Genomic DNA, 288,358 nt, shown 5'->3' with positions numbered 1-288,358 from the left:
GAATCAGCAGAAGGGGTAGGCTGTAAAAGCAGGGATCTGGAAGAGGTAGGGGCGGGATATAGAAAATAGGAACAGGCTGGAAGGCAAAGCCAAGGAGGCAGGCAAGTAGTCAGGGTCCATAGTAACAGCCAAACAGGGATTCACCTAGTTGCTCAGGCACCACCTTCCTGTGCCTCTTTCTGGTTTAAGTCATGCGTCCCAGCCAATGGGTGGGGTGAGATGTCTCCCCAATCAGGAACTTTGTGGGGAGAACCTTTTAAAAGCTAGAGCTTCTCTAGCCGCCTTCTCCATTGGTTCACAGAAGCTGTTGGGCAATGGCCACACTGAGCATGGCCGGGGGATGCATAGGCTTCGAGGCCCATGATCCCTCACACAAATGTAAGAGCAACTAGTAATACAACTGAATTAGTGCACTCTCTGTGCAGTCGCCAAATTTTAAAGAAGAAAAAATTCTTCAGCAAGTAGACAGAGCAAATTCAGGAAAACGTCTGGGGAGTGTGTGTGTGGGGGGGCGAGGGTATTAGTGCAGTGAGCAAAGGAACACTGGTCCATTAGTTTATCACATCTGTCAATTACTTCTTCTCAACTGATCTATATATAGCTGCAACATGACTCAGCCTCTGTTTCCCTCTTCCCCTATTGTATCTCAAGTATGTTTTTAGTCTTTGGAGGGTACTGAAAGCTCTCTCCTGGGAACAGGTAAGCGCAGTGAGTGATATGGCCAATGAAACAGGACCTAAATGATGCCTAGCAATGAACACAGCTGGCAGTCCAATAAAGCTTAAACTTGTTATGGATTCCTTTCACTGTGGACATAAGATGAATGTAATTTTATATCATCTCTAATTCTGCATGAGGAAATCAAGTGTTGTAATATCTGTGGAATACAGCTGCACCACAACATACTCATTTATTAAAACACACAAGATGCTGATTTCCAAACCTGCGCTGTCTACAATATATGACAAGACTCTGCCTAGGTTCGCTAACAGTGTCCTCAATAACTGGGGAGGAAAAAGTGTAATTTGATGATCCATTAGGCCTCTCTAAGGTCACAGAGATACGGAATGAAATTGCTGTTGGCGTGTTCTTAGTAAGGTTTTATTAGGAGTAATGTCAAATGGAATTGCAAATGATGTCCCATTAAGTAGTTCTGTGAACTTTTTTCATTACCGAGTAATTCCAGACATTCAGTTTGATTTCCAGGATACTGGTAACCCTGAATAGCTAAAGACCTTGAGTTTTAAGTAAACTGAAGAGACCTTCTGCAACTCCTACTACTGGATCAAAAAAAAATGGCTTAAAACACAGCATCATAAGGTTTTTCATCAGCATGTTGCCATGGTCACAATCAGACAGGTAACAGAGAATGGCTCTGTAAGTTCATTTCAATGCGGCTTGTGTTCTCTCATAACATCACCCTTCTGGTATTGCAGTTCAAACCTGTGACTTGGTAGGGTTTGTTTAATCCCATTTCTGTTTCATTCTGAATTGCATTCCATCCTGGATGGCGTATTATGGACATCAAAGAGAATGAATGTGCACCTTGTGCAAGAGCTAAAAGGACTCTTATTTTCAGCCTGTGTTGGCAAGATTTCAGAAGGACAAGACTTAACTTGCGAATCAACAGCAGCTATGCACAGCTAATGGCTGGTTTGTCTAAAAATGCTTTTGTCTCTCATTGAAATAACCACTTATTGGATTCACATGATCATGTGCCTGGGCATTAAATGACACTTAGGCTTTATAAAGGGCAAGAGGTCAAGGTTTACCATGCAGCATTACTTAACACCTGCATCCACCTGAGTTACAATCCAGTCTTTAATAACTGTATGTGGAGCTCTGGACTTCTTAGAAACCATTCCCTGCTTTAAGCCCTCAACCTCTAATTATCGGAGGTTAAGATAAAACTTTTCTTTGGAGAAGGTGATCCCATAAATGTTTACACTACAGGGGGATTTCTTCTCTTACAAGCTTGTGATATTGGCACTGTGGTAGGCAGGATACTGGTCTCAGTGCACCATTGGTCTGATCAGGTATGGCGGTTCTTATATTCTGACCAACAACTATCTGTTCTTTCTATTCCCTCTAGAAGCCTGGTTAGGTCTTCGTTTCCACGTGTGCCTTGTTACCCTGTCCTGTACACTGTAAACTCCCCGACTTCTGGAAAGCACTTAAGGCCTCTGTGCCCTGCCACATTACAATTTGGAGTTGACCTATTAAATTTCCCTTATATATTTTAATGTGGTTTTACAAGTGTGCTATTTACTCATTTGCATCATTTCTTTATTCAAGAAAAGAGGAGCAACCACTCACCTTCAAAGCCTTAAACAAAAACTTGACCAGAAAGTGAAATCCAGTCCTCCTTGAACTCACTGGGAATTTTGTTATGGATTTTAAGGGGGTGGGATTTCATCTTTTAGGTCAACTTCTATCTCAGATATGTATATATATCTTCCATTCACATGAGTTACCCACAACTCACTGTACCAAGAGCAGCTATGGAAGCTCAGTCTATGGGATAGCTGCTCGCCAGTCCAAGAACACTGAGATACAAACATGGTTGTGAAGAGTATTTAAGGCCAGATATTTGAAAGTGCTGAACACCTAAAGAAATGGCCACATTTTCAAGAATGCTCAGCACCCAGCAAAAGCCTATTGTTTTCAAAAGGGAGCTACTGAATGTTGGGCACATTTGGCAATCTGGCCCTTAGCACAGATGTGCAAGAGCACTGTGGTATGTTGCTACATAATAGGGGTACTCAGACTCAGGTTCTCAATACCAAAGTAATAAAATACGCTCACAAAGCATCGTGTAAACAACGTGCATACTGGCCTACAATGCGCACTGAAAAAAATACCTTGAGGATATAACAGCTAGTTCACAAAAGAACACAAGTATAGTTTCTCCAGAAGTTACTTGCACAACTATTTCTTTGTAACAGAATGATTTGGCTTTCTTCACTTTTTACTTTTCACAACTTTTCAAAAGAAATTTTAAAATGAAATCAGAGAGATTACAAAAGGATACATCATTTTCCAGACAAACAAATTAAGAGCACAGTATAAACCAGGTGTTTTAGGAGTGCAGGGGGACAGGGGAGGGGAAAAAAAGGCATGTATGTTTTTCTAAAGTAATAAACCACTCTAATTCTGGAGTCCATTGAAATATTCCAGCTGCATCTAATTCTTATTCTATCCTGCCATACAAACCCCATTAGTTATTGCTGCTGGTTGTTAATTTTTTTTGTTACAAACACACTTTAAATCACCAACACACCATAATTCTATAATAAACTGAGATAATAGCGTATGTTCTCAGTAACCTGCTAAACACATGGCATGGAGTGTAAATTCATTGATTTGCTATTTTTATTGCTAAGGACCCTCTTACATTTAAATAATTAGGTTCAAATCAATAGCCTCAATCTGAAACAGTTACAGCTTAGAGAGGAGGGATCCCTTTTCAAAGGAAAAGGCTCTAACAAACAGCATGCAATTAGTCACAGTATGCTACTACGGATTGCTTAATTAAGGCTGCCACATGCCAGGTATATACCAGATGAACCAGATACATACCACCAAAAATTCTAGCAAACAAGAATTAGGCACACATGTTATCAGTTATTTCCATTAAGGGTTGTAATGAAAGCAGGTGTTTTGCTTTGATTTCTTTTTCTTCTCTCTTCTGCTCCAAACAGCTTTGTAAATTAAACTGAAAAAAACCAACCCCCTTTTTTGTGAGATGGCAAGGCCTAACCAATTGTCGTATGTTACAATTGTTAAAATACCTCTAAGCTTCAGCACCACTCTGGCTCTCAGACACTGGTAATTGACAACACTTCTCTCACTTTGGCACTTTGGCAATCAAGTTCTCTTTTGGGCCTAGAAACTAGGAGAGGTTAATTATGGCAGCTTAGCTCTACATGTTCCCAAGACTGCTCATTGTGATAAATTATATGTTGGTGTATAACATCGCTGGAGGAAATGGCCCTTTTCCAAATCCAGATTATATGCCAGCACTGAGCCAAAGTTTCTCCAATTCCTAGAATTTGACTATTGGGGGTGATATTGCAAGCTTCAGGTCTTATCTCTGCATTTCCTTGTTTTGGTTTTCTTTAATTACTTAGACATTTTAAGGCAGTTATATTTTGCCAGTACCTGAATACCATATGAATTAAACTAGAAGGCCACAAACAAAGAAGACCCAATTTTAAGAGAGTTAGGTATCCTCCACTTAATGAAAGCACATAACTGGCACATACATGTATGTGCTGAGGGTAGATTAAAACTTTTGCTTGGAATCCCAAAACTATTAATTTATTGTGATTTTTATGGCACCTTTATCTTTGGGTTCCTTCGACACTAGTATAATATGAATTGCTAAAAAGAAAAATCAGCAGTTTCAAGTGTATGCGAAGTCAGGTGGAGTAAACAGAATAAAGGTATCTTACTTCAAAGCTCTATTGAGTTGAGTTCAAGTAGGTTTGTTCTCCACTAAGAAAGGGGAAGGGTCATTCAGGGCTTGGGGCACTAACTTAGGACTTGGAGACCGAGGTTCCATTCCCTACACCACAACAGACCTTGGACAAGTCACTTAGAGCTGATCCACACAGGCACTTTGGTATACACAGGTTTAGGTGTCCAGGTCCCAAGTTTAGGCTCCACTGCAATCCACATACACTTAGTGCACAGCAGGCTAGTAAGAGGTAGATTAACACTCTGGTTTGCCATGCACTAACTGTTTATACCAGGGGTAGACAACCTATGGCACGAGCGCCGAAGGCGGCACACGAGCAGATTTTCAGTGGCACTCACACTGCCCAGGTCCTGGCCACTGGTCTGGGGGGCTCTGCATTTTAATTTAATTTTAAATGAACCTTCTTAAATATTTTTAAAACCTTATTTACTTTACATACAACAATAGTTTAGTTATGTATTATAGACTTATAGAAAGAGACCTTCTAAAAACATTAAAATGTATGACTGGTACGCAAAACCTTAAATTAGAGTGAATAAATGAAGACTTGGCACACCATTTCTGAAAGGTTGCTGACCCCTGATTTATATAGACAAACCCAATGTCTCTCTTTGTTTCAGTTCCCATGTGTGAACTGTGAATAAAATTTCCTTAGCTCACAGGGATAGTGTGAGAATTCATACATTAAAGATAGTGTGACTATTGATGATGATGATGAATGATGTTCGTCCATCGTTGTCAATGAAGATCTCAACAACACATTCGTTCGATGACCGGGCTCTGTGCGTCCGAAGATGACTGATCAGTCCAATTCGGGCGTGGAACGTCCTGTCACACGTCGGGCAGACATGTGATGGCACTGTCGATAATGTGCGGGCAGCTCTGGACTTGAGCAGCTCACACTTTCTTTCAGCCTCAGCCGTACGCCTCATCTCAAAGATATTACTTTCTATGTGAATGAGGCTGTACCATGCTGGACAGTTCAGTGCGAGGGTTTCCCATGTAGTGGTGTTGATCTCGAAGGACTTCAGAGACGTCTTCAGCGTGTCTTTGAACTGCTTCTTTTGTCCTCCATGGGAGCACTTTCCTTGGATGAGTTCTCCGTAGAAGAGCTGTTTAGGAATGCGCTTGTCTGACATTCTCACAACATGTCCAGCCCATCTGGTCTGGGCTCTCATCAGCTGTGTGTGAACTGATGGCAGACTGGCTCTGGTAAGGACTTCGGTATCGGGCACTTCGTCTGCCATCTGATTTTTAGAAGCTTTCGCAGACAGGAAATGTGGAAGTGATTGAGCCTTCGTGCATGACTCCGATAGACAGTACACATCTCGCAGGCGTACAGCAGAGTTGGAAGCTCCACTGCTCGGTAGACCTTCAGCTTCGTTGGTAGGCTGATTCCTCGACATTCCCAGACGTTGGAGCGCAATTGGCCAAATGCAGAGCTGGCTTTAGCAATTCTGCAGTTTACCTCATCATCGATTGATACTGCTTGGGAAAGGGCACTGCCCAGGTACGTGAAGTGGTCCACAGCCTGAAGTCTCTGTCCATTTACAGTGATGGACGGTTCTGAGTACAGAGCATGGGGAGCTGGCTGGTGCATGACCTCAGTCTTCTTGATGTTAATGGTGAGACCGAAGTTGTTGCATGCAGATGAAAACTTGTCCATACTGGCTTGCATTTCTGGCTCTGTACTAGCATTCAGAGCACAATCATCGGCAAAGAGAAAGTCTTGAAGTACAGTTTCCTTCACCTTGGTGATGGCACGCAGTCACCTCAGATTAAATAGTTTCTCATCAGTTCTGTACTTCAGGCCTACTCCTTCAGTGCAGTGTTGAAAGGCATCAGTCAGAGTGGCAGAGAATATCATGCTGAACAAAGTGGGTGCTAAAACACACCTTTGCTTGATGCCGTTGGTGACTGGGAAGGCCTCAGAAGTTTCACCGTGATCCAGGACACGAGCCATCATACCATGATGAAATTGACATACCATTCGTATGAATCTGTCTGGACAGCCAACTTTTGACATGATCCTCCACAGGCCCTGGCAACTGACAGAGGTTCACAAAACTTGTGTAGAGTTCACGATTCTGCTCTTGACATTTCTCCTGTAGCAGACGCGCAGCGAAGATCATGTCAATAGTCCCACGTCCCTTGCAGAAGCCACACTGTGATTCTGGCAGTAAGCCCTGCTCCAGGTGAGTGATCAATCGGTTCAACAGAATCCATGCAAGAACTTTCCCCGCTGTAAAGAGCAGCGAGATTCCACGGTGATTGTCGCATACCTGGCGATTGCCCTTCCTCTTATAGAGGTGCACGATGGACGCGTCTCTAAATTCCTGTGGAATGGATCCCTGCTTCCAGAAGGACTGAAACAGCTCAGTGAGTTTCCGTAGCAGCACGGGTCCACCGACTTTGTACACCTCTGCTGGTATGGCATCTGACCCTGGGACTTTGCCACTTGACAGCTGGATGATGGCTTTCTTCACTTCGTCCTCTTCTGGTGAAGCATCCATGGAGTCATTGACTGCAACCTGGGGCATCTTGTCTATGGCCTCATCATTGATGACTGAGGAGCAGTTGAGAACTGCTTCAAAATGTTCAACCCATCTCTGGAGAATCTCTGTCTTCTCTGTAAGGAGCACAGTGCCATCAGAGTTCAGAAGGGGAAAGCTCCCAGAAGACTGTGGACCATAGAGTGTGTTGAGGGCTTCATAAAACTGCTTATAGTCATTCCTGTCTGCATACACCTGTATTTCATCTGCTTTAGCGTTCAGCCACAAGTCCTGCATTTTGCGCAGTCGGTTCTGTCTGTTCTGCAAGTGTTAATAAAGGCGGTCTTCTTTGCCGCTGAGGATGGATCGTTCTGATATGCACGATGCAGGCGGTGCTTCTCAGCAAGTAAGGCCTGGATTTCTGCATCATTTTCATCAAACAAGTCTTGCCGCCTGCGTGTGGAGGGCCCCAATGCCTTCGATGCAGCTGTATGGATAGTGTTGCGGAATCGCTCACAATCTGTCTCAACGTCATCCTGAATATGAAGATCAGCAAGCTCATTCTCTAGGTCTTCCACTAGATTTTCAGTGATGCGGCTGTTCTTCAGCTTCGACACGTTGATCCTTTTGAGAGCCTTACAGCCTTGTGGTTGTCTCTTCGGCATGATACGGAGCTTCATTTTGGATACTATGAGCCTGTGATCCATCCAACAGTCAGTGCCACACATAGTTTTTGTAACCCTGACATCTTGTCTATCCCTTCTCCTAATGATGACATAGTTGATCAGATGCCAGTGCTTGGAACGGGGATGCATCCACGAAGTCCTGTTACGGGTAGGGAGGCGGAAGACCGTATTGGTGATCAGAAGGTCATGTGCTGCATAAGTTTTCAGCAGTAACAGGCCATTGCTGTTACACTTTCCCACTCCATTTTTCCCGATGACTCCTTCCCAGGCTGCGGCATCGCATCCGACTCTTGTGTTAAAATCGCCAAGCAGGATCAGCTTGTCTGTGCGGTGCACTGATGATAGCAGAGCATCTAGTTCTTCGTAGAATTTATCCTTCAAATCCTCTGGATTGGTCATTGTGGGAGCGTATGCACTGATCAAAGTAGCTTGTTTTCCTTTTTGAAGCGGAAGCTGCATTGTCATGAGTTGGTCATTCACACCCTTGTGGGGACTGGCAAGTTTCCGAACAAGATGATTCTTGATGGCGAAACCAACTCCAGATTCGCGACACTCATCATTGCTGCAGCCACTCCAGAAGAATGTATAGCCTCCGCCTGACTCAGACAGCTGTCCTTCATTAGCAAGGCGAGTTTCGCTAAGGGCTGCAATGTCAATGTTGTAGCGTGCGAGCTCTCTGACAACAAGTGCTGTTCTTCTCTCCGGTCTATCTGCCGTGATGTTGTCCAGTAGCGTGCGCAAATTCCACGTGCCAATGGTGATCGGTGTCACTCTAAGTTTTGTTTTTGTTCGATCACTTTTGTGGGATCCCCACCAGCCGTGGTATGCTGCCCAGGGTAAGGTGAAGCAGGCAATGTTTAGGGGACCTTTTCTAGCCCCCTCCTCATTCTACGGAGGTGAGCAGTGCAATCCTGAATAGGGCTGCTCAGTCACTCAAGAAGACGCTGAGCTCCACTGCTGCTTTGGTCAGTGAAGAACGACCATTACACCTGAGCCGCCTGTGTGCAGGTCAGTGGCTATAGCTCCCAGTGTATCCACACCTGCTGCTTCGTCGCTCGCCAGTCGCCACAGGACTTGATATGATGTGATATGATGATGTCGAGACTTGCGCGTGAATTGGATTAAAGTGAGGGAGAATTGCATGACGTCAACCTCACTCTCTCTTCCCAGTTCCTATCTGTATCCAGTGACAGGACAAGAGTCAAGACGGCTGGATGACCAGGACGCAGTGGATGACCAGGACGCCAACGTGTCTTGTCGTGCTCTTGAGCATTCCACAACGCTTGCTGTCATCACTTTCCTGACCGTTAAACCAGGTTTCCTCATTCAGCCGGTGTCATAAACAGATAACTAAGAGTTAATAGAACAGAAGTACTTCATATCTCTTTTGCCTGGAAAGGGTTAACAAGATCAGTGAGCCTGGCTGTCATCTGACCAGAGGATCAATCAGGGGACAGGATACTTTCAAATCTTGAGGGAGAGAAGTTTTTGTGTGTGCTGTTAAATTTTGGTGGTTGTTCTCTCTGGGTTCTGAGAGGGACTAGACGTGCAACCAGGTATCTCTCCAATCTTTTTGATACAGTCTCTTATATGTCCAGAATAGCGAGTACTAGGTAGATAAGAAGAGTTAGGCTTATGTTTGTTTTCTTTATTTGCAAATGTGTATTTGGCTGGAAGGAGTGCAAATTTGTATTTTGCTGAAAGGGGTTTAATTTGTATACTTTGGCTGGGAGGGTATTCCCAGTGTCTATAGCTGAAATACCCTGTAACATATTCCATCTAAAATTTACAAAGATAATTTTGACTGTTTTTCTTTCTTTAATTAAAAGCTTTTCTTGTTAAGAACCTGATTGTTTTTTTATTCTGGTGAGACCCCAGGGGACGGGTATGGATTCACCAGGGACTTGGTGGGGAGAAAGGAGGGAAGGGGGAGAGAGAGGTTAATTTCTCTCTGTGTTAGGATTACTGTCTCTCTCAGGGAGAGTCTGGGAGGGGAAGAGAGAAGGAGGGGGGAAGGTGGATTTTTCTCTCTGTTTTAAGATTCAAGGAGTTTGAATCACAGTGATCTTCCAGGATAACCCAGGGAGGGGAAACCTGGGAGAGGCAATGGTGAGGGAAAGGGTTTACTTTCCTTGTGTTAAGATCCAGAGGGACTGGGTCTTGGGGGTCCCCGGGCAAGGTTTTGGGGGGACCAGAGTGTACCAGGCACTGGAATTCCTGGTTGGTGGCAGCGCTACAAGTACTAAGCTGGTAATTGAGCTTAGAGGAATTCATGCTGGTACCCCATCTTTTGGACACTAAGGTTCAGAGCAGGGAATTATACCATGACAGCCGGATCCAGCCTTCGCATGCAATGGGTAGACAGGCCCTAACTCACCGAGGGTCTCAGACTCATCGGCTACCCTCACCTGGTTTAGCCCACCAGTCAAGATGCTTTCTGGGGTGTGGCCACTGTTGCATGCTGACATGCTTGAGGTGTATGGGGTTGTCAGGGAGGGGTAGTACCTCTGATGGGGGAGCAGTCATACTCCTAGGAGCAGCTCATCCACTTTGGTCCCCACTTGACACCCAGCTCTCACCAGTGGCTCCAAGTGTGACTGTTACAATAATGGGAACATAAAAGTACTTAAGATAGATAAAATACCAAACCTTTACATCACAGAAATAATCCAAAAGCCCTGCTTAGATTAAAACCAAATTTATCTTTCTTCTTAATTATTTATATTACAGCAGTGCCTATAGGCCAGGGCCCCATTGTGCTTGGCACAGGACAACCAAAACAAATACAATCCTGCCCCAAACAGCTTACAAGCAAAGTGTAAATCTACAGACTATAGGTGGATAATACAGACGGGGGAGCACAAAGAGGGTGATACTAGTCAGCTAGCAAATGATCAGTCACAGCAAGCCAATAGACTTGTAAGCAACACAGAGGAGTTTTAAGGCATGATATGGAGGACAACGATGAGGTGGCTTTGTGGATATTTATGGAGGATTTCTCCCATGCATAGAGAGTGGCATGAGAAGGCATTTCTGCCAAGGTCTGCTGCTATTTCTTGGACCAGATTCTGATACTCTTAGTCATGGGGAGTAGGTCCTTACACCATAAGCAGTCCTGTTGATTTCATTGTGACTATTTGCATACAAGTAGCTATTCAGCAAGAGTATCAAAACCCAGTCCATTACTATTATAGTTTAAGACTATTTGTATATTTAACTGACTTTATCCAAAGTCTATAAAAAAATTAAGTACATAGGTAATAGTGGGCGAAAATGTTGCAGTGCTCATACTGTATTTGTTGAGTACTGGAATACAAGACACTGAAGAGTAGATAGCTGGGATCTTTAAAACAAAGATGTATAGGATGTATTTTTATTATTTAGCCCAAGTCCAGAATCTTACCACTGATGCAAAGTAAGGATTGTGAATAGTAACCTCCAGTGAGTTTTATCGTTACAGATAATCATCAGCACATCCTTATATGTATACAAGCAACACGTAGCTATCAAGAGTCATTTCCTATAGCTTGATAAGGCAATAAGACTTACCCAGCAGTAAACTGGCACAAAGGCACAGTTTAAGGATATAGCATCAGTCCAGGTTTTTAGACTTAACACAGAATTTCCTGGCTTCTGGGGATTTAAGGCTGATTCCAAATGCTATTTTAACATAGTTTTGTGGAATTTAAATTTCATCTGATTATTTTTGTAGTGGTTAAAGTATCACGTAAATACATCAAATGTATTAGACTTTTCACATCTACATTATGACTGCAGTAACTGTGTTCCCATTTACGATAAAAGACAGAAAAGAGAAAAAATGAGCCAGTAGGCCAAATGCAAAGAATTCCAGAACCTGCAGATAGTGGAAAATGTAGGGAAAAGGTGTCTTTATACCAGCTGTATAAATGGTCAAGGCTTAGTCATTTTCCAGCATCAAGGATTGACTGCTGTGGAATTGCCTGTTCCTAGCTCCCTCGAATATCACTCTTAGGAAAATGGCCAAATCATCCTAGAGGAATGAAATGGTACTGATGAAAAAGACAGTAAGAGATAGTCTCTGATGGGCCCTAAGGCAGTTAAGACTTTGGAGATGCATGCCCTGAATTTAACCCAGAAGGAAACTGGCCAGTACAGTGCAGAGGTGTTATAGTATCTTACTAGTCTGCCCTACTCAAAATGTTGGTAACTGCATTTGGCAATAACTCACACTGCTGAAAGGGCTTAGGTATGAGTCCCTTATTTAGCACTTTGCAGTGGGCTGTACAAGAGCTTTCAAGTTGCCATTGACAAACATTATGACAAGAAAGATGGTATGACCAGTGCCTCTGGTCAAGCAACTCAGAATTATGACCCAATTCTCCACCTGAAATCCCTGAGCTACAGCATGTGGACAGCCATGGAAGAGGGAATGTAAAAACAAAGCCAAGCCTAAATTCAAAGAAAATCGAGAAGAAAAAGGGAAGCCTAAAACCAACGCAAAGCAAAGACTATGAAGTTCAGAGAGAGCTCAATGAACATGAAGCAAAATAACCAGCTCTGCAGATTCAGAGGTGTAGGTAGCTTATCCTGTCCTCCATTACAGTTTATAATTAGTCATTGTTGGGCTTTTCAACATTAAGTATTTCTGAAGTTAAGAAGGGAGATGTATGGGAAGATATACGGGAAGGAACTTAGTGGGATAATACCATACGTCTTGCTATCCCGGTAATATAATGCTGATTGTGTAATTTCTGGGTGGTTAATAATAAACCACCTACCTTTGTTACCACCACACATGCTTCTGTGCTCCTTATTCCTACACTGTAACGCTGGGCACAGTGTTCCTGCTTTTAATATTTCTTTGCTAATTAGAGTGACTTTAGGCTTGGACTCTGTGGGGAACACGGGAACAGCTCCCATCTGTGTTTCTGTGGCACTGTCACATCCATGGCACTATTTTAATCTGTTCTATTCAGGTTCTTATACCAGACCCATCACCATAGTATCTGAGGCCTCGTCCAGACTAGGGGAGGAAAATCGATCTTAGATACGCAACTTCAGCTACGTGAATAACGTAGCTGAAGTCGAATATCTAAGATCGAATTACTCACCCGTCCAGACGGCGCGGGATCGATGTCCGCGGCTCTCCGTGTCGATTCCGGAACTCTGTTCGGGTTGATGGAGTTCCGGAATCGATGTAAGCGCACTCGGGGATCGATATATCGCGTCTAGACTAGACACGATATATCGATCCCCGAGCAATCGATTTTAACCCGCCGATACGGCGAGGTAGTCTGGACGTGGGCTGAGTGTCTTCCAGTAGTGCATTAAGCAATGTGGCTAACCTCTGTCACATATGTGCAGTGGAATGTCTTGTTTTGAAAAAACTATATATTATAGGCAGGGATGGAAGTGCCATTTATTATTAAGGTTACCTGACACGTCCTATTAGAAGGCCTTATTTTCAGCTGCTTACAACTTTGCCACATGTTAACTATTTAGGCTGATTTTTTTCCATGACTAGGTGTCTGCCTCAGAGTGATTTGGGGTTTGGGGGGAGGTGGGAGAGGATTTCAGCCAGAATGGCTCAGCTGTTTCAAAGAATGTGACTAGGAAAAAATAAGTTTTGCCTATTTAAATAAAATCTGATGACCTTTACTTTTAAATGGTCAAATGCTCTAGTGGGGACTTTAAATTTGTCTCACCTTTTGTCATCCCCTTGAAAACTTGGCCATATTTAGTCAAGTTATAAGTCCTGGGAGAAAAGTGAGTGAAAATTCACAGTTCACACATGCTCAGTACTTGCAAACTCAGTTTAGGGCCACAGCCTGGCAAGCGCCCTCTAAAGAAAGAGAGTCTTAACCCAATTTTGGGATGATTCATGTGTGTTAATTCCCCTCTTTTCTGTTCATAGTCAGCCCCTTCCGGAGTTGCCAATCTGGGGCTCAGTCGGAAGGCTGACCCTCTTAGGCAGTGGCGTAACTACAATGGTGCAAATAGTGCAGTCACACCAGGGCCCACAAGGTTATGGGGGCCTAATCAGACAGAGTTGCACCCCTGCACTTCACCGGGCATCTGGGGATGCAATACCACTGTGACGTTATGAGTGTAATATAATATCTCATTGAAAGATGACAGGGCCAGAAAGAGTTAATTAACTGACCTGACCCATGGGTGAACCTTAAGGACTGGTTACGAATATATGTAAATGAATAGAGCTTTGAAATGCAAGTCTGCATTGTTAGAGGTAGAAGGGGAGGTGTTTGGTCAGGTCTTGGGATCTCAGCAAACAAGTCTTGTCTATTGCTATAGTTTTAATTCAAAGATCAAAAAAGGGAATATTAGCATTTAAGATCATACTTGAGTGAAATAGTATTATTGTCTATATGTCTCTTTGAAAGTTGTGGTAACCTATATCTGAACAGTTTAATGGATAAATTACCCTGTGCTAATTGCCAGGATGTTTGGGAGAAGGAGTTAAGCCTATTGTTTTCTCAGGCCAAAAGGCTGCTGGAAATGTATAAGAACCCTGGGACATGATTCTTCTGCGTCTCAGATCTGCTTTGGCTTTCAAGAAGGGGAAACCTTAAGCCACAAGGATTGAGATCTCCAGTCACTAACTGGAGTCACCCTGAATATGGACATTGGATTATAACCTATGGACTATTTCTAAAAGGACTTTTGGCAACTACAAGCTCACCTCTACTATGTATCTGAACCTCAAGAATTGAATTCAAGTCTGTATGTGTATTGATCCTTTAACTAACACTCTCTCTCTTTTCTTTTCTAATAAATTTTAGCTTAGTTAATAACAATTGGCTATAGCGTGTATTTTGGGTAAGATCTAAGTTATAATTGAACCTGGGTATGTGGCTGATCCTTTGGGATTGGAAGAACCTTTTCTTATATATGATGGAGTAAGATTTTCAGGAATCATCATCATATCTGACAGGTGTGTCTGGATGGAGGCATGAGGCTGGGCACTTTAAGGGAACTGCGTGGTTTAAACTTCTAAGTAACCAGTGAGGTACTATAGAAGCTGTTTTTGTGCTGGCTTGGTAAATCTAAGTATTGGAATAACCACCAGCGTTTGGGGTTTGTCTGCCCTGTTTTGTTTGCAGTTCACCCTGATTGAGTGACCTCAGCTGGCTCCCACAGGCAGCACCGTCACAACCACTCCCTCAAATTTGGCCCCACCGCCTCTCTGACATGACAAGGGGGTGGCCAGCCAAAATTTGAGTGAATGACATTACAACACTACACGTTGGCACAAGGGGTTGCAGCATCACTCAGGTTTGGCCCAGCCACCCCTCTGAAAGTGTTTGGGGGGTGAGAGATTATGGGCAGAATTAGGAAGGGGACCCTTAACCTATTCTTGAACCAGGGACATCTGGGGCCTGGTTATGCCACTGTTAAGTCTGGGAAAACCACCCAACATTACAGAGCCACAACCCAGGTTAGTGCTGAGGTCCCACCCAGAGCCTAAGGGGCACTCCAGGAAAGGAACTCAGGTGACATGCCTCCTGTCAGCCTTCCTCTTGGCAATCTCCATCACTCACCCTTAGTAAACTGCTCTGTGCACAGCTAATTTGTGAGCCCATTCACTTTTCTAGAAAGCTTCTCAAAAGGAAAGGTAATATTTATAGATAGCAATGATAGTATTAAATTTCATAGACATCTCACTTTAACTGCAACGAAGAGGGAAAAAACACTGTTTTTACATGCTTCTAATATAAGGCAAGGTGGCTATTCATTAAGATTACAAATAGATTAGATTTGGTAAACAAACATAAGAACATCTGTCTGAGATCCACAGGTTAAGTCCACAACAAATAGCCATCATATACCAATACCAGCCATATTATCTCTGAATTGTTTGATACTGGTCATTAAGATGTGTGCCTCTACCAAGGAATCTAAATATTTTAAAATGTGAAATGTTGGAGGGTTTTTTCAGGTTACCCAATCACTTAATAATCACAAGAATTTTGGGTGGGGGTTGTTTTTTCAGGTTATTTAAAGTCAAATAAAGTGTCACATGCTGTTACATCTCTATAGGTCTCTAGTATTATGTAATGCTACTGTGAAGTATATTCTGATACTCTGATACTAAACAGGAATGAAGAACACATTTCTCTGTGTCCATAGCTCAGTTATCCCAAACACAAATTTGCATGTGAGCGATTAACAGTGATCATTTCATTCATTCCATCCGTGCAATGGAAGTGTCAAATGCTACCACCAGGTTAAACAAGTAGAGCATTCATGTTTGGTAGGTTTGTACACCCCACTTTACACAAAAGAACAGCAGTACTTGTGGCACCTTAAAGACCAACACATTTATTTGGACATAAGCTTTCATGAGCTAAAACCCACTTCATCAGATGCATGCAGTGGAAAATACAGTAGGAAGATATATATACATACAGAGAACATGAAAAAATGGGTGTTGCCATACCAACTCTAATGAGACTAATCAATTAAGGTGGGCTATTATCAGCAGGAGAAAAAAAAAAAGCTTTTGTTGTTTTTTTGTAACGTTTTTCTCCTGCTGCTAATAGGCCACTCTGAAACCTGCCACTTTACACAGTTATTAAGACTACACCAGAAGGAACCAGGATCTGTATTACAGATCTCTCCACCATTCACATTGCTCTCTTAAGTGGTACTTATTTATTTGCCTCCTAGAAAGATATAGCCAAACACTTTTATGTGGGAAGACATAGGCAGAGATTGCTCTTGGACTGCACTTTACTAGTGCCAAGATTTTAGGTTTATCCAGATCCCTAGTGGTCAGGAACCCTCCAGCCAAAGGCTTGATACCAACAATGCTCAGTTTCAGCTCCAAGACCTTCACCCTAGGCTCTCAACCCATCATGGTCCATTGATTTCAGTTGTCATGATGGTTTGCAGACAGTGAGAAAGGTGTCCCTGAGATAGCCATACTTATCCCATTAAGGGAATTAAAGATTAGCACCAAGACACGGAAGGGGCTCTGACATTAAATAGGGTGATAATTAGCTTGATACACCCTTGGCAGTTTGTTTTACCAACTTTGATGGTAGCTGGGGCTGCTCTTTGCTGCACCACCTGAAGCTCCAGCTTGGACTCCCCAATCAGTCACTGAAACACAGCACATTGCAGCATGCTCATCTGGAGGTGAAGGAGGCATGGACCATCTTTGCTACCTCCAAGTGTGAAAGTATAAAGCACATTTTTGTTTGGAAGCCAAAAACGGAAGAGGTATATTTGGCTGCTGTCTCTAAGAGCAGCCATTAATCCAGTAGGTCCCCAAGACGGCTAGCTACCTTGACAATTGGCGGGCAGATGTCTTCAACAGGAAGAGGAAATGAGAGCTCACTATCTAATCTGGTCTCTAGGTGTAGTCTTGTGAAGAGTGTGTTACATAATCCATTAATGTGACAATGGTGTGGATAGTTACAGCAAAGTCCTCCTCTGTAAAAAAAGGTTGCGATCTTCAAGCCAAATGCAAAGTGTTCTTAGCCACATCTGCTACCTGGCCATCCAGAACCAGTTGATGGAATAAAACACACACTCAGAAAACCTGCATCACTAATGGTGGGCTAGCTCTCTCCATCAGTGGAGATGAATTCCATGCACTCACTCTCTCGCTCATGCACGTGTTTTCCCTTAAGCTTTCCCATTTTTCCTTATTTTTTTTTAATTTCTTGCTGTTTAATAAATTGCATTTTCGTTGAACTGTATGTAATGATCAGTGGGTGAGGGAAGCATCCAGTGCAGAGAGAGCACCCTAGAGTGGGGACACCCTAACCCCTGCCCTAAGTGACCACAACAAAGTTGAGAGTCAAGCCCCCCAGGAACCCTGGGTCCAGCCTTGTTGGGGTTACGAGGACTCTGCTTAGGGTGACCAGATGTCCCAATTTTATAGGGACAGTCTCGATATTCGTGGCTTTGTCTTATATGAATGTCTGTTAAGCCCCATCCCCTGTCCCAATTTTTTACACTTGCTGTCTGGTCACCCTAACTCTTCCATCCAGGAGTGTAGAAGGGGAACCCTTGAGGTCAGGCAGGTCTCTGGGTAAAGGAAATGGGAGCAAGGACTCAAGACTTAGTGTATAAGCCAGGAAAGTTTCCCACAACAGCAGGACCATTCCCCCACTTAAACTGACAAAGAATTTTTCAGAAAATTAATCTGTGACTTTCTTACTCTTCAGGCACTTGCACCCTGGGCTGCTGCTCATTTTTATATGAGTGATGTAGCTGTTCTCCCTTGCCCACCATTGCTCACATGTATAGGACCTCGCTTGCTTTTACTATTGGTTGACAAACTCTCCAGAGAAGGTCACCACAAGATGAAATGACAAATGTCAAGCCATGAAATACCTTCCCTATCCCAACCTTTTTTGTTCTGGGCTTTTTTGCAGTGCTTAGATACTACAGATGATATATAAAGCCTAAGATAGATTGTTGAAATTGCATTTTCCTGTAAGTTTTTTCTTTCCTCATACCTTGTAAGGCTGCTTTTGCTTCTAAGTTGGCCTTGCCTTCCAAGACCTTAATATGCTCATGCAAAAATCTGTAGTTTAGAAAGAACTCAATCACAGAAATATTAAAACTTAGAAGGGACACAGTACAGATTGTCTTTATTTTCAGTAAGATTCCCACAGATCTATTATGTCGAGATCACCAACAAGTATGCTTGGCAAGCAGTGACTTAATTTCTAGGTTTTTTTTTTTAAAAATTCAATTCCTTCTTTCATTTGGGATTTCAGAATCCCTAGCTCCAGCCAAATGATACTTCCAGTTTGCCGAGATACGCAAGTACTGAACTTAGTTATGACTTCAGCTGTTCATTACAGCCACGTTAGAGGTTCAATTTTCTTGCAGATACACTGAATTCTTGTTATAGCACAAAACAAACATTTCCTTTGTAAGCCAAACTCATTCTTCACAATGATGAAAAATCATTCACTGAGAAATCATTTTTGACAAAGCCACTGCCAATTTTAAACTGTGTTTGTCTAGGGGAAGAAGGCTTTGGTTGGTTGGTTTTTAAGTGTTATAGAGTCAGAATGAGTATTAACATCTTAGGTGTGGCAGAACAGAAATGAACTGTAGCATATACATCAGTGCTGCAAGATCTCGCTCCATTTCCCATTACAACTGGTATGGCTAACTTGGGGCAGTCAGACATTGTGGTGTAGTCATCTCTGTTACTGGGGAAGCGTGCTCTTTCTAGCTCACTGTCTAAGTGAACTCAACATCAAATCAGGCAAAATAGAAAAAGGAATACCCCCACCTCATTACAGAGCTCTTCGTTATTGTTAGGAGCATAGGAATAATTGGTGGGGGCTGAGCAGCCACCAGAGCTCCCCACCCCGCACCGCACCAGCTCACCTCCGCTTCCCATGAGCAGGTTGATTCACACAAGCCTGGGAGGGAGTGAGGAGGAGGAGGAATGCGATATGATCGGGGAAGAGGCAGGGCCAAGGCAGGGATTTGGGGAGGGATCCAATGGGGCAGGAAGGGGGTTGGAGAAGGTAGGGTCGGGGCTGAGTTGGGGGCATGAGGCCCCTCTGCCTGAGCGTCAGAGTGCAAAATATCGAGACAATTTGCATCCCAACTGAACATTGGTCAGGACACGGGACAAACAGGTAAATATTGGGACAGTCCCGATAAAATCGGGACAGCTGGTCACCCTAGTTATTGTAGTATTTGAGACAAAATGACACACATGAAATGGACCCTTATCCAGACAGGAGAACTATGCATATTGACCTTAAGGGCTGGCGTAACACAGTGGGGTAATGTGCTCTATGTGGGGATGTGTTGCCCTTGCTGGTGCATGTGAACTCTTTGAAACAGTACTATGTTAAGCGCACTAGGGAGCATTTAGTGCACACCGGTAAGGTTTATATGGACCAATAAATGTGCACCACATTAATATACTTTAATAATCTCAGTCCCATAAAGCACATTACATCACTGTGCAGACAAGCCCTTGCATGCTAACAATTTTAGGAGGATGGACAAAGTTAGTTCAGAGTGAGAAATCCCTATGCTACAGAAAGTAGAAACATTTCTATGTACACACTTAGAACTTGAAAGGATGGTTTAGGTTTGGTTCTTTTTTTAAGGAAAAAAATATCCTTCTAGTCTCATGTTTTGTGTGCCAAGTTTCAGCTCTGCAACTTAACTCCATAATATATAGGGTCTGTGCCCCTAGAGGTGACTCCCCTCCAGAGCCTGGAACGGAACCAAATATTTCTGAGTCTCACTACTCCTCTACTGTCAGCGAATATCTATGAAACTACTGACAAAGCCTGTGCCTTATTCCTCCTCCTGCCTCCCCCATAGTTCTTTTCCACACACACGACAACCTACTATTGCTATTATTTGCTTAGTTCCAGTGGCACAGGTCTGTGCAATGGATCAAAAAGTTCCAAACCTTGCTCATGGTTAAGGATAGGATTTTGACACAGAGGTCACGGAAGTCATGGATTCCATGGGACTCTGGCTCTGGACTTTGGGACTTTGGCTTCAGCCCCACTGCAGCAGCAGGGCTGGAGCAGCTCTCAGCTGCCCACTCCGTGGTGGGGCTTGGACAGTGAATCAGCCCACTACGGACAGGACACGGGCTTCCGTGAATTTTTATTTATTGCCCGTGACCTGTCCGTGATTTTGATGAAAAATTCCCATGACAAAATCTTAACCTTACTCATGATCCATGTTGTCAGTATGGCACCACATGATGGACTTTGTGTTTTTTCAGTTTGCTCTTTTAAAAACCTAGGAAACTACATGCAAAGCAACTACGTTAAAAGACCATTATTAAAAGTTGCAAAATTAAAAGCTAGGAAATGCCAGAATTAAGCTGGCCTGTGCAACCATAATTCAACCTCTTCATGCCTATCCATTTTGATACAGTCTTTCATTACATGAGCACATACTGTTTGGGTTTTTTTTCCCTACAAGAACCCTGCATTATTCTGTGCTTCAGAAACTTTTGTTTATTTTCACACAACCCCTGTGAGGTAAAGGGCATTATTATCTCTGTTTTACAGATGGGGAACTAAGGCACAGAGATTAAAGTCAGAAGTGTCCAATAATTTTGGTGGCCCAGTCTGACACACCTAGGAACAGAGCTGGCTGGGAATTTTCTGACAAGAGAATTTTATTGGAAAATGATATTTTGTCAAACCTGAAATGTTTTGTGGAAACATCTCTGGTTTGTCAGACTTTCAACAAATGACAGGCAGGACTATGATAGAAACCTGCCTAGTTTACTGGCAGGCTGCCGGGGAGCCAGGTTTCCAAGGTCAGGGCTTCTAGTCCTCTGTCTGGGAGCCCAGAGCAAGAAAGCCCCGTGTGCTCTGTCTCTAATGGGCTCAGTTCCCAGTTTCACAGCAGGGAACATAGCAGCTCTGTGGATCCCAACTCAAACCAGGGTTCTCATGATCCCTACTCTGCAGATGAGGCAGCCTGGGGCACCTCCCCTGTCTCTTTTGTTTTATTTTGGAAAAACTGAACAAAAGCAGCTTGATTTTTCTAAAACAATTGGGGGATGATTTTCTTTTGGTGGAAAATTTTGAATTTTTCAGTTTTTGTTAAAAAATAGAATGAAATTTTTGTTTGAAATTCTGGAATATATAGTGGAATGGAAATTCCAAGTTCTGCCTAGGACTAGAGCCCTGCAGCAGGACTGGGATCCCGCAGGTCCCACTGCAATAATAGCAGGATTGGATAAAATGTACTTTATTGAAGGTAAGATTGGGTGGGCAAAAAAAGCAGACTGCAGTAATTTGTGGGAAAACACTAACTCTCTCAGTTTGTCATAAATTGCTGAAATTCTACGTAAAGCAAGTTTTTCTTTTTTTTAAATAAAGGTTTTAATACTTACATTTAAGTGAGGGACAGAAGGATTTGATGTCTATTATAACAGCAGTTAAATATTTTTACACAGTTTAAGCAAGATTTGTTTTATTCTTTTAGTAGTAAAAATTGTGTCTGAAATCTCTTTATATATATATATATTAACCAACCTCTTTTTTTCTTTTTGTAGCATGGGGGAATCTGTTTCTCTTGCTGGATTTGCAGAATCTAAAGTTTTGCAGGTGGGAGCAGGATAAAACAGAGGAGTGGAGGGAGGGTGAATCAGAATTGTGGGATGAGACAGGAGCAGGATTAAAAAAATAGTGGTGCACAGGGCTCTACTTAGGATCTGAGTTTCAACCTGCTTAGCATTATCTAGCACTTTATATGTTCAAAGGGCAGCTCCTGACTGACTGCAGTTGCAGCAGTGAGTGCTGAGCACTTCTGCAAATCAGACCCCATGCTCTCAAGCTGGGCACCCAGGAAATGAGGAGCACATGAGTGAAAGGCTTTATTTAAGAGACCTGCTTAGAATCACATGGGAACTTTGTGGCACTCAAGGACAAAATCTAATTTTTCAAGGCAGCATTCAACGGACATAACCATAATGCCATCCTTTCTCTTCCTGCAAACCCCTGCCTCATTCAGTACACCCCTTCCATTTCTGGCAGCGGTCCTGTGGAAAAAGTTGTATGCAAGTATGTAATTAAGGACTGTATCATAATGTGTATGCACAAGGAGGATAAGTTAAGGTTACATAGGTAAACCTTAATTTGGCATTTTCTGTGTTTTGAGTGCTTGACCTTGTATCCTTAAAAATGTTTTAATGTAGTTTTTTGTGTGTAATAAACATATAGAAGCCTACATCTACACCTTTACCCCGATATAACACTGTCCTCGGGAGCCAAAAAATCTTATTGCGTTATAGGTGAAACCGCATTATAGCAAACTTAATTTGATCCACCGGAGTGCGCAGCCCTGCCCCCTGCCCGAGCACTGCTTTACTGCATTATATCCGAATTCATGTTATATTGGGTTAGAGGTGTATTTGTAAACATAATTTATATAGGCACTTGTATTTCATTTTCTCGTTTTTATTTTTAGCAGCATACCATTTCAATAGTGATTCAATAATTTAACTTATTTAATGGTATGATATATAATTAACCTATGTAACTGCACTCATCTACCCCCATATACCCCCCATGAGTCTCTCTTAATGCATTCCTTTATCTGTTACCCATGCATCTAGTACCTTTCTTTCTCATTCAAAAAACACACTTGCAAACCCATGAAGCATCCCTGTGACAATTAGTAGGCCCTCTGTTTCTCCTCATCATATTGTACCTCTTCATACCTTTAAACAGCTCCTGTGGGGCAGAGCACTCTCTTATCCAAACTGTGTGTACTGGGGGGTGCTGTGGACATTTCTAGTACTATATGAACAGTCATTATTATTTAGAGCTTGTAAGGACCTTGTAAATACTCTGAGATAAATCAACGATTTGCCACATCTCGAGAGATGCTGAGCACCTTGAAATTCCAGGGAATTTAGTTACAGTTAGGAGGGTTGGCAGGACAACAATACAAATGGACCCTACATTTGCAAATCTATGCATTGCTGCAGAAGTATTATACTGGTTTCTGTAATGCCAGGGCATATGGAATTTAGAGAAGAGATTTGATGTTCATATGACTCTTTACCTGTTTGGTCTAGCACAGTGCCCAGAAGTCAATCCATCATTTTTTGGCACTGTTTCCTAAGTGGAGAACATCCAAAGTTCATCTTGTGGGAGCTCATCACTGAGTTTGTGAGGAAAAAAGGAAATCCTGGGACACAGGGAAAAGCCAATACATATATGTCTAAGTCAGTGATATTAGATTTCTCAAAAATATCCAATGATCAAGCTCTGACTAGAATAAGCCCTTATTTTATCAGCTACATTCATAGCCTTGTCATGGGTGCTCATACAGCTAAATGGGCAAAGACAGCCTTTTTGTAGGAGTGCTGTGGTTAAATTGGGTTTGGGGTTACATTGTTTGAACTCCTTGTTTTCATATTATTTTTATTTGCCAGAAGAGTAGGTAGGAAGACAGTAAAACTGGCTTGAAAAAGATGCTACTGACTCATAAGGATGAGAAATATCCAGCCTTAAGAAGGCATTCTGGATTTATGCGAGCTGATTCATACTTGCCTACACAGGGGTCCTATGGCAGGGAGATCCTGCCATGAGCTATAAACTGCAGGAAACAACAATAAAAACAAAATGAGATAGTAACTTCAAAACTGTGGCAGGAGTTTGACAGAATGATGTTCCCATAAAATATTTTTAGAATAATGGTTTGCAAAAAAGAATACTTTCACTGGGTTTATAGAAACATCCAAAATACAGCTGAAGATCCGATTGCCCAATTAAAACTAAGGAGTAAGAAATCAGCAGTTGGGAAGTACTTATACAGAACTGCTTTTCCTTTTCATACAGAGGTCAGGTCAAATTCTTCTCTCCCAAAAACTCACACAACCCCAGTGAATTCAATGGGACTACAGGTGTAACAGGATGGAATTTGGTGCATTTAATAGAAGGTGTCAAGGCTGAATCCCACTCTGTCACTCCGAGTGTCAGGAAGTGGGGGCCCACGAGGATTTTAAAAATTAATACTGGCCACTCCAGGCTTGTATTACACTCCCAAGGTTACAGCTTCTCTCTGACCTTGGCTTAGTAAATGCTGCCACCACCCAAAGGCAAAAAAAACCCTTTGAACCCTGGAAGGTGCACTAGGGAATTCCTCCCTGTGGAGTACCCTCACGCCCTTTCACCCCCTCTCTGGAGGAAGAGCTGAAAAAGAAAGCAAAGGAAATGATCTTTGGCTACCAGCTAATCAAACAACATGCACAAACCTCTTAGGATACCAAAAATCCAATCCTGTTCTTAAAGGCAACTTTTATTAAAAACAAAAAAGGAAAAAAATACATCTGGAACTTAGGCTTTTTGCTAGACCTTAAAAGAATCAATTACAAAAATTAAGCGCCCAAAATACCTTTCTTGGGGGTTTAGCTTAAAGGTTACAAGCAAACAAAAACATGTGGGGTTAGCACAAAGGAGATCCATAAGCCTTAAAAAACAAACAGAAATAAACCCGATCACATCTAGCTAAACATTCTGATCTACTTAAACATTTGGAGTTCAGATAAGTACTTCTAGGTATGAGCTGATGATCTATGATCATACCTGGCTTAAAGCTGCCTACATTGCTGCTCTGTCCCTCCAGCCCAGAGAACAGACAGACAACGGGAAAGTTTTTTCCCTCATTTAAAAAAGTTCTAGCCTTCCCATTGGCTCTTTTGGTCAGGTGCCCACCTTTTTTTGTTTTTTTCACCCTTTACCTGACAGACTTTTTAACTCTTTACAGGTAAAGCAAGTAAAGAACAGCTACCAAGAGGGATTTTAAGGCTAACTGGCTGGGTGGGTGTCCATCAAAGGGAGCTATCCCCCCCCCCTTATTTATCACAGAGGGAGTTATTGTCTGTACACTCTTGAATCCTTCTACAGACTAAGTGTTTGGCAGAACTTTCCTGGACCACGCACACCAAAACTGTATAGGAATATGCTTCATTAAAACATACTACCATTAATGGACCCCTGATTTTTAGAGGTGGCTGCAGATATTTTCTTTATCTCTTGAATTTATGACTAATGTGTTTGTCAGCCATTTTTGTTATTAACTGAACAAGAGAGGTAAAGAATATAAGAACAGGGAGGAAAGTTATTAAAAAGTTCAGATATCAAAAAGACTGGGTTTGACTCAGTTTCGGCTGAAGGTTCCAGTTGGATTCAATTAAATAAGAACAAATTCACCATTCATTAGGAGAAAATCCCTCAAGGAAGTGCTGCCAAATGGTAGGATCAGCTACAATTATTGACTTCTGTGAAATTACAGAAAGAATAAATTTGTCAGAATGTTTGCTGTTTTTTTTAAATCATTCATTTCACATTACTAACCTTGTAGAGAGACATCTGTTTGAACTATAGTTCTGCTCTGAAAGGTGACTATAATGGCACTATGGAGTTCCACACTGAGACTCAATCTTCCATATCAGCTCTGATCAGTTAACTAGGAAAAAAGTGGTGGTGGTTTGTGTGGGGGGCATGTTTAAACTATCATTCTTAACAATCCCCCCCCCCCCATTAGCTAAAGACCAAGCACATCATCACTAGTAATAAAGATTATTCAGGGAAAATTCTGCCCTGAGTTACATCAGTGTAAAACCATTTCAGAGGAATTTTGCCCTGAGTTTGTTACAATTGAGGACCACATTTGACCCCTTGGTAATTGGAATGTACAGCCACATTCTGCTCTCCTTTACACCAGGGCAAATCCAGTTAACAGCTCTGTGGAGGATTTGTGAGTGCGTTAGCTCTGCAGTACTAAGAGAAGGCCTGACTGTCATTCTTTTGGTGCATAGACCTTACTCCGGTACATTACTAATGTTCTGCATGCTGCAAAGCTAGGCCCCAAAACAGTGTTTAAAAAAAATAAACAAAAACAAAAAACACACACACTACACTTATTTTCCCCAATACAATAAGTAGCTATGATTGAACAAGCAGAGAAGGATCTGCCATTTTCTATAGTCCTATTTCAGAGCAGCATTGTCCTTGAAACTAGAAAATAGATCCCAGCCACAAAATTTGGCTACAGATCAGGACTGAAACTTCCCCTCACATTTGGGATTGTTTAGAGCTAAGATTTTGTTTCAGGCTTCTAGATAAGGAATTATCTTGTTTACTTTCATCACACCAGATATCACCAAAGCAATTTTGCTGTTCACTGGATAACATGAAAGATTTGCTGTGTAAAGCTGCACAGACAAAACATTTGAAGAACAGAAGAACTGCTTCAAAAATAAATATGAATCGATAGTAGCAGAGTTCACTAAAATGGCAATATCTTTATCCCGTTAGGAAAAGAACATACTGTCAAAGCAAGGTAGTTTTTAACTCTGTAACAAAAAACAACACCGGTAGAGTTTAAGACTTAGGGTTTGGCTACACTTGCAGCTGTACAGCGCTGGGAGTTAAAGCTGCCTTCGTACAGCTGTGTAGGGAAAGCGCTGCAGTGTGGCCACGCTGACAGCTACCTGCGCTGCAGTGTGGCCACATTGGCAGCAGTGTTGGGAGTGGTGCATTATGGGCAGCTATCTCAGCATTCAAATGGCTGCAACGTGCTTTTCAAAAGAGGGGGGTGGGGTGGAGTGTGACAGGGAGTGTGGGGGAGACAGAGAGAGTGGATTTTTGGAGCTGACACTTTGTCAGCTCCCTCCTTGCAAGTTCTAAGAACTTGAAGATACACAGCACCAACCTTCAATCATTTTAAAAGTTTTGACCCCTTCCCCCACCCCTCTCTCATTCACTAAATGCAAATAGCCTTCAGACCAGATAAGCAGCTGCTCCAAAAGGGACCCCCCTTCCCCTACTCCAGGCTGCTTCTCTCCTCAAGCAAACACTAGGGGATCTCCCCTCCCTGTTTCTGCTAGAGCAAACAGTAGCTGTGTGTGTTTTTTAGATAAGCAGCTCCAGGAGCCCCGAGATCACAACAAAACAAAGAGATGCATCACAACAAAACAAGGAGTGTTATCTTTACTCAAAAAGCATTATGGGAAGGTTCCAGAGGTCAGTTACAGCGTAGTAAGATTAATCACCGTTTACACTGGCACCCCAGCGCTGCAAGAGCAGAGCTATAGTCCTTATTCCCCAGGTCGAGGTGGAGTACAGCCAGCGCTGTAGCCAGGGAGATACAGCGCTGTATGTACCTTGCCAGTGTGGACGGGGAGTAAGTTACAGCGCTGTAAAGCCACCACCAGTGCTGTAACTCTCAAGTGTAGCCAAGCCTTTAGTGTTAATACTGTTTGCAAGGAATTAATATTTAGACCTCTGTTTCTTCCCTTTACCCTAGTTGCTAGGTAATAGATGCCTGTGACACACTGATCTGTAAGGATCTAGATGTAAGAAATAGTATTCACTATACACATGTGCATAATAATTATTCCTCCTTCACCTCTGCTTCAGGAAGACAGGCTGGGGAACTGATAAAATCTAATAATCTAATGCCTAAAAGGGACATCATCAAGCTTAAAATGGGCTTTAATCCTCTCCACCACCACTACTTTTAACATATTCCCTGAAAGGGAAAGCAATACCATCAAAGCCTCTTTTCCTCTTTCATTGAAAGAGCAAAGGTATCCCAGGTCAGCACAAAGACAAAAGGCCAGTTAGTTTTGCAGGAACAATGGTCAAGTGTCCTGCCATTCTTTCCAACACCTCTTGAACAGCGAATGACAGGAATTGCCTGCTTGTGGACATTCCTATGGGGTTGATGCTGCTGGGTGATTACACTGATTAGAGGACTGCTCCCTAGCAAAAAGAACATTCGGAAACCAATCAGGGTTTGCAGGGGAAAACCTGGCTCCAGGGTTATTTTTTGGTATTTGATTCTCTGAGTTCAGCTTTCAGGGTTAAAAATTTGGACTGTAATTGAATCCCCCTTTTCCTGCCTTCCCTGACTCACTCTCAGTCACTCATCAAAGCAGAGGAAACACTGACAGAGGCAAGTTCTTATGCCACTGATCAGAGGCCATTAGTCTTAAATATGCAAAAGAAAAATGCTTCAGGGGTCTAGTGCTCTCTCTGTAGGATATCGGGAGGAACAAAAATGTACTTCTATGCAGCCTATACATGGTATACTATCTTTTTTAGTATCTTTGAAAAGCAACATGATGGATTTCAGCCTCAATTCTGCTAGTGATATAAGCATTACAAAAAATTAATCACATATACCAAGTTTATTCTTGCAACAATAAAATCTGTTTTATTATCAGATGTTCTTTACAAGATCAGGGCCGGCGCTACCATTTAGGCAGCCTAGGCAATCGCCTAGGGCGCCATAATAAATGGTGGGCGCCGTTTTGCCGGAGGGGGTGGCAGGCGGCTCCGGTGGAGCTGCCGCAGTGGTGCCTGCGGAGGGTCCGGTGCTCTGCGGCTCCGGTGGACCTCCCGCAGGCATGACTGCGGCAGCTCTACCGGAGCCACGGACCCTCTGCAGGCACCACTGCAGCAGCTCCAGTGGAGCCGCGGGACCAGCATGTGGGATGGCGAAATTGCCGTCCGCCTAGGGCGCTCAAACCCCTAGCGCCGGTCCTGTACATGATCCTCTCCATCTGGTCCCACCTGCAGTGTATCAGCCACACACTTGCTTGGCTGGAACTGGTAATAACATACAGTGAATAATTATTCTGTAGAACTGATAAATGAAATTGTTTTTAATTGTTCATTTTATTAATGTAACTTCTGTTCACCATTCACTACACTTGCCTACACTGTAACTTCTGTTCCATATTGTAATTCAAACCCCATTTTAAAACACTCACTCCATTTTGTAAAAGCTTCCTCCAACCTTCATTTTTGCAAACCCTGCTGTAATCTTATTAGTTTAGTAAGGCATTTGATACGGTCTCGCATGATATTCTTATAGATAAACTAGGAAAGTACAATTTAGATGGGGCTACTATAAGGTGGGTGCAAAACTGGCTGGATAACCGTACTCAGAGAGTAGTTGTTAATGGCTCCCAATCCTGCTGGAAAGGTATAACAAGTGGGGTTCCGCAGGGATCTGTTTTGGGACCGGTTCTGTTCAATATCTTCATCAACGATTTAGATGTTGGCATAGAAAGTACGCTTATTAAGTTTGCAGATGATACCAAACTGGGAGGGATTGCAACTGCTTTGGAGGACAGGGTCAAAATTCAAAATGATCTGGACAAATTGGAGAAATGGTCTCAGGTAAACAGGATGAAGTTCAATAAAGATAAATGCAAAGTGCTCCACTTAGGAAGGAACAATCAGTTTCACACATACAGAATGGGAAGAGACTGTCTAGGAAGGAGTATGGCAGAAAGAGATCTAGGGGTCATAGTGGACCACAAGCTTAATATGAGTCAACAGTGTGATACTGTTGCAAAAAAAGCAAACGTGATTCTGGGATGCATTAACAGGTGTGTTGTAAACAAGACACGAGAAGTCATTCTTCCGCTTTACTGTGCGCTGGTTAGGCCTCAACTGGAGTATTGTGTCCAGTTCTGGGCATCGCATTTCAAGAAAGATGTGGAGAAATTGGAGAGGGTCCAGAGAAGAGCAACAAGAATGATTAAAGGTCTTGAGAACATGACCTATGAAGGAAGGCTGAAGGAATTGGGTTTGTTTAGTTTGGAAAAGAGAAGACTGAGAGGGGACATGATAGCAGTTTTCAGGTATCTAAAAGGGTGTCATCAGGAGGAGGGAGAAAACTTATTCACCTTAGCCTCCAATGATAGAACAAGAAGCAGTGGGCTTAAACTGCAGCAAGGGAGATTTAGGTTGGACATTAGGAAAAAGTTCCTAACTGTCAGGGTAGTTAAACACTGGAATAGATTGCCTAGGGAAGTTGTGGAATCTCCATCTCTGGAGATATTTAAGAGTAGGTTAGATAAATGTCTATTAGGGATGGTCTAGACAGTATTTGGTCCTGCCATGAGGGCAGGGGACTGGACTCGATGACCTCTCGAGGTCCCTTCCAGTCCTAGAGTCTATGAGAGTCTAGATGTGTGAATGAGGTATGTATGAATGATGGAATCAACCTCCAGCCCCAGCCTGTCCTGATGAGATAAAGTTCAAATACCAACGGCTGAAGACCTAGACAACAGCCCTAAACAAAGTAAGAAGCATCCACCCTAAAAAGAAAAGGACAACAGAACAACAGAAGGAAGATCAAAGCCAGGTTCAAGGCTGAAAGTCACGCCTGCAATTAATGGGTGATCAATCTAAACCCAGAGGCAGCGTGACACAGCAAGACCTATAGACTTTGAATCCAAACTAAAAGCCTATAAAAAAGAAGGGTGAGATGAGAAACTCTGGGAAACATTCTGCTGCCAACATGGAAGGACATCAGTGCCTGCCCAACAGAGATCCAGCTCAGCCTTGTGCCCAGCTTTCCTGGCCAGTTAGCTGCCACAAGCTACGAACCCAAGCTGCAAAATCAAGCCATGAACTTAAGCTCTCTTCAGGACTGGTAACTATGCAGCAGCTGCAGAACACCTGATGAATGTGGATGTGTGTGTGTGAATGTGTGTGTGTGTGTGTATGTAGGTATTAGGTATAATGTGAATATGTGTGTGTGTATGTATAGGTAATAGGTATAATGTGTGTATATAAGAATTAAGATATTAGTTATTAGTCATAAATTGTTATCATAATAAATGTGGCATCTTTGTCTTGTCCCCTTTAATAAGATCCTGCTGGTTTTTACTGGTCTAATATAATTGGTACAACAATTCTACAAATTCAGCTTCTTTCTGTCTAAAAAAAGTAGTTACCTTTTAATAACTAAGAAACCTAAGAAAAACTATTAGATAAATATTTCTATGGATAGTTCTTGTTCTACAGATTGTTCAGTCCCATTGCGACCATTGCTCAGGTGGTTTTGCAAACAGTCCCATTGATATGAGATAAAATAAACTAAACTAATTTGCAGAGTAAAATGCAGAGAGCCATGAGCCAAGCTGGCAGAATCAGGCCCTGTCTGAGCAGTTTGTTGAGAATATTCAGTATTTGAAATTTGAGCTGTATTGGTTAGTCTTGATTGGACACGTAGGCATTACTTCTGTTCCATGGCAGTGTATGTGTGTGACTCTGAATCAGGTTTTGGGTAAACTTGAGTATTTGTACAAGTTCAAAATTAATTATTCTTTAACATTAGATTACAACTGATTGTATGAAACATGCGAATGGTAAAACCTTTCATCAGTTCTTTTATAGACAGAAAACATTAAAGGGAAATGAGTAAAGCTGAAGGTAACTCTATTTTAAATATTTACTTGAATGTTAAACAGTATTTGTCCACTTCTAAACTAACTACCAAAATTCAAAGGCCAAATTCAATGCTTATGTCACTTACTTAAAGGTAATGGTTGATTTTGGCCTTTCGCTTATACTCAAGGATAGATGCTGTTGGAGGTTGTCTCCATCCACTCAGTAGTAAAAGTCAAGAATTTTAAAGGATTTTAGGAAAACATTTGTAATGTTCTCTAGATTAGACAATATGACATAATTTCCTCTTACTCTCTGAAAACCATTGCAGGTTTTTCACCTCTCTCTAGTTTGCCCGTGAAGAAATCCCTTTTAAGCATCCTGTTAGAAATACTGCATCATTAAACAAGATTGAGCACAGTCTGCTTTATTTGAATACTACTGCTTTTTATAGGTTTCAGAGTAGCAGCCATGTTAGTCTGTACCCACAAAAAGAACAGAAGTACTTCTGGCACCTTAGAGACTAACAAATTTATTTGAGCACAAGCTTTTGTGGGATACAGCCCACTTGATCAGAGGCATAGAATGGAACATATAGTAAGAAGATGTTGTATACTTACAGAGAACATGAAAAGATGGAAGTTGCCACACCAACTCTAAGAGGCTAATTAATTAAGATCAGCAGGAGAAAAAAAAACTTTTGTAATGATAATCAAGATGGCCCATTCCAGACAGTTGACAAGAAGGTGTGAGGATACTTAACATGGGGAAATAGACTCAATTTGTCTAATGACCCAGCCACATTTTTATGCACATGTTGTCCAAACATATAAATATACACAGAAGTGAATTACACATGCATAAGTCACTACATTTTACTAGCCGTAAATAAATCCTGCCCTTGCCCTTGGGACAATTATCTATTCTTCTGTCCCTCTAGGCCTAAGAAATATGCCTATCTTTTTTAGGTAATTCATGATTACATAGGGTCAGCTCTAGACTGGTTTAGTAATGTGCATCCACTCATTCAGCCTGATTCTCCACTGCCTTGCTTATTGTATAGTCATTTACACCTGTGCACCGTGAATGTAAATTGCCATTAAGTCAGAGTATCAACTCTTCACACCCACTTTGCCCAGATGTACTAGACTGTCAGGTTTACTGACTGTATGAGTAAGGTGAGCAGGATTGGGCCCATTATCCACAGTGAAGAACAATTAGATAAGCATATGCAGTCCACAATATTGAATAGCAACTCCATGGACATCAAAGATGTTAGTATACATTATCTGCATCTGACTGCACACTAATTAAGAGAAGGGAAGGATAGCCAGTGCTAAACCCAAGGTTGTGACTTCAGTCCTTGAGGGGGCCATGTAGGGATCTTGGGCAAAATCAGTACTTGGTCCTGCTATTAAAAGCAGGGGGTGGGACTTGATGACCTTCTGGGGTCCCTTCCAGCTCTATCAGGTAGGTGTATCTGTTCTATTTATTAAAGCTCTCTAAAACTGTAGATTCAAAGATGCTACACTTCAGTAATAGCTCTGACAACTAGTTTACATGCTTCATTTTCACTTTTTTCAATATTGACTTCAAAGTTATGGCTCCAACATACATGGGTAATGCAATCACTGTAACCCATAAAATTAAAATGTATACAACCAATCACTTATAGATTCACCTTTACTATATATTAATTCTGATCAGAAACATGGCAGCCACTGGTATGGACTTTAGGCCCTAGATCAAGGAATTTCAAGCTTCACACAAACCAAATATCTTTCGATATGTCCTGTCTCCCCTTCCAATGCTCTTTAGGAAAAAAAAAGATGGGAGAGAGAGAGAGAGAGAGAATCCTAATTAATAATAGGGCAATTAAATACAAAAGTTAACATTAATCCAACAATAAGGGTAAGAAATCAACCACTCAAAAAGCAAAAAATTCCAGGTTAACTTTTCCAAGCTAAATTCCACATTAATGTGTAACTGTTGTTCAATCAATACCATAAATTATTCAGGATGTACAACAAAGATGAATTAATATTGCAGGGGAAAAGTATTTTTTGCAGTTTCCTAACTTTTGAGTGCATGTGGTCTCAAGTTCAACATGTTATTAATACTTCTTTTGTTTAAAATAATATATATTGAATGACATTTAATGGAAGATTGCAGGATAGAGAGCAACAGGTAGTAATGGCTGAAGTAGCCTACTAAGGTTATTATTGTGCATTGTCTGCCACTTTTTCAACCCAAAGAGTAATGAATTTCCCAATAAACTAAAATCTCTAGTCAATCTGTGTTTCATTGTACCCTTTATTATTATATATACACACCACATGTAGAGATGCGAGGGGACCACTAACTGCCTTCCTCCTAACCTTCTAATATAAGAGAAACCAGGCAACTCCTACCTTAGAGAAGTAGTTTTAACTAATCTGTGTTTCTTCTGGATATAAGAGAGAGCCCATTAACAAGGGTGGACACCATTTTGAATCACATAAGGAACCTTCTCAGAGCTGTTATTTATAGCCTCACCTAGTGCCACCTACTGCTAGAAATTCAGCACTGCAGCTTCCCATTGAAATGAATAAGTTACTGCTCAAGATTAGTTTTTGTTTGTTTGGCATGTTGTTTTGACATGTGTTTGGTGCTTGTGGCCTCCCGATTCCTCTAGACCAGGGAAAGCTAAAGGGGTGAAATCCTTTTAATAGTTAACATCCTCCCTGCCTCCTCCCCCCACAAAAAGCCACCACACACATACCTTCCCCCACTGATTTTTAAATGAATCTATGACCCACGATGTTTGCCTTAGCTCTATTATGACAGCCACAGAAGAATAAGTTGATGTGCAACAGAAGCTGTTCTCAGTGTGAACTAAGTTTCAATGTCTCAATGCAGGATGTGAAACCCTGGTTCCATTAAAGTAATTAAGAGGTTTACGTTTGACTTCAGTGGCCAAAATTTCACTCAGTGCCTTTAATTCAATAACACTACTCATATATGGAAAGTTATTCATATGCATAGGTGCTGCAGGATAGGAGCTGTAGTCTCATAACCTCATCTCAGACAATAGCCTGATGGGTAATACAGAGACATATTAATTATAATATGCTTTGTATTTATACATATAACAGGTCATAAGTAAATCAAATTACAATTTCTATGCATGTCTCGTGAACTACTTTATTTTCTTTGTTGCATTTTTAGAGGAGTTTAGGAATTATAAAGTTGACAAATGATAATTATTCAAAAATAGAATTATGTTCTAGAGAATGCGATATTAGTTCTCTCTGATCTTTTAAATCCTTTCTGTGGTTTTAATTATGTGCTAAAGGGACATTTGTGCTTCAGCTTCTTAGCTGATTACAGAGAATTCTTTAGGATATGTGAACTAAAGACACAGTAACATCCTATTTATTGGATGTGCTGGCACTGAGGGGAAAGATTTATTAGTCCTTGGTTAAGTAAGACAGAAGTTCTTTTGAACAGTCTAAGCAGCCAATCCTGCAGCAAAGTCTGCATGAGTGCATCCCTGTGCCCACACAGTTCCCACTGATTCCAACAGGGTTCTGCATGGGTCAGCCCTTTGGGAGCTCATTGCTGTATTAAGTCCAAAGTTGACAAATCTCTTGAGAAGGATGCAAGGCAACATCGCCAGCCCTTAGACTGAGAGACCAAGTTGGAAACTTGAACTCTGTTCCCAAACTCAAATTCTCCATTTAGCAGCCTGACATGTTACCCCTTGACCTTGGGCCTCATTTTCCTCCCATTTTTGAATATCCAAAAGAATCTTCCTCAACAAGATCACATTTTTTACTGTAATCCCCACCCACGAACATAGCAGGCTAAAGACTGAAAGACACAGCCTGTGATGAACTGAGAAATACCTGTGTTATTGTTTACCAATATGGTGCATACCACTGTGTGTGTTTGTTTATGATAAGTTACCATTATGGAGTCAGAGCAAGAGGGGTTGTTAGGGTACCCAAGCAAGAAAGGTAAAACAATAACATAGATTAAAAGCATCCCAACAACACTATCGCCAAATTTATAGCAGTGAAGAGATGACACAGATATTTTTGCCCTGGCTGGGAAGAGAGAGGTCAACAAGAGCACTAAAATATAAGAGGACTCCAGGAGTTAGAAAAGGGTGAGAGTGGCTAGAGAAGCTGCCCAGCAAAAGCTGACAGGGTGACAATGGGTCATCTAGAGATACAGAGGGCGTGGTGTGAGCAGGACAGTCTGTTTCTCTTAGCCAGATATGGGGGTTAGCTGGGCTGAGTGGAATTTACAAAAACTGGCAAGGAAAAATTAAGGTGAAAGTAAGACATGTGCCCATTGGATTAACACAGTCGGCAAAGAGCGGGCTAGAGTCAAGAGATGCAGTCTAAGAGCAGTAGAACTGTAGGGCTCCACCCAGAGTGAGGTGCAGGAAACCAGGCCTGTCACCTGAAGGGTGCACTTGAGAGGAGCTAAATGGAGTCTAAGGTACCGATTGCCCTATAACCATGACACAAGTTTGCAAAACAAATTGCCAAACCTGCTGAAAGAAAATGTGTTCATAAAATCTCAAATGTAAGCTAAGAGGTCAGAGGGAACCCCTGGAAGAGGCCTTGAATGATCTTAAACTGTGTGAAAGTGGACAGAAAAGCAATAGCAGAGAAGGAGGATAGTCTTGTGGCTAAGGTGCTAGACTAGGACTTGGGAGATCTGGGTTCAGCTCCTAAATACACTACAGACTTCCTACGTGACCTTGGGCAGGACACTTAGTCCTTCAGTTCCCACCTCTGTAGAAGATGGTTAATACTTCCTGTGTCTGTCTTATCTAATGAGACTGGTTTGCTCCCAAAAGTGTGGGAACAGCATCCAGCCTCATGGGCCCTGATCTCAGTTGGGGCCTGTAGGCCAAACTGTAATATAGACAGTACTAAGAGACAGGAACTAGATTGTGCAAGGGAATAAGTGACAAGTCAGCCATTTTTAATACATGAAAAACAGTCATCTGAATTGGAATGTGGCAGCTGTAAGAGATGGCCATTTACCAAGAGTGATCCAACCCCTTTTACACTGTCTCTGTGATCTATAGCTCCCTGTCTACCACCCTTTCAATCTGTAAATTTAGCAGTTTACATCGCTAAAACATTAGATCTCTGTCATACTGTTCTCAGGTGAAGAAGAGAAACAGACTCCAGACAGATTCCTTATGTGATAAGAAGGATTACTGGAAGAAATTGGGATCTCACCAGAACAAGTTTTGAAGAAAGAAAAACATTCTTTCTGTAGAACTGGAAATAACGCATACTTTTTTAACAGCAGGGTAATGAACCACTGGAACAATTTAGCAAGGGCTGTAGTAGATTCCCTGTCTCTGACAGATTCTGAATCTGAATCGAAAAGACATGTTCTATTAATCATTTTGGTAAAGTTCTATGGCCTATGTTACACCAGAGGTCAGACTAGATGATCACAATGGGCAGGCAGGTTGCTCAGGGGTCAGGTTGATTGAAGGGCAGTCCAGGTCAGTGGTCAGAGTTCACAGAAGACATCCAATAACCAGGAGATTCAATCCAATGGGAAGGTACAGCAAGGTAGTTGGTGGAGTTAGGCAAGGCAGCAAGGCAGGGTCCAAGTAGCAACTAACCGGCAATGGCTTGTTGCTCAGACAAGACCAGAAAGGAATCAGGAAGTTTATATATGGTCACCAGTCAGTCAGGGTCAAGACCATGTGACCAATCAGGAAGCAAGTTGTAGAACCCTTGAAGCTGGTCCATACAAGTCTGAAATTTCCCAGTAATATGATGAATGTGGCATGATAACCAAGGATGCTTCCAAAGAATGTACTGCACCTTGGCTCAAGAGCAGGTTCCCTTTGGCCTTGGAATCTATGAACTTGGGAAGACCAATAACAATCCAGTTTCAGAAAACTTTAGCATGTAGTTCTATGTATGCATGTAGCTTCAGCACATAGGAAAACAGATCCCTAACATATTTTAAACATCTTTAGGAACGAGGCAAGTCTCAGTGCATTAGAGAGGTTAATCTTATATCTAATATTTAGAGAAGGTTCTAGGAAATAGCCAAGAAACTACTGATTTAAGACTTCCTTAACAGGGAAGATACAGGCAATATTCTTCAGGTTTAGCACAGGGAAACACTTGATGAGTTATGATTTAATTATGGATATTAAATATGAATTCAAAAATAGGAGACCATGCCTGACTAATCAGAAGATTTTTCAATAAGGTTTATAAAAGATTTAACAGGGACACCATGGACTTAATTAACCAGGACTTTTAGAAAGCTTTCAATAAAGTACCACCAAAAAGTTTACTCTATAAAGGCCAGAGATTAAATATGTCTAGCCACTGAGAGGAAGCATTTGGGCAAGCCAATTTGGATGACAAACATGGACTTTTCTATGGAAGACATGACAGATAAGAGAGAGGAAGTAGCTCAGGGCTGAAGGAGGTATAATTACTGGAACACTAAACAGAAATTTGGGGTGGGGGGAAATTTGCCCTTGGGGTAACTTACAGAATTGATGTTTCTCATGAGGGATGTTTCTCATGAGTGAACAAACATATCTGAAGGAAAGAAAATATGCACCATCTACCACTGTGATGGTTCTACAGTTTTCTGGGGCCCCTGGAGAGGACCAGGAAGTCCTGCCATATGCTGCCCTCAGCCTTGTCTACTAGGAGAAAAGATGCCTTTGTTCCAGTCAAACTTAATCGGTCTAATTTAATTCAGTTGAAAACCCCACTTAAAATCAGTGTGGGCACAGTTTAACACCTTTAGCTCAATGATAGTAAGTTGAGTAAAAAGCACCCTTTTTTCCTCTTTGTCTAAACAAGTCCAGAGTGGTGTTGCCTCCTGCTCAGCAAGCGTATGGGCTAGTGCATCAGAGGTTCATCACCTACTGGATTTCAGAGGCATGTCACAGAGGCGCTGCCAGTTGGCAGCGTATTAAGTCCAGCTGAGCCTAGTAAGGCTCCAAATTTTGAACAGGCGTTACTGTTCAGGCAGATGGATGTATAGACAGATTAATGAATGGGTTCATGCTGACCAGAAGACAGAGCAAAGATGCCTAGGCAAATGGTGGAACTACTAGACATGGCTTGCACATTTTTGTATTTTGGAGTTTGCTGCTAGCCAAACTGCCTAGAAGGAATGTGGCTAGGGATTTTTGCCCATTTGGTACCATTGTGGATTAATCCAAAACTCCAGAAATAAAATCCTGTCCAGTATGGATGATTTGATGGTCAAACTTGAGCTTCTGGTTAATTTTTTCTGTCTCTGTTCTGCCTCTAACAGCCACAATGACCCCTTCAGAAAAGACATCTCATGCATAAACATAACCTAGAATTAGGCAGTACAAGCCTTTGGGGGAAGGTTGGTGAAAATAATTTTATGTGCAATATACAATTTATAAACCTGGTTATTTTACCTGGCTCTTAACATCAGAAACAGTCTTGTGTAATATAAGACGATATTCTGCTACCATTGTTCAGGCTGAGTAGTACCTTACTTCTCATGTAAGGATTGACTTCAGCAACATGAAAGGCGCAAGGTGCTACTCAGCCTGAGAAACTGAAAGAAGCTAGGCCACAGATTGTAAGTTCTTGAGACAGAGACCATCTCTATGTAGCAGTTGTATAATGCTGAGCCCAACAATGGCACTCCATAAAGAAAATATCAATTGCTTGATGTCTTTCAAATTTTAAATTAATCCCATTTTTAAATTAGAAGAGCACAAAACTGCATCTCTGTTTATGATCAGCTTCTATATTTTCTTTTTACCCTGGTATGACTCACAATGTTGTTCTGGAGCTGAGATTGTGTTTGCTAAGTGCCAGTCTGGAATAACTGTGTTGTGTTTTCTGACAAGATATAAATCTGGTGGGTTTAAACTGGAAGGACTGACACAACTAATTAAAGTAGAGGCAGTAGTGGCCTACCTGTGGCACTAGAGAAGGGTCAATAGAGAGTAACCAGGCCACAGAAAAGTTCAGATATTCAAAAAGACTGGGGACACCAACTGTGCATTCTCTGGGGAAGAGAAAGGAAGGCAGGATAACATCGGTAGGCATATTTCTAAATGAAAGAGGAAAGAAAGATATTACACATCTATTTGACCTAATATCAGAGAGAAAACAAAAGGGGGTGAGAATTTCTTTACAGTGATGAGCTGGCATTTATTAAAATAGAATTTAATAGACTTAATAAATGCAGCAATCTACTGAGAGGAACTAACCTCCAAAGGGTTCTAAATAGAAAATAATAGAAGTTTGGGAAGATAATAAATATCAGTATAGTGGGCCATAAAAGCTAATTCAAATGAGGGGATCTAAATGGGTTCTAAATATCCCCATCATCTTCTATAACTTCCTGGTGTCTTTCTATAAAAAAGCAAAAAAACAACAGAGCTACCTGTATGCAGGAGATATTCTCTTAAACAGTGGTTGATACATTAACACATTATCTCATGTTTAAAGAGCCATTGTCTCACTTTTTCATTATCAAGTACCAAAGCTAATTTCTATTTTCATTTGCCACAGACTAAATAGCTTCAGGAGACTGAGTCCAAAGTCACGTGCCAAGTCATGATGGCTGGAGAAATAGCAGGTGCTACCCTTTTGCACGTGTTGTACTTTGGATGCTATGATACTGGTTTCCTGGCACTTTCGGGGTGGGAGGTGTGACAACAGGAAATTGGCCTCAGACATTACTACGCTGGTTCTCTCTGGTCATGCCCCGCAGCAGAGATGAAAAGAAAGGGAATCTCAGGTTTTACTTTTCCTTCGGTTTCCATGGACACAGTTTTCTAATTCTGTATGGGAGTCAAAATCTGCCACCTTCATTAATTCTGTTATTGGAGCTACTTTCCTAACAGCTTGTGTACTCAGTAAAATAACTTTGAATTAGCAAAGAAAACAAACAGAAAATGGAAAATAAATTATGTCTGTAAAATCTGAATAAGTGCAAAGTTGAGAAGTAATTATGAATATAGAACATGGAAGTATTTAATAAATGCTGTCATCAGAGGATATTTTCTGGTAGTGCAACATGGCTATTTAAAATAAAAACCCAGCATTGATGTTCTTTTTAAATACAGCTCTTCTTAGTCTTTATCTCTTTCTTCATACACAATGTGATATATAACACACACGCACACACACACACACCTTTTCCTTTCCATGGTCTGCCTCAGTCTGTGTGGCAGTAGGACAGTCATGTTTGTGGAAGAGCTGATATTATCTGGTGGCCTACTTCACTGAAAATAACACAGTATATGAATTCTTACGTAGACTTTGTTTCTAAATTACGCTTCTTCACACATACCAAAATTTATTGGTTCTTGCTATGTTTTAAAGCAAACCTTAATACCGTGACTAATCCCCAGGTACTTAATACCATGTTGAGTGGCCTAAGGCTTGTGGCAGCCACAAGAAAAGTTATGCCCAGGTGAAGGAAGGTTCTGACCACTGAAAGGCAGGGCCAGCTCTGGACAATAGGGCTAGTGGCCCTTCTTACTGTTTGCCAGATTTCCTTCCTTCATATCTGATGTGACCTGCCTTTTGCCACAAGCAGCAGTTCCCATTCCTTCCCTTGTGCCAAGAATTAACAGAGGTAGGTGGGATGCATTGGAAAGATGAGGTTTGGGGAGGGGAAAGAACTGGCATAGAGCCAGAAATGTCTGGGAGCAGGGAGAGATGAAGGGGGAGGTGTGTGTTTTGGTGCTAAGGGATGGCTATGGTTGTAGCAGGCATCTCCTTTAGGAGAATGTAGGAAACAGTAGGATTTAGAGAAGGAGAGAGATTAGAACAAAGAGTAGTCAGGACTAGCTTACTCATCTTTACAGCACTAAGGGTTAAGCCACTTGAGTTACATGAACATTTACTTTAAAAATAGTGTTGTGATTATAGAGCATATAGATGCAGAATAAATACAGTAAGTACTGGGCTGTGTTAGTGCAACTTTACACTGCTGAAGCCCGTGCAGCACTCACCTAGCCACTCAACAATTCCCACTGCACAAGCAGATCCCCATGTGAGGCATAGAGCTACCATAGTGGCTTCTAAAGCTTGGCCCACCCATCCTTGCATTTACTGCAGGGAGAAAGGCATATTAGCTCTTCATAAATATTATTTTTTCATGTGCATTTTATAAATGGCATCATATAGTCAAATATATAATAGGTGTCCTATCTGAGGCTATTTGATTTCTTTGAAAGCAAGTACATTTCTCTCTTGCGTTTTTCTAATTCAGTAACAGTTAAATTAAACTTCAAACTTTCCAAAAAAGTTTGCCTTTGGGTCAAGAAGACCAACAAGAAATTGCAGCCCAAATGGTAATTTTTCAGAGAGCGTAGAATGCCTGAAAACCAGATATTAGAATGAAAGTGCCTCATCAACCAAAGCTACAGCATTGTTCCCACAGCACCATACAATACAACACCAAACAAACTCAACACAACTCCCACTTACCCATTTCCAGCTAACTGAAATTTGTTACTGTCCTCAGGATTGTGCTCTACGCTTCACTGCATTGCAGGTACCAGAAGAGGAGCGAGACCTTTGGCAGCTTTATCAAGGCTGGCCAGGAGACCATTCTCTGAGTTCCTGACATCTGGAGCACAAAGACAGCAGGATGATGACTGACTTGCCCACATGACAAAGCTACACAGAGGCTGTATAAGGCTGGAGCATAGTGAAAATAAATCCAACCATGTTTGCAGATTGGTTGCCTTCACAGGGATGTCCAAGAAGAAATTACTGACCAAAGTGACACAATAATCCAGTGTGTAGGCATATCAACCCATGTCCTCACTATTCACTTTTCCACCATCTTTTACTATCAGTCTTTCTTGATTCTTTCTGGGACATGATCCTTTCCCCAGATACAATCAAAGCTCTTCATGCCTCTACTTCTTTTGGCCTTGTCTTTTTCTGCCTTCCAATTCTTAGCCTTACAGGAATAATCAAGCACCAGTATCTTCCATGATGCTCTGAAGACCTCTACCATCATTTACTTCTCAAAAAATCTTTCACCAGATTTCCTTTTCTCCAGTGCTGCTGCCTCGTCTCCAACCTTCTCTTCCTTAGAAAAATTGGGAAAAGTCAACATTACTCAGCTATCTACCTTTCCCAAAACAACATTCTTGATTAATTATAGTCATTTACTGAAACAGCCCTTTTATTTATCTGAAAATGTCTCCCTCTCTTTCCTCCACCATTCTGACTTCAGTGATGTATTTGATACTATTGTTCATGACATCCTTCTAAACTGGCACAATCCTCTGAGGGTGTGTCTACACTACGGGATTGTTCCGATTTCACAGAAACCGGTTTTTTTAAACAAATTGTATAAAGTCGAGTGCACGCGGCCACACTAAGCACATTAATTCGGTGGTGTGCGTCCATGTACCGAGGCTAGCGTTGATTTCTTGAGCGTTGCACTGTGGGTAGCTATTCCATAGCTATCTCATAGTTCCTGCAGTCTCCCCAGCCGATTGGAATGCTGGGTTGAGATCCCAGTGCCTGATGGGGCAAAAAACATTGCCGCTGGTGGTTCTGGGTACAGCCTCACCCCTCCCTCTGTGAAAGTAGCAGCAGCCAACCGTTTCATGCTTTTTCTGGGTGAACTGTGCAGACACCATTCCACGGCAAGCATGGACCCTGCTGAGCTCAAGACTGCAATCATGGAAGTTTTAAACACCTCGCGTATTCTCGTGCAGTCAATGCTGAACCGGGACCTGCAAAGTCAGGCGAGGAGGTGGCGGCTACGAGAGTGATGAGGACATAGACACAGAATTCTGTAAAACTGCAGGCCCCTTCGCTTTGGAGATCCTGCTGGTAATGGGGCAGGTTCTAGCCATTGAATGCTGATTTTGGGCCCGGGAAACAAGCACAGACTGGTGGGACCGCACAGTGTTGCAAGTGTGGGACAATTCCCAGTGGCTGCAAAACTTTTGCATGCATAAGGGCACTTTCATGGAACTTTGTGACTTGCTTTCCCCTGCCCTGAAATGCCAGAATACCAAGACGAGAGCAATCCTCACAGCGGAGAAGCGAGTGGCAATAGCCCTCTGGAAGCTTGCAATGCCAGACAGCTACCGGTCAGTCGGGAATCAATTTGGAGTGGGAAAATCTACTGTGGGGGCTGCTGTGATGCAAGTAGCCAAAGCAATCACTACGCTGCTGCTACGAAAGGTTGTGACTCTGGTATATGTGCAGGTCATTGTGGATGGCTTTGCTGCAGTGGGATTCCCTAACTGTGGTGGGGCGACAGATGGAACCCATATCCCTGTCTTGGGCAGGGCACCCACTACATAAACCGCAAGGGGTACTTTTCCATGGTATTGTAAGTACTGGTGGACAACAAGGGACGTTTCACCAACATCCACATGGGATGGCTGGGAAGGGTTCATGATGCTCACATCTTCAGGAACACTACTCTGTTTAAATGGCTGCAGCAAGGCAATTACTTCCCAGACCAGAAAATAACAGTTGGGGATGTTGAAATGCCTGTAGTTATCCTGGGGGACCCAGCCTACCCCTTGATGCCATGGCTCATGAAGCTATACACAGGCAGCCTGGACAGTAGTCAGGAGCTGTTCAACTACAGGCTGAGCAAGTGCAGAATGGTGGTAGAATGTGCATTTGGCCATTTAAAGGCGCACATTACTGACTCGCTCAGATCTCAGCCAAACAAATGTCCCCATTGTTATTGCTGCTTGCTGTGTGCTCCACAATCTCTGAGAGTAAGGGGGAGACCTTTATGGCGGGGAGAGAGGCTGAGGCAAATCACCTGGCCGCTGATTACGCGCAACCAGACACCAGGGTGATTAGAAGAGCACACCAGGAAGCGGTGCGCATTAGAGAAGCTTTGAAAACCAGTTTCATCACTGGCCAGGGTACAGTGTGACTGTTGTGTGTGTTTCTCCTTGATGAAACCCACCCCCCCTTGATTGACTCATTCCCTGTAAGCCACCCACCCCTTCGATCACAGCTTGCTTTCTAAGGAAATAAAGTCTCTCTCCTTTATAAATCATGTATTCTTTATTACTTAATTATAAAAAGAGGGAGAGAACTGACAACGTAGACCAGGTGGGGTTTAGGGGGAGGATAGTAGGGAAGGAAAAGGCCACTAAAAAGATTTCATAATAATGAGAGCCTTTTGGTTGGGCTGTCCACTGGGGTGGAGTGGGCGTTGCACGGAGCCTACTCCCACGAGTTCTTACTCATCTGGCGGGTGAAGAGGCTAAGGAACATGGTGAGGGGGGGAATTCTGTGATCCTGCTGCCATTCCTGAAGCCCCACCATACGCCGGACCATGTCAGTTTGATCATGCAGCAGCCCCAGAGTTGCATCCTGCCACCGCTGATCTTCCTGCCACCACCTCTCATCTCGAGCATCTCTCCTCTCATCTTGAGCATCTCTCCTGTCCTCACGTTCGCTCTCCTATCCTCAAGTCGGTCCCTCCTGTCCTCATGGTCACTGGCATCTTTCCTATACTTTGTTACCACGTCCTTCCACTCATTCAGATGAGCTCTTTCATTGTGGGTCACTTCCATGATTTCCGAAAACATTTCTTCTCACGTCTTTTTTTCCCGCCGCCTTATCTGAGATAGCCTTCGGGACAGAGTAGGGACGCTTGAAAAATTTGCAGCTGCATGAGGGAGAGAAAAAAGGGAGAGAAGTATTTAAAAAGATACATTTTAGAGAACAATGGTTATACTCTTTCACGGTGAACAACACTATTTACCTTACATAGCACATGTGTTTTCACTATGTAGCATTTTGCATCTTAATACTGAGTGCTGCGGCTTTGGTGTTATAGATCACAGACACAGGTCCGGGCAGCAGAATTCGGCTTGCATGCGGCCATGATAAACCATTGTCTTTCGTCTTCTGCAGCCTTCATCTATCCAGTGCTCTCTTTTCCCAAATAGCAAGCAAAGCCCTTTGAGTGCTGCTTCTTTCCTGTTAACGTGCAGCAGCAGAAACCACCCTGTGGCTGGTATCATGGAAGATAACTGCTAAACACCCCTCTTCTCTTCCACCCCCCCGCCCCAACCACGTGGCTGGTATCATGGAAGATCCTTGCTAGCCAAATGAGGAAAAGCTCAGCACCAATCACTCTTCCCCTTCCCCCTACTTTTCTACCTGCAGGGAAGAATTTCTTTTAAGCCACAGGCAAACAGCCCAGTAGGAATGGCCATCTCTGTCCCCTTACTTAAATTTCTGAATTTCAATCAGGTTACCATGAATGATATCACTCTGAGGATAACAGCGAGATAAAGAATGGATGTTGCTTGAATGCCAGCAATCACCGGGACCATACGCAGCTAGGCTTTGTCATGCAATGATACCAGATTACTTGCTACATGCATGGCGTGGTCAAGTGTCCTACCGTGGAGGATGGAGGAATAAAGCAGCGCTGCCCAGAAACCTTCTGTAAAGGCTTTCGGAGTACCTCCAGGAGAGCTTCATGGAGATGTCCCTGGAGGATTTCCACTCCATCCCCAGACATGTTAATAGACTTTTCCAGTAACTGTACTGGCCGCAAATGCATCCCAAGTCCTCAGGGCAAATTAATCATTAAAAAAGTTTGCTTTTAAACCATGTCTTATATTTACAAGGTACACTCACCAGAGGTCCCTTCCATGGCTTCATTGTCTGGGATAGTTGCTTGGGAGGGCAATTCCGTCAGGGTGAGAAAAAGTTCCTGGCTGTTGGGGAGAACGGAGTGCTGTGTGCTCTCTACAAGCTCATCCTCCTCTTCCTCCTCATCTTCCCCATCCACAGAATCCTCAGCCATGGCTGCGATTACCACCCCCACCTCGGAATCCATGGACAGGGGTGGGGTAGTGGTGGCGGACCCCCCTAGAATTGCATGCAGCTCAGCGTAGAAGCGGCATGTTTTTGGCCCTGGCCCGGACTTTCCGTTTGCTTCTTTAGTTTTCTAGGAGACTTGTCTGAGCTCCTTAACTTTCACACAACACTGTACTGAGTCCCTGATGTGGCCTCTCTGCATCATGGCCTTGGAAATTTTTTCCAATTTTTTTTCATTTAGTCTTTTGGAACGGAGTTCTCTTAGCATGGAATCCTCTTCCCCTACAGCGATCAGATCCAGTACCTCCTGTGCAGTTCATGCTGGAGCTCTTTTTCGATTCTCAGGAGACTGCATTGTTACCTGATGAACTCTGCTTGGACACCTGTGCTGATGATCTCTCCATGCTGGGAGAACAGGAAATGAAATTCAAAAGTTCGCAGGGCTTTTCCTGTCTACCTGGCCAGTGCATCCGACTTCAGATTGCTGTCAAGAGCGGTCAAAATGGTGCACTGTGGGATAGCTCCCAGAGGCCAATACCAGCGAATTGCGGCCACACTAACCCTAATTCGACATGGCAATACCGATTTGAGCACTACTCCCCTCATCAGGGAGGAGTACAGAAATCGGTTTAAAGAGCCCTTTATATCGATATAAAGGGCTTCGTTGTGTGGATGGTTGCAGGGTAAATTCGGTTTAAACGTGTAGTGTAGACCAGGCCTGAGTCTCTGGTATCTTGCTTTTCTGGTTTTGTTCCTCACTACCCACCTGCAACCTTTCAGTGTTACCAAGATGGCAGCAGAACCTTTTGATTTTGTGCATAGCCTTTTAGAGTTCACAGTGCCCCTTTGCAGGCTACATATCTCCAAACACAAATGCATATGTATGTGTATTAAATCTGCATCACTTGAATATAATCTGATGGCTGCATTATCCTTATCTCATAAAACAGCCACCTTGTCAGGGGAAAACACTTGATCATGCGGGAGGTCTTTTCAAATCCTTCAGTGCCTGGGTTTACATAGTAATCTGCACATGCATTTAGCACAGCTGAGCTTGGAAACTGGGAACTTGTGTATGCAAGTGGCTAATTAGGCATTGAACTGTCTTACATGCACAATTGCAATAATTGTGCATGCACATATTTGCACACTGCCCTAAACACTGGGGTTTAGGAAAATTAGGCTCACAAGTTTGAAAATCCAGTATGTGTTTAATTTAAAACCATAGTTGTTCCTTTATTGTGCCAAATGCTGCATCAGGTGAGTATCAATAAAGGGTTTTTTAACAAGATTTAAACATTTCCCATACACAAAATTTTATTAGAGGTAGTCATGGTAACTGAAAAAAATGTATTACAAATGCTTAATATGCAATTTTTACAAATATACAAGGGTAAATATATTTGACTGTTCCAGCTATTAAATCAACTTTTCTGAATTCATGTAAAATATATTATCTAGAATATAATTTTAAGAAACTCAAAGGGTTAAAACAGCTTGCAAAATTGCTTGACTGTGAGAATCAATTTAAAGTCTGCTCTTCAGATGATGGGAATTATCTCACTCACCACTGGAAAAAAATAAACTTAGTTAACAGCCTTACCGGCATGTTAGAACAATGTTCCAAGGATTGGCTTCCCTTGGAGTTACAATACTAACCACTGTTCAGGACAGAATTTTCTATCCACAGAGAACAATAGTCTGATTTAAATTTGCTCTGAGATAATCAGTGATCTATGCATTCAGATCTGATAATGAAGTCACATCAACATACACCCTGGAAAAAGTCTACAGGTGCAGAACTGGGTGTTTGCCATGGGACTTCTATTTACTGACATTACAAACATTCAGCAAATGCTCCTATGTGACCATCAGCTGCACCAGTTTCAGAAAGCAGTATTTTTTGCATTAAGACTTTCTGTGACCAGCAGAAACTACTCAGTTACCATGAGAATCTTGTGTCATCTTCTTTTGCTCCTCGCCATAGTTATTAGGATGAAAACTTCAAAAACCAGCCAATGCAAATTAAAAGGAAATTGTCAAAATATCTCAGAATGTTTGAAACCTTTCTCCCCTTTGGAACATGAAACCAAACTCTGCTTCCTTACCGAATTTTGTGTTATCCTTTACTTCATGTGAATGCTGGTTTATTATTGCCAGCTTGCTAAGATGTTAAGCTAATAGAGTTGATATTTTAGTAGAAAATACAAATTGCTGAAGCATTTTCTTTTTGAGAAGAGTCCCCACAATTAAATCAATTGACTTTGCAAACAGGTATTAGAACAAAAGTCAATGCTGAGTCTCTCGAACTTGTGTTCCTCCAATCTTAATTGTAAAATTAGACCTAACAGATGTGTGTTTGTTGTTTTTTAGTGTGTGTGTGGGGAGGTTCAATGCAGAGGGATGTACTGCACAGCATGCCAGTACAGGGCAGGGGCACCAACCAGCTGAAGCAGGGAAAGTGCTGAGTGTCCGGGGCCTTCAGCCTACTCACTGCTGGCCAGGCCATTAAAAGTATGGTTGGCTGCCTGCAGTGGGGCTGGCAGACTCCTTACCCGGTTCTGCATGACTCCTGGGAAACTGCTGGCATCTCCCTCTGGCTCCTAAGTGCAAGGGCATATTGGGGGCTCCACACACTGTCCCTGCCCTGAATGCTGGCTCTGCAACTCCCATTGGCCAATGGGAGCTGTGGGGGCAGTGCCTATAGGCAGAGGCAGCATGCAGAGCCACCTGGCTGCAAGGATGTTTGGTTTTCTGCAACTAGAAAGTTGGCAATCCCAATTTCAAGGTTTTCCTCTGTTCTGCTTATCTCCTTAGATCCTGTGATCAATCAGAACACTGAAATGTACACAGAGCCCACTCTCCAAATGCTTTAAGTCTCATCTCTGCCCCATCCCCAACACGAATTTCTGGGCTCTGTCTTCAACCCAACCCTGAAGGAGGTCAGATTTACCTTCTCCTCTGTGCTTATCAGCAGTATGTTCTGCCATGGATTGCACCGGTTGAGAGCACTTCAGTAGAGCAGTAGCCGCTGCCTTGTCTAGGCAGTGTAACACTCGGGGAAAGGTAGTATGTGAAGCCCCTCAATTGCAGATAGTGGCCCTGCTCAAAACGTGGCTTACAGTTCAAAAAAATAAGCAAAAATACATATCTCTATTACAACCAAACCTCGGAACCATCGGAGGTGCACCCATTGCTAGTGAAAAATCGTATTCTTTCAGAATGATTCCATCTCAGCTATCTGTAGAATTTGCCACGTGGTATTCTAGAAAATAGCTTTCCATCTGCATGGCATGTCAACATCATTATACAGTTGGAAGGCAACATACCATCAGAAACAATCATCAGGAGTTCAAAAAAATTAAGGCAGCTTATGTTAGCATCTCTCACCAGATCTGAGATGGGGTTATTCTGGGTTCTGAAAAACTGCTTCTAGGCAGTTCTGGATCACAGAAAAAAATGGCTTTATGTTTCTCCAAGCTCTCATTTTGGTATGCATATAGCCAGTTAAGAGTGATTTTACAAGTTAGGTATCAGGGGTAGCTGTGTTAGTCTGGATGTGTAAAAGCACCAAAGAATCCTGTGACACCTTATAGACTAGCAGACATTTTGGAGCATGAGCTTTCGTGGGTGATGCATTTGACAAAATGGATATTCACCCACGAACGCTCATGCTCCAAAATGACTGTTAGTCTATAAGGTGCCACAGGACTCTTTGCTGCTTTTACAAGTTAGGTAATGAATAGTGCATTGTGAATGATTCCAACTTCTAGAAAGCTTGTACTGTACAATACTGCATAATGGAAAGACTGTTTTCAGTCATAAGATAACTTTGCTGAGTGGTTTACTATCCCATCAAACTATCTCCAGGTCATAGAAAAAGAGTCTTTCCTGACTCATTCAAGAACCAACCAAACCCTTTCCAGAAATCTCTAGTTCTTGGTAAAGTAATTACTTTACCAAGCTTACCCAGAACAACATCTACAGTTTCTTACTAGTGTGAAACAGTAATCTAGAATTATGTCACTATACGTAATAACCATGCCTAGGCAGTTTCTTCAAGACTAATGTCACACAGTTGGGTAATGCTGACCAGCTAACTGTTGTGTCACTTCCAGAAGCAGTGCCTTTTATAATAACATAACGTTATAGCATGTCAGGTTCACTGAGATGCTATAACATTGGCAGGTGAATTGGGATTCTAGGGTGATAGAATAAGCAGCCAGGAATACAGCCTTTTAATACTCATCCATCTCTCTCTCTCTCTCTCGCTCTCTCTCACACACACACACACACACACACACACACACACACACACACACACACACACACACCATATTGTTCTAAGAAAAATGACTAATTACTCCAGCAAGCAGTTTCACATGGCATGTAGGCAGACTGTCTGTGCTAAACTTTAACAGTCGCTAGCTATAAATAACATTATTAGGAAAGCGTATTGCCTTAGATGGAGAGAACAGAGACAATCACCTTTCCAACTGTCTAGAAATACATTTACAGTTCATGTTTAAAGATAAAAATAGACCAAACGTATTACATTTTAGTCATCGAGTTAAGCTTCTTAACTAAATGAAATAATTGTTACAATAATGCTAACAGTTCATTAAAAGTTTTAAAATATTGGTGAAATTCTGAGACTTTAAAATGCTTGTTAATTAAGGATGGAAATTAAGCCAAGAGATGCTGTTGCTCTTTCATTGCATTTGCGACAGATGTCATAGCTGTCTAGAGAGCTAAACATGGAAGTGGAATCCTGAACGCCTGAGTCCTAATTCTGGGTGCTGCCACTTACTGTGTGGTCTTGGGTGGGTCACAGCTTCCCTGCATAGTGTCCCCATCTGTAAATAGGAGCATAAGGAGTTACAGCACCTGCCTGCAGTCTCTCTCAGAGGTGTCATGAGAATTAACAGTTTGGAAGTGCAAAGCATCGCATATAAAATTTGATAAAACAGACAGAGGCCCCTCTCCTTTAAACTGCTGAGTTTTTGCAACTTCCACTGACATTCCATTTAAACACACTTCATCATACCACAGCCACCACTAATGGTAGAACTGGGAAGTTTGGGGCAACCTAACCTGAGAAGCCACTGCTAAGGATTAAATGGGCACAGAGGGTGAAGTCTTGCACTGCTACAGGTGCCTATTCCTAAACAAGGTTGTAGCACACAGTTGGAACAGAATGGGGAAGCTTACATGACAGTAGGCTCCATTATAATACTTCATTTAGTCTCTTTGGGTTTCCATTGGAGGATCAATAGCGCCAGGAACCAGGAGCTCCATTTCAAAACTTGGTTGCTACACCTCTACCCCACTATAGCGCTGTACTCGGGAGCCAAAAAAATCTTACCGCATTATAGGTGAAACTGCGTTATATCAAACTTGCTTTGATCCACCGAAGCATGCAGCCCTGCCCCTTCCCCACAGCACTGCTTTACTGTGTTATATCCAAATTTGTGTTATATCGGGTCACGTTATATTGGGGTAGAGGTGTATTTGGAACCAATAATAGCCAGCAGGAAACTTTCAAGCAAAATATCTACTAAGCTGTGATTGGCCATGATGTGGACACATAGTTTCCAGTGTTAAGAAACTGCCACTTTCTAGTTTAAGAAACCGGAGGTGAATATCATGCTGAAAGTAAATAAATAAATTTACCAACACAGAGTTGCTCAACAAACACAGCAGGAGGCGCGAGGCACAGCTGGTCTTAGGCGCATGCACAATGTTTGGCCACACAAAGTATCGGCTCATAACGCTCTTTGTTATCAATTGAATCCAGGTTGCTTTGCTGACAGAATAGCAACCCCACACCCAAGCACTCCTCATATGATCTCAGAGATGCTGTGAAACCAGCTCTCCGAGTCAAGTGTTCCACACTATGGGTAAACACATCCCATAACAGATACCCCACCCAGGAGCCTAACTACTATATAATCTCTCAATGTGGGGTTAATCCGCACCTATGGCCTTGTGGGAGAGAGTCTTCTGCACGTGGGTGGATTTCACCCAAGGAGATAATGATGGTCACTGCTTTATGAACAATATAAATGGTTAATTAAATTTGCACCATTGTCCTCATCTGTTAAGTTTGTTTAAATTTTTAGACTCATAGACTCTAGGACTGGAAGGGACCTCGAGAGGTCATTGAGTCCAGTCCCCTGCCCTCATGGCAGGACCAAATATTGTCTAGACCATCCCTAATAGACATTTATCTAATCTACTCTTAAATATCTCCAGAGATGGAGATTCAACTTCCCTAGGCAATCTATTCCAGTGTTTAACTACCCTGAAAGTTAGGAACTTTTTCCTAATGTCCAACCTAAATCTCCCTTGCTGCAGTTTAAGCCCATTGCTTCTTGTTCTATCATTGGAGGCTAAGGTGAACAAGTTTCCTCCCTCCTCCTGATGACACCCTTTTAGATACCTGAAAACTGCTATCATGTCCCCTCTCAGTCTTCTCTTTTCCAAACTAAACAAACCCAATTCCTTCAGCCTTCCTTCATAGGTCATGTTCTCAAGACCTTTAATCATTCTTGTTGCTCTTCTCTGGACCCTCTCCAATTTCTCCACATCTTTCTTGAAATGCGATGCCCAGAACTGGACACAATACTCCAGTTGAGGCCTAACCAGCGCACAGTAAAGCGGAAGAATGACTTCTCGTGTCTTGTTTACAACACACCTGTTAATGCATCCCAGAATCACGTTTGCTTTTTTTGCAACAGTATCACACTGTTGACTCATATTAAGCTTGTGGTCCACTATGACCCCTAGATCTCTTTCTGCCATACTCCTTCCTAGACAGTCTCTTCCCATTCTGTATGTGTGAAACTGATTGTTCCTTCCTAAGTGGAGCACTTTGCATTTATCTTTATTGAACTTCAACCTGTTTACCTGAGACCATTTCTCCAATTTGTCCAGATCATTTTGAATTTTGACCCTGTCCTCCAAAGCAGTTGCAATCCCTCCCAGTTTGGTATCGTCCGCAAACTTAATAAGCGTACTTTCTATGCCAACATCTAAATCGTTGATGAAGATATTGAACAGAGCCGGTCCCAAAACAGACCCCTGCGGAACCCCACTTGTTATACCTTTCCAGCAGGCTTGGGAGTCATTAATAACTACTCTCTGAGTACGGTTATCCAGCCAGTTATGCACCCACCTTATAGTAGCCCCATCTAAATTGTACTTTCCTAGTTTATCTATAAGAATATCATGCGAGACCGTATCAAATGCCTTACTAAAGTCTAGGTATATCACATCCACCGCTTCTCCCTTATCCACAAGGCTCGTTATCCTATCAAAGAATGTTATCAGATTAGTTTGACACGATTTGTTCTTTACAAATCCAGGCTGGCTATTCCCTATCACCTTACCACCTTCCAAGTGTTTGCAGATGATTTCTTTAATTACCTGCTCCATTATCTTCCCTGCCACAGAAGTTAAACTAACTGGTCTGTAGTTTCCTGGGTTGTTTTTATTTCCCTTTTTATAGATGGGCACTATATTTGCCCCCTTCCAGTCTTCTGGAATCTCCCCCGTCTCCCATGATTTCCCAAAGATAATAGCTAGAGGCTCAGATACCTCCTCTATTAACTCCTTGAGTATTCTAGGATGCATTTCATCAGGCCCTGGTGACTTTGTTTCTTTGTAACTTCTGGTCATTCTCATTGGTCCCTCTTCTCAGTCTCATCATCTATTTCCAGTTGCTCTAACCTGGATCTCTAGTTCTTGAGCTTCATCCCTCTCCAGAGCTCTCATAGTAACTCATCCCTCTGTATTGCTTTACTTTCCCTTTTTCTCTTGCTCTTCACCCCTTAATTTGCAGGACTTGAAATGGAGAGTTGCTGACAATTAGGCCAGTGGCTGCACAAGTTTAAAACCACAGATAATTAACAAACCAGTCATAGGCAGAAACAAGTTTACATTTGCAAGTGTACCTTTATTTTAATAGGTGTTCTCTCTATGAACAGCTTTAACTGAATCATGGTGAGAGTAAATATGACATTCATGTTAAAAGCAAACATCTTCCTTAGGGACACTGCTGCAAGCAGACAGCTAGATCCGAGGGTACCGGGTTCCCTTCTGCTTCCTACATAAATAATATTCATTTTCAATTCGAAAAGGTTCGCTATAAACCTAACAATCATGTGACCTTCACACTAGCTTCCTTGCTCAGATATAATATGTAACCACTGATCAGTTTTTCCTGTGTGAAATGTTTTTGTTCATTTGATTCACATAACAGCCAGTTTTTGACTGCAAAGCATTAGAAGCATCTCAATAAGCTAGAGAAATTTTTTCCACAGAGGATTCTATTTTCATCAGCCACTTTGACCAAAAACAGCGCTTAACAACATCATAAGTTACACTGGCTTTTTGTGTGTACATTTACTAGAGATGATTTTTGGACCAGCCAGAGGTGAAAGTAAGCCGGTACAAGCCGGTAGGGTGACCCGGCAAGAGCCAGTGTGCCATGCCGGACTGCACCGGCTTTCGCTGCGGGGATTTAAAGGGCTCTGGGCTCCTCGCCGCAGCTGGCAGCCCAGAGCCCTTTAACCCCCTCACCCACGGCTTTGGCGGCCGAGCTGGGGCTGGATTTAAAGGGCTCTGGGCTGCTGCAGTGGCAGTCAGCCCAGAGCCCTTAACCCCCCCTCACCCCCCCGCGGCTCCAGTGGCTGGGCTGGGGCTGGATTTAAAGGGCTCTGGGGTGCCATGGCTGTGGTCAGCCCAGAGCCCTTTAAACTCCCCGCCGCAGCTGAGATTTAAAGGGCTCAGAGCTCCCCCCCATTGCTGGCAGCCCAGAGCCCTTTGAATTCCCCGCAGCTCCAGTGGCCGGGCTGGGGCCAGGATTTAATGGGCTTGGAGTTCCCCTCAGCGGCAGGAGCTCTTGGCCCTTTAAATACCTGCCGTAGCCCCACAAAGCTCAGGGTTCCCCGTGGCAGCCGGAGCCCTGGGCCCTTTAATTTGCCCCGAGCTCTGGGGGCCTCCCAGCTACCTCTGCAGTTGAAAGGCCCTGGTTGATTTAAAGGCCCTGGGTCTCCCAGCCACAGCTGGTGCCACAGCTGGTGCCTAGCTTGTCATGGCTATGCCCTTGAGAGGCCATGCCCCTTCCCGATGAGGCCACGCCCCTTCTGGATGAGGCCATGCACCCCTCAGGACTCCGGCAGTACAGGTAATTCCTGTAAGTTACTTTCACCCCTGGGACCAGCCAACTGCTTGCCTCTATGCCTAAAACATCGTGGATACATTGCTAAGGGGGTGTGACAAATTCATACCCCTGAGCTATGTAGTTCAGCTGCAGGGCCAGTGCAAACATTTAGGTGACCTAGGCGGTCGCCTAGCGCTCTAGGATTTGGGGGACAGCATTTAGGTGGAGGGAGCTAAGGCAGGAGAGCGCCGCCTGCAGCAGGTAAGGGGAGGAAGGGGCGGCACATAGGGACTCTCCCTGCCCTGCCTCATCTCCGAGCACGCCGTGGCTGCTTCACTTCTCCCACCTCCCAGGCTTGTAGCACCTAAGCTGATTGGTGCCGCAAGACCGGGAGGCGGGAAAATTGAAGCAGCCACGGCGTGCTTGGGGAGGAGGCAGGGCAGGGGTGAGCTGCTTCACTTCTTCCACCTCCAGGCTTGTGGCACCGATCAGCTTAGGTGCCACAAGCCTGGAAGGCGGGAGAAGTGAAGCAGTTAAGGCGTGCTTGGGGTGGAGGTGGAGCAGGGGTGAGCTGGGGTAGGGGGGTGCCTCAGGGTGGGGGCTGGGGAGCTACCGCAGGGGGGACAGCCACCGCAGGGGGCACGGCCCCTCAGGGCAGAGGGGGGGAGCTGCCGTGGGGGGGGGCACTTCAGGGTGGGGACTCGGGGATGGGGAGGGTGCAAGGTGGAAGTTTCACGTAGAGCGCAGAACATCCTTGCACCAGCCCTGTTCAGCTGACATAAACCCTGGTGTAGATACCACTAGGTCAGAGGAATATTCTGTCAATCTATGATCGCTCGAGGGGTGGATTTACTACAGCAACAGAAAAATCCCTTCCATCGCCATAGCACAGGTCTACACTACAATGCTCTAGCTGCAGTGCTTGTCATGGCTATGTCCACACTACAAACTTGTGCTGCTTCAAGTTATGTCAGCATAAAGCTGCTGCAGTTAGTATCTCGCTTGTGTGCATGCATACTTGGCTCCTTGAGTCAGCGCTGTACATGCTCACCAGGAGTGCTTACGCATGGTGGGGCTGAAATGAGTTGCACAGGGAGTGACTAGGAGCAAGAGGCCAATTTCCCAGACTGAAACCGTCTCCATCCTGTAGTGTCATCTAGAGCCCATCATTTTTATGCCTTTAAAAAAAAAAAAGAAAAGCCTGGGAGGCTTTGAACCCACGTGGCCCTCATCATCATCACTGACAGAAACATGGAGCCGTCACAGCTCTGCATTACTGTAATAAGCATTGCAAACACAGGACGCATGTGTGACGATGCGGTTTTGGCAGGACTGTGAAAGTAGAATGAATTATATTGTAAAAATAAGAATGGATTAAAGAAATGTTGTATGTACCTTTAAGCAGAAATAAGAAATGTTGAAATACAGGCGCCAGGAAAAGAAACATTAGGCATAAACAATGGTGCTAATGGTGAAACATTAACAGAAGATCGGTAATAGTTAGTAAGGAAATAAGATATGCATGCCTAGCCCAGGTAAACTTATCAGATTCTGTTTCCTTTGTTATCTTGTTAAGTTCTCGTTCTTTTATCTGTATAAATAAGATAGTTTGTGTCTTGCATGGTGCTCACATTATCTGAGCGTTATTAGCAGAGTGCTGTGCTAATAAAACAGACCGGTCTGTCAAACTGAGTCCTGAGTCTAACTTTGACAGGACCCAAGTGAGTGCCAATTCAGGACAAATTGCTCAAACAAGGCAGTTACAGCCCAAGACTGGGGTTTTTCTACCTCTAAGGCAAACCAAACCAGCCAGACAAAAAGGACTTCAGTCTCACCCCACTAGCTAACCACAAGTCACAAGCAATTCCCTTAGACACTCCAGTCTCCCAGTATCACCACCACTGGCACTTGTCCTGGGGATGAATGGTTATGAAAACCAACATCCCAATAAAAGAAAATGGTTCTCTCGATCCCAAAGAATCAAGCCCCAGACCCAGGTCAATATACACATCAGATCTTACCCTCAAATCACACTATTGCCAATCCTTTAGAATCTAAAGGTTTATTCATAAAAGGAAAAAGAAATAGATGAGAGCTAGAATTGGTTAAATGGAATCAATTACATACAGTAATGGCAAAGTATCAGAGGGGCAGCCGTGTTAGTCTGGATCTGTAAAAGTAAAAAAGAGTCCTGTGGTTTTTAGTCTATAAGGTGCCACAGGACTCTTTGCTGCTTTTACAGTAATCGCAAAGTTCTTAATTCAGGCTTGTAGCAGTGACAGAGTAAACTGCAGGTTCAAACCTAGTCTCTGGAATATATCCCCTGCTGGGATGGGTCATTCAGTCCTTTGTTCAGAGCTTCAGTTTGTAGCAAAGTCCCTCCAGAGGTAAGAAGCAGGATTGAAGACAAGATGGAGATGAGGCATCAGACTTATATAGGCTTTTCCAGGTGTAAGAACCTCTTTGTTCTTACTGTGGAAAATTACAGCAAAATGGAGTCTGGAGTCACATGGGCAAGTCCCTGCATACTTCGCTGACTTAATACACGTATCTGCCTTCTCTCCATGGATCAATTGTGTAGCTGATGGTCCTTAATGGGCCATCAAGCAGGCTAACACCAACTTGTCTGGGATGTCTCCCAGAAGCACAGCACAAATTTGAAATACAGACAGTATAGAGCCAATACTCATAACTTCAACTACAAAATGAAACATACATATAGACAGCATAATCATAACCAGCAACCCATAACCTGGTCTTAGACACCTTATATGACCCCCTTTACATTAGATTTGGTGCCACTACAGGACCTTGGTTCCAACCATGTTCCATATGGTCCCAGATTATATCAATAACATCACAGCATGCTCCTGGAGTATTTGCAGCAGAGCTGAATTAGTGGGAAATGTGTCTAGTCCTTGGAGGATAGAGTGCTTTGGGACATAGCAAGAACCAATGCAAGGTTGTTGGTGGCATTCACGAAGCAGCTGCAGATGACGGAGTACTGCATCTGGGCCCAAGAAACAAGCACTGACTGGTGGGATTGCATCGTAACGCAGGTTTGTAATGATGAGTGGTGACTCCAGATCTTTCCTATGCACAAGGCCACATTCCTGGATCTATGTGCTGAGTTTGCCCCAGTCCTTCAGTGCAGGGACACCAGAATGAGAGGAGCACTGTGAGTGAAGTCAGTGACAAGCACACTGAAAATCTGCAGTGCCACATTGCTACCAGTCAATGGGAAACCATTTTGGAGTTGGAAAATCCACTGTGGGGACCATTGTCATGCAAATGTGCAGGGCCATTAGTCATCTCCTGCTAAGCAGGACTGTGTATCTGCCATGTGCAGGACATAGTGGATGGATTTGCAATGATGTTCCTAAACTGAAGTGGAGAGATACACCAGAAATTCTCAAACTGGGACGGGGGCTTGGAATGTATTCCGAGGATGAGGGAGAGCATGAGAAGCTTTAGGAAAAACACAACTTCCTGTGTACATTTTACTCACAGCAATGAATAACTAGCAACGCTGATTCCTCCAGTCATATCAGGTCCTCAGATGACATCTAAATTCAGACACACAGTGCCCCGTGATGGTCAGTTGGCAAGAACATACAGGACAAATGCCCAGATTTGCCAAAAAAGTTGGGATGTCTGGGACAAGTATTAAAAAGGGGGCTGTCCTGGCCATATGGTAACCCTGGGGGAGGCAGGGTTAAAACTACTACAAACACAAAGAAATGGGGCCCGATCAAGGGGGACTTTTGAGAACCACTGCAATAGATGCACACATATCCCTATTTTGGAAAAGACCATCTTGCCACAGAGTACATCAACAGAAAGGGCTACTTTTCTATGGTTATACAAGCATTTGTGGATCACTGGGGAAACCTGACACCAGCATGGGCTGGTCAGGAAAGGTGCATGACGCTCACATCTTTAACAACTCAGGCCTGTTCAGAAAACTGCCACCTGGGCCCATATGCTGCTAACCTGTGTACTGCAATGGCGCCTGCCAAAGTTGTCACTGACTGACATGGCAGAGGACGCAGTAAAGCTGATGTCCTCAGAAATCTTTGGCAGAGGATTGCAGAGTGCCTCCATCAAAGTTTCATTGAGATCTCTGAGGAGGATTCAAGGGACATCCCTGTCCATGTAAACTGCTTCACATATGACCCCCTCAACTCTGCTGCCTCTCTACTCCCTGCCCACACACACTCAACAGGGGAATGAAAAGCAAATAACAACTCTACCTCTCTTTGTTGTAGAGGTACCTCTTAAGAGTAAATTAATGAAGAGACAAGAACCATGTCCTGCTAAGTTGGGGGTGCCATCAGTACATCATTGTAATGGGAAATTCAATTACACTCTTACCTGAGCTTCCTTCCCCTTCATCAGGTTGGCCTGTGTTTCACTGCCGGGACTGACTAGACTGCGGTGGACTCTTAAACAGGTCCCAGCTTACTCAATGTCCCCCACCTCCATCCTCATTCTCCTCCATGCTGTACATGTCAAGGGCTGTGACTTGTGTGTTTCAGAGGTAACCATGGTGGTGTGGAGTAATTGTGGGGTCTTTGCCAAGTATGGCATGCAGCTGTTTGTAAAAGCGGCAGGTCTGCAGCTCAGCATTGGATTGATTGTTGGCCTCCTGATATGCCTATGGCCTGCCGCAGTTCCTTGGCTTTCACACAACACTGCTGCTGATCCTTGTCATATCCCTTTGCCTGTATAACCTGTGCAATCTGCTCGTAGATGTCCATGTTTCTACGGCTGGTTTGGAGATGTGCCTGCACAGGCTCTTCTCCACGCTGGTCCAGGAGAGCCACTATCTCCGGTCTATTCCAAGATGGGGCACATCAGGAGCATGTAGCCATCATGCTCAGTTGGGCAGTTGCACACCACAGTGGAGAGCTGCTAGGTGTGCTCACCATGCTGGGCAACCAGAAAAAGGCAGGTCAAAATTTTGCAGGGCTTTAAAGAGGGGTGTGGAGCCTTCCAGTCTCTGTGATTCTGGGCAGTGGAGTCCACAACTGTGACCAAAGCGGTCAGCGTCAGGCATTGTGTGATAGCTGCTGGAGGACTGTTAGAGTTGACATAAGTAATGCAGGGGCTACACTCGCGCTGCATTGTCTTCGGTTCATAGACGGTGGATCAATGCCACTTAGGGAGAAGGTGTTACTGCGGTGCTGTAACAGGGCACTTACATTGGAGGGAGACAAATTTAAGCACAGACACATGAACAACTAGGTCAATGCAATCCAACATTGTTATGTAGACCAGGCTTTAATTGCCATCAATTCCCCAGAATACTCCTGTTGCAGTTGTCTTTTTTTCTTGATGCAGCTCTGTTCAAAGTCAAAGGGTCCTAAGCCACTGTGTAGTTATACAGACAGTGCAAGGGTCCAGTAAAGACTGATTTTACAAGTATTCTGTAGAAGAAACATCCAGAAAGCTAGACGTTTGCTTGTTGCAACCATTATGCTTATCATAGTACACGGCACCACAGGTGAATGCGGTGAAATGTATTACAACTACCAGTAATAATGTAAGCAGCATATCCATACAAATAGCTCATTCGCAAGGCTCTTGAAAAGAGCATCCCATGAATTCTTAATGATGAGTACCTAAAAGAAGCGTCACTAAGATCATTCAAACTGAATCAGAGTGGTAAACAAGCCAGATTTCATCTTTTGAGACTTTAACACGATTAAATGTTTGCACTTTCAGAGAATGCTATCCTTTTAAAAAGGCTTTGTTTAAAGAAGGGATTTTCCAGGTTTGGCATTTTACACAGATTGTAAATATATTTTCTTAATTGCAACATAGAAAAAAATATCAACAAACCTGTGGGGGAAAAGATTGTTTGTGTGTCTGTTTATTTTTCTAGCTTACAAACGAAGAGGCTCAAAAATACCAGACAAAATACTCCATTATTGTAAATAAATCTGCTGTTCAAGATTTAATTGCAGAAATACTATTTCCATAACACTAGCACCTGGAAAGAAAAAGAAAATCTCTGAATCTCAGATCAGCAACACTATCCAAATTTTGGCAGGAGTAACACAATCCTAATAGCCTGTTTCTATGATGAACATATTGAGCAAGATATATGAGCCCTGGCCATTAGGGTACGTAGAGTGAACAGATAGCAAGTGTGAAAAATTGGGATGGGATGGGAGGTATTAGACACCTATATAAGAAAAAGCCCCGATATTGGGACTGTCCCTATAAAATTGGGACATCTGGTCACCGTAAAGGTATGCCTGCACTGAAAAAAACCCCAAGAACAACAATGTGGCAGCGAGTCTCAGAGTCTGGGTCAACTGACCTGGTCTCGTTCTATGGTCACAGGTCTCATGCTGTGGGGCTAAAAATAGCAGAGTAGACATTCCCACTTACTGTTGGCTCTGAAACCCATCCCCCTCGCTGGATTTCAGAGCCCTGGCTCCAGGGAACATCTACATAGCTATTTTTAGCCCCACTAGCCTAAGTTAGTTGACCTGGGCTCTGAGACTCAGTGCCACTGGACTTTTTTTTTTTTTTTTTTTTGCAGTGTATACATATCCTAAGGCTTCAGCTGTAGCTTTGCCGCAAGCCCTGAGTAAGGGGCAGCAGCACATACTATTAACACGGGTGCAGGAACAGACCAGGGACCACTGTGCTCTGTGGAGCAAGTAATCTGTGTCAGCCCTTTGACCCTCCTCTATGCTACCTCAGCCACACTGTCCAGTGCATTGAAAAGATGCAGCCAAATCTGTGCCCTCTGCCCACTTACCTATTCAGTCACTAGCAGCCCTATGCATAGACTAATGCTATAAGTAGCCCCACACGCATGTCCTGAGGTGACTTATGCTCCCTTATGCTAAAAACTGAGCCCTAAGATTATTAGCCAGGAATATCTATGGAATCTGCTTTCTACAGGAAGGATCTATGATGCTAATACTTTGGGAAGCATTCTGAGGTTCCTGTTTTAATCAGTAGTTCTATTAAATAACAGCTATACAGCCCCTATTGCTGTAGCATTTGAGCACCTCACAGACTTTAATGTGTTTATCCTCACAACACTCCTGTGAGGTAGGGAAGTCAGGACCGGCACCAGTGTTTTTGGCGCCCTACGCGCACGGCCATTTCTCCGCCCAGCGCGCTGCTCCCGTAGCTCCGGTGGACCTGCCGCAGGCATGCCTGCAGTAGGTCCACCAGAGCCGCAGGACCAGCGGACCCTCTGCAGGAACGACTGCGGCAGATCAACAGGAGCTGCCTGCTGCCCCCCAGCAAAATGCTGCCCCTCAATAATCCTGGCGCCCTAGGCGATTGCCTAGGTCACCTAAACGGAAGTGCCGGCCCTGAGGGAAGTGTTATCCCCATTTTACAGATGGGAAATGGAAGCATAAAGAGGTTCAATGACTTGCCCAATGTCACCCAAGAAGTCTGTGGCCAAACAGAAACTAGATGGCAGCTGTCCCAAGTCCTAAGCTAGTGCTCTACTCTCACCACTTTCCTCTCTGTGTGACTCCAGTCGAGGTCACTGCATGTAAAAGGACTGCAAGCTACTGCCTGGAGCAGAAGATACCCAACAGCGAAGGAACTCTTTCCACAGTCTGTACAGTACCAGCTGAAATGACAAACAAAAAGCCATTGATACTTCCTATAACATAGGCAATATAGCTCTACTGGGAAACTTGGGAGCCAAACCTGTTAAAATGGGCAATCAGAATAAACGGTGCATGCTCTGATGAAAAAAGGCCCTCAGTGCTTTGGTGATGGAGGGGCATAGGAGTAGAGGCAGGCAGATATTACGGGGGAGCTCGGGGAAGGAATCTTCTTCTTCATCATGTGTTCCACATCTAAGTCATCTGCTTAGCATGTCCATGGCAGGGCAGGCAAGTGTGGTTTACAGACTCACTGCTCTTCTTTTACATGGAATTTGGCAGTCACATGCATCTGTACTGTGAATGGAGTGACCAAGCATGACTTTGTTTTTGAGTGATTTCATCTGCTTCCTCCTCCACATTACCCTGTCTCTTGAATCACGCAATGAGGTGCAAAATGCCTTATGATGGATTCTCCACTGTTTGGAACTCCACTGTGTTTCTTTGGCGTTTGAGCTTGGCTTGCCTGCATTCAGGCAGCTTAGGATTTGCTCCATAAAGTAAAAACATCAGACAAAATTGCATCTTTGCTCATATAAAAGAACTTCTCAAATGTGCAAGTACAAAGGGTCTTTGTAAACTATTTGACTTGGTGAGACTCTGGGCCAGATTCTGCCTTCCGTTACATCCATGCAAGAGCAGAATTTGGCTCTGTGTATCTAAGTGGCTATTTACTGAATGTGTTACAATACAATCAAGTGTATACCCTAGGCCAGTTTTAGGTATTAATGGGATTTCACAGAGTGTAAATCAGGGCAGAATAAGTGATCTGTAAGGATACATTGCTAAATGCTCATGCAGCATTACTCTGTTAAAGTGTATTAACTCTGATTGTCGTGTGCAGAATATCATCTCTTAAAAGTGCAATGATATTTCCTATGATTCTGTCAGCCTAATGAAACTGTAAAATCACATTTGTATGAACTTCCTCTAGGCTCTGATTGCTCTGAATCTGGATTCAAGTGAGCAGCGACTATCTTCCAAACTAGTTATCAAGCACTGTTCTGCTGGCTTGCTAACTCGTTTCCACATTACAGTTGTTGCCAAGCCAGTACATTTCTAGGATGCTCTCACTATCCAGTTCTGTTTTATTTTTTTATACCTGTGCCAGCCCAAACCATACTACAGCACAGACGGACTTCCTATGTCTTCTCTATTACACCCAGCTGCACTTGCTTTAGACTTTGCCTACATTCAGGATTAGCCCAGGTTCAACAATCCATGTTGTTGCACTGGGGCTGACTTGACACAGATCAGCAAGGATTTTCATCAGTTTAGGCTAAAGTAAGGGTAAATCTTGATTAGCTCAGTCACTTCAAACTACAGAATGGCCTTGTTTAAACCTCCAGGAGTCAGCACCAGTGCAGCTACAGTAAGTGCTGAATCAGGGTTATTCCCTAGCACAGACATTACCTTAAAAATGGCTGATAACAGTGCTGTAACGGTGCTAGGCTGAACTGTTTGAAACCCATTTTAGACATGTCTCCAAGCCATGGTGTCGACATAACCCTTTTCTACAAAACATTTCCCATTGTTGCTACCACCAGCAGAAAGTGACACAAACATCTATCAAAGAGTCATAGGGAACCCAGAATAGAGTCCACAGTACAGCTGACTGAATTTTTTGGGGAGAATAATAAACTCACCAAAAAATGCATTTGCAAATTTGATTTGAAATTGGTGACGTTTCAGCCCCCCCCCCCAAAAAAATGAATTTTGCTTTGAAATATCAAAATGTTGATTTGAAATGACATTTCAATTGACCTACACTAAATTTGTGGGGAGTGGGGGTTGTTTTATTTTTTTGTTTCATCATGAACAACCAAACACAAATTGCTTTCAGTTGGAAATGACACTTTTTGTTGTCCCCAGATTTTTCGGATTGGCCAGCAGACTGAAATCAGTTATTTGATCAGGTCTAGTCCACAGCTCTGAAGAGAAGGGCCTAGTTAGGCTCAAGGCAGGCATCTGAACTATTCATGCTCAGAGGTGCACTTTGCTATAATGAGCCTTCTCCCAAGAGGATTACATGACTACTGAAAACAGTCTCATCAGAAGTAAGTTTAAAAGTTCTTTCAAAATAGATGAGGTAATCATTTTATTTTGCCTAGTTGTTTACGAAGGGTACTGGAAGATTTTGTCCAGAGATCAAAAGGTCCTTGTTACAGAGAGGCTTTTGAATCCCAAGCATGGTTGTCCCTAATATAACACAAATGCTTTACAGATCTGCTAGGTTGACAGATTCCATAAACATGTAAGACTGAATGAACTGAAGACTTTTCTGCTAAGAATTTAGTACCTTTTAAATGTTCTCTTCATTTTTATGTATTTTTGGTAAGAATTATCTGGCTGAAATTTTTTAAAAGAGCCAGGAACTCTACACGAGGATACAGACTACAGTTATTTGCGTAGTAACTGTAGCATCTAAATATAGTAGGATGAAAATATCCCCCAATCAGTAATTCATGGGAGTGTGACAAACCAGGACTCACTACCATGGGCGCTTCCTGCTGGCTGTCCTGGGAATTAGCTCTTGGCCCTTTCAGTCCACCTTCAGCTAGTGGTGTCACACCTGCCATCATTGCTGTCTCCACTCTTTGGACCCATGTTGCTCCCTGGACCACAGCATCCTCTTCTCGGCATGGTCCTCCAGCTGTGCCTCCATTCTGGTATCTCCTGTCTTCCGGGGGATCAGCAGTCCTTAGTCCCACCACTTGCCTCAGCCACCAACTGTAGTCCAAGGTCCAGCCCCTCGCCTCAGGGGCAAGCTGGAGTCTGGATACTGGCCACTCTCCTTATTGGCAAGTGAAGTGCAAGGGTGGTGGGGGACCCAGGCCCGCCTGCTACTCTAGGTCCCAACTCAGGGACCCTATAGCCAGCAGCCACCTACTACCCTCCTCCAACCTGCTACCTATTTTCCCTGGGCCACTTCCCCTGCAGCCCAGGCACCCTCTCAGCCCTTGTAGAAAGGCCCCAGCCTGGCAGGGGTCAGCCAGCAGCTCACCCTTGCACCCAACTGCCCCTGCCCAGGACTGCTCTATCTATGGCACTTCAGGGTGCCAGTTCTCCGCCCTTGCCTTCCAGGGAGAAACTCCCCTCTGGTCTGCTGAGCAGCCCTTTATATATGGCCCTCATCAACCCTGACTGGCTGCTCCAGCAAGCCTTCCCCCTATTGGTGGGCTCAATAAGCCCTTTCCTGATTAGTGGGTTCTGTGCACTCTCCCTGGTGCTTCTTTTAAACCCTTCTTCTCCCTGTGGTGGGGCGAGTGCAGGCATTTTATAAAAAATGATCATAAAACAAAAAACAAACAAACCCACAATTGAAAAACAAGTTTTAGGTTAACAAAAACATTGATATATCAAACCCTTGAGTCAGAGATATAGCAAACCCATCCACCCACCCAAAGATCTACATTTCAGGGATAAGAACTCAGTTGTTCAGTAAACAGAATATAAAAGAAAGATCTTTATTGCGGTAAATGAACAAAATAAGTCATATAGTTTTTTAGTAATTGATTTAAAATTAAATTCCTTGTTTTCCATGACACCTAGTAAAGTTTGCATGAAGGCAGTAAACAGAGGCGTGTTTTTAAGGTGTGTTGATTTAAAGCATGCTTGTTAGGGGATTTATTTGAAAGAATTTCAAACTGTGCAGCATAATTTTAAAAAATGTTAAACTTTGCATTCTTTGCAAAACCTTTTGACCTCTGGGTGACATTTAATACTTGAAGGTGAGGTGATGACTGACTACTTCACACTTTGCCAAAGCAACTTCTGATCCTACACTGCCGTTAGAACCATCTTTCCACTTCCCAATTACCAATCAATGATCATTTCAATGAACTAAATTAACTATTAAAAAAAGGTTAGATTGTTATGTTACAGACACTTGAATATATTCAGTGTACCTTGTTCAAATTGTGCATATGCAAAACGGGCTCATCTATTCATAGGTTCTAACAACAAATAGCACATGAAAAGGTTTGGTACTATTACAGCCAGCACAAAGTCTGGCATACACAAAAGGGGAAATCAAATGGAGCTATCCATTAACAGGTCAGTGAGGAGCCATTAGAAGAATTCCCCGGACCCCACCATTTCTAATGACTGATGGCCTGCTGTCATTTCCTAGACCTGGGCCTCTCAGAATGTAGGCTGTTTGCATTCAATCAACACTTTGCTTTTATAGGCCTGTGGAGTCAAAGATTGCTAGACTTGTGAACCCCAGGCTACCTTCTGTCTGGCTACACCCTCATTTTCTGGAGCCAAAATCTTTTTAACAACTACACAATAACAGGCAATTAGAGTAAACTTTGTTAATCCTCTCCTTTAGACTTTCATCTTATGTATTCAGAATCAGCTGGGTGAAGGTTGAAATACTGTTATCAAAGCTTGAGGTTATTATGCAAAGGGTTGAACTGTAGGTCAAGAAAATGTTAACTGGACAAAGAAAGACCAGGGCAAATAGTGTTCAGATTAAACTGGCCCCACTGACAATGCAGAATTCAATGCCTTTGCCTTTGAAACTAAGTCAAATACATTATCTGTGTTCAGATTAAAGAAAACCTAGACAATTTTTTGAGAGAGAACACAGTTAGCAGTAAAACATCTATTGATTTATTTCCATGTATGTATTTGATTTTATTATTCTAATTAATTAAAATAAAGTTACAAGATGTTGATCCAGCTGATAGGTGCCTTTCAGTGCTTTGGGCAACCTGTTAAAATCATGATCCCACATCACAAATCATAGACCGCTCCTTTCATCAATAAACAGCTAAATACCACTCATTCCCCAGTGATCCAATAGCAAATATAAAATTGTTCCCTTAAACCACTCCTTCCCTAAGGCCCTAACATAAAGCCGATGTCAATCCATGAGAGTCCTTCCGCTGTCTTCAATGGGCTTGGGATCAGGTCCCAAATGTCCTGGAGAAGAGAGCCTTCAAGGATAATGCCCTGCCAGCAGCTTCCTCCTGCTTCTACCAAGGCAACAGCAGCTTGAGCATCACCACTGATTGCAGCTATGGCAGCATAGCACCAGGAGAGAGAGAGATTCAGTCTTTCAGGTAAACGGGTCCCAAATCATTAAGGCCTTTAAAGATGTAACACAGCAGCATGAGTTCTGCCTGGAAGCTTACCAGAAACCAGTGTAGCTGGTGTTATAGATTGGCAGTGTGCCGTTCCATTCAGCAAATGGGCCACCGTATTCTGCAGCTTCCAAGTAGTCTTAATATGTAACCCCATGTGGAGTCCATCACAAGAGTTGAATCTCAAAGTGGCAAATGGTGCCGACAAGTACAACTAGCAATCAACTGGCATTCCAAGAAAACAGCCATGCTCACCTCACGAAACAGCTGGAAAATGTCTTATTGACATTGTCCACTATGTACTGACACATCCAGAAGACATGTTGGGTCTAACTAAACTCCAAATTTGCACACCTAGGGGACAAAGGGCAGGTGAGCTTCCTCAGAGTATTTATCAGATATTCCAGCTGCTTCCTGCATTCAGCCAACACAATCAGCACCTTATTAGATTGCGTTTCAGACAGCTAACTCACACCCTGCACTAGTTCCCTTCTGAGCATGCAGTGGACCATCCATTCTGCTTACTTTGCAGGATCAGTTGAGATGAAGGCACAGAGATGAGTATCAGCGACATATTGAAGACATCTCACTTTCTGTTTCCCTACTATCCCTCTTTGAAGCCTTCTATGCAGGTTAGTCAGGCAGGGGGACCCAGAGATACCCTGAAGCACCTCACACCCAGGACCCCATAACTCTGAAGAGCAGTCACCCATAATACTCCCCTCACCCGCCATTCTCTGACAAAAAGGAGTGAAGCTGCTCCTTCTACTCCCACCAGGGGCCACAGACATGCCATTCATACAGGGCTACCCATTTGTCACAGAGGTCACAGTGCTCTTGGAAAGCATGAATTTGAATAAAATCCATTATATGTTGGCTGTAAAACCACATTTGATCAGGCCCTCAAACTGAGTAGCATTGTAACCTGGCACATGGGGTTCCAGCACCAGTCAGGTTTTGGCTTGTCTGCCCAGTCTCCATCAGTGGAGGGGTGACAGGCCAACCCTGAGTGGCACTGTGACCCAAGTCTAGGTAGCATCACCACTCCAGGTGGGCCCATCTGCCCCTCGGTAGATGGAGGAATGGGCAGACCAAACCTAACTAGCACTGCAACTCTATGTGTCCAGTCTCAACGCCTGGAGTGGGGGAGCTGCCTCTGCAGGGTGAGTGTAGGGTAGGATCATTCTCCAACATCCTCCCCCTATCGGGCCACACCTTTCAGTACCTGCACTATACTCTTGTGTATGTTGATGTAACAAAAACTATGTCACTTGGTGATCTTTCCATGACTTATTTTTTTCCTGCACCTCTGCCATAAAATCTACTGTAAATGTCCATGCCAGAATAGTAAACTTACTCATAAAGTCAATGGTATCAAAGGCACCAGACTGATCTAACTGAATCAGCAACTCCTTATTGTCATCCACTGCTATAAGGAGGCCATCAGCTACCACTCCCAGTAAAGTCACTCTGACTGGGAGCAGAGAATACTTACACCCTCTGAGAATCAGGCCAGCTATTTAGGTTTCTGGATATGGATTGAAGTGCCTAACTTTGGACACTTACACTAGAAAATGTTGGCTTTTTACATATATATTTTTCAAAGACTAGAAGGCAACTCTGGTGACTTTGGACTTTGTAAAGCTCAGTAACTGATGTCAATTAGCACTGCAGTAAATTTGCATAGGAGTCAGACTCTCAGGGCAAAGAGTCTGTCCCCTGAGGTAAAGGAATTAACAGGTAAATGATGATGGGATGCTAATGGTCATGTCTCTTACTCATTGAAGAGAGGATCACTAGCCTGCTGGTATTACAGTGAAGGAGAATGAAAGGAAGGCAATACAAGGATCTCTTCTTGCGTGATTAACTATGGCATGGATTCTCACATGCTCCTATCCATGTACTCAATCACAATAAATTTTTCATACTCAAATGTCTGGATTTCTAAATCTATCTTATAAGGAAGCTCAGGAGGGGGAAAGGATGGTGCAAAATGGAGTTTGTCAAACTCAAAAAGGACAAAACAATCATTCACTTTGGTCCCCAATTCAGTAAAGCATTTAAGCACATGCTTAATGTGCTTAACTTTAACCATATTCTTAAGTCCCATTTAAGTCAATGGAATTTAATCATGCACTTAAAAGTAAGCATGGGCTTAAATGCTTTGCTGAATTGGCACCTTTAAGCACAAAACCGTTATCAGCATTTGCCACAACCATAGCCATCCAGGCATTTCTGCAATTTTTTAAAACTTATTTTCTTTTATTCCCGAATTGCTTGGGAAATTCAAACTTTCTTATACATGAACTGTACTCACTGTCTCTTAAGTGACACCTTTCTTTTGTACTGGGCATTTTAAAAATATATCTTATGCTAATTATGCAAATGTAAGGGAAATAATTTGTGATGACTAATCCTGGATGCAAAGCATTCTCTCTTTTGAGGCACCCTCCTGAAGCAGAGATTGAAAATTGCAAATGCATTTTATGGTAATGGTGACACGGCTAATTCTCCTAGATAAATGGAACAGTAAGAATGCTCAGTCCCATTGCTACAAAGAGGGGGCTTCTGTCGGAGACATAGCGCAATGAAACTGGGCATGGTACAGTCGATAGTGTGATATTTTTTCTCATAACCATTTTCTGCTAGTAAAAGGAACACAGACTCTGATTAATATCTTTCCTTTGCCCTGGTGGGAACTCCTTGCAAATTATCCTGACGATTCTGTGGTGCAAGTTCATACCTGGGTGAATATAACAAACTGCCTGGCCTTAGGGAAGCATCCCTCCTCAACAAAACAGAGGGATGCTCTATTCTTTTTGGACTAGTCCCTCAAAAGTGAAGTCTGCTGTTACCAATTAAAGCTGCTCAGCAAAATAGAGCACATTAAACTTTCAAAGTAGAATTATTGCAGCTTTAAGACTTAGTTTTATGAATGATAAAGGCATCTTTATATTATGGCTGTTGTTGTTCAAAGATTTGTGCATAAATAAGAAAATGGAAATAGAAAACACTGGGAAGTATAAATCCAGCCTTTTATGTTACATTATGTGTCCATTCATGAAGAATTAGTATTTTCATACTAAGGTGTTGTCTCTTTTGGCCCAAGAGGTAAGGGGCTGATAGGTTTATTTCTATTAGAAGAAGAAATTTATGGGACAGCTTTTGTATATTCTTTGTGCAGTCCTGTTTGTTCATAGTTCTGTTTCCCTAACATAGTAGAAAACAACAGCAGGCAGTTTCCTTGCTCAGAAATCCCCAAACCTGCCTCTTCAGTGACTTCTGTGCCCAAGAAGCTCCATCTCTCTGCTCCTTCTCATTTTGCCAACTCATAGTTTGCCATCAAATCGCCCAGCCCATTGCTTTTGCAACTAGTCCCAAGGAAGACCCTCAGATTATACAGTTTAGCTCTATTTCACCAAGCAGCCCAGTGCCTTGGGCAGTAGCTTCCTATTTTTTCAGCTAAAGTTACATAAAGTGGCATTTAATTGTTCCTTCCATTTAGCCTGAAAGATGGGTGCTGAGCACACCCATTGACTTCAATCAGGTCTGTGAATGTATGTGGATCAAAGACCTGCTTGATAGCAGCCATTATCACTTTCCAGCATAACCTATGAAACCCAAAAGTAGCTAGAAGCTCAGCAAGGAATGAATTGGTCCCTATCCCCAAAACAGGTATTTTGTAGTAGGCACAAGTGGCAGAGTCATTTGACATTCATTTCTGAAATAATACCTGGCATCTTTCTTGTCCCTGAAAACAAATAGCAACTCTTGTTTCAAAGAATAGCTCAGCAGAGCATATATTCCTATATGGAAGAGAACTCATATGCAATGCTTTTAAGCTTGATTTAACACAGGGTTACTCCAGTTTTATATCATAAAACCACAGCAATGAAGTTGAGAGCCCAAGCTTTTATATCCAAGTAATATTAAAGGTCTAGTTGAAGATGACAAAAGCCAAGAAATAGGGCAAGGTTTCTTTCTCTGGTAACTGTCAACCCAAGTATGAACATACTAGAATACAGCAATAGACACATTGTTTTGATGCCTCAAATTTTTGGCTACCCAACTTCAAGGTGTCCAACTTAAGACGTCTGAATGAGTCTTAATTATCAGAGGGTTAATACTCAGCATTTCATGAAAATCAGCCTTCTTGAAGTTGGGGACTGAAAATCTTAGTGATAGATTTTAAGGTAAAAAATTATCTCTGTCCCAAGTATTGCTGGGCTCAAACACTGGATGATGTTACTGATGGTAGCCCATATTTTTCCATATTTAAGCACAACCAAAATAATACTTCAAGGCCTGATCCTGCAAATACTTATGCATATTAATAACTCTACTGACTTGAGTGGTCTTCTTGACCTCAAAATTTCCCTGGTGACCTGTCAGCCCAAGTAGGAGCCTAGGAGTTGGCATACCAGAATACAGCAATAGTCAAATTGTTTAACTCAGATAATTAATGCTGGAAGACCCCATAATGCATCTGATTGGTAGTACTATAGTGACAGAGAAGTTTACTCTCGACCTTAGCTAGATATTATCATTAACTAATATTCACATTGCAATAATGCCCAAAAGTCCATTCAGCCTTCATTATACTTGGTGATACACAAATGTATTGGATGATCCATCCCTGCCAATAGTATCGTGCCTCTGTGCATGAAAAGCATGAAAATCAGAGTCCTTCTAATTTTTCTCTGTAATGAAATTGAGGGAAAGTCTTTTAAATTTTTATTTTTGAAAAATGTTGCACTTAATACACAAATAACAGCCTCGGGTTGTATTCTGATCTCAGTTATGCCACTGTAAAACCAGAGTAACTCCATCAATTTAAATCAGATCTCAGAGGTTAAAATATGTATTACCAATAAAAAGTGTATTAAAGGAAAAATAAGGTTGCAAATTCAAGCACTCAGGAATTAGGAAATGCCAGAATTAAGGTTGCATGGGCAACCTTAATTCAGCCCCCTTGTGCATATGCATTATGATACAGTCTTTTGTTACATGATCACATATCTTAGTTCCCTTTAAGCTGCACGGCCACGTGGTCACAAAGCTGCCTATTAAGCGCCGTGCAGGGTCTCAGGGCTGCGGCGGAGAGAGATGCCTCTCCCCCAGCACGGATCTGCCGTGATGGGGAGAGGCGCCTCTCTGCAGTGGCCCCTGCAGGGACATGCTGGCCGCTTCTGGGAGTGGCACAGGGCCAGGGCAGGCAGGGAGCCTGCCTTTGCCCTGCTGTGCCACCTACTGGGAGCTGCCCAAGGTAAGCTGCAGCCTGCACCCTGTCCTGTACCCCAACCCCTTACCCCAGCCCGGAGCCCCCTCCTGCACCCAAACTCCCTACCAGAGCCCTCATCCCCTCCCACAGCCCAATCCCCTGCCTCAGCTCTGAGCCCCCTCCAGCACCCAAACTCTCTCCCAGAACTTGCACCCCACCCTCCTTGCTGCACCCCAACCCTCTGCCCCATCCTGGTAAAAGTGAGGAAAGGGGAGAGCAAGTGACACAGGGAGGGGGGATGGAGTGACTGGGGTGAGTCCTCGGAGAAGGGATGGGCAGGGAGTGAGGCAAGGGTGTTTGGGTTTGTATGATTAGACAGTTGGCAACCCTATTAGTACAGGAGCTGAGAGAGGCTCAAATATGCACAGTGAGATCTTCAAAGAGTTTAGCTGAAAAAAACTGAAGTCTCTACTGAACATGTGCGAAGTGTCATTTTGCAAAGGCTTAGATTACAATTTAGCTAGTTTGGTGGATTTTCATGAGGATGGCAAACAGCTCATCCCTGGCACAAAGCATCCCCAACCTGCCAAATTTCAAGTCCTTACTGAAAAGCATCAGAGCATGAGAGCTGCTCAAAGAAAAGGTTGCCAGAATTTTTCAACATGGGCAAAACACTGTGTTTTCCCCTAGTCTGAATCGTTTTGGCTGACATTCATCTCAAGGCAGACATCTGGCAAAGGAAATTTCAGCCCAACCATTCGAATTTGGCAAAGTTATAAGCAACTGAAAAGAGGGTCTTCTACTAGAAGGTGTTGGGCAAGCTTAATAAGAGGGAGCACTACCTGCCCTGCCTACGATTTGTAAATTGAAAAACAGTAGTATCAATGTAGAGTGTTAGCAGCCTGCAAGATTTCACTTGAAACAATAAAGAAAGAAAGAAAATGAGGTGTGGGGCTGTAAGAATGTATATGGAAAGAGCAATTTGTTATTGCTGATTTGTATTCCCTGAATTACAGCCATAGTATTTTTCTTTGCTGTATTTATAACAAAGGCAACTTCACAGATGATAAAATTTACCTTGTGCAGAGAGCTGGAGAAGGCCTATGCACCATATAGGTTGCACTGAATGCTTAAGTAGTGCATGAGCTCTGTGCTAGCCCTCCATGCAGTGCTGAATTTCATCTGCAATGAGAACTGTAATGCTGAATTCTCTCTTCAGATTTCAGAGTGGGAGCTGTGTTAGTCTTTATTGTTAAGATAAGTTCCTGTCTGCATCCTAAAACTTGCCCATACTGGTATTGCCCTGGCCTCTTCCTTTGTCATTCAGTGTTAAACGCATTCTGAACTATATGCATTTCCTCACCTTTTGGGGGCGAAGCCAGACTTTCAGACACCTGCTCCCCTACTTGGTGTAAACTTTGCTTGTACCAATCAGAAACGAACACACACAGTTTTTGGGCCCTGTCCCCTATGACACTTCTATGATGTCATAGTGGGTATTTTAGGCTGGTCTGCAAGGTGCACAGGATTCATTTTTCTTTCTCCTCTTCTGCCTGCACATGGCAGACCAGCCTAAAATACCCACTATGACATCAAAGCCTCTCTCACCTCATGTGTTTTAAGCAGAGTTTCTACGTTTGCCGGTCGTTATGAGTTGGTTTGTATTCGTAAGTATTGGTTATTACTAAATGCTGCATCTGTGTTTATAAATATTGTTTACTGCATCTTTGTTTATAAATATTGTTTAATAGTAAATACTTTAGCCATTGTATGTTTTAAGTTCCATTAACCCTATTAGCTAATCATACGCTGCTCCTCATCCCCTTGTAACTATCCCCAAAAAAACTTTAAATAATTAATTTTAGTTGTGTGCGTGCCTGTAGTTTGCATCGTGACCCATACCCTCCTTGCATCCCTTACCTATACAGTCTATTGCCACGTGCAGCCTGGTAAATAACAGGTCTGCATTTTTCTTTCGCCCCTAAAAGTACGTGACAATCTACATTTATCAGCAAAAACAACGAGGAGTCCTTATGGCATCTTAGAGACTAACAAATTAATTTTGCCATATTATGCCAAAATAAATGTGTTAGTTTCTAAGGTGCCACAAGGACTCCTCATTGTTCTCTCTCCAGAGTGAACTTTAGGGTTAAGCTGGAAATCCTCACAAGTAGAGGTGTGTAATAGATATGCTGATGGTGGGGCATTATTTATATTGTTATTAGCATGGGAGATCATAATCAATAAAACAACATTTGAGCTCTCATTGTTACCTTTATGCTTTAACAAGTTCTCTCATAACATAGAGTCATAGATTTTAAGGTCAGAAAGGACCGTTATGATCATCTAGTCTGAAGTCCTGCACAATGCAGGCCACAGAATCTCTTCCACCCACTCCCGCAACAAACCCCTGACCTATATCTGAGCCATCGAAGTCCTCAAATCATGGTTTAAAGACTTCAAGATGTAGAGAATCCTCCAGCAAGTGACCCGTGCCCCATGCTGCAGAGGAAGGCGAAAAACCCCCAGGGTCTCTGCCAATCTGCCCTGGAGGAAAATTCCTTCCCGACCCCAAATATGGCAACCAGCTAAACCCTGAGCATGTGAGCAAGACTCACCAGCCAGACACCAAGGAAAGAATTCTCTGTAGTAACTCAGATACCACCCCATCTAACATTCCATCACAAGCCATTGGGCATATTTACTGCTAACAGTCAAAGATCAATTAATTGCCAACATTAGGCTATCCCATCATACCATCCCCTCCATAAACTTACCAAGCTTAGTCTTGAAGCCAGATATGTCTTTTGCCCCCTCTGCTCCCCTTGGAAGGCTGTCCCAGAACTTCATTACTTTGATGACTAGAAACCTTTATCTAATTTCAAGTGTAAACTTCCTTATGGTCAGTTTATATCCATTTTTTCTTGTGTCCACATCGGTACTGAGCTTAAATAATTCCTCTCTCTCCATGGTATTTATCCCTCTGATATATTTATAGAGAGCAATCATATCTCCCCTCAGCCTTCTTTTGGTTAGGCTACACAAGATGAGCTCTTTGAGTCTTCTGTCATAAGACAGGTTTTCCATTCCTCGGATCATTCTAGTAGCCCTTCTTTGTACCTGTTCCAGTTTGAATTTATCCTTCTTAAATATGGGAGACCAGAACTGCACACAGTGTTCCAGATGAGGTCTCACCAGTGCCTTGTATAACGGTACTAACACCTCATTATTTCTACTAGAAATACCTTGCCTAATGCATCCCAAGACCGCATTAGCTTTTTTCAGGGCCATATCACATTGGCGGCTCATAGTCATCCTGTGATCAACCAATACTCTGAGGTCCTTCTCCTCCTCTGTTACTTCTAACTGATGAGTCCCCAGCTTATAACAAAAATTCTTGTTATTAATCCCTAAATGCATGACCTTGCACTTTTCACTATTAAATTTCATCCTATTACTATTACTCCAATTTACAAATCATCCAGATCTTCCTGTATGATATCCCAGTCCTTCTCTGTATTGGCAATACCTCCCAGCTTTGTGTCATCCGCAAAGTTTATTAGCACATTCCCACTTTTTTTGCCAAGGTCAGTGTAAACAGGTTGGGACTCACCACCCGCGGTGCCTCCTGCTGGTGACTCCGGGAATTAGCTCTATTCCAGTGGAATGCCCCCTCCTGGTGGTGTCCCGTCCACTGTTCTCCCCTCTGCTCTCCGCTGCTGTCACTGTACCTGCGTTGCTCCCTGCTCGGCAGCATCCTCTTCAAGGCAGCTGCCCTCCAGCAGTTTCCCTTAGTCCATCTGGACCCCTTTCCGGGGATTGGTGATCAGCAGTACTCCACTCCAGCCACCATGTGCAACCACACACTCCAATGTCTAATCCCTCTTGTCAGGGATCGGGCGTAGTCTATAATGGCCACTCCCTATGGCCAATGGCTGGATGTATTGCAAGGAGGAAGGGGGGGGGGACCCAGGCCCACCCTCTACTCTGGGTCCCGGCCCAGGGACCCTCTGGCATCAGCCTCACTGTCCTCTTTCTTTCCTCTCCTCTGTCTGTTTCCCTGGGCCGCTTCCCCTACGACCCCTTGCACCCGCTAGGCCCTTACCTTCAGGGCCTGCAGCCTGGTAGCTGTGGGTTAGAGCCTTCTAGCCTCCCTGAGCCTGCCCAGCACTGCACTGTCCGCGGTGCTAGTTTCCCCCCTTGGAGACTGACCTTCCCCTGTTGAAGGCCTGGGACAGACCAACTGCTCCCGCTTTAGGCAGCCTTTATATATGGGTGAGCCTGGCCCTGATTGGGTCCCTCCAATCTGGGCCCTGATTGACTCCCCATAAGCCCTTTTCTGATTGGCTCCCGGGCTGCGCAGGCTCCCTGGCCTGCCACAGCCCATCCTCCCACGGAGTGGGGCAGTCCGCCCCACTACAGTCAGTAATAAAAAGATTAAATAAGATTGGTCCCAAAACTGATCTCTGAGGAACTCCACTAGTAACCTCCCTCCAGCCTGACAGTTCACCTTTCAGTACAACCCATTGTAGTCTCCCCTTTAACCAGTTCCTTATCCACCTTTCAATTTTCATATTGACCCCCATCTTTTCCAACGTAACTAATAATTCCCCATGTGGAACCATATCAAATGCCTTACTGAAATCAAGGTAAATTAGATCCACTGTGTTTCCTTTGTCTAAAAAATCTGTTACTTTCTCAAAGAAGGAAATCAGGCTGGTTTGGCTTGATCTACCTTTTGTAAAACCATGTTGTATTTTGTCCCAATTACCATTGACCTCAATGTCCTTAACTACTTTCTCCTTCAAAATGTTTTCCAAGACCTGGCATACTACAGATGTCAAACTAACAGGCCTATAGTTACCTGGATCACTTTTTTTCCCCCTTTCTTAAAAATAGGATTTATGTTAGCAATTTTCCAGTCATACGTTACAACTGCTGAGTTTACTGATTCATTACAAATTCTTGCTAATGGGCTTTCAATTTCATGTGCCAGTTCCTTTAATATTCTTGGATGAAAATTATCTGAGCCCTCCAACTTAGTCCCATTAAGCTGTTCGAGTTTGGCTTCTACCTCGGATGTGGTAATATCTACCTCCATATCCTCATTCCCATTTGTCATCCTACCATTATCCCTAAACTCCTCATTAGCATCATTAAAGCTGAGGCAAAGTATTTGTTTAGATATTGGGCCATGCCTAGATTATCCTTAACCTCCATCCTCAGTGTTTAGCGGTCCCACTTCTTTCTTTGTTTTGTTCTTATTTATATGGCTATAGAACCTTTTACTATTGGTTTTAATTCCCTTTGGAAGGTCCAACTCTATATGCCTTTTGGCCTTTCTCATTTATCCCTATATGTTCTGACCTCAATATAGTAGCTTTCCTGGCTGATCCCTTCCATCTTCCACTCCTTGTAGGCTTTCCGCTTTTTTTTAATTACCTTTCTGAGATGCTTGCTCATCCAGCTTGGTCTACAACTCCTGCCTATAAATTTTTCCCCCTTTCTTGGGATGCAGGCTTCTGATGGTTTCTGCAATCATGACTTGAAGTAATTCCAGGCCTCCTCTGCCTTTAGATCCACAAGTTCTGCATTTCAATCCACTTCCCTAACTAATTTCCTTAATTTTTTTAAGTCAGACCTTTTTAAATCAAAAACCCTAGTCACAGATCTATTTTTATGAAGCCTTCCATCTAGTTTGAACTGAATTAGCTCATGATCACTCTAACCAAGGTTGTCCCCTACAACCATTTCTTCCATGAGGTCCTCACTACTCACCAAAACCAAATCTAAAATGGCATCCCCTCTTGTTGGTTCAGCAACTACTTGGTGAAGGAATCCATCAGCTATCACATCCAGGAAAATCTGAGCCCTATTATTATTACTAGCACTTGTCCTCCAGTCTTTAACTGGAAAGTTAAAGTCTTCCATGATCACACAATTCCCATTAGTTTTTCCTTGATTAAAAACATCTCTATCCATATCCAAATCAGAACCCAGTGGTCTATAGCACACCTCAAGCGCTATCCCAGGACAGGCTCTAGTAGGTTTCTTCCCCAGTGTGATTTTTGCCCAGACAGACTCTGTCTTATCCATTCCACCACATCTTATTTCTTTACAGTCTACCTCATCATTGATATACAATGCTACTCCACCACCTTTGCCTTTATTTCTGTCTTTCCTAAACAGCTCATAACCTTCAATACCTGTACTCCAGTCATGACTACTATTCCACCATGTTTCTGTTATCCCTATAATATCTGGTTTAACTTCCTGCACCAATAGCTCTAGTTCCTCCATTTTGTTACCTAGGCTCCTCACATTGGTGTACAAACATCTTAATTCTTGCTGTTTGGCTTCACTCACATTCTTTACCCGATTAGGCCCAGACATTCTACTGCCAGTGCATGTCCTTGTAGTTAAAAATATCACTCATGGAAATACCATGAAAAGCTTTCTGGTAGTATGAAGAGGACATTTTTACTTTCCTTCTTTTGTACCTTTTTTCCTATTTATAATCTAAAAAAAAAATCATTATTTTGCAATGGAATGCAATTTATTGCAGTTGCTAATCAATTCTGTATACAAACTGAAGCCCTTTCCCATTGAGGTCAATAGCTTATTAAGATCAATAAGAGCAAGGTCAAGCCTTTGGGCCAGAGCCTCAGATGGTGTAAATCACTGTAGCTATGCAGATTTACACCCCCTGAAGATCAAGTCCCTTGACTGAACTGTAGATTTGTTTTCCCAAATACTAAGCAAGCAGAAGACGTTCTGTCCTATTTTTTTAAGGGTGATGTTTCTAGGACTAGCACATATACTCAGCTTTGTGAATAGAAAACAAACACGACTTCTGCCCTGAGCAAACCAAGTAAGAAGTCTGCGGTCTGTTTTTCAGATCCCTACAAATTCAGATGGGGATTCCTTTCTCACACAGATAAAATCAGCCAAAGAAAAGAAAAAAGAAACAGGAGAATTCAGCAATGCCCCCAAACTGCATCTTGAACAAAAAAGATGGAAAAATTCATTTAAAAAACCCAAAGACCCTGTGGTTCTGTGTGAATGTTACCCATTTGGAAAAGCAGATGTGTGGAAGAAACCTCTACAGCAGGAATTTCCAAAAAGCACTTATGCATCTGGCACTGGGAGCAAAGTGCTTCACCCTGGTCTCCATGCTAAAGCAAACAGACCTCCCACATAGTATCATTTTATGTCTCCAGTATCTGCGGTGCTGGAGTGATTTAATGGTGGGATGGTGCCAGCATTCAGAGCTTTTCCTGAGCCTTGTGGAAGACAGTTGTGAAATAGATCACTATGCATCACCCCTGCTTCACACACATACAATCCTGCATTTCAGTTTGTCATCAGGAAATATTTTCTAAACTGACTCTATACTCCCACTTTACATTTTATATTAATCTCTCTATATTTCTTGTATGTCAATATCCTTCACCAAACACTCCAGAATCCACTTGGTATGTGCAGACTCCTCAGTTAACAAACAACAGAAACCCTCTGCCTCCAGTTCTTCCCTTGCCTTATAAAGACAATCACTTTCCTCAAAAGAGAGAAACACCCACTCTAGCTCTCTGCCTGGCCAGTCCAGTCAGTAACAGCACATGCTTATTGCCAAAATTCGATATAAAGGAAAGATGATGCAGCATCCATACCTGCCAACGTCTTGGGGGACCATGGATTCCTTTGTGTCACCACTTACCATGATGTAAGAGTCCTTTGTATTGCCCTCAAGCTATGAGGGCTCCTGGCATCAAGTCTGTGGGCCAAATTCAGCCCTCTGGAACATGAGCACATTTTGCACTGAAGTCAGAAGGAGTGATTGTGCACATCCCAGGGCAGAATTTGGCCTTGTGTTTGTTTTTGCAATATTAGCATGGTGCTGTAACGCCCCCAACACTTGCACCGCTAGCTTCTGTACATGCCTGAAGCTTGAATGAATGGAGGGTATGTCTTCAATGCACAGTTAACCCAGGTGATTGTCTTCCATGTCTAAGCACTCAAGTTAACCTAACCCAGGTCTGAGTGTTCCCACAGCAAAGCCCTACTTACACTACTGTGTCCTCACTGTTTCTGCACTCACCTATTGTGTCTGGAAGCATATCCCACAGTTCTTTGTGCTGAGATGCTCTAGGTCTAGGATTCTTGCCCTGTCAACTGTGGAAGAACTTGTCTGTCCTTCAGGGGGTGGGAGAATTGTGGGGAGGCACCAGACCATCAGAGTTGAGTGAATTTATACCACAGCCAGGTAAGGTAGCCTGTGTTTAAAGCACCTGCACACGTAGTCAGAGATTTTTTCTGCATGAATGATGGATTTGGTCTAAAATTCGGGTAACATCCTGGGTTAACTGTGCAGTGAAGACATAGGGCATGTCTACACTATGGGATTATTCCAATTTTACAGAAACCGTTTTTTTAAAACAGATTGTATAAAGTCGAGTGCATGCAGCCACACTAAGCACATTAATTCGACGGTATGCATCCATGTACTGAGGCTAGCGTCGATTTCCAGAGCGTTGCACTGTGGGTAGCTATCCCATAGTTCCTGCAGTCTCCCCCTCCCATTGGAATTCTGGGTTGAGATCCCAATGCACGATGGGGCAAAAAACAGTGTCGTGGGTGATTCTGAGTAAATGTCCTCACTTAATCCTTCCTCTGTGAAAGCAATGGCAGACAATCATTTTGCGCCCTTTTTCCCTGGATTGCCCTGGCAGATGCCATAGCATGGCAATCATGGAGCCTGTTTTGCCTTTTATCACTGTCACCTTATGTGTACTGGATGCTGCTTACGAGGCGGTACTGCAGCGCTACAGAGCAGCATCCATTTGCCTTTGCAAGGTAGCAGAGACATTTACCATCCCTATTGCACCGTCTGCTATTGTAAATTGGCGATGAGATGATGGTTTTCAATCATTTTGCACCGCTTGCATTTAGAAATTGGCAATGACGGTTATCAATCCTTTTTGTACTGTCTGCTGCTGTCATGGGTGCTCCTGGCTGGCCTCACTGAGGTTGGCTGGGGGCGCATGGACAAAAATGGGAATGACTCCCCAGGTCATTCACTTCTTTATGTTTTGTCTAAAAATAGAGTCAGTCCTGCCTAGAATATGGGGCAAGTGTACTAGAGAACCAGAGAGCACAGCTGCTCCGGGTCAGAGCCCCAGAGATCACGCAGAAATGATGAGCTGCATGCCATTCTAGGGGGTGCCCCTGCAAGAACCCCACTTGTTGCTTCCCTGCTCCCTCAACCCTCCTGGGCTACCATGGCAATGTCCCCCCAGTTGTGTGATGAAGTAATAAAGAATGCAGGAATAAGAAACACTGAGTTTTTAGTGAGATAAAATGAGGGGAAGGCAGCCTCCAGCTGCTATGATAGTCCAGGCAGTACAGAATCTTTTCGTTAGATATGAAAGGGGAGGGCTGATGGAGCTCAACCTCCAGTTGCTATGATGAGGACAGTTACCAGCCATTTCATACCATCTGCTGGGAATGACCGGGAGTCATTCCCATTTTTACCCAGGCACCCCCAGCCGACCTCACCGAGGCCAGCCAGGAGCACTCACGGGCTGATGATGAAGACGGATATCAGTCATATTGCACCATCTGCCACCGAGAAGGGGATGCTGGTGTTCAGCACTGCAGCACCCCATCTACCAGCAGCATGCAGTAGACATAGGGTGACATTGAAAAAAGGTGAGAAATTATTTTTTTCCCTTTTCTTTCAAATAGGGGGTGTGGAAGGGTGTGAATTGATGACATACACCCTGAAACACTCGGGAAAATGTATTTGACCCATCAGGCATTGGGAGCTCAACCAAGAATGCAAATGCTTGTCAGAGACTGCAGGGACTGTGGGATAGCTGGAGTCCTCAGTATCCCCTCCCTCCCTCCATGAGTGTCCATTTGATTCTTTGGCTTTCCGTTACGCTTGTCACGCAGCACTGTGCTGAGTCCCTGCTGTGGCTTCTGTCTATCATAGCCTGGAGATTTTTTCAAATGCTTTGTCATTTCGTCTTCTGTAACAGAGCTCAGATAGAACAGATTTGTCTCCCCATACAGCGATCCAGTATCTCCCATATGGTCCATGCTGGAGCTCTTTTTGGATTTGGGACTGCATAGCCACCTGTGCTGATCAGAGCTCCATGCTGGGCAAACAGGAAATGAAATTTAAAAGTTCGCAGGGCTTTTCCTGTCTACCTGGCCAGTGCATCCGTGTTCAGGTTGCTTTCCAGAGCCGTCACAATGGTGCACTGTGGGATACCGCCCAGAGGCCAATACTGTCGAATTGCGGCCACACTAACCCTAATCCGACACGGCGATTTCAGCGCTACTCCTCTCCTCGGGGAGGAATACAGAAATCGGTTTCTAGAGCCCTTTATATCGATATAAAGGGCTTCATTGTATAGACAGGTGCAGGGTTAAATCGGTTTAATGCTGCTAAATTCAGTTTAAACACATAGTGTAGACCAGGCGATACTCTGAGGTCTGTGAGGTCAGTATGTCAATCCTTACTCACATAAAACTCCCACTAACGTCAGTGGAAGTAAAGACAGCAAAATGGAATTAAGATCAAGCCAAATGTAAAGTTTCAGATTTCAGCTATTTTTACTATAGCCCTGACTAAACAAGCGTGATTAGAACTTTTGACTGGGAAAATTCTTTCATCAGTTCACCAGAGCTCAAAAGAAGCTGAACGGATTTTACTTAAACTCCCAGAAATGGATCTCACGATCAGGTAGAGAGTGTAGAAAATGTTACTGAGCAGTGAGTTATTCAGACAGTGAAAGCATGGGGGTAATAATGTACCACTAGCAAGAATGGGAAGAAACTGAACAGAAGAAAACTAGGGTAAAGATGAAGAAGAAAAAAACATCCTCGTAGCGAGACTGCGGAACTGCCTCTCAAAGTATTTGGTGGAAACAGGGCTAGCTCCAGGCACCAGCAAAGGAAGCAGGTGCTTAGGGCAGCCAATGGGAAGAGGTGGCACATATAGGTCTTCGGCAGCAATTCAGCGGCGGGTCCCTCAGTCCCTCTTGGAGCGAAGGCCCCACCGCCAAATTGCCGCCAAAGACTGAAGCAACGCAGTAGAGCCAATCGCGGCATTATCTTTTTTTTTCCCCCACTTTGCCGCTTGGGGCAGCAAAAAAGCTGGAGCCAGCCCTGGGGTGGAAACCTCCTCACTTAAGTTATTTAAGATCAGACTGGACAAAGCAAACATGTAAACGGGGCTGCCTGTGCTGTGCAGAGGTAGACTGCTCTTCATGGAAACAGCAGAGAAGCTGGGGTGAGGGCTATACTGTTCCTAGCACCATTTCTTTCCTGAAGAGGGACAGTATGGTACTGGGGTGCTTGTGCTCACAGCACAGGGAGCTGGCATCCATAGTCAAAGGCATCTCACCTGCACTGAATCAAAGAGCACTGACTGTGCTATGTGAGAAAGGAGAGAGAGGGTCAAGAACCAGAGCTGTGGGGGAGGACTTGGAGAGAGAGTAGGGTGATGAACTGTCCCTGAGTATCTGGATTGGTCTTGTTTCAGGGGCCCTGTCTCTTGGTTTTACAATAATACTTGTGATTTGTCCCGGTTTTGCGAGACTCAGCACACCTGGCTATCTGAAATTGATGGCAGATTGAATCAGCACATACACATCTCAAGGACATCCCCTAGCAAGCTCCTGACTTGATGGCACTCTGCCTCCCAGTGATTCCCCCTCCACATGACTCCTCAAGCAATTACACAGAGTGAAACTGACCTAGTGGGGGGAGGAAATGAGAGGAAGGGAATTTGCTTGGCTCTGGACAGGGAAGAGTAGGCATTTTTCTCTCTTTTGTCCTTATGTGCACTGTTCCGCTATGTCCATCAAGACTGTCCCCCTGCAAATTCCCCCAAATTGGAGGAGGTTTTTTTTTTTTTCTTCACTAAAACCATCTAGAGAGAGAGCAGGAGAGATGACTGACTGATAGGGAGGGAAGGCGGGAGCAGATTTGGGGGCATAAGGAAAGCAGTAACAGATTAATGGGGAAGAAAAGAGAGGGAAGGAGGTTCATGGGTCAGACAAGAGAGACAGAGCAAGAAATGCAAGACATGCATCTGAGGAAGTGGGTATTCACCCACGAAAGCTCATGCTCCAAAATGTCTGTTAGTCTATAAGGTGCCACAGGATTCTTTGCTGCTTTTACAGATCCAGACTAACACGGCTACCCTCTGATACTTGAGAGCAAGAAATGAAGGGGATGTAGAAAAAGAGTAAAAGTACCGCTTGAGAGGAGGGAGAAAACGGTGCAAAGAAAGGAGAATGGGGAAGGAGGCAATAGGTTTGAGGAAAGAAAAAATGACAGACAAAAAGGGGTAAGACATTTTAATGAGGGAAGTGGCTGGAAAAGATGTTAAAGGTTAAGAAGGGAGAGGAAAAGCAGTGACAGACCATGCATTAATTATGTGACATTATTAAATACAAGGTTGAAAGCAAAATGCTAATGCGGGTGCACAGTCTTGCCAGGCCCCTTGAAGTCAAGGGGAGTTTTCCAACTGACTTTAAGGGGGAAGGACTTCACTCTCAGTGCTGAAGACATGAGTGGGGTGTGATTTCCCTGAACCGGTGTAACTCAAGCATGGCAGGTACCACTTTCTCTGCTAAAATCTTAGAAACTTCTGAACAGCAATTCAATATCTGCAAAAAGAACAGGAGTACTTGTGGCACCTTAGAAACAAACAAATTTATTTCAGCATGAGCTTTCGTGGGCTACAGCTCACTTCTTCGGATGCATGGAATGGAACACACAGACAGAAGATATTTATACATACATACTTCCATCTTTTAATGTTCTCTGTATGTATAAATATCTTCTGTCTGTGTGTTCCATTCCATGCATCCGAAGCAGTGGGCTGTAGCCCACAAAAGCTTATGGTGAAATATATTTGTTAGTCTCTAAGGTGCCACAAGTACTCCTGTTCTTTTTGCAGATACAGACTAACACAGCTGCTGCTCTGAAAATTCAATATCTGCCTCCCTTTGGAATGTACCACATTACAGCAGAGGGCAGGGCAGGACAGGATATTTTTAACTTCTAAGGCAGGATCCCCCCACTGGGTTTCCCCACAAACACAGAGGATTTATTCTCCCCCCTTACAAATGATTGGCCAAGCCACTACAGCAGCTGCCAGCCCTTGCCATCCCTCTCCCCCCAAGCCTGAGACCTTTCACTAACCCCAGCAAAGACCGAAGCAGGAGTGGAGGGAGAGAATGATGTTAATTAACATTGAAGACAAAAGTTGGCAGGCAAACGCTTGGAGGGGTAGGGTGGGGTAGGAGGAGGAATTAGCAAGAGGACCCAGGGCTCAGGATGTTTGACAACTACCAGTTCTCAGTAACCAGAGTTACATGGGGCTAAAGAGGGCTCCTGCTGGAAAGGGGTCGATCTCCTTCCACCTCTAAAATCATGTGTGACTAAACAGCCAGGGCCAGCACCTCAGGTGTATTGAAAAAAAAAAAAATCAACATAGCAACACTGATCTCCAACAGCTGAAGAACTGACCTTCACTATTTGCTAGTGCTGGAAAAAAAATGATGAATTGCAGAACTACCAGTTTAGTGTTAGTCATTTGGCAAAACAGGAAGGAAGCAGAAAACCCATGTGAATACTAAGTTCTCAAAGCAGAGTTTGGAAAGGAAACTAGATCTTTATGGGCCAAGCTGGTGCTACATTTCTGCCTCTCCACTTGCTGGGTACCTCACCACAATTAGCATTTGCTACTAATTTAGCAGCAACCTTTTCACAGCATGAATTGCTTAGTTGCAGGATAGTTCAGTGGACTCCCTTTAACAAAAAAGAGGAAGTTATACACTTGCTCAATGGGAGAGGCTCAATTGCACTCAACAGGTTCAGTTCACAGTGACCCTGCCTGGCTTCCTGCTATTCACATGTGTTACTTCCCTTTTGTGGTAATGGCCTGTGGCACTCAGCCAGAAAACATTATTAATTTCAGAAGTGGCCTGACAACAAACCCACAGTGAAACGAGAGGAAGTGGTGGGGAGGCCATCTGTTGGCTTCAGCAGAACAGTAGGTACATAGCTATGCTGCTTCTACAAGGAAAGCAGATTAATAATCCACAAAGAGGAAACTGGCTAAAATTATCCACAGACCATATTAAAAAAAAAAAAGTCACTTGAGCTGCAGCTGGACAGGAAATTGCCAGAGCTGCTTGCAAATCTCCACTTTGAACAGCACAGTATGGGGAATGCCAGGAGCGGAAACCGTTCAAAACTGGATTAGCACAAAGCCAAGTTTAACTGCAACCCACTTCTACTTTCACAGTTTATGCACTCAATCTAGGTCACTACTACAAGAGACACCAACTTTTTTTTTTTTTAGCTGTGTTTTGTTTGTTTTTCATTTCACACACTTGCAGTTCCTAAAGTTACAGGAAACATGTTTTGGTTGCCAGGAGTTCTAAAGCACCCCAGTCTGCAGCGTGTGCTGGAGAATCAGCCAATCCTGACTTGACAACATGCAGATTTAGGGTGAAATGTATATTACCATCCTTGCTAGTTAAATTAACTATAACAAACAGGAAGTTCCAGTCTGAAGTGTTACCATGGCTAAAATATAACCTGTTCCTTCTGCACAGACAGAATTGTTTCAGTGCAGCTAAAGAAGAAACTGGATGTCTCAAGCATTGTTAACTGTATCTAGAACCTGCACAGTCCCAGCACAGGTCAGCAGTGACTGACAGTCATTTACTCTCTGTGGACTGCCTATGGGTCTCAGTGACATGAGTTGGTGGTTTCAAACCCATTATTAGCAGATAAGTAATGACACCACAGAAAACTCAGATCTTTTGGCATGCTCAGCAGAAAGGCAAAAATTATTCGTTCAATAAGCATAGAAACCAACTATTCCCCCCATCCCTAGAAGTAGCCCTGTTGCAGTGTGGGGGAAGTCTGAGTTTTTTCTATATATGGTTTGTCTTTTCTGTGATTAAGCAGAGGCTATAGAAGTCCATCCTCCCCAGCAGGCTAAGATGATAGTGTTACGTGAGCATTAACTATTAATTTAGATTACAGTGGGCCAAAGCAGGGATCAGGCCTTTATGGTGCTAGGGCTGTACAAACATGTTGTTAAGAGACATGCCCTCCTCAAAAATATTCCGATGTGTATGCAATTCATCACTAGGAGGGAAATAAACCACTCAGTTTCTCAATAGCCAAAAATAGTTATTTATTAATAATTTAAAAATGTACATTCTTATAATAAATTCCAGCTTAAACCTTTTACACCAAGAATTAGGCTCTCCCTCACTGGCAATCGTGTTCAAGTTCACCTTGCGTACGCACAAGTACACATGCTCACATGTACTTCCAGTTCTAAACCAAAAAAAAAAATTAAAAAGACAAAATATTGCATTTGAGGTGAAGCTCCCTGAAGAGTTTGTACAGAGATAAAGCACTGTTTAGCGTATCTGAAATGTTTCTGAAGACAAATCTCTTCCAAAATGATCTATTTACAAAGGTTAAAAAAAAAGGAGAAACAGCAGCACAAGAGGGGTGAGGATGGCGGAGAAACTTACAAGGAAAAGAAAAATTACAAAGGAAGAGACTCCACTGATTCCCAGAATGTGAATAGCAAATTTCTGACCATAGCCATTGTCTCTCAAGTTTGCCTCAGCTCAACTGAACAATAAAATCAAGCATTCTGCAAATGTATTCTGTGCAAGGGGTCAGGGGAACAGAAACATAATTCATGAAGAGCACAAAAATGTAGCAGTCCTTTGGGTTGATTTCTTTTCTATAGGCAAAAGTTAAAAAATAAAAACATTGCCCATGGATTTAAGATTAAATATTTACACTGATCAAATAGCACACTACAGAACCGGCAGCAAACAAATACTCCAAATACACTGAGCTGAAACCTCTTTCTTTGGCTCCTCTAAATTAAAAAAGAACCAGTCTTCACTGAAGACAACAATCTATGTTACAGATCCCAAAGCAAAGAAGGAAGCAGGAAATTCCCAGTCGCTAGAGAACACGTGCTCAGAATGCCCAGTGTCCCCCTATGTGTTGGAAGTCCTCAGTTCCAAGCCCCTGGCCAGGTGGTTGGTTGTGCAGCCAGCAAGTGTGCTGCCTGCCTTGGGGCAGTGCCACATGTTTCTTCTGGGAGACCTGACAAGTTCCCTTGTACCTTTCCCAGTGTGCACTGGCAGGGGCTACGAGAGAGCAAAGCTCCATCTCCTTCCTGCTGCCAGAGGGAAACCATTGAGGAATGATCACATGATCCAGACCTGGCGGGGAGGCCATTGAGGAGCGCTCACATGGACTGCTCACGTGGACTGCCGGGAATCCACTTGGAAGACATTCTGATTGGAGGGAGAGGTGAAGTACAGCTGCTGGCTGGGCACGCGATTGTCGCAGGGGCTGCTGAGCCCCAGGGTCCGCTCGAAGTCCAGCAGCTGGCCCATGAAGTTGAAGTTGGGTGAGATGTTGGATTTCTTCATCTTGACAATGTCGTAGGCGTCATTCATGGACAAGTTCAGCTTTTGCATGAGGTATGCGACGGTCACGGTGACCGAGCGGCTGATCCCTGCTAAACAGTGCACCAGGACTCCACAGTTCTTCCCCCGAGCTTCATCTGTACATACAGAGAGGGAACACAAGATAAAAGAGATGTTCATGATCCAGCTGTGACATAGAAATATCAGGGGGGCTGATTCAGATCTCACTTATTACCAGTGTGAATCAAGGGTGACTCCAGAGAGATCAACAGAGACTAGTTTATACTAGTGCAAAACTGAAGTGCGATTAGAATCGGACCCTGAGATCAGAACAGCATGTAAATCAGAAGGCTGATGAAACTTCACAGTGGCACAGAGGAAACATGCTGTGACCCAGCCAAGATGTTTTATTTTTATTTTCAAAAGATGCTACTTGTACTGAATGCTGGCCCAAAGAAACCATTCTCCCTGTGTACATTTCCCCCAGCATGTGAAAACTAGAAACCACACCATATGCCACTGAATGCTTTTTACACAGACCAGCAGACTGCAAAGGTCTATTAAATTATTCTCCAACTGTTGTGCTGCTAACAATGGAGGTATTCAGGCATTTGAAAAGAAAGAGGGAAGTCACAGGGGACAGCCCATTAGGAGGAACAGGATGTCAACGTTGCTGGAAAATGGGTTCCTTTGTAAAAGGAAATGCATTACAATGACTGGAGATTAGTTTCTTCGTGGCTTCCAGCCCACATTTCTCCTTACTAGGCTCCGATTACCTACATACTTCACTAGCACCGGTATCTCTCCACCGGATTAAAACACAGTTTTCCAACACATAATATGCCCATCCATCACCCCCTCTGCCCCGCTTCAAATAAGAAAAGCAATAAACTAATAATACTAAGAGGAGATCAGAAATCCCCATGGTGGTTCTGCGAGAAAGTATCAATCTGAATAAGTAACATGAAAGGCTTTTGAGGTGTGTGTATTATCTACCCAGGGTAATATGTGTGACGTGACTGTATCCTGCACCCCAGAGTTTAGGCAGAACTCTTCACTGATTTACATTTGGGAAACTGATGGACAAAATTATTTAAAGGAGATCTAGATAAAACGCTACATCTGAAAGGAATACAATTATTTATTGGAGAGTTACCTTTAAAAAACACTACCTCTGGAAAGGATACTGTTATTTACAGGCTATATCTAACTATACCGCTATAAATCTGAAATTACTTTTAATTGTAATTCTCTCTTGGAAACATACAAAAAAAATTAAAACATTACCTCCGTTTTTAAGACTATGAACTAGGTAAATAATAGAACTACTACTATTGAATTCACTAGTGCGGATTCTCTTTATTTCCCAAATCTAGCACATTGGGATAGATTGTTATGGGTGATATCCCATATCAGCTCGATATACAAATAACCATATTTGCAACCTGTGAATACAGTTGCCAATTCAACAGGGCTGGTAGCCTAAATCTAGAAAAACAAATTCCATCAGCCCTTTTAATTTCAGTCACTTCTGAAAGTCGAACACTGAGCAGCGGCGATGTGAGACATGCGGCTGAACAATACAAAAGATTAAGGGTTTAAACTCTGGAAATGACAAACATCTGGTGGTCCTTTAGCGGTCATAATTCATTAGGGCTCACCTATGAAAGAGATGGCCTCGGGAAAGAACTGAGACAAGTTTTGACTCCAGTGGTCGGAGATGGGGATCTGCTTGTATTTAAACTCTCCGGCGTTCTCAAAGAGATTAGGCAGATTGGGGGTCACATTCAAGATGTATTTAATGCCAAACTCTTCTAAAACGTCCAGATTGGTGGAGTCCTTAGCACAGCCCAAATAGAGGTAGGGTAAAATCTCGACCGGGAAGGAAGGCTGGTTGTTGGACAGAGGGCTGCCATCCGAGTCAGTGGCACTGTTAGGGTCTCGGTCCGTGTCAGATTCAATGTCGGAAGAGGAATCGGAGCTGATTCGCAGACCTCCTAACCCCAGGACTGGCAGAGAAGGAGAGCTGCTGCTACATGAACTGTCTAGGTTAGTTTCGCAGTGCAGGGCGAATTCGGTCTGGAACTTGCTGAAGCCACCTGGGGAGGAAAGCACAGCACAAATGCAACCTGAGATGCGGCGACGGGTTCCTAACGTCTCTTCTCTGCCTAGATAGACTCTGTGTCGCCCCCCAAGTCACACACAGAGAGAGGGGAACAGATAAAGCCACGTGCGGCGGCCAGGTTTGGGGAAACCGCATTGCTGTAAGCGGCGGCCAGGAATGCATTGCACAGCGGGGCTCAATGCATTTCCCTCCTGCTGGGGCTCGCTACAGCAATGGATAGCCGCGCATTCCTTCAGCCACAACCCTTCCTTGCCTCCCGGGCAGCTAACGGGTTACCACCGTCAGCTCTGTCCCGGGCTCGGCTACCCGAGAAAGTCCCCCCCCCCCCGTTTGTAGCTTGCAGGGATTTGCACCCAGGTGTGCAGGCGCGAGACAGCGTGTCCCCAAATGGCTCCTGCACGCGTTGGATTCAACGCCATGGAGGGTCATAAGCCTAGATAAGCTCGAGGCATGTGCACAGTCCAGCTACCGCTACAATACCGCAGGCGCCAGACAAAGAACAAAACCCACCCAGTGCCGGGTCCCAGCGGGGCTGCCCCCACCCCCACGCCGCGGATTTGGGGCCGGTCCCAAGCAGGTCCGTTTAACCCCTCACCTTCCAGATAAAACGCTTTGCAGCCTTCATCCTTCAGCCGCTTGAGCAGCAAGCCCAGCACCGACTCCCCGCCCGTGTTCTCGTTCCACTCGCTGCTGTTCTCGTCGTACAGCACCACGGTGTCGGTCCCGCAGCGCCGGGCGAACTTCTCCCGGTCCTGGTCGCTGGTGGAGAAGAGGGCGCGCAGGGGCAGGTTGCCCTTCTGCAGCCGCCTCAGCATGATGCCGGGCAGGGCCACGCTGATGGCCGACTCGATGTGGGACGACTCGTACAGCTCCTGCGAGCGACAGTCCATGAGCAGCAGCCGGCCGTTGCCCAGCTCCAGCTGCTCGTTCAGCCAAGCTACCGTTTTACTGACAGCCATCTCCGACACGAAGGGCACGGGCCTGAACGTATCTAGCATGAGGAAAGGCTGGGGGAGAGCGGCGTGCGGCTTAGAAACTGCCCGCTCCCTGAGGCATAAGGCTGAACCCCTCGGCACCCCTAAACTGAACTCCCGCCACCCCAGAAAAACGACTCAGCCCCGCCCTCGGGTCGCCTCCCCTGCACGGGCAGCAATAGATTTCGGGGCGGATATCACCAGCGCTCGGACTCCCGAAGGCGGGTGCCTGCAGCTTTTTGTCAATGAGTCCCTGAATGAACCTGTCTAATCGCCGCCCCGTCCAGACGCTCGGGCTCTTTCTCCTCTCCAAGTGAATGAAATCCAATTAACGTGCCATTGACTTGCCCTCCTTTCGCTGTGCACAAAAATACTGCACTGGCCCCTGCTCTTGTGTGATCCCTCTCCCTCTGGCCCCCTTGTGTGCTGCTCGTCAGCCCCGGCTCCCCCCGCCCCCCTGCTTCTCACAACGTGATTTCCCACCCTCCTCCTCCTCCGCTCCGTCCCCTTGATGTGATCAATGTCCCTTTGAATTAGCCCCGCACACCCCCAGCGCCAGGCAGCTCCTCAATGGATACAAACACGGAACGTCTCAATGGATACATTCTCTAGCCCAGCCAATGAGGGCGCGCGGAAGGGGCTGTTGCCCTGGAGACGGACCGGCTGGAACAGGTTGTGTTGATGAATTGTTAATGAGTTTGTCATTCACAAAAACGGAAAGGAATTTCCGCTCCGGATAAGCTGAGTGCAAACAAGCAGCAACAGCAGCTCAGCGGGAGGAAGGGGAAAGAGGCAGTGGAGGAGTGGGGGCAGGTGAGGGGGGGAGACACAGCAACCCAGGCCGTGCTGCTGAGGCTCATGTTTCCTTCTGGTAAAGTTCACACATAGCAGCAGAGCGATTAGACAACAAATGGTGCAATTGTATGAGGCACAAAAGGCACCGTCTCCCTCTCCGAATTGTCTCCTCAAAATCCTGATCTTTATAGGAACACGTTAGGCCGTCGTATCTCCCCTAACTCGTCTGTTGATTTTAGCCTGGCTTTTAATTACAATTTTTTTTTGAAAGCCCGGGCCGGGGGAGTGGGGGCGTATGTTGTATTTGTCCTTGATCGCTCTTTGCAGCGGTGAAGTGTACCTCTCTAATCTAATGATTCCCCACGCAAGCCGGGCTCTCGCTAGAATCGGAGATAAGAGCTGATACGCCGCTATCACTTTAAGAATAAACATACGGTTGTGCATTGTTTCTGCGGCTGACCTTAAACAGCCTCCCGAGAGAAAGCGGCCTGCTGTAAGAAAATGTAGGTTTTGTTCTCCCCTCCAGGCAAGCAACGCTAATTGTCCAAGTGCCAGTTTTAAATAGGGCTAGGCGTGGGCCAGAGTTAATGTGTGTTTTAGAAAGTCATGTGGCATTTGCCTTGGTGTCGGCCTGTAGGTTTATTGTCCATTGTTCTGAAAGCCTGACATCAAAGAGTCCTGTATAGCAGAGGGATCCTTTCCTCGTTAATCATTTCTGTAGCACAAAGCCCCCGGGAGCCTGAGGACGCCTGGCCAGAGGGGGTAGCCCGGCTCCCAGGCCCATGACATAGTTCCCGTGCCAAGCTGTAGCTGTTCCATTGACAATAAAGGAGGGGAAACGCATTTCAGAAGCAAGGGCCTCCCAGCGTGTGTGTTTAAAAAAGAGGGGAAGCCCGATCGGCAGCCGCAGCGAGCCCAATGCAATTATTGGCTTCGGGAGCTGGAATCGTGACTGAGCGGAGCCCACTCAGCTCTGCTGCTCATCACCCCCCACTATCCCCCCCCCCCCCACACACACACGGGGCACCGCCACCGCCTCTGTGCGGGGAGCCGCTGCACAAGCGACCTCCCCTAGCGCAGCAGCCAGCGAGGCTTCGGCCTGGAGACAAAGGGGATTGTGCGGGGCTCCGAGTCGGTCGTGCCACTCACTGGGAGGAGCCCTTCGTGCGTGCACAGGGGCTGAGCGCCCTGAGCAGGGAGCGCGGGCCCTGCTGGAGGAGAGCAGCCCCTGAGCGCTCCTCGGCTGAGCTGGAAAAGGACAGTGTGCCGGTGCCCCCGGCGCCGACAGCGCCACCTGCAGCGCGGGGCATTCCGCTCCTCGCGGTTCAGCAGATTCCGCCAATTACTGCCCTGCTCCGTGGGTCCAGCACAGAGGAAAGGCCCATGCGGTGTAAAACTCCTATGTAGGGTTATCTGCCTGGAGCGAGCGAGGGCCGCGGCTTTGACACTGAGCTGCTTGGGGTATTGAAAGGCACAATTCACAAGCCTGATCTGACCCCTGAGCCTGTTGCTAACAGCTAGCTCGGTATAAAACCAGTTCTAAAAGGCTCATCTCATTTACCTTACCACTGCTGAGCTGGAGCTACATTTTTAGCTGAGGCATCAGGAGGCTCCACAGACAGCCAGGGTTATACAATAATTAGATTGTCCAGTCCCTGGGGCCTTCTGGAGCAGTGACTCTCCCTTCAGGAGTCTGATTTGTCTTGCAGTACACCCAAGCAGGGCCGTCCTTAGGATTTATGGGGCCCTAGGCAGTATTATTAAACTGGTGCCCCTATGCCGGATGGCAGCCCAAGCTCACAGCCTGGTGGGGGAGGGGGAGGGGGAGGAGGGACTTGACAGCAAAGGATAATGAGATGCCCGGCCTGCCTCATGGTGGCGGAGAGTCACAGTTCCCCGCAGAGACTTCCATGCACTCTCCCTCATGCAGAATGGACATGAAGAAAGTACCTAATTAAAAGCACTAAAATTTGGGAATAAAAAATGTCAGTCACAGGTTTTTTGATATGCCCTGAAGTTTGTCAGAGATTTATTTGCAAAAACTTCATAGTAAGGGTGAGTCAGCTCTCCTGCTGAATACAACATTACATATAATGGAATACATGATGCAGCTCTTCTCTGTTTTACGTTTTCTTCATCAGTATTTCTAAGTTGAATTTATATTTTAAATGTACTCAAATCTTAAGCCAGCATTCCAGATTACTACATATTTAACTCACTGAAACAAAGACATTCTTTTAAATTAATCAGAGAGGGTTAGTGTGTTCATAACAATGTTCATTGCTTTTAGAAAAAGGGAACAGTAATTTACTTTGTGTAATCTCCATAACAAGAGACATGGTTATGAAATTTCACCAACTTTAAAAAAATGTTTCCAAAGATTTTAGGTATAACAAGGATTTTGTCTTACTAAGGTACTGATTTTGCTGGAGGGTTCTTTTAAAACTAGTTTGTCGGATAGTCAGAAGTAAAGAAAGGGAACTCTTTGTCCAGCTATCTGGAAGGGAAGGCCTGTTGTCCCTTTAAGGGCTCTCTTCAGTGGGGAGTGGGGGGAGAGGTGGTGAAGGGATGGACAGAAAGGACAGGAAGACTTGGAAGCACTTTTTTTTTAACTATAGTAATTAAAATGTGTATTTTAGATAAGGGAGGTCTTTTGAAGGATTTATTTAAAAAACTGTGTGTGAAGATCCATACATTTAAGGCTAAAGATGATTGTGCATCTAAAACTCTATGCAAGCATTTTTTAGAAATGTGATTTTATAATCTTCACCAGCTCACTAATGAAATATTTTTAAAGCAAATTTTAAGCTAAGGTCCTGTAGACTGACATGTTCTATGTAAATATTACATTAATGCACAACTGTTTTTGTCAGTAAAGTCAGAAACTGACAGTATAAACATTTATTTGGGCATAAGCTTTCGTGGACATCTGATGAAATGGGTTCTAGTGCACAAAAGCTTATGCCCAAATAATTTGTTAGTCTTTGAGGTGACACAAGGACTCGTCCTTGTTTTTGCTGATACAGACTAACAGGACTACCACTCTGAAACCTGTCAGTATATACCTTGGGGTTGGCAAATTCCTGTTAAATGGCTTTATTACCCCTTGAATGTCTCTTTAACAGTTTCAATGTTGTGCTAATAGGTCTGGCAGGCTGGAGGTTTTTTCACTTTTAACTACTAGATTCCCTCCCAAGGCAGACTCACCAGGCTAGAGCAGCCATCTGTGGGAGCCTGCAGGAAGGGTCAGAACAGGGATAGGAAAACAAGAGGGTGGACACTAAGACCCAGTGGTTCCCCAAATTTTCAGGTGCCCTACGCAGCTGCCTATGTTGCCTATGCCTAAGGACGGCCCTGCACCCAAGTTCCACTTCACTTAAAAACAGGGAGACCAGATATCTTTTTCTTATATAGGCTCCTATTATCCCCCACCCCCTGTCCTGATTTTTCACACTTGCTGTCTGGTCACTTTATTTTAAAACTATTTGCTTACAAAAGCAGACAAAAAATACAAAAGTATCACAGCACATTATTACTGAAAAATTGCTTTCTTTCTCATTTCTATCATAATTATAAATAAATCAATTGGAATATAAATATTATACTTACATTTCAGTAGTATGTAGAACAGTATAAACAAAGCATTGTCTGTATGAAATTTTAGTTTGTACTGACTTTGCTAGTGTTCTTTTATGTAGCCTGTTGTAAAACTAGGCAAATACCTAGATGCGTTGATGTACCCCCTGGAAGACCTGTGTATATGCCTGGGGTACATTTACCCCTGGTTGAGAACCACTGTTCTAGACAATCCTGTTGCATGAATATTCCCATGTATTCTGCTCAAAAACGTACTTTTGGAAGAACATTAAAACTGTAAGGTTAAGTCACTAAACGTTCAGGAACTGCCAAAATGAAGGTTGCACATGGTAAAACAGTATAATTAATGATGGCAAAGGTCCCATAGGTGACATTGAGCCAACTGCACAAAAGGAAGTGATGTATCCAGCATCATATCCCACCACCTTTAACTGTCCTGATGGATCAGGGACCTATTTTGCAGCTGCATTAATTGGAGTTGGCCTTTCAGCATGAGATCAAGTGGAGACTCCAACTCAGGGTTGTAGTCAATTGCCTTAACCATTCAGTCACATACAGGAGTGGCGCTAGGGTTTTTGGCTCCCTAGGTGGGGGTCCTTCCGCGCTCCTGGTTGTTGGCGGCAATTCGGCGGCGAGGGGGTCCTTCCGCGGCTCCTGGTCTTTGAGGCACTTCAGCAGCGGGTCCTGGAGCGAGTGAAGGCCCCGCTGCAGAATTGCCACCGAAGACCTGGAGCGTGGAAGGACCCCCTGCTGCCGAATTGCCGCCAAGGGTGGCAAAATGCCGCCCCCCCTAAATCCTAGCGCCCTAGGCAACCGCCTAAGTTGCCTAAATGGAAGCGCCGGCCCTGGTCACATACACACTATTTTCATAGCATCCTGCTTCACTACCTATTTTGGAGGCTTAAAAGTGGGGTTTCAGTAATGCCCAGACTTTGTGCTTTCTGTCAGCACTGTTCAGCCTGAATACTGAAAGGCTCACTATTTTAACTATGGTCCTACATTAGTCACGTATGTGCAGTACAGCTCTTTCTTTCACCATGTTCTTATAAAGTGCTATCATTGTTAAACTTTGCTTGCACAAACTACAATTTAATGCCCATTACATGGGCAAATCAAAACAGATTTTTACAGGAACAGTGAACTTTCTTCTCCCTGCCAGATTTCAGCTTTCTGCTGTCACCCAGCAATTTTTAAAACTCCAAGGTTTTTTTCCGTAAGGGGGAAAAGGTTTTTCCCCTACTCCCCACATTCTCAAACATCTCTGAACTGTTTTTGTTCAAATTTTACAAAAATGTGCTCTCGCTTTGGACACAAGGCCAGGAAAATTTCAGCTCTCAAGGTGAAAACTATTTAAAGGATAAGCAACTGAAAAGAGGGTACCAGAATGGAAACTCCTAGGTAACCTTAACTATAATTACCCCTAGAACTCCAGTTATAGTAATAGATTTACCTTACAACAGCTTTGAATACTTCTGGTTTCCTATTTTTTAAACAATCAGCTATATTTTCTGTCTTAACCTCCTTCAAAACAAGAGCTGCAGTCTGAAGAATGTGATGGCTTATCTTTATTAGAAAAAAATAGGTCATGTTAGAATAGGAGCTGAAGGAGTCATGCTAACATGATGTAAAACATGATTTAAAAATCAACATAGAGTGGGACAAGTTGGGTTTAGCATTGTGACAAACCATGGCCAGTTTCTTCTTCTTTTGTATGGTGAACTTGAAAAATAACATTAAAGATCAACCTTCAAGTTTGTCATCTACTCTATGGTTGGTGGGGGCATGAAATGAATCAAGGCCGCACTCTGGAGGATCTTAGTGGACAGCTGTTCACTCAGGGCCAGCCCGTAATATTTTGGCACCTGAGGTGGGAAGCTCAAATGATGCCCACATGCCTCCTCGCTTGGGCCAAAACTTTGAAAGGTCTCAATTCTGCCTTCTTCTGTTCTACTCCTCTCATGGTACTGCTCTGCTACCTACCTACTAACAATTGCCAACTTAAAATGCCTTGTTCAAAAATTTTAAGTAACACTTAACTGTCAAATGCCTGAACACAGGGCCACCTAGAGGAGGGGGCAAGTGGGGCAATTTGCCCCAGGCCCCGGGCTCTGCAGGGGCCCCCAAGAGAACGGCTAAGGCTCCCGCCCTGGCTCTGCCCCTCACCCAGAGCCGCAGCCCATCCAGGAGCATCCCTGAACAGAGCTGCAGCGTGACTCTGGCGGGGCCTCTGAGCTCTGCCCCCTCAGAGCCGTGTGGTCAGGGGGTGGGTCTGCGAGCTCCGGGCTGAGCTCAGCTCCCTCCGCTCGGCCTGGAGCTCCCAGCCTCGTCCCCTGACCACGCGGCTCTGAGCGGAGAGGGGCTCGGGCCCCACTGGAGTCACGCTGCAGCTGTCGAGGGAAGCTCCTGGATGGGCTGAGGCTCTGGGTGAGGGGGGAGCCGGGGGTAAGGTGCCAGGGCCAGGGGGGTTGGCTAAGGGGCAGGAAGTCTCAGGAACAGTCAGGGCACAGGGAGGGGGCAGAGGTTGAGCGGGGCGGTCAGGGGACAGAGAATGGGGGGGATGGGTTGTGGGAGTTCTGGGGGTCTGTCAGGACTCAGCGGGGGGGTGGATAGGGGTCGGGGCAGTCAGGGGACAGGGAGCAGGGGTGGGACCCTGGGGTGGTGGTTGGGGGTGAGGTCTCTGTGGGACGGTGAGGGGACAAGGAGCAGGATGGGTCAGGGATTCTGAAGGGGAGCGGGCAGTTGGGGGGCAGGAAGTGGGTGGGGGTTGGATGGGGGTAGGGCCAGGCTGTTGGGGAGGCACAAACTTCCCTACCCTAAAGCTCATTCAGCAGTTTGAGGCTTACAGAAGAGCCAAGCTGTTAGCTTTTCCATTAGGGCTATCATCCCTTTCACTTCTCAAATGCCAAATTATAGTCTATATTTAATTTCAGTGCCATAGGGAGATTCATGTCAGGGGAGGGTAGCTTCATTTAAAATTAGCCACTGGGGGAGGGATCACACGAGAAGAGCAATATCCTTCCCAACCCTACCAAAGGAGACACCCCCCCCCTTCCCCTGCATTCCCTGAGGCTTCAGAGGGGTTAATTCAGTGGTTCTCAAACTTTTATACTGGTGACTCCTTTCACATAGCAAACCTCTGAGTGCGACCCCTCCCCCCTTATAAATTGAAAACTCTTTTTTATATATTTAATACTATTATAAATGCTGGAGGCAAAGCGGGGGTTGAGGTGGAGGCTGACAGCTCGTGACCCCCAGTAATAACCTCATGACCCCCTGAGGGGTCTCAACTCCAAAGTTTGAGAACTCCTGGGTTTATTTAATTTTAGCACCCTGTGTCCATTCACATGCATGTACTATTTTGAGCATTTCAGTTTTCACAGCATAGGCTCATCCCAGATTCTGGAACAAGCTCAAGTGCTCAGTTTGTGGAGTATGTACATAGTCTATACTAAAGACAAATCCACAGTAACAGTCTCCAGTTTGTGAGGGACCCCATGGAGCCAGTCTCTAGGAAACAGATAAATGCATGGAGGTTAAGTCCATTAATGGCTGTTAGCCAGGATGGGTAAGGAATGGTATCCCTAGCCTCTGTTTGTCAGAGGGTGGAGATGGATGGCAGGGGAGAGATCACTTGATCATTACCTGTTAGCAGGGCCGGTGCAAGGATATTTTGCGCCCTAGGCGAAACTTCCATCTTGCGCCCCCCCCCCCCAGCAAAAAATCACATACATTATACACAACACACGGTCACGAAATTGTGCCCCAGACCTTTTTTTTTTTTATCTGCCATGAGACTGCATCAACTGTAAATGAAAAAAAATGAAATTTTATTCCTATCAGTCCTTTTTCTTGTTCACTATTAAAAGTAAAGGATAGAGAATGCATGTCACTTACTATAATTAACTATTTGAATTTCATCAACTGTTTGACTTAAATATTGATTAAGAGATCAAGATGACTTTCCCTTAAAATTAAGCAATGTTGATTGTAATCAGAAATACACCTTTTTTAGTCACGTATATGTCCTTCCTTCATATCAAAATCTGACTGGGAGTGCTGTGGAACCCATTCTGCCTAACTAGCCATGCCCCTCCAAATGATTAAAAACATCAACTGGTACAAACTCAATTTGAATGAAAAATTCCATTTTCTAACTAAATAGGTCACACACACTCAAATGGTTGCCAAGTGCTCTCTGTGGTGGTATGTTCATCTGCTCTAAATGCCTACTAACTTCCCTGTGAAAATGATCATTGACTTTGATCCAATGAAAGCAGGATGGAAAAGCTCCCCCCCCCCCAGAAGACCTAAGACATGATGGCTGGATGACATAAACAGACACCTGTCCCTCACAGGCACTACCTCATAACATGCCAATTGAGCTCAGGACAGAACATCACAGAGGAATATTATGCATTCAGTGGTCTCTACACTGGCCAAGCAACAGCACGACAACTAACCTAACCAGTCCATCCAACTTTTTTGACTGCTTCTTGGGCACTGGTGAGGGGTAACGGTGCCAGACTGAGCCCAGTGATGGGTGCAGTACAAGTCCACAAACTGAGGCAAGGTGCTGGGCCAAGAGTCCTGCTGAGACTGCTGTCCTGCACCAAGTGGAGTACAGCCTCCATGAGGAGAGAACTCAAATAAATATCACGCTCCTTCTGCATGATTCCCCCAAGCACTTCTTCAGGCAGTTGCTATGGGGGTCACTCACAGGCTTAGGCCTGCCTGTTGCAGGCAAAACACAGCAGCAGGGCTTAAAACTCAGACAGGGCTGCCCAGAGGATTCAGGGGGCCTTGGGCAAAGCAAAATTGGGGGCCCCTTCCATAAAGCATTTGCAATATTATAGTAACATGTATTAGGAAATGTAAAAAATAACTAGTGAAATACATTCAAAAATTAACTTGTAATAATTTGAAAATACACTAAATACATTATTTAAAAACATTAAAAGCTGTAATGGTCTGTATACATTTGCAATTACATAATGGGCAGATGATGGGTGATTGTGATGGTTGGTACCAATGGGCTGTCGCTGCCTGGGGGTGGTGCTGTTGCTGCCCAGGGCTGGGTGGGGAGCTGGGCTCTGAGTTCAGGGGTGCCCAGTTCACAGGGGCTGGGCTCAGGGATGTGGGGAGATGGGGTCAGGGTGGTGTCCAGCTCAGAGGGGCTGGACTTGGAGCTGGGGGTCAGGGCTTTGGGGGGGAAGGGGTCAAGGGGGGTGCCTGGGGGCACTGGGGCAGCTCAGCTCTGCAGGCTGTTGTTCTCTGGAGCAGCCCACATACAAAGGGAGCAGGAGCAGGGACCAGCCAAGGACCAAGGGGGCAGGAGCACAGGTGCCTGAGGCCAAGCTGTGGGGAAGCACTTGCTTACCTTGCCCAGCACATGAGCGTCAGAGTCTTCTTTCTTCCTCCACTCCACCAGACCACCGCTGAGGCTCTTTTCTTCTCCTGCCCCTCGCTGGGGCTGATGTGGAGGCTGAGCCAGGGGGCAACCCCCGCTTTCCTCCAGAAGCCCTTGTGTCGCACCATCGCAGGGCTCCTACCACATGCGCTAAGCAGAGCTGCGCAGCTCTGCCCAGGCCCCCCCCCATGAGAAAAATTGCATAGGCTGAAGCCCCTTGCTCTGGGAGGGAGAGGGATTCTGATTTCTGAGCCTCTGCTAGCAGCCCAGGGATTCCCCTGGGTCAGCGCGCAGCGGCAGCCTGAACCTCTGGGCAGTCGCAGAGGTGCCCTGACCCAGGGGACTCCCTGGGCTGCCGGCTGCCGCGGTGGCGCCCTGACCCGGGGGAACCCCTGGGCTGCGGGCTGCCGTGGCGACGCCCTGACCCGGGGGACCCCCTGAGCTGCTGGCTGCCGCGGCGGCGCCCTGACCTGGGGGACCCCCTGGGCTGCTGGCTGCCGCGGCGGCGCGCTGACCCGGGGGACACCCTGGGCTGCCAGCTGCCGCGGCAGCGCCCTGAACCAGGGGGCCCCTGGGATGCCGGCTGCCGCGGCGGTGCGCACTGACCCAGGGTCAATGCGCCTCCGCGGCAGCCGGCAGCCCGTGGTTTCCCTGGGCCAGGGGATCCCCTGGGCTGCCAGCTGCTGCGGCGGCGCGCTGACCCGGGGGACACCATGGGCTGCCGGCTGCCGCCGGCAGCAGCGGCCAGTCAACCATTTAAAAAAAAAATTGGGGGCGCTTTTTGGCGCCCCCAAATCTCGGTGCCCTAGGCAACCGCCTAGTTCGCCTAAATGGTTGCACCGGCCCTGCCTGTTAGCTTCACTCCCTCTGGGGCACTTGGCAATGGCCATTGTCAGTAGACAGGATACTGGGCTAGATGTTTGGTTTGACCCAGTATGGCAGTTCTTATGTTCTAACCTAAATGAACCCAAAGTTATAAAGACAGATATGAGTCAAGGAAGCCAGCAGAGTATCAGAAACCTGGAAAAATCTCTGACTGGATGGGCTCAGGTGTTCGGTCACAAGCTGAGGCGGTTCAAAAGTTTTGGACTTTTTTTAAGCAGATTTTTTTTATTGTTTCTTTAAACAACCAAACACAGCAAGCAGCAAATATTTGGCCACACACTTCTGAAACTCCAAACCATATTCAGGTTTTGGCAGACTAATTTCAGCTTTTCAATTAAAAAAACCACAACAAAATTTTGAAGGAAAGCAGACATTGTCCGTGATTTTTTTCTGCTTTTTAAAAACCCCTAGTTTTCGATCCAAAATAAGTTTTAACGGAAAATATTTGTCCAACCCTTTTAATGAGCTTTAGTGCCTTTTAGCACTAGCTGATGTTGAGAACCAGTGATACCTTATAAAGAAGTTCTCTCAAAACTGGGCTTGTGCCGAGATGCGGAAGGTTTATTTTTCCCAAGGCCACCTGCTGGGGGCGGAAAGAGAGTAGGGTAATTTGCATTGGGCCCCGCAGGGGCTCCCATGATAATATAGTATTGCAATTTTTTTTATAGAAGGGGCCCCCAAAATTGCTTTGCCCCAGGTCCCCTGAATCCTCTGGGCGGCCCTGCCTGAACAGCAAATGTAACTTTTCTTGTCTGCATAGTAAACACTGGCATTTGTATCTGTTTGAGTAATCAAAGTGGTGCTTTCCATGCCTTCTTGGTTGCAAAGATTTGAACTAGTTCCTGAAGGTCCACAGCCTGGGCCAGCTCATGCTCTGTTGAGATGGTTGAAAGACTGACCAGCCTCTCTTGTGTCATTGTGGAGCATAGATGTGTTTTTATTAACTTCAGCTTGGAGAAGCTGCATTCTGTTACAAGAAGTGTTAGAAGTATGCACAGAGCAACAAAAGCATTTGGAAAGAGGGTGGTCATCTTATTTGTGCACATATATTCCAGAAAAGCCTTTAGAGTTGATCCTGCTGAAATGTATCTTGAAAGGGCTTTCAGTTCATCACCTAAATCACTTGCATCAATATTGTGCATGTCATCATGTGTCAACACTGTCTCTAGTGCCCTAAATTGCTGGTGTAGGTCTTCTTCAGATATAGTGAGGAGTTTTGGAATATCATACAACATCTCAAATATATTGCTGTGTTCCTTGAGCTGCATGAAACGTTCTTCAACTGACTGTATTGCACAATCTAGCATCTGGTTAAATAATTCAACTTCGAATTGTTGTCTGGGGTCTCTTATGGGATTATCCCGTGCCTTGTAATCAAAATGTCGTCTTCTTTGGTGACTCTTGTATTCTTAAATGGGTGTGAAAATAGCTTCAGTGTGAAGTTCCTCTGCCAACTTCTGTGTATTCTTCAGAACATTTTGAAATCTCTCATCTGACTGGTAAGATTGTAGGTATGACTTTGCTTTGTCCAGTTGTTCCATTGCTCCAGATATATCAAGGTCGCCATTGCAGGGACATTTTCACTGCATTCTGTTGTTGTTACAAAATGCACCATTAAAGTCATTTGTTCCATATGGCTGATGTCAGGTGTGCAGTCCAGAATAACAGAGTAATATCTTGCTGACTTCAGATCTGCCACAATCTTCTGTTTGACTTTTGTTGTCAGCAACTGTATGATCTCATTTTGAATTGTTTTTCCAAGGTAGTTGTGTGTGTATATTTCTTGGATGGTGACTCTTCATAGATGCTTCTTGAGTACAGCATCAAACTCAACCATCAGCTCCACAATTTTAAGGAAGTTTCCATTGTTTGGCACATACAGCTGATATGAAATGCCACACAGTGCTAGGTTTTGGGTAGCAAGCATTCTCACAATGGCAATGAGCCTTTTCAGAACATTTTGCCAGTAAAGAGACTCTGATGCAATCTTCTCTTGATGCTGATCATCTATGGTGGCCTTTAACCTTAGTCTCATCTCATGCTCTTTCCACTTATGTAATACTCTCTGATGATTTGCTGCCTTCTCATGGCATGCCAGATTTCTAGCCAGATTTTTCCAGTCCTTTGTTCTTGCAGAACCCAATGTGGCTGGAACATTGGACTGGAAGAGTTTGCAACAAAAACAGTATGCAGCATTCTAGGTTTTTGAGTACATAAGCCATGGCCTCTCCACCTTGTCATCATTAGGGATTTCACACCAGTAATGTGTTGGATGGAAACTTCTATTTTCATTGTCTTTGGGGAACATGAAGTTTTTCATTTGCTGTGGCCCATGCAGTACAAGGAAGTCCCTCAGGCTACTGCTTAAGTGGGTCCACAGTCCTGGATCATCTAGACTTCAGGAACTAAACTCTGCAGCAGCTGTTTTTTGTGCCTCCACCACACTCTTCTCTGATCTACACTGATCTACTACCAGGAATGTGCATGGTTATATCCATTTGAGATGGAGATATGGATGCTGCCATAGCTGCCAGGTCACCTGCACTCTGACTAACTGGTAGATCAGGCATCTCCTCACCACTCACATCCTCCCTGGGGCCGGAAGGCTCACCATGAACATTTGTGTCTATGTATCTCAAGAGATCTCCTGCCTGCTTAGATAGAAAAGCTTCCTTTGCTTGCTTGCTTTTTCTGAATGCTGCCCCAGAGGGGCGTTTTCTTCTTTCACTCATGACTGCTGTTCTGTGCCAGCTATAGTGCCTCTCAACACTCAGTTGAAAGGGACACATAAGCAGGCTGGTAGCAGGGCCTGAGTGAGGGAAGATACAAGCATCTTAAGGGCCTAATTGGCTCCTACTGCTTCAGTTGACTGCCTGTTCTCCACAAGTGGGAAGCAGCAGGAAACAGGAAGTTCCCTGAGAAGCTGATGTTAATCAGTCCAGGCTCGTGAGGATGCTAGAGAGGTACATAAGAGGCTCCTTCTCCTCTCTCTCCCTGCAGCTCCTGCTGCTTTCTGCTATTCCCTCTCATCTTTTCCTTGCCTGCCTGTTATGTCTCTTGTGCCCTCCTTCCTCCAGCACTCCACCATCTCTGTGCATCTAGAGCAGAGAGAATACATATGCACTAGCAGCAGACATAATTTTCTACACTCTGGGTCCTAGTGACGCCCCCCGCACAGTCTGGTACCTGAGGCAGCCACCTCAGTTCACCTCATGGTAAGACCAATCCTGCTTGATGTTCCATGATTTGGATGTCTTCTTCATATCCACATATCAGACTGTCTTTATGTAGTAAATAATTGCAATACCAGTTTGAGGTTCTGATACAGTTCACTGTGATCAAGGGTCAGTCGTAGGACCAATCCTATTCAATTTATTCATAAATGAACTGGAGAAAGGGGTAAACAGGGAGGTGGCAAAGTTTGCAGATGATACTAAACTACTCAAGATAGTTAAGACCAAAGCAGATTGTGAAGAACTTCAAAAAGATCTCACAAAACTAAGTGATTGGGCAACAAAATGGCAAATGAAATTTAATGTGGATAAATGTAAAGTAATGCACATTGGAAAAAATAACCCCAACTATACATACAATATGATGGGGGCTAATTTAGCTATAATGAGTCAGGAAAAAAATCTTGGAGTCATCGTAGATAGTTCTCTGAAGATGTCCACACAGTGTGCAGAGGCAGTCAAAAAAGCAAACAGGATGTTAGGAATCATTAAAAAGGAGATAGAGAATAAGACTGAGAATATATGCATGCATGCATCTGAGGAAGTGGGTATTCATCCACGAAAGCTCATGCTCCAAAACGTCTGTTAGTCTATAAGGTGCCACAGGATTCTTTGCTGCTTTTACAGATCCAGACTAACATGGCTACCCCTTTGATACTTGAGAATATATTATTGCCCTTATATAAATCCATGGTACGCCCACATCTTGAATACTGTGTACAGATGTGGTCTCCTCACCTCACAAAAGATATTCTAGCACTAAAAAAGGTTCAGAAAAGGGCAACTAAAATGATTAGGGATTTGGAGAGAGTCCCATATGAGGGAAGATTAAAGAGGTTAGGACTCTTCAGCTTGGAAAAGAGGAGACTAAGGGGGGATATGCTAGAGGTATATAAAATCATGATTGATGTTGAGAAAGTGGATAAGGAAAAGTTATTTACTTATTCCCATAATACAAGAACTAGGGGTCACCAAATGAAATTAATAGGGGTGGGGTTGGCAGCAGGTAAGTAGGGGGGCCCAGGCGCACCCTAATTCATCAGGTCCCAGCCCAGGGCCCTAACAGTGGCAGATGGGTCTGCCACAGGGTCAGTGGGGATCCTCCCGAAACACAGACTCACCCTCAGGCATCAGAACTGGACTAGAGTCTGGTCCCTCTGGGCTACTTCCTACCAGAGTCAGGGTATAATGCCTCGTGGTCCAGAGATCCTTCATCTCCTCAGGGTAGTCAGCTTCTGGCAGCTCCGTCAGCTCCTAGGGTCTTCATCTGTCTCCCTTGATGGCAAGTTGTCAGGCCACTCTGGGGCTGGACTGGGTTCTTGTGGAGGTGTCTGCTCCCTAGAAGAGACATCCATGAAGAGACTCCCCCATGGTTCAGCAGCAACTGAGCTCCAGGGCTCTCCTTTTCTACTTCCTGTCCCACTCTGGTGCTTCCAGTGAGGAGATCAGGGTGGATTTTGGCTCTGTCCACTCAGGGGATTGTAGTGGTCCCTCACACTCCAGTTCCAATGAAGGCCACTCCACCTCACTACATCAAGTCATCATGTGATGAGGTTTGCAGTGCAACAGCTCAGTGTTGCAGCGTTGTGATGCAATTTGAAAATGCTGTGCCATGTGAGACTTAAGCAAGTGGATAGCTAGCAGCAGCTTTTTAGTAGGGGACCAGAACCTCTCCCCAGCACACCTTACCTGACTAATCATGCTCAGAGAATTAAAACAAATTGGCAAAACACAATTCAAGGTGGTTTTGGGGTAAGGGGATACAGGCAGTAAAGAGTCATGTTATACCTTTCAACTGTTGGCTGCACACTGGGTCAGGCTTAGCCCATTAATCAAAGTCCCACGTGATGGCTGTCTCTACAGACCAACAATTGAGTCTCAACTGGAAGCCGCTCTTCGCATACGCTATATATTACATAACCTTCTAGAAGGAAAGTGGTAAGAACTGCCATGCATGTTAGCCATCCCATTTCCAGTCAGTCACAGACATACCTGGTCTTTGGATCCTGCAAAGGTTAGAGCTGTGCTCACCCCAAACCCCTGATTTGGGGGCTTGTTAGGAGTGAAATTCTCCCTTGCACTGGGGCCCAGCATAAGTCATATGTCCCATTTGCATCATATTTTGATTGCTTGAGTTGCACAGACCTTATGCAAATTCTGTGCTTAGGGGTGAATTTCCCACCCCAGTCCAGAGGACCCCTGTAAAATCATTGGAACATTTAAGTGGCACTTAAGGCCTGAGCTTTTCAAAAACCCTTTAGGGGATTTAGATGCACAATTTCTATTCATTTCAATGGAAGCTGTGTGCCTAAATTCCTTAGGCAGCATTGAAAGTCTCAACCTAGGTTTTAAGTGGATGGAGGAATTAAGAGAATAAAAGTGAAAAATAAGTTTCTGACATAGGTGCATAGGATGTGCCCTAGAAGGCTAGACCATTTGTCTATGAAGCCTGGTATTTTGTGAGTACCAACTAGAATTGTTAGCACAGGGTACTTAAGGCAGAATGAAAATGCTCCATAAAGCATTTTCCTTGAGTTATGTACACCAATAACAATTTAGGGAAATGACACATAGCTGATTATCTAATGTCCATTTATGTTGCACATCTTAAATAATAATTCCTGAAGTCAGAGAAATAACACATTGAATTAGTCCATTTAGGAAATCCTTTTGACTCAAGTGCTTTCCTTGGAACTGGAAATTGCTTTATGACCCAAGTACTTTTTTTAATTGTGCCACATAATAATGGAATGTAGTTAGCAATGACTTAGGAGCGGTGCTTAAAAAATACTTACTGGGTACTCCAGAAATGCATTGACGTGTAGATTTCATAAACCAAGTTCCCCTCTTAATTTAGTCTTCCCACTGCCATCATATTAGTGAGTGGGGAGGGGGAGGAGTAACTGTAACCAGTACACACATCTGGAACTGCCTGGCTGGAAGGGCAAAGACCAGGAGTTTGGGAGGTGAGACGCAGGGGGGAGGGGACAATAACTTTGTGCATAAAGTAAAGGACAGCACTTGGGCATTTAGGAGACTGGATACTCTATTCTCCCTTGCTAAGAACATGATTAAACAAAGCTGGTTATCCTCTCTAATATCACAAGCAGCCAATTAACGTATTAAATAGCAGGAAGGTTACTGGCAGCAAGACACAAACAATTCAGGGTGTCTCATCTCTCGGTGAGCGGAATTCACCCTGTGTAGAAGGGTAGCATGAGATTTATGCTCAAATGTGGCTCAAGTGATATGCTGGCACTCTGCACAGTGGTGAATTTTCACCTACTGTGCATGAGTGGTGGGTGAAACTTCCCCTGGGGGAGGCGAGCTCCTTGTCCTGCCTCTTCTGCTCATAGCCCTACCCACACTCCACCCCTGCTCTGCCCCAGGCCCCACTCCCAACCACTGTTGACTCACCACTCACCTCTTCACCCCCCGCCCCAAAATCCCTCCTCCACTCACCTCCCCTGCCCGCTTGTTGCTCACCTCCTCACTACCCTCAGCCAGACCCTTCCCCTGCCTGCCATGAGACTCCACAGCCACCTGCTGAACAGCTGGCTCACCACTGGGCTCCTCATCCTGCTTCCCTTCCCCCCGTGATACTTTCTCCCCTTTTCATCTTAAAGCACTAATAACATTCCCCAAGGGAACTGAACGGGCAACAGGTATCGCTCAATTGCCAGATAGGTTCTCCTCTGCGCGGCAGGGAGTTCGGTGTATGCTGTACAGAGAGAGACAAAAAGCCAGGCTACCTGTGCCAACTTGAAGCCTAATCTCTCCTTTTGAAAAGTGCTTGTCATTGACAGCCTGCATTGAGGCAGTAATTTAATCACCTTTCCTTACACAGAATTCCCTGCCAGACTCGTTTACTTAAACTGGGTTTGAATAAACCAGCTAGATCTAGAAATAAACTCACTAGCTATGTCTGCTCCTGCTTGAGCCAGGTTAGCAGCTACTTCTTCTGGGTACAGAGAATAACTGAGGGGTCGTTCTTTGGAAACTGTTTTTAACTCCAATAACACATTTTCCTACGATATAAAAGCCAGCTGAGTGTGGCCAAAGGCTTCCTGGGCGTTGGCAAATGCCTCTTAAATGGCTTCATTCTCACTTCAGTGGCTCGTTAACAGTTTCAGTGATTTCTCCTACTAAGTCTCTGGAAGGCTTTTTCACTGTGTAAAGTTACTCAGCGATCCCCTCTGCTCACCTCCTCACTCCCCCCGTCTGCCACTGACTCCCTCTGGCATTCTCACACACACCCCAAGCCTGGCGGGGCAGGGGGGTGAGGAGAGACACCACTGGCAGCTGTGGAGATCTCCGAGGGGGTGGGTGGAGGAGACAGGGCCGGTGCTTCCATTAGGCGACCCTAGGCGGTCGCCTAGGGCATCAGGATTCGGGGGGCAGCATTTTGTGCACTGCCCACGGGGCGCACGGGAGCTTCTGGTTCCACTCCCATTGTGCAGCCAAAGAAGGACTTTCTGCCGACATGCTGCGGAAAACAGCGGCAGGCAATTGAGCAGCTCAATGACTGCCACTGTCGCCTGTGGCATTTCAGCGGAGGGTCCTTCTTCGGCAGCGCGATGGGAGTGGAACCAGAGCACACAAAATGCCGCCCCCCCCGAATTCTACCTAGGGCACCAGAAACCCTGGCACCACTCCTGGGAGGAGAGGAGAGAAAGAAGTCTCACCCCAGGTAGCAGCAGCAAGCTTGGGTCAGAGCAGGGAGGGGAAGAGGCGGGAGGCGGGCACCATGGCCCAGGTGTCGGGCGGCAGGGATGGCTGTGCTAGAGGAGGCAATGCCTCCCCTTGCCTATTATACCCGTTGCCCATGCCACTGTGCATAGGATTTTCACAAGCAACCTGTTAAGCATTCATGGGAGACAGATCTGAGTAAATCCATCACACATCATGAGGACTACAGACCCTGAAGGCAGGCTCCAAACTGAACAAATAATAAAACTCACTTAAATTATTTTCTTTTAATTACATATCTTAGTTAATTTAGAAGACTGGGATTGAAGCTTTTTAATGACAAGGTAAATGAACTGTGTAGTCCTGTTTTATAGACTAAAGTGAAGAATCAAAAATCAAGATATTCGTGCTTGTGTAAGCGGTTCAATTACCTTCATTTTGAAAAAAAATAGCAACAGCCAATAAAAGATCTGTTTATTCATGATGTAGGCATATTGTGCCTTTCATTCAGGATACTGGACTCCACGGTGCATTGTCCAAAGTGACTGCCTCATTTATCTTTTACAAGATTTCATGCTCAACTGAGGTATTTCACGCTGTATCCAGGCCCTCTCAGAGGTCCAGAGAGGTCCAGGCCACTTCCAGCTTTTGAGGTCTCTAGCCATAATAAAAATAAAAAATGATGACACATGGTCTAATCTTGTGCCATCAGAACTGATATAGTTTTATTAATATTTATGAACATTTTAAACTATTTAATATGACAAAATCTATATCGATGTAAGCAGAGTCAGGATGAGCTCTACCCTGACATCTGATGGTGAATTATGGGGAGTGTGGAAAGGAATTTTAGGTATTTGCATTGGCACACCCAGCCCACCTAGCATAGCCCACGGCAGCCTGGGACGGTTATTTTGACAGCTCTAGGATCCCCAATTTCTTTGTTATTGGGGCAGGAGGAATAAAGTGTTGTCACCCTGATTATGTGAATGAGGAACTATGAGACTGCTTTATGACAGAGAGGTCTCAATATCAATTAAGTAGCACTTGCTAGACAAGGGACATGCGTGCCAAAATCCATTGAAATGAGACAGGTCACGGACTAGTGTGTGTACCTGATGGTATGGGCCCTGGAACACTAATTGCACATCCTCCTCTCTCCACTGTTGAAGAGTAGAGCTAATTTTGATTCCATTAGGACTCCATCTAGAGGCTGCTGAGCTGAATTCATGTTGGGCCAATAGTGCACCAGCACCAGGGCTCCCCTACTACAAGCTGAAATCACTAAAAGAGCTACACTTACTGAGCTGAGATCACGGAGTGCTGTGTTAACTAGTGGGGGAGCCTGAAGATCTATCGCTAAGCAGCTGGCAGAGCGGAGCAGTTTGCAGCATGTTGGAGCAGCCCATGGAACAATGAGCGGAGTGGAGTGGTTTGTGGGGACGGCTGGAGTGGCTCACGGGTTGGCTGGAGGAGCGGCGCAGCTTGTGTAGTGGAGGTGGTCGTGGTGAAGGCTGCAGCAGAACTCCATGGAGAGGCAGAGCAGTTGGCCCTGGCCCACGTAAGGTGCCCCTTAACACCCTGTGTGCCCCCCCATTTCCACCTAGGCTGTGGGGGTAAAACTCTGCAGATAAACTTTTGAACTCTGGGGTGGCACTGACCAGAGACTTTCGGGTTGTTGGACTTTGGGGTGATGGGACTTAAGACTCTAAGGGGGAAAGGACATTGCCAAATGTACTTGGAGGTGGGTTTTTTGCTTATGGTTTGTGTTATAATCCTGTTTGTGGTGTTTCTCCAACGTGATGCCACATTGTTTCCCTCCTTTATTAAAAAGATTTTGCTACACTCAGACTCCGTGCTTGCGAGTAGGGAAGTATTGCCTCCTAGAGGCGACCGGGGGGGAGAGGTGGTATGTAATTTTCCCAGGTCATTGGTTGGGGACTCGAGCCAGTTTTGCATTGTGTTATTGAAACAGAACCCCTGGATACTGAACCCGGCCCTTGTTGCTGCCAACTCAGAGGGGCAGAAGGGTTACATCAGTTAGCAAAAAATTATATCTTTTACCAAACCACATCTCTTATTTGCTTATGTTTGCAGCTCTAAGCTGAGAGAGTGTGCACAGTTTGGTCCGATAGGGATGCACATAAAAACAGTTGCAAAACTTATCAAATGCCAAAAAATTAACAAGTGTCTAAATTTGAGGCCTTCTTTGAGCATGCGGCCCAGGCCCAATGGTCCTCCTGGCCCTCCCTCTGATTGGTCCTGGCTGTACCTCGAAAGACTCTGAAGATATGACACAGCAAAATAAGGGCTAACCTGGTGATACAGTGAGAACGTCATTGAAGCATCGTGACTTCAGTAGAGCTATGCGACTTGACACATCTGCAGATCTGACTCAGTGTGAGGGCATCAGGGTCACTAAGGCTATATGGCAAGTAGTTTAAGAAGCTTAGATTTCTTTTCCCCTAGTAGTAGTGAGAAAATGTCCAACATAAGTCTCTGTTCCCTGTGTTACAGATTTGTTTTATTCTGGGTTTCCAGGATCCCTCTGTCCCAAACCTCTCTCTGGATAGTTGCTTTGCCTCCTGAGGATGAGGTCTTTGGGGGACTGAAGGTTTGTTCTACAGCATGAAAAGAGTAATCAGGCACCAAGTTTGCACAGCACAGGTTAACCCATGCGTACAAAGGGCAGAGAAAGAAAGGAAAATGAATGCAAACCAGAAGGGATAGTTCTCATGCTGGGACTGGTCTATTTAAGAAAACAAATATGCTGCAGCTCTCTCATATCCTAGTTCCAAATAGGAAGAAATTAGGAATCTAATCCAGGCATGAACAACCCAATTTTCACATTACATTTTTCTGTAGGAGTTGGATTGTGCACTGCAGACCTGATGAAGATCAGCATGTACTTCAGCTCCAGAATATCGCAGTGCTAGGGATCTGGGCTGGCATATACATTTGCACCTGAAAGGCTTGAAGAATTTCCCTTTTGCTCACAGCTTAAATCTGCAAATCATCCTAAATAAGAGCCCAATTCGGCAAAGGGCTTAATGCCTGTGCATAACTTTAAGGATGTGAATGGCATCATTGGCTTCAGTGGGACAACTCGGGTGCTTAAAGTTATATTTTTGTGACTTGGGAACTAAGATTCTGTTTTAATTTGCTGCATTCACAAAAAGCAGAGGCAGGAGAGACAAAGCGCACACACAAAGAAAACTGCCAGACTTCAGTTGTTCAAAGAATCCCTCATGCTCCTGATGTCCTAGAAATAATCTTAATTCCCTCCCTTTCGTTGGAAGCTTCAAGCATTAGCTTGTCAGGAGCGGGAAATAATAAAGGGAGAATCCGGTGTGAACAGAACAGGGCAAAGAGGGTAAATACACTTGAACCCCCTAAAAGTTGAGTGACTTTTTAAAAATGCATTGGACAACGCTGAGTTCTGCCAACTTCTAGGAAGTTATACAGAAATTGTATCTTTCTGGGATAAGACCCTTATTAAAAATGTATGTATGCATAATGTTATACATACATAATTCCTGCTATAACTTTGATTCAGAGATTTGCTGTTGGTGGAACTGGAAGGGTAATTTCCTGAAATGTTGAGAAGAGAATTAATGTTTATTGGTTTAAACAGGTGTTTACCAATGTTAGTTTTTATGAGAAGGAGTGTGAGAACTGCCCTGCACAACCCTCCAGTCACCGTTAGGGATTTTTCAATGCGCTGTTATCATGATAACAATGCCATTCATTGTCTCAACTCTTGGTATTTATTCAGTGGATTGGTGCCATAGGCATATCATAAAAATAAATGACACCAGGTATTCTTTTCCCTAAGTAATGTGGTAGCCCTAGCCTAATGGAGGCATAGGCGCTGATTTCTGCTGACATCAGTGGGTGCTTGACCCCACTGTGCCCCCGGCCCCACCCTAGCCCAACTCCACTCCTACCCCGCCCCCATTCCAACCCATTCCCCAAAGTCCCCGCCCCAATTCCATCCCCTCCCTGCCCCTATTCCAATCCCTTCCCCAAATCCCTGCCCCGGCCCCATCTCTTCCCCAAGTGTGCCGCATTCCCGCTCCTCCTGCCTCCCTCCCAGAGCTTGTTATGGCGCAAAACAGCTGTTTTGCAGCAGCAAGTGCTAGGAGGAGAAGGGGAACGTGGCGTGCTCAGGGGAGGAGGAGGCAAGGTGGGGAGCTTAGCTGCCAGTGGGTGAAGACATCCACCAATTTTGCCCCAAAGCACCCACAGAGTCGGCACCTATGCTTGGAGGGTGGGGAAGGGAAGAGGATATTCTATAGTGCAAAGAGAAAAACTCTGCAGGTTACTATAAACTGTGTCAATTCTGCATCACATTTGAGTGAGGAAATCCAGTGCAGTATGGCCAAGCAGCTCTGCCATCCCATGGAGCTAGGACACAATGCAACCAAAGGGGCCTGTGGGAAGGTACTTAGGGGTAGTATGCTAGAGAGCTGGCTGTTCCCTGCAACTGCACCTTTCTCAGCCAGTCTTTCTTTGTCTCCCACTCACAGAGGCAAAACCCTAAAGCATAGTGGGGCCATAAAAATGCAATAGTTTATTACTGCCTTCTGCCTAAGTAAGCTGTAACATTATTGAATCATGGATATCACTTTAAAATTATACTTACACTGTGTTCCTTACGTTATGGATGATGTATCCTGGCTGAACAGATTTTAGATTCATATAGAAATACTCAGTGACTCAGGCATGGTAGGTCTATTCCGGTGCGTGGGTGTTCACAGAACAATTACATAAGTGTCAGGGTAGCGAAGAACTTTTGATGTTTGAGGCAGCTTCTCCGAGTTCTTTTCACAGCCAAAAATGTTCTAATTGTTGTTCTCATGTACTTAATGCACATAATTGATGAGCATTAAATTAAATCAATTTTGGGGTATTTTAAAAAGCGTAATTTGTTAGTGCAAGATATTGGAGCAGTTTTACTCTTGAGCAAAATAGAGATCGTCATTGTTGCAGTCAGGAGTGTATCTGTGGGAACTGCCTTAAAACAGAAAAAGATGATGAACATTGTTATTCCAAACTCCTGAAATTTTCTACAGTCCAGAGCTGGATTAGCTGAGGGGTAAAATAGGCCAATTTTAATTCAAGGAGTCAAAGACAAAGGGCTAGTCTAAGGGAGACAGTGTTGCCTAGTGGGTTCTGTGCCTATGGTTGCTCTATTGTATGCTGGTTGGTTATGGCCCTTAATGAGCCATTGGCCAGCTAGGGATTACCAGAGTAGAGCAGTACTCTGCCCATGCCACTTACATGCTCGCTTTTGCTAGGGATGTGGTGCAGGAACCACTATGCCCTTTGCCAGTTCACACTACTGGGGAGTCCTCCATGGCAGGAAAATCCCTGATGCCATGGTCCAGCTGTTTTCCAGTCTCTTTGTGCTGGTCGATAATTTCATCTTGTCCTGTTTGCTGTGCTACCATCATGCAAGCATCTGCGAGTTTGTCAGAGCCACACATCTCACCATTGTCCCACTGAAACAGGAAGAGAGTTGATAAAAGGGGGGGAAATCCTTCCCGCATTGTCAGCCATCGCTTAGGACATGAACAAGGCTCCACCATCCCCCCCCAGCATGCCGGTGGCTGGAATAGCTATTTAATTGTGTTTCTATAACTTAACTTTTATTTTATTTTTTAATAAGGCGAGGTTGTTGGCAGGTCACTCAGCCTCTAAACTGGAGGATCAGTGAACTGCGTTTTGTCCAGTCCCTACTTTTTGTCTCTGTCCAAGTTGGGTGGCTCTACTGGAAGTTAGAGTAGCCACCAACATAGCTCTCAGGATCATAGGAAAGCCTTCCCATTATGTCAAGGCACAGTCCACAAGTAAGGGCTTTTATTATTAAAATGCAAAAACACAAGCTAGTGCATAAATATTCTTCCTGGGTAAATACCATATCTTTCAAATCTTTGCGTATTCAGGTATCAATAAATTCTCTATAAATATGTAACTACTACTGGCCTCCTGCATTCTGCTTCTACGTAGGTTAATCCCCATTCCTCAAGAAAGAGATCTGAAATTGTCTTAAGTGAAAGCAGATCTCACATTGGAAATCCTCCCAGCACCTCTCTCCAGGGCATTGATCCAACATTACTGACTGTTGATTTGAAATGACTGAACACTAGATGCAAAAGAGGAAAACCATTTTATTAGGAGGCATATTGCAGACTGGAAGTAATGGGTGGTCAGTTCTGCCATCAAAAAACCAAACAGGAACATACACACCAGAAGCCATGGCTGCATTCAAACTACTCGCCCTCTGCACTATCATTCGCCTTTAACATGACACAAGCTACATGCTGCACTGCTAAACAATGCACATTAATAAAGCCACAACTCAGTGCCTGAACGTCATCTTCCTGCTCCACCTCTGCTGGCACCTAAGGTCCAGGTCCAGGTCCCCCAATGGCCATGTGATTCATAGGTTCCATGATGGGTCTAGTTGTGAGCACCTGATCCAGATCCTTGACAAAGGGACAAGTGATCCACTAATTGGCAGGAACCTTATTCTACTCTTTCACCTGATTGTAGTGTGATACAGCATGGCCACAGGGCAGCAGGAGACGGTTAGAAGGGAGCCTTATTCCCTGCAAGGGGAAGAAAGTTTGCTATAGATTAACTAGAGCACCTGACGCCAATTAGAGCACTTGAAGCCAATTAGAGCACCTGCAGTCAGTCCATTATAAAGCCCCTCTGCTTCAATCAGGGAGTTGGAACAGAAAGGATTGGTGTTGGAGCAGAGAATAGTTTGAAGGAAAGCAGAGGACAGTCTGGAGAACCTCTATGGTGGGCTAAGAAGTCCTAGACCCTAGGTAAGGGGCACCTGGCTTGTGCAGAGGGAGGGCAGGAAGCCCCCCCCTCAAGCTGAAGGGCAAGAGAGGGAAGTAGCCTAGGGGAAGGAACTGTCAGTTCAAGTGGTTCACCACTATCCTCAGGGCCCCTGGGCTGGGACCTGGAGTAGAAGGTGGGCCCAGGTCCCTCCCTCTCCACTCCTTCCCTTTAGGACACTAGTGGGGCAATTAATATTCCAATTTAGGGGCAAGAAATGGTGCCGTGAACCTGCCCCCCCCAAAGAAGAGAGAGCGCGAGACCCATCATAATAGTGCCGGCAATCTGCCACAGTAGGAAACCTTCATTGACTATACTGTGTCCTGACACTGCATAGCAGTGCTGGATCCTGCCGTAAGCAAGGCCTTCAGAGATTCACTGGTGCATTTTTTGACTGTTTGGCACAATTCAAATCAACCTAATGCACTCCTCATTCTAGAGAATCAGCAGAGTCTTCATCTCCCCTTTGGACTCCATGTACTTTCTTGGTTTCTTCATAGGTGAGATACAGTTGATGGGCAGGTCACAGCTCTCTGTATGATAATGCGTATCCAGGTATGTGTGAGTGATACGTCCAGCAAAACAAGTTACAGTCATTTTAAATGTGCCTATGGCTTCTGGATGGCCAGATAAGGCCCCTGGGATCCTTTTATGCCTAAGGGATGAGCTCCCAGCTGTCATTCACAAAGAGTGGCATCTACAACATGATCTGCGAGATCCAGTAGTGAAAGGAGGGAGGACTGAATTTATCAGCTGCCGTGGCGCAGTGGGGAGTGCTCATCCACCCACCAAATTAACTGTGTGACTACTTACAGAGACCACACAGAGTTCTAGGCCTCTAGCAGTGGCAGTGCAGAGTTAGGAATTCAATTATTAACCCTGTGTCCTCTGAGTACAAGCCTAGTTGTTAGCCAAGTATGTGTCTAATTAATTAGTAGGAGCTATTTTAACACAGATCTTCTGACACCATCTTGTGGTTCACTGGTGAGTATGTAACATCAATTAAGACTCCTTTAGGCATCAACAGTATGGGTGCAAGTTAGTGCAGGAGTGGGGTCTAATTTATACTTCACCTCAGAATCTGGCACTCTAAGGTTTGGATCTCCAGTCAGTGTAATTTTTTCAATTCAGTCCCTAAATGCTACCAACTGCTGGAGATCTGCAGTGCAAATCTATGGTATCATATCTCCCACAGACTAGTAAGCTGAAGGGATTCTTTGTTCTGATGTGTGCAGGACGAATTACTTAAATTCAATGAGCAAAAACAAAGAGACTTTCAGTGCCACATATTCCCCTGTTCCTCCCTAGCATTTGGGTAAAGTAAATAAATGTCTTCCTAATAAGTACTTCATAGGCGTGTGCACTTCAGAATATCTAAATCAGTGTTATAAACTGTCACCTGTATTATTGGAGAGAAATAAGCACAAGATCCAACATACGCAGGAACTCTATATGCTTACTTATAAAATCAGGGCTTGGCTACACTCGAAATTCAAAGCGCTGCAGTGGCAGCGCTTTGAAGTGTGAGTGTGGTCATGGCGCCAGCACTGGGAGAGAGCTCTCCCAGTGCTGCACGTACTCCACCGCCTCTTGGGGATTAGCTTTCAGCACTGTTTACACTGGCGCTTTACAGCATTGTATCTTGCAGCGCTCAGGGGGGTGTTTTTTTCACACTCCTGAGCGAGAAAGTTGCAGCGCTGTAAAGCGCCAGTGTAGCCAAGGCCTCAGTCTCTTTTAGCTTCAGACATAGGCTAATTATTCAAAAATAACCGGTTTGACTCCTTAGAGACTCATTAATAACACATGCTATGCCTCCACTGCGTCAGGTGTGTAAGAAGTATGGGGCATGTGCTGGCAAGGTTACTTGTTTAGCCTACTCAGTCTTTGCATGAGCTTCTAAACACAAGCAGCTAAGACAGCTGCAGAAGCTGTACAACAAGAAATCTCTCTTACAGAAGGTTTTTGTTACCTGCCCTTTCCCCCCAAGACTTACAAGACTAAATTTATGAATATGACATTATTTTATCATTAAATCTAAGAGAGGAAATAGAAATCTGATCCCACTTCACTAGTAAGATCTGTTAGTTAGATGTTGGTCTGTTTTGAGGAAGCATAGTTTGATGCAATCAATTTGATGCTTTTGGGCTGATCTGGATAACATGATCAGCTTTCTCAGGGGCAGCAACTGAAGTGAGATTCAGAATGGGGCAATTTGTATTTGTGTGTCTATGTAAATTGACTTGGGTCTGGACTGATAAGCATTGTTTGTAAATGTGTTACTTAATAAATAACAACCATAATAATAATAGCAAAATAATAATAAAATTGGTAGCTTTTATACCCACATAGCACCTAGTTATATGAATTCCATTTTCAAGCATGAAGCTTTACCACATCCATGTATTATACCAGTTTTTCAAATGGGTAAATGAGGCACCGAGCAGGTAAGTACCATACATAGCAAGTCAATGTCAATGTCAGGAATAGGAGCCAGGAGTGTTAATTGCCTGTTTCCTACTCCACATTGCCTCCCAACAGAGTCACTAAAAAAATATGTTCTCTAGTACCAATAGAAGAAAATCAGATAAAGTCAGAAAGAAATGAATCCAGCCGCTCGGTTACTCAGAAGCTCTCTATATTCACTCCAGTTCAGTTCTGGTGATTAAAACTGAGCAGGTACCATGGTCACCCAACAAGTGGATGGCAGTACACTGCCTTTAAAAAGAAGAAAAGGAAAATGAACTTCTGACCTTTGGTGAGAGGCCAAGAAATGGAGGACTGGGTGGGGTGAATAGGAGATATGAGAGTGCTCATTGGGCATGTCCATTCAATGTGATGTCACTGACCTCGGACTGTGGTTAGGCTGGAGCATGGGAAATGACTAAAGACCAAGGAGGAAGTGGAATTTGTGGGCCCTGAGCACACAGTCTGTCCTCCTCATCAGATGTTCCGGATTTGATTTCGGTTACGGACATGAGAAGAAAAAAGCCTTTACAAGTATTTTGCCAAACAGGAACCATTTTACTTAGTTCTTTGTCATCTGCATATAGGAAAGACAGACTCTGGCACTGCAAGGTTGTTGTTTTGTTTTTACCTCTACTTATGTGTGAGAGGGCACTTTGCACGAGGGAGACAAACATGCTCATAAGGGGGCAGGCTGGTCTCCAACACTGAAGAGTGGCAGTGTTGGGTTAATTGATGTGGCATGAGCTAGACCTACACCCAGCCCTTGCAGTGCTGGGATGGCTGCACCTGTGGGAAAGCACTGGCTACCTTTGTGGAACAGCTGTAGCATAGGTGCCTCCCCATAGCCACTACAAGCAAGATGCTTTTAAAGGTATTCAGCTTGCAGGAGCCTCTAGTGCCTCTCTTCCCCATCCCCAGAGTGACTCAGTTTAATCAAAGATACAATTTCAAGACCTTAATTTCTTATGTCAAAGGAGATTCTCTCTAAGAATGAAACTCAGCACAACGCTTCTGCATCGTGTCAGTCGCATCTATGTCTTTGTCCAAGGACCTCTACATGGAGATGAATTTCACCCTCAGAGAATTAAGAAGGGGGTGGAGGGTTTTAACTGAAAACACCCAAAGATCACACATAAAAAATTAAAGTTTTGCTCTACAAGAAATACCATTTGTAAGTAATAAAAAGCATCCATATGGTTAAACAGGTTATCTCCACTCCCCCACAAGTAATGACTTAGATGAGGATGATAATATTCAGCCTGATCATCTGTTTTTTTAACAGGATATTTATCTCGAGCTTTCAAGAGTGTCATTATTTTTGAGAGGAAAAAACCACAAGCAGGAAGTCAGCAACTATCATACGATGTTGATGTTGTAGCAGAGGGTTCAGAGTGTCTTTCTGAAAGTTAACAATCCATTTAGGTTTTAAAGAAGCTGAAAATATAATGGGGCAGAGCCCCAGCTGCTGTAAATCAATGCAATTCCAATGGGGCCAGTGGAGCTGTGCTGAGGATTTGGCCCATTGTTTGCAACTACCAAAAATCACCTCATTTAAACTCCAGATCTGAATAAAAGACTATGAACATATCAAAGTTTTTTGCTTCAGATGTGGGCTCTGGCTCAGTATTAACAGCTTCAGTGAGCTTCACTCCATTGATTTAAAGCACTTGTGCATCTAAAAAGTTGGGACATTATCAATTTTTTATCACTTGCACAGGAAGCACAGCTGAGGTTAATGTTATTTATCCAGATGGCCACATTGACTTTAATGTAGAAGATCAAAGTGGCTGGGTTGGAGACTGTGTAACATCTATTCATAAGGACTATCATGGGTAAAACTTACCAAAGCCTAAAATTTTATGATCATTTTGCATGAGTACTCAGCATCACGAATCACACAATAAAACCCGTTCTCATAATGGGATTGGAGACAATAGTACCTTTAAATATATATCTTGATATATATTTAAACACCTTCTAAAATGTAACAGTACACAGACCTCTAAAGATATGCTTGAAATTTAGCTTTATCCTAATGAGTGAATCAACACAAGAAAGCAATGTGAAGATTGTTTAAGACGTGCTTTGCTATAGTGCCCATTTTGGGGCTGTTAAGGAAAGGAAGCCAGTTGATTTCCCCCCGCCACCACCACCATGGCAATATTTTGAGAGGTGAGGAGAGTCACAGCCTGGGGCTTATGACACCAGGGTTCATTTAGCTGCTTTACTTCAGACTCCCTATGTGACCCTGGGCTTGTCTCACAAAAGGGTCTCAGGGTTGTGACACTCAGCATAGTAATGCTCAACTTTTAGTGGCCTAGAAAAATCACAGGAACAGCACTGTGAGTTGCAAAGCCTGAGTTGGGCACCGAGGCTCCCAATACAATGAGTAGGGAGAGCTAGGCACCTAGGAATGTGATTCACAAAAGCCGGTATGCTAGGTAGGGAGCTGCCTAAGCTAGCCTCCCTCCACACCAAGTAGGAGGTGGAGACCACTTTGTAACTTTTAGTCAAGTGGTTTGAGCACTTACTCACCTGGGATGTGGGAGACCCATGTTCAATATGCCCCCTCCCCTGCATGAGGGGGAGGAAGGATTTGAACAGGGGCCCTCCACCCCACTCAGTAGAGAGCTGTAACCTGTACCCTGAGAGCAGGATTATGCCCAAACCTTTGATCAGCCCAGCCTTTGGCCCCATGTTCCCATTTATGGCCTTCAAATCTGTTTCTATACCAGTGAACAGTTGCCTGGAATTTTCTTGTAGTGGATTCTCCCCTATGCCAGTCCCCAGGGAGTAAGGCTGCAAATCCCATCTGGGTAAATAATGCTACCGGCAGCAGACAAGGGGAATTTGTGGTGGGAGTGGGAGGTTTTCTTTAAAATAAAAAGAAAATATTTTTTTTTAACTTGTAGCCTTCCTTCTGAGGGTGCAAACTGCCTCTGAACGCAGCTGTTTGATAGCGTTACGGGGTTTGGATAGATCTTCTCTTCACAAAGTTCCATGGGACTTTCTTTTTTATGGAAACTCAAAGTTTTGGGTGATAAATAAACATTTGGGGTTTCAGTTTCATATCTCAAGGATTAAGGATGATTAAACAAAAGAGTGGTGCAGAGAGACATCCAGAAATGATTGTTTTTAACAAGGCCGGAACTTTGTCTGAAAACAGGATGACCCGCTGTAAGACGCCAGCAGATCCCCGCAGAGCTTTAGAAAAAACAAGCAGGGCGCCTGAATGTGCTTTTAAAATGCCCAGTAATAAAGAGGCATGTAGGATAAACAGGAAAAGAACACTCGACACTGTGAACAGCCTGGAGGTGGAAAGGCTGGGAAGAGTTCTGATCTGAAAACCTGATATGGTAACTGAAAGGAAAGATTTTCTTCACACACTACAGTACAAACTGACTGCACAAATGCAGTCTTCATGCAGCTTGGAGTGGCAGCTTCCTACGGATTTCGATGTGTTTTTGTAATGGTAACAGAATTGAGTCTGTTGGAACACCATGTGGGGTCCATTGGCTTATTTCAGTGCAATAAGGAACACATGCAACACACTGCTACAGCTATTTCAAATTAGATCAAAATGAAGCTTTAAAAAACATTTTTAACTCAAAAGTCTATTGCTTTAGGATGGAGTTGTTATTGCTCTGTAATTAATTTGGTACCTTCTATGTACTGATCGTCCAGTGCAGTGTTGCCAGCTCTCGCGATTTTATCATAAGTCTCAAGATCTTTGGTGTTTTTCTTAATGATCCAGCTCCTCAAGTTATGGGATTTCCTCAGCATCTTAGCTGTCATCTAAAAAAGAAAGTGTATTTCTAGTCTTCATGATTGTGGAGAAAAGCTTGAAAGTGTGAAGCAAATGCACCCCAAATTCTTAAACCAGAAAAGAAAGAAAATAACCTCCAAATGTATAATTAAAAAAACAAAAACCCTCAGGATTTTTAAGCCAATCACATGATTTTTGAGGCCTGACTCAAGATTTTTGGGGTGGGTAATATTAGTATTTTCTTTGTTTGTCTACAAAGGGGTTAATCCTGGAAATTACCAAGATTCCTATTACAACGCACTTAACATCAGTGGCGATGATTCATGATAGTAAGACCTAATGTCTTCAGAACTGGGCCCTGAGATTGCAAGTTCCATTAGGGACACAGAGCCCGTGTCTTCTTTTGTTCTGTTCAGGGCCAAATACACCGTTCAGATTGATTTAATAAAATTAAAAAAAACCCAAATAAATAAATAAGTAGGATTCATATGTGCCCAGCAGTTAATTCAGGCAGGGATTTTTATAGCCTGGTGTTAATGCGAACAGCGGAAGAATCAACTTGTGTGAAAAATAAAGAGCAATTTATAAAGTAAAGAAAGTTCTAACCAATATTGTGGTTTTCTATTCCTATAAACAAGTGGGAGCAAGAGAGAAAAAGAGATTATAGTTTATCACATCAGTAAGTTTTTACTCAACCTATTAAAACACTTTAAATGTAAAGTTCAAATTTATCAGCTTAGCTGTTCAAATACACACATCCCTTATGCACTCTGTATAAGTTATCATTATAGGGATGCCCCTCTGTTAAACTCTTACAAACCCTCAGTTACTACTCCCGATTACATCAGATTGTTTTTGTGTCACCAGGCACCATGCTGCTTTTTAGGGAGATTCAAATTTATTGGAAGGTGTTTTTGAGCAGCATGTGCTTCAGATAATGGAAAACACAGTTACTCCTCACCCTCCTCTGTGTATTGATCAATCACTATAGGGTTGACAAACATAGTATTGCCAACCTCAAGAGAGCAAAAATTTCAAGTCAAACCTCAAAAGTCATGAGATTGGCCTCAAAAGTCATATTTCTTTTAAAAAAAAATTTTTTTTAGTCTGTTTTTTTTTTTCTTTTTGACTCCTCTATATTCCTCAGCCAATATGTGAGTGATAAAAAGACTGAAAAGTCAACCTTTAATGCACACAAAATGATTATTTCTCCCTGGCTGCTCAGCTGGAGACTCCATTTAACCTCTCTTCCCCGCTCCCCCAAGACTGGGGAACTGCTGTCCATTTCCTATTACTGTCTGGACCTAGCAGAAGCATTTCTCTGCCTCCTGCTGCCCTGGGACTTCTCTATCTGGAACCCAGCAGCACCACTTCCATGACTCCCTCCACCCTGCCTTCCTCTGACCCATGTTCCTCTCTCTGCTACAGGGCCATACATGAAGGCAGGATTCAGTGTCAGGATAGATTCATAGATCCACAGATTCCAAGGCCTGACAAGACCATTGTGATCATCTAGTCTGATGCCTTCTATAACACAGGCCATAGAACTTCCCCAAAATAATTCCAAGAGAAGATCTTTTAGAAAAACGTCCAATATTGATTTTAAAATGGTCAGTGATGGAGAATCCACTATGACCCTTCGACAGTTGCTCCAATTGTTATTTACTCTCACCATTAAAATGTATGCCTTATTTCCAGTCTGAATTTGTCTAGTTTTTTTAATCAAAATGTTCTGTGATACCAGCTCAAATGCCTTACAGAAGTCTAAGTATATTACATCAACACTATTACCTTTATCAACCAAACTTATAATCACATTAAAAAAAAAAGATATTAAGTTAGTTTGACAGGATGTATTTTCCGTAAACGCGTATTGATTTGCATTAATTACATTACCCTCCTTTAATTCTTTATTAATTGATTCTCATATCAGCCGCTCCATTATCTTGCCTGAGATTGATGTCAGGCTGACAGGCCTATAATTACCTGGGTCGTCTCATTTACCCATTTTAAAAATTGGAAAACACTAGCTGTCTTCCATTCTTCTGGAACTTCCCCAGTGCTCCAAGCTTATTGAAAATCAACATTAATGCTCCAGTCTGCTCTTTTAAAACTCTTAGATGCAAGTTATCTCAACTGCTGCTTTAAAAATGCCTAGCTTTAGTAGCTTCTATTTAACATCTTCCAGAGATATTAATGGAGTGGACAGAGTGTGATCATCACCACATGATGAGTCTATATAATCTGTTTTTTCCCCCAATACAGAAGTTATTTATTGAATACTTCTGCCTTTTCTGCATTATTATTGATAATTCTAACATTTCTATCTAGTAATGGACCAATACCATTCTCAGGAGTTTTTTTTTCCCTATCATATTTAAAAAACTCCTTCTTATTGTCCTTAATAATGTTGGCCATACATTTCTCCTTGTATCTCTTTGCTTCCCTTATCTATTTTCTGCAATAACTAACTTCTGATTTATATTCATAAGTAACAAGTTCCCCCTTTTTCCATTATCTATATCTATAGATCTAGATAGATAAGTTTTTTTATACTTCCCCTCTAAGCCATGTCAGCTTTTTAAAAAACTAGTACAGCCTTCTTTCTTGATTTTGGTGCTGTGACTTTTTGGGTTTCTAGTAAAGTATGCTTAAAAAATTCCAAATTATTATTCATATCTTTCTAATTAAATTCTTCCACCCCGTTGATGCGGCTCATAATTATTTTCAGCTTTGTGAAACTGGCCCTATTAAAGCACCAAGTATATTTATTACTGGTCTGGACCTAATTCTGCTTGCACATTATAAATATGATCAAGTCATGATCACTTGGTACCTCAGCTACCATTAATTTTTAGCTCTGTGATCAGTTTCTATCTGTTAAGTAAAGGTCTAATAAAGAATTCCCTCACATTGGCTGAAAAACTTTTTGAGTTGGGAAATTGTCATCTAGAATGTTTAGAAATTCCAAGGACGTTTCAGTACTGGCAATGTGAGACTTCCAGCATTCAAGATCATAAGTATTCAAGATCATTTTCTTCCAAGTTATCAGTGACTCAGAAACAGGTAATTCTATCTTTGACACAGAATCCCACTCCCTCTCCCCTTTTGCCCTCTCGATCCTTCCTAAATAGGCTATAACCATTAATTTTAACATTCCAGTTGTGCAAATCATCCCACCAGGTTTCAATAATATCAACAAGATCAAATTTGTGCTCATAAATGAGCAATTCTAGTTCCTCCTGTTTGTTACCCAACCTCCTAGCATTGGTGTTTAGGCGATTCAATAATTTCTTCTTTGGTTCCTTGATTAAATTTGTTCTCAACAGCTCAATGTTGTGCTGAGTGCTCATATCTTCCCTCTTTTTACCCTACTTGTTTGATAGTAGTTTGACACCATCCTGACTACTCTAGCAAGCCTGTCCCTGAGGAGATTGGTTCCCTTTCTACTGAGGTGGAGACCATCCAAAATATATAGCCGTATTTCCCCACAGAAGGAGGACCAATGTTTCACAAAATCAAACCCCCACCCTTCACCACTTACCTAGCCAATGGTTCACTTCTGGATCTTTTACCTTCCTTCACTCATGGGACAGGGAGGATCTCTGAGAAGATCACTTGGACATTCTTCTTCTTCAGCATGCTTCTGAGTTCCCTAAAGTCATGTATTATCTGCAAGATACCCCATGACTCAGTGTCATTGGGGCCAATGTAAACCATCACCAATAGATCCTTGCCAGTCAGCTTCAGAATCTTAGAGTGATATCTCATGCCTTGGCTCCAGAAAGGGAGCACACTGTCTCGTTGTCTGCCTGTCCTTGCAGAAAGTTCTTCAAGTCTTCTGAGTAGTAAATCTCCAATAAGGATCATTTGTATTCCTTGGATAGTTGGAAAACTTTGTGGGCAAGGTTGATTTTCTTACAAATTTGGGCAGAGCTGCCATCCACATGTATGTTCCATACATCTCTCTGTTCCCTTGGATCTGCTGGATCTTGAGATATATCTTCCAGAGTTTCCATGTCGAGTTCTAGTATTGATTTGAAACTTCTAGCTGTGTGGAATTCTTCTCAGTCCTCTTCTCTCTGGTGGCCACAGCCTGCCTATCTTCATCTGTATCCAGCCGTGCAGAATGCCACTGTGACCTCTTGCCTCTGGTGGTTACAAACTTCCAGGCCTCCTCTCTGATTTCCTTTCTCTCTGACTTCTTGGAGGCCAGCTCCATATTTCTTTGAACCTGAACCTGGTTGTCTAGGAACAAATCAGCTTCTCTGATCTCAGTAGCATAATTTGCCCTCCAACCCATAGAATCAGAATATCAGGGTTGGAAGGGACTTCAGGAGGTCATCTAGTCCAACCCCCTGCTCAAAGCAGGACCAATTCCCAACTAAATCATCCCAGCCAGGGCTTTGTCAAGCCTGACCTTAAAAACCTCTAAGGAAGGAGATTTCACCACCTCCCTAGGTAACCCATTCCAGTGCTTCACCACCTTCCTAGTGAAAAAGTTTTTCCTAATATCCAGCCTAAACCTCCCCCACTGCAACTTGAGACCATTACTCCTTGTTCTGTCTTCAGGTACCACTGAGAACAGTCTAGATCCATCCTCTTTGGAACCCCCTTTCAGGTAGTTGAAAGCAGCTATCAAATCCGCTGTCATTCTTCTCTTCTGCAGACTAAACAATCCCAGTTCCCTCAGCCTATCCTCATAAGTCATGTGCTCCAGCCCCCTAATAATTTTTGTTGCCCTCCGCTGGACTCTTCCTAGTTTTTCCACATCCTTCTTGTAGTGTGGGGCCCAAAACTGGACACAGTGCTCCAGATGAGGCCTCATCAATGTCAAATCCAATAATCTTTTCCTCCAACACAGCTCCCAAGTTGCATTTCATGAACAGGAAATCCCATCTGGCTTCAGGGAGAGAACATGGCATGTTTTTTTGCAGGTCACCACCGTTCCATCACTGGCCATCTTGATATCACACATAGTACCGATCCTGGAAGGAAAGCTTCTCACACTCCTGCTCCAAACTCTCTCTGAAACTCTCCTGTTAGCTGCCCTCGAGTTCACCTAGCAAGTAACATTTTATACCAAGTCTTCCCAATTTAGCTTAGTCTGCATCCTCAGCCTCAAGGCTCTTGCACAGAGCTTTGCCTGCATGCCCAGCCCTGAAAACGGTGGGCTCAGAGGAGAGTATCATGTCCTTGTGACAGCTCCTCCTGCCACACAAAAATTCTGTGACTCACAATTATTTCATGAGAGTTGGCAACACTGTATTCCACTGGCTCTCTGATGGGTCTGCCTTCATCACCACTAGATAGGGGGGAGCTGCCATTCTATCCTCTTCATCTCCCACCCCATCACTGCCCTCTGCTCCTCCCCGGCCTTCCTTCTTCCCCTCACATCTCCCTCAGCCTCCCTCCTGCTCCATATCCCCATGCACCCCATTCCCCTGCACCTCCTAAATCTGCCTCATACTAATGCCACTGCCCTGCTTCCCCTCACTCTTCCCATGTATCTTTCAGTGTCTCTGCTGTTCCTCACAGTCCCTGAATCCTGTCTAGCCACACGAAACACAGAGTGGCAGCCCTTTTGCCAGTGGGCACAGCCTCAAGCTGATTAGAAACAGTGGGAGGTGGCAGCCAACTGTATCAGCCTTAATATGCAGCTATAGGGAATTGGTGGCCATCTTGCTGGCTTCAGCCCCATTAACAGTAATAGGAGATGGTGGCCATTCTGAATAAGGGAAAATTCATGAATTGGCACCTTTCATCATGTTTTCATGAGACAGGTAAAAAACACCCCAAAATCTCTAGAGTTGCAAAAAAATCATGAGAGTTGGCTATACAGCAAACAGCAGTTTTATTTCAGTTATTGAAGGTACAGGAATTTGTAGTATCCAAATTCTAAGAGATATATTTTCAAGGCATGTGTATACAAGTGATTTGCAAAGTTGTACATGAGCAAATGTGGGCCACAATTTGAAAAAGTACACAAAATTCTGCTTCCCTGAACACAGTAGGAATAAATAACAGCAGTTTGCTTGTTCAGAAATCCAAGCTTGCTTTCCATCCAGTCCTGTGCCACAAGGAGCTCTGTATCTGCTCCCTCTCAAGGCCATGCTATTAGTGCTTCTCTGGCTATCACCTTGCTTTCTGGATTCTTTCTGCTTCTGACACACAGACATGCAGAGCTTTACCAGTCAATGCCCCAGCCCTTGCATTTTCCATCAGTGCCAGGATAACCCCTCTCATTCTTCCTGAGTTTGTTCTTGATGAGGCCTTCCTACATAGACCAACGCTTTGGGCAGTGGCTTCTATGGTTTCAGCTATCTTATTCCATAAAGGAGCCCAATTGCTTCTTCCAGTTAGCCTGAATAAAGAGTGGCTAGCACTCCCATCAGATTCAGTGAGGGTTGTGATTGTCCAAAGATCAAAGACACACCTACTGGTAGCCACCAACACCCTCCATCACAACAACACTTTAGTTTCAAAATCGTTACCCATTTCTGACTTTTTTGTTTTATACCACCCAATAATAGTTGTGATGAACAGAAAAATCTCCTTCCAACAGGAAGAAATAAAATGAAATTTCTAAACACTTGGGAGCTAACTCTACACCGATTAAGCTGGATAATACCACCATCTATTTTGTTTAGGGTTGTTTATGTAATTATTGGAATTTTCTCCCCATAAAAGCTCTAAGTGCACACATTCGGTTTGGCAGTGTGGGACACTGGACTGGGACTCAGGAGACCTGGCTTCAATTCTCTGCTCTGCCACTGACCCATTGGGTGATATTGGGAAAGTTACTGTTGCTCTGTGCCTCAGTTTCTTCATCTCCAAAATAGCAATGACACTGAACTGCTTTGTAAAGCTCTGAGATCTACTGATGAAAAGTGCTTTATAAGAACTAGAAATTCTTCTTCTAAGATAGAGATGAATATAAAAATATAAGTTATTTTGGGGAGGGGGCAAGAGTGGATGTTTGATGGAAGAACCTTAGGAATTTTATTCTGCTACAAGATGTTCTGTTTTCACTGCTTATCATCATCTTATCCTTTCACAATGGTTGAAGAAAATGCTAAGCTGTACACAGAGCTGTCAGAACCGTGACAGCCTGATCGAAAAAAAAAAAAAAAAAAAAAAAGGGACTTCAGAATCAGCGTGAGATCTTAAATGTCTCATTGAAAAAACAAAGCAGAAGACTTTATAAGTGAGAGCTGCTTTAAACACTGCCTTAAAATGAATGCAAAATAAGTGAGACTTGGCAGGTCTCTATTCATATCACAGTATTATCAAAGGCGCGGAGCAGGAAGAGCAGCTTTTGAAACGTAGCATGTAACAGAGGATAACATTAATTTTAAGCTTGCAAATGAATAGTTCAGGGACTTGGTCGAATGTCTGAAATTTCCTACTATTCTTTTCCATAGTTCAGTCATAGGTCTGAAGTAGTTACATTTTAGTTTGTCCCACTTTATTTTAACAGTTGACTGATACTTGCTGAGGCCATTATCAGCCAGTGCCTTCTTGGCCAGTTCCAGGGTCTGAGGGGGGCAGACTGCTGGACACAGGCAACATTTTACTGACCAAAAAGATGTGTTTTTACAGGGAGATAGCTCGCCAACTTGAGCTATTTCACTTTGTAAAATCCTAGTGGAGACAAGGCAGTAAAACTTTTATCCTAATGCAGTCGAATTTAACTTCGGGTGGGGGTTAACTATTGTAGCCACACTGATAAAAAAAATTCCTGAACCTTGTCTCTGCAAGGCTTTTTACAGTGAGATACATAACCCAAGTTAGCAATCTCAATGTAAAAACTCACTTTAATTCGGCAGTAAAGACATAGCCATAGAACCTGACTCTTTACAGTACCTTAGACATTCTTCTGGCTCTTTTCTCCTATCTTTTAGATCTCACTCAACAACAGCCATATATAAACAAATCTTCCCTCTTCACACAGTGGGTACTGGCCTTGTTATTTTTGCTGATGGCAGCACCATGCTCTGTTTTCTTTGTGGGCATCCCTTGAGATTTTACCTCTCCAGGAGAGAGATAATGTTGCACAGATGGTAACTTTAGAGAAGGGGAAATTAATTACCTTGCAATTCTGTTTCTCTGATGAGATCATCTGGCTGGATTCTCACACCCTCTCACACACACCCCTCCCCTGAAAGTTTGGTGCATATCCTTTTGGAGATATGCTTCCCTATTTTTTTTTTAATTTTCTCTGAGGCACATTCTTGATCTTGTGTCAATCGTCTTGAGTTTTCCTCCGGGGAGCTTCACCACCTGTTCAGTTGAAGAAACTGACTAGAACCCTCGGAGGGCAGCATTTATACTCAGCAGTGGGCATTCCAAAACAACTAGAAGGGGATCTGACTTGTACAGAGTGGCTATGTACTATATTATAGCCTCCAATTACAGCTGCTGGGCACGTGAAATGGGAGGCAGCTTTCAACCCAAATCGGTTGGAGGCCATCAAGAGTGGAAGGAACGCATATAAGAATACTTAGGATACATCTTTATTGCAGAGTTAGCCCAAGCTCTAACCCCTCGTCTACACAGAAAAAGCTCTCACCCAGATTTGAGGGTGCTTCAAGCATGGGCTAGCGTACACAGTTCAGGGTTTAAGGCTCAGTTTTGACCTCTGCCTGGGCTAGCAATCCACCTGTTTTGAAGTGAAGACAGACTATTTAAGTCTAGGTGCTGATAGTCCTCTAATGCCTTTCCACTGTTCCACCTGGGCTGCATTTTCCCATCCTCTCCCTCTCTACCTCCTCCCTTCTTCTGCACTGGAAGTCAAGGACACTGGACTTAGTGTTTAAACCCCATGTTTGCCTGCAACATTTCTGCTGCACTTCCACAGCATCTGAACAGATGCCATGTGAGAAATTCTCCTCCCAGAGTGCTGCCAGCTGGCCAAGAGTTGACACCAAGGTTCTGGTGAACATCTGGTATGAAGTCAATTAGACCCATAATTGGGCAGATGTATCTGAAATCAGCAATTCTAGATCTCCAAGAAGTTGGCAGTGGAGGAGATTCAGCTGACAGACCTCAGTGCAGAGAGAAAATTCAAAACCCCAAAAACAGCATACAGGAAGACCAAGGATCAAAATGCCATGTCCAGCTCAGCAAAAGCATGCCCATTCAATGATGGGCCCTGCCCTGAGTACAGACCCATCATTTCTGCTGGATGAGCTACTGGAGAATGAAGAAGGGATAGAGGGAGTGGAGCAGCAAGGACTGGGGGCAGAGGGAGGAGGGGACATAGAGCTGATGTATACCTTCCACCCCTTCAACTGCTTTGGGGCACACCCATAAGTTTCTCTTACATGACACCCAGGATATCTTTAGGAATGTAATGGGGGGACAGACTCAAGAGTAATAGGCAGAGGAACCAGCATCACTGCAGCCAGGCAAGAAGCAGTTATGCATGTCTGTTATTGCTACGGGGGGTATTACAAAATGAGAGAATGGGGCTTTGCCAGGTTATGACCAGTCTTAATCATGCATGCTGTGGGCTGGGCTTTGCCTGCAAAGCTTCAGTTGAGGGTTGAAGAATTGCTGTTTCCCCATCCTCCTCTCTCTCTCACCCAGTCACCTGTGATCTAAGATGAATTCTAAAAGCAGGGGGTGGGGGGAATTTAACATGCAAACAGTATGGTATTGTGGCATGCAGTGTTGCATGCATGCAAAGCAGGGAGCATTAGTACATGAACACAAATGCAGGGATGCCTATATATTTTGCTGGGGTGCTTTTTCCTCATACTGACACCCACCACCCAAACCACAACAAGCAAGGTTCAGGTTTTTATATAGATATAGCGATTATATAATAGAATAACATATAATCACTCACCATACTTTTGCTGTGGAGAAACTGGTCACAACAGCTGCAGAGCAGAGAAATGCAGAGGAATTAAGGAGTCCACATGCCAATGAGAGAAAAATTGCAACTTTTTACACCTGTGATGCAGAAAATTAAAGGAGAGACAGTCCCTCCCCAAACAGGACAAATGATGTTTTTCTGAGACATCTGCACCAGTCGGGATGAATCCCCCTCCCCACTCAAGAATGCCATTGACTGTCAGTGAGAAGTACAAGAACCTTCAGGGAAGAAGAAAAAAAGGCCAGAGACAAACTGCTGCAGGAGATACACAGAAACTTTAACAGCTGGTTGTACAAGAGCGAGGCTGCAGCTGAGAAGATACTGGAGAGGACAGAGAAGATGTAGTGGACTATGTCACTCAGGACCATGCCATGAGGGAGTAGGACTGACAGCTGCAGTGGGGAGAGCAACAGTAACATAGGGAGCTGATGGAGTGGTGGCTTGGCATGATAGCTAGCAGGCAGTGGAAAGTGCCAGCCCGGATGCCAGCCCGCTCCCAGTCCAGCCTTCTCCAGTGGCCTCTCCTCCATGCTATCTCGCCCCACAGCATCCCCCCAGGGTATTGGTAAGGTGGAATCAGTGGTGAAAACAGCTAAGAGACTGTTACCCAAGGATGTTTCTTCTGGCATGGGATTGTTAAGCATTTTTGGCACACAGGAATACCTCATTACAGGGTTGCCAAAACATCCGGTGCAGGCACTAGCGAAACAAAGGACCAAAACCCTGCTACCAGTGAGGAAAGATCTCTTGCAGCCAGCAGGATGGAGGTGCTGCTGAGAGGAGATGGCCAACAATCTGAGAAAGTAGGCACTAGAATATGACAGGTCTGCCCATGACCTACCATCCCTGGAGACTGGCATGATCTAGCCATTAGAGAGACAGCAGAAGGGTGGAATAAATGAGTCATGAGGGATGCAGTGGCACCCAAGTCATATAAGGTGATTATGCCAGAGAGACAAGCGATCCAAAGGAACAGAAGTCAGCAGACACCACACCCAGAGAGAGCCCATAGAGACACAGAGATCATTCCAGAACAGAGAGGCAGAGAATTGTCCAGAGGCCAATCCCACAAGGGTGGGAGGAGATTCCACAGAAATAGTTTGCTGGACTTGGAGACACATGACAGAGACACAGAGAAAGATCGCTCCCAGTGTGGTTGCCAGTTGAGGAGCCCAGCCTATCTCAAAGACTATGTAGCTATCTGAGTCTGTTGTAAAGATGAGACTCCAACTCAGTAACGTGCTAGCTACTTCAGGTTGAAAGGACGATGGCTTGATGTCTGGATGTGAATTATTTGGTTTTAATGTTTATATTAAAATGTTTATAAAATAGGACAGATGTAGCATGATCAGTAGAAGTGGAATCAGAAGGCCCATGTTCTCTGGAGACACTGATACTGATGGGACACCAGGGGAAATGGAAATGGGTGGAGTTATGCTAGAAGAAACAGCACCACATGGACAGAGCAGTGCACAGGATTTAATAAAGTTCTTCTTGTTCAACTTAACCTACATACAGTCTCACTCTCGGCCAATATAATGTTGGGGTATCCCACCCAAGTCTGGTACAGTGCTAGTGTGGACATAGCTACATGGATCTGGCATGAGGAGGGTTTTGCAATGGAGATGCTCCACTTGGGATAGGCAAGTCTGAGCTCACGCTACAGTGAAGCCATTCACTTTCTGAGGTAGAAGAGAGGGAGAAAGGGCTAGGTTAAGGACAAAAGAAGGATTAGCAAGAAGGGAGAGAGTTTTGATTTCTTTGTAATGCAAAGAACCCATCTATAGCAGGGCATCTGGAAGCCAAGTTATCTCAGACTAAAGTATTAGGTGTGAAATGTAATCCTATGGAGACTGAATGAAGGAGATCACAGTCTTTTCCAGTAAGAGGCCAAAAATGAGAAATTTAACTGTCCATTTCATTCAGGCATTTGTTAAGCTTTCCCATACTGGCAATGAGTGATGTTAAAAAGTCTTTCAATTTGGTAGAGGGTAGAGTCAGCGTGGGTAACTTATCTGAATTAACAAACTGTTTTTGCTAGCCTTGTGCTCCCCGCAGGTAACACCTGCTTCCCACCCTCCTGCCCTGCTGCCACTCTGTCTGCAGCAACATGCTCTTAACAATGGTTAATGTTTAAAAGATACAGTGTGTACTACACTGCTCATTTCCTCTTCCTGAGAATGTGATTGTTATTGCAGAACTCAGAAGCATGAAGGGTTTTTTTTACTCCATTAAACCACAAGAAATGATGTTATCTAAGGGTCTGACTTAAATCCTCTAAAGCAAGAAGAGAATATTTAAGACAAAAATTATGTCCGTCAGTTAACCTATTTCTTAGCCCAAGGTATATAGGATATGTGAAATCAGGGCTTGAGTGGAAAACATGAAATACAGGCGGATGCTTTCCTATCTGATATGCTATACTTGTATGTACACAATATGTGTTTATACAGACAGCAGATGAAATCCTGGCTTCACTGAAGTCAATGATAAAACTCCCATCAACTTCAGTAGGGCTGAGATTTCACCCAGTGTGTGTATATGTGCATATATAGAGACAACCACATGACAATTTCTCATCTGTCAATTCTATTTTGTGGATCTGTTCTATAAGTACAGACCAGATTGTGACTGATTCTTTTCAGTGTGCAAATTTTTACTCCTTTATCCAAAGACTTCTCCATATTTTTCCTCCAGTTGAGATCTTTCAAATCTGTCATTTGACCTTATGTTAAAAAGAACATCTAACAAATAACCAAACCAATAACCAAAATGTAACATAGTCCTGGGAACCAACCTGTAGCCAAGAAGTACCATTTGTGAAATTCTCTTTTCTGGGGACTGATGGTCACCAGCACACTCTAGATAGATTTCAGTGGCAGCGGGCCCTCCCCGTCACTATTTTTAAAAAGAGAGGGAGAGTGCAAATGGCTATTGCTAGACATATTCATCCATTCACAGTCAGGGAAAGATAAGAGCCAGCTACAAGCCAAGAAAAGACTGGGGAGTTAAGTCTTAGCCCTAGTGAAGTCAGTGGCAAAACTCCCATTGACTTCACTGGAGCCAGGATTTCACTCTGTCTTCTCCACCCTTCCTTTCATAGGTTGTGGGAACATGGCCCTGAGCTTGCTGGCACTATACTGAATATCTGCAGAGATTTAGAACTCTTACACAAACACAAGTCTACGGTGGTGGGGGGATGGTACCCAATTGTGCTGAAAAATAATTTTGTTTACATAGACAAGACCATATTGGGTAATGACAACATCCCCAGACACAGCAGTTTTGCCTGTGTAAATGGGCTCTTAGTCTTTTTGTAGTGGCTGGGGTTGGGTTTTTAAGCTCTTAACCTGCAATCCTTTACGCTGCTCCTCACATGGGCTAGTTCTGGAGGCCAAGTTAGAGGTATTCACCAGACCAGTAGATAAACAGAATTCCGTATCCTCAGGTTGTCAGATAGGTCGCTTTTCACCATTGTCCCAATCCTTGGGAGGGTAATTCAAGGAGCCTACTCAGGGAAAGGGAACCAAAGGGAGTTCTACTGGTCACTGTACACGAAAGCCATTATTTCAAGGTTGATTTTAAGTTCTAGTACGTTTAGGTATAAGGTTCTGCAACTCAAGTGGCAAATTTCATAGGAATCAGTGCACACTATCGGCCAGATGTCTGGCTTTGGAAACATGCTATTTGCACCAGTATACATGCACTTTTCTGTCATTGTGTAACATTCAGGAGTCTCAGTTTTCTGGTGTTCAGTGGCCCAGCCTGCCTCACAGCTTGAAGAGACCTCATTTTAATATTTTTTAAAAAGAAATTATCTGCCTGATTCAGGTTATACAGAGTAGACATTTCAAACCCAGGACCACTATGTACAGCATAGTTGCAACTAAGTACTAAATGGCAGCATTGTGACTGACACAGGAACAGATATTTGAAAGAGCTCAGTATACATAATTGGGGCCAGATTTTCAGAAGATCTTAGCTCCCATTTATTACTCCTGGGGGAATTCTGCATCACTGTGTGTGCACAGAATTCATGTCCTCCGCAGATTTCTTTGCTTCCCCGCAGAGAAACGACTTGTGACAAAGTAGCAAAGAGAAGCCACAAGAGCAGTCATGTGCGCCTCTCTGGCAGCACAGACAGGTTGGGTCAGGTGTCTGGAGCAGCCAATAGAGACGTAAATCGCCACCGGGAGTGTGTGAAGGGATGAGAGTTGTGCGTGAGAGAGAGAGAGAGAGAGAGAGAGACTGTCCTCGCTCACTATTGCAGCATGCTCGGCATTGAGGGGGCGGGACTTCAGGGCGCATCTGAGGAGGTAGGCATGACGCAGGCTGTCCCCCCAGGCACAGCAGAATGTAGCAGCCTGCCTACTTAGTGAATTGCTCCCATTGTCTTTGTGAATTCCCCCAGGAGTATAAAACAGGTGTAAAAGTTTTAAGGCTCCTTTACATGGCCAGAGGGGTGTAAAGGACAGTATGGCCTTATAAATGTGATTAGTGATTACAACTGGTCTAAATTTTTGGACAGAAAAAATTTCTCATCAAAATGTGCTCCATGAACTGTTTGCTATTGACCTTTCTGGAGATGGTCAGTAGCCAATATAAACTGTGAGTTGATTCCGTTGCCCTCACTTGCTCTTCAGTTGCCTGTGATGACCTAGCTACTTACTATTAGGCAAAGGGGCATGGGGATTTCCTCCAATGATCCCGACTACCATTCCCCGTGCATTATAGTGTAGTTTAAATAAATTACCAAAATAATTTAAACCAGCATCATTATATTGTGTAATTTTGACAAATAAAATATGCAACATTTTAAAATATTATGCACAGAATTTTTAACTTTTTAGCGCAGAATTCCTCCAGGAGTAATTTATGCACCAAAATAAGGGGCTGGGTTTTTAAAAGAGCTCACTTTATTGAGTAAAGAGCCCTTTTGAAAATCTGGCCCGAAATGCAGGTGTTGAGCCCTTCCAACTCTGACCCTAAGTGCCAGCCAATCAGGCACTCTTCCTGATTGGGGGTGGGATGGGGGGGTGAAAGGAAAGGATGGACAGCCAAATAGGAGTCAGAATCGCTGCTAATGGAAAGCTGAGATGTCTAAATAATTGCCAGTGACTGTTTAAAATTCCAAATATTTAACAAAAATGTGGGAAGTGCTGACAAATGACAAGCACAACCATTTCTAACATAAATTTTTAAAATTCATAAATATTTGTCATATTCATAAACCAGGGCCTGTATTGAAGAGTTGAGTTTCTTCTGTGAGAGACTGTGATGTCATCAGTTCTTGCAAGAAAGAACAAGAACCCTTCACTCAGATCTGGGGCCCTCGCCCTGAAACCTGCTCTGCACAGGTGGCCTCCTTCACCCACACAGAACCCCAGGCCTTTCCCAAGATCTAATTTTCACTAGCAAAAGCTGACATGGCAAACTCTTGTGAAAAAAACAAGGTCCCATGAGTTCTGGGCCTAGTTTACAAGTATACAGGAAACTGATTTCAGACATTTAGGTTTAGATGAAAGGTAAACCTTTTGAGGCTAGCTACACATTTCACTAGATATTTGGAATCTTATATAGTTTATTTGAATTCAGTGAGGGCCTAAGCAGGAGCAGGGGTCCATTAATGTTAATAGTTCAGGATCTTTCATCCAAATATATTTTAATAATTTTAAATACCTAAAATGTACACCTTCTAGAACATCCTGTATATAAAAGCATATACAACACATTATGTTGTGTGCGCGCGCACACACACACACACACACACACACAGGTGACTAATAACAAATCTACAAAAACCTACAGTATAATCACTATGATAACATTTAAAAATGGATATCAAATTTAACCTCAGATATGGGTCCCAAATCTTCTCTAAATTACTTCTGAGTTTGTAAGTAATGTGCTCCAATGAATACTTATGTTCATACGCAATCTATTCTGACACTGAAGGTGCAGATTCCTTTGTTCAGTGCCATACTATGCATGTTTTTGCTACTCATTCTGCTACTCTCATACGTTTTCTTTGATGTCTGTTTAACATAACTTCTTTCTAATTGTTTAATAAGGAAACATCTGGATGAAAGGAACTACAAGTATCCAGCAAATGTAGAATATATTGAATTACGTTGAACCAAAATGTTGCAGTTTTTCCTGCGTTTCCAAACCATATGTAAAAAAATCCACAGAGTAAAATTTTCAAAAGCACTGAAGTGATTAGAAGCTGAAGTCCCATTGACTTAGAGCGAGACTTAGGCACCTGGGTGAATAAGCCACTTTTGAAAGTGGACATAGGCTCCTAAATCACATGGGCCTTTTTGCAAATTTAGCTTCAATCTCTCTTTACATTTAATATACAGCTAGTTATTTCTGGCTATTCCTATTACTCAGACATTATCTGAATGCAGTTTTTGGGAAACAACTAAAGGAGCCTCACTGGAATATTTTGAAAGGTGCTTATTTGTTAAAAAAGGATTGCAATTTATCTCTAAATAATGTTTCTGAGCCAGATCCTCATCTGTTATTGACCTGCATTAGTTTATACTAACCAAAGGTTTGGCCCACTATATCTAACCTTGTAAAAAAGTTTCCGAAATTATTTGCCTCCCTTACACAACTGCTGTCCAAAGAAAACAAACTGGGCAGAGGGGAGCAATCTTTTGTAATAGATGTTAAATAATGTTGCTGCGATCATTTAAAGCCATATTAAAGGGTAGCCTGCTCACCCCCCCCCCCCACAGAGGCATCGCAAGAAGTTGGATGCTGTAGGAGAGAGCAGAAATTACTTTCTCAAAAGATGCTAGAAATAATTAAAGGTTTATGTCTAAATCTTACAACTAACAAATGGCAGCACAACTGAGAGAACAGCTCCCTAAATAGCCCTTTACATAATGTTAAATATACCATGGTAACAGTAAAAGCCTAACTAGACAGCTGTCAATGGACTATGTGCATGTGGAACTGCTGACATCCTCCATGTACTCATTGCTACTCTCCTCCTTAATCTGTTGCTAAAAGATGGCAGGAGCCTCTATTGAACAGCTGTAGAGTAAAAATTATATGCAGAGAAGTCTCCGATTATCTCCACTTCACTACACAACCCTGATTCACCCCAGAACAAGGCTATCCCAAGAACTGAAGGAGGAGAGGTCACATGAAGAAAATAGTGTGTGGTCACGTAATTAAAAAAACTTTATCATAATGCATACACATGGGGGATGAATTAAGGTTCCACAGGCAACCTTAATACTGGCATATCCTAACTTTTGAGGGCTTGATTTTGCAATCTGATCGTTCTTTTAATGCAGTTTTTTTATGTGTCATGTTATAGGTTTTTTTTAAAAAAGCAAACTGAAAAACCAGAAATTCCACCATGTGGCATCATATGGACACCCACATGGTTCATCAGAGGAATTGGAAAGATCCACTGCACAGATCTCGGTCACAGTAACTGATAACAGTAGCAGGTTGTCATCCTCTATGTGCATCAATAAGACTTAAACGTTGTCAGTGGGTTTCACAGATACTTGCTGACAGCAGAGGAATGGTGAGACTCAGGATTCTTGGATTCCATTTCAGACACTGGAGGTGAATGTACTCTCGTGGGCAGACTCTTCTACCAGTTTCCCCCAAGTTTAGCCCCTTCTGCTCTGTTCCTTCCAACCTGTTCCTGTCCTAGTCCTGTCCTTTCCCCATTTCTGGCTCTTCATCCCATACACATTCTCCATGCGTACCTAGCTCCAGTCTCCACTCCTTATGCTTCTCATCCCAGTCCCAGTCTCCTTTCCCAGCTAGTCCTAATCTCATCCAGTCGACTCCCCATCTCCTCCTTGCTCCCACTCTCGATCTCCTTGCCCTGATAGTCCCACAGTTACCCCTTTAGCTCCTTGTCTGAACCCCCCCGCCCGGCTTCCAATTTCACCCCTTCGCTGGCTCCGAGTTGCAGTCTCCTTACTCAGCCACCTCCAGTCTCCCTTCTCAGCTCCCAGTCTCTTCCCAACTGCCAGCTTCTAAATCCCCTCTCCACATAGCTCCTTGTACCAATCTACTACCTCATCCCAAGTGCTCTTTGTATTTTAATCAGGCAGCTTCCTTCTCCATGGTGCCTGGGCACAGCAGGGCAGGCATTAAGATCACAAGTTCCCTGCTCTTTGTTCTGGTGCCCAGACTCAGCCCAAATCCACAAAAGCCCAGAACTGTAAAGAGAAGTCCTGCTGAGCCCTGGATAAGAGCATGCACAGTGCAGATGGAATCTTCAGAGTTTTTATCTGCAAAGTTCTAGCAAGAGAAAACATGATTTTTCGAAGACTAAGAACTTGGCCACATTTGAGTGGATTTTCATGGGGATGTGATGAGCACATCACTGACAAAAAGACCACACCCTGGCCAAATGTTAATTCTCTGCTGCAAAGCACAGGACATCTTAATGCTTCTCAAAGAAAAGGTCACCCAATTTTTTTAACATGGGTAAAATAACATTTTTAATAGCTTTGTTCTCAGAAATTAAACCATTTTGGCTCAAATTCCAAAAAAATTCAGCCCGAGGCAGACACCCGGCACGGGAAATTACAGCCAAGCAGTTAAAGTTAGACAAAGTTATAAACAACTGGGGATAAAAAAACAATGGTTACCTCCCTTTTGTAACTATTGTTCTTAGAGATGTGTTGCTCATGTTCATTCCAATTAGGTGTGTGCACGTCGCGTGCACAGTCATAAGGAGGTTTTTCCCCTAGCGGTACCCATAGGGTTGGTTCATGGCACTGCATATAAGGCCCTGCCGACCTGCCACTTTTTTGGTTCCTTCTTGTTGGCTGGTTCAGACAGAGGGGTAAGTGGGTGGGTCTTGGAATGGACATGAGCAACATATCTCAAAGAACAACAGTTACAAGAAGATGAGTAACCATTTTTTATTCTTCAAATGCTTGCTTATGTTGATTCCAAGTAGGTGATTCCCAAGCAGTTCCTATGAGGTGTCAGAGCTAATGGATTTGCTTATTAAAGCACCACTCTGCCAAATGCTGCATTGTCCCTGGCCTGCTGAGTGATGGCACAATGTGAGGTGAAAGTGTGTATCTATGCCCATGTCACAGCCCTGCAAATCTCCTGTGGAGGGATTTTTGCCAGGAATGCAGCCAAGGAAGCCTGCACCTTCATGAAATGCACTGTCAGTGCAGGGGCTGGACCCTTTGCCAAGTTGTAGCAAGTGCAAATGCAGGATGTGACCCACGATGAAATCTCTAGGACGACACCAAGAAGCCCTTCATCCTGTCCGCTACTGTGATGAAGAGTTGGTTTGCGTTACAAAATAGTTTTATTCTTTCTATATAAAAGGCAATGCCGGCCGAATGTCTAGGGAATGGAGCTTTTGCCCCGACCTGTTGGCATGTGGCTTAGGGAGGAAACCTGGGAGGAAAATGTTCTGGTTTGTATGAAACTGATTCCACCTTTGGAAGAAAGGCTGGGTGAGGCTGTAACTAGACTTTATCTTTATAGAAAACTGCGTATGGAGGTTCAGATGTCGTCAAGACCTTGAGCTCAGACACCCTGCTGGCTGAAGTTATCAAGACCAGGGATGCCACCTTCCATGAAAGGTAGAGGAGTGATCCTGTTGCTAAAGGCTCAAAGGGGGGTGGGGAAGCATTAGCTTGAAAAGCACCAGGTTAAGGTCCCATGCAGGTATTGGATTTCGAACTTGAAGGTATAACCTATCTAGTCCCTTGAGAAAGCAGTCCACCATCGGATTAGCAAAGACTGATCGACCGTCAATCCCTGGACTGAATGCAGAGATCACTGTCAGGTGAACCTTTAAAGATGACTCTGCCAGACGTAGCTGTTTCAATAACTGTTTTAGTCTGAAGTCCCTCTTTTTTAGTCCTTGGTCAGAATCCCTTGCAAATCCTGCACCGGTCTGTCTGATGGGACTTTAGACAGGATTTGTGGGGATCGCCTTTTGGCATAGGTTTATGGCAGGTACTGAACGGCTTGAACCCTTGGGACCAAGACATGCCCTGGTCCTAGGGAAGAGAAAACATGATGGGGGGGGAGGGAAACCCCACAAACAGAAACTTAACTAACTACAGCTAAACTACTATAAAAACACTAATTCTAATCTAACTATTTACAGGTTTCAACAATAGTGACCACTAGGGGAACATTTGTTGAAGCAAGAGAAGAGAAATGCCCAACGACTGTCATGGGCGGTAAGAAGGAACTGAAGAGATGGTGGGTTGACAGGGTGCCATGGAGGCACGACCCCAGGGGGCGCCTGAACCAACTCGATGGGTACCACTAGGGGAAAAACCTTCTGAGGACCGTGCACGCAGCGTGCACCCACCTACTTAGAATCAACATGAGCAGGCACTCAAAAAAGAACAGCATCTTAGAAGGGGAAATGTTGGACAACCTTAATAACAGGTCATTTTACCAGCCCCACCAATAAAAATCCTAACGAAATAGAGTTTTCTAGGTAAAAGTATTTGAGACTTCTTACTCACCTCTCCCTCTCTCTAGGGGTAAAAACTCTCAAATGAACCAAGTAATTCAAGGTTACATAATGCTGTCTGAACTGTAATTTCAACTCAAAATCCTCCTGCCGACACAATTTCTCTGATTCAAATTTAATTCCAGAGCTGCAAATTATGTCCTTATTATGTAACTTGTTATCTCATGACAGCTCGCAGAAACTACCGCTGTAATTTCAGTTACCAAGAAGTTTTAAACTGAAGCTACAGGTTGATCCAAAGCAAATGGCTAACACCAAGGGAACCAATTTTCTTCCTGCTGTAATTACATTGAATGGAAATATGCCAATGATATGCTAGGTGAACGTGAACAGAATCAAGATTTCTACTGCATACTAGGCAGTAATCAACACAAAGAGAGATTTGCAAGCACAGTATTTTGATGCTGTCTCTCACTTTTACAGCGTTTGGCAGAGCTGTTGTTTATACAACATTAATACTAATTGACGCTTTTGGGAAACTCCACCCACCAAGGATCAGGAAAGCTTCTTGATATGCCCAACAAGGTAGCAGCCAAGTGCACGACTGAAAGCTCCAAAATATTTTCAGAGGAAAGGGACGGGGGAGAAGACTTGGTAAAAACAGAGAGGGGAAGAGAGAAGCAGTGAATTGGTAGACTGAGAATCTACCAGGGAATCAGATAAAGGATTGGTAGGCAGGGAAGCAGAGGCTGTGTTTGGGAAGAATAAGAACTATGATCTTATAGATTATGTAGAGTGGCTAACTATGATGAATACAGACTAATCCGGTTGGGTGGGCCTGCTTGCAGTTCTCCTGAATAAGAAAATGCCAATCTAAAAAGTGATGGTTAAAATACAAGACTAAAAATGATATTCACTGCAAGCTTCTACATTGTTTGGTAACTACTGTGCTAAAAAAACAGAGCTTAAATTGTCACAGCCACTCAGCACTGGCCAAATCATCCCCATTAAGTGCATTTAGGACACTAAAAGTGGAGGTGCAAATAAGTGGGTAGAATTTACACCCTGATGGGCAGATGTGGTTGGCTGAAGCATGAAAAACAATCAACTGTATGGTGTTAGAAACTGAGAGATGGGGAACTAGTGTAAGGGGCTGAACTGTAATGGCTGTCTGAAGCCTGAGCCATCCGTGGATAGCAAAGTAATATGTTTCCATTGGTCTCCTACATCTCATTTTCCTATCCACACAAGAGTGCAGAGCACAAATTGCAGAGAATGCCCCCTGCCTCCAAAGAAAAAAATCCGAAAATTAAATACTAGATAAACCTCACTAAGAAGAGCATTTCAGGCTCGCACATGGGCCTCTCTGACTCTAACTGAAGACATGGAGGTCAAAACTGGCAGAAATGACAGGGCAGTAAATTAACTGGCCACAATGGCAGACATCAGTGAGTTCATCTCTGAATTTAAGGCCCTGAGAAAGAATCTGATGTCCAACGATTCTAGCAGTAAAGCAGGAAGTTACTGACTTGGGAAGATCACGTCACTGTTCTAGAAAATGGTCTACCAGAAACAAGTGAGAGAGACAGAGCTGCTGGAGCAGAGAAAAAGGGAGATGCATCTTAAATTAGATGATGTAGAACAGGGATCGGCAACCTTTGGTATGTGGTCTGCCAGAGTAAGCACCCGGGCAGGCTGTGCCGGTTTTTTTACCTGCTGCGTCCGCAGGTTTGGCCAATCGCGGCTCCCATTGGCCATGGTTTGCCGCTCCAGGCCAATGGGGGCTACAGGAAGAGGCACAGGTTAAGGGATGTGCTGGTGCTGCTTCCCGCTGTCCCCGTTGGCCTGGAGCGGTGAAGTGCGGCCAGTGGGAGCTGTGATCAGCCGAATCTGTGGATGCGGCAGGTAAAGAAACTGGCCTGGCCCGCCAGGATGCTTACCCTGGAAGGCTGCATGCCAAAGGTTGTTGATCCCTGATGTAGAAAATAGAAAGAGGACAAGCAATATCAGAATTAAGAGAGTGCCTGAGAATACTGAAGGATAAAACCAGATCTTGTACAAAAAACCTTTATCTGCAGAAATGATCACACCCAAAGAGATGAAGAACTAATCTCTCATTTGCTAGTAGCTTCTAGGCTACTGACATTTATTCCGATGAAAAGCTGCCCAAAATTAGAGAAATGGTTTTTAAAAATATAGAAAGTTATTATAGAAAAACAGATTAATCAATTTTGTATCTAGCAAAATAGAGAGAGGACAAATAGATACTTAAATATTTTGTTACCATTTATTCACTATTCAGACAAAATACATTTGTCTGCAGGGATGGAGGTGGACCCACCCCTGTTCATTTTTTGGAATTTTAATGTTTGGTAGACATGTTTGGTTTGATTAATATGAGTTGAGTCAATAGTTTAATTTACTTTAATAAAATCACCAGAAACAACATGTTCTGAGTGGTGTAAAGAAGCTCACTCTTCAGTGTGGTAAATAATCTGCTAAAGAGAGAGATTTGATGATTATATTACAGCCTATTTCTCTAAACCAAATTGTAAGCTCTGTGTTGTAACGGTTAACATTTTATTTCTGATGTTTACATGGCAATGATTTGTCAGCCTGTTAGAACTTCCTAAATAGTTGCATGTAGAAAAAGAAATTATAAGCTAATCAGTGGGTCAGTGATCATTTGATCCCGATCAATAGTTTGTTCTATGTAGGATCTTTCAAATCCTATAAGTAATTGGGTTTATATTCTCCTTCTCTGGCCTTGCCAAATCTATTAAGTAGAAGAATACACATTCCTGTGTATTTCCCTTCAAAACTGCATGTTGACCTCTCAGATATTCAAAATTCAGAGCAAAGGCACAATTCTCCCACCTTGAAATTCCTACCGTAGCCATTATTCGACACAAGAAAAGAGGAATAAATCTTGGAGCGTAAATTATACATGTATAACTTATAATTGCCGAGCAGCGCAGTCTTCAGAGCATTTTTCTTTCTAAATAAAATCAGGGCAAAATTACTGACATTTCATTTGTTAAAATTTTTAATTGCACTGGGAAAGCCTTATATGTCTGCATATCTTCCTAAAGTGAATCCAGGAGGCTGTAGAACAACATATCTGTTCAAGTTAAGGGCCCAGTCCTGCATGCTCTCCATTCAGTTCAGCAGGAGCTCCATGAGCCAAGAGCTAGAAGGACCTAAATCAGTTAACTATGAAGCAAAAAACCAAAGACTGTTTGTTATGTAGATATCAATAAAAAAGATATCAATAAATTAAATCTGTCTTTAATTTACCTTATGGAAAAGTTAGTCTTCAATTGCTATTAATTTTGTTGAGTTTGGAGAACGTAGTGCTCAGTATCATGGTAGACTCAACAAAATATTTAAGTATGCAGGTAACTTTAAGAATGCAAATAGTCCCATTGACTTCAATGGAACCATTCCTTCAATGAGACTACTTGTGCCAAAAGTGACTTACTTGTGTAAGTACCTTGTTGAATCAGGATTATAAAATATTAGCAGTAGCCAGAATAGAGCATAACAAGTGCTGCCCAAGCTTCTCCAGTGAATCTCACTGCTGTCCTGTAATACTGTGCCTATTCCAAGGCTAGACCTTTTGCTGAGTAGACAGCAAAAGTCATGCCAAAGCATGTGGTGTTCTTGTGATGTAGATAAATGGGCACCAGTTACTGGACTGAGGGCACCAGGTGTGGTTAACTGTGCTTAAATCTGTATTGCATTATCCCGCCGTTGTTTACATTTACTGTTTAACTACAGATTACTGCAAGTGCAAAACTCTCTGGGGAACTGTGAATTTACCAGGATAAGTGTTTGCAACAATAAAAAAACTAAGGGCTAAATTCTGACCATAGCAACAATACTGTAAATCTAGTGTAGCTCCATTTAATTAACTGAATTACTCTAGATGTACTATGGTGTAACTGAATGCTGAATTTGGTCATAAATTAGGAATTTATCCATCTTAAATTGCCCTCTCTCTTTCAAATCACTCTATTTATGTTCTAACTCAAACCCTGGGCTCTGTGCTCACAACATATATTTTAGGGTAAAAAATAAAACAATGATTAAAAAGCTCCTAATGTGTTAGACAGGAGGTCTCATGAGGAAGAAATGCTGCCTGGAGTATTTTGTCCTTTTCATCTCCTGAGTATTGCATCTTTAATGTTTCATTTTCCAAAATGTGCAAGATGAAGGTAACATGAAGCAGCAGGCCTTTTGCATGTGACTATTCTGGATTTCACCTACATTTAAAAAAAATCAGCAGGCAGCAGGTTTGATAGCTTTGAACATCACATAATTCTATCTCTGACACAGTTGTTTGTAAAGCCCTAATAAATAATGGCCCCTGCAAACATGCTCTGCTTCTAAATGATTAATCTTATCCCAGACCTTGATATTCAATACAGGTGTAGCAATAAACACTGTAAGCCTTTGGGTTCCATCATCAAGGCCTGGAAAGGCTTCAGTGAAATTCTATAGTACAGAGACTGGCAAGTTCCTGCTACTTTCCCTTTGTTCTAATGTTTTCTCTCTCTGAAAGGAATAGGGATTTCCTCTGGGGATTAGAAGTAGGAAGCAACCTGAGACAGAGGTCATTACAAGACAAAGCATGAAAGGATGAAAAAAGTGACTATATAACAGAATGCTTTTTTCCCGTCTTGGCAATTACTACCTCTTTGACAGCTGAACGGGAGAAGCTGCTGCATTTGTTTTAACCAAGTCAGTAAATCCTTGTTGCTCCTAGGACTCGCGATTGGGATTTTTTTTTCAAGAAAGTGGATCTGAGAAATTTAGCACAGCTGAGGATGTTTTGTTGAATAAGAGCCTGATCCAAAGGCTCTGGACACTGAGATCAGCAGGAGTCTTTCCATTGATTTGAATGGGCTCTAGGTCAGGCTCAAAGCTCCTTTTCTTTTCCCACCCATACCATGATGTTATACCTCCTACTCAATCCCATCTCTCCTTTTGCTGATCAGGGCAGGAACTGAAAGGAGGTTGAGAGAAGAGATTTAATTTAATTTTACAATGTAGAGGGAATAAAGTACAAAGATGAAAATGAACCATTTTCTGATTATTTATAATACACCTGTAGTGTGCATTTATGAATATGTTAAAGGCCCCTTATCTAGTACTGCCCATGGAACTGCTAACTTCCATGGCAGAATAATCTGAATAATGGCAGAAAAAGTCATTTTGTGTTATATAAGCTGCATCAATGCTAAGTACCATAGCTCATCAATATATGGTTAAATAAAAGAAAGCCTTGTGTCTTTATTATTAAAAAGACACTAAAACAACAGCAACTACATTAATGTGTCATGAAGCTGCCTTATAACACTGAGTAGTAAATGCAGCTTATTTACCATTCACTGAACTGGCTTGGGAACAAATTTTCCAGCTTAATTTTAAAATCTACAATCAAATCAATATTGTACTTAGAGAGCAACTTTTGATACACAGAGAAAGGGTATTGGGGTTTTGCAACTGTTCTAGGAAGTGAGTCAAACAAATGCAATCTACATTCCTTGCAAAGAAAAATACCTTTATGTGCTTTTTCCAATTAACAGCTGCCTTTAATTTTCTAACAAAGCAAGGGCGTCTATTGTATTATGCATCTGAAGCATGAAAAATTCCCGGAGGGGACACTCTGAAAAATACATGGTGTTCCTGGATCCAAAGCACAAGAACACATTCTTTAACCATTTGGGGCAAAGAGTCCAGAATTTCTCTACTTCACAAAGCTTGAAAGTACATAGAGTAGAAATAAGCGATGATAATCTTGGGGCTAGATTCTGATCTCACACCACTGTATTCAAAGAGGTGTGTGAAAGACAATGATCAGATCAATGGCAAGGTCTCTGTAATAGAATATTTAAGAAAGAAGTTCTGCCTGTTTATATGGACAGTAAAAGTCCCACAGCACTTTCTTCTATCTTTTTTTTCCCCTTTTTTTCCCCAGATGTCCTTAGTCAAATTCCTCTTCCTTTCATACCATTGTGACCCGCTCAAGTTAGTTGCCAATCACCTCTCCAGAGATAGCTGTATTTCAGGAGACTGTGCTGAGTGCATAAATTATTATAATTGAGCTATTTAGTGCCGGATGATGCTCTCCCATGGAAAATCACAAGAAGTAAAATTTCACAGGGAAACTCTAAGAGCTAAATATTCGGAGTTTGTAACTAATCATCATGTCAGAAAAGTGAGAAGTTGCCAGACTGCAGAGGGGTAAAGAGACCTTTCTGTTAGTGGTCGGATTGAGCCAATAGCAGTTTGTAAACTCAACCAACACTTTTCTCCTGGGTTTGTTAGTTTCTTCAGAATTTATACTTTCATTGTAAAAGTTTCTAGTTTTAAAGATTATGAATGTAAAACGTGCGGTGTTGGCCTTAATGAGTCTGCAGCTAAGCACAATCAATCCCTAAGAGATGTGTGAGTATCTCACATACCTTCATCTTGAGAAATTGTAGCTCTGAAGCCCAAGGATGATAATTGATACATTGACAATTGTGTTGAGTAAGTACTTGGGTGCCTTGGAGGAAGAAACTGCTCTGGGTCAATATAATATCCGACACCATATAACGCTTCAGGAATCAGGTTTGCCAGGAGGAGAGCTGGATGAAAGATTTCTGGTGAATAATAAATTAGCCAAAAATGCATTTTGGGGGGCATTGAAACTATTTGGGCTCAATTCAGCAAATAATTTAGGCAAAAACTAAATGGAAAAACTGTTTAAACAAAAAGCCAGAATTGTTCATTTTGGCCATTTCTAAATGAAATGCATGGAGCATTTTGAAACTAAACATTTAATTTGACCATTTAAAAACTAGGCATTTGACTTCATTTCAGAATGGTGTTTTCATTTAGAAAAGTAGCTTTTTAAAAAAAAAGGATGAAAAACACCCCAAAATGACCAAAAATGCAACATGCCTCCCCCAAAGCCCCATTCGTTTTGGGTCAAACAAAATGTATTTTTTTTTTCCTTTTCGGTGAGAAAAACTGAAAAATCAGATACGATCTGAAGCAAACCATTTTTTTTCCAGATGTTTTTAGTTCATCCCCTGAACCAAATTTTTCAGAGCTCTAGTCAAGAGAAAAGATACAGTACGTTTTATTCAGGGCATGAACAGTTACCTCAGTCTGAATTTGCTGTGGTATCTACAAACATCTAGTTCACATTAAGCATGGTTAGAAGCTTAAGATAGGCTGTAACATAGTCACCTGGTGATGCGTCAAAGGGGTGATGCACCTTGCTACCATCTGCTTTTAGCATGAGAGACCCTTGTCTGTACCTGCCAAGGGTCAGCTCTCAGACAACCCTGGCCAAAGGCAGAACAAATACTCCCCTCTCAGCCCCTGCAGGCTATACTGTCCCTTTACAGGCAAGTAATAGGTACACATCAACCTCTGAGCCCTTGAAGCATCTCACTGGAGTGCCCAGCCCCTGGCTCACTGCCCAGTCCCAGAACTCTGATCCACTGCTCCCAAAGAAATAGTACCAGGGGCGGCTCTATATATTTTTCCGCCCCAAGCATGGCAGTCAGGTGGCTTTTGGTAGCATGCCTGAGGGAGGTCCACTGGTAACGCGGATTCGGTGGCATGCCTGCAGGAGGTCCTTTGGTCCCGCGCCTTCAGTGACCCCATCGCTGAATTGCCGCCGAACCTGTGGGACCACAGCACCTCCCGCAGGCATGTCGCCAAAGTCAGCCTGACTGCCACCTTCACGGCGACTGACAGGTCGTTCCAGGCACGCGCTTGGTGCGCTGGTGCCTGGAGCCGCCCCTGAATAGTACACATCAGCTGACTAGTTTTAACTCTGAATCACCAGTCTGCTTAAAACACAGAACTTAGATACATTTATAATGAAAACAAGAATAAAGTTTATTATCAAAGAAGAGAGATTCAAATGATAGTAAGAGAATATTGGAAACAAATGGTTACATTTAAAACAAAATCATAACATGCTTTCTGGAGCCTAAATTTAAACTCATTAGACATTCCCCCGTTTCCTACAGAATCGCTTATCCCAAGTCTTTTTCCAAGCGTTTTCAGCAAGGGTGGCTGACATCCCCCTTTCATAAGATCAAGTCCAATGGCAGCTTATCCTCACAGATGGAAGAATGCCAGAGTATCTCTCTGCATCCTCAAATATACTAGCCCAGTCCTTTGATGCTCATCTGAAAATATGGTACCCGTTTTCTCCTGCTATTTACCTTTTCCTGTTAATTTCATTCTGACATCTCCAAAACTTCTTCATTAGCATTTGACTCACTATTAGAGTGACCAGATGTCCCATTTTTATAGGGACGGTCCCATTTTTGGGGACTTTTTCTTATATAGGCGCCTATTACCCCCATCCCATTTTTTCAAAGTTGCTATCTGATCACCCTACTCACTATGCTAATAAACTTCTTATGTGAGACATAGAATACACAGAGGTCCACTCAGGAGATAACTGTCTCCCACCTCCTGCCTGAAGAAGTTTTTCTCCAGGCATGGTACTTTGAGTGACCCAATTTTAGCTACAAAGCCTAGAGAACATATATTTTTCAGCATATATACATAACTTCTTATATATTTTCCACAGATACACCTTGCAAGGACTATGATGACTAATGACACAGGCTTTCATTAGAAACCTTACATGACTTTTTTTGTGAATCCAGGGGATCCCAGCATCCTTATGTAAGCCTGTGCTCTCTGCCAATAGGCATCAAAAGGTCCTTAGGTCATGCACTTGCATACTAAAGCTCCTCCTTTTTGTGCATTTGTTATTTGATATCTATTCCTGTACCCTCTTTACTTCCTTTAAAGAAACATGATTAACTTTATAATAACATGTAACTGATCAATATATTTTGAAATATTTTTCAAAGTCACTTAATTAGTCAATTACAGTTTATTCCAATCCTGAATGTATTTAGCTGTTTTTTCCCCCCCAAGACAAACTGCTAACATGACTCACTCCAGCAAGATTATATTGCGGTCTCAGAGAGATGCAACTTGGACTTGGCAACCTCAGCATTGCTAGTGACCAATGATTCTGCTGGTTCCAGCATTGACACATGCTTTCTAATTATCTTGACCGTTGCTTAAGGAATCATTTCCCCCCGTTTTTTTCTCCTGGGTCAATAGGAATCTAGGAATCTCCAGTATTTAAGTATTATTATTATTTTTGTGGACACCCAAAGGTATGCTAAATGTTTCCTATAATGAAAAGAAGGCATGATTCCCGCCATAGGAGTTTACAAATTTAAATTATATGACATACCAATGGCGAAATACATAGTACCTAAAGATAGTTTAAAGAAACTTTTATCTAACTTTCAAACTTGTGTTGGGATTACAAATATGTAGACAATATTAAAGGCAAACTACCAATTTACAGCATCTCTGTCAACTTGGATACAGTTGCGTTCTGCCTTTTTTTAGGGAAATGTAACCACTTCTCTTCCTGTATCTGACAATGTAATTGACTTAATCATAATATTGTGAAATTTGTAGCTTGACCGCTGTTTTTCAAATTCTTGTTTTGTCTAGTATCAGAGGGGTAGCCGTGTTAGTCTGGATCTGTAAAAGCAGCAAAGAATCCTGTGTCACCTTATAGACTAATGGACTATGAGCATGAGCTTTCGTGGGTGAATACCCACTTCGTCAGATGCATGTAGTGGACATTTCCAGGGGCAGGTATATATATGCAAGCAAGCAAGAGATAACAAGGTTAGTTCAATCAGGGAGGATGAGGCCCTGTTCCAGCAGTTGAGGTGTGAAAACCAAGGGAGGAGAAACTGGTTTTGTAGTTGGCAAGCCATTCACAGTCTTTGTTTAATTCTGAGCTGATGGTGTCAAATTTGCAGATGAACTGAAGCTCAGCAGTTTCTCTTTGAAGTCTGGTCCTGAGGTTTTTTTTGCTGCACGATGGCCACCTTACGGTCTGCTGTAGTGTGGCCAGGGAGGCTGAAGTGTTCTCCTATAGGTTTTTGTATATTACCATTCCTAATATCTGATTTGTGTCCATTTATCCTTTTCCGTAGAGACTGTCCGGTTTGGCCGATGTATATAGAGGGGCATTGCTGGTATATGATGGCGTATATTACATTGGTGGACGTGCAGATGAATGAACCAGTGATGGTGTGTAAAAGCAGCAAAGAATCCTGTGGCACCTTATAGACTAACAGACGTTTTGGAGCATGAGCTTTCGTGGGTGAAAACCCACTTCCTCAGATGCATGTAATGTAATGTGATGGTGTGGCTGATCTGGTTAGGTCCTGTGATGGTGTCTGGTTTAGACGTGGGCAGAGTTGGCATCGAAGTTTGTTGCATGGATTGGTTCCTGAGCTATAGTTACTATGGTGCAGTGTGCAGTTACTGGTGAGAATATGTTTCAGTTTGACAGGTTGTCTGTGGGCGAGGACTGGCCTGCCACCCAAGGCCTGTGAAAGTGTGGGACCATTGTCCAGGATGGGTTGTTGATCCTTGATGATGCGTTGGAGGGGTTTTAGCTGGGGATTGTATGTGATGGCCAGTGGAGTCCTGTTGGTTTCTTTCTTGGGTTTGTCTTGCAGTAGGAGGCTTCTGGGTACACGTCTGGCTCTGCTGATCTGTTTCCTTATTTCCTCGTGCGGGTATTGTAGTTTTGAGAATGCTTGGTGGAGATTTTGTAGGTGTTGGTCTCTGTCTGAGAGGTTAGAGCAGATGCGGTTGTACCTCAGTGCTTGGCTGTAGACAATGGATCGTCTGATGTGCCTGGGATGGAAGCTGGAGGCATGAAGGTAGGCATAGCGATTGGTTTTTGGTATACAGTGGTGTTAAGTTGACCATCACTTATTTGCACTGTGGTGTCTAGGAAGTGGACCTCCTGTGTAGATTGGTCCAGGCTGAGGTTGGTGGTGGAGTGGAAGCTGTTGAAATCATGGTGGAATTTTTCCAGAGTCTCCTTCCCATGGGTCCAGATGATGAAGATGTCATCAATGTAGCGTAGGTAGAGAAGGGGCGTGAGTGGACGAGAGCTGAGGAAGCGTTGTTCCAGGTCAGCTATAAAAATAAGGGCATATTGTGCGGTCACGCGGGTCCCATAGCGGTGCCACTGATCTGGAGATATATATTGTCATCAAATTTGAAATAGTTGTGTGTGAGGATAAAGGCACAGAGCTCAGCAGCCAGTTGTGCTGTGGCATCATCAGGGATACTGTTCCTGACAGCTTGTATTCCATCTGTGTGTGGGATGTTCGTGTAGAGAGCCTCTACATCCATAGTGGCTAGGATGGTGTTTTCTGGAAGGTCACCAATACATTGTAGTTTCCTCAGGAAATCAGTGGTGTCCCGGAGATAGCTGGGAGTGCTGGTGGCATAGGGTCTGAGCAGAGAGTCCACATCTCCAGACAGTCCTTCAGTGAGAGTGCCAATGCCTGAGATGATGGGGCGTCCAGGATTTCCAAGTTTGTGGATCTTGGGCAGTAGATAGAATAACCCTGGTCGGGGCTCTAAGGGTATGCTGATTTGTTCCGGTATTAGCGTATGAAGTGTCCTGAGTAGATGGTGCAGTTTCTTAGTGTATTCCTCAATGGGATCTGAGGGAAGTGGCCTGTAGAATTTGGTATTGGAGAGCTGTCTGAAGGCCTCCTTTTGGTACTCAGACCAGGTCATGATGACAACAGCACCTCCTTTATCAGCCTCTTTGATGATAATGTCAGGGTGGTTTCTGAGGCTGTGGATGGCACTGCGTTCTGCACGACTTAGGTTATGAGGCAAGCGATGTTGTTTTTCCACAATTTCTGCCTGTGCACATCAGCGGAAGCATTCAATGTATAGGTCCAGACTGTCATTTCGACTCTGAGGAGGAGTCCATGTGGAGTTCTTCTCCTTGTGCTGTTAGTGGGAGGGTACCTGTGTATCAGTGTGTTGTTCAGTGTTGTCCTGAAAGTATTATTTGAGTCAGAGACGGTGTAAGTAGGCTTCCAGATCGCCGCAGAACTGTATCATGTTCGTGGGGGTGGCAGGGCAGAAAGAGAGTCTCTGAGATAGCCCAGAAGAAAAGTCTGTGTGTAGTTGGAAACATTGACGATATTGCTGGGTGGGTTAGGGGTACCAAGGTTGTGACCCTATGTGGCAGGTAGGAATTTAGACAGCTTACAGTCCTTTTTCCTTTGTAGAGAGGTGAAGTGAGTAATGTAGATCTCCTGTCTTATTTTAGTGAAGTCCATTTGTATGGAAGTTTGGTTATTAATGAGAGTCTCCAGGTTGGAGAGCTCTGTTTTGATGTTTTCCTGTTTGCTGTATAGGATGCTGATCAGGTGGTTCCTCAGCTTCTTTGATAAAGTATGGCATAATCTCTCACTGTGGTCTGTGTAGTATATAGATAGCAGTGAATTTTTTACCTTTAGTCCATTAGGTATGATGTCCATCCGTTTGCATTTGGAAAGGAAGATGATATCTGTCTGTATTTGTGCAAGTTTCTTCATGAGGTTGATGGATTTCCACTCCATACGGCTAAATGCAGTGCCTTGCATGGTGTCAAGTATCAGAGGGGTAGCCGTGTTAGTCTGGATCTGTTAAAGCAGCAAAGAACCTGTGGCACCTTATAGACTAACAGATGTTTTGGAGAATGAGCTTTCGTGGGTGAATACCCACTTCGTCAGATGCATGTAGTGGAAATTTCCACTACATGGACACAAATCAGATATTAGGAATGGCAATATACAAAAACCTGTAGAACACTTCAACCTCCCTGGCCACACTACAGCAGACCTTAAGGTGGCCATCGTGCAGCAAAAAAAACCTCAGGACCAGACTTCAAAGAGAAACTGCTGAGCTTCAGTTCATCTGCAAATTTGACACCATCAGCTCAGAATTAAACAAAGACTGTGAATGGCTTGCCAACTACAAAACCAGTTTCTCCTCCCTTGGTTTTCACACCTCAACTGCTAGAACAGGGCCTCATCCTCCCTGATTGAACTAACCTTGTTATCTCTTGCTTGCTTGCATATATATACCTGCCCCTGGAAATTTCCACTGCATGCATCTGACGAAGTGGGTATTCACCCACAAAAGCTCATGCTCCAAAACGTCCGTTAGTCTATAAGGTGCCACAGGATTCTTTGTTGTTTTTGTCTGTCTTCCCAGTGATAAAGTTACTGTTACCGTAAGTAGAAGTGAAATTAACTTTGCCAAATAGTTTATCAGTGCACTAAACTTCTGAGGAGCCATTAGGCAGTTTAAAATGGACACTTCAATTATTTATTTTACTTGAATCTGCAATTAAGCCATTTTTGCTCAATTTATACACAAAACTACTGTTAGTCCAATATGTCATTTCATATATTTCAGTGTTAGGAATAAGAGCTCTTGCTCTTTGCACAATTTGCCTAAATAGTTGTATTTTTTAAGGCCCCTACTATTAAAACATCATCCATTATAACTTCAGTACTTAGTGATCTCTCAAAGATCTGCGCAATTACTCTTTGAAATACCCCAAGAGCAGAACTAATGCTAAACAGCAATCTTCTCATAGATTTTGACATTTCTATGGCTGGTTTGGATCTGTGCCGGCACAGCCTCTTCTCCCCACAGGCCAGGAGAGCCAATATCTTCTGCCTACTCCAGGCAGGAGCATGCAGCCAGCGCAGTAAGCTGGGCAGTACACTCAATAATGGAGAGCTGCTAGGTCTGCTTGCCAGGCCAGGCAAAGGAATTTCAAAAATTCACAGGGCTTTACAAGGAAGGGGGGCTTCTGCGCTCTGTGACCTTGGGTAGTGGAGTTCACAGTGGTGACCAGAGCAGTCAGTGTGGGGCATTGAAAGAAAGCTACTGGAAGACAGTTAAGGTCGAAATAAGTAACGCAGTGTCTACACTCGCACTGCATAGGCCTAAGAACATAGACTGTGGCTCTACATCAGGGACGGGCAAACTTTTTGGCCCGAGGGCCACATAGGGTTTCCAAAATTGAATGGAGTGCCGGTTAGTTTGCCACCCCTGCTCTATGCTGCTTGGGGAGGTGGTGCTACTATGCTGGCCTAACAGGGCGCTTACATCAGTGGGAGACCAATTTAAGTGTAGACACATGCATGACTAGGTCAACATAAGATGCCTTGTATCAACCTAACATTGTAGTGTAGACCAGGCCTAAGGTAAGAGATTGTTGAGGTGGGGGGAAAAGAACTCCCTTGCAGACACTGATTAGATCTATCCACCAAGCTAGGAAGGATAACAGATGACCTCATACATGCACTAACATGTCTATGTGGTACCTTCTTGGAGAAAACAACTCTGCTACACAGTACACCCTCTGAAACACAGACTGTACTGAACTATGTAGGTGCATGCCCCAGAAGCCTTAAGAAGTTTCTCACTATGATGAGGGCATAAGCCTTTAAGTCTTGAATGAAGAATGAAGGCTTCCACTGCACAAAGCCTTGCCTGAGGTAGTAAGGCCCTGGCCATTGTCGAGTCCAGGAGCCTCCAATAATTTAGATTTTCTATATCAGAGACAGGACTTATCTAGGTTGATCAGCAGGCCAAGTGCATCAATTGGATCAGATTATGCTTATGCTGGACATCACCTGTGACCTGCATCGACCTCTTATCAGCCAGTTGTCTAGGTAAAGAAAGACATGGACTCCTCACCTCCAGAGGAACAGTGCTATTGTTGCCATACACTTTGTAAATATATAAAGGGCAGCAAAGAGATCAAAGGGAAGAGTCATGAACAAACAATGGCGAATGCTGATGATGAATCTCAGAAACTTTCTGTGTTTCTGATGAATTGCCACTGAAAGTAAGCACCCTTTAAGTCAAGAACAGCATACTAGTCCCCTCACTCCAAGGAAGTAATAATGGAGGCTGGAAAGACCATCAGGAATTTTGATTTTTTCAGGAAGTTGTTTAACTCCCTTAGATCTAAAATAGGCTTGAGACCCCATTTTGCTTTCAGGATCAGAAAGTATTGGGAGTAAAAGCCCTTTCCCTGAAACAAAGAAGGGACCTCTTCCATAGGTCCTACCAGGAGAAGCGATTGTATTTCTTGTAGTAATCCTGCCTCATAGGAGAGATTGCTGAAGAGGAAGGGGAATGGGAGGCAGGTAGAAATAAATTGGAGTTGTATATCTCACTTCCACCATGCTTACAACCCACTGATCTGTTGTGATGTGGGTCCCAAGCACAATGGAAGTGGGACAGGTGGTTTGCAAAAATTGGAAAAGAAAAAGATGGCACTCTACGAACTGGTAGTGAGCTCTTGGAAGATGCCACTTGTGTAGATGACCACCAGTGGCTGCTGAAGCAGAGGATGCTGGTGGGCATCTTTCATTACCTCTGCTCTTTTTCCTTGGCAGGTCCTGGGCTCGAGGGGCAAAGCCTGGGAAATGCTGGGTCTGATGAGGATAGAATGTCTTCCACTTCAAATGCCCAGGGATTTCAGTGTTGCTCTAGTTTTTGGGACTATGCAGTGTTTTATCAGTCTTTTCTGCTGAATCTCTGGAGGGAGGCCAGAAGAGCGTAATCAGGACAGCTCTTCATCGTGATGGCAAAAGAGCATGCTGCGAGCTACAGAATCTGCTGTATTCAGCCAGGCCTTCAGAGTTGTTCTGGAAACCAACTTGTTCTCCTTTATTAATGTTTGGAACTCCTGTTTAATCTCATCTGGGAGCCTGTCTTTGAATTCTGAAACCATATCACACGGGGTAAAATCATAGTGCCCCAGCAAAGCATGCTGATTTGCAATACAAAGCTGTAATCTGTCTATGGAATAAAGCCTCCTCCCAAACAAGTCCAGCCTCTTAACTAATTTATTTTTAGGGGTTGATGCCTAGTGCCCCTGTCTTTCTTTCTCATTGTCTGCAGCTTCTACAAGGGAGCCTGGAAAGGGTAATTATATAGGAGTTTGAACCTTTGATGGGGGACATAGTACCTTCTCTCCACTCTTTTTGCAGTCTGACAGAGAAGCTGGAGTCTGCTTGAGGACCTTGGTAGGCTCTAAAATAGCATCATTAATAGAGAGAGCTATTCTCTCTGGGGCTGCAGATGCCAAGATGTCCACCAACCTGTGTTTTTTTTCTGGAGTTTCTTTGGGTGGATGTCAGGGGCGATAGCCATCTTCCTCATCCTGATAAGTCTTAAATCATCAGGAGGTAGAAAAATAGTTTCTAGCACAATTATCTCATTGGGGGATGAAGAAGTGGATGTCAATGGTACTGGGAGCCAGTCCAGTTCCTGCTCCTCTTGTGGCTGCTCATGAGAGAGATCCCGAATCTGTTCAGAGCCAGGCTCATTACGCTAGGGTACTTGTGGCATTGATTCTCCCGATGGCCAGTAGATGGAGCCAGGTGTGGTGGCTGTGGGGACACTCTTGATTGAGGGGAGAACCTCTTAGGTTCCAAAAGGGACATTGGTACAGCCCCAGTCCCCAACTGTGTCCCCCCCAAGGTCCCATGCTAGTACTGAGGCTGAAAACAGGGCAGGCAGGTGGTATATGGTGGGACTGGCTAGGTTGGGACACATGGGATCCCACATCAGCACCCGAGGAAGAAGCTTATTCCTTGTGACCATGGCAATAGTGCATCCATCAGGACTCGTGAAGAAGGTTCAGACTCTGAAGAAAAGGGAGCTGGGGAGATCATCTGTGGCTTTCCCTTAGGCGACACTACCTTAATTGGTGTCCTAATGGCAAAATCAGTTAGAACTGCTTGGTGTGGAGGTGAAGCCGCCGATGTTGGTAGCTTGGGCACCAGTGCTGGATAAGACTAACTGCTGGTGATGGCAGCACTGAGAGGTTTAATAAGTCTCTCATAACCTCAAACGCCTGAGGAAAACAGTCTCTTGGTGCTGGTAATGCAGGTGGTGTGCTACTAACCAACGCCAAGGTTGTTGGTACCTGGACCGTGGTAGATGGCTTAGGACACAGCCGCGATTCCAGCAGCAGATATTTCAATCTAGCTGCCCTGTCTTTTTTGGAGTGGGTCTTATAGCCCTTACAAATGTCTCATGTGAGCTCCCCCAAGGCAACTGGAGTGTGGGTCACTATCAAGCATTTGCCTTACCACAATACTGGCAGGGCTTGAAACATGAAGAATGTGGCATATCTCTGGTACTGGAGCTGGTATCCAGACTAGGTGATGGACCCACACAAACAAAAAATTTTTTTACACTAACCAATTACTAAAACTATACAACAGGTACTATTTACAGATTTCATTAGTGACTTACAGAAGCAAGGAAAGGGCACTCCAACAACCATCTCAGGCAGTAGGAAGGAACTAAGCGGATCGGGGGGATGTTCAGCCCTTTACGTCTACACATGAGGTACAAAACAACAGAGGGTGCTTGTGCCACCCCAATGGGACCACTCAGGGACAGACTCTTCAAAGAACTGCACACCTACAGTGGAATGGACATCTGCAATCACTCAAAGAACAACAAAATTATTCTGTTGATAAGGTTGATTTTTATTTTTAATAAAGGAAAGCTCATTAGGAGAAAATAGTAACTGCATGAGATTTAAAGGGCTACATTTCTAAGCGCTTATTGACATGATGGGGTAATAAATCCTGGGGGGGGTGATTTCCTATTTCAAACTGCACTTTGTTAAAGTGTACTCTAGGGAACCTTTAGTGCACATCAGCAGGGTCTACATGGATCAATTAATGTGAAACACGTTAGTGTGCTTCAGAAATCAAACCTTGTAGTGAGCATTGCTGCTCTGTGTAGACAAGCCCTTAATCCTCTCAATCAAATGAGGAAAACTCAGTGTTAAGGAAGAATGTGAAAATATTAAAATATAAGCAGCAAAGTACATTGATCTAAAAGTTAGCATTTATGTAGCCACACATTGTATAGTGGTATAAATAATTGCATAATCCAAGGTCAGATCTATCATAAACTTATAGATAAGACTGCAATAATGACTTTCATTATAGAAGATATTTTATAAGTCTGCATCCAGACAACCAAATTGAAAGGCTAGTTGCCTATGAAATATCTCTTCCCCATCAACAAGTACAGTTCAAGACCAAAATGTAAATATGTGATCTGATCAGTTACATATATCGATCGACCAAATTCACAGATTATTATGCATCACAGATTCCAGTGATACATGGTCAGAAACGGGTGATCATGACAGAGTTTTAAATAACAATGTTTGAGATATGTTGTTTGCCCCTTTGACCTCAGTTCTGCAATCGAATTTCCATGGGTGTGCCCTTGTGCTCAAGCAGAGCTCTAGTGATTTCAGTGCAGCTCAACGCAGGAAAAGGAGTTCAGCTATATCAGTGGTCTCCAACCTTTTTAGACCCAAGATCATTTTTTGAATGTAAGGGCAAACCAGGATGTACCCTACTCCTTCCCTGAGGCCCTACCTCTTTCCCGAAGCCCTGGCCTGCTTACTACATCCACTCTTTTCTCCGTCGCTCGTTCTCCCCACTCTCTCTCACTTTCATTGGGCTGGGGCAGGGGTTGGGGAGCAGGTGCAGGCTCTGGGCTGGTGCTGAGGAGTTCGCAGTGTGGGAAGGGGGCTCCAGGCTGAGCCTTGGGCAGGGGTTGGGGTGCAAGAGGGGTTGAGGGGTTCAAGCTCTGGGAGGAAGTATGGATATAGGAGGGGGCTCCAGGCTGGGGCAGAGTGCTGGGGTGCAAGAGGGCAAACGGGGTGCTGGCTCTGGGAGGGTGGTCAGGGCTGGGGCAGGGGGTTGGGGTGCAGGAGGTGGTATGGGGTGCTGTCTCTTGGAGGGGACTCAAGGCTGGGGCAGAGGCTTGGGATGCAGGAGGGACTATATTTCATATTTGTAATAAAAAATCTGCTTACCCTTAAAAAAACAGAATTCCCTAAAATCCCCCTGAAATTTTTTAGGAGTTGGGCAGGTGGTATCACTTCTCTATGTGTACAATTTCTACCTGCTGTTCTTAAGGCAACTTCATTTTAAGTAAGTCTCACTTAGGTTGAAAAAGCTGCCTTACCTCCTTCCACAATAAATGCCTTCCATCTAAATTGCATAGTTTGTTGTTCAGTGTTTTTAACAAAGTTTCTTAGGCCTGCCTGGAAAAATATTTAAGTATAGGCTGCCAACTGATAGAATGTAATGAAGATGAAAGGTTGAGAGGTGGTAAACAAAATAAAGAGCGAAATCCTCACTCTATGGATGTCAAAGAGTCACCCAAAATGTGTATTAAAACTGTATTAATCTTCTGTAAACTACATTTTATTAAATATGTTAACCAAACATTAGTTTGCCACTGTGATTTTTAAAATATACTGCATGTGCTTTTTCATTTTTTTCTCCTTACAGCAACAGGTTAAAATAAGAGACAAAATTTCCTTTTTGCTTATTGTGAGATTAAATAAGGCATCATCATTTATTAATACCCTGAGAATGTATGAAACCTATTCAGCAGTACAGATCAAATACATTTGTACTTTTTATTCTCCTTGCCTGGCTTGAAGTAACATTTTGTGTTGATTTTCTAAGCATTCTTTCAGTTTATCTTCAGTCAAAGTCAGTCGCTGCTCCAGGATTGAAATAGTCTGCAAGAAGAGAACAGTAGTGTATTTTTTACATATTTCTGCAATATCATAAATGTGCACAATGCTTTATACACAAAAACAATAGCTTGTACTGAATAACAGAAAATACTATAACTGCAATACTGGCTTCAGATAGTTTACCATTTAAACCCAAAATTAATACTATGGCTTTTTAACTAAGAAGATTGTCAAAAGGCATAAACCTGCCTCAACAAAAATCTTACTGGAAGGTATTGTATCCCTGGATAATTATTCATCTACACAAGCTTTAATATAAATAAAATAAAATATTATCCATTAATGGAACATATTGTTTGGGTCTCCAGCTACAAAAACAAGCACTGCAGAAACAACCAAAAAGTCTTTTTTTTTTTTTAAGTACTAAATAAAAGGCATCCTCCAAGAATTCATTTTATTTCTAGAAAGGTAACTTTCTAGACAGTTCTGCTTTAATCTACATTATTCCACAATTAACTGATAGCCCTTTTGATTCTTCTGATAAATTAAGCATTTTCTCTCTGCATTTCTTTCACTACATTTATCTGGACTACCCCATTTCAATTAGGCAGACTTTGAATAAGTTACCAAGTAACGTGCAATAGCTTAAATATAAATTGGCTGGAGCTGAGTTACTGAGAGGACATGTTGAGAATTTTCAACTGAATCAGAAGCCATTGATTAATGCTGGTATTTGCTCTTCTCACACTGATTATTAGAATTATGCCAGTGCCTGGACTTCACCTTGATACCTAGAACCTGGAGCCCTCAGGCTGAAAATGTCTATAGTCCTGGAACTACCAAAAGATGGGGATGCTCTTCTCTTCACTGTTCTGCCTTTCTTACCTTGTTCATCCTCTGCCAGAGCATGATTGCTCAAGTTGGAATCTAACACTCTCTAGTCAACGGCAGGCTTCTGGTCAATCAACATTAGCAGTTACTACTGAAAAATCACAGCTTCACCAGCCAAAGAGTTAAAAATATAACAATAGCCTTTCAAAGTTTTAAAATGCCATTGGCAGTTGCATAACAAGAAAAAGCTTTTTACAGAAACTTCTATGTTGACTTTAATGAATTTAATTCATATGGCCAACATTTCATAAGATTGAAAGAATTCAGCAGGGTCTAACCATCTGTAAAGTCAGACCACACAACATTTTAATACTTTGGGTTACGAGGTTTTTTACCCAGAAATGAGGGAATTACCATATTAATTAAGGAAGCATTACAAGTCCATTGCATACTCACTAAAGTCAAAACATCCAGCTGCTCCACAATGTGCTCTAAAGCATTACCCAGAGCTGGCGAGATGCCTATGCGCTTGTCCACGGTACACACAGCTGGTTCAACCTCGTCCTCCAGCCTTCTTCTTGAGCTTGTGGGTGAGAACAAAGCAGGACGATACCGTAGATCTTCACTGCTCATATCATCTTTGAATGGGGAAATTCCATTTGAAGAGCCAGGTGTCCTTGACTTCATTCAGTTGGAATCAAAGGGGAAGGAAGGTATAAAGATCTACTTTTTTATGCTTCAAAAATATATTGGCATATACATAAGCACATACAAAAGGGTCAGTTTTGCTTTCTGTATAAGGTCTAATTTTATACCACATCCATTCACTCTCACCAAGGAGAGAATTTTGGCTGTGGCAGATATATAAGGGAACAAAAGTTCACAGTATATGGAGAAAATTCAGCAATCCTCACAGATGATGTCAACACCAACAACTATATCTTGGGTACATATGACTGAGGGATTAGAGGTTTTACTACTGGAGATTAAAGTCAATGTAAATCTTTCTTCAATAAAAGAGAAAGGTATCCTATACAACGGAAAACAGCCATAGATAGTTTTTAGTTACTCATTCAGCTACATTTTCCTGGGAAACTGACTTCCCCAAAGAACAAGAGGAGGAAAAGGTTGAAAGAGTACACACAACCTCAAGTCAAGGGAGAGAGAGGAGATTAAACTATCAAACAATGCTGATATATGAGCATTGCCTCAAGATCACAGTGACAGTATCAGTTCCTTTCATGCTGCTTTATTTCTGTTTTTCTTTGCACCCTCAGGAGTTTTAATGGCACTCTCATGCGAGGAGAGGCTGTGAAGTCACCAGTCACCAGATGGTCACTGATGCCAAGGGTTACATTCTTTTAATGCTTCAGATATCTTCCCTCTAAATAAACTTATGTTAGCAGCCACAATTTGTTTTCTTACACAAATTAGCCTTGTAATATCCATTAGATTACAAAAGAAAACAGAATACACGAGAAGTTAAAATTGGAATGGTCTCTCTAAAGGTTCTTTAAGTCTTGTAAAATAACCCAAAAAGCTTAGCAATGGAAAGAGAAATTTCTGAAATTTTACCTGACTAATCCTCCAAAATACTAATGATTTAAAACTGGATATATTTTCAAATTAGAGAATCGTAAAATACATCTTAATTCATAAAAAATCCTTCTCATGACCAACATAACTTTCTAGAACTTAAATCGCTGAATTGATTTAGTGTCCAATTTTCAAAGCTGGGGTGCTAGGTGTTGATTTAGGCAAATCAATCAGTAGTTAGCTAAAAATTGGATCTAAGTTCCACTGAAATCAAAAGATGTCTTTACATGGACTTCCATAGGAATAGGACCGGAACAGTAAGTAAGTAAATAAATAAATAAATAAATGAGAGAGATTAGGCATTTAAATAGCGATTTAGGTGCCCAAATGTTAAGCACCAGAGTCTGAAAAACTGGCATTTGGAATGTAGTTTATTTTAAAGTTGTTTGCCAGTCAAGACCTTGTCTGCAAAGCTGAACTGCAGCAATTTCTCGCATGTGAATGTTTATTAACTCAGGAGAGAGAGTTTATAAAGGATACACTGTACAGAACTTTCAGTATAGTGTTGCTAGCTGCTGCTATCTGATAATCCATAACATTTATACGCATCAACATTGTATATTCAAGAATATAGTATTCTAGTTGCAGGGAAGGGATGGAGTGGGGGCAGGAAGAGGCAGGAGTCTGGGGGAAGGGGTAGAGTGGGGTCAGGACCTGGGGCAGAGCTCGGGGGTTTTAGCCCCCCCGCCCCCACCGGCACATTAGAAAGTTGGTGCTGTTGACTTTTTGTATTTTTAGACATGTAAGAAGAAAATGGGGCTGTTGCAGCTTGAGAATTGTTGTTGTAGAAAGGGTACTGTTCATATCTTGCCTCTGTAGCTTTAGGTATGTGAAATGTCCTTCCTCCAGATCATAAAAGTATCTCAAACTCATTAAGATGTTTTTAGTTTTTTAGGATCCTCAGGAAATAGGATTAATAAGGCTCTTCTGCATGTGTGCCAGCCTATCAATTGGAAAAGTTCTCCAAAATCAGTTAATGGAGAAAAATAAGAAAAATAAATTGTGCTGCTATATACCAAAAATCATTCTCATCTTACAAACTATTAATATATTAGAAGAAATTTGATTTTCATGTTTAATTATAACAGGAAACTGCAAGAATGTTATTTTTTTTCTGATAATATTTTTGAAAAGCAAATTCATTTTCTTGCTCCATGAGTAATACATCTTTTTGTGAGATAAAAATGAAAAGATTATAAATGTGGTTAAGCAATACAGAACACAATCCTGGTCTTTTCTGAATGCTTACTGCTTTATAAATCAATTTTTCTGAAAAGTTATTAAAATGATTGCCAAGTAGTTCAAAACAAAACACACACACATTGATTTTCTGGGGGCAGGGAAAGAAGAATTCTAAGAATATTAGACACCTGTGGTTCTCAAAAATACTCGATCGTGCCCCCCTTTTTTGTGTCTGTAGTAGTTAATGCCCCCCGGCCTCGCACTACACAAGTACATATACCGATTTAATAAACAGGCAACTCTTAGTAAATATTAAAAACAGTAAGGCATTGATTCAAGCCGAGCCATTTAAGTACAGAGTAATAAACATTTTAAGTGAGATCATACTTGCATCACAACGCTGTTACCAGTATGACGGGTGCACCTGTTTTTTGGAGCACAGCAATTCTGTACTGGGTAGTGCTTGAGAAAGCTATCCAGAGATCCCCTTCTACCTTCAATTAAATATCCACACTGCATCGTAGGAAACGGATTAATGTACAGATGGCAATGACTCTGTATAATGCTATGCACACTTAACAGAAATCCTTCAAAACACACAGCGTCATCTAGAGTCAAATGCACAGCACAGTCGAGGACCTGATGTATCTGGAAGAATCAGCTTAGCTAGTTATTCATTGCTGTGAGGAAAATGTGTGCAGTATATTTCCTCCCCCTAAAACTTCTCACGCCCCCATCCCCCGAATACATTCCACTCTGCCTGCCTCAGTTTGAGAATCTCTGCCCTAAACAGTGACCTACTTGGTAGCTGAGGTTTCCTGTTAGTCTCGGTGCTGATACAACAGATGTATTTTTGAATTTCTGCAGACTGTAAGTAAATCAGACAGAAATTTCATTATGAACTCCTACAACTTTTGTTACTAAATCCAATACAAATGTATCCTTAAAACTTCAGGGAGAAAAATCTGTCAGCTTGAATAAGCAGCATGAGGAAATAAATAAAAAAGATTTTTTTTGTTGATTTAACAACAGAACAATGCTCTAACATTCTAGAACATTAGCAGTTTAACGGGCAGTGGAGAGTGTTTTGCAGCTAGGTACATCAGGCGGAAAGTCTTATACTATCTTAGTGTCTTGAGTAGGACCCCTGGGACACTGATATTGTCTGCAAAAAGACGACATGACATGGCAGGGAAGGGCTACATAAATAAGTGGGAGACAAAGAGATTTAATAGTTGTCAAACTTGAAAGGACCAAATACCTTCAATGCAAAAACAATCCATGCAGAGGAAAGCCACAAACATAAGACAAACCAGTGTTCTAAAGAAAAAATTATTTATCATAAATTGTGCCCAAAGAATCTGTAACTTAGTTATAAACAAGGAAAGAGCACTGGTAAAGGTTTACAAACTTCAATCAGATAATTTATGAGTATGACTACGTACTTAACGATTAATGGCATTAAAGACATCTAGATATGTTTCTATCAAAATATGGCCCACATTAGATGGTACAAGAGCAGCAATCTTCTTCACTTCTGTGAAGGAGCCATACCTGTAGAAATGAGAACTCTTACCTAATTTTCCTTTTGCAGCTTCTCTCCACATTCATCACTCATGGTCCAATGATTCCCACCTGTGGAATTTGAAGGCAGTCCCATGTTGCTGGAAGCTCCAGGACTAGGCCACCAAAAGAGTTCTTCCACAGCCAAAGAAACACTCCAGCAATCAATTATTAGATTAAAACAACTTGATCTAATATATTAAATTAACCTTAAGGCACCATATGTCTGTCTCCTTTTAGAGAAAAATTTCAATGTATATTCTGGTCATTTACCAGACTGCCAGGGTGGGCTGAATCCAGAGAGAAGAGCTAGCAGAAAGAAAATTATCATGTAAGACATTTCTCATTTGGTTGCACAGCTTCTCTACTCATACATTATTCATAGAAAGTAGCAAGAAAATGCCAGAAGGAGGAGAAGGATAAACAGAGTTTAATTATTCCAGAAGAATAATAGGAAGGAATGAGAGCTCCTGCAACGATAAAGCAAGATCTTTAAAAATTAAGACGTTACATGGAAATCAACGGATGCTTTCTGCAGAGGAATGGAAACTTTCTTTGCAAAACTTCGTGCGACGAGGTTCATATACTTTTCCACCCACTGCCGCTGATGGACTTCTCTGAATAGTTTCCCAGAAGCCTAACGTGCCGACTGTATCTTTTATGTGAACTGTCTTGAAAGGTAACAAATTCTTCTCTAACCAGGACATTATTTCCTATGCCACAGAGACGCTATGACCTATGCTTACTCCCTAGTTTTCAAACCATTGTATGGGTTCTTCCACTTTTACTGTTGGATCTGGTATTGGTTACTGTCAGAGAAAAGATACTGGACTAGATGGACCAGGGGTCTGACCCTGTACGACCATGTTTGCAGGTTTTGATGTTTGTTTATTTTTTTAAAAAAGACATCCCTACAGAGGTGTCTAATGAACTAAAGTGATGTGTACTATAAGGATGGAAAATTGTCTTGAAAGCATGTTTGCTTCCACAGTGAGTATGTCAGGGTCTATAGTGGAAGCTGGGTTGGCGTTCAGCATATTGTTTGTAGTTATCTACCCACAAAGGACATGTCTAACTGCATCAAAAAACCCACAGGTGGCCTATGCCGGCTGACTCAGGCTTGCAGGGCTCAGGTTAAGGGGCTGTTCAAACGTGGTGTAGACGTTTGGGATCTGGGACCCTGAGAGGTGGGAGGATCCCAGTGAGCCTGAATGTCTACAGCACAATTAAATAGCCTTTTAGCCCAAGCCCCTTAGCCCAAATCAACTAGTACAGGCCAGCCAAGGATGTCTAATTGCAGTACAGACATACCCAAAGAGGCATTTGGATGTTATCTGAGAATATCTAATTTTGCATTGAATCAAGTGCATTGTTCTATGTCCTCAGAAGGATTTTCAGTAGCAGCATTTTGAGAAACCCACTCAGGAGATGAAGCTGATGCATAGCACCAGCAATCCTAGCCACTGGAAATAATTGACTACTGATGACGCTTCAGGAAATGACTGATGCAACGAAGTTTTAGATTTTAGCAAATCTTTACCATTATGGTAAGATTACAGCCAGAACCATGTCTGATTTTACTTAGGATGAACAATTCTCTGCACTGGGATCAGAAGCTTCTCTTGATTTTGAAGAAGTAGTGGTTATGAATCTTTTCCAGAAGCAATTCCTTTATGAAGAGGTCTGCTTCTTTGGATACGGTACTGATTTGCACGTTGTCGGTGCATGGGTATAGGTGCGTAATGTGTGATCTATGCTCTGCTGTGACTACAACCAGCCTCTTAAAATTCTGGGGGCAGAGGTGGATCAAAAGGAAGAATCTTGAATAAGAATTGTGAGCTCCTGTACACAAATGCTCTTTTTGTGTTTTTGGTGCAGAAGATTTTGTTGGTTTAGAGAAAAAATTATCTAGGTTTCCTTGGAAACTCTTGTTCCAGATTTTTCCACCTGCCAGAGTAATCTTGGATACTCTTGGTGTTAGTAGCAACCAATGGATTGCTATGCTAGCTTTGACAGTGAGAGTTAAGCCCTCTCTGCAATCTCAGCTACAAATTTCTCTAATATTTCCCGCAATAACTTCACACCAGCAAATCTGCATTCATAGGATATCTGTTTAGAATGAGTAACGGTTATTACTGCATATAAAATGGCTTCCTTATAGCCATCAAGTTAGAATCCATTGCTCATCACAAATCACATCAAAGGTTTAACCAAGAGAAAACCCGAGATGTCTCCCTCCAAGCAAGACTCGCATCTCTAGACAATAAGCCACTTGTTTGTCACAACGGAAGCTTTCCTTACTAAATAGACGAAAAAGCTTTCATCTGAAAATCTATAAAGGCTTTAAAATTGCTGTGTAGTGTGTCATCACTCATACAGTCTATGGGGTCCTTTATAAGGAAGTCCCTTTCTGAAGGTACAACTGTGTCTTTCACTGGTAAAGCTATTTCTGCACCAATTTTAGGCATCCCAAATGTACACAATTTCTTGGTTTTTACATAAATATTTTAGTTAAACATTTAGTTTAGTCAGATGTTCACATTTGGATTTTATGATACTTTCAAAGGCATTAATAATTATTACTTTTGTGTGTGTGTTGGGGGGTGATGCATATGTCGTACTACCTTGCCTGGCTGTTTACAGGGGGAAGACAGGACTCTATTCATCTTGGCCTGGGAACCACACAACAGAGGGAGATACCTGTTAACCTGTCTCAACTGGGAAGTAACTTGCTAAATGGCCCTGGGAGCCTGAAAGACGGTCTGCCTGCTCCCATTGTCTGGCTAACATCCAAGAAAGTACTGTAGGAGTAACTTTAGTACCATTTAGGACTTTACTCAGTAAATCAGAATCATTCTGAATATGGGAAGAGATTTCTCACTTATCCCTCTGTAATCCCACAAAGGTTCAATTTTGTTGAGAGTGGGATCCTCATGTGCCTCTGTTCTAGTCACTGATTGCCTGAAGTGACAGCTTTAAGGAAAAAATGAGGTGGCAGAGTTTTCAGACTGTACAAAATTACTCAAGATAGTTAAGTCCAAAGCTGACTGCGAAGAGTTACAAAGGGATCTCACTAACTGGGTGACAAAATGGCAGATTAGAGAGAAAAGATGGGTGAGGTAATCTCTCTTTTTGGACTATTTCTGCTGGTGAGAGAGAGAAGCTTTCAAGACACACAGAAGCTCTTGTGTTACAGCTAAAAAAACAAGGTGGAACAGATTGTTTAGTGTAAGTAGTTAGCACATATTGAAAAGGACTATTCAAAGTAGAGTGGACTGTTAACACCTCTGCAGTCATAGGACAAAAAAAGGGATTAGCAGATTGTTGCAATAAACCATAAATCCAATGTCCATGATTTTTAGAGTCAAGCAAAGCTATGAATTTAAGTTCCCAGGCTCATCTTTTGAAGGTGGTGTGCAGGTTTCCTTTGAGGATGAGGACTGACAGGTCAGATATAGAGTGATGGTTTTGTGAAGTGTTCGCCCACAAGTGATATATTGTTTTTGTCTGTGTGAGTTCATTTGAGAGCATGGTGATTGTCTGGTTTCACTCACATAGTTGTTACTGAGGCATTTAGTGCATTGGATGAAGAATATCACTTGTTGTGATAGGCATGTGTAGCATCCATGGATCTTGAAAGGTGTGTTGTGGGGGATGTTGATCACTGTAGCAGTGAAGATATGTCTGCAGATTTTGCATCTGTTGTTCTGGCACGGTCTGGTGCTGCTTTGAGTTGGTGTCCTGGTCTATGGAGAGCTTGCTTCTGATGATGAGCTTGGAAAGGTTGGAGAGTTGTTTGAAGGCCAGAAGTGGGAGATCAGGAAAGATTTCTGTCAGGATGGGGTCCTCATGGAATATGGGTTGTAATTATTTGATGATCCCCCATATGCCTTCCAGTGTGGGGTGGTAGGTAACAACTAGGGGTGCGTGCTTAGAAAGGGTTTTATTTCAGTATTGATAAAAGTTACTCTCAGAGTATTTGGGTGGCCTATTCCCTGATGTAACCTACTTCTCTGGTGGAGGGTCCTTGTCTGGTGAAGGGGGTTCAAGTATGTTAAGATGTATATCGCAGATTTACTTCTTGGAGCATATTCTGTGTGATCTGAGTGCCTGGCTGCAGAAAACAGATTTCTTGGTGTATCTGGGGTGGTTATTGGGTCTATGAAGGTAGATGTGGTGATCTCTGGGTTTCTTGTATATGGTTGTCTGTATGTCATCTCTCTCACCAACAGAAGTTAGTTCAGTAAAATTTATTAACTCATGTACCTTGTCTCTCTAATATCCTGGGACCGACATGGCTTCAACTACACTATGTACAAAAATGACAGATGAAATTCAGTGTTGATGAGTGCAAAGTAATGCATATGGGAAAACATAATCCTAACTATAATACAAAAATGATGAGATCTCAATTAGTTGTTTCCACTCAAGAAAGATCTTGAAGTCATTAGAGATAGTTCTCTGAAAACATCTCCTCAAAATCCGTCAGCAGTCAAAAAAAGGTTACAAAAGTTAAGAACCATTAGGAAAAGGATAGAAAATAATACAGAAAATATCATAAAGACTACAGAAATCCATGGTATGCCTACACCTTGAATACTGCATGAAGTTCTGGACGTCCCATCTCAAAAAAGATATATTAGCATCAGAAAAGTTGCAGAGAAGGGCAACAAAAATGATTACGGGTATAGAATGGCTTCTGTATGAGAAGAGATTAAAAAGATGGGCCTGTTCAATTTAGAGAAGAAATGACTAAGCAGGGATATGATAGAAATCTACAAAATCATTAATGGTGTGGAGAAAGTGAATAAGGAAGTGTTATTTACCCCTTCACATAACACAAGGAGTAGGGGATCACCCAATGAAATTAATAGGCAGCAGGTTTAAAACAAACATAAGGAAATACTACTTCTTCACACAACGCACAGCCAACCTGTGGAATTCAGTGCCAGGGGACATAGTGAAGGGCAAAATTACAACTGGATTAAAAAAAGAATTAGGTAAATTCATGGAGGATAGGTTCATCAATGACGATCCGGCAAGAGGTCCTTAAACCTCCAACTGCCAGACTTTGGAACTGCATGACAAAGGATGGATCACTCAAAATAATCCTATTCTGTTCATCATCTTTGAAGCATCTGGCACTGGCCACTGGGCTACATGGACCATTTGGGTGACTCTGTTCATATGTTTTTAATATGGAGCCATCCTGCGGAGCAAAGGAGGTGTAGAGAGAGAGACACAGAGACTCATTTCTACTTTACAGAGTCAAACTCTTCCCCTGGCAGACCAAGGGTTTATGGCTGATGATCTGATGGCACAATTCCCATTCCATTGATTCATGAAATTTGATCTCTTTTCCATGGCACAATGAGGGTCCTTGGGTTGAAAGCCAGATAGGCACAATTCACATTAGGATGCAACCTGAGATAGGGCTGCACAGGAAGAACAGGTTTCTCTGAAGCCCAGATTTGCCGCAGGGTGGGTAGTGGTGGTGACAAGATACAGAGCACTGAGAGAACCTCTCGTGTAGGAGAAAAGCCCCAGGAAACACTCCCTCAAAGGAGAAGGCAAAGGAGAACCTCTCATTTTTGCCTCACTTGTTCATTAACAATATTAATTGCTGCCTTAGGAAGGAAACATAAGCTTTTTCATTTTTGGACCTGGAACATAAGAATGGCCATACTGGGTCAGACCAATGGTACATCTAGCCCAGTATCCTGTCCTCTGACAATGGCCAGTGCCAGATGCTTCAGGGGGAGGGGGAACAGAACAGGCCAATGAACAAGTGATCCATCTCCTGTCATCTAGTCCCAGCTTCTGGCATCAGGGGTTTAAGAGACACTCACAGCATGGGACTGTATCCCTGACCACTTTCCTAATAGCCATTGACAGACCTATCCCCCATTAACTTATCTCATTCTTTTTTCAACTCAGTTATACTTTTGGCCTTCATAACATCTTCTAGCAACAAGTTCCACAGGTTCACTGTGCATTGTGTGAAGTACTTCCTTATGTTTGTTTTAAACCTGCTGCCCATTAATTTCATTGGGTGACCGCTGTGTTATGTGAAGGGGTCAACACTTCCCCATTCACTTTCTCCATATCATTCATGATATAAGAGACTTCTATCATATCTCCCCCCTGCCCCAGGTTTTCCCTTCTCTAAGATGAATACATCTTTTTTGAGATGGGGAGACCAGAACTGCATGCAGTATTCAAGGTGTAGGCATACTATGGATTTCTATAGCGGCATTATATTTTTGTCTTATTTTCTATCCCTTTCCTAATAGTTCCTAACACTGTTAGCTTTTTAGACTACCGTTGCACAGTAAACAGACATTTTCAGAGAATTTTCCCCAATGAGTCTAAGATCTCTTTCTTGAGTGGAAACAGTTAATTGAGATCCCACCATTTTATACATAATAGTTGGGATTATATTTTCCAGTGTGCGTTACTTTGCATTTATCACTATTGAATTTCATCTGCCACTTAGTTGCCCAGTCATCCAGTTTTGTGAGATTTCTTTTAACTCTTTGTAGTCAGCTTTGGACTTAACTATCTTGAGTAATTCTGATTTACCTGCAAACTTTACCACCTCATCGTTCACCACTTTTTCCAGAGTACCTATGAATATGCTGGACAGCACTGGTCACAGTACAGATCCTTGGGGGACTAAGCTACTTGCCTCTCTCCACTGTGAAAACTGACCATTTATTTCTAACCTTCATTTCCTGTCTTTTAACAAGTTACAGATCCATAAGAGGACCTTCTCTCTTATTCAATGACTGCTTACTTTGCTTAAGAGCCTTTGGTGTGGGATTTTGTCACAGACTTTCTAAAAGTTCAAGTACACTATATCCATTGAATCACTCTTGAACACATCCTTGTTGACCTCCTCAAAGAATTCAAATAGATTGCTGAGGCATGACTTCAGTTTACAAAAGCCATGTGGACTCTTCCTTAACATACCACATTCATCTATGTGTCTAATAATTCTGTTATTTACCATAGTTTCAATTAATTTGTCTGGTACTCAAGTTAGGTTTACCAGCCTGTAATTGCCAGGATCACCCCGCAGCCTTTTCTAAAAACAGGTGTTACAATAGCTATCCTCCCAGTCATTTGGTACAGAGGGTGATTTAAGCGATATTTGAGTTCCTTTAGAACTCTTGGTGAGTTATTACTGTTTAATTTATCAATTTGTTCCAAAATCTCCTTTATGGACATCACAATCTAGGACAGTTCCTCAGATGTCACCTAAAAAGAATGGCTCAGCTGTGTGAATCTCCTTCACATTTTCTGCAGCAAAGATCAACACAAAAAATTCATTTAGCTTCTCTGTCTTGGTCTTTCTTGAGAGCTCCTTTAGCACCTTGATCATCCTGTGGACTGATCTTTTGTCTTACTTTCTGCTTCTGATGTACTTAAAATTTATTTGCTTAGTTTTTGTTTATTTTGCTAGTTGTGCTTCAAATTCTTTTTGGCCTGTCTAATTATAGTTTTACATTAACTTTCCTGAGTTTATGCGCCTTCCTATTTTCCTTAGTAGGATTTTACTTCCAATTTTTCAAGGATGTCTTTTTGTCTTTAACTGCCTCTTACTTTGTTGTTTAGTCATGGTGGTATATTTTTGCTCCTCTTGCTTTTTAAAAACAATTATTTTGGGGTATACATTTAGTTTGAACCTGTATTATGGTGTTATTTAAAAGTTTCCATGAGCAGAAGGTTGGAGCCTTGTCCTGGAGTCTCCAGCAGCAACAGTGGTCTGCCACTGAATTCCACAAGTGGCAGGAATTAGCCCATGAGTAATGAACTCAGAGAGAAGCTGTGCAACAGAATTCAAATTAGGGCTTGTCTACATCAGAAAGTTGCAGCGCTGGTGAGGGAGTTACAGCGCTGCAACTTTGAGAGTGTCCACATCTGCAGGGCATCACCAGCGCTGCAACTCCCTGTTTGCAGCGCTGGCCGTACTCCCGTTTTGTCTCGGGTGTAGAGGATCCAGCGCTGGTGATCCAGCGCTGGTAATGCAATGTAGACACTCACCAGCGCTTTTCTTGACCTCCGTGGAATAAGCAGGTATCCCAGCATACCTGAGGATACCTCTCTGGTAATCAAGAAAACTCCTCTGCCCTGTGCTCACCTGACCCCTCCTTTAAATACCCCGGGAAATTTAAAAAATCACCTTCCTGTTTGCTCAGTCAGGCGTGGAGTGCAATTAATCAATCAATCATTCAGCGACCATGCCTCCACGCAGCAAACGAGCCCCAGCATGGACCAATGCAGAGCTGCAGGATCTAATTAGTGTGTGGGGAGATGAGGCTGTTCAAGCACAGCTGCGCTCCAGAAGGAGAAACTACGATACCTATGGTCAGATATCGCAGTCCATGATGAGAAGGGGCTACGAACGGGACGCCTTGCAATGCAGAGTAAAAATTAAGGAGTTGAGGAGTGCATACTGCAAAGCCCGTGAGGGAAACCGACGCTCAGGAGCAGCCCCCACAACCTGCAGGTTTTACAAGGAGCTGGATGCCATTCTTGGGTGTGACCCCACCGTGAATCCTAGAAGCACGATGGAGAGTTCAGAGCAGGGAGAAGTGGGGGACGGTGTAGAGGATGAATACAGTGATACTACTGGCGTTGAGGGGGACACCCCGGAGTCTCAGGACACAGGCAGTCAGGAGCTCTTCTCTAGCCCTGAGGAGACTAGCCAGTCCCAGCAGCTGGAAGCGGACGTTGATGAGGAAGCTGAGGGTCGTGCTCGTGGTAAGTAGACTGCAATGCTTTGTGATAGCAGGATTCTCGTTATGGCTGACTGCCAGCATGCCTAAACGTGGAATAGCCCATTGATTTGATCTATGACATCTGTGTAATCTGCCTGAGTAATCTCTTGAAAAGTTGCAGCTAGATCTTGGGCAATGTGCTTTAACAAGTTTATAGGTAGAGCCACCGTGGTCCCTGTCCCGTTCAGGCTAACTCGTCCGATCCACTGTGCAGCGAGGGGTGGGGGGACCATGGCCGCACACAGGCGAGCTGCATAGGGGCCAGGGCGGTATCCACATTCCTGTAGAAGACCCTCCCGCTCTTCCTTGGTAACACGCAGCAGTGATATGTCTGGCATTATGAAAGCCTGTGGATAGTTTAGGGATAATTGAGGGCAGGTAGCTAGAAGCACGGCTCCCCAGCGCAAGGCGGTCTGTTTCCTCTGCCCCAATCCACCCCCCCCACACCCTTCCCAGCACGTAGGCATCCAGGCGGGGTGCTTCTTCCTCACCTGCTCTGCGGTGTGTTTGTCCCCCAACCCCCCTTCCAAACGTGAAACCTGCTCTGCGGTGTGCTCGTCCCCCACCCCCCCTTCCAAACGTGATTTCTGCTCTGAGGTGTGTTCGTCCCTCAACCCCCCTTCCAAACGTGAAACCTGCTCTGCGGTGTGCTCGTCCCCCACCCCCCCTTCCAAACGTGAAACCGGCTTTGCGGTGTGTTAGTCCCCCACCCCCCCTTCCAAACGTGAAACCGGCTTTGCGGTGTGCTCGTCCCCCACTCGCCCTTCCAAACGTGAAACCTGCTCTGCGGTGTGTTCGTCCCCCACCCCCCCTTCCAAACGTGAAACCTGCTCTGCGGTGTGTTCGTCCCCCACTCCCCCTTCCAAACGTGAAACCTGCTCTGCGGTGTGCTCGTCCCCCACCCCCCCTTCCAAACGTGATTTCTGCTCTGAGGTGTGTTCGTCCCTCAACCCCCCTTCCAAACGTGAAACCTGCTCTGCGGTGTGCTCGTCCCCCACCCCCCCTTCCAAACGTGAAACCGGCTTTGCGGTGTGTTAGTCCCCCACTCGCCCTTCCAAACGTGAAACCTGCTCTGCGGTGTGTTCGTCCCCCACCCCCCCTTCCAAACGTGAAACCGGCTTTGCGGTGTGTTAGTCCCCCACCCCCCCTTCCAAACGTGAAACCTGCTCTGCGGTGTGTTCGTCCCCCACCCCCCCTTCCAAACGTGAAACCTGCTCTGCGGTGTGTTCGTCCCCCAACCCCCCTTCCAAACGTGAAACCTGCTCTGCGGTGTGCTCTGTCCATCCCCCACCCCCCTTCCAAGCGGGAACCGTGTCCTACGGGGTGCTTTTCACCCGGCCCCCCTTCCAAGCAGGAACCAAGGCATCCCACTAACAGGGGAGAATTTTAAGCAAAAGTACTCACCGCACAGCTAGACATGTCTTAGCTTTCTTGAGCTCTACAGTGTTATGTGAGGTATGTGAGAGGGATGCTACCTACAGTTTCCAGTGTCCTTCAAAAGTTGATAATAAACAATGATGCCCCTGTGTTTTACATGTCTCTATCTCTATTTTTTCTAGACAACTCGAGAAATGCAGCTGTGTCACCAGCCTCACGTAGATTGCAGAATTTGAGGCGCAATCCTAGAAAATCAAAAGAGGAGCTGATCAAGACCGTTCTGAACCACTACGACAGGGAAAGTAGGAAGACTGAGGAGTGGAGAAAAAGTTTACAGGAATGGAGGGTGACTGAAAGCAGGAGACAGGAATTGTCTGCCAAAAGAATAGCCAGGCAGATGATGAGACTCCTGTTTCGCCAAACCAAGTCTTTTGAGTCTCTTGTAGCCATGCAGACAAATATAAACCGTGATATCCCACAGCCTTCCCAAAACACTGTTCCTTGTCCCCCTGTGTATCCTCAAAATACCTTTATGCAGCACCCAGTTCCTTTTTATCCTCAGCTGCCCCCAACACCTATAAGATCACCTAGTAACCAAGATATGTTTAATTCTTACCCAGTGCACTCCACCCCAATCATTCTGCAGCAAAGTAATGGTGAGTTGCATCAGGCGGTTACAATTGAGTAAAAGAGGAAATAGTAAAACCTGTGAATGTACTGTGAACCAACCATACCCCCTTTCCTGTTTTTTACTGTATGACAAATAAAAGGATTTGGTTTGTATTTCTTTCCCTATGTTTTATTGGTGATAGAAATGGTTACTTATACACAGCAAGGTAAAGCAAAGCACTACACATGCACCAAACATTACTGCTGGCTCTCAGCATCAAATTGCTCCCTTATAGCATCCCTAATCCTTGAAGCCCTTTCCTGGGCCTCCCTATTAGCCCTGCTCTCTGGCTGAGCAAACTCATTCTCCAAACGTCTAACCTCGGAGGTCCATTCCTCACTGAACCTTTCACCCTTCCCTTCACAAATATTATGGAGGGTGCAGCACGCGGATATAACAGCGGTAATGCTGCTTTCCATCAAATCTAGCTTCCCGAACAGACTGCGCCAGCGGGCTTTCAAACGGCCAAAAGCACGCTCCACAGTCATTCTACAGCGGCTCAACCTGTAGTTGAACAGTTCCTTGCTCCTGTCAAGCTTCCCCGTATATGGTTTCATGAGCCATGGCATTAATGGGTAAGCGGGGTCTCCCAGAATCACGATGGGCATTTCCACTTCCCCTACTGTTATCTTGTGATCTGGGAAAAAGGTCCCGGCCCTAAGCCTCCTGAACAGGGCACTGTTCCTAAATATGCGTGCATCGTGCACCTTTCCAGGCCATCCAGAGTAAATGTCAGTGAAATGCCCACGGTGATCCACAAGCGCTTGCAGAACCACAGAGAAGTACCCCTTGCGATTAATATACTCCGATGCCAGGTGGGGTGGAGAGATAATAGGAATATGCGTCCCATCTACTGCCCCTCCACAGTTAGGGAAGCCCATTTCTGCAAAGCCATCTAAAATGTCCTGCACGTTCCCAAGAGTCACGGTTCTTCTTGTCAGTGTTCGATTAATGGCCCTGCAAACTTGCATCAGCACCATTCCAACGGTGGACTTTCCCACTCCGAACTGGTTCGCCACCGATCGGAAACAGTCTGGAGTTGCCAGCTTCCAGATTGCAATAGCCACCCGCTTCTCCACAGAAAGGGCATCTCTAAATCTCGTGTTCATGCGCCGCAGGTTGGGGGCGAGATCATCACAAAGTCCCATGAAAGTGGCTTTCCTCATACGAAAGTTCTGCAGCCACTGCTCGTCATCCCATGACTGCAGGACGATGTGATCCCACCACTCAGTGCTGGTTTCCCGAGCCCAAACGCGCCGGTTCACGGAGCAGAGCACGTCTGTTATTGCCACTAACATTGTACTGTCTGCATATTGATGCGATTCAGTACCATCGTCCCTCTCCTCAATGTCAGTCACACGCATATTTAGCAGCCTAAGGATTAGATCAACAGTACGGAGAGATGTGCTGGCAATAGTCATTACTAAGGCATTCAGTACCTGAGGATCCATTCTTGAAAGAAAATGCAGAAAAACCGCTTTAGAGTCACAATGCTGCCACAGGGCTCCGCATGTGTACCAAAGCAACGCTGGCCGTTGGAACAGGAACAGGAAGCAGAAGGACAATCACACTTCCTTCCCCTTCCCACAAGCCCCAGCGCCGCTTTGGGACGAGGTGCCCTGTGGGATAGCTGCCCACAATGCATCACTCCCAACAGCGCTGCAGTGTGGCCACATCTAGCAGCGCTTGCAGCGCTGCTAGCGGTAAGTGTGGACACTCTGCAGCGCTGGCCCTATACAGCTGTACTAATACAGCTATAACAACCAGCGCTGTAAAGTTTTAGATGTAGACATGGCCTTAGTATTCAAATGGCTAAGGTTTGGTGTCAAGGAATGACATTCAATGCTATTAAAGTGGTAAGGGAAAACTATTGATTATTAGTCCATATGCATCATTTTTAGTACATATCCATCATTTTTACTCACTGTCAAGTGATCTTTAATAAACAATTTTTTCAAGTAACTGTTTCTACTTAACAGTGCTGTTTTTCATGGGATGGTTTCTATAATGAAGTCTGAGTGTCACCCATCCCTTCAAAGCCGACTTTTTCTTTAGAGCACACAGAATACTAACAATTCATAAACACTGATCATTCAATTTACTGCAAACTATGTTGGGAAATTAGGTTACTGTTCAAACAACTGACTGCTATGTAAGATTTTAGAGAAATAGCTTGTTTTTAATGAATACAGTTGGACTAGGCAAGAATTAGCCGTATTTTGAATTATTACTTTTAAACAAAGCTAAAAAGAAAATGAAAATAGGTACAGTATTTCCAGTCACTGCCTGTTAACAGTGAAACTGATTCACATTTGAGCAACTTCATGTAACTGACAAATTAGAAGGACAAGGAGCAGAGATAATGAATCAATAGGAAGCTATTTCTATAGCATTACCAAGCGGATGTTTAGTAGGAAATTAAATTTAGACTATGAATGATGTCATAGTCAGCACACGATAATTGATCATCTTCACTTTTTGTCAAGCAAAATGGCCAAAACTCTGTGGGTGGCACTCTGTGAAATCTGTGAAAGGAGCTTTCATGTAACCTGATCACCCTTACAACCCCTGCATGTTTTCCCATGGAGCTTTTGCACTTATCAACTAGAAACAAATATTGTGAAGACTCTTTTCCTCATATATCATAATAATTTATTAAAATTGATGTATTCATGTATATATAGGTGATCTGATCACGTTCTTGTTTATTGAAAAAGAAATTAAAAAAAATAATTCTTTTGGAGAAAGAATGAGAAAAACAGAAATCCAACCCACACAACTGCAAAACATCTGCCTTTAATCTTCTGTAAATCTTCACATACAGAAAGCATATTTGATAGCTTCCTGTGGAATATCGTAATTGTCTTATAACAAGGATGGAATTGAAGGTAGAACTTACCAAGGTGACAAGCTTTGTAACGAATCCCAAAGTTGGCAAGGCCTTTTATTTAATAATCATCCTTTCAGTTATGAGCATATGGTCTACTTGCCTGTTAATATTAAAATAACTAAAAACAATGCGTCACAAACGAGACAAGCTCAAATAGAACAAAGAACAAAAGCATCACAACCTAGCCTATCTCCCACATACAATGAACGACCCATCGATAAAATGGGCTTATACTGAGCAAGAATTTCAATGTTATTTCTGTATTTGGCAGTTTACAAAACTCCCTCCCTCACATTATTACAAGATCTGGACTATTCTACCCAGTCACATTAACGGCAATCCTGGAGTTCCCAAGATAATGTAAGTTACAATATAACACTTTACTTCAGGGGTAGTAACCTATGGCATGTGTGCCAAAGGCGACATGCAAGCTGATTTTCAGTGGCGCTCATACTGCTTGGGTCCTGGCCACCGGTTGGGGGTGGGAGGGGAGAGGCTCTCCATTTTAATTTAATTTTAAATGAAGCTTCTTAAACATTTTAAAAACCTTATTTACTTTACATACAACAAAAGTTTAGTTATATATTATAGACTTATAGAAAGAGACCTACTAAAAATGTTAAAATATATTACTGGCACGCAAAACCTTAAATTAGAGTGATTAAATGAAGACTCGGCACACCACGTCTGAAAGGTTGCTGACCCCTGCTTTAGTTTATTAAAAATTGTCCATAAGCTGAATACAAAAGAATGGAGAATATTGTGGGACCGAGGTAAGAGCTAGCTAGATGAAGTGCAGCTGGGGGAAGGGAGGTAAGGATAGGACAATATTTTTGTTAACTAGGTTCATATTTTGGGGTCTTTTGTTAGATTCTCAGTTGCTTCTGGATCATCATCATGTAGTAGTGGCAGCTACATTAAAGGTGCCTGCTTGGCCAGGAAGCTGTGACCTTTCATTTCAAATGCAGATCTTGTCAGCATTATCCATGACTTTGTCACCTTCAAAATGGATTACTGCAGTGTGCTCTCCATGGGGTAAGCTTAAAAGATTATCAGTTGCTGTAGTGTGAAACGTGTATCCCCATTTAACAGTTTCTCTCACTTGGAACATATTACATCTGCACTGCACAGACTGCACTGGCTTCTTTTTAGTTCTGTGTGCCATTCAGGGTGCTGATTTTAATCTTTAAAGCCCAGTATAGTTTAGGCACTAGGTATCTTATAGCTCATTTACAAACGCACTCTGAAATGGGGGAGCCACAGCATACCACAAGTTGCCCTCTATAGTTTTTGCTAACATATTATGTGATTTAGTTCACTCAATAGAGACAAATCATGCTGTGTCAACAGCATGGTCAAAGCATCACTATATTATAACAATCTTTCAGCATGGTCAGTTTGGCTCTTAGACTGTGTTTTACTTCATGTTCTGTCCAGACATTTGAGACCAGCTACATGGCTCTCACTGGAAATGGCTAGATCTGTATATCTGAAGCTGGAGACAGAGCAGGCTTTGAGGAGGGTCCTTTTTCTGGAACTTGCTTTCCTCATTCACTGGACAAAGCCAGATAATTTGTTAATCTTCAAAGAAGTGATGCAAGCTATATCTATTTACCCAAGCTTCTGCTTGACAACATGGCTTAAGAGAAGTTTTTGTTTCTGTTACTGAAGAATTAGTTGATTTTTCTATAGTTGAGTCAATAGTGTTAAGTTTTAACTTATTTGGCTTTAGTGATTACCTAAAGAATGTGACAGATGCATTCCTATTTAAAATGATAAATAATGTAAAATGATATTGGGCCATGGTGGTATGGTCTTGTGGTCATTAAAGACCCTATAGCACTTGTATCAAGTATGAGGGTAACCCAAGCACCCTAATCAGAATCCACATTAAGTATATTCTGTTGACCTAAACTTCTCTGTAGTTTCATTCTCACTTACTTCTCCATGTTCCAATTTAGAGACTGCTGCATTTCACTAATTGGTGAGGCAGTTCGTATATTTAGTTTGCGTAATCAAATCAGTTATTATAGTTTGTAGTCATACCAATAAAACACAAGTGGGTTAAATAATTTGCCCAAAATCTAGCTAGATATTCCTAATCTAAGCAAAACTCTCTTGGTACCAGGCCATAATACAGAAATTCAGGCCAAAAATTACACGCAAAGTCTTGCATGGTCTCTTATCTGTCTTAGTCACCTCCAAATCTTAAAAGAGCACCTGAATTAAATAAGTCATAAGAACCAAAAGAACTCTGAAGTGCACGTATATCTCATATTACCCACACAGATAGTAAACATTTGGCCTCTTTCACTCCAGTGAGGCAACCAGTGTGTTAATTTAGAGCCCAACTCTGAGTGGCAGTACTGGAACCCACGTTCACGGTCAACAAACTGAAAAGGATAGGAGCACTTGTGGCACCTTAGAGACTAACAAATTTATTGTAGCATAAGCTTTCATGGGCTACAGCTCACTTCATCAGATGCACATAGAGCTGATGAAGTGAGCCGTAGCCCACGAAAGCTTATGCTACAATAAATTTATTAGTCTCTAAGATGCCACAAGTACTTCTATTCTTTTTGCGGATACAGACTAACATGGCTACTACTCTGAAAACTGAAAAAGGTTAACAAACTGTTTTCCTTAGTAAAGCAGACCGTTTCACCTAAAATTGCTGAGCACTTTATTATTCATTCAACTAATAAATTCAGCCTTAAGTGGATTGAATTTTTAGAGGTGACTGGGTCATTGGAGAACAAGAAAAACTGGTGGCTTGGCTGTATTAAAAACACATTTAAGTCCTTGCTGCACCTGCAGCTGTGCTCTGATATATCAGTTATTTATTTATTTGCCAGGATTACAGCTGTGTTAAATTTAGCACAGCTGTGACAGCATCAAATAGCAAGCTTCTCTGAGCCGCGTTCATAGCAATAAATAGATACAGGAGTATTCTGAATAGATGTAGTTGCATAGCAGAGGGATTGACCCTTCTTATATGTCTGGAAAGTGCACAGGACATTGTTAGTATTATTGCAAACAAGTATTAAATCTAAACAGTTTTCTATTGCTAATTTCCCCACGATTGTGACTATACTCAATACTTATCCACTGAGAAGATACAACACACTTGTCCATAATCAGTGCATGGTATATTGTGTGATTCCATGCCTGCAGAGGTTACTGCAGAATCCATTAGACAGAATTTTGCTCCAGCTTCCACGCTTTCATTACAAAAATTATATTTATAGCCCTTATGATAATGTTAACCAAGTGTAAACAATGTTCTCTTCCTAAAACTGCAGGGTATTCACTCCGAAGGCAAGTGAGGACAAAATGTTAGCATTGTTAAGTATTTGACAGACAGAAACATCAAGTTGTACTTATCCCATAAACCGAAACTGCACCTCAATTTTCTAGATGCCAAGTCCCCAAGTGTTCCCTGCACCCAGCTATGAAAATCTCCAGCTTCACACTGACAACTTTACAATGCAGTTTTGTACAATACAAGACCTGGCAATATATTGAAAAATCAAAATTTTAGGGGTAGAGTAAAACAAATTGCAGTTAACATCAAAATATACAAAAGGTATTTTCATTTTAAACTCAGTAAAACCATCCATTTTTTAAAATTTTGATGCAATAGATTGCTGGAGAAATCAGGGGCCTTGCGGCAATGTTTATGTTCTGCTCACGGTGGAGTGCATGAGGTCTAGGTTGCAATGGATACACTAGTCCAGTGTAAATGTAGGTAATCAAGTATATATGATTATTTCCCAAATAAAAAGAAATGTAGTTTTGCTTGCAAATAGCAAACAACTTCTGTAGTCCTTGATTTCTCTCTCTCTCTATATACCTCTACCCCGATATACCACTGTCCTCGGGATCCAATAAATCTTACTGCATTATAGGTGAAACCGTGTTATAGCAAACTTGATTTGATCCACTGGAGTGCGCAACCCCCTCCCTCCCCCGAAAGCTGCTTTACTGCGTTATATCTGAATTCATGTTATATCAGGGTAGAAGTGTAAATCTGATATACTTTAGGATCAAAGTCAACTTAAAAACAAATCACTTATGTCTGAAGTTTTGTTTTTTTAAAACCTCCTATAGTTACCACTAACACCCACAATTTCTACAGCTGTCAGAGATAGAGTTTCTTTTTTCACCACTGTTTGTTCACTTTGTTCAACTGAGAGCACTTTGTTTATCGCTTGAATCACAGTTTTCTCTATATTTTCAGGCCCCAATCCTGCAAAGGGATCCACATGCATGGCCTCATATGCTTCATATCAATGGATATCAATATCATATTCCCTGGATTAATATAGATTTGCACATGCAAATCCCATTGCAGGATAAAGGATCTAGTTAGTTCCTTTTGTTATTTGATTCCATTTCCTTAATATTTTTATTTTCCTGATTCATCTCACAACTAAATTTTGATAAAGTTACTGCAAGTATACAAGTGTTATGTAAACAAAGTATTATTGGAATTAGTAACAGAAAAAAATTGCCATTTTAATCAGATTTTGCCATTTACTGAAGTGCTTAGAGAAAAAACAAATTGGATAATGTTCCATTTTCTTCCACCAGCAAAGCACCACAAGTAAAAAAACAAAACAAAAAATGCAATCACCACACAGGAGACTGAAATCATTAAAGGTTCCATTTCCAAAGGTGAGAAATTCCATACCAGAGAGTCAATTCTATATATAACAATTCAGGAAGAAGCATATTGAAATACTTTCATAAATTACAAAAATACTTATGCAGACCTCACAGACTAAAAATAATGTGCACACCATAGTATAAAAGGTAAAGGAACGTAGTAAAGGCTGGTCCTCAGTTTATCTGTAAATAGCTGCAGCAGGAAGCTCTCAAAACTCAGGACAGATAACATGAAACCACTGAAACATTCCCACTATTCACAATCAAAATAAACTAGCCAATTTTAATTTACAGTGAATTACTTCAGACTACATATGTACACATTCAAGGAAACATCTTATAGGTAGAATTAACAGTAAAGTGTTACGTGATGAGTTGGCTTTGTCGATATATTGACCTTTGTTCTAAAAAGTGCTTTGAAATATCAGACTCGGCTTACAGAACTTTCTCTTAGCTGTATGAGAAAAAGGATGTTCTTTTTCCAGTAACTGCAACATAAGAAAAATATCCAAGTCAGAAAATTATATCTACTTGGCGCCAGATCCTGATTTCCAGTACTGGGAATGGTATTTTGTCCTGTCTTGGATAGTAGAAAGGGATAAGCTAAAAATAAACCTTACACCAACTACCCATATAGACCAAACTAGATAATGCAAAGAAAGAGAAAGTTACTCACCTTGCAGTAACTGAGGTTCTTCGAGATGTGTCCCCCTGTGGGTGCTCCACTCTAGGTGATGGTGCGTCCCGGCGCTGTCGATCGGAGATTTTCGGTAGCAGTGCCTGGTTGGGGCGCACGCACCCAGATGGTATCTCCCGTCTAGTTGGAATCTTCCTGAGTGCGTGCGCCCCACACCCTCCTCAGTTTCTTCTCTACCGTGGAGCATCATACTAGTACTCCAAAGTAGAGGGGAGGAGGGCGCGGAGTGGAGCACCCACAGGGACACACATCTCGAAGAACCTCAGTTACTGCAAGGTGAGTAACTTTCTCTTCTTCTTCGAGTGCTGTCCCTGTGGGTGCTCCACTCTAGGTGAATGTGTAGCAGTACCCACTATGGTTGGTGGGACTTTGGAGATGCAGCAGCGAGTACTGTAGATAGTACTGTATGGTCTACTATGGTGTCTGCCGTGGTGTCTTGCGTGAGAGCATAGCGTTTTGCAAACTTGTGTTCAGATGACCCCATAGCCGCTTTGCACAGATGTCAGGAATGGGAACATTGTGCAGGAAGGCAACGGATGTCGACATGCCTCGAGTGGAATGAGTTTTAATGCCTTCGGGCGGTTGAAGATTTTGCGCATGGTAACAGGATCTGATGCAGTCAGAGATCCACTTGGATAGACGTTGTTTAGAGATAGCCGTACCTTTTGATCTTTTGGTAATGGAAACAAAGAGTCGTGGGAACTTACAAAATGGTTTGGTCCTGTCTAAATAAAAGGCGATTGCTAGCCTGATGTCGAGAGTATGCAGAGTTACCTCTTGCGGAGTCTTGTGAGGTTTGGGATAGAAAGTAGGTAAGTATATAGGTTGGTTGAGGTGGAAGGTCGATACCACCTTAGGAAGAAATTTACGATGTGGTCTCAAAGTGACTTTGTCTTTGGAGAAGATTGTGTAGGGAGGGTGGGCCATCAGGGTGCTCATTTCACCAACTCTCCCTGCTGATGTTATGGCAACTAAGAAAGCCACCTTCATGGACATATGAAGATGAGGGAAGGTAGCCAAGGCCTCAAATGGAGGTTTCATGAGAGCATGAAGAACAAGGTTAAGATTCCATGCAGCCGCTGTTGGGTAAATTTCAGGATGGAGATTTTGCAGGCTCATGAGAAAGCATTTTACGGTGGAGTGGGTAAAGAATGAATAACTGTCTAATAGGTCATGGAAGGCGGTAAGTGCCGCCAGGTGCTCTTTGATGGAGCTGAGCGAAATCCTTCCTGTTTTAGTTTCAGGAGGTAGTCTAGAATGTTAGGGAGGGTCACATTATTGAGTGCTAAGTGATTACATGAGCACCAGGGGGCGAAAAAGCTTCTACTTCTGCACGTAGGTTTTACGAGTGGAGTCTTTCCTATTGTGCAGTAGGACATATTGGACTTGCTCGGAACAGGCTAGTTCATGGGTTAGGAACCATGAAGGAACCAGGCTGTGAGATGGAGTTTTTGGAGCTGGGGTGAAGAACCCGTCCGCTGTCCTGGGAAACGTGGTCTGGCCTGTTGGGGAGAGCCCGTGGGTGACGGGAGGATATGCAGAGTAGGTAGGGATATCACATCTGTCTTGGCCAAGCCGGGGCAATAAGGATGACCCAGGCCTTGCCGTCCGCAATCTTCCAAAGAACCCTGTGTAACAGAGGGATTGGTGGAAGGAGTACAGGAGGGAGTTGTTCCATGGGATGAGGAATGCATCTCCTAGGGATGCAGTCCCGCTCTGGAGCAAAATGGAACATTTTCGATTCTAGGTCGTGGCAAAGAGTTCTATTGACGAGCTGCCCCAGAGGGAGAAGAGCTGTTGGAGTACTGCGAGGTGCAGTTCCCATTCGCGTTGTGTCAGGAAGTGCCTGCTGAGTGCGTCGGCACTAGTGTTGTGGCAGCCTGGTAGGTAGGAAGTGATGATTTGTATTCGATGTTGTATGCACTAATTTCATAGTTGAATGGCTTCCATACAAAGGGAATGTGATCAGGTTCCCTCTTGTCTGTTTATGTAGTACATGCATGCTATGTTGTCTTTTAAGGCCCGAAGAGATTTGTTCTTTCTGAGGGGAAGAAAGTGAAGGCATGCTCGCCTCACTGCTCTGAGCTCTAAGAGATTTATGTGTAGGTGCGTCTCTGATGCAGACCACCGGCGTTGTGCCCTGTGCTGCCCTAGGTGCGCTCCCCAACTGATTAGGGAAGTGTCCGTGGTGAGCATGAGTGTTGGGGAACACTGCTGGAAGGAAACCTCTGTGCAGAGGTTTTCTGGACTTGTTTACCAATGCTGGGAAGCTATAACATTGGGAGGAGGAGTTAGCAGCACCCCTAAAGTGTGTCTGTTGGATTTGAAATTGGAATTGAGCCAGCCCTGGAGACATCTCATGTATAGCCTGGCGTGGTGAACCATGAAGGCGGTGGCTGCCATGTGACCAAGGAGCTGTAGGCAAAGTTTTGCCTGTGTCCTGGTACGAATAGAGAGCGTGCGTTCGAGTTGCGTGATAGCGAGGAATCTGTGATATGGGAGCGAGGCCCTGCTCTGGATTGAGTCGAGATGAGCTCCGATGAACTCGATCTGTTGTTTAAGTGTCAGAGTGGATATTTGGATGTTTATTTGGAGGCCTAGGCTGTGAAAGAGGGAGATAGTGAAACGGGTAGCTTGAAGTGTCTCGCCATAGGAGTTGCCCTTGATAAGGCAATCGTCCAGACACGGGAACAGCGTGACCCTGTGTTTGGGGAGGTGAGCCACGACCACGGCTAGAGTCTTGGAAAAAACTCTTAGTGCTGTGGCAGGTCCGAAAGGAACTCTGTATTGAAAATGGTCATGACCGATTGTGAATCGTAGGAAGCGTCTGTGAGCTGGATGAATTGATATATGAAAGTAAGCAAGCTGTAGGTCGAGGGTTTTGAACCAGACCCCTTGATCCAGTGGAGGTATTATTGTGCCCAGTGTGACCATCTTGAATCTTTGTATCCTCACGAATTTGTTCAGTTGGCGTAGATCTAGTATAGGCCTCCATCCTCCGATCTTTTTCTGAGTTAGAAAGTAATGGGAGTAGAAACCTGTCCCTTGATTTTGCGTTGGCACAGGTTCCACTGCACCTAGTTGTAGAAGATGCACCACTTCTGTGCGAAGTAAGTGATCGTGAGAAGGGTCCCTGAAGAGGGACAGGGAAAGGTAGGAGGGTAGGAGAAAGTTTGTCCTTATCAAAAGGGAGATCCTCCACTTTGGTCTGCAGTTCTTTGGGGATGCCAGATGCAGACAGCCATGAGGATCTGCGCATAACCACAGCAGTTGCAGTTCTACAGGCCGCTGTGTCTGCCGTGTTGGAGATGCCTGTAGGGCTGTTCTGGAAATCAGTTGGCCCTCAGTCAGGATTGATTTGAAGTCTACTCTCATATCCTCTGGAATGTAGGAAGCAAATTCAAAAGTTTAGTGTAATTATCAAAGTCGTAACTAGCGAGGGGAGCAGAATAGTTTGCAATTCTGAAATGTAGTGTGGAGGACATATAAACCTTGCGGCCCAAGACGTCAAGGCATCTAAGGTCCTTGTATTGCGAGGTGGGTCGATATTGTAACTGTTTCATACTCTGTGCAACTGCATCCATGACAAGGGAGTTCGGTGGTGGATGAAAAAATAGGAAGTCAGCGTCCTTAGCAGGGACATAGTATCTACGTTCGGCCTTTTTGCAAGTTGGTACAAAAGACGCTGGGGTTTGCCAAAGAGTGTCAGCCGGCTCCAGGAGTGCTTCGTTTATAGGGAGCGTGATTTTTGAGGGTGCAGATGGTTGAAGGATTCTGAGGAGTCTGTGTTGCATCTCCTGAACCTCTTGAAAGGGGATATCTTGACTGACTGCAACCCTCCTGAAAGTTCTTGAAATTGTTTACAGTCATCCACGGCCTGTGGAGGCGGAGGGAGGAGGGCTCCTTCCAGGGCTAATGGAAAGTTAAGGATATGGCGTAACTTGCATACTCAGGAGGGGGTTCAGGCACCTTAGAAGTGGACGGAGCAGGAGATTGATGCACAGAAGGAGGATGACTAGTAGGAGAATGTTGCCAAAGGTACCACTGAGGCCAAGGCATAGGGTAGGAGAACCAGGTGTCGCCCATGAGGGGGCGAAGTAGGGAAGCTGAGGCTGGTGGCATTGAGCCGTGACCTGAGGTGGCAGAGGTGCCTGTAGAGGAAAAGCAGGAGGGGAGAACTCTGCTTGTTGCTGTAAATCAAGTTTACCGTCAGTGAAACCGGTTCAGGTGGAGAGAGCGGCGGTTCAAAAAATGAGCCCTGTGTATCTAGGAGTGGAGAGTGAGGCCCAGGTGGCACTGAAAGGTCACATTGAGTGAGAAACTGTTGCTCCTGCTCCCTGGGCTGAGCTGAGCCTGCTCTCTGCTCTAGTTCATTAGCAGGAGAAAGTGCAAGTGACAGTAGTGCTGCAGGCTGCTTGGAGGTGCCCTGCAGGGGGTCTGCTACTGGTGCCTGGGGGGAAGATAGTCTCGGTGCCAACGTTCTTCTCCCTGCAGGGGAGGTTTGCGCTGGTGGCATCATGGCCGTTTTTGGTGACGAGGAGAGGTGCGCTGCCGGCACTGCGGCCGTTTGCGGTGCCCAGGAGGCGCACACTGCCGGCACTGCGGCCGTTTGCGGTGCCCAGGAGGCGCGCACTGCCGGCACCCCGGCCGTTTGTGGTGCTGAGGAGCAGCGCGCTGCCGGCACCCCGGCCGTTTGTGGTGCTGAGGAGCAGCGCGCTGCCGGCACCCCGGCCGTTTGTGGTGCTGAGGAGCAGCGCGCTGCCGGCACCGCGGCGTTTGCGGTGCCCAGGAGGAGTGTCCTGCCGGCACTGCGGCTGTTTGCAGTGCCGAGGGGACTGGAGCCACAAGGACCTTCCTGACACGGGAGGTTGGGTCCCTGCCTCTGCGCTCTGTCAGAGCTGCGGCTGAGGCATTAGAAAAAGCTGAGGCACCTGCCTTTGGTGCTGTCAGCACAGAGGGTAGGGATCTCGTGGGAGACTCCCTACCTTTGTTAAAGTCTCTCCTGTGAGACTGTTCTGCTTCTTGCCTCCGCTCCAGGGAGGGTGAAGCAACGCTGCCCACCGGTTCTGATCTGGCTGGGGCGCGTGTGGGAGTGGGTTTGACCTTTCCCATCTCCGAAAGCGGCTGCAAGGATTTTCCATCATCAGCATTTTGAGCCGCAGATCCCTGTCGCGACGAGCTCCTGACTTGAGGCTCGCGCAAGGGAGGCACTTCACACAGTATGAGTGCCCATCTGTCCGTGGCATGGATTCCTGACAGGAAATACGCCTTTTGAATCCTGAAGCTCCTGGCATTATGAATTAGAGATGGCCGAGGAGAGTGTCTCAATGGGAGACAAGCCTGAGGGATTTTTTTTTTTAAACTAAGTAACTACACTAAAGGAAGGGAAACAACTGGGATGTAACTAATAATTATTTCTATGTTCTTTGTTACTGTTTCCTATAGAGACCATGGAAGAGAAGGTAGCACTGCCCCGAGTCCCGTCTTCAGCCAAGGACGGTTGAGAAGGAACTGAGGAGGGTGTGGGGCACACGCACTCAGGAAGATTCCAACTAGACGGGAGATACCATCTGGGTGCGTGCGCCCCAACCAGGCACTGCTACCGAAAATCTCCGATCGACAGCGCCGGGACGCACCGTCACTTAGAGTGGAGCACCCACAGGGACAGCACTCGAAGAAGAGCAGTGGCTATTGAGCCAATGATTCATTATGAAGAGACAAACTTCTACATAAAATGTCAACTAATGAAGGGCCCCACTTTGATTACTTGCTAACACTAGGGAAGACAGGCCAGATACCATTCATTCAGTTTTATGTTCCAAAGCCAAATCACTTAGAAATTAATTTTAAAAAAAAATTAACTCTTGGAGCTAATAAGCTCATAATCCTTTGATTTCAGGTAGCTAGGAAAAACCTGTCTTAACTAGTTTGCACTATACTAGGAGGGAGGGAGGGAGGGAGGAGTTAATGAACTATGTATGTATCTGGAGCACCAAACCTCAGTGGGGAAAAAAGGTAGCAGAAAATCACTGAAGGTCAGTTTTAGCCTTGCCCTTATGCAGGTGAGCAGGGGGTAGGAGAAGAAGAGGACATGAAGAACCTACCTCTCACTTTGCACTGCATGCATAAGGGGGCCAAGCAGAATTGCAGCCCATGTACTCCAGGAAGTGCAAAGAGCTCCTCATGCTCTGCCATCTGTGGAGAGGTATGGTGCTCCAAATGGGGTGGGGAAGAGGTGGAACCACAGCTCCAACCCCTGTGCTTCTTATAAAACACACCAGCACAGCTGGCCAGCTGCACAGGAGAAGATTAAGTTGCACCCCTCAAAGGGCCATTAGCAGGTGCAAAGCCACTGTACAGACACTCCAAGTAGCTATTCTACCTCCCTAAGGCAAAATGCCTCCTGGTGCTGCTTCCCTGCCCAAGACAAGGCTGTGTCGAAATTTCACAAACTGAGCCATTATCATGCATATTCAATACACAGCTTTCCCTTTACACTTTATTTTTTCCTAACGACATTTCCTAAAAACATAGCAAGTGTGACTCATCCCATTATCCTTCAGCTTCCCTGCACCACCAACTGAGCAGAAATTCACAGCTCAGTTTCATTCTCTCTGAGGTGCCTGACAACAGAAGTCTGGACATTCTCTATAGACTATATATTACTCATCTGTCTCCTTTCTTTTGTAGCCCAACAAATTGAGTTCCAATATTTCCCTGAAAAAAGAGGGGGCCTTTGGTATCTAGCCAGCGTCTCTCTTTCTAGCTCCATTTCTCCCCAGTGTATCTTTAAGGTTATGTCCACACTAAGATCAAGCATTGTGTTTTAAAATGAGGTAAGTAACCATGATTTAGCACAACTTTCCTGGTCTACACTAAAAGCCAAATAGTGTTTAATATCATATTAGCTAACCTTTTTAAAACATTATGCTTTTTTCTAGCATAAACATGGCTAGTAAGTCCAAGTGTTAGTATTCATTAACATGTTATATATTAACTTATTCTTAGGCCAAGTAATAGCACATAAGTCCAGTGACACTACCAACTTACTGGATTCATATTTTCTCTAGATATGCAATGTCTTCCCTTCCATTAATTTCTTTGGGTTTGCAGCTGCATTTCCATTCTTCCAACAATTTTCAAAGATGTCTTGGAACCTGTTTAAGTAGTGATCCCTTTAAATGGGATACATAAATGTTCCATATAAAAATGAATCCAGTAGTTCATATGATTTAACTTCAGTACCGTGGAGCACTTCAAAGTATATGTCACACCTCTTATGTGTTTGAGGACACAACTTCCTTGGAGCAGTTTGCTAGCATGCTAATGAACACTTTCACCCTAGGGATTCTCCCTGTTTACTTGGTTCCTACAGTTTGGAAAGTAAAAGTTCACAGAAAAAGAATTATATTCCTATAATGCTATATAACTGTATCTGCTACAGCAGTTCATTATGTTATTATATATACAAAAACTGCATTAAAAGAACAATAAGGTAGCAAAATTAATGACTCAAAAATTAGAAAATGCCAGAATCAAGGCTGTCTGTGAAACCTTAATTCAGCCACTTTGTGTGTATGCATGAGACAGCCTTCATTTACATTACCACATACCATTTTTTCCCACGGGACTGCTGCTTCATTCAGTACACAGGATGGAGCTGCTCTGAAGATGAATCAGGGTTGTGTAGTGAATGAGACTGTTGTCTCCTCTGTGCTCTCCTGGCTCTCAGTTCTTATGTCCTATGTCAGAGTGGCTCCAGGAGAAGCAACTGTTGGCAAAACCCTGCTCAGCCCCCCATTGCTCAGCTGCTCTATAGGACCATCTAGTCCAGGGGTCTCAAACTCAAATGACCACGAGGGCCACATGAGGACTAGTACATTGGCCCAAGGGCCGCATTATTGACACCTCCCCCACCGTGCTGCCCTCGGCCCCTCCCCCACTCCACTCCTTCCATGAGGCCCTGCCCCACCTCATCTCTTCCCACCCCTTCCCTACCCCCATTCCAACACCTTCTCCAAAATCCCCACCCCAATTCTGCCCCCTCCCTGCCCCCAGGCGGTGCAGGAGGGGTGTGGGGTGTGGCAGGGGCTTAGGGCAGCGGGTCAGGGAGCAGGAGGGGGCTCAGAGCATGGAGTTGGTGTGGGGTTGCAGGAGGGATGAGGGGTGAGGCAGGGGGTCAGGGCAGTGGGTCAGGGTGCAGGAGGAGTGCAGCAGGGGGCTCAGGGCATGGAGTTGGTGTGGGGTGCGGCAGGGGCTCAGGGTGCAGGAGGGGTGCAGCAGGGGGCTCAGGGCAGTGGGTTGGGATGCGAGGTGTGGCTGTAGGGTCAGGGCAGGGGCTCAGATACAGGTAAGGGGGTTGGGGTGCAGGATGCAGCGGGGGTTCAGGACAAGGTGTCAGGGTGCAGCAAGCGGCTCAGGAAAGGGAACGGGTGTAGGAGGGGTGCAGGGTGCAGCAGGGGGTTCAGGGCAGGGGGTTGGGTGCAGGGTGTGGCAGGCAGCTCAGGGAAGGGGGTTGGGGTGCAGGAGGGGTGGGGAGGTGTAGCAGGGGGTCAGAGTGCAGGGTACAGCAGGGGGTTGGGGTGCAGCAGGGGACTCAGGGCAATGGGTTGGGGTGGAGGAGGGGTGTGGCAGGGGGTCGGGGTGCAGGGTGTGGCAAAGGGCTCAGGGCAGGGGGTTCAACTGCAGGAGGCGCTTGGGGGGCGGGCTTTGGCCCAGTGCATACCAGGGGCAGGGCAGGCTGCCTGCCTGCCTACCTGCCATGCCCCCGCGCTGCTCTGGGAAGCGGCTGGAACATGAGGGAGCAAGGGCACAGGGGTGTATGTTGCTGTTGCTTTAGGCACCGCCCCCAGCATCTCCCATCGGCCGGGAACAGGGAACTGCAGCTAATGGGAGCTGCTGGGGGTGGTGCTTGAAGCAACTCAACACGTGCCCCTGCGTCTCTCTTCCCCCACTTTTTGCTTCCTGGAGCAGCACAGGGGCAGGGCAGGCAGGGCAGGCTCCCTTCCTGCCCCCAGTGCACGCAGGGACAGAGCTGCTCTAGGTAAACGCTTGGGTGGCTGTGAGGAGCTCGCGGGCTGCAGAAAATAACCACATGATTGAGACCCCTGGTCTAGTCAGAGATAGGAGCTCTGAGTTTGCAGATAGAATCTTCAGAAAATTTAGCAGCCAAAATCTAACAAGTCTCTACTGATAACACACAAACACTGATTTTCAGAGGTTTATAGTTCGGGAACATGTGAGAAATGTTTAAACGGATGGCAAAAGGCACATCCTGACATCAGGGAAAATCCCTGGCTAAACTTAAAGGATAGAGGCATTAGAGTTTCTCAGTGAAATGGTTCTAAGCATTTTTTAAAACCTGGGTAAAACACATTTTCCCCTAATTGTATTCTCATAAATGGCAGAACTGTTTAAGCTGAAACATTTAAAAAAAAACAAAAAACCAACCAACCAAAAACCACCTCTGCCTGAAGTTTAAAATGGTTTAATTTTGGCTAAATTATAAGTACAGCTGGATGAATAATGGATTTTTGTATATACTGGCAAGAAAAAAGAAAAGAAAAGGTTATCTTTGGATTGAACCAAAGATGAAAATCAAATCAAAGAGTAAAAAATAAATTTGTTTCTGGTCAAAACATTTTGTTCCACCAGCAACAAAATGTTTTGCTTTGATTTCTAACATTTTTGGTTTTATAATTTTTTAAGTAAAATTCAAGAGAAAATTTTGAAACAAAGTTGTTTGAATCAAAAATAAAAACATTTCATTTTAAAAATGTCAAAACAAAGCATTTCAATTTTTTCAGATTTAATGTTGGTTTTTCTTCCAGCCAAAATAATGTAGCAAAATCAATAGGAATTTGCTATATGTTTCAGCGTCACCAAATAACTTTTTTTGATGAAAAAAAAATTTGGTGGAAAAACTTCATTCAGCTCTAGTTATATGCAAATAAAAACAGGCTCAATTTTGTAACTTTAACTACAGGCAGCACTACTTGCATTGCTTATCAAATTACACACACACACACACACACACACACACACACACACACACACACACACACACACACACACACACACACACACACAGTACTATAGCAGCTATAAATGACACAGAACAACAAAGCATTGATTATCAGAAAAAAGTATGACTCATCACTGAGGCTAAAGTCCATAGAAAGACTGACATTTCAAAAAGAAGCCTTTTGCCATTTGTCAGAGTAAAAAAGTTTGTGAGAAAAATCAAGTGAGAAAAACACTTTTTTTTTTTACTTACTTAGAAAACATTATGATTGATGGCTTAAGAGAATTTTATCAGGTTCTATGAGCAAGTTCACATTTGGGCTAAGAACCAGAAAAAACAGTTGCAAACCTATTCTGTAACTGTTCTTCGAGATATGTTGTATATGGCCAGTGCATTGGAATTGGAGAACTTTTTCCCACAGTGGTACCCTTTGGGGAAGAGCATGCACCCTCCATGTGCTTGTGCTGTCTGCTAGGAGCATAAAAGGGCAGGCTGCCCCAACCACTCTCACTTCCTTTACACATTGAAGACCATATGTGTGATAACTCAGATGAAGAGGAGGAGGAGCATGGGGTGTAGAATGGATGTGTGCAACACACCTGGAAGAACAGCAGTTATGGAACAGATTATAACTATTTTGCCTTCGTCAAGTGTTGCACATGTCCATTCCACTTGAGTGAATCACAAGCAGTTCCTGATGGAGGAAGGTATCAGAGTCTATCTAAATAAGGACTGCAACATTACTCTCCCAAATTTGCATGGTCTCTGGAGGCCTGGGAGATGGTATAATGCAGGGGTCGGCAATCTTTCAGAAGTGGTGTGCCGAGTCTTCATTTATTCATTTAATTTAAGGTTTCACGTGCCAGTAATACATTTTAACATTTTTAGAAGGTCTCTTTCTATAAGTCTATAATATATAACTAAACTATTGTTGTATGTAAAGTAAATAAGGTTTTTCAAATGTTTAAGAAGCTTCATTTAAAATTAAATTAAAATGCAGAGCCTCCCCGCCCCCGGACTGGTGGCCGGGACCCAGGCAGCGTGAGTGCCACTGAAAATCAGCTTGCGTGCCATCTTTGGCACGCATGCCATAGGTTGCCTACCCCTGGTATAATGAGTGGTAAATATACAAACCAAAGACCAAGGGACAACAATGCAAATGTCAGAAATGGAAATATAAGCTAAGAAAGGTGCTGAAGCCACTTACGTCCTTTTGGAGTGACCTAATGCCCTATTAGCTAGGTCATAACAAATGAATACAAATGGAAATCCAGGTGGAGATCCTTTAAGAGGTAACTCGTTTTCCTTTCATTCGATCAGCAAATGAAACAAACAGTTGAGGAGATGCCCAAAAAGTCTTTAGTCCTGTCCAAATAGAAGGCCAATGCCCTTCTAATGTCTTGTATAAATCTTTGTGAGAGTGAGGTTTCAGAAAGAAGGCTGGCAAACAGTCTGATTCAAATGAAACTCCAAAACCCCTCCATAAGAAATTTTGGGTGAGGACATAGGACCACTTTGTCCTTGTTTTAAATAGTTGTATATGGAGAGTCAGTCATGAGAGCCTGGAGCACAACCACCCTCCTAGCTGAGCTAACAGCTATTAAAATGCAACTTGGGTTTCAAAGGAAGTTCCATCAATCCTGAAAGAACCAAGTTTAAGTCCTAGGAATGAATTGTATCCTTTACATAAGGGAAGAGTCTGTCCAAACCTTTCAAGAATCTGATAGTGATAGGATCGGAGGACACAGGCTTGCCAGCTGAAGAGGACAAAATGCAGTGAGGTGTTCCCTCAGTGAGCTAACCCACAGCCCCATCTGCTTCAGGTGAAGAAGGTCATCCAGGACAAACTGGATAGTAGCCTTGGAAGGAGACGTATTCGATTTTACAAAGTATGTATATCTCAGGGTATGTATATCTTCTTATTACTTAAAATTACTTATTACTGAACAGCCACAGAACAGGCAAACTCCACAGAATCTAACCATTGAGCATCCAGGTGGTTAGATGCAGACTGATCAGGTTGGGATATGCAGCCTCGCCCTAATTTTGTGATATTATGACTGGATCCAAAGGAAGGGAAACCAGATCTTGAATGGAGAGGTTCAACAGTGGTTCGAGCATTGCCCTCCTAAACCCAAGGTTGAGAGTTCAATCCTTGAGGAGGGCATTTGGGGAGCTGGGGCAAAAATCTATCTGGGAATTGGTCCTGCTTTGAGCAGGGGGTTGAACTAGATGATCTCCTGAGGTCTCTTCCAACCCTGATATTCTATGATTCTATTAAAAGAATTGAAAACCAATTTTGACAAGGCCAGGGAGGGAGAAGTCTGCATGACTGGTTTGCTGCTCTCAACCAAGAAGTCAAACAGACTACTTGGAAATTGATGGCTGTCCTGATGTAAATAGATGTAGGACATTTTAATGGGGTTGCCAGGGCTGTCTTAGATTTACTAGGGCCCAGGGCCAAAGCCTGAGCTCCATCACCTGGGGCTGAAGCTGAAGCCTGAGCCCCACCGCCCGGGGTGGCGTGGCTCAGGTTACAGGCCCCCCTGCCTGCAGCTGAAGCCGTTGGGCTTCAGCTTTGGCTCCCCCACGCAGAGTGGTCAGGCTCAGGCTTCGGCCCCCTTACCAGGGGCAGCGGGGCTCGTCCCCCTTCCTGGGGTGATGTAGTAATTTTTGTTGTCAGAAAGGGGTTGTAGTGCAATGAAGTTTGAGAACCTCTGATGTAGGAGGTGGAGGCAGAGATCTCCTCTTTTTAAACTTATGTCGTGTCTGAGGTGTCAGTCTGACTCACTGGTTAGTATGATGGATATTTCTGGTGCATCTGAGGCTTAAACTGCTTCTTTTTTATAGCAGGAGTATAAATGCCCCAAGATTTTAGGGTCATCCTGGAATCTTTTAAGGAGTACAGAGCCTCATCCATTTTGTCTGAGAACAAACGTGGTGGCGGTTTGCCATTCTAAATTGTAAACTGGCTTTCACCCAAACAAATCAATTTTTTAGGCTCTTTATCCTTGGGAGTCAATTTTATCTGGCTTTGCCTCAATTTTTTGATTATAGCTGTCACCACTAAAGACACTAGGATAACATGCAAGTCAAAATATTCATGCTCCTGAGCTTGATACCTCTTCTCTGCTCTTTTGGCCGTGGGTGCTAAAGAAGAGGGAGTCTGTCAAAGGATTTTGGTGAGCCCCAAGCCACACTAGTAGGGGCATGAATGGTGGTCGTTTTGAACCAAACGCACCCTGAATCCCCAGAGAATTCCCCAATCCTCTTCAAAGGCTCCTTGTGAATGTTATAGTCATTGGTGACAGGAGATGATGACTCAAAGACAGTAGCCTCATCAGGGGGTGTATTAGTGTATCAGGCTGGTTTGTTAGTAAAAGAACCTCTGAGGAAGGAAGAAGAATAGCTGTAGATAAATCCTCATGTAGCTGATGGGTACTAGAGGCAGTACCAAGCTGGGGAACAGCATCTTGTTGGTGAAGCTGGCCTATCGTTGGTATCAAGGATAGTCCCAGTTGGCAAACAGCACACAGAAGGTGGGCTAGTGTCATATTAGTATCGAGGATGGTAGGACTTTGGATGGCACTGGCAGGACAATCTCATCCAATACCAACAAGAATAGGACCTCAAATCTGGGGGAACTCCCCATAACTTCCAGAAAGGCCAATTTCCTACAATATCATTGAAAAACCTTATTGAATTAAGTTTATATATCTTTGGGATTCATTGTAATAAATGCAAAATTTATGCATTATTGTGGGTTAGGACTGTATGTAACCTCTCTAGAGGAGAAAAGTGATCTGGGAGTTCAGAGGACTATATGGAAAATGTGCCAGAAAAGAATGGATTTTGGGAACAATTATGTGAAGTGGATTTCCTGGGGAATACCTAGCAAGAGGTTAATGCAAATCCCCCAGCTCTTGCTATGAGAAACCCCAGCCTTCTGAAGCTATGTCCTGAGGAGTGGGTTATTGTCTGCTGATTACGTGATCCCTGAGACAAGATCAAAGGCCCGAGTCCTTGAAGAAACAGCTGAACTACCCAGTCTGAATTCTGGGTTGTGAACTTGCCACCATGGGGGAAACCCAGTTGCGGGTTTTGAAGGACTGACACCTACTACAGTTGGGGTGACCTCTGGTAAGCCTTTTAGCTCGTGTATGTTTTTATTGTTTTTAGGATGCGTTTTCTGTAATACTTTCACCTTAAGAATAAATACACTTGCTTAGAAAGAGCTGTGTGATAACTTGCAACTGCTTGCAATTACGCAGTTCCTAGCCTTCAAAGAGAAAGCAAAGCACAAACAGTGGCCTTTTCGGCAGTCTGGGTGGCTGGAGATATCATAGTGTAAATCCAGGGAGCTATGCAACTTAGAAATCTCTGGTCAGGAGTGAGAGAGATATAGGTCTTTGCCCAAGAGGTAACAGCTGGGAGCCCGAAACCTTTAAATAGGTGTCCTTGGTGGGTTATGGAGGAGAGGAATACAGGTGCTGTTATCCTGAAACTGTGACAGAGTCATCCTGTACGAGCAGCAAATCTAGTACTAACAAATATAAAGATGCCATGCCACCACCTATGCCTTGGCCGTAGGTGGTACTGATAAAACAGCTGGGGGAACAAAACTCAAAGCCTCAGACAAAGCAGGAAATTGAGTAGTTTTTGATGGTATACTTTGACTTGGCAGAATTGACAACTTGGTATGGTTTACGGCAGAATGCAGTAAAGGGGATCACCTGTCTAATGATGCCAACGTTTAAATTGATTTCTCCTTATGGGAGTCATTTAGGGAACCGTGTTAAAAATCTGTCTGGAGATTGGTCCTGCTTTGAGCAGGGGGTTGGACTAGATGACCTCCTGAGGTCCCTTCCAACCCTGATTTTCTATGATTATGGGGAATGGTGTCTTCTATCCCACTCCCTTTGGCACAGAGAAGCTGCTAAGTCTGGAAGCACTCTCTTGGAGGGGGTTTAGACAGAATTTTCCCATATTGAGTAGCTCGGTATTGAATGAGGGCACATAGCTGCCTCCATCAGAAGATCTCTAAAATAAACCACTCTGCCATTTTTGGTTCAGAGTTTAAAAACCTTGCAGATGGGGCACTTATCCCAAACAAGGTCCTCAGCCAAACACTTTAAGTAGCTGGAGTAAGGACTGCTGATTGGCATCAACTTACTGCAGCCAGAACAGTGCTTGAAGCCTGGAGACTTTGGGATACCCATATACAGAGCAAAACTCAGTAAAAACAAAGAAAAGGGAGGTAAATGGAAACATAATTCTAAGAAGATCTGTTTGGAAAATGCATTTTATTTCCCATTACAAATTTTAGGAGAAAATTAAAGTTTATTTTTGTCAAAAATTTTCATTGGCAGTTTTTGGATTTTTCCAAAACGCCAAAACTGAGGATTTTTCTTTTGTTTTTTTCAGTGAAATCTGAAATTTTTGACAGAAACAGAATATTTTTCATGAAAGTTTAATTAAAATGGCATTTTACATCAGAAAAAAATAGTTGGTAAAAAAATTTCAGCCAGCTCTAGTTATAAGTGTATTCCCAGCCACAACTTTTTTGAAGCTACAGCAGATTGCCATTAACTATTTTCTTTTACCAAAAAAACAAACACAAAACAAAAAAACACCTCTTCCAGAACACAAAGCCCGATTAGAGCCACAACTACATTTAGGAAGACTTCCTAAAATGTAGCGTCAGTAGATTTGGTGTTTCTGATCATGTAGATGTGCACGTACACATACACACAAAATGGTCTTTTGGGTAAAGCACTGGATTGGGATTCAGAACTGTTCTCTTCCTGATATACTAGACACTTCTCATGTGAATGTGACTGTCTATAGTTGTACTATGCTAGAGTGTAGTTTTACAATCTGCCCTGAGTAAGGGGTGGTGGATAGTTGCACCAGTTCAGGACCAGACCAGGAGTGACTCAAGAGTCACAATCTACTCTGCACTGGCCAGTACATGGGCATGGAAGGAAGGCAGGGAGCTAAGGTTCACCTATGCCTGCTCATTCTTCAGTATAGGAGGAAGAACAGCAGCCTTGTGGCTACTGGTTTCCCTCCAGTGCTGCTACTTGTGATATGGGCAGCAAGTGCAGGGGGAATAAGATGGTTCCTTGGATCCCTGCATGAGCAGGCAACAAGCAAGGGTCACTAGTACATTAGTTCCTCACGTGTATAACAAAGATAATACTCTCCCAACACAAGAGTTTTGTGAGGATAAATTAATTAATGTTTGTGAGGTGTTCAGATTCTCTGGTACCACACCATACAACAGATAACTCTATAAAAATAAATTCACTGTTCGTTATCTTTCTAGAATTCATTTTTAGCTGCTGTCAGAAGGGAGCCTGGCATCCCAGTTCCTAACTCTCCAGAAAGAGAGTTTTTTTTTTTCCAAAAACATGCGTCATTGGCAGATCTGAGATTGTAAAAGAGCTATCAGTCTCTCTCCCCTTATGATGGGGGAGGGAGAATTTAACAAGAGGAAGCTACCTACAACAGCACCAGATATGTTGCTCTATTTCTGTGGAGAAACGCAAATCCCTCCAAGTCAAATCATTTGCAAGAATGTGTCATGGAGTAAGAAGCACGAGAAACCCATCTGCAACACAGCCACAAGAGATTCCCAGCACAACTGATCAAGGAGTCAGCCAACGAGTCAGATGCTAGTGCCAGAAAAATAGTATTTCACAGCTTGCCATCTAAACCCCTGACTGCCAGCCAGGAAAATGAGAAATAGTACTATGTAATGGTGACAGCACTTCAGTACTTGACTAAAACTTTATTAATAAACATTACATTTAAAATGGCGGATGAAGTAAGGTTTCAAAAGGACAAGAAGTGCTCTAACAACACCTGTCCGAGAAAACATTCCAAGTGAAAACATGTTTGAAAAATTATTTTGAAAAACTATGTATATGCTATTTTTATTCAATAATTGGAGTAAGAGGAAAAAGACCATGTTAATCAATTTCATTGGGGAGTTTTAGTAATGCATAGACCATTTGGGACATGCTCTCTAATTTGTATGGATAAATGTAACACTCAGTGCAGCCTAGAAGAACACAAGAGTGAGATTTTCAGAAGCACTTAGCACTGGCCTAACCTTGCTTCCACTGCAGCTAATGGAAGAAGAATTAAGCCATTACTGAAAGTTTTGGAGAATCTCATCATAAATGTTCAAGAAACGTTTCTATAGGGTGGTCTGACATACTTGGTATATTTTTGACATCTCATTTATTATCATTAGTATTCTATTATACTAAGCTTTTGATACAGTCTCCCACAGTATTCTTGCCAGCAAGTTAAAGTAGCATGGGCTGGACAAATGAACTATAAGGTGGATAGAAAGCTGGCTAGATCATCGGGCTCAACAGGTAGTGATCAATGGCTCCATGTCTAGTTGGGAGTAGGTATCAAGCGGAGTGCCCCAAGGGTAGGTCCTGGGGCCGGTTTTGTTCAATATCTTCATTAATGACCTGGAAGATGGCATGGATTGCACCCTCAGCAGGTTTGCAGATGACACTAAACTTGGAGGAATGGTAGATATGCTGGAGGGTAGGGCTAGGATACACAGGGACCTAGACAAATTAGAGGATTGGGACAAAAGATATCTGATGAGGTTCAACAAGGCCACAAGTGCAGAGTCTTGCACTTAGGATGGAAGAATCCCATGCACTGCTACACATAAGAGACCAAGTGGCTAGGCAGCAGTTCTGCAGAAAAGGACCTAGGGGTTACAGTGGACAAGAAGCTGGATATGAGTCAACAGTGTGCCCTTGTTACCAAGAAGGCTAACAGCATATTGGGCTGTATAGGAGCACTGCCAGCAGATCGAGAGATGTGATCATTCCCCTCTATTCGACATTGGTGAGCCTCATCTTGAGTACTGTGCCCAGTTTTGGGCCCCAGACTACAAGAACGATGTGGAAAAATTGGAAAGAGTCCAGCAGAGGGCACCAAAAATGATTAGGGGGCTGGAGCACATGACTTATGAGGAGAGGCTCAGGGAACTGGGATTATTTAGTCTGCAGAAGAGAAGAATGAGGGGGAATTTGATAGCTGCTTTCAACTACCTGAAAGGGGGTCCCAAAAGGATGGATCTAGACTGTTCTCAGTGGTACCTGATGACAGAACAAGGAGTCATAAATGGTCTCAGTTGCAGTGGGGGAGGTTTAGGTTGGATATTAGGAAAAACTTTTTCACTCAGAGAGTGGTGAAGCACTGGAATGGGTTACCTGGGGAGATGGTGGAATCTCCTTCCTTAGAGGTTTTTAAGGTCAGGCTTGACAAAGCCCTGGCTGGGATGGTTTAACTGGGAATTGGTCCTGCTTTGAGCAGGGGGTTGGACTAGATGACCTCCTGAGGTCCCTTCCAACCCTGATATTCTATGATATTCTAGGGGAAAACAGAACACTCCTGCTACACTGGATGGCAGACTCTGCTCAGTGAGGGACTTTGGATTTTCAGAGCAATTAAAATGCTATTTATTCTAAAGAAAATACTTAGACAAAAGACAGTCCTAACTCCGCCAATGGAACGGAAGGAGTTACCTAGGAGGTTCGAACGAGTTACCAGGGGGTTGGACTTGATGACCTCCCGAGGTCCCTTCCAACCCTGATATTCTATGATTCTATTAGAAGTTCTATCAAAACATGTACATTGTCCAGCAACAATTAAAGTGTTAAACATGGTGGTACACAAGCTTGGTAGGTATACAAAGACAAGTTCTGTTTGGTTGCACTAAGACCAGAGAATTCACTGGCAATACTTTGGATGTAATTTTTCAAGATTGCTGTAAAGAACTATGTTTTGAAGCACTTTTATAGCTGACTAGAGCTCTTTGGGCTGCTATTGCTGAAACTTAAAAAAGAAAAAAATAAAACCCCAAATTGAAATAGATACCTAGGTATCAGAAGGGTCATGGTTCTAGCAGCCCATTAAAGAGCGCCAGGATGCAATTCAAGTCACAACTGTGACAAGACAGAAAATGTGAGCAATTGTTCAGGGAACTTATTGGCTACTGGAGTTTGAAGATCAAATTTACATACTAACTAATGCCACTATTGGTATGTTTAGGAAGTTTTTGCCTAGCTGAGGTGCCAATATTAGGAAAATAGGGGACATTAGGGACATTCCCATTCTATCATCCACCAGCATGGTAATTATGTGGCAATTTAGTGCCACAACTTTAAAAAAAAGATTAAAGAACAGGTTCACTGTGGATTGATTAGTATTTAGAAATACACTATATATTCAGTGTACATTCCACATCATTAAATGCATGCAAATGTAGTGTATCAATTTAATTGTGTGCATAATTTTAACTGTGTGGCAATATTGTTAAGTGAAAAATTTAAATAATTTAAAATAAATTTAAATAATATAAATGGCATAACACTGTGTGTGTGTGTGTGTGTGTACACACACACACACCCCATAAATATAAACTTAAGTATAAAGAAAACAGGAACATTGAATAAAATGCTTATCATTTAAAGATAAGTTACTATATCTAATGCAATATTATAGATGTGTTTTATTCATACCACTTACCCAGGCAAATTCACTTCCCAAACATTGCTGCAGATCTTTTACACAAAATGCCAGCATCACAAAATAGAAGATTTAAAAATAATAAATATATCACTGGACAATTAACAACTTTTGGAGGTTACTACACAGAACTACACCGTATTGGTATAGATTAGCATTCACTTTGTTTTCTATTTTGCACACAAAGGGAAGTTTATACACCACTATATTCACAAACATTGCTCAACCCTTGTTAACTCTTCTGTTGCTCCACAATACAGTGGCATGCAATGTTATATTCACATCAGTGACTTCCAGATAGGAACTGTCAAGACTTATATTACTCAATGTCAATTTTTATTAGCTAGGGATGCACAAATTGGTTATCCTCCTAAAAATGCCACATCAAAGCCTTGAGACAAAATTTCAGATCTAACATAAATCATTTTTTCCAGTTTAAATGAACTTCCTTTTAATGTGATTAATTTACATTGGCAACTGACACACAAATACAGGTACATACCAAAACTAGGACAGAAAGTCAAAGTGTGTTGTACCTGATATTTGAGCTCTGTACAATATGAGTTTCTTTTATTGCTATACAATAATAAACAACTGGAGATTTGGTCTAGAAAACTGTGCTCTTATCACTAGAACAGGACAACTGGTGTCCTGAAACTTGGGTTTTATTTTTAATGGGAGCTTTGCCACAGATTTCAGTGAGTGTGGGATAAGGCATCTGTAAAATACGATAATGCTCATCCCTCTTTTTATAAGTACAAGAGCTTCTGATGAAATTAACTATGTAAGTGCAAGGATATTACGCACAAGGAAAGCACATTAACCTTGGAGTGCACTGTTATTGAATTAATGCAAAAAGCAGCAGCTGCAGCATGAAAGACAAGAATTTTAGGTCTGGGCTACTGATTTTAATTATTTTTTAAGGCAGGTGCAGACTGTAATGCTATATGCCATCTACACGCTTCCCTATATCAAGGAAAGTAAAATGCACTAAGCACTTTTAAAATGGTGAAGAAACATATGCAAAGACCATCTACAAAGATCAGATTAAATGCATAGCTTGTTTACACACAAGATATTGTTGGTACAAACATTGGTCCAGATCCTGCCATTCATTTGTGAAAGCATAAGGGTCCACCCATGTAGCCGTACCATAAAAATGAATGGTCTCTGCACAGGCACAAGGATCTGCCTGTGCTGATTAGAAAGCAGGCTAAGGGTCTCATTTATATTTAAAAGACATTTTAAAGCTCAACGTGAGATCAATATGTCAAGGCGCAATTAAAGATGCCAACAACATTTAATTGCTTTACTAAAGTAATTATATTAATAGTACATTATACATCACATACTAGGGGAATAACTAAGAGAATCATTAAGATCAACTGTGGTAGAAGACAAACGCATTAACAGGAACATTATACTACTCTCCGTTCATTACAACTTTTCATTTGTTGAACGCATGTTTACAACAGAACCAAATAATTAATTTGAATATTTAATCAGGCTATCAATTTTTAATTATCATATATGTATTGCATGGCATCAAATGTTTACTTTAAAAAAAAAATCACCCAAACGCTACAGTAACGTCATGAAAAATGTTTTGGTTTTGCTTAGCAATATGGGAAGAGAGCCTGCTATGCTGGATCAGCCCATCTACCCTGATCCTCTAACAGCAGCCAAAACCTGTTGCTTCAAGAGAATGTGAAAATTATAAATTGCACTTACTTAATTTTGTAAGTGGAGAGAGAACCACTTCCTGATCCCCACCGATAATCAGTTTACATACTGAAATACAAGATCTGACTACCTATTTCATTGCTGTAAATTGCAAATGTATTGTGATTTATTTAAAAGTTTAGAACTGAAGGTGCCTGATATAAGTTGAGAGTTACCTAGAGGTGAAATATCCGGGGCTGAAAACACTGGTCTACGATTTTTGAGAAGTCGTCTGCTTCAGAGATAAAATGTGATATTTATTATGTATTTTGACGTGCTGAATTAAAATATGACAATTAAAACAACTGATTGGCTACTGTTTCTAAGATATTCAAGTTTTTACATTTTATGTCTATGTATATTGTGTAGATAGTAGAGTTTTAATCATAAATTGTAAACCTAGGTCTTTTCGTGTGTTTATGGTTGCTTTACATGATAATATTTCACCTGTCCTGTTTATGTAACACTTTAAAAATCAGCAAAAGGGTTCTATAAATAAAATTTATTATGAAACAAAAGGCAAAAAACTATTATGTACATAGTTTAGTCCTATTCAGTGTCTACTCGGCGCTTCTTGGCTTGTCTCTTGTATTCATTAAATGGAGCATCTCTTGTCACTGTCCAGCAATAGTCTGCAAGCATTGATGAGCTCCCTTTGCCCTGACAGCCTGCCAGGAGATTCCACTGCTGTAGTCTGGAGCCCAACAGCTCTGCCTTACTCTTGGGTAGTTCCAAATCCCTGACAAGGTCATTCAGTTCACCTTGTATTAGGAGGTGTGGTTCAGAGGAGGTGGATGAGAGAAAATGTGGGTCCGGTGACATTGATGGTTCAGGACCAGAAGTTTCATCCTCTTCCTCATCTGACTCAAGTGAGAATGATTCTGGTGCATCAGGAACCGGCAGTCCTTCTCCGTGGGGTACTGGGCATATAGCTGATGGAATGTTTGGATAATGCACAGTCCACTTTTTCTTCTTTGACACACCTTTCCCAACTGGAGGCACCATGCAGAAGTAAAAATTGCTGGTATGATCTGTTGGCTCTCTCCAAATCATTGGCACTGCAAAAGGCATAGATTTCCTTTTCCTGTTCAACCACTGGCGAAGATTTGTTGCACAAGTGTTGCAGCATATGTGTGGGGCCCACCTCTTGTCCTGATCTCCAATTTTGCAGCCAAAAGAAAGGTGATAGGCTTTCTTAACCAGAGTGGTTATACTGCGCTTTTGTGATGCAAAAGTCACTTCACCACAAACATAGCAGAAGTTATCTGCACTGTTCACACAAGTACGAGGCATCTCTGCTCACTTTGGCTAAACAGAAATGTGTCCCTTTGCAAAATCAAACCCTGACAAAGAAGAGAGCACAACACTGTATGATTTCTAGAGCTGATCTAGGGCAATTTGTTCAGCAGAGTGATGTAAGCTTCGTTATGATTGCATCATCCATGACTTCTAGGAATAACATGATGCAATTCATATCATGTATGATGCAATACCAGCTTCAGATTGCATCATTCATTGTTTTGCCTCAAAAGCAAGTACTGTCCAAACCCAGTCAGATTTATTCATAGATCCAGTCAAAGATGTATTTTAGTCATTTCTGGTTTAAATTGAGATCCCGTCCCTTTATAACTCACTTATCCTCCGCCATTCCCAAGTCAAGGGTCGTATATACTGACCCAATAGCATATCTTGAAAACTAGAGCCGATCAACAATTTTAAGTATCATTTTCGTTCTCAGTGACCCAGAATTAGTAAAGTTGGACTACATTTATTTCAGAAGCATTTTGGCTGTAGAGCAGTGAAATAAGCATCTAGCTTCTGGTTTAAACTGTAAACAAGATTTCTTCATGCCTTGTCTCCACCTGCCCACTCCCAAGTTAACTGAGGAGCCAAAGTTCTCATAACCAAAAACCCCATCCCATAACCCCTGTAAATGTCAGCACTGTTCCACCTTCACAACCACCTGAAGGTGGCCAATCAAAGGATGCAACCACCACAGCTAGATACCGGAAGAGAAACACCTAGGGGAGACTACAATAGCCACTGAATTATCCTACTTATCCATTCCCTACCCAGTTCATTTCTCAATCTCCCTATAAGCACTTCCCAAACAAAATAAATCACACTGCCATTGATCTGTAACCTCACCCCCATTACCATCAAATACAACTCCCCTCTGCTTGAGATCCCAGAACAGGGACAGATTACTTTTAACATCTATATTTAGATTGAAGAGAAATTGACAGCTTTTGTCCTTCTAAGTTCAGGCCTTTATGGTGTGTCTATGGTGCATTAAAAGACCTGCGGCATGGCCTCAGCTGGCTCCCATCAGCTGCGTCATGCTTGCAGGGCTATGAAACTGTAGTGTAGACATTTGGGCTTGGGCTGGAGCCCAGGCTCTAAAGCCTGAGCCTGAATGCCTACATTGCAATTTCATAGCTCTGCAGCCCAAGCCCTGCAAGCTCAAGTCAATTGGCCCAGGCTGTGAGATTCAGTGCTGCGGATGTTTTAACACCGTGTAGACATACCTTAAATGTAAATCTTCACTCAAGAATTAATTTGAGTTATCTACTGTTCTTGAGTTAGTCTACCTCAAGAGATAGCAACCACACTGTGAAACACTCACATTATTGTGTCCACACCGACATGGTATTCACTTGTTTGTGGTGCAGATCCTCTGACTCTGAGCACTGCAGTAAGCTAAGCTGCTTTTGAATTCTTTCCCAGTGGACGATGGGGGAACTTGTCTGTCTTTTTGGGCACATGGGTGGAAATTGTGAGATGGCATTAGAGGGCTTGCAGCGCTTGAGTGGTACTAACTTATGTCTACATTAGAATGCTTGTGTTAGTAGCTGACAAGTTGTGCTCACTTAAGTTTTAGTCTATACCCCCTTTTGGGCTGGCCAATTCAAATTAATAGGACCACAGATCCTGAGTTAAGGGCTTTGTGTGCAGACAGGATTGAAGTTCGGAGCAACAGTTGTGTTAACTTTGCAGTGCAGACAAGCCTCAAGAGTTTTGTGGATGTTTGCTTTTCGTTTTTGCATCTCCTGCAACAGTTGTTGATATCACTAAAACACAAAGCCTGCATCTAACAACAGAGTAGCAGGGTGATGGCTGCTCTCCTTCCTGCTTTCACATTACCCCACACAGGCTTGGTAATTGGCTGCTTAACTCCTGTCATGAAGGACAGTGCAATTCCAAGCTTCTCCTCCCCTCTCTGGGGGCATGGAGAGGTACACACAGGCCCTCTCCAGAGTCTGGAAATAAAACATTCTATTGGTCAGGAGACGGTAACAGATAAACCCATACAGTATAGTACAGAATACAATGATTTTTTAAAAGCATTGTTAAAATGACAATAAAAAGAAAACCTGCAGTGCCCAGAAATAGCAGTTGGCACTATAATCTCAGATCAACAGCTCAAAGTGCCACTCTGCTGGTTGGGAGCCTAGTGCCTTCATAGGTATTATAAAGCAATAATATATTATAAAGATAAACAAAGGGAAAGTTGACATGTAGACATTTGATATAGGAAGCTAAAGATATCAAGGAACATGTCTATGGCTATTAGAGCAAAGGACAATAAGGATTGCTCTTAAATATACCAAAACAAAACAAAAATAGTAGACACAGTATGGCAGTGTTAATAATGATGCACAAAAAGTGTGTGTTTAATAAGTATTTCTGTTCTTTATTTTGAAAGATGGATGAATATTCATATTTTACAGTGGTAAAGAAATAATTTCTATTACAACAACAACTAAAGAGAGTGTTAAACAGCATCTATGTTTAAATATTTTTAATTCTGGGGAACTAGATAACTTGCATCCCAAAATCTTTAAAAAAAATTGAACCAGTGAACCACTGATGTTAATTTTATAATATCTTGGAACACTGTTTCCAGTCCTCTGGAATTTCTCCAAATCTAATGCATCAATATTTAAAATAGGCAAACAGAATGACCTGTGTAACTTTAGGTAGGATAGCTTGATAATGATGTTCGGCAAAAAAAAAAAATTAGTGAACAGCTGATATGAGATGCAATCAGTGAAGAATGGTAGCATAATTAATGCCAATCAGGGAGCTTTAATGAAAAACAGATCTTGTCAAACAAACTTAATACTCTTTTTCGATTATACTGTAATCTTGGTTGAAAAAAAGGAAATGTGTTGACAAAATAAACCTAGACTTCTGTAATACATTTGATTTCATACTGCACAATATTCTGACTAAAATTAGTACTATAGAAAGTCAGTGTAACACATGAAATAGGTTAAAAACTAGTTAGTTGATGAATCTCCAAAAGTAAATGTTGAATTATCAACAAATGGTGGTGTTTCTAGTAATTCCAGTAGAATGTTACTGGCCCTCTGCTGGTCAATATCTCTATCAATAATCGAGAAGAAAACAAAATTTCTGAAAAAGTTTACAGATCACAAAGATTGGTGGAATGGTAAATAATGAAGACAGGTCAACTCTACAGAGTAATCTGGGTCACTTGGTAAGCATGGCTCATTCAAACACCATGAATTTTAATATAGCCAAATACAAGGACACACATCTAGGAACAAATAAACTAGATCAAACTGGCAGGATGTGGCAGTGGATCTATCTTGGAAGGCAGTGACACTAAAAAGAACTAAGGTGTTATGGTATATAATCAATTGAACAAGAGTTTGCAGTGTGATCTAACATCTGAGAGTGCAAAGGTAATCATTGGTTGTATAATAAGTAGGGAAATATCAAGTAGGAGGAGGAAGTTGGTATTACATATGTATTACTGCATTGGTAAGACTATTGTTTGATTACTTTGTCCAGTTCTGGTGTCCGCACATCAAAAAGGATGTGGAAAAACTGGAAAAGGTTCAGAAAGAGCTACAAGAATGATTCAAGGTCTGGAAAACTTATAGTGAGAGTCTTAAAACATTGCTTCATTTAATGAAGAGAAGGTTAAAAGCTCATGTGGTCTGGATTCATGAACACCTAAAAGAGGAGAAGTTTTCAGATAGTAACAGATAAATGCATAACAAGGGATTCTCCATCACTTGAAATCGAAGTCAAGATTGGAGATCTTTCCTAAAAAAATAAACTAAAATAAAATAAAATAAAATCATATTTTCTAGCCCAAGCAGAAGTTAGCTTCATGCAGAAATTACTAGATGAAATTCCATGGCCTGAGATATGCAGGTGGTTAGCCTGGACAATCATAATGGTCCCTTCTGCTCTTAACTATTAACGAAGTACTTTTTCCTCACGCACAGAAACACAATAGGCACTGCAAAGCTGCTCTTATTTCTAGTTATTGACCACATAGAGAGTACCACGATAGCAGCAGGGAGAGCCACTGTAATGGAGCTGACATGGACATAAGTCACTTCCATCATTTAAAGTGGAGCAAGTGGCTGCATTCCTTGACTGAATGAGATGTTAGCAGTGTAGTCAGTAACAGGATAAATAGAATTCTACAGCCTTGACTTGAGAGCTGTCAGATAAGCAAAGGTGGAACAGCTTTAAAATCAGTTACAAAGAGAAATACACTTTATTTGAAAGTGCTTGATCACTCATTTTGAATCTTAAATATTTTTATTTTTTGTTTTGTTAAATAAGCATTTCAGTTCACATTCAAATTTTGCAGCACACATGGTTGTCAGCATCCTGTACCAAGCTCAGACTCGTGCAATGGTTAGGAATAACAGGGTAAGTCAAGGGCACTGTTCCAGCTTCAATGTCTTGTTCCCTAGTTTTGTGTCAGTTTGTGTCACAGCCTTAGCACACAACTTCAGATAAAAAATATAACCCATTAACTTTTAAGGAAAGGAGAAAACACATATTACACACACTATAAACACAACCACCACCAAACATTTTCATCATTTTAAAATTCAGTTAAATTAACTGAATAAAATACTCAACTAAATTCACTTGTGCCACTATATCCAAAACAAGAGGGGTTTAAAAGATTTACGGAACTGGTGAATCTTAAGTTCTTTATTTTCCATTCAACTAACAGACTCACAAATGGCATTTAGACCAGTAATAAATCATATCCTAGGTTGCAGAAAGATCATTACAAGCTGACAGTCCAAGTGAAAGAAGCGCATTTCTGAAAGTGCTTTAGTAGTTATTTCCTGTGTGAAAGACTAGCTGCTAGTTTTTGCATTCCTCAGGGTACAGTTCTTCTCAGAGGATGTTACTCTTCCACAGGAAAAGGAAGGAACCAGTTGTTATTGGATGCGTGGGTTGAAAGCTGCTGGACATTTTCTACATGCCTCAGAATCAGCTGTGAGAACTTGGATAAACAGCTTAGATTCCCAGCCTAGGGAAAAAAATTACTATGACAGCTTACAAGTACAGTATCTCAGGAAGTTATGACACAGAAATAATACCTGGAACTTTTAAACATCCAGTTCCCAGAAATGTGCTGATTTTGCTAAAGGAACTACAAAACACAGACTGACTTGATAAACTTTCTTTAACCATTTCACTTAACACTGTGTTTTGCTGCCACATTAAAAAAAAAATTGACTTTTTTTGCCAGCTATAACTCATCTACTAGAAAATAATCAGTTAATTTTACAACATGAAACAAAACATTAAGAATTTCATTATTAATCATGTTTATTATAGTATTGCCTGAGGGCCAACCAAGAATAGGGCCCCATTGCCAACCCTGTCTTAAAGAGTTTACAATCTAAATAGACAAGACAGACACGGGTTGGGGGAAAGTGTATAACTAGAGGTGGATTTTGTGGGGCCCTGGGCCAGAGCAAGTGAGAGCCCTTCCCACCCTTTCTGCCTGCAGTCTCCCCTGACCCTCCCTGATGTTCCTGTGGGATAAATGGGGTTGGGGTGTGGGGGTTTGCCCCACCCCCTACCCAGCACTCTTGCTGGGGAGCAGAGTTGAGGCACAGGGGCTTCCCTGACAGGAGTGCTGGGTGGAAGGAGTGGATTGGGTCAGGGGGCACCCACTTTTCTGGGCCCTCCATTTTCCCAGGGCCCCAGAACATGGGCCCCATTAGCCCAGTGGATAATCCGCCACTGAGCATAACACACAAGTAGAGTGAACAAGATGATGGTGGCAAATATCATGTCAGTTCCATGATTCTTTCCACCCTTTGGGTGGGATTACTAAGGAGGGGATTGGCTAAATGGAAACAAACGGAAAGGGACAGGAGGAAGAGGGACAGGGGAGAAGCGGTACAGGTGCCGAGTGAAGCTGTGTGTGTGGCAATAGCACTGTACATTCACACCCTGGTGCAGGCTGCATACTATATCTCCACCTGGACAAGCCCTGACTGTCCAGAGATCCCGGCTTCGGCTGCTACTCTTCTAATGGCTTAACTTTGGATAATGGGATCGCAGGGAGTCCATTGCCAAGAGCATGGGGTCAGACATGAGGTTTCAACCTGGTGTGCCTGCCCACAGGCCCAAAGCCAGGGACAGTGCTTAAACTATGCCCAGCCCCAGAACACTAGTGGTACATGGAATGCAGAGTTTGGATCCCCCAGCAGCAGTTTTGCAAGTGTCCAGCCAAGGGAGCTTGACTACATCTGGTACAGTCCACTACTTTGCATTTGTACAGTGCCTAGCAAAATAGGGCCTTGGTCTTGGTTGGCCCTTAAGCACTACTGTTTTAAACATGATTAACGACTTTACTTATTAACTAATACTATAGCTGAACGAATGTAATTATTGAGCACAGGCTACATACTTAAAAATAGCACAGGAAATCTTCCTTTCCAACTATATAGGATATTAAGTTAAGTTCAGTCTTCAATTCACTCAAGCACTATTAATGAACACCCTGGCATATATTAACACTTAATTATGCAGCAACGCAATTACATACATTCCCAATTCTTTCTTAGTATACTAGTAGTTATATGTCCTGTTAGAATATAATCACTATAAACAGTGCAAAGAAAGGCCATTAAGATCATATTTCTCCCTTATTACATATGTATTACTTCTCTCATGTATAGCTAATTTTTAGATCCATTATCAATTGCACTAGCATGCCTCTTAAAGTCACGTATACTGAACATGTCAAGGAATTGTGATGTGACTGCATTCCAGAACCAGAGAATCAAAACCTGTGACAATTTGGGGATTCTGCCTATGTACAACTTATGAATTCTGACTGATGAAATTATTAAATTGTTATATCATTAGATGTCTCACTGTAGGTGCAGTCAGCCATAGGGCTGTATTATGTATTTCCAAGACCAGGGACAATAGACAATTGTTAAGGCTAATGACTGTACTCCAGTTGAGAAACTAGCCCAAGCAAGTTTGTCTGCAGAGGCGGTAGGATTTGGAGCAGTAGAATTTTCCCAGCAGCAGAACAAAGGAATCAGGTGTTAGTGGTAAGACTTATAAACTCAAGAGAAAGAAAGAGGGGCATGCTCTCCTGCGAGGAAGGCACAAGGAGTGCAGGGGCTGTTTAACTCTGGAATGAGGCAAGGTAAAAGGAAGCTGACTTGGAGGAGGAGAAGTAGAGACTCCATGATTTGGAGGAGAAGAATTCAGAATTCCTCAGAGAACTCTGACATAAGCAAAGGAAATGCTCCAGAATGAGGAGGAAAGCGAGGCAGGAAAGTATGTGTAGTGTTTTATTATAAATTTTCTGGATCTGTAGGTCTTCTATGCTATCTAAGTAAAAAGAACGAGTGTGCTCAGAAACCTTTGCAAGGCCTATCTAAGTGTCTGTTTGCTTCACTTATCACATGCTCCTAGAGAGTTAAGCCATAAACCTAGAGTGACCACACTGTTGGAGCGGAGGGAATGAGTGTGCTCAAGTTACTGGAGAGGCTGGGTGGGTCAGCACTGGTCCTCGGGCCTAGAGCAGCTGGGCTGCAGGATCCCATTTTCTTGGAGGAGTAACAGAGAGAGCTTGTGCCCAGGAAATGTGCAAGAGAGGCCAAAGAGAAACAGTATTGTAGCCTACACTGACCAAGGGAAGTTTAAGAGCATGCTCATTTAGTGTATTGTACAAGTCAGGCCGGAGAGGAGGCGGATGAACAGTGTAGATCCCTGTTCAAAACTGTAAAGAGAGGAACAGAAGGGTCCCTTCTTCCTTCACTTTTTCTTAGAGGAAGATTTTCTTTGTTCTCCTCTGTTCCATGTAATTCTGATGATGCGTTAAGCCAAGGAAGAAAGATGGTGCCTCAGCCAGAGGTATCAATGACAGCTTCTTCCAGTAAGGTAGGGAAAGAGCTGGGGAAGACTGCCTGTACATTGGGAGGGGAAAATAGTGCAAAATCTTGCTGCCATATTGGCTACTATTTGCCTACGTGGCATATGATGACAATTCATCTATACTGGTAGTAGTCACATCCCAGAAGGTAATTTCAATTGTGTGTCAAAAAAACTGCTAGAGTTCTGGAGAGGCACCTTTCTTGGGAGGGGTTGTGGGAGAAGAAGGGGAGTCTATCTTGATGTCTGTGAAAATAAATAAGACAAAATCTTTTCTGCTTTTAGCGTCGAGAAATCCAGACACCTACTACTAAAGGGGCATGGACTAGTTAGCAATATTTCATCTTTCTGAATGATAATTTCTGAGCATTAACTTTGTTCCTAACCCCTTCTTTAAAATGTTACGCTGTCTCAAAAAAAAAAAAAATTCGATCACTTAAAACATTTTGAAAACCTTCAAATTAATCTACCCTCACCAAGCAAAAAGGAACAATGCTTATCCCCCCCTTAAAATATTTAGCACACGGTCTTAATTGTAGAGTCGATATTGTGTACAAACAAAAAATACATCTTGCACTTGATAAGTATCAATGGAGGCAGCAAATGTGTATTACAGGCAACATAGCTAGTTCAGATTTCACACTGCTCTGCTTCCTTCAAATCCTGTTTACATGAGCAACATCAACAGATGGAACACTAGAGTGATTTCCTGCTGCTGTCAGAACAGCTAGCGAGACATCAGCTTGTCCCGGGTTTATCATGGGATCATGAGGTTAACTGTGCATTGGTTTGGACATTTAATTGAAAAAATACACCCTCAACACATAAGCAAAAACCAAAGGGTGAGGCAGAAAGAAATAGTCCTACAGTAAAAAAAAAAAAAAAAAAAAAAAGTCCTTTCCAACTTTTACTTTTTGGTAACTCAGGAACACAAAGACAATACTAAGATGTCTGTAGTACAGTGGGGGCGAGGGGGGGGAAGGCAAGTAGTGTTTTGAATGGAAGAGAGAAAAGCCACCTTTATAACAAAAACAAACTAGTCTGAGATCCTCACACATTAAAGAACTGTAATCTGTGATTCTATATCTTGCCAATGAAGAATGTTGTTATCCTAAAGATCAATGTGTTTTTAATGAGCTACATTTACTATTCATTATAAGTTTAGCAGATTAATTACAAATTACTGGCATTATTTGAGGGGGACAATAGGTGAATACCTTTTTTTCCACATTGATTTTGAAGATAGTACAACATTTAGTTTTTAAAAACTTTTACATCTTTATAAATTATGCTCTTTCGAGTAGATTTTTTCAAATCTCTGCTTACGTAAGTAGTTAGGAAGTGGCTCTGAACTGGTTTTGCAATGTTGTCTAGTAACTAGGATACCCCAGTGTCACAACATTTACTGAAATATTTTCTGTCTTTACATGTGAACTCTCAATTCCTGAATATATTTTGTCCATAAAATAATATTTCAGTGATCCTAAAAAGTTTTCTGGCACACCCCCTCCCCACCTGTAATGGAACTTGTCTGGGCCCCCCACACACCCCAAAACTGTGGTTGGGATCTGGGGTTGGGAGAAGAGCCGCAGTTGGGGCTGGGAGCAAGCCTGTGGTTGGGGCCAGGAGTGCTGGAGCTGGGGCTGGAGCTGCAGCTGGGTGTGGGGCAAGGTGGTCTGTAGGGATTTATCATCCCTATACTGATCTGGGTAGAAAAGGTGCAGTGCTGGACCGGGGTCGTGTCCGGGCTCTCAGGGAGGGTTGGCGTGGGGCTGTCTCGGAAAAGCGCCGGCAAGACGGAAGCCCGACTATAAAAAAGAAGCGAACAAGGCTATAAATCACTCTTTATATAATCAGGGATTACGTCGTTGCAATTAACCAATCAGTAATGATTAGATGCATGATAAGTGCGTGATATTTGCCCGCTGTCCAATAAGGAAAGATTCTAACATGGTTTGGTGCTGCGTGTTAAGTGTTATGTAACGTAACAAATGGCTATATAATAAAGCCGTGAATAAATGGATTTGATTCAGCCTGCAACCACATTGGTCGTGTGCTTTGTCCGGTCCGCATGAGATACCACAATGCCAGATACCGATCCGGCAGGACCTGGTCGGTGCGTTCGAAAGGAAAAGGCGGAGGTAGCGGCCGCGGCAGGAGGTACCGAGGGGATATCGGCTCCTGGTCGTCCGAGAGAGACATTCGTGAGCTCACAAGTGAGCGGCTGCAGAAAACAGCATGGGTTCTGCTTTGTCAGCGGAGGAAAAAACGGTGCATGATTTTTTGTTATGCACTGCTGAGAAGCAGGGAGAAAAGATTCCCTCCGACGCGCTGTCCCAGTTGTTGAAGTGGGGACAAAGGCGCGGGTTTTTTATTACTCCAAATACTGTTTTGGATAAAGCCGTTTGGGAGCGTGTGGGATCTGAACTATGGGAATCTGTCTCGCATGGCGACAAAGAAGCCACATCCCTGAGCCAAATATGGTGCAAAACAAAAAAGGTTGTAGAGACACTCGCCGCGGAGGCAGAACTGCAGGCGGCGGTTAATAATATTTTTCAGCCAAAAGAGGAGCCGCCCTGTGTGTTGCCGGTTGGCGCCCGAGAGTTCTTTGGGGGAGAAGAGACTGTAATTCCGCTAGCCCCCAGTGCGCCTGAAATCGATCCTAGCACCGTCCCGCTCCCTCAGGATCCAGATGAATCCTTGGAAAAAATGGAAGCCATCAATGCAGGGACGGTTGAATTCCAGGAGGAGATCAGAAGCCAGGGTTATCAATAGCAAGAAATGTTAAATAAATTATCCCAGATGGTCGGGGAGGACCATCCTCCACAATCTCGTACATTAAAAACCCTGCACGAAATATCTGAGCCGGGTTTGTCTAGTTTTCAGAGAGCGTATAAGACTAAACCGCCCGATAAAACCCCACCCTCGGGTGATGTTGTCACCCCCTGTCGTCGCTGCGGGCGTTGGGGGTGTAATGTGGGATGTACTGAGCGGGATAACCCCTTTGTGGGCAAGCCGCTGGAACTTAACAATCCCTTTATTAATAAGCCACCAGCATATTCCTCTGATGCTGTGGGTCCGGGGTCTCCGGATCCGGTGCGGCGGTGGCATGGACTTATAAAGGAAGCCCACATAGAAGGAGAATTCTTACCTAATGCCTTCCCGGTTATTACACCGGACCCGAACAATCCTGCTAGGCGACAGTGGGCGCCATTGGACTGGAAACTTATCCATGAGGCACAAAAATCAATAATGTCCTACGGCATGAATAATCCATATGTACAGTCCCTCACAGAGCAGGTGTTCGTCGGACATATGTGCCCTTATGACTCGTCAAAGTTTGCTGATATGCTTCTAACACCCACTCAAAGGCTATTGTGGAAGGATAATTGGTCAAAGCGTGTGGAAATGGCTCTCATACGCAATATTGATTTGTCTGAGGACAATCCGCTGCGTTATGCCACTCAGGATATGCTTATGGGAACTGGAGTTTATGCGGACCCGCAACGGCAAGCTCGTCTTGATCCTCGGATTTTACAACAGTCACAAGGACTGGCTCTGGCCGCTTTTAAGGATGTACCTCAGATGGGTAAACCGATCCCGCCGTACGCAAAAATTGTCCAGGCTCCTTCTGAGCCTTATTCAACGTTTCTCGATCGACTTAGAGAAGCGATAGATCGTTCCCCTAATTTAACGGCCGAAGCAAAGGCAGCTGTTGGACTTGATCTCGCTACACAAAATGCCAATGCCATTTGTCGTCGTATTTTGGCTACTCTACCAAAGACTGCTTCCCTGACAGAAATGGTGGAAGCCTGTAACAGAGCATCAGTATACGAGGAAACTAACAAAGCGGAAATACATGCAAAGGCTCACGCATCAGCACTGGCAGTGGCCCTTCGACCCTTGGTAAGGTCCAGTAAGTCTTCCCGCCCGTCGGGAGTTTGTTTTGCGTGTGGAAAGCTGGGACATATGAAAAGGGACTGCCCGAATAAAAATACACGGACGGGAACCGATAATGCAACAAAGACTTTTGCGGGAACTTGTAACCGTTGTGACAAGTTTGGGCACCGTGCGTCCGAATGCCGATCTCGTTTCAAAAAGGATGGCACACCGCTACAGGGAAACGGGAGACGGAGCGCCCGCCGGGGGGGGGGGGGGGGGGCGAAGACACAAGAGTTCCCCAGCCCCAAACCAGTTGTTTGGAATACCTTACAGGAGCCACCCGAGGAAGTGCCGGAGTGGACTTGGCCACAGCAGCAGATAGAACATTGGAAAACGATAAGGTACAAATCGTCCCTTCCGTAGTAAATGGCCCTCTAGGATATGGACTTAGTGCTCTCCTAATTGGCCGCTCCTCTATGTCTAAACAAGGACTCTTCGTACTGCCTGGCCTTATTGACGCGGATTACACCAGAAATATCGGAATAATGGTCCGTGCCCTTTTCCCTCCGGTTAATATTGTGGCTGGTACTCGTATTGCTCAATTAGTTCCATTTCAAAGTTCTGTCCCTAAAACTAAAACAACGGAACGTGGGCCTCATGGTTTTGGATCTACTGATTCCCCACAGATAGCTCTTGCTATGACATTAACGCAACGCAAACCCTTGCGGGTAGTGTGCCTACAGGGCCCAGATGGCTGCCAAATACGACATGAAGCCCTCTTGGATACTGGAGCCGATGTGACTATCGTCTCAATCCAATTTTGGCCTGATTCTTGGCCCTTGCAAGATGCTACGACCTCGGTCAGGGGTATGGGGGGGACCCAACCCACTTGCATCAGTACCTACTATATTACAATCTGTGATGACGAGGACCCTGCTACAACAGCGAAGGTACGTTCTTACATTCTCTCTGCTCCCGTCTGGCTGTTAGGTCGTGATTGCTTAAGTCAGTGGGGAATTATATTACATAACTCCCCTTTTGTTTAGCGGCCATTGAGGGGCGGCCGATCCTGCAATTGGAATGGTTAACCTCTGCTCCGGTATGGGTTGCTCAATGGCCGCTGCCAGCTCGCCCGTGTACAAGAATTGGTCCAGGAACAGCTTAAAAAGGGCCACCTTGAACCTTCCTTAAGCCCCTGGAATACCTCAATTTTTACCATTCCCAAAAAATCAGGAAAGTGGCGCCTGTTACATGATTTACGAGCAATAAATGCGGTCATAAAAGACATGGGGGCCCTTCAACCAGGCTTAGCTACCCCTACGATGCTCCCTCGTAATTGGCCTCTCCTTGTAATAGATTTAAAGGATTGCTTCTTCACAATTCCACTTCATCCTAACGACAAGGACAAGTTTGCTTTCTCGGTTCCTTCTATAAACAAAGCCGAACCTGCTCAACGATATCAGTGGACAGTGCTTCCGCAGGGCATGAAAAACTCACCCACTATTTGTCAGCTTTATGTGGCCTGGGCATTAAAGCCACTCCGTTGCACACACCCCGAATGGCTTATTTATCATTATATGGATGACATTCTTTTCGCGGGGGCAACCCTTAATGCTAAGACGGCAATTTTGGAAATCACTTCCGTGCTGCAATCTGCTGGCCTCACCATAGCCCCGGACAAAATTCAACAGCAAGCGCCTTATTATTATCTAGGCATGCACATTACTAACTCTATCGTACGACCACAAAAACTGACTACTAATCTCACTATTTGCAACCTGCATGATGTCCAACGCCTGGTCGGAGACTTACAGTGGGTCCGTGGGCTTTGTGGCATCTCTAATGAGGATCTGGCTCCCCTTCTTCAACTTCTAAAAGGAGGCCGTGATCCAGCTGAACCTCGCTCCTTGCAACCACAACATGAAGTTGCCCTCCGCACTATTGCCAATAAGACTACGCTTCGGTATTCCGGCCGCATTCTCCCGGGGTCACCTGTGTCCCTGGCGATTCTCTCCAGAGAGACCTCCCTGGAAGCACTGCTCTTTCAGTGGCTTCCGGATCTACCTGACCCTCTCGTTGGACTCGAATGGATTTTCCCATCCTCTCAATTTTCCAAAACAGTTATCACTCGATTGGAAGCCATTGCATCACTTATTGTGACAGCCCGCGCCAGTACAGTTACAATTACGGGCGCTGATCCTGATGTTATTTATGTACCTTTTAATGCTCCTTTACTCTCCCACATTCTTGCTAATGATGTCTCTTTTGCTGTTGCTTTGTAATGTTATACTGGCCGTCTTACTAATCACTATCCCTCTCACCGCCTCCTGTCGGTGACAATTCCCTTAGAAAAGGTGGTCATGCGACAATCGTCCCCTGTTCAGGGGCTTACTGTGTTTACTGATGCCAGCGGCAAAATGGCCCGCGCCGGCCTTCTGTGGCACATGGCCGGTGCCTGGCATCATGAGTTGGTCATGGCTGACGGGTCTCTCCAGGTTTTGGAATTCCAGGCTATTATTCATGCCTTTGTTAAGTGGCCCACTATTCCTCTTAATATTGTTAGCGACTCCCTTTATGCGGTTGGTGTAACGTGTTGCTTAGAGCGCTCACTCCTAAAGCAAGTGCCTAACCCTGTGTTATGGCGGGCTCTTCTCCAGCTTTGGCATTTACTCGATGCCCGCTCTTGTCCCTATTTTATTACCCACATTCGTAGTCACTCTGGTATTGTTAATGGTCTTGCACAGGGTAATGCCCTTATCGACCGCTTGGTCGGCTCGGTTCATGTCCCTAATTCCTTACTCAGGCCCGTCTTTCCCATGAGTTTTTTCACCAATCTGCCCGTGCCCTAACCCGTCAATTCAAGCTTCCTTTAAGTACCACCCGTGCCCTTGTGGCCTCCTGTCCTAGTTGTCAACAACATATTTTACCTCCTTCCCTTGCCTCTGTGTTAATCCCCGTGGTTTGTCTTCCTTGCAAATTTGGCAAACTGATATTACCCTTTTTCCTGAATTCGGCTCCCTTAAATATATTCACGTTATGGTGGACACCTTTTCAGGATTTCTGTGGGCTACAGCGTTAGCCAGTACCGGTTCTCGGGATGTTATTAAACATTGGCAGGCTTGTTTTGCTGTTATGGGCATCGCCGTGTCCATAAAAACGAATAATGGTGCTGGATATATTTCTCGTTGTACAGCTCGCTTTCTTTCCTTATGGGGTATCTCTCATGTTACCGGTGTCCCCGGCAATTCCACCGGCCAAGCTATGGTGGAACGTTCCCATGCCTCTTTAAAGCTTCTTTTATTAAAACAAAAAGGGGGAGTTTCCCCTGATGCTGACCCGTTAACCCGTACACCCATGCTCGCCTTTCAAAGGCTCTATATGTGCTTAACTGGTTACAGGTAGGGACGCATAACGTCCCACCGGTCACGCGACATATTACTGGTGCCACAGGGCAAGAACACTTGCTGCCTTGCCCGCAGGTTCGATGGTTTGATTATACACATCAGAAATGGCAAGGTCCTATAGAGTTATTAACATGGGGGAGGGGCTATGCCTGTGTTTCTACTACTACAGGTCCCAGATGGATCCCCGCAAAGTGGGTTCGACTGTGGCTCACCCAAGGACGTGCTGAGCAACCACACGACCCCGATATAGAAGCAGCAAACGACGATACCATCCCGGATCTAAGTTTCCTCTTTCCTGACTTTAATTAGAAACTTGTAATCATTAATTAAGTTGTAAGATGTAGATAGTATACGTTATGCAGTTTTGCAAAATCGAGCAGCTATTGATTTTTTTTGCTGCCGGCGCAAGGATGTGGCTGTGAGGATTTTGAAGGTATGTGTTGTATAAACTCATCAGATCACTCACATTCTATACATGCATTGTTGCAGGCATTACAGGATAATGTGTATAAACTTACCCAGGGATAGAATCCTCCTTGGGATTGGCTTAATAGTTTTGGTTAACCAACTTGGCTTACTTCACTGTTACACACTAAATTGTATCTATTAATAATTATATTGCTTTTTCTTATTTTTGCTCCTTGTTTTGTTTATATATTATGACAAAGCCTTATGCGTATTGCCACAGCCTTGTTTGAAAAGAAAGTGGGAGGTGTAGGGATTTATCATCCCTATACTGATCTGGGTAGAAAAGGTGCAGCGCTGGACCGGGGTCGTGTCCGGGCTCTCAGGGAGGGTTGGCGTGGGGCTGTCTCGGAAAAGCGCCGGCAAGACGGAAGCCCGACTATAAAAAAGAAGCGAACAAGGCTATAAATCACTCTTTATATAATCAGGGATTACGTCGTTGCAATTAACCAATCAGTAATGATTAGATGCATGATAAGTGCGTGATATTTGCCCGCTGTCCAATAAGGAAAGATTCTAACATGGTTTGGTGCTGCGTGTTAAGTGTTATGTAACGTAACAAATGGCTATATAATAAAGCCGTGAATAAACGGATTTGATTCAGCCTGCAACCACATTGGTCGTGTGCTTTGTCCGGTCCGCATGAGATACCACAGTGGTGCTCCCTCCCCATCCCCTCTCGAGGCTAGCGTGGGCCCCGCCATGTCCCCCTGAATGTTCCTTCATGACCCCCCTCCCCAGTTTGTAGTATTCATTGGCTACAATAGGATTACAGGAGGGAAATATTCAGAACTGGCAATCTCTTCTTGCTAACAATGGTGCAAATTCCAGCTATTTTATTATTCTTGTATGAACAGCAGCAACAAAAAACCAAACAAGGAAAAGCTAACACACAGCCATATCTAGGGATTGCTTTCTTTCCTCATTTTACTGAAACAGACAACAGAACTAACAATCAATAGTCCATAGTGCCCAAGAACTATTTCAACATATAATTCAGTAACTCCCAAAGCTTTCATAATTATAATAAGGCAGCAGGACACTCCATAATTAAGGTTATAGAGACTTTTCTCATTAGAAGTCTAATTCTGTCCCTTAATCTAAAATACACAAAAAAGTCTTATTCTCAAAGATGGTAGGATAGATCTTGGTTTAAGGTAGAATTTTTCCAACAAGTATAAAATGAATTAGAATACCCTAAAAAAGTAGTTCAAAATTTAAAAAATTAACATTTTTTGACACTTTGTAGCAATTCCCCTCCCCCCCGCAATAGATAGAAACATTCTTCCTGGAAGGTTGGGGCCCTACTGAGTTTCCTATGGTTTACAGGGCCCCTATACAAGGGTCTTAAGGCAAGGTATACGGAAGGCCCTCAAAGCGACAAAGGATTAGGCTCGCTGTGGGAAGGTTTAGCGAGAGCTCCCCCAACTAATCTAAAATTTGTAAGGATTCTGGGGAAAGAAGCTTTCTGTAGCTTTCCAAGGGAGGGAGCATTTTGTTTCATTTTTCTTTAAGAGGTGGAGAGGGTGTCCCAGAGACAGCAAGGGGGCGGGTGAGATTAGGAATGATGGCACGAGAGGGACGAACAGGTGATGGGGAGATGGTGGGTGATGGAGGGAAGGTGGGGCAAATGTCATCATTGGTGAGGGGGAAGTGGAGGGTGTAGATGTGTGATCTGGATTTGTGCTGGTGGGGAAAGGAGAAGGTGGGGACTGTAGGGGGTAAGGGAAACAATTATGTTGAAACGCAGTCAGAGGGAGGAAAGAAAGGGACAAGCACAGATACTATGATGCAGAAGGGTGTGGTGAAAGCCATGGCTGAGTGATAGATGGAAAAGCTAACCAAGAAACCCACTCACATTTGGTACATTATTGGCAGAGTAATACAGGTGAGTTTTGTAGTTCTCTCTCTTATAATAAGGACAACAAAAGGCTATAAAGTGAAAGAGATGCTGTCAGCAATCAAGAGGATGCTACCAGGGATGCATCAACACTTCATTTTATTATTCAACTCTACAAGATGCATTCTGGACACAAATGTTTCATAAAGCAGTCAGGTAAATAAATGAATGAGATTAAATTAAGTGATTGGGGGCTTTATAATCTCTCTCTTTGTTATCTATACATGTACACTTGAGTCCTGCAATCAGTGTTAAGATTCAGATGCAACAAACTTCAAAAATTATTGGAGTAGCCAGAAAATTCTGTTTGTAGAGTGGCCCTACTGGGTCAGATCAAAGGTCCATCTAGCCCAGTAGCCTGTGTTCCAACAGTGGCCAATGCTAGATGCCCCAGAGGGAATGAACAGAACAGGCAATCACTGACTGATCCATTCCCTGTCATTCACTCCCAGCTTCTGGCAGTCAGAGACTTAGGACACCCAGAGCATGGGGTTGCATCCCTGATCATCTTGGCTAATAGTCATTGATGGACCTATCCTCCATGAACTTATCAAATTCTCTTTTGAACCCTGTTATACTTTTGGCCTTCACAACATCTTGTTAATGAGTTCAACAGGTTGACTGTGAATTGTGCGATGTACTTCCTTTTGTTTGTTTTAAATCTGCTGCCTGTTAATTTCATTGGGAGGCCCCTGGTTCTTATGTAATGTGAAGGGGTAAATAACACTTCCCTATTCACTTTCACCACACCATTCATGATTTTATAGCCCAGTGGTTCTCAAACTGGGGGATGGGACCCTAGGGGGAGTCCCAAGGTTATTATATGGGGGGTTGTGAGCTGTCAGCCTCCACCTCCACCCCGCTTTGCCTCCAGCATTTACAAAAGTGTTTTTAATGTATAAAGACGGTTGCACTCAGAGGCTTGCTGTGTGAAAGGGGTCACCGCGCTATAGACCTCTATCATGCCCTCCTGCCCCCACTTAGTCATCTCTTTTTGTAGTGGAACAGTCCCATATAAGGAGAGATTAAAAAGACTGGAAGCTGTTCCATACCCCTAATCATTTTTGTTGGCCTTCTCTTCTGTACCTTCTCTAATCCTTGAGGGGGCCACTTAAGGATCTGGGGCAAAATCAGTACTTGGTCCTGCTAGTGAAGGCAGGAGGCTGGACTTGATGACCCTTCAGGGTCCCTTCCAGTTTTAGGAGATAGGCATATCTCCATTATTAAAATACCATTAATTATTTATTTATTTAGATGGGGCAACCAGAACTGTACACAATATTCAAGCTGTGGGTGTATCATGGATTTATGTAATGGTATTATGATATTTACTGTATTATTTATCCCTTTCCTAATGGTTCCTAACATTATGTTAGCTTTTTTGACTGCCGCTGCACATTGAGCAGATGTTTTCAGAGAAGTATCCCCAATGAGTCCAAGATCTTTTTCTTGGGTGATAACTGCTAATTTAGACCCCATCATTTTATATGTATAGTTGTGATTATGTTTTCCCATGTGCACTACTTTGGATTTATCGATATTGAATTTCATCTGCCATTTTGTTGTCCAGTCACCCAGTTTTGTGAAATCCCTTTGTAACTCTTCAGAGTTTGTTTTGGACTTAATTATCTTGAGTAATCTGAATCATCTGCAAATTTTACCACCTCACTGTTTATCCCTTTTTCCAGATCATTTATGAATGCGTTGAACAGTACTGGTCGAAATGCAAATTCCTGGGGGACACAGCTATTTGCCTCTCTCCATTCTGAACACCGACCATTTACCTCTACCCTTTGTTTCCTATCTTTTAACCAGTTACTGATCCATGAAAGGAAAGGTCTCTTTTATCCCATGACTGCTTACTTTGCTTAAGAGCCTTTAGTGAAGGACCTAGTGAAAGGCTTTCTGAAAGTCCAAGTACACCTTATCCAGTAGATCACCCTTGTTCACATGTTCGGTGAGGCATCATTTCACTTTACTAAAGCCAAGTTGACTAGTCTCCAAAATATTGCGCTCTTGTATGAGTCTGGTAATCCTGTTTTTTTTACTACATTTTCAACCAATTTGCATGTTAAACTGAAGTTAGGCTTAGAAGCCTGTAACTGCCAGGATCACCTATGGAACCCATTTTTAAAAAATTGGATGATAGCTAATGTGCTGCCAGTCATCTGGTACAGAAACAGATTTAAATGATAGATTACATAACATAGTTAGTAGTTCTGCAATTTCATATTTGAATGTCTTCAGAACTCTTGGGTAAATTCCATCTAGTCCTGGTGAGTTATTACTGTTTAATTTAACAAGTTGTTCCAAAAACTCTTCTACTGATACTTCAATCTGGGACAGTTCCTCAAATCTGTCACCTAAAAGGAATGGCTTAGGTGTGGGAATTTCCCTCATATCCTTTGAAATGAAAACTGATGCAAAGAATTAATTTAGCTTCTTCATAATGGCCTTGTCTTCCTTTAGTGCTCTTTACCATCTCAATCATCCAGTAGTCCCACTGATTGTTTGGCAGGCTTCCTACTTCTGATGCGCTTAATTTTTTTTTTGCTCTTTCACTCTTGTGACTGTAACTTTTAATTTTCACTTATATAGCTTCCTCATTTTTGTATAGGTAATCTTTCTGAAGTTAAATGCTACTATGGTGGTCTTTTGTTTTGGTATTTTCTCTCCCGCTATTTACAAGAATTATAAAATAAATACACAGTAAAGTGAGTGGATTATTTTGACCCCAGCTAGGTAAAGAGCTACATTTTCTTGGTGACACTGAAAAACACAACAGCAAAATTGCTAAGGAGATCAAAGCATCTGAATTACAACAGCCAAATGTTATGTGAGGATTTCAGTTTGGGAGAAAAGAGGGTTAAACATCACTAGAACCTCTATACAGCATTTCATCCAAGGATCTCAAACCACTTTTAAAACATTAAATAACTTACCACACACCTGTATATAGGTGTTACTAACACCATTTTATAGATGGGGGCAGAGAGATCAAGTGACACAAAATCTGAGGGAAGACAGGGAGCAAAACACACATCTGTTGCACAGTCCAGTGCTTTAACGATAAAATCATCCATCCATTCTAGCCATATGAAACCTACTTATGGTGATTACCATTGCCTTAGAAAGCACACTCTTTACAAATCCTGTCATCTAATACTTAAATTCAGTGGAACAATTTCAGAGATAATAATTCAGGGGGAGGGAGAGGGAAGGAGGAAACATTTTCATCCTAGAAGAGGATTTCTCATTTTAACCTAACTCTAGAACAGTACATCCTTTATTATCCAACACCAAGTGTGCATTTTTCTCCTCCTACGAAAGCACCATTTAAATATTGCCTTTCTTTCCTCCCACACGCCACTGTTACATGAAAGTGAACACTAAAAGGAACTAATCCTATCATTCCTTCTTAGAATGATGTGCACTAGTTGACACCATAAAAGGAGAAAAATCAAATCATATCATTATTAGCACTCTGTCAATAAGAAGACTGTTCTTTGTTTTTCAGTACATGTCTACTTGTCCGCAACTTAAGTTAGCAGAGTCAAATATTTCATAAATTAAATATTTACACAGGAACAATATGTGATTTTTTCAACAGCTAATTATGAGCTTCTCTTCAGTACAATAAAAGGTTAAATCTCTTAAGCCAAGTGAAAACTTCACCCTTGCACCATCTTCTGCTTAACACTGAATTGTGGAAGGAAATTTGAACATGGTGGCTAAGACGTTAAGACTCTCAATAGAAAAACTATTTACTGGACTCTGACTACATTTTATCAATTTAGAAAAGTCCACATTGCCACTAACCTATTAATTTAAACTATGCTTTGTCCTTCCAAACATGTCCCCCAGCCCCAGAAAACTTACCGGAGAACTGAAATACACGGAGGAACTAATATCTACAACAGGTGGGTCAAGCGTTTGTGTATCTGTCACATCAAAGCTAGGATCTATCTGTCAAAAACAAATTTTGCTGTTAGTATTTCTGTATCAATAGAAAATGGAAACAAGACTGAGCCCACAAAGATCATATGTTAAATGAGGGCATCCCTATCAACACAACTACAGGTAAGGGTAATATATTCATAAAAGGAACTGCTTTCTTGAAGCTTTTCCTGTTATCATAATCATAATGTATTGGTAACCACACATTAAAGAAACCAATTATATTAACGCAGATCATATCAAATAGGTCAACAGTCCATACTTTTGTTATATACCTCAAACACCCCGAAAAAATAAATTGATTCTAAAGATTCTCATTCTTAGCACAGGAGCTACGAATCAAGAAGTTAAATTTTATGATAGAATATGAAAATGTAGGAGTGGAAATAGCAATTATAAAATTGATTTAATCAGGGCAGTTAACATTGATGTTACCCAAAATTTAAGCCAGCTGCTGATCTCCAGTAGAATCACTAATGACCTTTGAAGAAATGCATTCCAGGAAGCTTTTTTCCAAGCTTCCAAATGTGGCTGCTATATATTTTCTCATGTGATCTGAAGCCCAAACTAAAAGGGAAGTATGTAGTTTCTGCAGTCTATTCTTCTGAAGATTCCTTGTAAAATTTCTGCTATGCTTTCGTCTTTTTCCGCTCTGGAAATATGATTGTACGTAGATAGACTATGAGTACAATTTTCAAAAGCATCCAAGTCATTTAGAAGCCTAAGCCCTACTTTCAAAAGAACTCTAATTCTCATTTGCAAATCATGTTTCTTTTTTAGGTTATGAGGCAACAGTGGTTTCTGTGGTAGGTCAAGCGTCTGAATAGAAGTCACGATGTCTGAAAAACATGCAAAAACTGATTCATGGTGAGCTACTATATGAAAGTGATTGACTATGAAGATCTGTATTCTGCCTGAAACGCATTACATAACTACACACCACAAACTATCAGAAATCTGTGCTGTCAAGATACTAATTTATTTGATATTGTTTGGCTCTATAAGCTTGAACAGAAGTTAGAAGTGCTTGAGTTGTACCTTTTGAAAATCTTCTTTATCTAAAATGGGAAAGCTAAGAGAAATATTAATGTGAATGTAATATAAAAACCTCATGAAAACATAGAAATTTCTTACACTTATCATAAGGTTTTATATGACTGCCAATTACCATAGTATCTGAGCATCTTGCATGTAAAATACACATAATAGTTTACTGTGGACTTCAGAGTGATTTTGTTTTTGAGTAAAAACTCTAGTTGGGGGGAGATTTGTCACAGGCTGGCTGGCCCCTTAAGGGGTGTTGGAAGCAGCCTTGGCTGTGACAGATGAGCTACTGTCCCAGCTGACCTGACTGGCTAGGAATCAAATGGCCCTATTTAATTATTAGACTCAGTTGGGAAGAGAGCATGGGATGCCTGTGAAGAGCTGAGAGAGCTCAGTCTGGAGAGAGAAGCTGCAGAAGGGCAAATGGCACCTCTGGCAGGCCCTGGAGAAGGATAACTCCCAGGAAGACAGCCTGGAAGAGGATGAGGGAAGACTCCCACAAAGGGAAAAGCCCTGAGAGTCAGAGCTCTATAGCAGATGAGGAAACAACTGAACGCTGAGCCCAGATGATGCAGAACCCTTTTCTCTATGTTGTCCTATATTGTCCAAGTTTGTTACCAGCACTAGGTGGTGCTGAGAGAGTTACTGTCTGGGAGAATTTCTGGGTGCAGGGGCAACTGAGTTGAGTGTCATCAGCATACTGTTGACAGCTGAGTACATGGCATCTCACTATATTTTGCACTGATTTCATGTAGATATTGAAGAGAGGAGATAATATGGATCTCCATGTGCAGCCATTTGAAAGAAAAAGACCAATTACCCATTATGACACAGAGCTCTGGAGGAGAGGAACGACTGGAGCCACTGAATGCTGAGCCCTGTACTCCTGCTATGTCATGCAGGTCATATATTATTCCAAAATATGCTGAAGACTTTGGAAACTTATCCCCTATGCATCAATGACTCATGAGCACACTCTCACTCACTCATGCCCGTCACCCCAATCGGGGTATGGGCCGCCAACCACAGATCTCCAGAGTCCTCTATCCTGGGCCATTCGTTCTAGCTGGTTCCAGGTATAGTCCATTTTTTTTCCTATCAGCCTGAAGGTCGCGTCGCCAGGTGTTTCTTGGACGGCCTCTTTTCCGCTTGCCTTGGGGGTTCCACCGCAGTGCCTGTCTGGTGATGTTAGTTGGCTGCTTACGTAGTGTATGTCCTATCCAACCTCACCTTCCCCTTCTGATTTCTTCCTCTGCTGGGAGTTGACAGGTCCTCTCCAAGAGGTGGATGTTACTGATGGTGTCTGGCCAGCAGATCTGGAGAATCCTTCTGAGGCAGCTATTAATGAAGGTCTGGATCTTCCTGATGGTTGTTTTGGTTGTCCTCCAGGTTTCAGCTCCATACAGCAGGACTGATTTCACATTGGAGTTGAACAGTCAAATTTTTATTGCCAAAGACAGCTCTCTGAAGCTCCAGATATTCTTGAGCTGTAAGAAGGCTGCTCTTGCCTTACCAATCCTGGGGGCTTCCATTCAGTGTGACTGGGTCATTGCTGATGGAATTAATCCTAAGGATCTTGGTCTTGTCCTTGTGAATGTTGAGGCCAAACTGTGATGACGTGGCTGCCACTACAATCGGTCTTCTCTTGCATCTGCTGTTTACTGTGTGAAAGGAGCGCAAGGTCATCAGCGAAGTCCAGGTCATCAAGCTGGGTCCACAACGTCCACTGGATTCCGTTCCTACACTCGTAGGTGAATGTCTTCATAATCCAATCGATGACGAGGAGAAAGAAGTGGTGACAACAAGCATCCTTGCCTGACTCCAGTTTGCACCTGGAAGCTGCCCTCGATGGATCACTCTACAGTGTATACCGTCATATGAGTTCTTGATCAGGTTGACCACCTTTGCTGGGATGCCGTAGTGCCGAAGGAGCTTCCAGAGGGTCTCTCGATCCACGCTATCGAACGCTTTCTCATAATCAACAAAGTTGATGTACAACGAGGAGTTCCACTCCATAGACTGCTCGACTATGATGCGAAGCGTTGCTATCCAGTCTGTGCATGATCTATTCTGCCAGAAACCTGCCTGTTCATCTCGTAGCTGTGGATCGACGACATCCTTCATTCTCTCTAAGAGGACTCGGTTGAAGACCTTCCCTGGCACCGACAGGAGTGTGATTCCTCTATAATTGGCACAGTTACTAAGATCTCCTTTCTTGGGGATTTTGATGAGATATCCCTCTTTCCAGTCTACCGGAATCACTTCTTCTTCCCATATCTTCTCAAAGAGGGGGTACAGCATTTCCACTGAAGCATCCAGGTCTGCTTTCAGGGCCTCTGCTGGGATGTCATCAGGTCCAGCCACCTTCCTATTCTTCGTCATGGTGATGGCTTTTCTGATCTCATCTCTCGTTGGTTTATCGCAATTAATTGGGAGGTCCTTGTTGGCTGGGTTGATATCTGGTGGATTTGGTGGTGCTGGTCTGTTCAGGCGTTCCTCAAAGTGCTCCGCCCATCTGTTCATCTGTTGTTCTATTCCTGTTATAGACTTTCCCTGCTTGTCTTTAACGGGACGTTCTGGCTTGCTGAACTTTCCAGACAGTCGCTTGGTAGTATCATACAGCTGTTTCATATTACCGCTGTATGCTGCCTGCTCCGCTTCTGCTGCCAGTTCATCCACATACTCTCTCTTGTCTTTCCTGATATTCCTCTTCACTGCTCTATGGGCTTCAGCATACTCTTTTTGAGCTTTGGCCTTTGCTGCTCTAGTCCTGCTGTTATTGACTGCTGCCTTCTTCTTCTATCTTGATCAAAAAGTCTCTGCTGTGATCCACTGTTTCTGCTGGTGTTTCTTAATTCCAAGCACTTCCTGGCATACTGACCTAATGTGTCTCTCACTTTCTGCCATCTGTTTAGTACACTGTCTTCCTCTTCCTCAGACCGATCCTGTAATACTGAAAACTTATTCTTCAGCGTCAGTCCAAAATCTTCCTTGGTCTTATGGTCCTTCAGAAGGTTGACGTTGTACTTCACTCTTCTGTCTGACGCGTCTATCCAGTTCTTTTTCAGCTTCAGCTTCAATCTGGCCACCACTAAGTGGTGGTCGGACACCGCGTCTGCTCCTCTTCTAACTCTTAACGTCCTGCAAGGATCTTCTGAACTTCTTGCTAATGCAGACATGATCGATCTGATTTTCTGTCATGCCTGCTGGTGATACCCAGGTACTCTTGTGGATCTGCTTGTGAGGAAAGATGCTACCTCCTATGACCAGGTTGTTAAGTGCACACAGATCCACAAATCTCTCTCCATTCTCACTCATCTCTCCCAGAGTGTGGGTCCCCATGACTTGTTCGTATCCTGTGTTGTCAGGTCCAATTTTGGCATTAAAGTCTCCCATAAGGATGATGATGTCTTTGTCTGGGAGAATCTCTAATATTTTCTGGAGTCTGTTGTAAAAATAATCTTTGTCTTCCTCTTCGCTGTCATTAGTTGGAGCGTAGCACTGAACAACATTCATCTTAATCCTCTTCATTTTAGTTCTGAAGGATGCTGTGATGATCCTGGGACCATGTGCCTCCCAACCAATCAGTGCTCTCTGTGCCTGCTTGAACAACATGAAGCCTACTCCCTGCGTGTGGGATGCGTCGCTCTCTTCATGTCCTGAATACAGCAACAGCTCTCCTGTCAACAGTCGTCTCTGTCCCCCTTGCGTCCATCTTGTCTCACTAATGCCTAATAGGGTCAGGTTGTTGCTCCTCATCTCTGCTGCAACCTGCACCGTCTTTCCTGACTTGTACATGGTCCTCACGTTCCATGTGCCTATGGTAATCCTCCTGGTTGCAAGAAGGGTAATCGGCTTAGTGGCTTCCTCATGGCTTTTACCACCCAGCGTCATGCATCTTTGAGTTGAAGACCGATCTTTTTCCAGGGTAAAAGTCTCTGTTGTCTCTATTGTTGGCGTTTCTGTAGCAGGTTGATTTTTTATGAGGTGGAGTTGCTAGCCCCACACCCAACCCTCCTCCTTTATCCTGACTTAGGACAGGCAGATGGCCCCAAAGGACCTCTCTGGTGGAGTTGACTCATGAGCATCAAACTCAAAATTATTATAAAACCAGATATCTGCTTCTCTTGTGTATTACAGTCTCTCTTCCTTAAAATCCCTTCTTAAAATTCAATTTAATAAGCTTGCCTATAAACCATAACTTTAACTAAATCTAAACCACCACCAAAACATACATCATCTCATGTGACTATATAATCTTTGTGTTCATTTTTCTGCTTTCTTGTGCTGGCCGCACCCTCTCTGCTGCTCACTGAAACCTGGGACACACTCTGCTCAGGGCTGCTTGGTTAAGAGATTTTCTAACTAGTTAGCTATTTTCTAACTAGCTGTCCTATTCTTTCTCCATCCTTTCCCTTTGTTTTCCCCTCTTGCTAGCCCTTTGTTTATTTTGACCCCAGTCACACAAGCTGCTTCATATGTTAACGGATCCTAACACCCATGAGGAGGCCCAGTGAAGTTAGTGAGGCTGTACATTTGAGCGAGGGCCTGATTACGTGAAGCAACATACAGATCAGGACCCTACACTATGTTTTTCTGGTTAGGGAATCCACTTGTTTATGTGAAGTGCTATGCATGTCTGTGGATCCCTATGTTTTTATATCATTTCCATCATCTTGTTATCTGAACATCAAACCCTCTGATACGTTCTTCAGTTCAAACTTGTTTGGTCCAAATATGTTCTTACAGTCCAAATATTTGGACTGGATAAAAAGTAAAAGAGTGTGTCATAGGGCTAAGGAATAGTAAATGAATTGCATGCCCAGTGTGAGGAATAGGGTACCTCTAAAAAGAAAGTATCTTACACAATGTACAGCTGTGGTATATCATAATGCAAGCCTTATTGTACAACACAGTTGAGTTGAACGTATTAACTTAAACAAAAAAACTTACAAAATGCACTTAAAATATTGAGAGAATAACTCTAGGAGTTGCTCTGAATTTACTCCAGTGTATACGAGATCAAAATTTGGCCCCCAACTGTAACTGCTCAACCAATCTCTCTTCTCACTATTGCTTGCAGCACCTTTACTTTCTGTCAAGGATCATTACAACAACATACATGACAAACCACATCCATAGTTTAATTTCAATTCCAAGGGCACACTATTCAATACAATCTTATAGCAAATAAAACACAATAATAAGCACATTTCACCACCTTTTTCCATTTTCCAAGGGCTTTACAAACATTAGGGATACTTGCTGTCATTCACTGAGGAGTATTGCTGTCATTAGTTCAAAACTAGCATTTCAGCAAAGGACACAGAACTATTTTACAGAAGTTATAGTGAAACTAAACTATTTCCCAGTTCAAGGCAGATGCAACAATATTAAGCAAAGAAAATGAATTTATGTGGAGAGCATAATTTGCACTTTTGTAAAAAAAATGATATTAACATTTGTACTCAAGTGGCATTTTAAAATTATCTTATTTTAGTTTGGTTAGGCTATCCTATTACACTTACATAATAACCAAAAATATTGAAATAACCATCCACAGATTTATTTCTAAAGTTTTTTTCAGAAAAGATATCTAGAACTTGTCTACACACAGGTTACATTAGTTTAAATAAAGAAAGGATGCAGTACTGATTTAAACTGGTGCAAGTTTGTGTATGACCATTCTACATTGGCTTAAATCTGGTTTACTTTGGTTTAAGCTCATCTTCAGAGGCAAACTAAACTCATGTAAAACAGATTTAATCTGGCGTAAGGATGACCACACAAAAAGTTGCACCAGTTTCACTAAATAGATGGAACATTGCACCTTGAGCTAAACTGGTGCAACTCTGTTTAGAGTAAGCTGTAGACACCAATAAGAATGAAAAATGTAGGCATAATTTCTTGTTCTTCCCTACAACTGTAATCTCCAGCAATATGTAAAGATACTTGTTTTCATCCATGCAAGCCACTAACATTAAGTATTTGGTGTTTTCCTTCATGTGGCTTTTTACCAAAGATAGCTATATATTCTGTTCTGTAGCTGTGCTGTACAGGATGTATAGCAAGGAAATTCATTTAAAAAAAAAATCCCTAGCCATTTAGAGAGTAAGGTGAATCATGAGCAATAGTCAGCATAGGCTGATAAAGAATAAGCACTGCCAAGCAAACCAGACTCTGGTTTTATATAAAAAAATAAAAATAAAAAAAATAAAAAGCAAAAATCAGTTGACAACAGAAGCATACTGCATGTAATATATTTGGGTTTTAATAAAACATTCATTACTATTTCCTGAAAACTTAATTAAAATTGGCTTAGATAAGAACTTAATGCAGTGGGCAAAGTCTGGCTTGATAACTGTAAACAAGAGGCAACTCTAGACATGAATGACTATGAACTGCCGCTGTGAAGGACAATGAATCACCTGCCCATGGCAAGCGCAAGAATTATTCTAGATCCTGGTGGTTAAGACATTCACCTAGGATGTGAGAAGCCCAAGTTCATGTCCCTGCTCTAATGACTTTATTTACACACCATGGAACAGCTTCAACAGGACAGACTGAGAAAGACCCACAACAGAATACTCCATAACCCAATGGCTAGAGCGTTCTCTTGCCAAGTTCAAATCCCTTTTCTGCATCAGGTAGAGGGGGAAATTAAAGCGGGGTTTCCCATATCCCAGGAGAGTACCCTAACAGAAGAGCTAAAAGTTATATGGGTGGTTTTCCTCCCCTCCCTTTGGCATTTCTGAAAATGTCTGAAATTGAAACAAAAAACATTGGAACAAAATGAACCAAAATATTTCGTTTTAACCCAACTTGAATTTTTTTTTTGCTTCTCCAATTTGCAGAAAAATTTAAAAAAAGAATATTGGTTTTGATTCAACACAAAATGATTTTTTTCCCATGATTTTTCACGAGTGCCAGCAAACTGAAATATCCATTATTTACCCAGCTCTACTTAACAGGGGGGAGAAACATGGGAAATGGTCATCCTGAGAGAGACCTAGAAGTGATACTGGAAAGCCAGTAGATACGTGATCAGACTAAAGAAGGCAAGGGGACTTTGGATTTTTCATGCAATAGCAATCTCATCCTGGAGCAGGAAGGTAACAGTCTCTCTTTATGTGAGTCTGCAATATGTTTCCTGGGCACAACAGAAAGATACTGACAAGGTGGAGAGAATTCAAAAAACAACAAAAAATATAAGGGCTGCAGAGCCTGTTTACAAGATAAAAAGGAGAACTAAATATGTCTAGATAAAGAAAGAAAGTAGAGAGGGCAGGACATGAAACAATGTACAAATATTTGAAGGGTATAAATACTGAGGATAATTATTTAGTGTAATACATATAAGCATATCTAAAGCAATGGAATGAGGCTAAGAGAATATTTAAGACAAATCTCTCAAAATATTTCCTGATATCAAGATGAACTAGATTGTAGAATAGTCTCCCCAAGGGTACTGGTGGAAATTTCATTTAACTTAAAAAAATAATATAAAAAAAATAAAAAAAAGAGAATGAGACTTGCCAAAACCCTAGAAAGTACAGTGTATCAGATAATTCTTCATTGACGGGGTGATTGACTAGAGAATCTTCCTTAGTTAAAACAGTACCTAATCAATTCGGTTATAATATTAAACATGTTCATTAATCTACTCTAATAATTTCTAAAGGAATATTAACCTTTGACCTATGCAATAAAAAATAAGCACTTCTACAGAAATTTCCATTCAAAGAACTCTCAGCACTTTCCGAGTATTAATTATTAAAGGAAATTTGGTCTTAAAGTAGAGGATAATAGCTAAAGAAAATGAGGTAGACTGAGATTAGGTCATTTGCTGAAGATCACAGGGAAAAAAGTATGGCAGAAAAAATTACTAGAATCAAGGTCTACTGTCTCCTACTTCTGTGCTTCAACCACATGATTGTTATTCTACTGACCTCCATTAACTGGCTTGGAGAGAGTAAATATAAAAATATTGTTATACACTATAGTTTTATAATGCGTTTAATCTGAAAATCTGATTTTGTGCTGGGTAGACATCCTCAAGGTAAAACAAAACAAGAAAATATTCTCTGATTTTTACTGCCACCTAGTGTGGATTAGTAGTCTGTTCATCTAAGAAAAATGCTAATTTAAAATTACTCAGAAAATTTAAATTTGCAACTGGACAAGAAAAACATATTCAAACTCATAATACAAACACAATGCACTTAAATATAACAGAATATTACATTCAAGTTTGAACATCTTTTTTAAGTGATTTACTAGCTCAACCTTCCATCCATTTGAAAACCTCAACTACATACGGAGGATTCAGTTAGAGCAGAAATACAGAAAGCTCAAAAAACACAACGTAGTCTCTTCCAGAGCGGTGCACATAACTTAGCATATTACACTACAACTGTACCCCTGAATAATTAAACCTAAAGCAAACCTTGCTATCTCCAGATAAATAATACACAACTTATGTTTTCAATAGAAAATCCATTTAAAAAAATATGGCATGAAAGACAAGAAGTCCCTTATGTACAGAACATGTTCTTCCCATTAGAAGTTTAACTGTAAATCTAAACCAGTTTTGTGTTGTGTAATTTTAATCTAGTCTTTTTTATTCAGTGTTTCCTACTATAATTCTAGATTATTATCTAGATAATTATGATGTTAATTACTGCACATATAGCAGTTTATTTGATTACTCCCAAAGCCGATATGTATTCCATAGGAAAGGGGACTAAATTCCATGGCAAGAATGCTTAAATTCTACAGCAGTGGTTCCAAAACTGGGGTTCGTGAACTCCTGGGGGTTCACAAAATGGTACAGGGGTCTTGGGGAAAAAATTCCCTAATGAGGGACAGAGCTGTTTGTAGGAACCCCAGGCAGCACGGGGCCAGCAGCCCGGAGCCTCTGGACTTCTGAGAGCTAACCAGATCAAAGCAAGCATGTCTATCACATGGAGGAGATTTAAACTTGAAGACTCCTTATAAGAAATGGAAAGGAAAGTAGATTTTTTTTTGCTGTTTTTAAAATTAAATAGGCAGCTAGTGTTGTTTTTAAAATTATTATGAAGAACAAGTTTAAGCTTTAATGTAACGTGCATTGTTTGCCTGGACTGCTTAAGACCTGAATACTTGTGTAGGAGGAACTCTGAGTTGGCGTCTTAAATATCTTCATGCTGTTTCATATCTGGTACTCCTTGATGAAACATAAGAGCCTTCTCTTATAATAGGCTTATTCAAAATGATATAAGCTACGAAAATGAGATCTTGGAAGAATGTTGCTGTTTTCATAATGTAATAAAAATACTGTAATGATAAATAGTGTATAATAAGCATGTCATAAAACAAATTTTATATTTCCAAAATCACTGCTTTTATAAATCAGATAAAGGAGAAAATCCATGGAAATATTCATTTTTAGGGGGAGTTCGTGAGACTTGATATTTTAGTGAAAGGGGTTCACAGGTTGTTAATGTTTGGGAACCACTGTTCTACAGTAATGTTAAAATGACTCTGTAGTCCAAACGTGCTTTCCTATCCAGTTATGCCTTGAAAAACATTCAATGGCAATTTAGGGGTTTACAATATTCAGAGGCAAAATAAGTCAATGCTTATTTTCAAATATGATAACCCAGCTCCAATTTGTGGGCCTCAACTCCTGCAGAGCGGTCTACTAGGTGGCCAGGCTCAGAACCTTCTTGTCCCCCTTTAGGCCAAGAAAGAGTAGCTTGCAGCTGGCTTCAGCAACTCACTTCTCTAGGCCTTGACTTCTGTGTTGTTCTCTAGGTAGCTCAAACTACGGGTACATCTGCACTATGGGATTATTCCGATTTTACATAAACCGGTTTTGTAAAACAGATTGTATAAAGTCGAGTGCACGTGGCCACACTAAGTACATTAATTCGGCGGTGTGCGTCCATGGTTCGAGGCTAGCGTCGATTTCCGGAGCGTTGCACTGTGGGTAGCTATTCTATAGCTACCCCATAGTTCCCACAGTCTCCCCTGCCCCTTGGAATTCTGGGTTTAGATCCCAGTGCCTGATGGGGCAAAAATCATTGTCGCGGGTGCTTCTGGGTAAATGTTGTCACTCATTCCTTCCTCCAGGAAAACAACGGCAGACAATCATTTCGCGCCCTTTTTCCCTGGATTGCCCTGGCAGACGCCATATAGCACGGCAACCATGGAGCCCGTTCAGCTTTTTCTTTTTTTTTTTTTACTGTCACCGTATGTGTACTGGATGCCACTAACAGAGGCGTTACTGCAGCGCTACACAGCAGCATTAGTTTGCTTTTGCATGATAGAGACGGTTATCAGTCGTTCTGTACCGTCTGCTGCCATTGTAAATTGGCAGTAAGATGACAGTTATCTGTCATTCTGTGCTGTCTGCTGCTATCATGGGTGCCCCTGGCTGAGGTCGGCCGAGGGCGCAAAGGCAAAACTGGGAATGACTGCCCGAGTCAATCCCTCCTTTATGGTATCTAAAAATAGAGTCAGTCCTGCCTAGAATATGGGGCAAGTGTACTAGAGAACCAGTGTATCAGAGAGCACAGCTGCTCCGTGTCAGATCCCGCAGAAATGATGAGCTACATGCCATTCACGGGGGGTGCCCCTGCAACAACCCCACCTGTTGCTTCCCTCCTCCCCCAACCTTCCTAGGCTACCGTGGCAGTGTCCCCCCCATTTGTGTCATGAAGTCATAAAGAATGCAGGAATAAGAAACACTGACTTTTTAGTGAGATAAAATGAAGGGGAGGCAGCCTCCCGGTGCTATGACAGTCCAGGCAGAACATTAAGCGGTGCAGGGAAGAGGAGCCCAGCATCCCGCTGCTATGATAGTCCAGGCAGTACAGAATCTTTTCTTTACACAGGAAAGGAGGGGGCTGATGGAGCTCAGCCCCCAGTTGCTATGATGAGGACGGTTATCAGCCGTTCTGTACCATCTACTGGGAATGACCGGGAATCATTCCTATTTTTACCCAGGCGCCCCTGGCCAGCCTCACCTGAGGCCAGCCAGGAGCACTCACGGGCTCATGACAAGGACGGCTAGCTGTCCTACTGCACCATCTGCCACCAGGGAGGGGAGAGGAGCGGATACTGCTCTTCAGTGCCGCAGCATCGCGTCTACCAGCAGCATTCAGTAGACATAGGGTGACACTCAAAGAAGTCAAGAAACGATTTCTTTCCCTTTTCTTTCACGTCGGGGCGGAGGGAGTAAATTGTCGAGCTATACCCTGAACCACGCCGGACAATGTATTTGAACCTACAGGCATTGGGAGCTCAGCCAAGAATGCAAATATTTTTCGGAGACTGCTGTGGACTGTGGGATAGCTGGAGTCCTCAGCACCCCCTCCCTCCCTCCATGAGCATCCATTTGATTCTTTGGCTTTCCGTTATGCTTGTCACACAGCACTGTGTAGCCTGGAGATCTTTTTCAAACGCTTCGGCATTTCGTCTTCTGTAACGGAGCTCTGATAGAACAGATTTGTCTCCCCATACAGCGATCAGAACCAGAATCTCCCGTACAGTCCGTGCTGGAGCTCTTTTTGGATTTGGGACTGCATCACCACCCATGCTGATCAGAGCTCCACGCTGGGCAAACAGGAAATGAAATTCAAAAGTTCGCAGGGTTTTCCTGTTTACCTGGCGACTGCATCCAAGTTCGGATTGCTGTCCAGAGCGGTCACAGTGGTGCACTGTGGGATACCGCCCGGAGGCCAATACTGTCGATTTGCGGCCACACTAACCTTAATCCGATATGGTAATACTGATTTTAGCGCTACTCCTCTTGTTGGGGAGGAGTACAGAAACTGATTCAAAGAGCCCTTTATATCGATATAAAGGGCCTCGTAGTGTGGACGGGTACAGCGTTAAATCGGTTTAACGCCGCTAAAAATCGGTTTAAACGCATAGTGTAGACCAAGCCTAAATTTCTAATTTTTCTCTGTTCACAGGCTGTAAACTGGACTCCAGCTCTGGCTCCCTAACTTCCTGGCTCCATGGACCTATAGTCTGATCTATTAGGAGAAATTCTTAAATTGTTTAGCTTATGAACAGGGAGGAAGTGTCACTTGTAATCCAATTAATTCCTCCTTGTGGGGAAGATGGGTAGTAAGAGGCAGAAACAATCAGGCTCCAGGTCATGGAGACAGAAAATAAAATATCAGATGCTTGCATCAACCAAAATGGTGAATTTTATGGCATATCTGAAAAATGCCAATATTTGCAGCTACGCAACCAGGAGGTCTTAATTAAGATGAATGGGACAATTCAGAGCTATTATTTCAGGCTCCTTGTTAACATAGGAAGACAACACTGGATCTATTTATACCAGTGGTTCTCAGACTTTTCACATAACAAGCCTCTCTGAGTGTGACCCCTCCTTATAAATTAAAAACACTTTTAATATATTTAACACCATTATAAATGCTGGAGGCAAAGCGGGGTTTGGGGTGAAGGCTGACAGCTCGCAACCCCCCATGTAAGAACCTCACCACCTTGTGAGGGGTCCTGATCCCCAGTTTGAGAACCCCTGATTTACACTCTATAGACATTCTCAAGACTATGGGTATGTCCACATTGTAATAAAAAACCTGAGGCACTGAGTCTCAGAGCCAGAGTCAGCTGACTCAGGCTTGTGGAGCTTGGGTTGAGGCACATCTCCCTCACAGGGTCTCTGTGCCCAGACTCCAGCTCAAGCTGAATACCTACACACGGGATGGGCAAACTTTTTGGGCCGAGGGCCATATCTGGTGGGGAAAATGTATGCAGGGCTGGAGCAGGAGGTTGGAGTGCAGGAGGGAGTGTGCGGTGCAGGAGGGGGTGCAGGCTGCAGAAGGGGCTCAAGGGAAGGGATTGGGGCACAGGAGGGGTGCAGGATGTATGAAGGGGCTCAGGGAAGGGGGATGGGGTGCAGGAGGGATGCAGAGTCCAGGAGAGGGCTCAGGGCAGGGGTGTGGACTGCAGGAGGGGGCTCAGGCCAGCGGGTTAGGGTGCGGCAGGGAGCTCAGGGCAGGAGGTTGAGGTGCACAAGGGTGCAGCAGGAAGCTCAGGGCAGGGAGGAAGGGTGAGAGGTGTACGAGGGGACTCAGGGCAGGGAGTTGGGGGGTGAGCGGCAGGAAAGGTTTGTGCTCTGGCCTGGCACCGCTTATCTAAAGTGGCTCCAGGGTGGCAGCGGCATGCACCAGGGCCAGGGCAGGCTCCCTGCATGCCTGCCCTGTCCTCAGCCCCGCGCTGCTCCAGAAAGCGCTGCATCCCCTGGGGGAGGGAAGACGGAGGGCTCTGCGTGCGCTGCCCTGGCCAGGCATCCAGGTACCTCCCCTGAAGCTCCCATTGGCCGGGAACCGCAGCCAATGGAAGCTGCGGGGGGTGGTGCCTGGAGACAATGCATAGAGCCCTCTGCCCCCCCACCTGGTGGCCACAGGGAAGTGGTGCCGGCTGTTTCTGAGAGCGGCGCAAGGCCCATGGCGCCACGGGGGAGTAATACCGTGGACCAGATCCAAAGTCCTGAGAGGCCGGATCCAGCCCATGGGCCATAGTTTGCCCACCCCTAATCTACACTGTACTGTTATAGCCCAATAGCTGAGCCAGCTTACCTTGGCCAGCCATGGGTCTTTTATCACATTGTAGACATATTCTTTATAAGGTTTTTGTTTTGTTTTTTTTTTAAATGAAAGCTTACTTTTTTAGAACTGCAGAATACTTGGAGCTCTGGTTACTCCTAATCTCAAACATCAGACTGATCATTTTAAATTATGTTCATTTATCAAATCATAAAATTTTACAAGCTATAAAGATGGAATTTGGTGCCGTGCATTAAGACACATAATGCATCTGAATTTTAAGCAGGACTGGATAAATTCCTCATTAGTTGTGATCATATATTATAATAGTAGCTACCAGTTAAACTTTAGGAAGTAGAGTGATCCCCTGGAGGATTCAAAGATACCTTCACTAGTGCCATGTGTACAACATTACACAATCATCAAGATGCAGTATGGATGTACTTACACCTTCCCTAGAAGCTTCAGGTTTCTGTCACTATAGAAGGCAGAATATCATGAGATGGACTAATTAAGGAAGTCCCTAAGATTCATAAATTGTGCTTTTTTTATGAAAATGTTGTTCAGTTTCAGTCTTGTTTGATTCCCACACACACAGTCATGCATTCTCAGGGTATATCTATACTAGAGAGTAACTGCACTGGCACAGCTATGGCTCTGCAGCTGTGCTGCTGTAGACACTTCCTACATTGATAGAAGGGTTTTTTCTGTACATATAGGTAATCCACCTCTCTGAAAGGAGGTATCTAGGTCAACGGAAGAATTCTACCATTGACTTAGATGCACCTAGATGCATTGGAGGTTAGGTCAACCTAACTACATCACACAAGGCATAATTTTTTCACAGCTCTTAGCACTGTAGTTAGATCCATCTAATTTTTAGATGTAGGCCAGGTCTTAGTATTTTTTTCCTAAGGCAATTAAATAGCTTTTATGCCTGCTATAGAGGCCTCTAGGTCTCTTTTTTGACATGTTTTGTAGTAATATATTCAACTCTTCTTGAATATTCAATCTTCTTCAATCATTGAGGGGCCCACTTAAGAATCTGGGGCACAAATCAGTACTTGGTCTTGCTAGTGAAGGCAGGGGACTGAACTCAATGACATTTTGAGGTCTCTTCCAGTTCTATGAGATAGGTATACTTAATATTGCTATATTGCATTTCTGTTTCCATAAAGGCTTGAAAGGTCATGCACTCTTTTATTACTGCCACTCAAAATTGAATAACCTATTTGTGGTTTGCCCTTAATGCTTGTATACATTCTAAAGAATACAAAAAGCAGCTCCTGGGGCCTCTTAATGTGGTACAATGCTCAGCATCACTGGCTTCATTTTAAATATAAATAAGCCTCAGATTTAGTTAAGCACTAACTTCTCATTTGTTTTTTGTCAAAGCTAAGCAGCTCTGCATTTTGTTTAATGTTTCCATTTACTTACACACTGGAGACATGAGTTACTAGAAGGATTAAGTATCTTAACAAGATTGTCCTACAGCTGAAATACACTACATACTCCTATTTGTGTCGGGGGAGGGGGGAGGGAAGAATGGCAGGGCTATTTCAGGGGCAGGAAATGAAGTATTAACAAAAGAAGAGTGAAGTTATAATCTGAAAAGTGACTCTAAAATGGCATAATGAGACACGGGATAATACATCTTCCAGGTCAAGTTTACTCAGTTTAGAAAACTTTTTTCTGAGACATGCAAACTGAACATGGGATATGACAGTCAATTTGTGTTATTACTAGTTCATGAGCAGTGAACCCTACACAACTGAGGTGCTTCAATTATACAATTGATTGTACCTGCTATATAATACACCTCACTCGGAGGCAAGGTTTACTGGTAAGGCATACTCAGAAAAGGACAGCTTGACTTTCACATCTTCAATTTAGTTTGCAAGTCTGAATGTTCTTTAAAAAAAAAAACCCAAAAAACAAATTTCTTTCACATAGAAACTGAGTACACTGGATCTGGAAACTTTCAGAGATGGTAAATGCTTTTACTAACAAATGCCACCTCAAAGATTTAGCTAATAAATTGGTCATTCAAAATTTTAAGGCAACCTTTTGCTATCACTGGCATTATTGTTTGCTGCTCTGATGATTCATCAAAGCCCATATACACCATATGAGACAGCTGGAGAGAAGATACAGCACTTATTTCATTACCTCCTATTGGCAACATTGTAATATTTTTTTTTAATTTTGCTGACTGAATCAGAAATTAGAATGGAGAACTTAAAATCACAGAAACAATAATAAATTGCCAAAGTTATTATTGGTCATCTACATATTGTTGCTGACTAAGTTTGGCACATTTTTTATTTGTGCTATCATGCTGAAACCATTGCTTTTTAATATGACAAAATGTTACAGCTAGCATAACTATCTGCAGAAAAGAAGAGTAAAGGGAGATTTGATAGCAGCCTTCAACTACCTGAAGAGGGGTTCCAAAGAGGATAGAGCTAGGCTGTTCTCAGTGGTGGCAGATGACAGAACAAGAAACAATGGTTTCCAGCTGCAGTCGGGGAGGTCTAGGTTGGATATTAGGAAAAGCTATTTCCCTAGAAGGGTGGTGAAGCACTGGAAAGGGTTACCTAGGGAGGTGGTGAAATCTCTATCCTTAGAGGTTTTTAAGGCCCAGCTTGACAAAGCACTGGCTGGGATGATTAAGCTGGTGTTGGTCCTGCTTTGAGCAGGGGATTGCACTAGATGACCACCTGAGGTCTCTTCCAACTCTAATCTTCTATGATTCTTTCTGTCTGATTATAAACACGAGGGCCAACAAAGTGAAGTACCACAAACATTCAAGTATAGTTAGTGCTAATGAGAAATGCCAAGAGACAGCATTCTGCCCTTAGTTGCTCACAAGAACACAGAGCTTGTATCCAAAATATAGACCCAAATCTTCCTCACTACAATCAAGAATTTGCAGTGCTAGGAAAAAAAAAATGGATCAAGCCACACTTGATAATTTACTTTAAACAATTCTAAATCTTTACAGTATTCATTGTTTAAGGTTTCATTAATGAGAGGGAATAATTTCTGAATTACAATAATCATTAAAGTCTTATTTTCATATTATGAAAATGAGGATGTCTAACTTTTAGAAAGGCTAATAAAGATATTTCAATACATTCAGTGTCTGTTTCTAAAAATTTTATATTTTTTGAAAAAAAACGCTGATACTGATAATAAAGGACAAGAAATTGCTTAGTATTGCATTATCTGATGCCACATAGACCTCGTCTCAGCAGAAAAGGTATTTTGACAGCCAATGTTAGTTAGAGAGAGAAACTGTAAATATCAGTGTGGATAATCATGGAACTTACTTCAATTGACTGAGATTGCCCATCATGGGGATGAGGTGATCTTGGATAAATATCAAGAAGGTGAGGTGGATCATCAGTATGTATTCTTCTAATATGTTGTTTAAGAACTTCCTTATAGTTAAATGTATCAAAATTGGTCTTCCACAGTAAAACCTGTAAATCAAGCAACCTTATTAAAACTGAATAGTTTTTTAAATAAGGAAAATAACTATTCAAAAGGAAAACTACAAGAACTTGATTTTCAGAAAGTAATGGTGCAAATCTTCTGCTCTCCGAATTGCAATACAATAGCTATGTGCTATTTCCATAAAGAACCTACAATATCATTTTAAAGGCAAAACACTGTTTAAAATAATAAAGGATCAATGTTATGAATTTTACTTTCAGCATATGCTAATATCCAAACCATAACTGCTTAGTGATATTCTGTTGGTTACAGTTAAAAATACAAGCACCTCAGAACTTGTAACAGAAAAAAACCCAAAAAACCTAACAAGACATGGCAATATAAGATTTTGGACTTTTAACTGAAATATAAATAAAGAGTTTGTCCCCTGACAAACCTATGCTTGCAGAAGATAAAGAAATGTTACGAATTATAGCATATGCTCCAGACCCCATCCCGATTCTAATAGATTAAAGAATAAAACAGGGTAACATACTGAACTAGAAAATGAAGGATTGTTGAAAAAGATTAAGAGCTTTGATATAGCTATATTTTACTAATTTGTAATTATGAATAATTAATTATAGATAAGCTAACACTTAGGTCAAGTCCTCGCCTGGTATGAGTGTGGTTTTGTCAATTCTTTGATATAGAATTGCTGAATTGTTTAAGATGATATTTGCTGTCAAGATAAGTAATGTATTGTGTTGGAAGATGCAAGTAAGAGGTACACAATCATGTAATGATAAATAATAAATTCTTTTTCTGGGAAGATCCAGGAACATGGTGACTCAGAACATGATCCAGAACCTACAAAACTATCCGGAAAAATGCAGAAGTTGGGTAACTGAAGTTTACTCATATGTAATGTATGGGTACATATAAAAATTGAACAGGTGATGTGCTAAAGTGCTACGATCAATTGGATAAAATGAAGTAATTTGGAACACAGAAAGGTACAAAAGACCTAAATGAATAACGTCCAAACTGTAGAAACACTGAACCAGAAACTGAAGTACAGGACTAAAGGACCAGACCAGGAGATCAGAGGGGGCAATGACCATCATGGAAGATGAAAGGACTTCCCAGTGCCCCAGAATGTGGTAACTTGGGTTGTTTACCAATTCCGTCTTCTCTGTTATTACTGCATGGCATAAATATATGTTCAGACACTGTAAGTAACAATAATTCTGTCAAATTTTATAAAAGGAAAAAATTAATTAAGCCTAAACCACCACATTTGGTAAATTGTTCCAATAGCTAATTCCATCACAGTTAAAAAAATTCACTTTATTTTTAATCTGAATTTTTCCTAGCTTCAACTTCCAATCATTTGATCTTGTTATGTGGATCTGTGCTATACTGAAGAGCCCTATTTTATCAAATTTCCATTCCCCGTGTAAGTACTATTGTCAAGTCACCTCAACCTTCTTTTTGATAAGCCAGATAGATTGAGCTCCTTAAATATTTTCTTATAGACACATTTTCCAGTCCTTCAGTTAGTAGATGGCTCTTCTCTAAGCCCTCTGATTTTTCAACATCCTTCTTGAATTTAGGATACCAGAACTAGACATCATATTCTATCAGCCGTTCCACCTGAGCCAAATACAAAGTAAATAGAACTGCTCTGTTCCTATTCAATATCCCCTCATTCATGCATCTGAGAATTGTGTTAGCCCTTTGGCCAAAGCATCATACTAGAAACTCATGTTGCCGTGATTATCCACCATGATTCTAAAGTCCTTTTCAGAATCACTGCTTCTCAGGGTAGAGTCCCCCAACCTGTAAGTATGACCTATATTTTTTGTTTCTATATGTGACCTTACATTTGGCCATACTGAAATGTATTTTTGATTGCTTGGTAAACTGGACACAATCTAGATTACCTGTACCAGTGACCTGTCCTCTTCATTATTTACCACTCACCTAAACTTTGTGCAACCTGTAAATTTTATTAGTAGGATTTTATGTTTTCTTACAGGTCATTGATAAAAATTAAATATCTTAGGCCAAGAATCAATCTCTTCAAATCCTCACAAGAAACAACTCAGTGATGATTCCCCATTTACAATTACATTTTGAGACCCATCAGTTACTCAGGTTTTTAATCCATTAAATATGGGCCATGTTAATTTTGTATTGTTCTAGTTTGTTTTTTTTAAATTAAAATGTCATGCAGTACCAAGTCAAATGTCTGTTTCCTTTAAAATTTCTTTAGTGGAAGGACTCCATGTAGGATTATAGGCCTAGTTTTGGCCTCAATGAGATATTGTTTTAAGTTGGATTTAGATATTAGCATGAGTGATAGGCCCAAAGCATTTGACCAAAAAGAATGAGATCACAAGAAAAGAGGATTGTTAAAGATGTAATGACCCGTGCAATACCAGTGTTATCTTATTTAAGGTTTAGGTTGAAGTAACAGAAATGAAGAAAACATTGTCGGTTGGGTGCTAGGTCCAGGGCTCAGCCCAAAAATTCCTTTCCTTGGCTTTAGCTAAGGTCCAATTACCAGCAATGACATCACTTGTTTATTATAGTTATAAAATCAGGGGTTTTTTAAGGAATGAATGTCTTCATGAGAGCTTTTCCTTACCCTCTGGAATCACACCATGATGGGAAGGTATCACCCAGGGCCTGATTCTGTTGTAAGTATTTTGGCCAATGCTTATAACTGAATTGTTAGTAGGATACAGAGTATAAGTGTGTATATAGTTATATTGTTATTTTTGATATAACAAACACCAACTGGACTCTGGAATATGAAAGAAATGTTTGCGTGGAAAAAGAACCCTGGCAGACCTTGATAAATCTATTGGGGAAATTATTTCCATCATGCCGGTTTGAACAAAAGCTGACAATTATGTAGCCTCTCTCCAAATTAAGAAAGATTGGTATGGAGAAGACACAATATAGTGCTCTGCTCACATGTTCATTTTATAGCTGCTTAAGTAGCTCCTCTAAAGTTATTTGTTGCAGTTATGACAGAGACCAGGGAAACTGTACTAAAATGTTTGTGGGGAGGAAATTACAATATCTGTGTGTATAGCAGGAAAAGAAAAAAAGAGTTGATGGAAATTCAGTAACTTTAACTATTTGACTTCTCCCTTGACTGGGGGCTTTCACAGAACATGCCCTTTTCAGAGGCAGGCAGGGTACAGAGAATGTGCTCATCACTTATTAATTCTTGGAAGAAAGATTGACATAGTTTTTGGCCAGTTCAACCTTTACTCTATTGCCAAATAACTGGACTGTTATTGTTACTTTTGACTATTAAAAATCTGCATTACACGATTGTTTCAAATCTCACCTCTTTCATACTGCTGCTTCTTGAGTGGAAATCTAAAGTGTTAACTGTACAAAACATTGGGAAAAAAAAACCAAAACACTCTGGTCCTAGAAGGTTACACATTTCTTATGGAATTGTTCGCTGTCACGGCCTCTCGGGGTGGCCTCTCAAGGGGCCTCAGCTTCACCTAACTGCCCTCCCCCCATTAACTTGCTGTCAGTGAGGTCAGTGTTTGCACCCGTACATTGCTTAAAGCCTGTCACTTCCTAGGTGTGTCTCTCTGCTAGTCTCCTGGTTGTTTTCTTGGAGGCAACCTGGTGTAAGGCTGTCACCACTTTGCTACCCCAGGCCTTTCTGCCTCCCCTTCTTTCTCTGCCCTCTTCTCTTTATAGCAGACCCTACTTCCTTTATTGGTTGCAGCTGTGGGTGCCTGACTCCATCATTGGCAGGTCTGGCAGCTGCAAGGGGTTGTGATCAAGATGCTTGCTTGTAAACAGGAGGGACTCTCCTTCCTGCTCTGTCTATGTTCAGTATGGGGTTTGTAGACCCCATTACATTCCTCCTTTCATCTCTGTGGGTGACCACTCAATTTACCTATGCCATTTTCTCTTCTCACTGGACAGAATTTGGTTAACACTGTTCATGTGAATAACTATAACCTGCTACTCTTAAAAATAGAAAAATGAAAGGTTCCATGGTCTGTTGTGCCAAATTTTAAAGATTAAGATATATTAATGTAAACTGTAGCAAAATACACAGGGCACCAAGAAAATGATAACTGGCTAGAATTATGAATGGGAAAGAAAGAGCTCTTTGAAAAGTAAATAAAAACAGGGTAAAATAGGATTGACAGAGAGACTTTATACATTTTAGAGAGCAATAGCCAACATGATATGGAGTATGTTCCTATGGAAAATCTTCACAAAAATGCCATGTAATAACAATACCCCCAAAATCAAAAAGCATGTGATATGCAGGATTCTCTTGCATCAAATTAGGTGCTCCCTTAAGAACTGAAAATATCTACGATGCAGAGATTTATGTGAAAGTTAAAAAATATTTTTTAAAAAACCTTTAAGAATACAACAAGAGATGCCAATACTATAACACAGAATAGCTTGAAGACAGACAGCTGTAAAGAAAACACTATGTAATGTGTGTGGGGAGGTGGGGGCAGAGGATTTCAAGATGTGCAAAAGCATCACTCAACCATGCTCCTTAAGCATTTTAAAAGGAAAGAAAAAATCCAAAACAAATTCCAATTTAAACCTCCATATAACCTGGAAATGTAAGCAAGTGACATCTGATTGAGCTTTATCTATTCCATGTAATCAGACAAAATAATCCACTTCATAACGACAAATTTTGGAAGACTTTTGTGTTCTATTGTCTTTATGTAAAGTAGCCTTTTCAACAGATGACAAATGTTACTAGATCTCCTAAGGAATTATTACAGGGAAATCTGTGTCCTTTATGTCATCAACTGTGAACTAACTGTAGCTATTTACTAAAAAGTCCTAATAATTACCTCAAGACATCCTCTAAAATGAATACATTTAGTGTAGAGATTATTAGAGAAGCACTACAGCAGTTCCAGAAAGTTGAGTTGATATTTCAGCTTAGACCAGGAATTAAAAAACTCTTAAGAATTAGAGAGGGGTCACTGGCTGGCCAGTGCAACCTCCCTGGGCTGAGCATAGTTTAGCAGTCTCTTTGTCTCTGGTGCCCCCATCCTTGATCACTCCGAGCCTGAGGTAGCTTGCACTCCTTTTTATGACTCAGCTCACCCTCCAGTCGGGTCATCTATAGTCCTATCTCTTCCAGGGTAATAAAGATTCCAATAAAGCAGAAGTCTAGTGACCTGGCAGCCTCACTGTAGGTTTGATAACTTTGGAGGATCAGTGTGGGAATCCAGGCCTTCCCTCTTCTCTGGGTTCTGGCCCAGGGACTCTTACTAAGCAGCTAGAGTGCTTCCATAGACTCCTTGCTGTTTCCCTGTGCCACTTCCCGCTGTCAGGCTGATGCAAGAGGCTGCACGCTGCCAGCGTGCCCAAGGGCACTGTCCCCTTGAGTTCTTAGCTGTGTGCAGCCCCTTGCACCATGAGCCTTCTCCAACTGTTTGGGAAGTCTCTAAATTCTTTTTCCTGGGAGTTCTCCTCCTTGTTCTCTTTTCTTTTATTCTGGAGGCTCTGCTCGCCAAGAACAGCCATTTATCTCAACTCAGCTTAGTCACAGCGTGCCCATTCACCTCTTCCTAGCTGTTATAGTGAAGGGTTTATATGCCCCTCACAGAACACGGTACTGTATCCTCCATAGAACAGCACTTATTCTTTTTAGTAAGAAACACGCTCCTCAGAATTTCCATGTAAATCTGTTAATTAGTTTATGAATTATAATTATTTTACAATGAGCCCTTTAAGAATTGTTTTTGCTAACTCTGTTTTGGCTCCTTAATGCAAATAAAATTCCTAGTAATTTTTCAGATCTGAAGTCTGACTCACTTCTCATGTGCAGCAAAATGTAAGGTATAGGCTACTTTAATTTTTTTTTTAAATTAACATTGTTATTTTTAACCATTTCTACTCCCGTTGAAATAATGGAGTATTCTTGTCATTGAATAAATGCTCAAGAAGCTGTAGATTAAAATGTTTCTATCCTTCATGGTTGTGAAGAGCTAATAGCTCCAAGAGATGCAAAGTGCCCTATTCATCATCTTGAGATGTATGGATAAATAAAGTGTTGCGTTCCTTGACAGGTAAATTCATAAGAACTTTGAACCTTTTGAAGACTATTAAGCTTACCATAACAATTTCACTATACCACTATTTGGTGTGCTTTTTTCACCTCCAAACTGCAGTCTTTAATTAGCATATAGTAAAGTGAAAAAGTATTTGCACAAATTTGGTAAGATTTCCTCCTTTTGTGCTCAAAATATTTTAGTTGTTACATCTAGCTTCATTTTCATAATGATTTCATTTATTGACCACGTGTCTTTCTGCAAATTTTTTCCACCTCAAATTTCAATCTTTTTTAGTAGCAAAATCCTCCAGCATCAATATCCTTGCTTCAGTTAGAGTTAATTTCTCTCCAATATTTGCCAGTCTTTTGATTGCTGTTGCAGATTCATTGTCATGGCAGCAGTTCTTTTATTTCCTTTGAGTTTCCCCAACTCATTTCTAGAAAAGGTGCCACGTGAAGCTACATCTCTGGTTCTTTGCATCTGATTGCACTTACGTAAGACAGTGGTGACTTCTTTCTAATACCACCTGAGTCTTTAGACTGAACTTTATTCCTTCGAGCTGTGTTTTCTATTAGTTGTTGAGTAAAATTCCACCCTTTTCTTCCCCCAACAAAATATGAAACAGGTTTGTAGTAACTCCCGGAGTGTCACTTCCACAAAGCTGTTCTCTGTGCCTACCTCATGGGCTCCCAAAACACATTTTCCATTTTACAGACTATAAAGTTCTAATCCATGTACTAAATGATTTCTATCTTCCTGTGCCCCTTTATTCTTTTACGATGTCAAGACCTGGAGAACCAGCTCTAAGACCAGATATGGTGGCATTTCATAGTGACCAGATTTACCCACAGTGGCACAATCTACTGCACCCACAGTTGGGATAAGGATTAATTATATGACTCACTGGTTTAATAAAATTTATTTTGCCTGGAATTATTAACTGATACTCTGTATGAAATCTAATGCTTTGGCTAATTTAAACTAGCAGAACAACAATCTAAACAGATTTTGCCCCATCTTAGTCCAAATTTTCTAATATCTCATTAATTTGTGCACTAGCAGATGAGGTACCTTCCTCTAATTAGAAGGGACAACCTAGCAAACAGAGCATGTATGTAGATATATATATATATACTGTATGCATCATCATCAAAATCATCATCTTTAACCAAAGCACACTAGTAACTGCAAAATTATTTTCCTGATGTGCACTTCTGAATAGAAGAGATATGTTTGAATTACTGTATTATGATCCACATTGTTTCCCTGAACTTGAATCATTACTTCTGGTGTCTTTCTTAGGATATGGGACTCATAAAATACAAATTGAGGGCTGTCTTGTTTTTTACTGTAGTACTCAGTTGCAATTGGTGAATGTAAAAATGTAATTATATTACACAAAACAAAAATAGTATAAGATATCGCAAATTAAACTTGTACATAGCCTACCTAGAAACAATTACTAAAAACATGCAAAATGGATCAAAGAAGTCTGCTGTAATTCTCATGTTTCAAAACACTATTTAACTCATTCACTCACTGCAATAAATACTGAAAGAATAAATTGTTTTATATAGAACTTCAAGTTTCTAAACAAACCTGTGCATCAGCTCCACCTGATGAAAATTTTTCCCCACCTTTGGAAAAGGCCACAGAAAGCACAGGTCCCTGTAAAATTAAAAGCAAGTTCAGTACTGTGCATAAATAATTTATTTCTATTACAGTCTCTCTCTTTACATTGAAATATAGCCATCTATTGTTCAACAAAATTCCAGAACTGCAACAACTGTCTAATGCTAATGAATAAAATAGACAAAGTGTATGAGGTAATATTTATTGGACTACCTTCTGTTCACGAAAGAGACACGCTTCAAACTTTCTGAAGAGAAGCAGCTCTGTACAGCTCGAAAGCGGGTCCCTTTCACCAACAGAAATTGGTTCACTAGAAGATATTACCTCACTCACCTTGTCACTCTAATATCCTGGGACTAACATGACTACAACAACACTGAAAACAATTAATGAGAAATAGTCCAATTGCAATGATGATTTCTACAAAATTAAAGTTGAGTGAAAGATGAATACTACAAATCACAGGAAAATATTAGGTCAAGATTATTGCCGTATTATAGTATTATTTAGAATAATTAGTATTTCCCATATCTATTTTCTTTACTATATATTTGATTTTTTATCATAAATAATTCAATCAGAAAGTAGGGCTTGCTGCATATTAAAGAGGCAGAGAGAAAAGGAAAGTGGTGATAGGAGGTTCTTGTTAAGACTGTCACACACTCCTCCGTTAACTACCGAAGGTTTATACAGCACATGTACTTATCTACTAGACTATTAGTTGTTCATCTGCAAATGACTGAAGAACATAACTCTCTTGATTTCAGATATTAATTCAGTATGAAAACTGTTACACGGCACTAAGCACATACACTGTAGTGGCATGACTGTCACTTAAGGTCATGCAATTTCAGTCAACTTGTGAGAAACTGCATTACTGCAAGAGTTTGTTTTCCACTGAAAATGTCATGCACTGGCAAATAATTGCCATCATTAGCACACTATGCAAGTGTATTATTTCTCCATTAATGAAGTTATTAAACATATTGATATAAAATCTACTAACATTTCAGTTAAAAAAGAACTACTAAGTACTACTATACCTTGTGTCCATGAAGCGTATATATAAGTCTTCCTTCTAAGAGATCCATAATTTTAAGGGTACCATCAGCAGAAGCAGTGATGAGATAGTTACCAGAAGGATGGAATGATACACAATTAACTCCTCCTCTGTGAACTAATTCACAAGAGACAAAATTCAGATGTTGATACTAACTATTGAAAATAAAATCTACATTTCTTATAGTAGTTGCTTTCTAGTGCCAAAACAATAATCAAGTCCCATTATTACTGAGAGAAAACAAAAACAAAATGTGAAAAAAAGCAGTTACTCAGTTCCATGCCAATACAACAGAAAAATTACAAAATGAAGAAAAATTCTGAGATGCAGAAGTAATTCATGCTTTTATTAAAATAAAGAATGCAGACTTGTTTGCTTTCCAGTTAGCAGGGGGAATTCATTTAAATTCATTTAAAAAGATTAATTTAACAAATACACCTTTACCTCGATATAACACTGTCCTTGGGAGCCAAAAAATCTTACCGTGTTATAGGTGAAACCGTGTTATATTGAACTTGCTTTGATCCAGAGTGCACAGCCCCATCTCCCTAGAGCACTGCATTACCGCGTTCTATCCAAATTTGCGTTATATCGAGTAGCGTTATATCGAGGTAGCGGTGTATAATAGCAGCTTATAGTAATCCTAGTCAATTCATTGATTACAAAAAGCATTCATAGTGTAAGAGGAGCTTTGTTGACATCATGTATTAAATTTACCAAGAGACAGAAAGAATTCAGACACTAACATATAGCATGTTAAAAATCATAACATTAAAGAGTTTGACAAACCGAAATATAAAGCAATTCAAAGCAAAGGCTATTTTCTGTGGCTAATTTCAAACCTAAACTCCTTATGATCACATACTGGTGAGTGTGTTTTCTGGTACCTAGACCCAATAACATGAGCTTAGGATGAAAAAAAGCCTTAGCATTGAATGTCCCGTCTTTTATTGGCCAAACTCAGATGGTTAAGCTGACTTTCACATGAGGCTTTTTAAAATAAAATAAATACGAATTCTTAAGATTATAGCAACTTCTCAGAGCCTGTAAAATTATAGGACAGTTTCAAAGGGACCAAGGTGAAATATGTTGCAGTTTTTAACTCAAATGGCATTCTTCTGAAAGCTAAGAATGTAGACAAAATGTAACATTGAGTCACTAAAACATATAGAAAAGACATATAGGGAAACCCCGCTATAACGCACCCCGCAATAACATGAATTCAGATATAAGGCAATCATAAGGTGGCTCCGGCTGCCCCAAGCAAAACAAAAAACAAAAAAAATGCCGGCCGGAGCGCCGCAGAAGCGCAAAAAAGGAAAAAAGAAAAAAGGAAAAAAGAAAAAAAAGAGGCTGGAGCGCGCCGAAGGGGAAAAAAAAAAAAAACAACAAAAAATGGAACGTGCCTTCCCCACTGCCTCTTAATAGTTACACAAACAGAAAAAAGTTGTTTTATACTAAACTCTACTCACAAAAAAGCCTCTTTGAGCAGTCATGCCACTATAAAAAATTAAAATTATGACTTCTAAGGAAAAATTGTTTTTGGAGGAAGAAAAGGAGATGTCTGTATTTTAGCTGTTTTCTAAACATTTGAAAATAGTAGTGTAGACATTCCCTAAATCTAAGTAAAGTCAACTTAATGTAAGTCGACACACAGACACTGCAGCAATAAGTTGGTCGGTTGTATCCATGGAGTGCATCCTCACTAGCAGCGCTTGCACTGATGCACAGAGTAGTGCACCACGGGTAGCTATTCCACAGTGTAACTAGCTGCAGGGGGTGATGAGAAGGGCTTAAAACACCTCATGGGACCAAAACATTGTCACAGGGAGGAATGTGAACATGGCTTCGGCCTCACATGATCCCGCTTCCTCCACCCCTCCCCTGATATCAACGGCAAGCAACCCATATTTTCTTGTGTCTTTTTTCGAAAACCTGGCTTAGCCACATGTATGCAATAGCCTGAGATGCAGGGACCTCGCTCAGATGTGCATTCTTGTTATGAACGTTACAAACACCTTGTGCCTTATCCCGCAGTATTTCCAGAGCCGAGACGGGAGCCACAGCACGGAACATTGCACTGTCATTCAAGCAGCCCAGCTGCAAGCCATAGAAAGAAACAATTCCCGGTTACTTCTGGTAGTTGCGCAGCAGCTGAGCACAAGTGAAACACCATTTCTGGTCCTGGGAAACAAGAACTGAGTGTTGGGATCGCTTTGTTATGCGGCTATGAGATGATGAACAATGGCTACAGAACTTTCAAATGCGGAAGGCCACTTTCCAGGAACTTTGTGCAGAGCTTTCCCCAGCCCTGAAATGCAGCAACACTAAAATGAGACATGCTCTGACAGTGGAGAAGCAAGAGGCAATTGCTCTGTGGAAGCTTACAATGCCAGACTGCTACCAGTCAGGGGGGAATCAATTCAGAGTTGCTAAATTCTCTGTGGGAGCTGCTGTGATCTAAATGTGCAGGGCCATTAATCAACTTCTGCTAAGAAGGGTCATGACTGTGGGCAACGTGTGGGACATAGAGGACGGTTTTGCATGGGTGGCGATAGACGGAATGCATATCCTTATCTTGGCACCAGACCACTTAGCCAAAGAGCACATAAACCGTTAGGGATACTTTTCAATGGTGTTGCAAATGCAGGTGTATCACAGGGGGCATGTAACCAACATCAAGGTGGGATGGTCAGGAAAGGTGCATGATATGCGCATCTATATGAACACAAGTCTGTTTAGAAAGATGCAAGCAAGAACTTTCTTTCCAGATCACAAAATAACTACTGATGACATTGAACTGCCAGTAGTAATCCTGGGAGACCCAGCCTACCCCTTGCTCCCATGGCTCATGAAGCCATACAGTGGCCACGCGGACAGCACTAAGGAATGGTTCAACAATAGGTGAAGCAAGTGCAGAATGGTGGTGGAATGTGCCTTTGGCCATTTAAAGGGTCGCTGGCAGAGTTTGGTTACTAGGTTAGACCTCAATGAAAGCAATATCGCTATTATTATCACTGCCTGCTGTGTGCTCCATAATATCTGTGAGACAAAGGGAGAGAAGTTTCTGCAGGGATGGGGCATGGAGACAGATAGGTTCACAGCTAATTTTGAGCACCCAGATACCAGGGCAAGAAGAAGAGCCCAGCAAGGAGCTCTGCATCTCAAGGAGGGTTTGAAAACTTGTTTCAGTAATGAGCCACAGTAATGTGCACCAATTATCTGTGTTGTGCCTTCCCATACCATCCCCCAGTTGCATCAGTTTCCCCGTACCCCTCTCCTGCCCACAAGTCCCCACGATTGGAATAAAGAGCATTTCATTCTTGAAACATTGATTTTTATTGCACAAGCATAAAGAAACTGAAAGACTGGGAAAATAATTTAACTTTGGGCAAACAATGTGATAAAATTGGGAAGGAAGAAACCAAGTCAGCTTGTCTGTGGAAAGCACAGTAGTCTTGCCACCAAAAGATCTTTGAATGGCTGCAGTTTGTTCTTAGTACCCTCTCCCAGAATTGAGTGAAAAGGATACTGAACTTCCCCCCTACCCCACCTCCTGGAACATTTAGGGGAGGGGGACTGGGAACAGGGCGATGCTTGCAGGCAGTTTTGCAGGGGCTGCAAAGGGAGTCTAGCCTCAAGATGTTTTTCTTGAAGCTCAACCAGATGTCTCAATATGTCTGATTGGTCCTTCATAATCAGCATTTCATCCTGCATGCCACCCTCATGGGATGCTCTCCATGTCCATGTCCAGTTTTTCAGACAATGAAATACTCCAGGCTCTTAGCGTCATGTCAGCTGTCCCAGAGGCATTCATTATCTCATTGAACTCATCATCACGTGTTCTCTTTTTCTGCCTTCTAATCTGTGAAAGCCTCTCTGCTGGTGTGGAGCATGTGCTGAAGGGCAAGCTTTCCACTGTAAGGCACGCAAAGCACAAGGCAACCATTGTCAGTGCATACCATGGATCTAGTGCAAGGTTGCTATTTAAAAATCACTTCCTTATTACACTCAGGTTCAAGCCAGAACATATATCAGAATCCCTAGCTATTCAACAAACCGATTTGCTGTTTCACCCATGGTGAACCCGGCTCAGTGGCGTGGGCACAGGCCTGGTGCTGCAACTTGTGCTCCCAATATGGGTTTCGCACATGTGGATCATGCCCCTTCCCCCTAGCAACATGGATGTTGATTTGAGACCAGGGACCAGCGTTAAGCCTCCCAAATTGCAGTCTTGGTCCAAGGAGGAGGGGCAGGGGTTTGTGGCCGCAAGAGCACAGAAGCCCACTCCCCACTGCTCTTAATGCTGCTGGTAATAGTCATCCTGGACTTGCAGAATGTAAGGTCAGCGCTGATCCCTGCCAACAAAACCACCAGCATGTTAAAGAAAGTGTGGATGAGGGGCCCAGAAGTTACCATGGGTGGTGGATCACATGCTCTAATATTTGCGGTATGAGCACTCGTAATGAAAACTTCCACCATCTCCCCTAGGTGACCTTATGTGATATCAGTCTCCTGAAGGAAACAGAGGTGGCAAGATAGCAGATGCTGCAAGCGTTTGTGAACGGACCCAGTCCTTACATTGCAATTGCCAGCAGAGTTAATACTGGAGTGCCATGGGAAAGTGTCCTAGCATGGTAGGAAGAAATTAGGCAGCTCTCCCCAGAAAGTTTCCTAGAGATCTCCATTGAGGATTCCCAGGCCATCCCTGTGCACACACAGTATTTTCCTCTATGTAGCTGGAGCAGCCTCTGTGAAGCAGATATCCACTGCACCTCACTTTTTCATAAGATTAAACAAAATATAAGAGCATGTAACTCCTACAGTTTGATTGGAATTGCATAATAACCAGAGGTGCCTTGCCTGGCATCATGCTCAGTCACCATATTGTCCTGTGACTGGCTGGGCTCCGAGGTTAAAAATAGCTCCTGGTTCTCGAGGCAAATGGATCCACTGCTTGCCTGTCTCCCATTCTCCTCCTCTTCCTTGTCCAGAATGCCCTCTTCGTTGTTGCCTGAGGTAGCCCAGGACTCAGATTCCTGGGAGGCATCCACGTGATGTTTGAGGGTAGCGATGGGGTTGCCGCTGAGAATATCAGGTGGCTCATTGTAGAAGCGGCATGTCTGTGATGCAGAACCAGAATGACTGTTTGCCTCCCTTGTCTTCTGGTATGCCCGTCAAGTTCTTTGATTTTTACACAGAACTCCTGCGTGTCCCTGCTGTAGCCCTTCTCTCCCATGCTCTGTGCAGTCTTTGCATAGATGACTACATTTCTTCGGCTGGATTGGAGCTGTGCCTGCACAGACTCTTCTCCCCACAGACCAATAAGATCCACCACTTCCTGTGTACTCCAGGCTGGAGTGTGTATGAAGTATTGAGTCGCCATGAACAGCTGGACTGGCAAGCTCTCCATGCTGATCAAACAGGAAATGGGAATTCTAAAGTTCCCAGGGCTCTGACAAGAGAGGGATTGTTTCCTGTGTACCTGGCTCCTGTATAGCAGAGTTGAAAATGATCTCCAGAGCAGTCACAGCAGAGCATCGTGGGACACTTCCTGGAGACCAATTAAGTCAACTTATACAACATTGTGTCTACACTGCCTCTCTGTTGACCCATCAACATTGAATTAAATACTATGCCTCTCATGGAGGTGGAGTAATTAAATCAATGTCACAGATGAGTTAGGTCAGAGGAAGAAAACTGGTAGTATTGACGCATATATTATTAGGTCAATGTAAGGTGGCTTCCATCTACCTAAATTTGTAGTGTAAACCAGCTATTAATAGGAAGTTGATATTCTATAAATATTGAATTATGCTATTAATCACAGATGTGTATGTTTTCTAAAACTTTCATATTGTAATATATTGAAAATCAAAAGGAGGAAGACAAAGAAAAATAATACCTACTTAATAAGATTCACGGATTGTCACTGTAGACTAGAATGACTGAGGACCCTTTTTGTTCAGAATATCACCAGGTTAAATTATCACTGAGTTTCGCGGTCTGTTATCATCCAGTTTTTAAGTTCTCAGCCACCCTGACTTTACTAATTATAGCTGTGCAGTACAGCTATAGTAAAGCATGAAAACACGCCAGGAGACCTACACCATTGTGATATCAGAGGTAACTCAACCAACTGCCATCCTTACACGTGGTGTTCAACCTTTTTTCATTTGCAGACCCCTAAAAAAATTTTTGAACAGAGGTGTGGATCCCTTTGGAAATTTTAGATATTGTCTGCAGACCCTGAAAGGTCTAGGGACCACAGGTTGAAAACCATTGCGTTACAACTAATTTTTATGCAACACTTTAATTGGTTGTATGAGGAAGACTGCACAGAAGGTGGATTACTTGGCTCAACTGCCAGTTTTTCAAAACCACTTACAGAATACCACAACCAACACACACAGAGACCCTCACAGCAGCGTACACTGTTCATTTGCCACCTGCACAAAATCGACACAAATCTTCCAGGACTGTCACTCTGTCTGTGTAAAAAGAACAGGAGTACTTGTGGCACCTTAGAGACTAACAAATTTATTTGAGCATAAGCTTTCATGGGCTACAGCCCGAAAGCCTAGCATGTCTGGTGAATCACTGTGCAGTGAAACAGCTAGAACCATGGCTGATGGCTCTATTTTATTTGGAATATGAGGTTCAAGGATCAGTGGGGCCATCAGAACCAGATGGAATGCTGGAGTTCAAAGGTTCCATGGTGGTTGGAATGTGACAGTTGATCAGAGAAAGTGGGAGTAACAGCTATGTGGGGTAACAAGGAGATGGTTGTGCTGCCAACCAGGGAGCTGCTCTGTGTACAAACTTTGCGGAACATGCAGGGAGCAATGTTGCTGTTTGTACAAACACGACACATGGAAACAATAGACCTTTTTAATCAGCTTTTTGACACACACATTTAGGAATTTCACCCATGCAACAGGATGAGCTTTCAGCTACTAATTCAGAATTTTTATTTAGAACAGTATCCCTCATCATGCATCTGTCTCCTCCGCATATCTCCAGTCTTTCCTAAATTTGTATCTTCTCATGATAGACTAGAAGTTGAAATTCAGAATATTATTTCAACGTAACATGAAAACTACTTGAACATTAATTTTCATGTCATTTATTTCTCCCACATTCTGCCTTATTTGAATAATAAAAATACTTATCTTTTCATAACAATTTTCTAGAGCACTTTTCAAATGTTAACTATTACTTGCAACACCTATATGGAAAGCCAAACACTGAACGGATAAGTAATTTGTCCAAGACCAGAGAACTACTCAGCGGCATAAATAGCATTAAAAGACAGAAGTCCCATGCTCTAACTCCCAATCTCACGCTCTAACCACTGGACCACACTTTCTCAGAGTTAGCTGTTATTAAGCAACATCTGTTATTAAGCAACAACTTTCTTATAGCTGTTTATTGTCATTGAGAAGTCTAGCTCATATGTCACTTTCACAATGGCCAGGTAGAAGATTCTGCATTAAAAACTAGAAAACATCATTTGTCTTCAAATCCAAGAGGCAGTGGGATTTCCTGCCAAGAAAACCTCACAAGTCAACTGTTAAACTGAATGAAATAAACCTTGTGTGGCCACTTTATAATTCCATTTTGGGCATAATTTCATCATTCTCCTCTCAAGGAGAATTAGCAGAAGGAAAAGTATTCGCAGCAGTATAAAATGAGATCAAGGTATGCTAAAATGTAAATAAAGGATAGTTAAGGGAATATTTCTTAATATTAAAAGGCATTTGATTGCTTCCATTTTAAAGAAATTCTAATATAATTTAATTTATAATATAATTATAGAAGAATTAAGTAAACAGGTTTAGTTACCATGAGCTATGTAAGCTTTTACCTCGGTAATGCTGCAGCAACTTGTTCATTCGAATATCCCAGAGCTTCACTGTATGATTAGAACCTGCAGAAACTACACATGTACCACTTGGACTGAAATCAACATCGTTTGCAAATCTAGACAGAAATCATGAAAATAGATCTAATGAGTTTTTCTGTTTTAACAGCAATAGCTATAATTCAAGAGAATTAATAAAAACATAAGAGCAGCTATACTGGGTTAGATGAATGATCCATCTAGTCCAGTATCCTTTCTTCCAACAGTGGCCGGTGTCAGAAGCTTCAGAGGGAATGAACAGAACAGATCAATCATCAAGTGATCCATGCCATCATCTACTCCCAACTTCTGGCAATCAGAGGTTTGGGACACCCAAACCATGGGGTTGCATCCCTGACCATCCTGGTTGAGAGCCATTGATGGCCCTATCCTCCACGAACATATCTTATTCTTTTTTCAACCGAGCTCTATTTTGGCCCTCACAACATCCCCTGGCAACAAGTTCCACACGTTGACTGTACATTGTGTGAAGAAGCACTTCTGTGTGTGTAAACCGCCTATGAATTTCACTGGGTTCCCCCAGTTCTTGTATTACGTGAAGGGAAGGTTACACTCTTCCTATTAACTGTTGCCACACCATTCAATTTTATAGAGCTCTATCATATTCCCTGTTAGTTGTCTCTTTTCTAAGATGAATAGTCCTAGTCTCTCCACATATGGAAGCTGTTCCATACCCCTAACAGTTTTTGTTGCCTTTATCTGTACTTTTTCAATTCTAATATATCCTTTTTGAGATGGAGCGATCAGAACTGCATGTGGTATTTAAGATGGGGGCATACTACAGATTTATACAATGGCATTAAGATATTTTCTGTCTTATTATCTATCCCTTTCCTAATTGTTCCCAACATCCTGTTCCGCTGCACATTGAGCAGATGTTTTCAGAACACTATCCACTATGACTCCAAGATCTCTTTCTTGAGTGGCAATATAATTTAGAGCCCATCATTTAGCATGTATAATTTGGATTATGTTTTCCCACATGAATTATTTTGCATTTATTTACATTGATTTTCATCTGCCATTTTGTTGCCCAGTCATCCAGTTTTGCGAAATCCCTTTCTAATTCTTCACAGTAGCTTTGGATTTAAGTATCCTGAGTAATTTTGTATCATCTACAAACTTTGCCAGCTGACTGTTCACCCTTTTCCAAATAATTCATGAATAGGATGAACAGCACTGGTCCCAGTACAGATCCCTGGGGGACACTACTATTTACTTCTCTCCACAGTGAAAACTGACTATTTATTTATATCTTTTTTTTCCTCCTGTCTTTTAATCAGTTACTGATCCACGAGAGGACCTTTCCTCTTATCCCATGACTGCTTACTTTACTTAAGAGCCTTTGGTGATGGAACCTGTCAAAGGTTTTCTGAATGTCAAAGTACACTATTATCCACTGGATTATTCTTGTCCACGTGCTTGTTGAACCCCTTCAAAGAATTCTAATAGATTGGTGAAGCATGATTTCCCTTTACAAAAGTCATGTTGACTTTTTCCAACATATTTTATTTATCTATGTATCTGATAATCAATTCTGTTCTTTATTATAGTTTCAACCAATTTGTGTGGTACTGAAGTTAGGCTTACAAGCCTGTAACTGCCAGGATCACCTATGGAACCTTTTTAAAAAATTGGATGATAGCTAGTATGCTGCCAGTCATCTGGCACAGAAACAGATTTAAATGATAGATTACATAACACAGTTAGTAGTTTTGCAATTTCATATTTGAATTTCTTCAGAACTCCCATCTAGTCCTGGTGATGGGATGTTAAATTTAACTACATTACAGGTACTATTATTGAGTGGTTCAAATATATGCACCTCTTGGATCAGATCCTGTCCTCCACTTAGGACTAAATCAAGAATTGCCTCTCCCCTGGTGGGTTCCAGGACTTAGTTACTCCAAGCAGTCATTATATGGTGATTTGCTACCTGGTAATTTGGGTTCTTCACATTCATCTAGTTAGTCATGGATCTAAATTCACCTAACAGGAAGAAATAGGGGAACAAAAATGATTAGGGGGCTAGAGCACATGACTTATGAGGATAGGCTGAGGGAACTGTGATTATTTAGTCTGCAGAAGAGAAGAATGAGAGGGGATTTGATAGCTGCTTTCAACTACCTGAAAGGGGGTTCCAAAGAGGATGGATCTAGACTGTTCTCAGTGGTACCTGATGACAGAACAAGGAGTAATGGTTTCAAGTTGCAGCGGGGGAAGTTTAGGTTGGATATTAGGAAAAACTTTTTCACTCAGAGAGTGGTGAAGCACTGGAATGGGTTACTTAGGGAGATGGTGGAATCTCCTTCCTTAGAGGTTTTTAAGGGCAGGCTTGACAAAGCCCTGGCTAGGATGATTTAGTTGGGAATTGGTCCTGTTTTGAGCAAGGGGTTGGACTAGATGACCTCCTGAGGTCCCTTCCAACCCTGATATTCTATGATATTCTAGGGGAAAACAGAACACTCCTGCTACACTGGATGGCAGACTCTGCTCAGTTAGGAACTTTGGATTTTCAGAGCAATTAAAATGCTATTTATTCTAAAGAAAATACTTAGACAAAAAAGACAGTCCTAACTCCGCCAATGGAACGGAAGGTTTTGGCTGGCACAGAGTCTTGGAAAACACAAATTCCAACTAAGGAACCGATGTTATTAAACATCCCTTCAAGTCTCCTCAGACAGTGGGAGCACACACAGACGTACCAAATGAACAGAATAGACCTAGGAAGAGTATCTAGAAAAATAAAATAGTTTACAATCTGCCTTCTCATGGCAGCATCAGCAGCGACAAGTGTCCCTAACATAATCACCAATCGTAGCAGCAAAAGGAAAAAAATTAGGAAAAGGGATTTCTCTCCTGAGTTCCCTTCCAGCTTCTGAACTCTTATTGTTACACCAAAGAAAAGCCCCACACTACCTTGCCCCTCACTCATAGCAGGCTTCTATAGCATCAAAGGTCTAGGTAAGACACTTGGGAGCCCACCATTCCTGTTCCATGACAGTGATTGCTTCAGAAAAACATGATCTATCCCATGCACAGAAATATGAAGGACTATGCATTGAACAGCAGTGGGTCAAATCATCTTGATTATTCAAAGAGTTGATGTACTAGCAAACGTCCTTATAGAGGAAGGTTAAAACTATTTTGTACAGTGTCAGTGGCTACAAAGTGCTCGGGGTTCAGTTATAGATTTGTAGAATTTTGTCCAGGAACTGGCTTATTTTAATAATTGTAATATTTCCGAAAGATTCTTCTGTTGACTTATATTTGTATTGAGCATCTACTGCAAGATTAGGAACAAAGACAAAAACAAAAGAATTCCCAAAAGCTCAGTGAGCTCTGACTGTTGAGGAATCTGCCAAAGCTCCGGTTATGAATTTGTTCACACTTATTTTCCACATCTGAACATCACTGGTATAAAACAGCAGATGACTATAATAAGCAGCTTGGACTAACCAAGAATGGGAGAAAAAAACAAACAAACAAAAAAAACCCAGAAAACATGCTGGGGGGAAAAAATAATCTGGTTTCCTTCCTGCCATCCTACTAAGGATAGGGGTTAAATTTCCTTCCTTGAGTTCAGCGACAGGAAAAAGCTCTCCATTAGAGGAGTGCTTGAAGCCTTAAACCTAGAAAACTCATTTAATTCTAGAAAGCAAGTCCCAAGCTCTCAATAGTAAAATTGAAGTGCTGTTGCTGCTATACTTGCAGGAAGACTGAGATAGTGACAGGCCGCAGAGCTCAAAGTACTTTTCAGCTCAGACAAAGGGTGGAGAGAGATAGCATAGCACTAGTGAAACTAATAAAGTGCATATATTGGGCTCTTCCAGGAGGTTCCATGCATCCCAAAAGCTCTGACTCCCTTTATGTTTAAAAGAATCTGGGATAATATGACACCAAAGCATTTTCTACAGCCAAAGAAGGTAGAACACACTGTATATTAACCCCTTTATCAACTAATTAATGAGTATGAGGGGAAAAATTAAGAATTCTTCACTAACAAACATCCTACTCTAAATTAACAGAAAGGAAAATATTGAGGAAAAATTCAAAGATAAAAGTAGTCGGAAGTCTAACCCAGTCATCTTCTCAAGACAGGTTTGGTCTCATCTCCTGAAGACAGAAAAAGAGATGGGCACCTTTAGACAGACAGATAAAAAAAATTGCATTTCTTGAATTTCCATCTGCTGGTAGTAAAGTTTGCATCTATTTTCAAGTATTGCATAGAGATGTTGGTGAAATTTGATTTAAAGTAGCACAAAATATGAACTTCATATCATGTTAAATATACTTCTGCACTCTTCTTTTGCATGGCACTTACCCTTCATAGTCTGTAAAGCTATCAATGCATATTTTATTTGCTGCATCCCAGATTTTAACAGTTTTATCCTCACTGCAAGATGCTATTAATCTTCCATCAGGTGAAAATCTGTAAAGTATAAAAAAAGTTTCTATTTAAGAAGTAGTATCAAATATTCAGTAACACAGATAACTGAATAGTAAATAAATATTAAATGTTCTAGAAAATACCTCTCTCAGTTTTAAGTCTAAGGGTGTTATACTTACTGAGAAATGTCAAGTTCACAAAACTAGGCAGAAAAGATTATCCCTTCCTACACCAGTTATTAAAAAAAACCTTTTCTACCCCTGAAATCTAAAATATATTTTTAAACACCGATACAGCTGAATGGGGGAGGAAGGTAGAAGAATGACCTATAGGCTGAATCCAAGTATGAAAGTTTTAGCTCTAAAGCAGAAATTTGCAGAAATGTTACAAGTGAATGGAAATGGAGGGTCATACTAGAACTGTGCATTTAAATTTTAAACTAAGGCTTTCTCCACCATGAATATTTTAGTGGTATTAAATGTACACATGCCTGAGAGTTTTCAATAGGTAAGTCTTTCTAAATTAACAATGATCCATCAATAATTACCCTAAACTCTCCCAGACTGGCTAATCTGTTTTTTTTTGTTTCTTATTTTTAAAAGCAATTTTTCCATGAATCAAACTTATTAGTCTAGTTTCTCCAGTACTCATTACTTCTCTTTTTTAATATAGGTGCAGTATTGCACTTCTCTAAGCCTGCGAGTTTTCAAATCGGATTGCCTTATGTTCTGTTCTTCTTTTTACCACTTTCCTCTAGTGCTCTATAGTGAATTTCATTATGCGCTGCTATCAGAATATATTCATATTTTTCAATATCAATACTGATGTTAATCAAACAATTGACGCACCTCTCCTTTAGAACCAAGCAGAACAATAACGGGCAATTCACCCTCTCACGGTCCTTGGAGATTTACTCTGTCTTTAAGTAGTGGGCCAGCCCTATTTTTGGTTTATTTAAAGAGAGAGACCAGGTGAACAAGGTAATGTCTTTTACTGGGCCAAATTCTGATGGTGCAAGATATGCACAGAGCTCTTCTTTCTCTGAAGAGCGCTGTGCAGCTTGAAAGCATGGCTCTTTCACCAAAAGAAGTTGGCCCAATAAAAGACATTACCTCATCCCCCGGTCAGTCTCATATCCTGGGACCAACACAGCCTCAACTCTGCAACCAACTGTGCATTTAAAGAAATTTTCTGGTGCACTGGCCATTTCTGTAAGTCATAAATAACAACCTGCTTTGGCTTGTAACTATTCCTATATAACCTTACTATCTGAAGAGAAAAACAGGAATTTGAAAGAAACTGCATGTATGCGGAAAAGCTAAAACATAAGTTTCAAACACAATTACAGAATATAGGAAAAACAGGATAAAAATACGTCTTACTTTTTCTTCAAAAAAATTCTCATATCTATTTTTTTTCCAATTTTTTTTGTGTACAGTGATAGGTAAACAACTAGATACATTTAAGTATTATAGCCTAGATATTTAAAGGTATTTAGGCATGCTGCGCTCGATGTACAAAGCCTAACTGATTTAGGAGGCTAAATTTCATTTTCAAAGGGGATTTAGGAACTTAGGAGCCCAAACTCCAGCAATTGGCTAGGGGATTTTGGCTTCTAAATCGTTAGGCATTCTACGCTGAGCTCAGCTACACCCAAGTACCTTTAAAAATCTGGGCCTATAGCACTAAACTTATATCATTTTAATAATATACCTGAGGATACATGATTCACATTTAACAGCTTTCTACCATTTACACATTTTTCTGCATGCTTGGTCAGCCTCAGGAAAATAAAATGCCTTGACGTTCTAAACAAGGAAATTGGCATATAATGCTCATCCTTTACAAACTCACTATGAAAGAACACAATACAACACTCACTTGGCACAGCGAACCCAGTGTGTGTGCTGGGATAAGGAAAACAGAAGGCGCTGGTGGTGGACACTCCATACTTTTATTGATTTGTCATTGGACGCTGTAACTAGGAACTGGCTATCATGTGAGAAGTTCACACTACGGACAGGTGCAGTATGGGCTTTCAGGGCTGAAGATTCTCCATGACTGAAAATATATGTTAACATTTTACACAATATTAACCTTGTAGAGGATGAAAAACTCAATAATAATCTGACACTGATTAAAAGATCAAAATTAATCTATTACTCCCTGAATATACCTATACACAAGAACAATCTCTCTTGGTAAAACCTGATTATGGGCTTTAGACAAAGCCACACAGACATTTTGAAAAAAAAAAAAAAAAAAAGGTTTTCTAATCTAGCAGAAGTTTATTTATCTAGAAGACTAACTCTAAAATATAAAAGTACTTTGCCTTGCCAGCATTTGCCTTGCTACTTAGTTCAGAATATGTAATTAATGAAATAAAAGTATTTTAATGTACTGTAATAATCTAACAATCGTAAGAGTGAACGTAAAAGCCTCTATCCTGTATAATGGTTTTACAATATTTTTTGTTCGTAATCACTACTGTTTTTCTCTAGAGGAACAGAAATTTTGATTGAATGAATAAAAGTTGCTGTGTTGTCTTGGCTTCCTTCATCATTTACCCCCCAAATTGCAAACAGTTGCACAGAATTTTAGCCACACAACTCCCATTTAAGTAAATGTATCCTTTGAGTTTGAAAGAAACACTGCCACATGAATTTTAGGCCTTCCTCTTCCTGCCACCCACTCATGCTTGCTTGCTTGCCTTGAGCTAAGGCCTCCTAATTTCTGTACTCTTATAGAACTGCAGAGGAACCAAGGAGAATGAAGAACCTTGCTTCCAGCTGCCAGCAGACTCCCATTATCCCTTAAGTCCACCTGATGTGGGAAGGGGGCAATAATCTACAGATCTGAAGTTTCTCCTATATTGGTATTACAGTATCAAAATATATAACCAATACACTTCAGTTATACTCACATACAGGGAATCCATAGTCTAATAGTCCGATCCTGAGAAGCAGATGCCATGAGGTGCCCATCTGGTGAAAATTGTACACTGGTCACAGCTTCTACATGACCCACAAATCTGAAAGCTCTAGACTGTGGCTTCAAATTCCATATCATAAGAAACCTATCCAAAGATGATGAGGCTGGCAAGAAATAATTTGAAAGCTATTTTCTGTTAAAAGCAAGCAACTACATTACTTGACATAATAAGAACTCCAATAATTACTCAAATTTAAAATATACATGTATTATAGCTACATACTTAACTGGTGACAGTACCTTAAATTCCACTATCATTAACAATCTTCTAATTTTTAATATGGAAGTCAAATGACACAAAATGCTTACAAAAACAATGAACGTGGATTTTGTCAATGCCACTGAATTTATTATCTATTTAATGTTTCGAGAGAAAGATTTGGTCTAGTGGCCCTAGTACAAAGTCTGGGAGCCAGCCAGGAACTCCGAAACAGAAATTTTGACACTAATGTTGGCTCTCTGTGACTTCAGACAAGTTATTATAAAAATTTTCTCCTCTGTAAAATAAGGAAGGACATTATTTTTGAGGTGTATTGAGCCAATTAGTTTGCAAAGAACTTTGAAGATGAAAATACTGTAAATATTCTAATAATTATAACACAGGTTTGACAATACCGAACAAAATTTAAAACATCTGGTAAGAGGCAAGCAAATATTGCCTTTTCTATCTACAGCTATTTAAAGTCATAGTGGTGAAATGAGCCACATTTTCACAGATGGGTGCCTAAAGTTCCATCTCTGCTGTGGGATTTTCAAAAAGCACTAAGTGTTGGCCTAACTCCACAGAGGTAGGCTTGTGCTAAAGCTGTACATGAAAATTCCAAGCCTAATATCTGTTTCAGTCACCTAAATTGGAATATAGGTGTCCACAAAAGTAATTAGGTATCTTGTAGGGATATTAAAGAAGGTACTAACAATGATTCCCCCAAGTGACAGTGACCCCCCAGTTTCACCAAGTACAAAAATCTTTTAGTTCTTCTGTTAAAACTTGTAAGCTCCTGTCTGCAGAAAACATTAATTGCATCTGCCCTGTGAAAGATACTCTATTACTACGTAAAACTTACAAACAAGTTAATTGACTTTGTTCTTGATGAAAACACTATGCTAGCCATAAGCTGTAATTGATACAATGTAAACAAACAGACCCTCACCCTCTGTGATTACAGGACCAGGGTCTCATATGAATTAACACACACCCTGAAAGTGGTAGAGACAATAAATTAAAATATGGTTAAAATATGGAATGTATGTTGATGAATGCTTGATATGCATGAATGGTTAGGCAGGTGCCTGCCTAGAAAGGGAATATCCATCGGCCGAAGAATGTATCAAGTGAACCACCAGACAACTCCCGGAGGGTAAACTGGGATCCACAACCATCACCTGGAAGGATGAGAAACACAAACGTTGGACAGTGTGAATCCACCAGGAATGTGCCATCTGCTGACTGAGTCAGCAACAGCAGGATGAAACAGCTCTCATTGACTAACATAGGAATTAATTCCTATAAGAATGAACTCCAAAGACTGAGGACTTCGAGGGTCTGGTTCTGCTGCCAACATCCAGGAACATCAGGTGCATCTGACACAGACTCGACTCCATCCTCTGGACCAAGATACGTGGCCAGTAACTTGGCATGAGCAACTTCTAGGCTGGTAACTATAACACCTATACAGAACTTGAATGAATGATTGTGTTAAAAAAAAATGTGTGTGTGTGTGTGTGTAAGGAATAAGTAGTAATAGGAATTGGTCAAACAATGTTGTTTACTTTTGTCTTTTGCTTTACTATTATATTTACAATAAATGTGGCATCTTTGCCTTATCCCTCTTAATAAGATCCTGCTGGTTTTTATTATATTGGTATAACAATCTGAGCACTCAAGTTTGAACATTTTGCACATTCTTTGAGTTTATGTGAATTTAATGGGAAACTGAGGCTGTTGGTTAAACAACAGCAAGCACTGGAACATATTTGTTTGCCTTTGCAGTCAGAACAGCTGATCATATACTGGACATAATTCTGTATAATGATGTGTTTAACTTTTTAAGCAAAATGTTTCCCACACTTTGCCTGGAAGTTTCTGAGCAGCTGAATGAAAATGACTAGTCTGGTAAGGTTAGGGTTACCAGACAGCAACTGTGAAAAAACGGGATGAGGGTGGGGGGTAATAGGCGCCTATATAAGAAAGAGTCCCAAAAAATAGGACATCTGATCACCCTAGGTAAAGTTCTCTGTCAGTGCTTGGAAGGCAGGGAAGGCAAGGGAATGACTGGTGTATAGTGGGTGGGGATGGCATAATCAGAAAGGAAAAAAAAAAAAGAAAGGAGAGAACAAAAAGAATTATTTCCTCACTGCGAGTGGGAAAAGAGGGGATGGGAGAATAGGATCTCCCTTGCAATTGAAGAAGATGTGAAGAAGTTAATACTTCTCTGCCCAACTTGCACCAGAGAGGGCAGCAATTTAGGAGGCAAGAGATCTGGAAAAGAGCTCTAAATTTTAAGAGACATATACAGCACAAGGCAAGACTAGTACATATAAGATGATGAGCCCCCCAGTAGAGTCTACACAGTCCTCTCCATGGATCTAATCTCCGCTTTCCCCAGAAGCCAAGGAGAAGGGTGGTCTCTGAGGCAAGGTGTTATCACTGGATCCCCTACTTTGGAGGGTGTCTGGTTAGTAGGTATGTGATAAGTTTTTCTAACTTTGAGAGTTATTTTATAGTAGGCCCTTTCTGATAATATTTTGTCTCTTTTTTTGGGGGGGGCAGCAGCTGTAGGAGAGAGAATTTGAGTTCACCAACTTTGAAATAATGGGACAGATTATTTATTAGGCCACTACTTCCTAAACTAAATATAACCCACAAACCACATGGAGCACAAGCTGGCATATCACATAGCACTGGCTCTTTTCCTTGCTTTCAGACATTAAACATTTTTAAATTACATTCTAACTCCTTCCTTTTACTGCTTTACTCATTTTTTTAAATAACCACAAATAAGTATCGGTCTAAATCAAGCTGAAAAAAAAGACACAGAAAGATATAAGTGAGCACAATGAAAAAAAAAGGAAATTCTGAGCTGCAGCTCTCATTCCATCCTAACTAAGGCCCCAATTCTGGAAAGAGAACTGAGTCCCATTAATTTCAATGGGATCCTGAGATAGGCTGAATATTTCTGCTTCCAGGAATTGGGACTAACTGTGATGTACCTTCTACATAAGATTTCATACGATCTTAAACCTCTGCAACACCTTAGCACAATAATATAAATTAAGATATTTCAGGATTTCTTTCCTTATTTGTCTTTTGTGAACATAATATGGTGGAAAATAATTATTATAAATACATCTATGGTTAATGTTGCTAACAGCAACAACTTCTCTCCAACAGTGGCGTTGAAGCCATATTAGCTGCAACTGAATTTTAATTATTCTTTATCTGTAAAGAAATGCACTTTATAAGTGATTAATATTTATTACCTTTAAAGTAATTCTTCTGTTTCTTTATTTCAGTTTAAGATGGTTCTCTGAGTTATCCAAGCAAAGTATTTCACAGAAATTTTTATAAAATTGTTTCCCTTTTTGCACCATGTTTTCCTTTCCCTCAATAAGATTATAAATGCATTAAGTTCTACAAAATTCATATAAAATGTTAAAATACCTGTTTAAACGTGGCTCTTCCCAGGCAGAGGCTAAATATGATGTCCCAAGCCATTGTAGACCAAGCCTAATTGTAATGTGTTATGGATGCATCAACACTGGAAAATGTAGTGTAGTATAATGCTGTCTGATCTTTATATAGGTATGGATACATTGCCATGTTACACCCTTTAAACACACCAATTGGTCCATAGACTAGTTTTGTAAAACTGTTTATAATACGAGCAGGTCTGATATATATACACTGCCCACAGGAGATATGTGAACACCTTCATGTTTGAACATGGTTCTAGTTAAGTATCCGCCCACACTACAACAATGATGTTTTAGCAGGGCAAAAACTTGACTATGCACAAACCTCATGTCAAAACATTGTTAATTCTTGTCCGTGTACAAAAAACATTACAACCACAGTTTTACTTAAGTATCTAATGATACAGGCAATTGAAATAGAAATTAACTATAGATTTTTCTCTACATATTTTGCTTTTCTTCATCTGAATCAAAGACTAGCTCAGTAGTTTGAGCATTGGCCTGCTAAACCCACGGTTGTCAGTTCAATCCTTGAGGGGGTCATTTAGGGATCTGGGGCAAAAATCTGTCTGGGGATTAGCCCTGCTTTGAGCAAGGGGCTGGACTAGATGACTTCCTGAGGTCCCTTCCAACCCTGACATTCTAGGAAACAATGGAACGATAGTCTATGCAAACACCAGGTTTATACATTTCTGGGCTGCAATTATTAGTAAAAGGGCACTCAAACAAGGATACTTCTTTGGCAGTAAATAAAGACATCTGGACTTACTCCCTCACCCCTCAATACTGCCAAATTCAGAATAAAAGTTATTGGCCATATTGATCACATGTCTACCAAAGACAGTAAGGTTCCATGTAGAATGGAACTCCAACCCCCACAGAACACCACAGTAGTGCTGATATTGTTAACAAGATTTAGTAGGACTGAACTGTGCTACAGTTTGACCTTTTGTAGAACTGTTAGACAGTTAAACACATGATTTGGTCTCATCTACTTAACGCTCAACTATATCAGAAGGTTATCTTGCTGTAACCAAGTCATGCAATTAAACAAGAATTACAGTGTAGATGAACTTAAATACTCAAATCAAATGGGGACATTAAAACAGCTATGCCTCTTTCAAACAGACTTTCATCATTAGTTAGTGTGGTAAATACATATACAACAGTAATTCTAAGGAGCTTCTATTTGACGATAAACAAATTTCTGCCAAAGGGATGGCGAGGTTGCTTAAATTCAGAAACTTCATTGGGTATTAAGCAGAAGTAGTTTAATATTATTAACCTTTATAAAATGTCAAAATACTGGAGTTTGTTCTAAATGTAGTGGACACTAATACAAGTGGCAAAGATCAAAAACAAAACGAAAGCCAGACAACTAACCTACGTTCAGTTATCATTTTTATTACTGTTTTCAAAAAAAATTACATTTAATCAATGTTAAATGTACATAGTTTCGTCATTTAAAATCAGTAGTTTAAAATCCACATATAGTAATTTTTCCCCCCAAATTCCCATAAAACTATGATAGAATTAAAAATAGATATATTTATACCTTTGTTTCTCAGAGTATCAGATTTTCCAGAAATCTGTACATAGAATTAAAAGATTACAGTAGCAATGCTTCAGTTATGGTTGAGACTGCCGTTTCCAAGTTCCTATGATCAGATATTTATAATATTATAAAAATTGCTCCGATTGGGCAGAAGTGTTGCATTCTTAGTCTTATTTTTCTGTTTAAAAAAGCTGAAATATGGAATAAGAAAATTCTCTTGAATTGTTTGTCAGTTATAAGTGCATTGAAAAGAGTGTAATATTTAAGAAACTTATTCATTCTTATTTTCTGCTCAGACAGCGCAACAACTTATTTTTAAACTTCCAATTCACAAAATAGTCCTCCAAGAGGAGCACAATATTTGCTAGTTTTATAAAAATAATAAATGTTAGAACTGAATAAAAATTGCATAGTCTGCATGCACAGTACTTCATGTCCCTCACTAAATAAGTATGCCTGGCATACAAGGTAGATGCACATGCAAGCATGAATCCATTTGGAAGTGTGCATGCTGAAACAAATTTGTTTATGGTAAGGCTTTCACAAATGCATGTGACCATATAAAGCTTGCTCTTTCAGAATGCCATGGGCTGTAGTCTCTCAAAGCAGTAGGTCTACAAAGGAATGCAGAGGTATTCCTTGGCACATCAGGTTTGGTGAATGTGCCAAGGAGTGCCTTGCTGATCAATATAATGTTACAATTCCCTTATTCTATACCAATTTATACAAATCAGATTTCAAATTAGTCATTTTAAAATAAATTACAAAGACTTATAATGTCCATTGCCACATAGTGGCAATCATTTTTACTATGGCCCCGCACTACACTCCTAATACAGAATCTTCCTCATCTAGTCCCTCTTTCAGCCCAGCCCCAGAGACTCTTGCCTCAACTTGCTGGCCACTTCTTTCCCTTCCTCCCTCCAATCCTTCAAAAGTCCTTAGAAATACCTCTGAATACACACCCTTTTCCTTCTTGTCTCATTATTTCTAGAAAGTCCCTAGTCCTTTTACGACCCCAGTTTCTCCCTCCAAACAGCCATCTCCTTTCCCTTCTGCCTAGCCCTGGTTGTAATGAACCAACACCACCTACTATATCCCACTAGACCTTCCCCAGATTTTTTTTATTGCTCACTTCCTGTCATTAATTTGTGACTTTATCTGAAGATAAGAGCTGTCAGTCCCAGATCAAGATTTGGTATCTGGTGGCTACTGCTAGAGAGCACAAAATGAACATCGAAACCTCCCCCCCCCCCAAACAAACAAAAAAAAAAACCTGGATTTGCCAAAGCTTAAGTCAATGCCTTGAAGAATCATGTAGAGGCCCCAACGCACTTGGTACTGGCATTGTACTTTTTCTGGAATATGCAATCCAATTATCACACACCTACGAAACTTTATTTGAACGTCCTAGCTACGATCACATATTTAAACAAACACCTTAATGCAATGGTTCTCAACCTGAAGGTTGCTTGCGATCCAATCAGCACACAGCTGCAGCCCATGTGACGTCCTCAGGCCCACACAGGCCATATACATATGGAGTGAATATGACCCACATAACACGGAGAGCTGCATATGCAGCCTGCAACAGTAAATAGGTGGAGAACCACTGCCTTAATATTATTATGAAAAGACCTACACAAGCACCTCTTTCCTTCACCTAACATACTGATATATAAAATATTACATAAATTTAAAAAAAGAAAGAATGCAAAAGATTATGTAAACATATAGTGTTGAGACTATAAACAAGTGTCCAGAAATTGAGTACTCACTAATGCTTAGAGGACTCAGAATGTGCATACTAGTTCTGAGAATTGAAAGATAAGAGACAGATGTCAACATGAGACCCATCCTTTTCTCTCTCACATTCAAGATAAATGCACCACACACACTCTATTGTCTCCAACCATTCCCTTCCCACCCCGAACCTCCACCTGGCCAACATTTTCATACTGCCAGCCCATCTTCCTAGTTCCACTATCTCCAGTATTAGGGTGCAGGGCAAGGGTGTTGAAGAATCAAGTTGCTTTCAGGAACTAGGGCAAGACTGAATTAGGGAATGAAGCAGGGCCAGTCCTAATGTTTCCCGTCTTCCAAGTAGTTAGAAAATAGAAACTTTCATTCCTTCAAAATAATATGACCTGTTCAACACCCTTAGGAGTTGGCAGATCCCCAATAAATGCCTGGATGATTATACAACGTACTAAGGATTAAGGTTCGACTTCCCACACCAATGTTAACTCAGCCACGTACTACTGTATTATTTATTCTGTGAATATCTGCAATATAGCTAAGTAAACACTGCTGTGAGAACCTTAACTTCTGTAGATTTAAATTCTTAACCTTAATACTGAAGTAACATAGATTTTCTTTCATTTGATGTAAGAAATCTTCAGGTCTAAAACAGGTCATGCTCTTCCTAAAACTAAAATATAAACTGAAATGCAAGAAATAATGAATCAAACCTCTACAAAAATAAAAACCTTAAGTCAGTACAAAAAGGCACTTTTAAATACTAAATTCCCAGTATTTGCCAACCCACTTTCGTACACTTCAGTATTAAGAGATTTAGCTCCTAAACTACTATAAGGAAGGCTCTCAGAGGACATCCGTGTACCAAAGCACAGCCAGCCACTAATTTACGCTGAAGTTCTTCAGATAATAACTATCATCAGTGGCTTTTTTATTTCTCAAACTTCCAAATTTGATTTTTATCTGCAGCATTACAAGTCCTCATTTGCACATCAGGCCGACCCTCAGAAGTACGATAAGCACTAAGGCACTTTCCTGAATGAGGATGATAAATAGTCCCATCCTCTTTAAAATGCCATATGATATTTTCTGGGACAGGGGAGCTCTCTTTTGGGCAGTTCCTCATGCCAATGAAATCCTTTTGTTCAGGCACTTCAGCACATAGTTCAGTCACAGAGTTAAACCTAATTTCTTTACTCGATGTATATTCAAAGAACTGATTGCCTCCTTGACCATGACATCCAAAGAGAGAGACATGAGTCCCAGTAGGATTATGTTCAGGTGAATTGTAGTCTAAACATTCTGACGATATTCCCATACTGTGGATAGCTCCATGCCAGCCCGGACGATCCTCTGGTACATGTAAGCTGGAAAAAATATTTTTCAAATACCAGTCAAAATTCTTACATTTCAAACGCTCTCTTAGTAGCTTTCTTTCAGAAATATCACCGTAATTTTCTTTTCTTGCTGGAGGATTTCTATTGTAAAAATGTTCTTTATACTCATCCATCCACACTTCAGCAGCACGTGCAGTGTTCTGAAGGAAATTTGGCCTCGCATATGGAGCCCGCTTTGGAAACACATGGCCTACATGGGAACAAGGATGGATCTCCAATGTGCCACCACATTGCCACACCCTGAATGATAGTTCTAAATTCTCCCCACCCCAGACATCCATCCCTGTGTCATATGTACCAAGATACTCAAAATACTTCTTACTAACTGCAAATAGCCCACCAGCCATAGTTGGGGATCTAATAGGGTCAGTTTTAGATTTCCATCTTTGACGTTCATGTTCAGGCACAGAATGCCACTGAAATGTCAATCGCCAGTCAAATCCCCCAATCATGGGCTCACCCGTCTGCATGTAGAATTCAAATGTATTCCAGTCAATGGTATCTATAACAGGACAAATGATCACAGTCTCGTTCTCAGCAATCCTCTCTAAAAGTGGTTCCAGCCAACCGGAGTTACACTCACAATGACAATCTAGGAATGTAAGGACATCACCAGTAGCAAAAGTAGCTCCAATTAAGCGTGCACGAACCAGTCCTTCTCGTTTGCTGGTTCTTATCAAACGAACTCTTTTCAGGTTACTAATGTACTTTTCAAGTTCAGCCTTCAGATATATTTTATCGCTCAAGTCATCCACTAGTATAATTTCTTTTAGAAGTACTGCAGGAGATGTTTCAAGAACGCTGTGAACTGTCCGCAGTAAGGTTGACCAAGCTTCATTATAGAAAGCAATTATAACGGATGTAGTTGGGAGTTTTCTATAGTTGTAAGATTTGGCTTTACATTCATACATTCGATTGTCCTGTATGTGACGATGTAGAGATATTTTGTCACTCAAATAAATATTAATTGCATATTTTTCAATCAGCTCTTCTTCAAGTTTCTTTTCCTCAGGAGACAACTGTGGACGAGCGGCCTTACCCCATTCTCCTGGCGCAGAAGAATCAGGAGGGGATTTTTCATAAACTGGACGAGCCAAATCCTCTGCTTTTTCTGCTCTGTCAGAAAAGTGTCTCTCCCATCTCCCATTGGTGACGCTGTCTCCGGTGGAGGAGGCATGGAAGGTAGAAACAGACAGCTCCACTACGAAGTAGGCAACCATCAAGAGGCCAAGCAACAGGCAGCTTCTGCCAAGCCAAGTCCATCTTCTGGCCAGACGGATCCTCATTGCACGCGATTAAACCAGCCGCGGGCAGACGGGAGAGCTGTAAGTTCTTGCAGCGCTCTGCCCCTTCCTAGCACCGCCAGGAGCCGCGGGCGGGCGGGCAGCAGTTCCGGGCTCAGGGTGCTGGAGACTGGGGTGGGAGGGTTGCAACAAGTCCTCTTCTTCCCGGATATAGAGTCCGGAGCGGGGATGCGGAGCAGCAAAAAAAAAAACAAGGAAGCAGCGTCCCTCCCCCGGCCCGCTCCCCGCCTCCTGTGCAGCGCGCCCCCGCCCCAGCTCTCTCGCGCCTTACTTCCTCCTCCCTGTCCCCAGGACAAACCCCTCCCTCGCGCACTCTCCCTCTGCCTTGTGGTTTGCTCAAAAAGTTGTCGCTTAAAAAAGGGACAGGGAGCCCTTGGCCCGTCCGACCCAGAAAAACACCTCCCCCCTCCTATCCTGTGAGCCAGCCCCGCCCGACGGGGGCCGGAGCTAGCCCAGCAGCCACACAAACACGCTTCTCCGGAAGCCGCTGAGCAACTTTCCTCGCTCATCCCGGAGAGTAAACACCGCCTCCGGGCCAAGCGACAACCTGTAGGGGCCACCCACCTGTAGCCATCCTATCGCTCCTCCTCCTCCGTGCGCTCCAGGGGCACTGTACCCTCCCTCCCCATTGAGTACAGTCCCGTTGCAGGAGCTGCGCGTCTGGATCCTACACGAAGCGTTCAGCACAAACTGGCACACTAACGCGCTACCAAAGGTAACAAACTCACCAAGTGCCGTGGTGGTCGGGCTGAAGTCAACGCCGGTGACTGCAGCTTTGTGGCCTTTAAAGGGACGAATTAAGATAGGATCCTCCTGGAGAAGAAGTTGTAATATCTGAGAACTCGGTTTTGAGTCACCACCTGATTGTTGTTCTCTGTGTCACCCCGGAACTCGCCATGTTAAGATCACACCAAGATCAATATTGAAAGGAGGTAGCTTCTCTCAGATACAGTTTATAGATTCTAGGAAAGCAGCAGCTTCCTAGAATCTTCCATTATAACAACAGTGGGGAAGGAGATTACTGCAAAGCATCCCAAAAGCTAGAACGCTGCTCAAGGTTGCATTACTAAGTGCGGTGACATCCAAGAGGCCCAGGCATAAGTGCTGGTCTCTAGATGTTGAAATGGAGAAAAATCCCGAGAAGACAGGCCCTACAGAATGTCCCTGTAGTACTGATGTTCCCGAGCAACAACCCGCTGCCCATGTGGATTCTGGCCCTGGATGGTAGTAAAATGCCCTGCAACAAACAGGACTGATATATGCAAGGCCACCCTCCTACTCCCCTTTAAGGGACTGTAACTCTCCTCTGACAAGTCAAAGTGAGAGGGCGTTTTCAATGTGTTTTGATTTGGTTACCGCAAACGAGAACCCTTGAACAGCTGTTGGACGCCCCCCGCCCTCCCTGTTTCAAGGGCAGGGGTTTTCCATTGGCAGAGCGAGCTGTGACAGACTTTTCCCCGTTCCTTATAGGCTCCATGTTGGCCAGCTCGCTCACTGATCTGCCCAGCTCCCCAAACGCCCATCACCGTGACAGCTGAGCGCTGCCCTTAGCGGTAGCAGTAGGAGTAGAGGGGCACTAGCGGGGCTTGTCGCCTCCCCTGGGAGCGGCGGGGAGCCGGGTAACGTGCTCCAGTGCCGCGGCGCTGGCTCGCACGCCCCGGGGGGCAACTTGAACCCAGAGCTCGGCCCCAGGTGGAGAAGGGGCAGGGCCAGGAGGCGCAGCCGCCGCTTGGTGCCCAGCTGGACACACGCTCATCCGTTCGGGGCCTGGCGGGCGGCTGCCCGGGACAGGCTCATCCCAGCGCGCACAGCAGAGCCGCCAGCTCCCTCCCTTCCCTCTGCCGCAGGAGCGGGGCTCGGCGGGCAGCGTCTCCCCAGACCCACCCGCCCGCTCCCTTACCAGCACGGACGCCATGGGACAGGGGCCCGGCGCCGCGCTCCCCTGCCCTGAAACACCAGCAGCCGCGCCGTGGCCCAGTCAAACCCCCCGCGCTCCAGACCCGACTAGCAGAGCCCCGAATTCGACCCCAGCAGCAGCCCCTGCCTAGCTGGGGGCCCCTCCCAACCCTGTGAGCGCGGCGCCGAGCTTAGAGCCGCATCCATGCGATAGGCATTCTACTCGCCCTCAAAGAGACAGTTGCTTAGTTACCGGGAGCGTCCATGTCCTGCGCTGCCCCCTCCCCCGGACCACGCCCCCAGACAGACGCGCGCGCTCCAGCCCTAGCCCCAAAGCTCCGCGCGAGCTCAGCGTGTGGCCTGTCCCCGCCCCTCTTGCAGGGCGGCTTCGGCCCCCTCCTCTGCCTCCGCAGCACGAGCCCAGCGGCATGGAACGCGCAACGGTGCTTCCGCTGCTGACCCGCCGCCCGGGGGCGGAGCGGGCCGAGCTAATAGGCCGGGGTGGGGGAATCACCTGGCAGAGCCGGCTATGGGGGGGATACCACCTTCTTTCCTAACGCCTTAATACTCAACCCCCCCTCAGCCATGGTACAGCCATATTGTGGAGGGGGGTTGGGGGCGGGGAAAGGCTCGCGCCAGTCTTGGATGAGATTTGTGTGGTAAATGTGGGCAAATGTCAAGGAATTTAAATTTCAGACACAGGGTTGGAAAAAGATGTTCATCTGCACCAATCAAAACGTAGGACAGGCAAAGTCAGCAAAATGCTGCTTGAAAACAAGAGTTTAATTGAAGGCTATTCACTTTGTATATTTTAACAGATGGTATTGAGAGGTGGTGTTTTAACAGTTATAAAGCTCTGACTTCTAAAATCTGTCTTCCCCCATAATTTCCCACAACTGTGAAAATTTAATTCATTTTTAAAAATGCGTAAAAAAAAAAAAAGAATTCTGCCAAAACTACCTGAAGAATTATGATGCTGAATGAACTCCACATAATTAGGGAATCTGCTGCGTAGTAGCAGATTTCAGGGGCTTGCAGGTTGGTTTCCCACTGTAGAAGAAATCAGTGATGCAGAATCTAAATATTTTAAATCAGGTTACTTGTTTTAATTTACACTGTATAAAATCAATATTTCAAAGACTGTGATCAGAAATTACAGTAATAGGAGGGCATATAAATCATCAAAGACAGATTTACACCACTCCTTGAACAAAGGCAGTCAAGCGTCTCACAAGCAACCCCTTCTTTCACCAATACCCAGGGAGAAACTCTAACCCAAAAACCGACTAGTTAGAGACACGAATATAGAGCAACCTTTCCTGCTTCTTGCTTTCCTGCTGCTCCTCCCCAAAAGAAAATTGCAGAACCAGCAACAGCATTTCTTCAAGACTGAACAGTACTTCTCCAATAAGAAAAAACATTAAACCTACAGGTAACACTGCTAGCTACTGACTCTTGTCATAAAAATATGTATAGAAATGGCTGAAAATGGACAGAATCCAAAATTTGTTTACCTATCATTTAATGGGGTATGAACTGAATTAGATCACAAAAACTCCTTCTCCCAGATGTTGCATTCCTTAAAGCCACATAGGAAGAAATAGATAAACCCTGAATAGAGCAATCACGAAGGAAACTGCTTACTGATCTCAAGGAAAGGAGAAAATACTTACAGAAAAGGTAATGTAATATATGCTAGCTTAGTATGCTTTTATTCTATACAATTTACTTTTCTGTATTTTCTATGTCAAAAATTATTGCTCTGTTTAAGTAATTGGAACTGGTGGCTGTTACTGAGGAGGTTCCCCAGCAGAAGAAATGAATCAATGCTAAAAGGAGG

At 42.8% G+C, this 288,358-nt stretch overlaps 3 protein-coding genes across 7 annotated transcripts; all 3 read right to left on the bottom strand.

Moving 5' to 3' along the window:
• Positions 1-88,556: 88,556 nt before the first annotated feature.
• DUSP6 (dual specificity phosphatase 6) lies at positions 88,557-93,007 on the bottom strand. The gene is made up of 3 exons (XM_030548584.1): positions 92,519-93,007; positions 91,460-91,897; positions 88,557-89,935 (listed from the first exon to the last, which is right to left on the bottom strand). The coding sequence occupies exons 1-3, from the start codon at positions 92,919-92,921 to the stop codon at positions 89,628-89,630; spliced, it is 1,149 nt and encodes a 382-aa protein (XP_030404444.1). The 5' UTR covers positions 92,922-93,007; the 3' UTR covers positions 88,557-89,627.
• A 70,635-nt stretch (positions 93,008-163,642) lies between these two features.
• On the bottom strand, positions 163,643-286,618 carry POC1B (POC1 centriolar protein B). Of its 5 annotated transcripts, none has more exons than XM_030548579.1 (12): positions 286,523-286,618; positions 285,351-285,435; positions 274,848-275,019; positions 273,806-273,985; positions 271,859-271,966; positions 267,478-267,593; positions 259,594-259,727; positions 258,518-258,586; positions 250,727-250,879; positions 232,705-232,791; positions 165,694-165,918; positions 163,643-164,448 (listed from the first exon to the last, which is right to left on the bottom strand). In XM_030548579.1, the coding sequence occupies exons 1-12, from the start codon at positions 286,535-286,537 to the stop codon at positions 164,344-164,346; spliced, it is 1,449 nt and encodes a 482-aa protein (XP_030404439.1). In that variant the 5' UTR covers positions 286,538-286,618; the 3' UTR covers positions 163,643-164,343. The 5 variants fall into 5 exon arrangements, with proteins under 5 accessions (XP_030404439.1, XP_030404441.1, XP_030404440.1 ...); XM_030548581.1 differs by having other exon boundaries at positions 274,848-274,908; XM_030548580.1 differs by lacking the exon at positions 232,705-232,791.
• Positions 279,993-285,053, bottom strand: GALNT4 (polypeptide N-acetylgalactosaminyltransferase 4). The gene has a single exon (XM_030548578.1). The coding sequence runs from the start codon at positions 284,602-284,604 to the stop codon at positions 282,853-282,855; it is 1,752 nt and encodes a 583-aa protein (XP_030404438.1). The 5' UTR covers positions 284,605-285,053; the 3' UTR covers positions 279,993-282,852.
• Positions 286,619-288,358: the final 1,740 nt, after the last annotated feature.

Source organism: Gopherus evgoodei, chromosome 1 (assembly GCF_007399415.2).
Source record: "Gopherus evgoodei ecotype Sinaloan lineage chromosome 1, rGopEvg1_v1.p, whole genome shotgun sequence".
NCBI classification, from domain to species: Eukaryota; Metazoa; Chordata; order Testudines; family Testudinidae; genus Gopherus; species Gopherus evgoodei.
The sequence above is the reverse complement of the archived record's forward strand: the minus strand, read 5'-3'. Positions and strand labels throughout refer to the sequence as shown.

Excerpts from the sequence above, each read along its gene's own strand:
- DUSP6 (XM_030548584.1), bottom strand. The coding sequence starts at position 92,921 with ATGCTAGATACGTTCAGGCCCGTGCCCTTCGTGTCGGAGATGGCTGTC. Across the intron at positions 91,898-92,518 it reads CAAAGCGTTTTATCTGGAAG|GTGGCTTCAGCAAGTTCCAG; the intron begins GTGAGGGGTTAA and ends TTTCCTCCCCAG. Across the intron at positions 89,936-91,459 it reads CGAGGCCATCTCTTTCATAG|ATGAAGCTCGGGGGAAGAAC; the intron begins GTGAGCCCTAAT and ends CTGTATGTACAG.
- GALNT4 (XM_030548578.1), bottom strand. The coding sequence starts at position 284,604 with ATGAGGATCCGTCTGGCCAGAAGATGGACTTGGCTTGGCAGAAGCTGC.
- POC1B (XM_030548579.1), bottom strand. Across the intron at positions 275,020-285,350 it reads CCCGACCACCACGGCACTTG|CCTCATCATCTTTGGATAGG; the intron begins GTGAGTTTGTTA and ends ATTTCTTGCCAG. Across the intron at positions 258,587-259,593 it reads ATACGCTTCATGGACACAAG|GGACCTGTGCTTTCTGTGGC; the intron begins GTATAGTAGTAC and ends TTAATTTTACAG.